This window comes from Glossina fuscipes, unplaced genomic scaffold (assembly GCF_014805625.2).
Source record: "Glossina fuscipes isolate IAEA_lab_2018 unplaced genomic scaffold, Yale_Gfus_2 3, whole genome shotgun sequence".
In the NCBI taxonomy this organism is placed as follows: Eukaryota; Metazoa; Arthropoda; class Insecta; order Diptera; family Glossinidae; genus Glossina; species Glossina fuscipes.
Window position 1 is genome coordinate 10,723,762 of NW_023998417.1, and position 252,640 is coordinate 10,976,401.

General features: G+C 33.0%; 15 protein-coding genes and 2 long non-coding RNA genes across 26 annotated transcripts in view; 10 read left to right on the forward strand and 7 right to left on the reverse strand.

The window, feature by feature from the left end:
* Positions 1-9,247: 9,247 nt before the first annotated feature.
* LOC119634538 lies at positions 9,248-10,047 on the reverse strand. Its single transcript, XM_038028766.1, has 2 exons — positions 10,043-10,047; positions 9,248-9,518 (listed from the first exon to the last, which is right to left on the reverse strand). The coding sequence occupies exons 1-2, from the start codon at positions 10,045-10,047 to the stop codon at positions 9,248-9,250; spliced, it is 276 nt and encodes a 91-aa protein (XP_037884694.1).
* Positions 10,048-10,533: 486 nt separating this feature from the next.
* LOC119635106 lies at positions 10,534-14,809 on the reverse strand. The gene is made up of 5 exons (XM_038029686.1): positions 14,597-14,809; positions 12,372-12,488; positions 11,783-12,301; positions 11,625-11,714; positions 10,534-11,079 (listed from the first exon to the last, which is right to left on the reverse strand). Exons 1-5 carry the CDS (start codon positions 14,768-14,770, stop codon positions 10,534-10,536), a joined length of 1,446 nt encoding a protein of 481 aa, XP_037885614.1. The 5' UTR covers positions 14,771-14,809.
* A 4,174-nt stretch (positions 14,810-18,983) lies between these two features.
* Positions 18,984-56,882, reverse strand: LOC119634380 (decaprenyl-diphosphate synthase subunit 1). 2 transcript variants are annotated; one of them, XM_038028481.1, is made up of 9 exons: positions 56,724-56,882; positions 55,478-55,842; positions 30,340-30,573; positions 30,109-30,248; positions 29,679-29,820; positions 26,748-26,837; positions 22,988-23,119; positions 22,634-22,828; positions 18,984-19,304 (listed from the first exon to the last, which is right to left on the reverse strand). In XM_038028481.1, exons 1-9 carry the CDS (start codon positions 56,737-56,739, stop codon positions 19,083-19,085), a joined length of 1,536 nt encoding a protein of 511 aa, XP_037884409.1. In that variant the 5' UTR covers positions 56,740-56,882; the 3' UTR covers positions 18,984-19,082. The 2 variants fall into 2 exon arrangements, with proteins under 2 accessions (XP_037884409.1, XP_037884410.1); XM_038028482.1 differs by having other exon boundaries at positions 55,478-56,882.
* Positions 56,883-57,003: 121 nt separating this feature from the next.
* Positions 57,004-57,792, forward strand: LOC119634382 (39S ribosomal protein L32, mitochondrial). The gene is made up of 2 exons (XM_038028485.1): positions 57,004-57,178; positions 57,254-57,792. Exons 1-2 carry the CDS (start codon positions 57,085-57,087, stop codon positions 57,766-57,768), a joined length of 609 nt encoding a protein of 202 aa, XP_037884413.1. The 5' UTR covers positions 57,004-57,084; the 3' UTR covers positions 57,769-57,792.
* Positions 57,793-57,800: 8 nt separating this feature from the next.
* On the reverse strand, positions 57,801-59,291 carry LOC119634381 (methionyl-tRNA formyltransferase, mitochondrial). The gene is made up of 5 exons (XM_038028484.1): positions 58,990-59,291; positions 58,742-58,933; positions 58,493-58,631; positions 58,270-58,432; positions 57,801-58,214 (listed from the first exon to the last, which is right to left on the reverse strand). The coding sequence occupies exons 1-5, from the start codon at positions 59,148-59,150 to the stop codon at positions 57,814-57,816; spliced, it is 1,056 nt and encodes a 351-aa protein (XP_037884412.1). The 5' UTR covers positions 59,151-59,291; the 3' UTR covers positions 57,801-57,813.
* Positions 59,292-59,674: 383 nt separating this feature from the next.
* LOC119634789 (protein spindle-F) lies at positions 59,675-61,431 on the forward strand. The gene is made up of 2 exons (XM_038029161.1): positions 59,675-60,668; positions 60,744-61,431. The coding sequence occupies exons 1-2, from the start codon at positions 59,870-59,872 to the stop codon at positions 61,142-61,144; spliced, it is 1,200 nt and encodes a 399-aa protein (XP_037885089.1). The 5' UTR covers positions 59,675-59,869; the 3' UTR covers positions 61,145-61,431.
* Positions 61,432-67,544: 6,113 nt separating this feature from the next.
* On the forward strand, positions 67,545-73,288 carry LOC119634539 (carbonic anhydrase 2). Its single transcript, XM_038028767.1, has 5 exons — positions 67,545-67,620; positions 72,256-72,389; positions 72,445-72,532; positions 72,595-72,857; positions 72,923-73,288. Exons 1-5 carry the CDS (start codon positions 67,545-67,547, stop codon positions 73,286-73,288), a joined length of 927 nt encoding a protein of 308 aa, XP_037884695.1.
* A 607-nt stretch (positions 73,289-73,895) lies between these two features.
* On the forward strand, positions 73,896-78,069 carry LOC119634541 (carbonic anhydrase 15-like). The gene is made up of 4 exons (XM_038028768.1): positions 73,896-73,949; positions 77,282-77,372; positions 77,455-77,660; positions 77,716-78,069. Exons 1-4 carry the CDS (start codon positions 73,896-73,898, stop codon positions 78,067-78,069), a joined length of 705 nt encoding a protein of 234 aa, XP_037884696.1.
* A 2,978-nt stretch (positions 78,070-81,047) lies between these two features.
* LOC119635150 (carbonic anhydrase 2-like) lies at positions 81,048-84,966 on the forward strand. The gene is made up of 5 exons (XM_038029758.1): positions 81,048-81,257; positions 82,886-82,983; positions 84,065-84,155; positions 84,228-84,490; positions 84,559-84,966. The coding sequence occupies exons 1-5, from the start codon at positions 81,110-81,112 to the stop codon at positions 84,859-84,861; spliced, it is 903 nt and encodes a 300-aa protein (XP_037885686.1). The 5' UTR covers positions 81,048-81,109; the 3' UTR covers positions 84,862-84,966.
* Positions 84,967-89,799: 4,833 nt separating this feature from the next.
* LOC119634863 lies at positions 89,800-90,623 on the forward strand. Its single transcript, XR_005246985.1, has 2 exons — positions 89,800-90,234; positions 90,301-90,623. It is a non-coding gene; the product is annotated as an uncharacterized LOC119634863 (long non-coding RNA).
* A 51-nt stretch (positions 90,624-90,674) lies between these two features.
* LOC119634862 (glycerol-3-phosphate dehydrogenase [NAD(+)], cytoplasmic) lies at positions 90,675-98,602 on the reverse strand. Of its 2 annotated transcripts, none has more exons than XM_038029272.1 (7): positions 98,308-98,602; positions 98,171-98,229; positions 97,889-98,066; positions 92,144-92,539; positions 91,734-92,071; positions 91,558-91,650; positions 90,675-90,809 (listed from the first exon to the last, which is right to left on the reverse strand). In XM_038029272.1, exons 2-7 carry the CDS (start codon positions 98,212-98,214, stop codon positions 90,797-90,799), a joined length of 1,062 nt encoding a protein of 353 aa, XP_037885200.1. In that variant the 5' UTR covers positions 98,215-98,229; positions 98,308-98,602; the 3' UTR covers positions 90,675-90,796. The 2 variants fall into 2 exon arrangements, with proteins under 2 accessions (XP_037885200.1, XP_037885199.1); XM_038029271.1 differs by lacking the exon at positions 90,675-90,809 and adding an exon at positions 91,403-91,477 and having other exon boundaries at positions 98,308-98,601.
* Positions 98,603-111,239: 12,637 nt separating this feature from the next.
* On the forward strand, positions 111,240-146,084 carry LOC119635178 (elongation of very long chain fatty acids protein). Of its 3 annotated transcripts, none has more exons than XM_038029821.1 (6): positions 111,240-111,536; positions 140,060-140,197; positions 142,645-142,752; positions 142,849-142,929; positions 145,255-145,713; positions 145,773-146,084. In XM_038029821.1, the coding sequence occupies exons 1-6, from the start codon at positions 111,534-111,536 to the stop codon at positions 146,016-146,018; spliced, it is 1,035 nt and encodes a 344-aa protein (XP_037885749.1). In that variant the 5' UTR covers positions 111,240-111,533; the 3' UTR covers positions 146,019-146,084. The 3 variants fall into 3 exon arrangements, with proteins under 3 accessions (XP_037885749.1, XP_037885750.1, XP_037885748.1); XM_038029822.1 differs by lacking the exon at positions 111,240-111,536 and adding an exon at positions 117,904-119,613 and having other exon boundaries at positions 145,776-146,084; XM_038029820.1 differs by lacking the exon at positions 111,240-111,536 and adding an exon at positions 117,909-119,613.
* A 2,847-nt stretch (positions 146,085-148,931) lies between these two features.
* On the forward strand, positions 148,932-152,490 carry LOC119634653. The gene is made up of 8 exons (XM_038028920.1): positions 148,932-149,294; positions 149,355-150,293; positions 150,362-150,565; positions 150,625-150,760; positions 150,829-151,053; positions 151,108-151,312; positions 151,388-151,463; positions 151,531-152,490. The coding sequence occupies exons 1-8, from the start codon at positions 149,046-149,048 to the stop codon at positions 152,467-152,469; spliced, it is 2,973 nt and encodes a 990-aa protein (XP_037884848.1). The 5' UTR covers positions 148,932-149,045; the 3' UTR covers positions 152,470-152,490.
* Positions 152,491-153,991: 1,501 nt separating this feature from the next.
* Positions 153,992-161,717, forward strand: LOC119635021 (F-box/LRR-repeat protein fbxl-1). 4 transcript variants are annotated; one of them, XM_038029529.1, is made up of 9 exons: positions 154,007-154,032; positions 154,267-154,292; positions 156,181-156,245; positions 158,736-159,060; positions 159,130-159,748; positions 159,800-159,967; positions 160,036-160,143; positions 160,454-160,549; positions 161,440-161,717. In XM_038029529.1, the coding sequence occupies exons 2-9, from the start codon at positions 154,289-154,291 to the stop codon at positions 161,573-161,575; spliced, it is 1,521 nt and encodes a 506-aa protein (XP_037885457.1). In that variant the 5' UTR covers positions 154,007-154,032; positions 154,267-154,288; the 3' UTR covers positions 161,576-161,717. The 4 variants fall into 4 exon arrangements, with proteins under 4 accessions (XP_037885455.1, XP_037885457.1, XP_037885456.1 ...); XM_038029527.1 differs by lacking the exon at positions 154,267-154,292 and having other exon boundaries at positions 153,992-154,032; positions 155,924-156,245; XM_038029528.1 differs by lacking the exons at positions 154,007-154,032; positions 154,267-154,292 and having other exon boundaries at positions 155,723-156,245.
* A 741-nt stretch (positions 161,718-162,458) lies between these two features.
* Positions 162,459-168,619, reverse strand: LOC119634805 (protein TRC8 homolog). Of its 3 annotated transcripts, none has more exons than XM_038029196.1 (8): positions 167,841-168,619; positions 167,189-167,483; positions 166,654-166,929; positions 166,044-166,584; positions 165,804-165,978; positions 163,751-163,932; positions 163,442-163,681; positions 162,459-162,786 (listed from the first exon to the last, which is right to left on the reverse strand). In XM_038029196.1, the coding sequence occupies exons 1-8, from the start codon at positions 168,250-168,252 to the stop codon at positions 162,541-162,543; spliced, it is 2,367 nt and encodes a 788-aa protein (XP_037885124.1). In that variant the 5' UTR covers positions 168,253-168,619; the 3' UTR covers positions 162,459-162,540. The 3 variants fall into 3 exon arrangements, with proteins under 3 accessions (XP_037885124.1, XP_037885123.1, XP_037885125.1); XM_038029195.1 differs by having other exon boundaries at positions 163,751-163,947; XM_038029197.1 differs by having other exon boundaries at positions 162,698-162,786; positions 163,447-163,681; positions 163,751-163,947.
* Positions 168,620-176,657: 8,038 nt separating this feature from the next.
* Positions 176,658-177,983, reverse strand: LOC119634542. The gene is made up of 2 exons (XM_038028769.1): positions 176,882-177,983; positions 176,658-176,806 (listed from the first exon to the last, which is right to left on the reverse strand). Exons 1-2 carry the CDS (start codon positions 177,981-177,983, stop codon positions 176,658-176,660), a joined length of 1,251 nt encoding a protein of 416 aa, XP_037884697.1.
* A 19,033-nt stretch (positions 177,984-197,016) lies between these two features.
* LOC119634588 overlaps positions 197,017-252,640 on the forward strand; it is a 168,566-nt gene continuing 112,942 nt past the window's right edge. Inside the window, exons 1-2 of the long non-coding RNA XR_005246967.1 lie at positions 197,017-197,083; positions 231,786-231,827. This is a non-coding gene — a long non-coding RNA (uncharacterized LOC119634588). The remainder of the gene's footprint in view (positions 197,084-231,785; positions 231,828-252,640) is intronic.

The following is a 252,640-nucleotide window of genomic DNA, read 5'->3' on the forward strand; positions in this document are numbered from 1 at the left end:
TATAGACATGACCGCGTCTGCTTCATATCCAGAAGTTGCCTATTGTCGGCTAACCTAATAGAAACGTAAACTCGACGGTTTTAAGTGCAGGAGTTATCTAGTGCCTGTTAACCTAATATAGACATAGCCGCTTCGGCTTCATATCCAGAAGTTACCTATTGTCTGCTAACCTAAGGGAAACATAAACTCGACGATTTTATGTGCGGAGGTTATCTAGTGCCTGTTAACCTAATATAGACATGACCGCGTCTGCTTGATTTCCAGAAGTGTCCTATTGTCTGAAACATAAACTCGACGGTTTTATGTGCAGGTTAGGTTTCTAATGCTTGTTAACCTAATAGAGACATGGCCGCGTTCGCTTTGCATGCCGATGTTAACCACTACTTGGTAATCTGATACGAATGGAACTGGGCCCAGAAAGTAGCTACTACATTAGCGTCATACGCTTACTACTTTGATGGTTACACTGGCAAGTAAACTTTAAACAATTTTGCTGGATTTGATTTAAACCGTAGGTGGGATTTAAAACTGAAAGCAATTGCTTTTCATTTGCAAATTCGCCTTAACAAAAAAGAAACATACAACATTTGTAACTAACGATCTAGGGAATTAAGAGGTTGTATTCAATATTCAAACTCAATGCTTGTATTCAATGCTTGGGGACTATGTCAACTATATCTGTTCAATATCAAAGAATAGAAAATTGTCGAAAAATTTTTACTGCATTTAGGAATTAAAAAAGTGTTAATATGCTTTTGCGACACCTGGTTTATACACGTAAACAACGTAAAGTTAGCTTGAAGCAAGTCTTGTTCGGTTTCTTATAAATTTTGTATTGCTTTAGTTTTTAAGACCAGGCACGCGAGTTAAGCTTGAATAAAACAAAACTTTATAGGAAAGCATGAAGAAGTGCGTTTGTCGAGTTTTTTTTTTTTTTAAGAAAGGAAAGATCCCTTCAGATTGATTACGTCACAAATCGAAAAAAAAAGAAGAAAAACATCAAGTATATGCTCATTATTTTTGGTTTTACTAAAGCAATGAACAAATAATTGTTGGATTTAAAGAATTTCTCTGCTGTTAAGTTTTCTTTAAATGAATTGTTAAAGAAGTGCGGCACAGAAATTGAGAAACTCAGATTTAAACAAGCGCCAGCATATTGCAATACGAAATATTAGCTCTGGCGGTTTATTCACTTTATGCAAACAAAGAAATATCCAAAAAGCGGAGCATGCATATAACGTCCTTTTTGCTTTAACATCGTTGTATGTGCATTTACGTGCAATTATCAACAATTCATATACTGTTGCTTTTTGCTTTTCTTTTTTTTTTTTTGTTTATTAATTGCTCTTTTTTCCGGCTTCTTTGTCTAGCAAACCACAGCATTATGTTAGCTATATCATGTCCTTTGTAACGTACGACTGCGTTTCTGCTGACGGCTTAATGAAATTAGCGAGATCTCTCTCTCTCTCTGTTTCTATGACTGCCCTGTCTACTCCTTTACCCCATCTGGTTATGCCAAGAATTGCACGAAATCTTTTCTAATCCTCGCATACTTCTGTTCCCATTTTTCTGCGCTATACACCCTTTTTTCCTTTTGTCCATGTGCCTTCTTGTATCTCTTTCTATTCGACTGCACTAAAACTGTCCATGTACCAGCCATTGCCTTTACGCATCGCGTTGATTATTGTCCGGTAGTCCTTTATTCAGCTCCGCACAATATACGTCGCTCTGTATAAGCGATCGTTCATTCGCTTGCCTTTGTTGGGCTGTTCATCTATCTTTGTTTTTTCCTCTGTCCAATCGTCTCTTGTAGTGACGTATTTAACCGCTAGATCTGTCTTTCCTTGCGTCGATCGCTTTTTATCTGTTTCTTTCTGCGTCGATTCATCTGGCTTTGTCTTCGCATTCTACCGTCGGAACGATACAAAAATCTGATAGAAAAATTTACATAATTGGTCAATTAAAATGGAGACCTCAAATCGGTAGGCAATCGTTCGACCTTGTCAAGGCCCCAACTGGCTTGGCATTCAATAAATTTTTTGTTCCTAACGAACGCGTAGTGACGTAAAGATGGTAAACCTCCACTGCAAAGCATTCTTATCTCACATGAACAGCCATGTAAATGTATTTATTCAGAAAATTTTAATTTGCTGCCATCAATTTTATAATCAATGGCTTCCGAAACAACATCAATTGCGCTTTTTTCCTGGAGAAATAACTGTCGGTTTTTTTTTTAGTGCTTCTTAGGCATATTTGCTAAAAGAAGAAGTGTAAGGATATGAGAAGATTCGAACAAAACTGAATCTGACTGAATCGTCTGATTGCTATTCACTATCTCTTTCTATCTCACATTCTTTTTAGAAGTAATTAGTTCTTGTGCCTTTTATTTCTCTTGGAAATGGTTCGTTTATATGAATGTTTTCCCGCATGTATGCATAAGCATATGCATATGCACATATAGTTACGAATGCATCCATGCATACAAATATTCATAAAAGGATATATAACATTTGGTTTCCTTATGCATATTAATGTCGTTCATTGTTTTGTCATGGCGTGTGAATTAATTTTCTTTGTAATCTTAATTGTTATTATTTAAATAATTACAGTAATTTACAATTAGTGTATGTTTATGTGGGAGCTTTATGTACGCATTATGCAGTATATGCGTGCGTGTATGTGTGTGTGTTCATGTACTTGCATATGTATGAATATGTATGAGATATGTAACGCAACTGAAATATGCATATGAAAGAATTCTATTTAATCGAGGTAATTAATTACTTAAATGTAAAGGTTAAGGTTACACACATAGCATACATAACACACATAACACATTTTCATGCTTAGCATACACACATATTTGCTTAACATATAAAAGAGACTTATGCGAAACCACTTGCGTGCTTATATATATATATATATGACTTTTGTCATTCAACCTCAATTTTATACTTTTCTCGTTTCTTCTCGGTCTTCTCGAATCTCTCTCTATAGATATCATTTTTCATGCTTTTCTTTTCTTTTTTTTTTCTTTTTTTGTGCTTTTAAGATTTCATAAAAATTAATTGAATATAATTTTTTTTTGAACGTGCATAGGTATAAAGCGCTTTCATTAAATTTAATACCTCGTCTTTTTTATTATGGCGCAGTTTTTTCCTACTTTTTTTTTCGTTTTTTTTGCGATTATTACCTCAATTTTTGTTAAGTAAAAGATGAAATTTATCAGATGTTCCTTTTTAACAAATAACCGAAACGTGACTTTCACTTCATGCCGAGCTATTGAAATGGCTCGTAAATAATGGTGGGTCGGTTTGTGTACGCGCGAAAGTTAATGTATCCGAGGATTAAAGTGCCAAGTTGCAAATGTCACAAATAGATAAAATGTAATAACGGATAAATGAATGTTAAACGATACGCTAAATTGTATATATATAGCAAATGTAAACGCATCTGTGACGAATAAAATTATTCAGTTTGCTTCTTTCAGTTTACATTTTCATTTTCATTTTCATTTTGGTGTTCGCTTTTTATTTTTCATTCCAAGTTTATCTTATGCAAATTCTATTTCAAGTTAACACAACGTATACTTAAGCCTAAAATTCATTTCTTAGCTATGGCCATTACATACTTACACTTCGATATTTTAGTAAGAACACGAGATTGCCTCTTTACGAGAAAAAGCAATTGAATTACTCGGTAACGTACATTAGAATAAAGGATTTAGCCGAACACGTCAACAGCGAAGGCATCCTCGTAGAGTATGTAAATGTAAGATGTCTACTCTGCTTTGGTTTACTAATTCACTCATTACAATACAATTTTTGTGAAAAATTTAATGCAAATTTTCTTTAACTTTCGAGTTAATCCTCGTTCGGTCGATGCAAGCTACTCTTGGCAATTACGCAACTTTTCTCTCTCTCTTTTTTGCTAATTTTTAACTATTAGGTTGATTGCTCCCTTAGCCGAGCTATAGTGTGTACCGATTGATCATATTCTTCTCAGGCTGTCCTAAGTCTTTCTATCTGCCGCCAGTCCGGAACTTTACTTTTGTCGAGACCTCCTCCTCTGTGCATTCGTTCCGAATCAAGTAGCCTTTTTGTCTGTCCATACGTCAACCTATTGCTGTAGCCGTTCACTCGTTTATCTAATTGTTCGGTTATCTCTTTAATCCTCTGACAATTCGCTTGTGTGTTGCTCTCTCCAGTTCTATACCAGTCCAGACATCTTCCTGTACATTCCACTATACGTTTAGCTATTGCTCTGAGCACTTCTCGGTTCAGTTACTTCTCCCATCATCTGATTATCTACGAAAGTAATAATCTCTGTGCATTTGTTGGTCAATTCGATCATGCTTATGCAAATGATTCCCGTCCAACCATCTTCGGTCTCTGCTTTATTGCAAATTTCTCATAGTAAACTATAACCTGACATAAGGACTAAAAATAAATTTAAAAACTAAAACCACTCCAACCTTCACATCTAACAAAAGACAAATACAACAATCTTTCAATTTTTCATTTAAACTACACTTGATGAGGTACTTACTCTAGGTACTCTTTTTTTAAATTTTCTGCTTAAGTTTAAGCCGCCACAACAACTTCTATAGAAAAATAATTCGCACGAGGTATATTCATCATATACCTGTACTTATATGCCCTGTCCTAGCCACAAAATAAATCGAGTCTTTTTCCTTGCGTTTTATGTTTTCTTCCTGTTCCTTCCGACCTTCTGACTTTGCCTATATGATTCATGTCTTGTCGTTTTTTATCTTAATTTTTTTTGTTTTTGTGTTTAAAAAAAGAAAAAAAAAAGGACAAGAAAATGGAAAAATTCTGAGATTTGCATGTGACAGGCCCTTTGACTTTAATCATAATCTCGCCTCGTTCGCATACATAATAATCGTTAGCATTTATAATCGCAATTGTATAGTTGTGTCATTTTACCGTCACATTACGTATGCGTAATGTATAGCGCAAGCAAACACTTTCACATGTACTGATGATGTCTGACAGGCTTAATGTTAATGTTAGTTGGCTGGTTGCTTGGTCGGTTGGTTGGTTGGTTGGTTGGTTGCTTCGTTAGTTTGTCGCGGTAAATCCAACAAAATATGAGATGTCTATACGGCGGATATGTTAAACATATTCATTAAAATGACTTTGGCAAGGACGAAAAAGATACTAACAGTGTTGTGACTGAACGATTGAGTGAGTGAGTGAGTGAGTGAGTGAGTGAGTGACGGGTAAAGGGAAGAAAAACCAAAAAAAAAAAATATATATATATATATGAAGTGCAAATATGCTGAACCAGTGAAGTAAGTCTTTCGGTTTTCTTTGTGTTTAACATCAGTTATATGCGGTAATAACAACAACAATAGCAATGATAATAATGACAACGACAAACTTGATAACAAGCCATGCTTGATGTATCAGCAGCATAACAGATTGAGCTGCATACACCTATGCAGTTTCGTATGCTTCCGTATCAGTACGCTCACGTTGCAATTGTGATGTGTGGCGATAATAGAGGCGAAAACAGTCTATCGTACGTGTGCTTTATAGGATACGGATGCCAATGTGTTATAGGTAGGCAGGTAGGTAGGTAGGTAAGTAGGTATATTCTTATATATTGCACGTGTTCGTAACAGTTGAGCACAGTTGGGTGTGCTATAAATCTGTGACAGGATGTGTGCAAATGCAACATAAAATGTTTTCATTTCCTTTACAGCTTCAAGTTGACATCGTTCAAACTTCTCACCAACATTTTAGTGCACTTAATGTCGTTGTGTTAGCTGATAACCACAGCAGGGCACAGATTTGTGTTAAGAATTTTTGTAAATTTAATATCTTAAAGAAAATTCAATTTTCAATAATAAAACGCATTTTTCCACTCGATTTAACTGTTTATGTACAATGTAAATGTAATGTATGTGTCATACGAGGTTTTCGAGTTATTAACTTTAAATTTTTCATTGAAGTTTTTGCATATACAACTAAAAAAAAAAAAAAAAAAGAAAAAGAAAAGATAAAATATAAATAAATAATCATAACCATAAACGAATGCGCGTTAGCTTAGAATGCGTTTTTATTTTCTAGTTTAGTCACGTTCAGCGAGCTGGTTTCCCTGTTTAATTCTCATGCATCCAAACATGTACTTATATACTTTAAAAGCATTCGTTTCTTCTTTTTTTTCTTTCTTATTTTTCACATTTATCCGCAACGTCATTAAGTAGACTAGATATTCCTTCGGTTTTCAATTCACCTTTCAATTGGGTTTTTCTCACTATCCTTTTTGTTTTTTTGTTGGTTTCTTCATTTTTTGTTCTTTTTTTTTTTTTTTGTAATCATTCCTTTCAACCATGCGTCGTCCATCTGCAATGCAAAACATTTGCAAACAAGCAATACCACCAATACCATCAAAGCAAAAGGATTGTATTAAACATCGACACTTTCATCATGAACTATAGCAGTCGTCATAGCAGCAATAAGAGTACTAGTACTAGTAGTAGTACCAATGATAGTAGTAGTAGTAGTAGTAGTGACGGTGGTGCGTAAACTTTTGCAATAGTATTCGTTCTAACTTCGTAAGCGTCACAACATCCACTTGATGTTAGTTTACAGTTAACCTAATTTCTGTTTACTGTTAGGCTTTTTTAAATAACATAACATCCGTATTGTCTGTTAAATATTTTGTAACAGTTTTAACATAAAGCTTACGCTCTAGAAACTTTAAAAATTCTACAATGAATTTTAAACATTGTGGAGCGTATTTTAATTCATTCCATGGCAATGTTTTATGAAAGTCAGTTACGTGTGAAATAAAAATTTGATAAAATTGATAGTAATTTTTACACAAAATAAAGAAAAAATAAATATATTTGTTGTAAAAACATGAAAGCATGCCGGTAAACCGATTAATATCACTTTTAGGCGTAATAAACATGGGCGGATTGCGTTCGTTTTTTAATCTTCTTAATCAATCGAAAAGCATACGGCGCAAATTTGGATTTTTATTCTGGATTCCAGCGATGAGTTCTCTTCGAATAGGGAGACAATTTAGGTACGTTCATCTGCGTAATGAAATGAAAATCTTTATTCTGATTCATTCTTGATCAGAACGCTGAAAACTTAAGTTATAATGCAGGTTCTATTACGCAAATGTCAAAGATTCTCTTCAGAGCCAATGAACTTCTTCCAAGTGTATATATATATACTTCGTTAGCTTATTGGCAACGCTTTAGTAATATCCATGCTATATTATAGATCAGCATTTCTCATGTAACTGTAACCGTAATGGCTTAAGCAAATTAGTTTAGAGTTAACTTTTTCAACGTTTTCGAGCTAATCAACTGATATAGGAAATCAAACAGAGACTACATTCGCTTGGGTGTAAAATTTTTTATTTTCAACTTTGAAGATTGAAAGCGTCCCAGGTAGCTTGTGGATTTCGTAGTTCAAATTAACTCAGAAAAGTGTATCTTCCACGCACTCCCTCTTACGTCTTCCGCCATATTGCAAACGGAATAAAAATATTTGTATGAGACGAACAAATTTTTTTGGAGCATCATCCCCAATAAGATCATTCTTTTCATTCGATTGTGTCTGTGTATGTGAACAACTTTTATTCATTCTACAGTGTGTCTGCGTGTGAAAACATAATTCATTCTGCTATAAGCTAACTTCATTTTGGTCAATTTAGAGAAATTTTTTTCTATGCTACTTCAACGCTAACTTGTCGGATATAATTGAATTTCATGTACAAATTTGAGTGTAAAACCATTCTTTGGTTACTCAAAATAAAAAAAAAAAAAATGCTGAACACTTTTAAAAATATTTATTTTATAAAAATTTATTTATATACCTTTAGGTTTTTTTTTTTTCTTTTTTTTTTTTTATTAAAAAGAACAACTTAATAAACACACATTCAAGTTAATTGAACTAACCACTTATATACATATACACTAGAACTCGAATGAGCAAATGCTACATTAAGTATAACAAGAAAATTAATCATTTAAAAAAGTATTAAAATGGTAGTGATGTGAAATATTAACAAAATATTTGTGTTCTTAGAAAAAAGTTAGACGAAAAGCTTTTAAGTCGTCTTACAGTCTTGGCAAGTCGACAAAAGTTTTCTTATAAATTGCACATTATGGCTTGGTACACTTAATCATCTAAAACAGTCGACAAACTTTATTCCTATGCGAGATGAAAAAGACTAGGGAGCGGCAGGACAATGGCAGTATACAAGTATTCCGGGATATTTTTGAAACTTATGTTTAGTATTTAAGGGGAGCCATCTATCATGCATGGATTGCCCATCTGATGTGCCTGATGGAAAGGAAAGCAGTGGCTGAGGTGCACAAATCCAGAGTGTACGTTCTCACACTCTCACGTTTGTCATCGGACACCGCCGACTATCTATGTTTAACCCCAAAGAGAAACCTGGAGATCTAACACATTGACATGAATATTTATGAGACTTCAAAGCGATACTAGACAGTTGAAATAATAAATATTCACACTTTAGATGATATATGTTAAGTTTGAATAAAAAAACGATAAATTTTAGATATTTGTTGCTTGACATTATATGATAGAAGATCTAAACTTTAGATAAAATATCTAAGCTTTAGAAAGAATAATTAAACTTTGGTTAATTGATGCTTTAGACAAAGTATCTACAAACCTTAAATAAAATCTCTAAACTTGGCTAAATTTCTTTATATCTAGTTACGATATTATCGATAAAATATCTAGAATATCAAAAACTACAAAGTACAATATCTAAAATATCTAGATATTTAATGGTTCAGTTAAAATATTTCAACTTTAGAACCTGATATTTAGATATTTAGATAAATTGTAGATATTTACTGTTTTAGATAAAATCCCCCAACCCTTAGATATTCAAAGCTGTAAATGAAATATCTGGGCGCAAGATATTTGATATTTTATATAAATAAAATATCAAAAGTTTGGACATTTTCTAGTTAACATAAAGTATCTAGACCTTAGATATTTAATGTTGCAGATAAACTATCTAAATTTTAGACATAACGTATAAATAAACTATGCAGAAAATATCTAAACTTTAGATATGTTATCTGTGACGTCAAAATAAGCTAGCAGCTTAATCTCTGTGTGTATTATCGCTACATGTACAATGAGTGCAAAAATAAAAAATATTTTTTCCTTAATTTTATCATACATAAACAATTTTAAATTTTAATTTTCTTTTGTTTTTGTTATATATGTAAGTCGTTCGAGTAACTGGTTCGCTGTAGTAGAGGCGTACATTCGGGCGAGCCGTAAAGCAAACGATTCAATTTCAGCTTCCGTTTATCTGCACCGGGTGCACCGTGTCCTGGACGACCCCAAAACGTGTCAAAGACAACGAAATGTCTGTTGCACATGTCCTTGTCAAGTTGTTGCGCCATGCTAATCGAACGTCGCTTTTGCGATATTTGCTCATTGAGCTCATGCTTGTACCTCAGCTCGGCATCGGCTGTATTAAATCTGTTTCATGTGTTAACCGTGATGATGATGATAACAATGCAAATGGATGTTGATGATGTTGTTGTTGTTGTTGTTGTTATTGTTGTTATTTGTAGTGTTGTTATTCATTTTGTTGATATTGTGGTTGTTGTTGTTGTTGTTGTCGTTATTATTATGTTTTAATTTCAAATAGAATTTAGTTGATTATCAATCATGGATTATAGAAATTTACTTGTGTGAGTGTCGTTTTCTTACTTTTCTTTGTCTTTTTAGTTTAAAGAGGAAGAGAGTGAAGCATATGCTTAATAAATATTTAATTTTTGAAATTATTTAGTAGTTGTTTTTCCTAAATTTGCAGTTGTTGTTGCAGTTTTTATTAAATCTTTGGGTAAATTAAGTTTTATGATTATAGTAACGGTTCTGTAGGTAGAAGCACGCATACGCAATGTTTATTGGATGGGAAGAAAATAGGATAGAAAAAAAGGGTAATTTTCCATTTTTTATTTTTATTATTAATTTTAGTCTTTTTTAACTTAAAAAAATACGACATAAAACAAGTGCATGGCTGGCGAAAAATGTTCATAGAAATTAAAAAGAAAAAAAAAAATAAAAGAAAAACAAATTCGATGTTCAATCGTATAAATGAATATGTCATGAGATTCGCCCGGAAGCCTAAGTTGAAAAGGATAAAACTAATCGAAAAGAAAAAAAAAAAAAAAAAAAACAGAAACGAACGTTTATTTTTGACTCTCTAGAGAAATTTTCGATGATTGCAAGCATGCATGTATGCATATGCGTGCAGTAGATTTAATTAAAAAAAAAAAAAAAAGAGTCTTTCAGGGTAAGAAAAAAAAATAAACAAAACAAAAATAAACCGAAAAAAAAAACAAATGACTATAAACAAATCGTTAACTCGTGTCGTTTATGAGCTTTTGGTAACAAGAACAATTTGCTTTTCGATCTTTTGTTCGTTTGTTTGTTCGTTTGTTTGTTTGTTTGTTTGTTTGTTTGTTCAAATATTGTTTGTTGTTATTGCTTAGCGTATATGTAAAGTGAATTTTTTCAAGCAACATGTGGTGCCATTGCTGTTATTATTATTATTGTTGCTATTGTCGTTGCTACTATTGTTTAAATTTGTATTCAATTTAGATGCGTACCTATCATTCGATGTTGTACGTTTCGTGATATCCGTACTAGATAAACTAATTGGCCGATTGTAAGCACGCCTTCGAGCTAATAGCGGCACCAATTCTACACCATTATTACCAACACAACTAGCATTTGTTGTCATCATTTTAGCGCTTTGATCTGTTGTCGTATCATTGACTTTATTGTTATGACTGTGACGCATTAAACGAGCGCAAATTTTCGATTTATTTTCAGATATTTTGTTCGGATTTGATTTTTTCAATGGCTTTAAAGGATGGCTGGTAAGCGAAATGGCCGGACAAGGGCACGTACATAAATCGCAGCATTTTATTGATTTTTTGGCAGCTCTTGATTTACGAAATGTCGGCTTTTCAGCGGGTGTTACCGGATTATCTTGATCAAGTTCCTTAAGCATTTCTTTATTAGTCCAACCCTAAGAGATATAAATTTTTTTTCACCAAAATGTCTTCTCAAAGATCTTCCAATTGAAACCATAGAGTGCCTCAATGTGAACTCAAAATTATTACGATATTGCGAGATAGTTTTAAGCTATTCATGACCATTGAAATTAAAATTGTGAATTTATGTCGTTCGGCAATCTGATAAGATACAAAGAATGTAGGAATTTTTCTTTTTAACTTGACGTAGCCCACAATTAACGAAAAAATGTGTTACGAAGAAGGCTTGGTTGACTACACATTCTACGGCTACTTTGCTTAATAATATCTAGAATTTTGTAGGGTCTGTGGTGCGTATGATTGATGTCGATGTTCCAAATGGCTCACAGTGCCCGCAGTTGTCAAATAAAAAGGACCTTATAACGCCCTGTACCACAAGTGGTGTCAGTATAAAAATTCCAAGTTCATTCTGAAGCACTCAATGGAACCACTTTTTGCAAAAATGATATATAAACTGAAGCTTAACTTGAAATATTTACGTAGAGAGAGTTCGGAATTCAGTTTAAGAAAAATAACTTACTAGAGATTTCATAAAAGTGCTCCCAACCGCCTTAGGGCTACGCCATGGCTTACCACCGGGACCTGGCTTACCCCAAGGATCCTTACCGGCCTATTTTAACAACAATGAATGCAATTCATTAATATGTTTCCACTCATTTTGAACGTTAAGCCGCTTACCGACTTTTCTAGTTTTTCCAAATTCTTTTTCGTTTTGTTTAGCTTACTTTCCGATTTCGTTTTGTCCTCATTTTTTTCCAGTAATGGACATTTGTCATTCTCCGTTACCACAATCTTCTCTAGTACAGGTTTACCTTTTGCTACGCCAACTGCGGTAGGTTTGTAACGCACTTCAATATCGAGATGACCTTTATTACGAAACGACATCGACGGATGATCCTTTAAAGTAATTTGAAGACGTTCAGCATTTTTATCATCCGCCGTTGTTTCGACATCACGTTCACATAAAGTTAACGTACTATCCGCTTTTGCATCATCGTTCGTATGCTCTACTGTATACGAATGTGCTCCAACCCGTGGCATCGAGTGATGATGATGATGATGATGGTGATGACGATGATTATGGGACAGCAGTGTTGGTTGATACAATGTGACTGGATCGAGACATTTCTTATGTTTAGTAAAGTAATCACTAAGACGGCACGGATTTATGGAATTATAACGATGGCTTCCGGTATTCTAAATACGGATTCAGTTGATCAATGAGATAAGAAAAAAGATCGAAAAGATTTTTTTCTTTAAACCTTACCACAGGAGCAGTGGAATGTAGACCTAATTCGGCGATATCTTTACGTCTAATATCAACGTTAGGTGCGCCACCGCCCGGCCGACCCCAAGGGCAGTGTTTAAGAAACAAATCGTAATACTATGAATATTATTAGGTAAATAAACAAACAACACACAAATACAATTAATCTTTTTTAATTAATCTAAAATTAGTAAATTATATAAGTAATTGATTTAAAATTTATCTCAATTGAAGTCTATTTCATAGTAATTATATAACTCTGACCCGGTATTGATTAATGATTAACTATTTACTTCTTCCATAAAAATAGGAAATAAATTTACAAAGATCCGCACAAAACTTGTTTGAATTGTAGGATAGTTTTTCTCATATATATTTGCTGCGATTTTAGTGGCACATAAGTCAATCATAGGCTTGTCAGTTTTCCAGTCGCCTCTAAGCAAAAAAGAGAAGAAAAAAAAAACAAAAAAAAAAAGCGTTGACTTTGCCAAATGTTAACAAATTTGAATTGCACTGATAGTCACGCAACTAAGTGAAGTAGAAGCAGGAGGGAAGCCTGAGGCTCTCTCGTGCATAACAACATCTATCCATTTGCGGGATGTGAAGGCATTTATAAGTGAATTTGGAGAATATTTTATATATATATATATATACAGGAGTGCCTTTATGCATATTGATCTACATTCCTTTAGGCATAAGTGCCGAAAAGTATAAAAAGATTGACTAAAGAATTTGCTAAAAGCAAACAGTTGTAAATCATGAAATATTATTTTCTACTCAAAGCAGAAGAGACAAACAAAGGTTATTGAACTTTTCCAAACAAAAAAAAAAAAAAAAAAAAAAAAACCGAAAGGAACAAACTTTGATAGTTTAATTTCATACGAACCGATAAAGAAATCAATAAGTTTATAAAATATCTCTGATTAACAAAATTAAAGCAATTATAGGCATAACGTCAGACTTTAATTCTATTCTTTCCCCATTTAGGAGAAAAGGCAATGAGCAGCATCTAATTGGCATTTCTAACCGAAGAAAAGATGAGATTGAAGTTGAAGCGCAAGCTTTGCTACCTTCCCACCACATCATTCTTTCCTTACTTGCGACTAAACTGATTACGATTTAAAAAAAAAAAAAACCAAAGGTGCAGCCAATGGTGGTTCTGTTTATCAAACCTAGATCAAAAGCGTGAGGATTCCTGAAGAGTTTCTACGTACTCGAGGAGGAGGAAAGGCAGCAATCTACATGTTGTTGCCTTTTAATGGTAAACAGCAAAAGTAGTTTCCCGGGCTTGCGCAGCGCTTCTGCATTTTTCATGCTAAAGCCAGACTTTACATGAATGTAGTTTTTGACACTACTCAGGAGATACACAATTATCTTGACCAATCTGCAAAAGGAGAGAATCATAATCATAATCTTTCAAATCCTAGCACTATTTTCCCCATTTGGCGCAATTACGTAACGAAGTGACATCTATTCGTATTCTTCATATCCCAAAAAAATTTTAATTATAATAAATCACCACCCGGGCGTATAAGGCCGTTTGTCGTGATTGCTGGGCGAACTGTGATAAAAAAGCTTCATGAAGAAAGCCTGGCCTATAAGAAAGAACTAATGGAACGAAAACAAGCAATAATGGTCCTTAGGAAAAAAGCAAAAACTGCAAAAATTAATATAATGCGTAAAAAGCTTATCATCTCTGCCTTGAACACGAGCCGAAGATTTCTTCAACATTAGAAAACCCATACATTGCTTACGGTCACTATCGCCATAACTACCGGACTGGAAGTTTCTCCAGAATCACAAGGACGGTAAAACTTTACAGATCCTCTATAGAATTAGGTATAGAGCACAAGTCTTATCACAAGTCTCTCACAATTGCCGAATGGGACGCCGAGTACAAAACTTTGTGTCAATCGGACTCAGGGATTGAAGACTTTGACAGAGCAGAATCCTTGTGCAATTTTTTTTTTCTTTCAAATTTTCTTCCTCTTGAAGTCCCGCGGCAAGAAAGTGTTAAAACGAAGTCAATTTTTAAACAGAAAGTAAACTTAACGAATCATTTCACTGTTTACGACGTTTCTGCGACGTTGATTCTCCGAAACTAATCAATACTTTATGCTCCAAAATTTAAGCAAAAAAATTCGTTGCATTTTGCTCTTTAAAATAGCCAACAAGAAAAGGAAATATATATATATATATATATCGGTAAGTACACCCCAACTTACCTCTTGTTTTTCTCGTTCTTTACGTGCCAGCTCTTCAGCTTTACGTCTACGCCACATACGTAAACTTTCTTCGGCATTTTTTCGTTCTATTAAACGTTTCTTATCTTCGCACCACAACAACGGATGTTCAATGTGATCATGACAAAATGTACCCATTTCATCGCTGGTCGTCATTATGTCTCTAAGCGTACTTAGCAACAAAGCGTCGTAGAAAAAAAAAATATCAAAAAAAAAATATATATATATATATATATTCTAAACTGTGAAACTTTTAACTTGTCGATAGTTAGCTCAAGGATAATTTAAGCGGAAATGAGTGTTACGTTCGAGTTGCGGCATTCAACTAAAATTATCCGTCTACAATAGTTTCATAGAAAAACTATTCTTAAACAGAATGAATAACGAAAAAAATGTTGAAACATTGTATGCATTTATGCCACTAGTAGCCTGGTACCTGCCTGGTACATAGCGTAGACAGCGCGGTGTGTGCGATACAATGTGTTTGAATATGCGCGCGCTTTACCAACACATAATTGCTTGTAGAGTTTTTTCGTATTTTCTTTTGCTTTTTTCGGCTGCGTTGTCTAGGAATTTTTTGGAATAACAATAAAGTATTGTTTCTGACCTACACATGCATAAGAAAAGAAAAAAAGGAAAAAAAAAACAAAAAAAAAGCAAAGAACGTGCAAAAAAAAAATTCAAGCAATACTACAACAATAAAGCCGTTAACGAAGGTAAACCGGGGAAAGTGTATGCGGAAGTGTATTGCGTGTGACGTCCTTGAAGGCTATTAGGGATATTTAATTAGACGAAAATGCATGCTTTTTAGCTGCAGTTCGAGGAAATAGTTGCGAAAGAATACTAAGCATTTAAAATTTGCTAGAATGATTGTAGACTTTCAACTTTGAACACTAAACCAACATTCAGTAAAAGTTTAGTTGAAGATGTTTTTTTTTCTTTTTTTTTTTTTTTTTTTTTGTAAAAAATCTCTTCGAAAAAAAGCAATTAAAAACAACAGCCATAGAACTTTAAGAAAGAATTCAAATTGTTAACCATACCCTTCCTGTGGATTCGATTTAAAGTCAAACTTAATTTGTTTACTAATATTTATGTATGCGTGACTTCGTTTAAAGGAGAAATAAGGTACACTGTGCCTTTCATATTCCCAAAACGTGAAAATACAAATATTGCTTAAGACAAAGTTATTTTCATTTCATATCCTTACTCAACATATTTACAATGTTTTATAAACAGAATGATAGCTTTGTAAACATGACAATTGGCAAAATTGTTATTTTCGTTTCTTCATATCCATCACTTTGTTTACGTATGAGAAAGTTTGCCAATAACCAAAAGAACCGAGCACGAGAGCAATGGCAGCATAACATGACGTTAGTTACATAAACTGCTGCCACGACTATGCTGTTGAGCATAAGGCAAGCCTTTTCCTATCTGTACATATATATATATATATATATATATTCATGCATATAGCATATACATTCTGAACAAACAAATCCGTTATTTAGCACACACACACACACACATCAGCAGGATCCTCCAACGTAAACAAATGTTAATGTGAATAACATGTGTGTGTGTGTGTGTGACTTTTGGGAGTCAGTCAATAGGTTTTTAGGTTAAAGCCTGTTGCCAGGCAATAACTCCTCCTTTTTTGGCATTACATGTTATTGGTGTTCTTTTTTTTTAATACAACATATTTTTCATTTGTTTAAAAATATTATAAATAAAATTTGAAGAGAAAAAAAAAAAAAGGTGTATTTACCCTTAAGCGAAAAGTACATACCGTTAGTTTTTGTTTTCTTTTTTTTTTTTTTTGTCAAAATTGCCAAAGGATAGTGGCTTTTGCAGGAATTTTAATAGGATTTGAATGTTGCTGCTGCTGCCTATGTAAAGATAGTAGAGGCTCATTGGATTATGTAAATTCATGCTGTCTTTCAATTCATAACACACTCGTTATGCTGAAGTCACCAATCACTAATTATTTGCTTAACATAATTGTCGCTATACTAGCTAGAATTATAGTCTTATTTACTCTTTGATGTGTCAAAGACCACATATTTCACATTCCGTATGATAAAATCGATACTTCTTGAAAAAAACAGTACAATTAAGCTTGAAGCAACTCCGGTAATTGCGGAGTGTCTGATGTGTGCTCATGTATATGAAATTTGATATTCTCGTCTGGCTTAAGGAAGAACATTATTATAGCTTAGATGGAACCACTTTCATAATCAAGAAGAAAGCCCTTATTTCTTGATTCGATAGTAATAGAATTTCGACGACGAATTACATTGATATGAAAAATTTAATCGTATAGCGTAATTTTTTGAACCCCTTCCCATGTAACCTTTCCTACGGAAAGTAACAATTCTTATGTGAAAAGCTCTAATTTTTCATAGTCTCTTGTTTGATATAGAAAAGAGCTTTAGCGCATTTAAACTATCTAGGTCCACCTTTTGAATCCATTCTCCATGACGCGTAAGCCTTTGTATGACAAAAAAGTATAGTTTTTAATACTTTAGGGCAAAAATAAATCAAAAATAATAACATCTTTGGCAATAAAATGAATTTTGTTAGATTTGCCTCAAGCCAGTAGACGCTGTGGGTGCCGTTCTAGCACCTATACCTTTCGTATGCATATCAAATAAGAGAGAGGTTTCAAGGATATAGTGTTTGCTTCCAAAAAAGCTAAACTGGAAAAATTCCTTATAATAATGAAGCGTTAACTGAAACCAACAGAATGCGACTTTTAGAAAAAGAGAGAAGCGAAACTGTAAGAGGCTAAAAAGTAAAGAATGAATTTTATAAAAAAAGGAAATTGTTTCGTAAAAAGCTTTTTATGTAAATCTTCGTTTGCTATCAAAAAAATCAATTTCTTTTTGTAGGCATTAGAATCTTAAGCCCTTTCAAATTTTGAGGTTAAGAAGTGACCCCTGGAAACAATTTGTTTTCATGTTAAAATGAAAGCTTATTTCGCAATTCGTAGGCAGATTGCTTACAATTCAAAATTGTAAGCTTTTTAGTGGACCCTTCCAACTATATAAACGGTTCTGTTAAATATTTTTGCTGAATTTCATATCGATGTGTTTTAGTTACTAAGAAAGACAGATGTAGACTCTTGGGGAATATTCACACAACTGCTTTACCTACTCCTCCGATAATACAATAGCACTGCTGGACAAATTACTATTATTTCTTAGCTTAGTCTTGCTTCCAAACTGTCAAATTTCTTCTTGGTCCTAACTTTCGAAAAGAATGTTACTAACTCTAGGCATAGTAGTGAGCTGAATCAAATGCTTTTTTAGGAAAGCTTTTGGCGAATTGAAAAAAATAAGAATTTTTGAAAGTTTTAACGGGGCCCAGTCAGCATGGGATCATGGGTCAACCAGACAAACTAATAAATTCGGAAATCTAAATGAGGGCTTTGTTGAATATCTCTACATATTGCAAAGGAATATTAAAAAAAAACAAAAACTCGTTCCTCCGGTAAGAGAAATATAAGAACTTAATCAAAATTTCATATCTTTGCTTTTCATCTAAAACTTGTGGTCTTTTTATTTCAACGCAAAAAAAAAAAAAAAGTCTCGCAGAAATTGTGTAGAGTTTAAAAAAAGTCGTTAATTTAAAATTTGTATATAAAACTTATTACTTTTTTTTTTTTTTGCAAATAAGTTTATCCCTTGCCTTCTGGTTTTATTTCATAATAAAATATATATTTTTGTTTTTCTATTCTTCTTCTTATTTTTTTTTTTTTTTTTGACTAAGAAAGATTACATAAATTACAAAATTTCATACACATTTCATTCTATGTACATGTATACTTAAATGTATCGTATGTATGTGTGCAAGAAATAACAACAATAAAAAATGAATAACAATTTATGTCTGTATGTTTATGAAAAATTTTCAGATATTATTTTTCCAATCATTAATGTTATCATATACATAATATTAGGGATATTCACTCGTATTAGAGTACATGAGCAGGCAGCATTTATGAATTCTTTACTGTATCGCATGTCTCATGTACTACTTACACTGTGAATAGCCAGCCCTACTGACTAACATATTGACTTTCTTTGCCTTGTATGTTTGGGGAAATAGAACACTGGATGCATATCCAGTTGTTTATTACGTTTATTAAGTATATATACAGTTAGCTACGTAAAATTGTTATATAACTATTTATGAATTGATGTTCTTTTTATTCTTTTCGCATTTCGTTTCTTGTATAATTTATTTAGAAACGAAATTGGTTTTAATATAAATTCCAACAAATACTCTTATTGTCTACGTTTTTTTATGCCTACGACGAATAATTGTAATAAAATTTTCTTATTTCATTTTTTATTTAAAAAAAAAAAAAAAAAAAATTTTTTTTTTTTTTTTTTTTTTTTTAAATTTTATACAATTTACATTTGCCTCCGTAACTCTTTGAAGAGTATTTGATTTTATTCGAAAATTATTTCATACGATTAATGACTAAATCGGCGACCACCTGTAGACCCTTTTGGTAGGGAGATTCCGTTATTTCCTGAGCCAATCGTATCGCTTCAATGCCATGCTTGCGGGCCAAAAAACGCGTCTGCTCCAAGCCATTAGACTTATGCACCAATTCGAAAGCACGTTCTACATCGCCAGGTTCACTGAATCGACGCATTATCATCGGATTCAGCTCCGGATACTTAAGAAGCAGAAACAATACAAAATCAAATGTTAAATTAATTCAAAATAAGCATACAACCTAACTTTAGAAAAAGCGTTCCCATGAATCCATCAAATGTTAACAGAAAACATCTTTAATCACTACGCAAAATACTAAAAGAGTTGTTGTTGTTCCAGGATAGGTAAAAAACATCTCTCATCATTTCTTCATAACCTTTGACTTTGTCCATTTACCTATTTACTTACTGAAATAACGATTTTCAAACGACTTGCCAACAAACTATCGCTATCGTCAAGTTAGGTTGAAAGATCTCCCACAAACAAATACCAAAGATGAGCAAAGCTTCTCGGTGACAACAACCTTCCTTCTAGCGATTTACGTTTCAAAATTTTTTCTCTCCCGCTACAAATCCGCCTAGGATCAAAAAGCAGCTGAACCAAACTTCTGACGATTAGGAGCAAAGGTATATAAAATTTCCAACTGGATCTCAATTTCTGTCTCGAAATTTTTCTCACTCTAATAAGCTTCTACCACAAATCCTTCCGTTATTATTCGTGACAGAGACGACGTCGTATATTATGTTTCGAAAAAACATCAGCCGCTTATTATTTATACATTTTGCTGTTGCGTTCTGAGGGTTATGTTTGAATTTCAACACCAAGTAGCTACGCGTTGGGGGCTGTGTTAGTCGTTCATAAAATTTTAATAAAGTGAAGTTAGGTATCCACTTGAGAGGCCGGGTAGACGAAGTATCTCGACTAACAACTCAATTGAACGAAAGGGAAAATGATTCCAATTCCGTGTCGGTTTATTATTAGTTATGGGTCTTGTGCTCATCCTGGTAAACAGGAACGACCACAAAGCAGTTGTCGAGGGATATCAGAAGAGTTTTCTTTTCTATGAAACTTAGTCGTGGATTCAAATCTCAAGTGCAGCAGAGTATTCAATAAAGCCAAAAGCCAGTCAGATGCCAGTTCTTTAAGACTTAAGTCTTTCGATTTTGTTTTTTGTATCAACAAACGCGACTTAAGCTATGTCGGTTTCCATTTTTTAGTAGCTATCAAGTAAGGCTTTAATAAAATGCTTGGTATTCAAATGCTTTTGCATACAAATTTCCTATGCTTTGAAAAACAATTTTTTTTATTTTTTTTATTTAAGTTAGCTTTCGCTTTATTGCAAATTCTTACGTATGAGAAAGAAAAAAATGTAATTCACGTACTTTGAAAATATGCAAAAGCTAAACAATTCAAACAAGAATTGCGTACACGAGCAGCCAGAAAATTGTTTTAAATGAATTCATATTAGTTAACTGCGAATAAATTTGACTGACACTAACGCCAACTCAGTGACAGCGACAAAGCTAGAAAAACTATTGACGTATTTGCAAGCAAGCAAATGTTCATAAACGAACGAGTGCCGTTGCCGAGATATGCAATTCGCAGGCGCGTTTTATGACTTGCGTTTTGTTTGATATGATAGATTGGGTAGCAACATTAGGGCGTTAAAGAATTCGTTAATTGTTTACGAATTGAATTGAATTTCAACACATTGTAGTTAACGCTTCCCATTCGCGATGATCTAAACAGCATCTGAATGAATCAATCATACCTTGACGTACAAAAATACCACTGAGATTTTTTATGAAATCTTCTTTATCAATATTTCATAACTAACTGAAAACGTGCAGAGAATTTTGAAAATTTGTCTCTTCTTCTTTGTTTAACTTCTTAAAAATCCAAGAAAAAATGACAAGTATTTAGGAAAAACGTACATAAGCGAGAAATCCTGATCGCGTGAATTATGTCCAAGTCTGCTTAATATATTTGTGTTAAGAATATATTCAATCGTTTCCAAGCTTTCAACACAATTTTTGCGAATTCTTCGATACAAGCACAATACCAGAGTCATGTACTCGGTAGATTTGAATAAAAATTTAAATCTTATCAAGAATATGAGGACAACAACTTCCATCGCGAAGATATCTCCCTGATCCTATGAAATGTATATATTTTCGATTATTCGATATTTTCTCTTCTTCATCTTTTTCTGTCCATCTATGCATACAGTTAAAGGCAAATCGCTGGACTTTGGCATAATCGCGTATCTATTTTATTTTCGCCTGTTCTTAGTTTCAACTACATGATAGATGAAAAAGTGTTTCCAATCAACCAACTGGAGTCATCTACAATTGTAACGTACTAGTCACCCTAATGCCAGGCTTTTTCTTGCTACCTTTACCGTATCGTAGTCAATCTCGTGATGATCTATTGCAACGACTGTTGCCAAACTTATATTAAGACTGAGTCTTTCTCAAGGTCAATACACATCAACTTTGTAAACTCAATTCGCTTTAAACCGAACTTCATGTACCATATAACTGAATATAAGTGCAATTGTAACGTTGTGTGGTTTTGCAAAGAAAAACAATTGTTCTAAGAAGTAACGTTACTCGTGCATAAGCATTTGTCAAAATTAATGTTAAATCTGTTAAGTAATTCTGCAGTTGATAAGCCGTACTTGTTTCACTTCCTATCAAGTGCTACGAATGGCATGAAAAGTGTAGCATACTTTTGGAGAATTATAAGAAATCGTATAATTTTATGAGGATGAAAACCAATTTTTTTTTGTTTGGTGTTGCACGGAGAGGATGCGTTCATTGCCAGGGAAAAGCGCTGTGAAGCCAATGAAATTAAATATTGCCTGTAAAGCAACTCAATGGATAGATTTCACTCGATACATTGGAAATGCTATTTAGCTGTAGCTTTATTTTTTTATATTTTGAATTGTTGCCAATTCGTTCGTAATGCGTTGATTGATCATAATCGATATGAATGCATATACAAGGTATGAACAAAGCCAATTTAGCAAAAAAAAGTAAATTTTTTTTTAAAAAAAGAGGAAAAAATAAATTTATATATATATACATATATATATATATATATAAAAATAGTTGCGGGTAAAGTGATTTAATCGCTAAATAATGTTGAACGATTTTAATATTTTAAACACATAAGCAGTTGGTAAACGCGCCAACAATGCAAAATGCAATGCGTTGGAAAGCGAGTTGAACGAAAGGGAATTTGCGCGCATATCGCATAATATAATAGCAAAGCTACAGGCAAACCTATCATCAAGTGTATGACAATATGAAAGATACTTTTACAAATCAAATAACATATTCGTAAAACGATCTATAAGGAAGTGAAACTTTGCCTAGACATACTGCCATGTCGACACACCAAGCAATAAATACAGTAAGAAACGCTTTTAGGAAAAAAAAAAAAAAACAAAAACAAGAAAAAAAAAAAGACAACAAAACAAAAAGGCATTAACTGTAAGACGTTTACCTTTTCGCAGGCAAATAAAACCGGCGCCGTCGCTAGACCCAATTTTAAGTCGGCCGCTGCTGGTTTACCCATCATTTCTGTCGATGACACAAAGTCTAACATATCATCGACCAACTGAAAGGCTAAACCAATATTACGTCCATATTGAAAAGCCAGTTCAGTTAGATGTTCATCAGCCTCAGCAATTACAGCCGTCTGTTCAATGTAGTTACAAAGAAAAACAAACAAAAAACAAAAAAAAAAAAAAAAATATTTTCAGTTTAAAGTTTCAGTAAAATATTGTTTTCACATATGGCCGCCGGCCACACGTTTAGTTAAATCGTTGATTATATGTTAGTCTGCATTATTACATACCGCTTTCAAAGTGTTGGCCACCAGTGAAGCAGTCTTCCGGTATGTCTTTGTTAAATAGTGGGCGAAACGTTCGTTTTCAGTTTCCCTTGATCCAAGTTGCATAAATTCACCTTGGACCAAATCAGTTAATATCTAAAATTAAACACGAAATCATATCATTATTACAACTGCACTTATTATACAAACACACGCACCCGCACCCGCACCCGCACTCGCACTCGCACACAAAATCCAACGTTACGTTCAATGCAAAAGCAATGAAATCTAACCAATTTTTTACATTATTACACAAAACATAAAAAATATAGAAAACGGAAGTGAAACTTCTTCTTCTCCATTTGTATGAACTCAACGAGTTGCATATACACACTTAGTCAAATAAACAATTACGTAATGAAAACTATATATTAATTTTTCGGTTTTTTTCAATTTCGTTGCGTGCATTCAATAATTTAAAGTTTGAAAATTTTTGATTATTTGAAATTCGTTTTCTTTTTTTTTTTTTCTTCTTAATTAACAATCATTTACTTCTACCTAAATACTTGATCGGTGACCCTGAAAGTGAGTTAACAGCTGTTAACAAGTTTCCAATTGCAGTAAATCGACTTTGAGCAGGAAGAGAGAAAAGAATTTACCAAAAAAAATTTTACAAATTGTTCAAAAGTACTGTTCTGGTGATAAAACACAAAACAAGGCGGCAAATAAATTTCAAGTTTAACATTTGTTTATACATCGATGTTTGCCTTCAAGTCATAATAGTGAATGGGATTAGTTATGCGTTCCACGAGGCAACACCTAACGGTATTGAATCGAAAATATGTGTTATATAGCGATGTTTCCACCAACTGGCAACTGTTGAGACTTAAAGGAGTATGCGTTGTTTCACGCCACTAAAAGGAACAAGAGTACATTAAATTTTTTCTCATATTTACGGTAAACTCCAGGCACTTTATAAATCACACTTATTCGGTTTCGCCTCGCCCACAAAGCCTTTTGCAACTGCATCCGTTTGTCTCGCCAGAATTGGGAAAGGAAAAAAATGACACATGTCCTATGCCGGCAGATATGAATCGGCCGCTAGCATGCGTGCAGGCTCTTATGATTTTTACTTTAAATTTTAAATTTGATACACGTATCTCTCACGGATTTCTAAAAGTTTAACGCGATTGACCGCAATCGGTCAACTCGACGTACACCGTTCAGAGAAATTCTCCAAATTCCACATATATTTACTTGAGGAGCTAAGCTTTTACCTTACGATCTGATTTTAAATGTCAAACTGTACAGTAAAAAATTTAAAAAAATCTCTTTTGATCTCTTGGTACAATCATTGTCCGATATATGTCTGATATATTTATGTAATGAAGCTTTATTTCAAAATCCAAGAAATAAAAAAAAAAAATTTATATATATGTCTGATATATATTAGGCATCTTATCCTACCCTAAGTCTTACAACTAAGTTTCTGGTACATTGAAGTTATATAAAGGATTTATGAAAACGTACTTCTACTCCTCTTCAACTATAGAGTAGCGGGCAGCTTATAATAATTTGTTTGCGAGCATTTTGAAAATTATAACAAATACCGATCGATGTCAAAATTTAGCAAAAATATTTAGCGAAATTACTAGATTTTTCTTCTTAAAAAAAAAAAAAAAAAACAAAATCCTCCATCATTTTCATTGTTTGTTGTACAAAACAATCTCATTGTTGCATATAACAATACTCTAATGAATGCCAAGCTGGCCGGAGCAAAAAATACATTCATTTGTATGGTTATTAGTAGTTATTACTAAGCAATAGGCGCAGAAGGTAACATAACACAATCTTATAACCCGAAAGGCGTTAATTGTCATTGGTTTCATTTGGTCAAGTGATTAGTTAAACAAATAAAATTTATATTCAGTTGTTTGGTATATTAGCAAACAAAAAGCAGACAGATACAGCACTCAAAAAAGCAACCTTAGAAACATTTTCAAAATAGTTTCTCAATTCTATCTCTCTCTTTCTCTCCTTCGCCCCAGCAATTAACCATTTTTATTCATCGCCGGGAATACCTTAAGTCTTTTAAGTGCTTTTGAAACTCAGTAATAAATTGGATACGACAAGTCGACACGCTACAAACTATACAACTGTTGTAACAGATTTTGCTTATAATGGTGTTCGTCCGTTAGTTTGTCAAGAACATGATTAGGTTTGGGAGAGAAGTGCGCTTTGAAGAATAAATACTAGATTTTGGTCGCCGACATAATAAACAAGGGCTCGGAAACAATCGCTTCTTTAAGAATTTTAAAACAGGCTATCCAGAGCAAGGAACAAAAGTTAAACTTTAGAAAGGGAAGTTGTAACGCTTAGAATACAAGTAAGGGTTGAAAGGAAGCGCCAAGTGTTAGGTCCATGTTTAAAGGGGGATAAACTGTACCTTCGTAAATGAAAACAAAATTTAGAGGTGGACGCTGCAAGGTAAAAAACAAAAGTTTACGATACAGTGGTGTCAGGAATTTAGAGTTTCATGGGATGTTTTGTACGCAAGGACAGATTGCAAGAGGGTGGGAAAACTTCAAAAAAGGCCTACTGGCTCTGAAGCGGACGACGAGGCGGACAAGAACAAAAAGAAAAGTAGATGAAGCGCAGTTGCAGTAGTCATAGCATTTAGAAGCACTAGCCGAAATGCCAAAAAATTTAGAATTTAAAAGTTGATCACTTCCGTGGACATCATAAGTAGAAGCTGGAAGTAGATGCCGTAGAGCTTTAAGACTCTTAACTACCTAAACCTTGTAGCGTTCGCCTTTGGAAACGTCGTAGCTTAAAGAGGTTACTTAAGAAGTAGATCGCGTCAAATCAAATTAAATTACGTCTACAGCTTGGAAAAATAGTAGAGGAGGCAAGTAACTGAAAACATTTGCAAACAGTTTTAAATAATCAAATGATTTCATAGCAACAATTTTTATGTAATAGACTCTAGTGTGCATTCGTGCTACAATTCGCAGAAACAACGTATTGAGGAAAAACATTATCAAATTTTCAATTAATTTTTTTAATCTTTATGAAAAAAAAAAACAAACAAAAAAAGCAAACAAAAAATATAAGGAAATCACTTAATGAACATAATAAACAGCTTTCACGATAAGCCGGCCAACAAGTAGTTTAACGATGTCGTCGTCATCGGTAACATAAATTTGGCATTTTATGAGTTAAGCCAAATACTTACCGGAAAACTTGTACGATATTAAAATGGGCCAAAATCGTACATATAACGCAGTTAAATATTGAAATCATAATTTGTAATAAAAATAACGGTTTGATAAAACATTTGCATTGCATTGATAATGCAAACAATACATTGTTTATGTAGTACTTGCACTATTTGCTTAGGTAATTTTAATTTGTTTCTTTTCTTCCCTTCACTTTTTCTTTCTTTCCTCCCTATTTTTATAATCTCATTTAGCTGATGACACACTATGGCCTTCATGTTTAATCTTGGGTGAATATGTGAAATCCAGTAGCCAAGGTCGGTCAAGATTTATAAAATTTCCTAAATCTACAGTTAACAACAAAATGTCATGTGTTAAAATTACTTAAGTGACAGCTTTGCATTTTATTATAAAAGCAGCCGCCTTTTCAATATAGATTTATTCCTTACTACTAATAAGTTAGGCAGACGCATAGGTATATGTAATCCTATCGTGATCTCGTGCAGTTTGTGCAGTTTTTTTAAGGAATTCTCTTTTATATTACTTTAATAATTTTTTTTACATACCTTACTACAAAGTATTGTTACTTCATCGTTTCTTAGGCGAGCAATCATTATAGAAGCCGAAGATAATATGAAATCACCAGCCATTGTGACCTGTAATCAATACAAGAATACAAAACAAAAGATAAAAAATCATTAAAAAAAATTTTAACAATAAAATATTATTTCAAATACTACGAAAACTAAATTAATTCCCTCTGCGCAATAGCACGATAGCATGAAAAATTGGAAAATCATTTAAAAAAAAATTAATCTTAATTATTTTATCATCTAAATAAAGAATTAAAAAAAAAACTAAAAATATATGAAATATTTTTTTTTTTTTTTTTATTTAGCCTCAACTAATAGCTTAACCGACTAACACACGTCAAATGCACAAAATTATGTCTAATTAGTCTTGCAATGGAACAAAAAGAGCACAGACACGCTAAAGTCACTGCCCGTGTATTGCGCTTTTAATAGGTACGAATTCACAATCGTAAAAGTGTTCGTGTTGTTATATTACATGTAGTGTTTCTGCCACATATTTTTTCGACTACCGAAGCAAAAGTCAAGTCATGCCAGTTAGGATGATTACAATCTAAGCAAAAAAAAAAAAACAATTACTCGGGTCTAGATAAGTCGCACTACTTTTTGTTCATAGTAATATATATACTCGATCCCAAGTTTTACTTTGCAGTATTATCGAGTTTGATTTCTTTCGGCTGTGAAGAGAAGGCAAGCTTAAGAACCGTTCAGCTTCCATTTTGTAAAATTTCATTATTATTATTATTATAACTAATTTAGCCAGAAAAGTAAATTCTAAGACTAAGGCTAAAAAGTCTTAAAGCACCACCATCTGAGGCTATCAAGTTTATTGAAATTTCGTCTTAATTTAAATTTACGCGAGCAGTCACAGGCGCAATAACAAAGACCGTATCTTTCGATATATATATATAACAAACAGGACCAAGTGCTGCTACATTTTTGCGATAATCAAGTATATATCTTATGTTATATGATATCTGTGATACACATTTCTGTTTAAAATTTTACCAAAAAATCAAAAAAAAAAAAAAAAAAAAAAAAAAAAAATGATAAAATTTGTATATGTCTCTTTACACTTTTTTAATAATTCTACTTTTCATTTAAAACTGGTTTTAATTATTTCTTTATTTATTTACGCTTGTTGGGGAAACTTTAAAGAAAAATTACCAAAATATTACATGTTGAAGGTCATAATATGTTACGCAATATGTGTGATCGTTCAATTATAGTAAGTAACTGTTTGTGATTGAAAATAATTTTTTTTTTTTTATTTGGTAAATTTTGAAAATCGCTTTAAAACATGCAAGAATAGATTGCTTAGATAAAAAGCAGCATTTTATGTCTTGCGGATTACAAAGTTAGCTACCATTAGATAGATTAAAATGTAATAGTCGAGCAAGGCCGACTGGTCGCTTCACTTTATGCGATCATCCTGCAGTCCATTTTCTTATAAAAATTATACGGATACCCGAATCCCTCTACGGAAGTGGACCCGCAAACTTAACTGACGTGATTCATTTCTACTATTCTTCCTTATCTTTGTCATAGAATACAAAATTGCATATCTAGCGATTTGGCAAATATTTGACAAACAGATGGGCGAACGGAGGGACAGACGAACGGACAGGCTTCATTTCATTTAGGTAATAACTTTGAACGAATGGTATAATAAAGTAAAATTCCATCTTTCTCGATTTATTCTGGATGGAGGTAACCTTAAATCAAATACACGTAAGAGACGTAGTAATCAAGTTTTCAGTAACAGATATTTAATAGTAAGGATAACGTGTAGCAAGATTTATTGTACCAATGCCGAGACATATTCTCGAAATCGCATGCAAATGTAGAAAGTCTCTTTTTGTTTCTTTTACTCCGCTTTTGCTTTTTCATGTACGCATAGGATTTTTAATGAAGATTCGATAATGTTTTTAAATAGTCTTCCATGAAGAAAAACCTATAGATAATTACTTTACGAAGTTTCTCATCTGGGCTCACTTTGTTTTTTTAGTTACTATTAGAGAGCTTGTGAAAAGGACAGAATATACATTTTCTTTGGATTTCTTGTTTCTTTTAAACTCTTTCTTTTGCTCTTGCATTTATCTTGTTGCTTAATTCCTGAAGGACCTACTAAGCATGACTATGAAAGCTAAATGCACTTAAAGGCTTATATATTGAGTAGGTTATCCTCAGAAAATGAGCTCAATGTGTTCGTTATAGTAAATGCCAAAGTTATCCAATTATTAACTGATTATTAGCTGTCAACGGTTTAATCATATATTGGAAAAAGGGCACAACGCTACATAAACAAACCTCACTTTCTAATTAGTAAAGTGAAGTGAAACTCGTTTGCAATCAACCTTTCCGAACCCAATTAGATGCAATGCAGGCCATTACGAGGATAGTCTTCAAAATATTTAAAAGCCTCAGAATATCAAAACAAATTTATTCACTTCACTCACCAATCGTTTCACTCATAGTTTATTTCATTATTATAAATGTGAATATTTGTGACTGTATGTAACTTAAGTTTTTTCTATATTCATCACCGAAGAAAGGGAGTATACTAAGAACGTTTTCAGTATTCGGAACGAAGCTGGAGAGATGCCTTTAAGTACACACATTCTCAATAAGTGTAGACTTCGCAATCTACCTAATCATCATCTGTATAACATCTGTGGTAAATACTTTCTGGCCGCAAAAGTGAAGCTATCAGCTATAAATTGTGCAAAAATCCAATTTTTTTGCATGCAATGATATTGGAAATTGGTCAAATCGGTGAAAAGGCATGCCTATCCAAACCTACATCCTAATCGTGCGAAAGATATTAATGTAATGGCAAGTCTAAGATGCCCTCCTTAACTTGGTCCCTTTTACTTAGCATAATTTCTTACGGCTGGTATCACTTACTTTTTTATGATTCCACAAAGCATTAACGCTGGGCTTGCCGCGACGATAATCGGATTGATCGATAACATCATCGTGCACCAAGCTAGCTGAATGAGCCATTTCAGCAAACAAGGCTAAGTGACGTTGCTTGCGTAGCAATGCACTGAAAACAATAATCAATAATCATTAATGAATTAAGCCAACGTATATCAACATCAATCATTCTTTGCTTAAGCAAAATCAGATCTAAGAAGATTAAATGATATGATAATTCCAATTTAATTTTAAATACTTAATCTTTTTAATCTAATCGATTGCCTTCAAACCAAAAATTTTGATTAGCATACAACATTTACTCGTAAAGCGTTTAAAACTAAAGTAAACTGATTGTTATGTCGCAATTGTTTTTACCAATTTAATTCCCGTTATTGCTTATATGATATTCATTTACCTTGATTCTTTGTTTAAATGATAATTAATGGCCTTAGCCATTAGAAATACAACCATTGGCCTAAAGGCCTTACCCTGGCCATCAAAATAATATGAGGCAATCTCGTTAAGTTCAGATTGTGTAGTGCCGACCAACAGTCTCTGCAGAGATTGTAAATAATTTTTTTTTATTATTATTGAAATAATTAATTAATGCATTTTTTCTTATTATTATTATTATTATAATTTTTACCTCCCGTATATCATCGTAAACGTATTTCAAGTCTTCGTCTAATATTATATATGGATCGATTTGTATTTCCCGCACTGGACCAGCTGGTTGTTGTGTGTGGGCAGAACTGTAATGGCGACTGTTTGTCTTTGTGCTTGAACAGCATTTTCTTTTATTATTTACATTTAATTTACTATAATTGTTATGATTACTGCTGTTGCTCTTGTTGTTGCTGCTGCTTATTGTTGAATTATTCTGAAATAAATGGAAATCAAACAGAAATAACACAAGTTAATCGCAAAACTTAGTTGAAAACTTGAACAATTGCTAAATGGTGCAATTTAAAGGATGAAATAAAAAAAAAAACAAACAACCAAACAAACAAACAAATAAAAGCAAAATGTCGAAAATCACAAATCACTCCGATTCACGTTTACTACGTTTTCCCAAAGTCACTCTTAACAAATTTTACACAGCAATTACGATGTCTGTGCAATTATCTCTCATTGCAGTGCCCCTGCACGTTTTCGGTAGCGACGGTCAAACAACTTTGAATTACTATTTTTTCTTTCATTTTTATACTGGCGCACTTTTTTTACAACAATGTTTGGTATATAAAGCTAGATAAATGCATTTCAAGCTAAGTTTAGATTTTTAGAACGATGTGGAAGATAAATCTACTGAGAAAGTATTTATATTAATATTCGATTTGAAAAGAATTTGATGAAATGCTAGTCAATCTTGAATCAATAGAAAAATTCTTCAAAATTTGTTTCTCATCTCTAACCTGAATTTTGAATCATATTTTAAGAATCATGATAATGCACCACGGAATCTTTAGTCAAAGATTCAATCAATGCGATCGACCGTAGCACCATTCCATTTGACTTTTCTTTTTTTGTTATTAAGATTACCGTTATGATCAGAGCCTTTTGAATCCACTGAAGCTTCCAAGGAAAATTCATTATCACAGCTGCAGATCGTATCTTAACCAGCTTACCAGTTGCGGAAACTTTTTACACAGAAATATATTCTAAATACCTTCAACTTGCATGAATTATAATCAAAATATAATCTACATACCTTCAATTTGCATTAACCATTGGATTACTAATTATCGAACATTAGAGAAACGAAGAAATAAAACGAAAATAAACTCTAACAAGAGTTGTCGACAAAAGAGCTGGCAGCCGTAAACAGAAACTTTTTAAAAACAATTCTACTAATCAGTGTACACTTTGTAGGTACTTTTCCGATTATTATTTACCAATATATTGTCCTTTCAGAAAAGGTTGGTAGTCGTCAGGTTGTTAACTAGTAGATGAAAATTTAATTTTCGAAGCAACTACACTGACGTAATATGTTTTCGTCTGGCTATAGGAAAAGTAAGCAAAAGCTGCATACTATTATGTTGCTGGGCACCACTTTTTGTGTAACTTTGAAAAGGTCAGGCGCTGTAACAGATAAGCGCACAAAGGGGGGTTTCACATTTTTCCAACAAACACTCCTCAGACGGTCACACCCAAGAAATAGACGCGCGGAAACCCATGTAGGCAGGCGGACGATCGACTCCGGACTATTCTACACCTTGTCTTTTTCGGGTCATAATTTCGTGTGGAATATCTCGAAGGCGGGAAGGGTGAGTAATACTGACTGGCTATTAATGAACCACGCAATCTGATGAAGTATTCAATAGTACCGTAAGAAAATAGGTTTTTTGGTAACGGCCTAAAGTTAGATAAGAAGCGTGTACTTTAACTGGTTGAACTATAGGTTTTGCACCCCTAAGGTAATACGACATCCAGGAAAAAGTTCGGGTTGCAAGTGCGATTAGGTGGAATAATTTTACTGTCTAATGAATGCATTGAGAAAAAGCGAACTTCATCGCTCAGAATCATTTTGCGATAAAAATTTCTTTGAAATTACTTGGCTCACAAAATAAGCCTCTAGAAGTCTCCAGTTTCTGAGGCCACAAAATCAATCAATGAAACGTATTGCAGCATGGCTCAGTTTCTATGTGCGACAAGCGATCAAGAAATTTAACTTTCCGCCTCCTTGCTTTGATTTTTCCGACAAAGGCTTTTCTTGAATTTTTCCCTTAACAAGCGATAAATTTAATAAAAAAATATTTCCTTCAAAGCTACGACATAACCTCAAAAGAAGCAAAGCGAGAATCAATAGCTTTTGCGGCACAAAGTGCACACATTTTATGGACACCATATAAAAATCGTTAAGAAAAATTATTGTCAAATGGAGCTTTTCGAAAACACGAAATAGTTTATTTAATAATTTATTATTTAAGAAAAAAGATTTTTTTCTTAAGTTGAGCGCAAAATTGTTTCGCGTCCATTTCCAAACTTGCAATCATTTCTATATTTTTTAACTGGGTGTTGAAGTTACCTCAGCCCAAATGCTTATGCAGTGACATAATTTGAACGCTATGTCTATTGCCATTTTTATGTAATTATTTGCGACAATTCATGTTTACTTTCAAAAAAATTTTTTGCAAAAAAAAAAAAAAAATTAATTTGTAAATTTGATTTAGCGTTGGGTGTAGGCGTGATAAGCATATAACATTTTTACTTTGTTGCTGTAATAATTTATTTGTGCTTATTTTCAAGTAATTAATTGTTAATTTTTTAATTTCTCTTTATCAAATTTTGTTGTTGCTGCTGCTCTCATTGTATTATGCTTATCAACCTAAATGCATGTCATGTCGACTAATATCAATCAATTTAGTACGCATAACGTGTAAATGAAAGTTGTTGAAATCACTTTCTGCACAGCGCGCAGCGCACATGCTATTGCTTTTATTGGGCCGTTCGCTTATAAAAGGCAAGAAAAAAAAAAAAAAAAAAAACAAGCAAGACTTGCAAATAAATTTGGCTAAGGAGAATACACAATGAAACAAAATTGGCAATTACACACATAATTTACACAATTCAACGCATACCTACGTAGTATATACTGGTTAAGAAGCAACATATAATCAGTTAGTTAATCAAAGGAATTTTTATAAAATTTTAGCATATTTAATAAAAAAAAAAACAAAAAAAAAAATAAAAAGAAGGCAAAAGGGCAAAAGAAAAAAACGATACCACCAATCACTTGATGAAGGTTTCAACAACATGTGTACATCTGAAGGTGACCTTATTTGAACAGGTTCTCTTTGCTTCTTTTTTAGGAACTTTTTACATCACGTATAAGGATGTACACACGTGTATGTTTTTTGCTCTTCTTTTTCTTTTTTTCTTTTCTTTTTTTTTTGGTTTAGATGTGAGGAGGACGCACGAAGCATACGAGCGTTCAGGGTCGCGGTTTAATGAATTCCATAAGTATTATTTGTTATCTTTTTTTCGCTTGGAAACTCCTCTAGTTTTTATTTATTTATATAAATGTATTTAATCCTCAACAAAAAAAAAAACAAAAAACCGGTTTCGTTTTTGTTTGAATGGTAAGCTGCTTTTATAGACCTTTGTTTAAGACGACTCTTGGATTATTGAAGAGTTTTAACCAAAAAATAATATCAGTATCATCTTTTCATGTAAAATTTATGTTAAAAGATCTTTTATGTCGATAACAATTACGATATTTTTTTTATATCCATTCCTGAAAATAAATTTAGTTTGAAGCGTTTGTGATTATATTGCTCTGGAGAGAAAATAAACAAATATACGGCAATAATAAAAAATCGCTTTAACGCCCATTGCACAAGTCAGTTTATCAGTCTATCAGTGTGTCGGTCGTCTCAGTATTTTGCTCTCTATCATTCTATGGAAGCATAGAAACGAAGCAATCCGCTTAGCAAATTTTTGAAAACAACGAAAGGGAACAATGAAGTCGGGCGTATAATTTTCCAAATTTATTCCCTTAAATTTAAACTCATCCAATCAATTAAATCCATTTTCAATTTAGTAAAATTGTAAACGTCTGTGTAGCAATACAATCGCATCGAAGATATATATATGGTTGAAAGATTTTGAAGAGTGTGACAGGAAACATTGTTTAGCCTCTATTTCGCAAAAAACAAGTTAAACGTTAATATTGAACAATGCCGAGCGTTAAACACACTATCTCGTTTCGCGACCACTTTTTCAATGCGAATAATGGCCCGAACCCATCTATTTTTAATAGAGTTCTCAACTTGGTTATGCAAATCACGGTTATGCAAACTTCAGGAAGAAGGAGAGACAAACTCAAGAGGAAACAATTGTACGAACTATAAGGCGATTAACAAAAAAGTATGCAAGATCTTTATCGCATCTCATAATGAAGATGTATGGAAAACCTTTAAGATACAGTCATCTTTTATAATATTATCCGATACGACCAGTCTAACCGGCCGTCTCACGTCTATGTAGCGCCTTTTTGCAAGCCTCTTAGAGAGCGAAGTTATTTTAATTATATTGTGATCCTATTAAAAGTGGATAAGTTCGACTGGTTTTTAGGCTCAATCCCAATCTAACAACGTGTTTTGAAAATATCCTTGCCAAAGATGTAAGTGATTTTAATTCGCTTTGCTTTTAGAAATCAAATTTCGAAGGCGACAATGGCTGATATTCTGTTACAAGCACTGGGGCATACATTTCGATTCTTATTGCTGGCAATAAAAGTAGTTGATGGAAGCTTTGAAGGACGAGTAATAAAGCCAACTACAAAGAGTATACATTGTCGCCTTAGGCACATGAATGTCAGTCGTCATAAGAGACATATTCAATATCAAATCAACCACTGTGTGTGTGTGTGTGTGTATCCAAATTAGTCATTAATTATTGCGTAATTCTTAGAATTAAATAATTAAAGCCTACAACATATCGTTGCACGAGTTTGCAGAAAAACAATCAACCGAACCTTGACCACGATATCTGGAAAGATGTACTTAAAGCGTTGCAAAGAGTTTTATGAAAAGGTAAGTCAACTGAGAGAATTTGGAAAAACTTGAAGAAAAAATTATTTGAAAAAATATCGAATATTGATTAATGTAATTTAAATTTATTTAAGTTTAAGCTCAGTTAGCCCCAAACACTGTTTCTGCGCAGCTTTTTGCCTGTACATGATCATACGTCTATAAAATGATGGCGTTTGCCCACAAAGAGTCTGCACAAGTGCTCTCCAAATTAAAAGTGTATTAGTGCAAATAATAAATAGTGGTTTGCAAGAGATTCGTTTTTTGCTGTGATAAATATTTCCTTTTTTTTCTAAAGATACAAACAAGTATTCGCGTACCAAAAAATGCTACAAAGTAACAAAGTGGACGAAAAAAGAAGCCGAAAAAGGAGAGTTACTGCAAATCATTGCAATAAATTATTGAAATTTTCTGTGTAGACATATCAACATATATATAAATTGCATATGTATATAGCTATTTTTTTTTTTTTTTTTTTTTTTTGTTTGGTTTAATAAAAATTTTTTATAGCTTTTTATTTAATTATTTTATTTTATGTTTCCCTTATGCTTTTTTAAAAATTCACACCTTCTGAAAGCACCATTTTCTTTATAGCATATCAGTAGTCACGACCGTCAGTCATTGTTACAAAAAATTCAAGCAAACGCTTATCAGTCGACACACCAGTTACCCTATTTCTAGCAGTATGCAAAAAATATATGCACTCTACATCGGCCTTCTATCCATTTTGGATTCATCTATCCATTGCCCACTTTTCGGCATTCTCACCCACTCAACCCGCACAACACACTACAGCAACTCGTCGTTTTTTAACCGTATTGCCAGTCTTTGGACAAACCTACCAACAATGGTCTTTCACAAACACTATTCCCTTTCCCCACCCCTCGCTTCCTGTAACTGTTACCGAATACTACCGCGCCCACGCCTACAGGGGACATGCGCCGAGTGGCTGGACATAGAAAAAAAAATGCCACCAACCACCAATTCGTAAATGCAGGGTAAGTACAATCTACCGCTTCTTGGATATTAAGTATTAAGTTTAATATCCAAGCGGGTTAATAATCGAATAATAATTCGAATCTACAAGTTGCAAATAGGTCTTAGAAGACATTATGTGATATTTTTCTTTTCAGTCTGATAAAAGTTGCAGGCAACGATGGCTACATGGCAGCCATGATACCGACACGTCTTTTAAAGAATAAACTGTACCACAGAAGGAGCATCGGAAAGTTGTCATGCTATTCGACTCTTCAGCCTACGTATAATCAATCTCAGTCTGAAGCTTTCCATTAAAGTACGGCTGCAAAGAAAAGGCAATTTTTTCAGGTAAATCTGCTTAATTTTTCTATGAGGATCCCATCACTTGAATAAAGGTTTAGGGTTAGGATTAGATTTTAAATCAATTAGATAAGGTTTTCGTTCATATTTGACGACGAAATGTCCCTGTCTATTATGAATTTTTTCACATTATCACGGAGGAAATATCGACATCATTCTGTCCTAGTGTCTCCAGGAAAGATATCTATATTCGTAACTTGTAGCTTTCCGCAGATATATAATTATAAAGAAAAGATTATGTTTTCTGCCAGAATCGGATCGCCCGATTAAAGGCTTCGAATATTTTAATGTATTTGAAAGTGTAAGGGGAATGCCAACACTATAGCAACCGATTGGCTTAAGCGTTACACAAAGTCGGTCTTTTTTGCTTTTAAATGAAATTATGACACCTGCTGCTGGCTTATCATTTTTTAAATATGACACTACACAAAACATACACATTCGTTGTCATCCTAAAGTTTTTTTTCATATCGTTATACCAATATCCGTCTGTTTATTCATCCGTTTATTAGCTGGAATTCTCACGGTTGCAAAAACGAAATCAGACACACATACGTGCTATTACTATTAGCCACAAGACATATTTAAAAAGCAGTTGCTTACGTGTACGAATGCCTTTACAAAAAGCATAAAAACCCACGAAAAAAATAAAAGAAACAAATTTGAAAAAAAAAAAAAATATATCGCAAAAATTCGTACATTTTACAACTTAAAGCTGAAGCAGATGTCGCAATCTAATGTTTAGTATAAAGATTTAAATAATATTTAGTGCGAAAACGTTTTCGTATCAATCAACTCAAAAAAAAATCCCACAAAAAAGGTTTCACAAAATTCACCCCGGAATGAATGCAACTTGTTTCATGTGAAGGAGAGAAACACTTTATGATTAATGAATTTTGTGAGGGATCACAAGAAATTCTTTGGACACTTCTTCACTAAGTAAAGTCTAACGTTAGGATTTTTTAAAAACTGAGGGAAAAAGAGGTTTTTATAAAAATTGCTTTCGTTCCGCGAAATCAATCGTGTCCAATATAGTAACTTAGATCCCCCGTTTAGTGTGTAAGCTTTCAAGCACTCAGTATTTACCGATCATCTTTTTCTTAACTATTGTTTGTCAGTTGTTACTCAAGATATCTTCTTTTTTTTTGTTACTCGAAATGTTTTTTTGTTTTTTTTTTTTTTTTTTTTTTATTTCTTTATTTTGTTAATTATTATGAAATAGAAAAACACAAACACACACACATTCAATGATGAACAACAAACTGATTTCAAATGCTGTAAATTATGAAATATATTTTCAAACAAACAATGAAAAATGATTACAAAGACAAAAATATTATGTTTGATTTATAAATTTATTTTTTAAATATTATTTGAAAATATTTGGAACTAAAAAATTTACCAACCAACGGGTGCAAATTATATTACTCGTATACTGGCAAGCGGAGCCAATGTTAATTATTATTTTTATTATTATGTTAATGTAGAGGACTCACTCTAGTGATTCAAGAATTATTAAGTAAGAAGAAAACTGTGTTTGGCTTTCTGTCACTAAAGATTTCTTGCACTTTAACTGGCTCTTTTTTTTTTCTTAAATATCCAATCACTGCTCAGACGTTCTCCTGCACGTGGTGAATATGGTGAATATTTGCAAAAAGTGACTAAAAAGAAAAGGCAATGAACATAGCCTACTCAGCGTGTACAGTAAAGTGCCCGATAGGTAAGTGTTATGCCTTTAGGGACTAAGCAGGTACACCTACCAAATATGGCCAAATATGGTTTATAATCGCATTGAGATTCGCATAATGTGGACACTATGTGCCTGTGTGTGTGTGTGTGTTGCTTCTGCAATTTTTTCTGTTGAAGCTGCTACGAGAACGCCGTTGAATTTCTGTTATTTGTGGGTAAATAGTTGGACCTAGCGATTTGCACAGACCTAGTTTGATGTCAGCTGTGCACAGTGAACCTTAATCGGATGACACGTGCTTTTACGAATCGAATTCTCTCAGCCGCGTAGTGAAAAAGGAATCCCATTGTCTGGGACCCAAAATTTGGAGCAGAGATGCACTAAGGGACTGCGTATATCACTTCAGAAGGGTAATTGCATTGAATGAATTGTTTATGAGCTGGGAACTGAATTAAAGTTTTTTCTATTTTCTTTTTAAACTCAAAGATATATATCAGAAATCTTACTCAGCATATACATATATACATACATGCATACATACATTGATCATCGTAAGATATTACCTCAGCTAAGCCACACTTGATTGATCGCCACTCTGTTGCAGATATGTTCGTAAGATCTTACGGTTTGCCTATGAATAAGTTCTTAATAGATAGAACTCTGAGGCGATATCCAAAAATTACAAATTTCAATTAACCTACACATAAAGCATAATAACAATATGTATCGCAACGGGTCGACCTTCTGACATTTTCCTAATTATTTAGCAACTATGTTAGGTAATGGCTATCTAAACGCTACACACGCAAAATATGTTGAGCACATTAGACGCTAAACACGTTTGAGTGTTAAAATGTCGTCCGACCAGGTCATCAATGTTTCTCTCTTGTAAACTTTTGTGAGAGTTGCGTGCAGTTGCGTCCTCCAATTCCAATCCGAAGTAGGACAAGTTTTCACGGGGATGGCCACTTCTTGAGAATTGCATTCAGAAGTCGATTTTAAATCACTGCTAGCACCTATTAAATAGAAATATTCACCTCACACCGCTTCTTCGCCACGAACACATCACAAATGATTTCATGAAGCCTTTTAATTGTATCACTGATCACTGATGAAATAAAAAAAAAATTTCTATATCGGCTATCCCGAAATGATCCTGTTGTTGTGCTTACAATATTCTCAAATCGTTAAGTGAAAGTCGAACCACTAGTTAATCCCGCCCAAAGAAGGAAGTATGGAAAATTTCAATAAAAACGGGGCATGATTTTCTGAGGGACACTGTCAACCCAGTTTCAACAAAAAGTTCTCAAACAAAGCCCCTACAGCAGGGGCAGTCCAAATGCAAGGATGGAACTATGGTCTCCTAGGTTCCTCGGTTCACAGTGAGTAAAGAATAACGAGTCGGCGATGACGTCTTGTTGTCTGTGTGCTTTGTGTGTTCAAATCTAATCCCTTGATATCTAATTATCATAGCATCTCATTGGAATTTTAAATGACTTCTGCTGTTAGGCGTTCCCTCAAATCATGCTACCGTGTGTAACATTATAGTTTTTGTACTGCAGAAGAAGTTTAGTAAGCATTCGCGCGTTTAAGAGATAAAAGATAAATTTTCAATTTATTATGTGCTACTTTGATGCATAAGTTGTTTGTTTCTGTTTTCGTTTTCATTGTATATAGAAAAAGGAAAACAAAAAAAAGTTATTCCGTGAAAGTTTTCGTATCAAAATATTTAACCACAACAATAACAAAAACAATCATATTTTGCGGTGTTTCTTGGTTATAAACTGCAAGATAAAAATTTAATGTTTTTTAATTTTTTTTTTATATCTTTTTCTTTCTTCTCTCTTTCATTGCTTTATGCAGCAGTGTTTCAACCTCAACCTTAAACGTTGAATAATTGAAAGAGTTGTGTTTTTTAAAAAACAAAACAAAAGAAACATGAAAAATGAAATATGAGAAAAAAAAATGTACAACTACTCGTTGCAACAGTATACGGTTAATAAACAGTCGTTGTTCGTTCTTCATTTTGTTGTTGTTATTGTTATTGTTGTTGTTGTTATATGAAGAAGCGGACAAGTGCACCGCAAAGTTACGTTTTTTTTTTCCTTTTTCCATTTTATTTGCTTTATAAAAATTATTTAAATATATATATATATAAATATATTATTTCGATAGAGCATTAACCACTCAACTCTCAAGTTCACGGTTATTAGTTGACTAACAATCATTGCAAAATCGAATGAGACAATTTTTACTTCATTTAATCGTCTCGTGAGTAGCAAATAGATGTTCTTCACCTGTAACCCATATATTTACTTTTTAACTCATTAAGTCGTCATTAATAGTGTGCACGCATCCGCATGCATTTAACAAGAATTTATCATAATTTATTCACAAACTTTGTTTCGAATCATTTTAACTTAATTTAAAGTCGTTATCATCATTAAAATTTGTACCGAAAAGTCAAAAGAATTATTTTTACTTAACGCAAGATGCAGAGATGTTTTTTATCAAATTACTTTCATATGTCAAAAGTACAATATAATCCATATAAATGTGATGCTAAAGCATTTAGCGACAAAAAATTGTTATAACAAGACACGGTTCGTCCTCACCGCAGTAGCTGCAGCCAAACCTTCTCCATAGTTTTACAGTTTTCCTATTAGCGACGTTTTTGGGGGAAGACTAGGATATGTGGATTGAGTAGTGAATAATTTAGAGATGATATATGTCTTCCCTTCTTCCCGTCTTCTTAGCCTAACTTATGTTTATGTCTTATGTGGCACAAAGGTGCTAAGGTGATGCTCTCAATTTTCAGAGTAATTTTTCTCTTTTTTCAAAAGCAGAAATGTTGGCACAACACAAACGGATTGGTTCAGTTCACTCTTACAAAAATGGTTCTCATTTCACTTATCAAAATGAGGAGTCAACTTGACTCACCCTAACGTTAAGACGTATAGCATTCAAGGAGGCACATCAGGAGCAGATATTCTTGGTTAGCGTAAAATTCTCTGCTAACTTGCCCTCTCTGGCATCTGTTTGTTATCTCTTAATAGAATACTTATGTGGATCGAAGATTGAGATAAAAAGCTAAACTTTTGCGAAAAACAGTGTGTGTGTGCAAAGCCCCCAGTGCAAGAAAATAAACTGTACAACGTTTCTGCTAAATAAGTTTATCTTATTTGCTTTTTCGCGCAGGAGACTACAAGCAAATGCCTTATTGAAGAGTATTAGCATCGGAGACTATCGACTATAATTTTTAAAACCTAAACGATGTATGACCTATCAGAACTACCTGAATTACATTGTTGGTTTTATATATGCGTAGGGCTTGTTCAAAAGAAGTCTCAGCTATGTATTCTTCAATTTTTCCTATAAATGAAAAGCATGACGTCATTAAGGAACAGAACATCTAACGATTTGCAAAATTTTTAATATTTTCATCTTTTCATTTCAAATTTTTTCTTTTAATTTTATTATTAGAAAATGCAAAGAGTTCACACACGATTTATTTGACACAAGTAAGCCATGTATCAACATACGTGTCAACATAACAAAATTTATGTTTAATTGAAAAAAAAAAAAAAAGAAACAAAAACAGAAAAAACAAAGTGTGAATTTTAACACAAATTCATGTACTCACCTATGTAGTGGCATGAATTACAAACATACACATATATACACATACACATAATATCATACTAATAAATTTATGCCTGATTATCTAATGGTAATAAAACGTAACAAGCAACATTCATGGTGTACATTATTAATAAACATTAAAATAAGGTTACGGATGAAATGATATCGACTCGTTTACGTACCTCTACAAGCGTGTTTACATGCCTACATATTAGATAAATGCATAACCGCATGTATGTGTTTTTGTAAATTATCATTCTTTTGCCATCATTGACAATTTAAAATCACAATGATGATCATGATGATGATGATGATGATGATAATGATGATGATGATGATGATGACGATAATAATGATAATAAAAACGATAAAGATAGTGATGAACGAAGGATAAACAAATTATTTATGCATTCATTTATGTATTAATGATTTCTAAAATTCTTTTGGTAAAATTTTAATTCATTAATTCAATGGCATAAAATAATGACAGAAACGTGAACAAATGTCTAATGACAATTTTGAATTTATTGCAAAAAAAAAAAAAAAAAAAAAATGATAAAAAAGGAACTACATGCACATTTCGCAATAGTTTATTAACAACAGAAAAATAATCCAATCGTCATAAGAATAATATTACTATGCACAGTCATAAGTATATCGTTGTGATGTATATGATTTCAATAAAAAATAAAAACTCCCGAGATCGTCGAACAACTTTTGCATATCGAAGCAATGAACAAAAATTAAATAATTTATTGAGGAAAACTTAATTCAAGACATGATTTTGAGATATTTAACAAATGGAGATAATTAGGTCCTTAGCTAGATTAGAAATCATTGTTTCACATTTGGCAAGGAAATCATCTGAAGATAACGAACAAATATCTTCAGCCACCTTACCGCCATCTCATTCATTACTCTGTAATCATGTAAGAAATTTGATTGATATCCCCAGATGTAACAAATGAAATAACGTAATTAGTAAACTTTCATCCTCTTATGACGATTTTAAGTAACATTGTAACAACTAATAGATTTGCTTTTATTTATTTTCTTCCTCAACTTTTGTTTTTTGTTTTTTTTCATCTTTATGCGCTTCATGCGCTTGCTGGAAGAAAGGCAAGAAAAACTAACAAGAGATGTAAAGGTACAAGCATAACCATGTTACTATACCTTGATTGTATGCAGCTCGGCAATCGTATGCCGTATCCAGCATCTATAACTCTTACCTAACATCAACTCGTCATTAATATAACAATAATGAATAATAAAGTGAAAAATGATTATGAATATTTGAATGGACGGACAACTTTACTTTTATGCACTGACAAAAGTGATAATAGAAAATATGCAACGATAGAAAATATTTTTATAAAAAAAGTCAAGTAGTGGCATTCATCTTAATCTCATGTCATGTCATGTCATGAGCGTCAGTACATTCCCCGGTTTTTGTTCACAATGTAAAAAATTACAAGAGAAGAAGAACGTACGGTAAATATCATTCGCTAAGCGATTTAGATTTAGCGAATCTAGCGAAAAAAAAAGTTAAATCTGATTTGTTATATTTTAACGCCCAACACCGATACGCATGAATATGTCAAACAGCATTAATGACCAAGGGATTATTGGTCTCGTTGTAGGTTGGTTAAGGTTGATCTATAAGCAAATCTTATCAACACGCAGCAGTAAACTTATTCTTAAATGAAAACAATGCTAACACACCTGCCTGCGCATAATTCCCAAACTGGAAGAAGGCCACAAACGGGACTCAAGAAAAAAGAGAGATGGCTCTTACAAAGGAAACCGTCCTTTTGGCTTCTAGAAACTGTTAATGCTTTCCAACCTTACCAGATCTCAGCGTAGATACCCCAAATTAAACGTAACTCAATATCAGCCCGCGCTGCTCGAACATAAGATATGTGAAAGCCAAACAAGGGTATGCCGTTCATCTTTATTATATATATATATATGTATGTATAGTTTATAGCATTTCTAATGCAAAGTTTATTAAAATTATTAAGTTTAGCCTGAACATAAACGATCGCTTGAAGAAGAGATAAACGAGACCAAGTCGATTTGTCGTTTATCGTATATAAAATAAAAGCATTTTATAAATGTCTTTAAAGCCAAGAAATACATTAGTGACGGGTATGAGCACTTAAACAATGATTCATCGCCGTTTCTTATAGTTACAGGTGAGAGACATATCGCATACCATGCAAAGTATTTTAACCTAAATAAATTCATAAAAACAAATTATTTCTTATGTTAAATTCATTAAAACTCAATGTTTTTGAAGGTTTTTTTTTCGGTTTTTCAATAAACAAAAAAATAATAATAATAAAAACACTATTGTAGGTATTATAAATATGTATGTTATTGTACTTTTTTTTGTACGTGTATAAGTTTATGCCATTTGTTATGTGTAACACATGCCTTTTGCGGTTTGCTTAGTTTCAATAGATAATTTTCGGGTTTATTTGTTTAGGAATGGAGAGTACCCGCCGAAACATATAACAGCAACCACAACAACAAAACCAATATATATATATATAGTATACATAGATATGCATACATACTATATACCATCACCGTTATTATCATTATTATTAGGTAAGTTGTTGCAATAACATCAAATTGCGAACGGGAATGCGGAAAAATTACCCATAAAGAAGTAGTCCACACGCACGCACACAACCAAATATATTGGCAAAAAATCAATACGAAAAATTTTTCAAAATATTTGGATATACATTAGTTTACAATAATGTAACAAATGCAGTTACTCTCACTTGGGAGTGCGAGAAAATTTCTGCATGCAGCAGCAAATGCAATGCAATTAAAAATTGTTTGCAAAAAAAAAACAAATCAAGTAAAAATTTATACTCCGATACGCATCAACTCAGATATATCGTTACGTAGCAATTTTAAAGATTTCTAAGCATGGTACAATGTCTTCTGATTGGAGGCTTGTTTATATTCCTCTCTCTTCTTCAAATTTTTTGAGAGATATCTGCATCGAATCCCAGATTCACATCAGATATGAAAAGAAGAATGAACGGGTTCCGGTTTTGTTTCCCTTTTTGTATGTAACTGTGAGCTGACCGCGCCTATTTTTTCATTTAAGATTTACCAATACATACTTATGCCAAATACAAGATTAATATCTACATTGAAGCGCACGTTATCTCTTCTGTCTCTTTTGATGGAATCATGTCTATCTTTGAATAGGACGTGCCTGTCCGACACTGTGTGTGTGTTAAGGTTTAATTCAAAAATAGTTGATGGACAGACATGATGGTCACATGGACAGATATTATTAAATGGACTTAAGTGTAGTCTTCTGCATTAGGAATGACAAATCTGATAAGCCACTGTCAGCCGCCCCTCCCTACATGCTTCTTTGGTAGAGGACACAAAAAAGTTAAGCTAAAGTTTGACGCCCGCCAAGGTAAAAGCCGCAAAAAAGTTTCACGCATTTGTGCGGAAGTCTTTCGGAAATAGTCGAAGCTTTTCAAACAGATTTCTTCTGCAGACCAAATTTCAAATGCTTGTTAGGAATACTTCCCCGAATTATTTTCAATTTTGTTAATATCATTTTATAAGCATTTTCCTATAGAGCCAGATGATGTTTGCTAAGTATGTAAAATCATTTATTTAACATGCGCTAGGCGTGCAAGTCTAACCACAATTTTCATGTCTCATATAATATCTTTTTTTAACAAGAAATGTCATTTGTTACTTCACACCATTTTTTTGAACTGTCACCGAAAAACTGTCATTGTGATGCAGTTTGACACACATACACCAGGCGGTTCTCATCTACATTCGGTCTACATACTTTAATTGGGTCCTGAAAAGGCATTAACCAGATTATGATTTTTTTTTTCACAACATGATATTAGGTGACAAGGACCATGTGCGTCTATGTGCGATCTAGGAAAAGAAATAAAATTTTCATATTTGCGACACGAAGACCTTAAGAGAAATAGATGAACAACATTCGACAGTGAATGAAATGCATTAACGAGCGATATTCCTTGGCTATTTTTGTGCAACATGCCGTCCGCCATCTATCCCGATGTAAAAACATCGTAACTCTTTTAGTGAACAAAAGAGCAAATCGCAGCTCTTTCTCTCAATTTCTGGTATCACGAGAAGTTCGACAACAGGTTTCAAAGGAGTGGACGTACGGATAGAAGTTAATGAAGTAACTACACTATGTTGATTGAACAATCCATGTGTAACATGCTTAAGATAATCATTTCGGTAATTTTTTTTTTTTAATTCCAAAGAAAAAAAAGGGAATTTCTCTTTTTACACGGTTTTATTCGATCTAAATTAATTTCAAATAAATTTTGGATTAATCATCAAAAGGTAACTTCTGCTGCTAACAAAGAATACAAATCTATTTTATTGGACATTGGCGTGAGGTATTCTTTGACGACTTTTTACAGCTTTTTTTTTTTGCACGTATTTTTCTCACCATTTGTGTACAACGTGAAAACGGCAACTTGGTGCATGCATGGATTCTGATGTGTTAAAAGAGCAGCAACAACTAAACAATTATATCCTCATTCCGCGTATTCATGCTTTCCTCGGCAAATGATCTTCTGCATGTTATATCAATAACGAAAATAATAAATACAGAGAAAATTATTACATAAGGCTATTACCGCACATGCAAATGCACATATATATGCATATATAACACATATGTATGAACCTGTGTGTAATTTATGCATGTTTATAAGCATAAATTATATGCCAAATTAAATTTCAAGTTTATTTAGTTAAAAACATATACTTATATATATATAAAAGTGGACTCGTATACGAGTGAGTGTAAGTTGAACACAAACTGGATTTTCCTTTTCCCCAAACAGCGTAAAAACGAAAACAAAACCTACTGAATGAACGCGAACATTCAATTCAATTCAATTCAATTCAATTCACTTCAGCTTAAAGTTGGTTTTTGTACGAAATTCCAAAACGTAAACAGAGAAATGTACGAAAAATTGAGCAAAAGAAAAAAAATATTATATAAAACTACTATTGCTACTTTTTCGACTCCAATCAATTCACTTCTACACAGATAAATAGATATTCAAGTTGAGAATTGAACTTTTTTTCTTTTTTTTTTTTTTTTTTTTTTCAAGTAATTGCACAATATCTGCTAATAAATAAAAGTAAAAGCTGATATAATATTAAAAAAAAAACAAAAAAAACAAAAAACCAAAAAGTTGAAAAGAAAACGAAACGAAATGAAACGAAGTAAACGAAAAAGAAAACCATAATTATTGCTGACGACGGAAAGTCTGACTCTCGTTAACTGGCTGCATAACGGATAATAATCACTCGCAGAGTAACAAAAATATTACCTTGATACATGAGCATTCATATACACTACTCACACACCTACTCAAGGTCTAAAAAATACCTTTTCAATTACTCTTTAAAGCATTCCCTTGTGTACGTCAGAAAAACTTTGCTTTGCACTTACACTTTCTGCAACAAGATAGTTAACAAAAGAAAGTACGAGAGTGCTTAAGAGCTAATAACATTACTTATGAATAACATTTTTTTTTTTACAATTATTTAACAGTAATTTTCGTTTGATAGTTTCGCTCTCAATTTCAAATGGATTTTATTTCAACGACTTAGTAGTATTAATAACCATTTAATTTAGCATTGATTTGCGTGAGGAAGTGAGGCCGAAATTGCAATTTGATGAGCAGAACAAAAAAGAATAATGATAATCGTTAAACCGATTTTGAACGAATAAGGGGCGTCGAATAGTAATCATGTATTGGACAATTAGCTAAATTAGTCGATGGGACTTGATTGTACTACGTACAACCCAGAATCTTAAAATTCAAAGTCGGTGCGACATTCTCACGTAACCAATACATACAGGATATAAAGCTCATCAAAAGAGAATTCAAAAATATTGTCCTCTATTTTCTGAGATAAAGTTGAAACTTTCATAGTGACATATTGAAGAAACCACGGGAAATTTGATTGATTGAGCAATGAAAAAAATTTAAAAACTATTCATATCCTACTATAACATCCCCTAGACGTTAGTGTGTTCTCAAGACGTCTCTGCTTAATCACGGTTTACTCAGAATGTAAAAAGCATTTGCTATTCGATCAATATATCTTAGAACAGTTTAGCCGATTTATCTCTGCATATCCACGAACGAAAGCACGTTGCTTAGGTAAACAACACGAGCCCCAAATAGCTTACATACCCATTGTAGATATCATATCTCCTCACACTAACTACTTTATACTTTTTTTTTACAAAGAAAGGCCGTTCAAGGGAAACTGTGGTCTTGAAGCACCTTAAGCAACTTAAGAGGAGGAAAGGAAATTGCAAAAGCGTCGCATACCATTCGCCTGATATGGTTTTCTGATGCGATTCGAAGAAATTTATTCGATCATATATCTGGTTGGGAAATTCTTCTAAGACACTTCATAACGATTAGCTCAAAATTTTCATCAACAACAAGTTGCGAAAAAAAAAATCGCAATTGTAGCCATGAAGATATTTACAGTGTAAGGCCAAGCTTAGTTCTTAGCAATATTGTATACCGATGAAGATGGGTCTCGCAGTCAGTTAAGTCAGGGTACCCTACAAATAAAATTTAAAAAAAACTTGACAATTGAAGCTGTAGCGAAGCAGTCGCATGGCATAGGGATATCGCGAACTCAGGAAAGAAAATGAAGCAAAGGCGTTGCAGCAACTATCACGGGAAATATTTCCAATATTTGAAATTTTAAAAGCTCAATACTTCCTTACGTAATCCCACGCTGCGGCTGCAATGAGCAAAAAATTAATTAAATAATTTTGTGCAAAAATATTCAATACACACACACAATATTTATCTATTACGAGCAATAGACACAAAGTTAATCATGACTAACCTACACACATACATTCATCAATTCTTTCTCTGCTTGATTTAATTTTATCACATATTCCTTCGAGTTTGTTGCTTAGCTGTTGGGTCTCCCATACGAAGTGAATGACTGCCATATTTGTTTAACTAGTCGGCTGGCTAACGTTTTGATAGATTATTTATATAATGCAATTATATGACGCGTGCCATAAATTACAACAACACTGTAATGTTATTGCACTTACATACCACCGCATGCCGCATAGGTTTTTTTTTTGCTCTAGTTACTGATGCAGTTATCACTATTTGAGTGATTTTCTTCTTTTTTTTTTTCTTACGTTTTACTGTCCATTTATTTATTCAATCAATTAATTAAAAGTAGTGTAATGGAAAAGTGATAAAGAAAATAATGAAAAAAAAAAAAAAAAAGTGCGAAAGTAAATCAGTTTAAATATGCATTGATTTTTACAACCATATGCACAGCTTTAAGAGAAGAATTTTTTTTTTTTTTTTTGTGTGAAACGATAACAAATATTAAATGAAAGTCTTCGGTCAAAGCAGTCGAAGCAATCAAAGCAACTTTCAATGATCGATGTGTACGGTTTGTACTTGAAATTGAAAGTTTTTAAGTTTACAGTTATTTCTGGTATTTTTAATGCGCCCTTCTGACTGCTTTCACACAAAAACATCAAACCGACAAACATGATAATCATTGATGCCTGTTCGCGTACTACACACACAAAAGAAAACCAGTTTCGATTTTACAACAAAGCGTTATACGTACGTTGTAAACGAAATTAGGTCAGCAAGTCCAAAACAAAACCAATACCCGATGAAGAAATTGAAACAAATTCCCATTTAAAGGAAATAAATTTATTTATTTTTTTTTTTTTTCTCTCTTTGAAGTACTTCAAAACATACTTACACAGGCACAGTCACTTATCCGAGACGTAACATTAAATTTATGCGAAAACAAGTGTAAACAAGTGTTGAACAAGTGAAAATGTTATAGTAGATAAAATTCGAACGTTTTATACCTTAATGCATACGCACATATATGTGTGTGTACGCAGACATTCTTTACACAGAAGATCACTAAGCATAGTTGCTAAAATCTCGGCGAATCCTTCCAATACAATACAAAGTGACTTGAAGAGAAAGCGGTGATCGCTTATCAATGCGATTTCTAAAAGGAATTTTTAATAAAAAAAAATTGAAAAACTATTTCAATTCATAAAAGGTAATAAGAAGGATAGTGAACTTTAGCCATAACTATCGTTGATATTTTTGAATCGAAGGTCCCCGCATAACGTCGCTCAATCAAGATCAAGAATTCAAGGCTTAACGAGGCACAGTGAAAAGATTAGTTATTTCCCATAGTTTTCGAAATCTTTTAACCTTATTAGCCTTAAGTTAAGTAAGTAGGCATATCAGGGTACGTAATCTTCTGCATTTCCAAAATAGGCGAAAACACTGTCCCTCGGACTGTTCTTTACCACATTATGTCGTAGCAGGAATGTACAGAGAAAAGATGTGAAATTTCTATGTTAGAAAAATTGGAAATCTCCCACTGTCCCCCGGTTACCGATTCTTAAATCTCCCTTCTCACAATACTTACTGGCATCGCGGAAACTTCTTTTACTAATCGCTACTAATTGATGAAGATCGATGAGAGCTTATTAATCTTATTCGTAGTCGAGTTTTTTTTAATGCAAATCCGTATAAAATTCGAAAACCGTCCATCTTCTTACCGGAATTGTTTAAGGACTACTTTCATTTCCTGCACTATTATGCGTAAAATACATTCTATACTAAGCCACATAAGTTTCATTTAGAAGAAGAGGAAGAAGATTTTATCGAAATTTGTACTTTCTACCGATTCTCGATTAAGTTAAGATTAGAAATGCTTAATGAAAGTAATGTTCAGTAGTCATAAGGATCCATTGAGATCCGTGAATAATGCAAATATAAAAATTGCCGCCAATATATAGCTTGAGTATCCCAAGATTCGATGCAAACTACGACATAGTTACATATATGATAAAAGGTTAAGATACCATGTACAATCTCAAAATATTCAATATATTCATCCAAAAAGCGAAATATAGTTTATGCATAACAATGATAACAGTGTAGCGGGAAAAACCATTCATTTTTTATATACAAAATATTTTAAATATTTAACTATTATACTTACAGTAATGTATAAGGTATAAGGTAAGTGCGAGAGAGAGGGTGAGAGAGAGAGGTAGGTGTGTGCAAGTATCTTCGAATGCGTTTTTGTTTTCTTATGAATAATTCATAACGCAATTGCGAACGATAGAATTGGGAAAATTATATAATCATTTGGCAATTTTGTTTTTGTTTTTGTTTTTGAAGCTCACACACATTCACAAAAAGATGCTACTCTTGTCGGGTGCTTTGCTTGTAGTTTTTTTTTTTTTTTTCATTTCTTGTGTGTGCTTCAACGATTTCTGCCCAAATTATTGAACTGAAGAAGAAAGTGAAAGTATTTTTTTTTGTTTTTTTTTTTGCTTTGTTATGTATTTTTGGTCAGCATACCGAGGGTTTCTATCTCAATTTGTATGAAAAAAAAAAAATAAAGAAGAAAAGAAAAATTTTGTAAAAAAAAAAAAAAAAGAAATATTTTTTCGTTTTTTGATTTGAATAAAAGAAATTTCTTGTTCTATACTTATTAGAATGACACGATTTTCATACACTTTTGTAATCAATTGCTTTTGAAGAGCAAACTGAAAAGATTACATTAAAGCACTCGCAAAATGAAACGAACATAACACATTAACCCATTCACTGCCAGCCAAATGTAAAGCATCGTGTCTTGGATGCCACGTTTTTATTCATCAATTTCAACTAGTAGCGGAAACTATTGGTTGATATCTCGTAGTCGGCAGTTTTCAGCTATCCCGTAAATGGCAGTGAATGGGTTAATGAATATGAATTTCAAAACTTAACATGCAATGTGGTTGGTAGACAACCATTTTTAAACATTTTTAAGTTATGACGTTAAAGCAATCAAACTGACGCCAGAAACCCGGTAACAACAAAAGGGTATTTAATTTTTATTTATTTTTTATACCTGATCTTCATTTTGAGAAAGTCTTTAATGATCTAAGAAGCCATAAAGATATGTATCAGTATGCGACGTGCATACGCATTCCATATAATTGTCATATCTGCCCTTAATGCTTAAATTTAAGCGAGTTTTGATGAAATAATTATTTTTATATTTTAGTAAAAGTTTGCCGTAGTAGTTGTAATCACGGTAGTAGTAGTAATAGCAGTAATAGCGCGATATCACTAGAGTTACGAGTTTTGGTAGCATTTTTATACCTTACACCTCCGAGACCTAAATAGGTGCAAAATATGATCGCATCCAAACTAAATAAAAATACAGTTATTTTATATGTCACAGTAACATCTGTGTGGATTTTTGTCAAAAACTATTACATATAGCAACTTTTTTTCTATATAACTTTTTTCAAACGAAGCGTTAGAGGGAAACTGATTTAAAAGCATTGGTCTTTGGACCAAAATACACTATAAAATTTCATGAAAATCTCTTCAGAATTTGACATCAATCGGTTGACAATAAACAGACAATAGACGGATGTACAGACAGATAAGGTTAAAGTGTTCAAGAAATGTTTGTATGTCGATAATAGACGGTTTAATAAACAGTGAATCTATTTCAAGTCCGTTTAAATGTTACTTTCATCCGCATAAACATGACGATATAGGGTATCAGTAATGGGATTGATATTTTTATGTTTTCCTCGACTACGATGTTTTTTTTTACGTTTTAATAAATGTATTAGCTTTATTCTCATAAGCATACCTATATATCATTTTTGGTTTAAATGATTTTATGAAGGACTAACTTGGCTTTTTGTAATTAACTATACATATATATATATATATATGAAATTAAAACCATAAAATAATGTTGGCTCGAGTTAGCTATTAAACAAATGCCTTTGAAAAATCAATGTTAACGGTATCGATATGCGCGATAAACGGCAGATGACCTATTACGATAATAATTAATTAGATAAGACTGATAATTAATAAGTATGCCCTTGAAATTGATGATTATAGCTTATTGAACTAAATTTTTATGCAAGACAATCGAATCGAATAAAAAACAAATTATCAACAAAATTACGTCATGCCACAACGATGACAATGACGGTAGAAAAAACAGTTGACATCCAAGAGTATAACAATGCATATAATGAAATCAGGGATAAAAATTACAAATAACTTTTATGGTCGTTTATGTATGTATGCGTCAATTTGCAGATAAAGTAAAAAATATAAAATATAAACAAAACCGAAACAGGTAATAGAGTCGCTTCAAACCAATGACAACATAGTGAGTACAACAAAAGTGAATAATTGCGTAAAACAAGTAAGCGTTAGGCTAAAGCCAAACAACAACCAGACATGAGAGACAAAACGGAACAAATCATCACCATTTTTAGAGTGAAGACGTAAATATATATATATATATATATGAAAATGTCGGTAAAGCAAAACGGAAAACACTCTCGATTTACGGTAGAGTGTTGTGAGTTTTGATTGTCTCGTTGCACTGGATATTCAACTAACAATGCAACATAAGCAAGCAACGGCTCAATGCTTTTTAATGTTTATTTTTATTTATTTTTTATATATATAGATATACATACATGTACATATATATATATTTTCTTTTTCTTTTTTTTTTTTGTCAACCAAACCAAGTTCTTTTATTTACAATTTTTTCTTTATTTTTTTTTTTTTTTGTTATTGTAATTGCTGCCGCTTTCAGTGCCTATGGATGCATAAATTTCATAAAACGCAGTAAAACCAACAGCAACCACTACTACTGAAAATTTTATTTAATTTCACTTTCATTTACCGTTAAACTATAAACAATATACGAATATGCATGCATGTCCGCAAGACAAACACATCCACGTACATATGCATAAAAAATTGTGGTATCAACAAAGGTAACTAAAGCTTGCTTCACTTACGGGCAGCCAAACACAAAGGCAAAGCTGCAAGTGAGCGCTTCAGTGTATAAAGATAGGCGCCCGTATAATAACAAATGTTATAATAATAAAAACAAAAAAAAAAAAGAAACAAAAATAGTCGTTGAGTTTGCTCAAGTATCCAACAAGAAATGTAAACAGACTGATACCAAAAATCTTTGAGTTTATTTGATGCGTTATAGACAAGCGACTCCAAGACTATGACTAATTTGACATCTGAGGGCGTTTAGTTCAACTTGACACTTTTCTGTCACCGATATTCTTTCCACATACATATGTTATGTGTAAAGATTTTAAAAAACCTATACTACAATTTATCAATTATGTCAAATGCGTCATTGCTTGCGCGACAATCAAAAATACTTATCACAAATTGCGCGCTCCAAAATTTCACGTCCTTTTAGCTACGTTTATGTGTGGAGATTTCCTTTTATATATAAATTATTGATCGGCGATTAATTTTGAATCAATTTAAAAACACTTTTCTGTCTGTCTGTCCGTGTTCGCCATATTATTCGTATTGTAATTCGGACAAATGTAAAATCTTGTAAATTCTTGACACAGATAACAAGGCTGACATTTGAAAAATTATGTTTCAACAGCTGTTCATGTAGTGGGGTGTATTGAAACCCAGAAAACAAATATGATTTATATCATAGCCAAGTTTAACACATATTCCGATTAAAGGTCTTTTAAAAAGTACGGAATTCAGGCATTCATGGAGATCCTATTTACAAGAAACCTAAAATCCACCTTAGATCAAGTCAAAGATTAATACAGAGCAGCTTATTAAATCACTTGGAAACAAAGGCACTATGCATTACTTATAGAATTTATTAAGAGATTATTGCGTTATGATCTTATGTATCATTAGGTGAAGCTCTCAATACTGTTTGCCGAATTCACTAAGCATTTTAGTCAGTTCGAACACTTCTTTAAACGTAAAACGGAGATGGCGCATCATATCACACACTCACACAAAAACTTGTGCGTTTACTCGATAGAACTCATGCTCACTGTCATTTATCCTGATCATGAAAAATGGTTTACTTTGATCTTGATTTGTTTCAAAAGTAATAAGTTTGAGTGGGAGGTGCTTTTATTACTGTACTTGATCGTCGGTTTGAAGCCTTTAACAGAGTTTCGTTGTCGTTTGTTGAATAAAGAAATCGCTTGTACCCTCAACTCTATATATTTAACTAAATGAAGGAATATTGTGGGAATATTGTTCGATCTCAATCACACACGCAATTAATCGTACAAGTAAAGAGCCAGGCAAAGGAAAGTATTAGGATCCCTCATAAGACTTTATCTTCCCATCATTTAGACTCAGTTGGACAGTAAACCAAATTTGCAATTCTTTCTTTCCTATTAGTACCCATCCCAGGTATGGACTTTTAAAAAACAAAGAAAACCGAAGGGGAAAACAGATATAACAAATAAAATTAAAAGTATTTCAAAGATTAAATTTTAAACGGCTTTTCCCGGATTAGTCTTTTTTAAGGAAAAAGTTATAAATTCGCATATTTTTAGAAAATCGTCAAATCCATTTTCAAATTTAATATTTTTCAACTTGTTATATCAGTGAATATATAAATAAGTGCTCTTTAAACAATTCACTTACCATCAGTATCGAGTAATCCTTATTGGCAGAACAAGCCGCAGTTACAGGTACAGTGGTATTTGTTAATAAATGAAAATGACGTTTTTGCACTGGATAACGTGTTGATGTTGAACCATACGATAAGGCGGAAGCGGAAGTATTGTTGCCATTCAACAACAACTTTGAAATGGTTATAGCACCGTCATCGTTAAACGCACCATCGTCGTCACCAACAACATATTGTCGGTTACTTATCTTATTACAATTGCCGTTGTTTTGCAGAAACAGTTGACATAGAAATTTTTGATTACGATAACAACGCGTACCGACTGCCACGAATAATCCTTGACGACCAGAAGTACCGAGACAAGCCATTTTTTTCTTACCTATACTTATATATATACATATATATATACATATATATATATATATAAATATATATATAGTGTGATTATTCGATCCGGAAAATTAATGTAAAAATTTTTCTATGCTATACTATCATTCACATACAATCACTTTTTATAAGGGTTAAACATTCGCAATAAAATACACTTTACTCTGTTACGTCTTACGGCTTGATTTGTTATTCTAATTCTTGAACTTTTTACGCAAATTGTTAGGGAAAATTTACAATTTTTTAACATAAAACCGTTAAAATCTCATTTTCTCTTTTAAATAATTAAACTTTAGATCAGGCATTCACGCTTTCTTTTCGTTTCACTCTCTTCGGTAACTGACACTTGACACTGAGTTCAAGCGTATGATAACGTATATTAAGAAAATTAGATGAAAAACATTTAATAAAATTTATAATTTCACTTATTTAAGATGACGGTGTAAAAAACGAAACGCTTCTGTTTGGCTTCAATGCCTCGGGCAGAGTGATTTCTACTCCAGACTGAAAGTGTCCGAAGAGCTTACCCCAGCCAACCAACCACGCAAATATTCAAATCCTCAGATAACTCAGCTTAATATAAAACTTAGTTGAAATATAAGTAAAAGCGTCTGCGCGCAGCGCATGATACTATTTTGCGCTGTGGTGAATTTTATTCTACCGGCGCGCACACACACACACACACACGTGCACACTCTCGTTAGTAAAGCTGTTTGCATGCAAACATCTGTACGTGCACCGAAGATGGTGAGTTTTCACTTTTTAAACATGTTGAACCTGGTTTTTCAAATATATCTGCTTTATTCATACATCCTGAGATCCATTATGTGCAGAATCGCTAAGATTAACATAACAATTATTCCATCTAATTACCTTCACAACTTGCCATGCGTTATTGGTATAGTTTTTCAATAAATATTTTTGGCGGTTAGACAAATTCTTTCATCTCTACGCGACTTTCATTCACAATATTTTACATAAGTTTTTATGAAGTATTTTATTATTGTATTTAAATTTATTAAATAATAATAGGAACTTTGTAAGAATTTTATTCTATTTTTTTTGACGTAATAACCATATGATGCTAAGCAAGACAATGCCGCCAAATCGGTTATAACTACGCAAATTAAGAGAAAAAGTTTATATGCAACATATACAATAGTTACTGGCTCGAAAACATAAACAGCTGCGATTTTATAATGTGCTAAGTTATAAGGAAAATATAGAAGAAAACATGTCGCGTAAATTGCTGACTTATTTGGAAACTTTAATTAATGATGTGGAGAGATTACTGCCCTTTATATTTCGTCAAGGGGGGCCACCGCCTGGTAATTGGCTTTTTAAGCGAAAAAATATTGTTTCCATTTCTTTACTGTGAAGATCATGTTCACATTGTTTTTCAGCTTTAAGCTTTGCTGCTCAACCTAGTTATTGGACTATCAATAATGACAGTAGATCACACAGGCCATATTCTTTTAAAGATTTGCTTGGGGATGGATTTTTATGGGCTGTACCAAAACATCGACGCACAATTGAGAAACGCTTGAATCGTAAATTCGGTTATCCGGAATACAACTGGAAACTGCTTAAAGTTAAAACGCATTTACGCACTTGTAACCATTGTGGGCACGATTATGAGGCCGGTTTATTATGCACCAATTGCTATAATAAAGTGCGCGAAGAAACCAAACAAATGCAAGAGAAGATACAAGAAGAGTTGGGTCTGGAACCCATTGAAAAAGACGTTATAGTATTGTACGAAGGTGAACGTAAAGAGCAGCCGGCGGAGTTCCTAAATGGTAAGCGTATTGTGGAAATGCCAAAACTAAGACCAATGTGGTTCACCAAAAATTTACTGCAAAAAACTACACAACAACCTGCAACTACCAAAGAAGTCAAACCCAATGATTTAGCTTAAGAGAATTACATGGATATCAAAGGAAGATATTTATATGCTTCTTCTTTATATAAAAACTGAACTTTTATTACATGTAAATGTTAAATTCTCGCCGTTTAGTTTTTTAATAAAACCATTGTTAAAATCGGCAGCAGTCATGGTTTTTTTACCTTCTAAACGCAATTGATGAACTTCGATATGTGTGCGTTGAGCGCACAAGACCAATAAACATTTTAGTTCTTTAGAGAAAACAAAACTACCAGGCTGTTTATAATCTGGAAAGTTGTTGGATATTACGTCCGTAGCATTACTTGATGGAAGGCGTACATCTACTAAGTTTACGTTTTTTCCCAAAAATTTTGTATTTAACATTTTATAACCATACAAAGCACGATATCGATTATATAACTGCAAAGATGACATCCTTAACCAGTTCGCTTCCGTAAGTCGATCGGTAATTTTTGGAGCTAAAATACTGAATTATCTCAAACCTGTGCTCATTGAAAGTTGATCAGTACTTGCCATAAGTCACTTTATCCTCATTTTGCATCTCTACTTTCTCGAAGCTTTGAGGATAAGTTCTGATTACGTTCATTAATAATTTAGCACCCTCTTCAGCCAGTTGTGTATGCAATTCGGGCATGAGCACGTACGGTTTGATAGGAACACAGCATTGAGCAAAGACCTAATAAGCTCAGACTAAATTTTGTGCTCGCTTGAAATTTATTTGTATTAGTGAACTTACACCACCCACATCAAAGCGCTTGGGTTCAATTCTCATAATGCTGACGCCAGTCTCCGTATCACCATTCATTATAGCATGAATAATTGGAGCTGCACCCCGCCATCTTGGTAGCAAGCTAGCATGCACGTTAATCACGCCCCTATACAAAGATTTATTCAAAATTGAATTCTCATCGTCATAAAATGTAACAAAACAAGGTGTATTAAAGATATATTGAAGATATTAAAAATCGTATTATTTGGAACTTACAAAGGAAATGCTTGGATTACTGAAGTCGGTATTAAATGGCCAAATGAAACTACTACACCTATATCGTAAGGCTGGCAGTCACCAGGCGAAACAGGCCATTTGTATAACGGCAGGTTATGCTGTTGGGCGTACTCTTTAACACAATTAGCAGGATTTTTAAACGAAGTCACCACCCCTAAGTCTCCATGTCCGCTAAATGCTCAAAAATTAATTTTTTCATTTCTTGGTTGTAAAATTAACTTACTTACCTACAATTCTTGTGTAAAATTTTAAGTGTTGGTAAGGAAAAATTATCGGTGCCGAAGAATAACAATTTTACTTCCTCATTATTTGTTTTTATACCATAATTGCGAAAACTGAGAAATTTTCTTTTATATTTATAAAAATTATTTAAAATTTTTAAAAACATTATCAGCTGATAGTGTCTTGTCACTGTCACAGCAAGAAATGTTTCATAATAAAAATTGCTTTGCTATTTCAGGTGGCATACGTTACGATCGCAATGGAAGAATTTCTTGTTGTAAAGAGAAATTTTTGTATTCATTATTTATAAATTATACATTCTTTACGAAAGAAACACAAAAACTTATTTTTCTATCAACAAAAAGGTTTTTAAATCATATAGATTAACTAACTAAAAGCGGCAATAAACTTATTCACCTGACCATTTCTTCTTCTTCTAACATTCATCAAATCAATAAGAGATGATTCTCTGTGCTGTATACTGCACAGTGAAGTAGTCAACATACAATTGTTATGCATTATAACATTAAAACATTCAAATTAAAATTTAAACACATTCGAATTAAATAAATATAATCGAAGTATAAATGAGTAGACAAAAATATAAAACATATGCAGGGAAACTATATACGCCCCATCACTTGAAACTCTAAAAAGTCGTCTGTAAACCCTATGTACTATGTATTTGACAGTAGCAAAGGAAGCAATCTGGTACATTGTCAGTTTTCCTTTTCTCTGCGTTGAAAAACGCTAATCGATTTTGGATTACTTTTCATTGTTTTTTGTTTTTTTTTTTCTAAGCGAAATTTTCTTTATTATGATTTAATTGCTCGGAAAAGCTCAGATAAGAATATATTAGCAATTCCTTCAATAATTTTGTAAAAAATGGAGAAGAGTTCAAGCAGCGAAACTGGCCAAAATTTGGCATCTCAATACGCTTTACGTGTGGCTTTGCAAACTATGAAAGAAAGGTGTATGTACCAACAGAAAAGGCTAGCGGAAGTCGAAGATGATAATCAACAGCTAAGGGAGCGTTTAACACAAATTAATAAACCAAATAGCAACAATTTGCAGGCTTATAATGGCGGCGGGGTGGCGGAAAATTTTCAGTTACGTTTGCAATTGTCCGAATTGCAACGTCAAAATGAACAATTAAATGCTCACATAAACATGGTATCGGCTGAAAACCGTAAACTGTGGTCGCGCCTTTCGCAAATGACAAAGGAACAATCAACTACAAAACTTAAAGCTCAAGATGCCGTGCTCATAAGCAATGATGAGACCACGGCGATGCAAACGGGTTTGGCAACACAAAATTTAATACGTTCGAAAACTTTTACCCAGCACTCACCTAACCCGAATCTGCGTCATAAATTAATTACTGCCGATAGTAGTGATATGGAAATGTTAGATATCAGTTTGGAAGAGGAAGCACTCGAAGCTCACGAAGTCGAAAATTGTATAGGTCAACAGGGGAAACAGATAATAGCAGCTAATATTTCACCGGAGGAATCCGTAGGCTTTGGTTATTTGAACGTTGAAGTTCCCAATGTTGATGGTGGTGAACATGATTTTAATTTAGAAGCCAAAAAATGCATAGAAGGCCTACAGGAAATGCGTCGCGAGGCTATGAAACAACAACAAGAGTTAAGCTCTGTTTATAATTTTTTGCAAAATAAAATTGGTAATTGGTGTACATCTATATATATATATGTATGAGATTATAATTTTTGTGTAATAAATTAATTGGTGATTTCAGCCTTAAGACCTTGTGCGGAGTGCGCTAAACGCATAGAAGAGAAACCTGAAATGGCTGATAAGAGCTTGGAAACCGACGAAAGTCTTAGTGACTTTAAACCTTATGCTGCTAATTATGGCATCAGCAAAGAACAAAATCGAGAGATAGACAAAACTTCTTGTAAAACATCAACACAAGATCAGGCAGGAAATAATCATCTTAATATAGTACACGAAAAACTATTGGCGGACGAGCAAGACAAAATATGTCCTATGTGTGGGAAGACCTACGATTCGCGCATTTCGTTCGATGCGTTTTGCGCTCACGTTGAGGAACATTTCCGGGAAGATATCATTGATTTGGAACATTTGAGTAAGGAACACAATTTTGAATTAATATCACATGCCGTTGGCGATTTCTGACACAATAATAAACGCATTTACTTTTCTTCGGAATTGTGATGGAATAAGGAGTGAAAAAATGATGAATCAAATTGGAATTTTTATAAACATGCAAGCCTTATCTTTGTAAGATATTATTATATATTTTGAAATAATTGAAAAATATTTTTATTTTTTTTTTGGTTTAATACTATATTGTCTTCTTTTTATGTCAAAAAAATACGGGTTTTCTTTATAACCTCTTAAGTAATTTGATTGAATTGACAAAAAAACAAAAAAAAAAAAAACAATTGGAGTAATAATAATAAGTTAATCATTTTTAAGTAAATAAATATACAAAATATATAGATAGTTTCTGATCTTCCTATTCTTTTCTACTTATTTACTTTTCTTATCAATTTCAGACATTAATAGTTTAATTATCCTGAAAATAAATAAAAAAAAAAAAAAAAATGAAATGCATGGGAAATAAACTCTTTTTCTTCTTATATTGGAAATAATTTATGTAGAAAAAATCGGTCAAATGAACTACTAATAGATCAATTAAATATAGTTTCATACAATTTTAAGGGGATTTGTAATAAGATTTAATAAGAAAATGCGCACATAACTTATTCTGCAAATATGTCGAATCATTGCTACGTCTATCTATTTCTATCATCAGTGTATGATGTGCAGTAAAGAGCAATGCCGTACAATGAAATGTGATGTAGTTTCAGGTTTGGCAAACCAACGTTTGCCGTCTGTAAAAGAAGACCACAAGTTCGTTTTACTTGCGTTTAATTAAATCAAAGCTTTTGGTACACGTGAAATATCTTATCTTTCATTACCTCCTTCTTCATTACTTCATTCTTTTTAAATAACAAAATAAATATATTTTCTTCTGTTTAGCATAGAAATTATGCGCCGGCATTTCATATGGAAAATCCGATTAATTTACTGACAATAGGGGTTTAAAGTTAAAAAAAACTTAATTTCTCATCGCGTGCATGGTCATAATAGAAATTTTGACAAGCTTAATATAGGGGCTGGTTTTTCATGGAAGACGGGCAGATGATGAAATTTTTGATGAATTCAATAAGATGGGTACCGATCAGGACGATCAAAAGCACATATATAACTAACGGGGCGATTCTTTGACGAGTTATTTCGTTTAGTTTCAATCATTTTATATTTTACTATGAGTTGATTGAAAAGTTTAATTCCGTCTCTTATGCAAGTTCTATATAACGAGTTGTTTATATATCACGGAAACTTGATCGCATTGCTCTTGTGTCTAACCGCCACACGATATGAGTGCTACGAAACTGCTTATCCATGCACATACTTTTATGTAGACGGTATGAATATTATGCTGAATTGGAGAATAGCTTCAATTATTTCTTAGCTCAAAGTTGATCTTCTATTATTATTTAAATTTATCATTAGCAACTACAAAGTCATAAGCCAATATGTATATATGCATATATGTATATAATGTGTACAGAAAGAACCAAAGATTATTCAAATGATCATTCACCGCCATAGTAATAGTCAGCTGCCCTTATCAGACGAATTCCGGTATTCAAGAATGAGGGAAATTCAAGAAGTCATTAAAGGATCTGAAATCCTGCGGTAGCGCAAAGAACGGCGAACGAAGACTTGAATATGCTTGCTATAAATAAAAAGATAAAAGGTTCCTAGTTCGGCCTAGAAAATTATAATCATTGGAACAGCAATTGTGTGTGTGTTTGTGGCTGAAAGATTTTATAGCTACGGATGAACAATGTAAATTTTAAGTAGTCATAGAAAGAGCATTTCAAAGACGCATTTAGAGCGAAAACAGAGAAACGTTGTCGCTAACTCTCAGATTACAGACAAACCGTGTAAGGACGATCAGTTTAATAAATCCAAGTTATCCAAGTTATATGAGGGGCAACCCGAGGTTATTTCAATATATTAGTGAAGCTATGGCCTAAAGGGCGCATGCGCAGTATTATAAATATTTATAATTTTTTTCTACCATGTTCCATATAATAAACTCTTACCGTCTTCATTGATTTCGATTCGCTTTTGTTGTCCTTCCTGTCACTCGCAATAGCAATATTTTATAAAACTTTCGTACATTTATCTTAGCTGAATGGTGTTCAAAACTCATCAGAGATAAGTGAAACTGAAGATATTGCGCAACTACTATTTAAAGGAACAAAAAAAGAAAAAAAAAAATCAAAAATTTACATAAATAGTACAACGAAATTAATTGGAATAACTTTTGTCCCACTCTGCGATCTACATAAAAATCCATTGGTAATCCTACAGAAACCCCATGGTAAACAATATCTGTCCTCTCAGTTTTGAGAATTTAGATGTCATAATTTCTTTCTATTGTTATTATTGTGTTTTTTGTTTTTTTATTATATTGGTGGTACTAATAAATACATAAATAAACAGTAAATCTAAATAGGTTTATACTCTAATTAAGTGAATATTAAAAAAGGAACAAAAAAAACCCTAATAATAATTTGTAAGTTCATAAATAATAAAGATAAGGGCCCGTATAGCTTCAGCAAATTCAATAAAAAAGAATTGTTGTAACGGATAAAAGTCGAAACTTTAGACACTCGATACTTATCTTATTCTATAAGTCCTATTTCGGGTGTAGAAAGCTCTTCCCCGGATTTAACTTTTACTTTAAGGTCGATATATGATTACGCTTCGTCTTTCTGCCCGTGAGAAAAAGGCAGGGAATAGATTTCTCCTGCCAAAGCGTTTGCAATAAACGGGAAGAAGCTTCGGAGGCCTTTTGTAAAGTATATAGACATTTCTGATTAATACATCAAAAGCTGAATCGATTCTTTTTCCATCCAAAAGCAAAAAAAAAATACTTGGGGTTTTCGTCTATTACTCCCACTCTGCAGCAAACGCCACGATAGGAATTTTTGATTTCAATCGGCCACGCCCAAAGTAGATCATATTGAATGTCGAAACTTCGCTTTCTCGCCTGTTTTCTGGGATAAAGATAGTGGATATTAAAGATGTGGTCATAGGTGTATACAGTTTTTTTCTTAAAATTGACCCTTCAAAAAGTTGAAGCTTATGCATGAATCTTCTCCGTTTTTGTTTGTTTTTTTGGTGTGACTAATCATCCAAGGGTTGTCCCCCCCCCCGGGAGAAGATAGGAAAAAGAAAGAAATAAATTGCATGGTGGTGGCAGTCTAATGGCCATGACCCCATTTGGTAAGATTACGCCCATGGCCGTCGCAGCGTTCACTATAAGTCCAACCAAAAACTCTTCCGCACTGAGATTGCAACACACGAACATTGACTTGATAGTCACGATTCTTAGCTATTCGGCTGCTCAAGCGGTTGCCTCATGCATGGCGAAGAAAACGAGTTTAAACTTTTCTAAATTACTCGTCTTTTATGATTTCAGGTCGAAACTCAGTATCGGCAAATATACAATCATTAATAGTCTTAGTAGTAAGTTGATTAATTTCAGTCTTTAGTTGACGATTCGGTGATCAAACCAATTTCGAATAATAAAATTAATATGTTTCCTTGCTTTCGAGTGCAAGCATTAAATGATGGCGCCTCATATGGAAATTCCAATTAATTTATTAATTATAGGGGATTACAAAAAAATTTACTAATATTATCTTTTATCGTAAAATTAGTCATAAATGAAGCGCCACTTTTGTCACTACATTTCATTGAGTGATTTTTCAATGTTTTAAAAGTGACTGGCGATCGATAAGTCATTCGCACTATTCTTCTGACCTAAATACGCTATACAATCTTTACGTATTAGTATCTTAGCGACCCTGAAACAATATTAGTCTGCAGTGCAATTTTTTTTGCAAATAAATCAATTCAAACAGACCCGCCAGAGCAGAGAAATATTATCGCTATCTAAAATGAGTGAATTACTTTTTCAATGTCCTCACGAAAAATACAACCTTAAAAGAAAATTGCAATATATATCAACATTAGACCACCTTTTGAAGAATTTTGCAGTTAGAGATTACTGGGATTACTTTAAAGATTGCGGGAATAAGGTGAACAAACGAGCCCCATTCTCAAAGCATTTGCTTTCTTTGCTTATATTGTCCGCCTCCTTGCCAAGTAAGCACAAGAAACATGTAGACTGCATGTAGACCTAAATAGAAAAGGTATCCCGACTTTAGTTGCTTGAAGTTGATGCCTATAAAAAAAAAAAAAAAAAAAATCAATTTTTCTACATATCCACGTGCCAATGAAACGACATACATTTCTTCTTTGATGTTGATGCTCGTCTTTATCTTAAGTTTATAATAAGGCTTGAAAGTCGATTGCATCTAATTTAAGATAATTCATTTACCGGCTGTTAATACGGTTGATGACGGTTGCGTAACTTAAAATAGACATGAAATTTTAAAATAAATCTTTATTAAACTCCTAGCAACACATACGTAGTTTGACGAAATTTGTCTCTGACGAAATTTATTTATATATATATATGCATATATATATATAGTCACTAGTTAGCGGTTATAGTAAATTTTCAATTGTTTATTTCTTAACAAGTATGTACATATATATTAAACATACTTTATATTAGTTAAGTATCACATTCTAAAAGCGTTTAATTATGACGGTCTTTATGCTTACCTACTCGCTTCAACTAAGCTTATGAGTTTAAAGTTTGAAATTAAGAAGAAGAGAAAGACATAATGAATACGAATTAATCGTTAAGAGAACCGAAAAATCCAAATGCACTTATAACAAACAACAAGTTTGGAAGAAAGTCTTCAAACATTTAAATAATTTAGTAAATCATGTCAGCTTATGTTTTGTTATAACTATATCGGCAAAGAGTGATTCTCGTGTATGCTTACATCCTCCAGAGAGGTCAGGCAAGAAAAAGATATAATGGCGTGCCCAATCGGTAAGTTGTATGCCTTTATGCACTTGAGATTTGAACCTGAACTTGAGATTTTCACCCACTCGACTACTCGTGCGGATAAGATTCGTTGTTGGGCAAAAGCATAGTGAATCGTATTGAATTTCATTCAAAAATCTCGAAAACTTAGGATCTGCAGATCAGCCGCAAGTCCACGCGGTAAGATATCAGATAAAAAAACAAACAGAGGATGATTCTGAACTCATTGGTGTAGCAATAGGGTAGACCCTAAAGTGTCTTGTATCCTAGTGTAGGGTTTAAAGTCTTCAACCGATTACGGGAAGTAAAAAAAAGTGATAAGAGTAAGCAGAAGATCACGTGGATCTTATAGAATTATTGGTGTAATAGGAAGAAGTAGCGGCAGAGGAGTATGCAACAGATTGTCGACGAAGTTATGCAACAGAGCGGCATAGCAATGTATTGTCTATGAAATTATACTGAAATTTGCTGTTTTTCTGCATTTTTTTTTTTTTTTGGGGGTTTTCGAATCTTTTACTACTTAAATTAGTCCCTTTTTCTCAAATTTACTTTGGGGACTACTATTGAGAATATATCTGCCAATTTTCGACATATTCTCTGTAAACTTAAAAGCTCCTATAAGATGCAAATAATGGGCAAAGACTAAACATAATTAAAGTGATTCAGATTTTTTATGTCCTTTAGTAGGGCCCTTGATTAGTATTTCAATCCGATCAATCAGATTGGACAAGAAATTTGAATCGATTTACTTTGTGAATTTTGATTTCCGGAAGATTAATCAAATTCTGGAGTATCGAATGTATACAAATAAGTTTTATTTTTATTTGATTAGCTCTAAAATTTTTAGAGGATTTTCCGATTTTTTCTCTGAATTTCTGCGAGACTTCACAAGGAAACTGCGGATAGGTAGGTAGAAAACAAATATATATATATATATATATATATATATACATTTTAGGGTGTTCCTAATTCGTATAGAACAGCTTATAAATGTAAAATGTGACTAAAAAGCAAAGCATGATTTTAGGCTGGTTTCGTTTTAAACAATTTCTAACCTTTCATTTCTATTTTTTATTACTATTTTTACCTTTATTGACGTGATATTCGATATAAATTAAGTAAGTATGAAAGATTTATAGCACAAAAGAAAAAAAAAAAAAATTACTCATATATATGTTGTGTAGTAAAAAAGAATATGTTAAGTAATATATATAAAGTGTTGCTGCGGTTATATATAGTTTTTGTTGGCTTGAGTTTGTCAGAGAAAACGAATTATGTACGTTTTTTGTTATTGTTTGTCATTAGATCGTAAATGCTGGCTGTTGGTGGTGTAAGCAGCAAAATCAAAAAAAAAAAAAAAAAAAGAGTAGAAAATGAATCGTTATCTCAACAGATATTTACGGTATAAAATAACAGTTTGTGCGGCAACAGTATATCAGTCTGTTATTGGCTTTTAAAATTTAAACTTTAAACGGAAATTGAAATAAATTTTCGAATAAATATTAAACGGAGACAAATTTTGCAATGGTTGTGCTTTACGAACTAATTAAAAAGGTTTTCCTTTTATTCCCATTACATTCATTTTCGCAGCGCACTGGTGGTAAGCGGGAATTTTATGAAGAGATTCAAATGTTGAAAAATAAAATAAGTTAAATAAATAAATAAGTAAAAAAATATATATATAATATAAATAAATTTTCATAATAATATATTAGAAGGATCAATAAAATTAACTCATGAACCTGATACTTTCACTTTTAAATAATTAAAATATATCTGCTTTGTTATAAATTTATCAGTTTTCGATCTTTAATTGAAATAAGTTTTCAAATATCAAAAAAAAATTTTTTTCTTTTTTGTTTTTTTCTTGTGGAAATAGAAAAAAAAAAAAAAATTTGCATAAAACCATTTTAAATATAAAGTGGTGCTATAAATATATTAAATAAAAATCGAACAATGTGACTTAAAACAACAATTTTAATAAAATAACAATTATAGTAAAAGCATTTCTAAAAAAAAAAAAAAAAAAATCTAGTTTGGTATAGATGTATAAATTAACTAAAGATGAAATCGCAAAAAAAAAAAAAAAAAAATTGGACGAATTTAGCAGAGGAATAAATAAAAATTAAAAATGTTATGCTGATTGATATATTAATGAAAACAATATAACAAAAATTAATTTATATTTAAAATAATCAATCAGTTCATTTCTTACTAGAGCAACGGTTTCTTGATGCCTATGACTGCTTTAAGCTAGACCGGTAAACTCCATTCCCATTTTTAAGCTATGTTATGCGGCGTTCATGTGCAGTAAACCTATTACTTATGATTTATTTACTGTTTTTACTGTGTCTACATACTTTTCAAATAGCTTCATATTTTATATCGAATCTATTATTGTTACTCTATTATTGTTATTGCTATTAGCCAGACAAAATATTTTAAAACTAAAGTTTTAAAGCACATCTAAGCACATCTAAGCATATCAATCGGGCTATCGGGCTTCATTGAAAACTTTACCGCACCTGACATTTGAACTTACGACCATTGAGCTGTTAGCCGAGATACTTTGACTACTTGGCGACACATGCGAACACGTAATCTATAATATGTTTTACGACTATTCTCAAAATGATCAAAATCGTATTTGAATGTGAATTGGGTAGATTTTCAAATAGATTGAGTAGCAGTTACTAATAACTGCTTGGTCAATTCCACACAATTTTATCACTGCATAAATATGAGGAGGTAAAATTTTTTCGCTTTTTCTGCCCTGAATATTTTTACTAGTCTCCAAACTTATTCTTCTTGATCTTTATTCTTTACATTACTTCTGCAGAAGCATTTGGATTAAGCCCATTACATCGTATTAGACCGAACGTGTCAGAAGATGATTTTAAACTTGTTTGTCCATGTATTTTTCTGCTCAATCTACAACAGATCGTCATTTCGATAAAATTGGGCCCAAGAACAAGCGCTATTGAAAGCAATTTGGATTAGACCACTCTTTCGATGTCTTTCCATATAACGCTTTGTTTTTAGGAGAAATGACTTATTACTATTATCATTAATTTATTCTGAGAAGTAAATTTTAAGGCTAAAGTCTTAAAACACTAGCACCTAAGGCAATCGGATTTATTGAAAACTTTATTACACTTGACGTTTTTTAACTTCTGTTGACCATTGAGTTGTTTGTCAAAATCAAAAATTCTTGACGTCAAATTGAATCAAAAAAAATAATTTAATATTTGACAATTGAGAAAAATATTTTTTTCAAGGAAAAAAAGCAAAAGAAGGAGAAAATTGGCAAATATTTCGCATTGTGAGTTATCTGCGAGAAGTGAAATAAATCTGATTGATTATCATTTAAATTCTAGCACCGAAAAGAAAAAATTGCAGGAAAAAGAATTCTGCAAAATCATCTCAATAGGTCCATATTAAAGAGCAGAAGATTCAGTAGCTAAAATAAACGGCAAAGGCAACGTGAAACATCATCGAAAAGAGCAACGAAGGACTCCATTTCAGTATCTTGCGCGAATAAAGGTAATAATAATCCAGCATTACCCAAATGAACGTACCGTTGCGTCAATCCCAAAACGAGTTAAGTGATGCCAAACGTAAGCTTTGCGAAACTGAGAGAAAATTGGATAAAGTTCAAATTTTACGTAAGCAAGAGGCTGAAGAATCGAAACAATATCAAGCTGATCTGTTAACCGCTGTACGTTGTGCAAATAATTTAAAGACCGAAGCTGAAAGGATGCAACAACAACTAGCATTAGATAATAAAAAATTGGAAGAGAAGATCAACAAGCTTGAACAGCAAATTGTTGAATTACAAGAACAAATTGTATTAGATAATAAAAACTTGGAAGAGAAGATATACAAGCTTGAACAACAAATTGTTGAATTAAGAATGAACAAAGAGGAGCAACAACAACAATCTGGAAAACATGAATTTATTTCACGTACGTCCCAACAACAGGAAATAGCATTTAAGTGCAGCGAGTTAGGGTCTTCTTCTAAACAAACCCCTCGATTATCGGTGAAGGACTTAGTCAAAGTTCTAGAAAGCAATAAGCAGGTTAAAAAGCAAGTACCGCTTTATAATCCCGGCTTTAACCGAGACGATAGAGGACATATTGGAACGCCTACTGCAACAAAAAGAACAACTGACATTAATAATAAGTGTATTATGCGTTTAGATAAATCACTGCAAAAGTCAACTGAAACCCCATTGAGCAAATGGAAACGCCAGCAACAATCGGTAATAGCCCAATTAAAAATTCGAAATGAACGCGTAGTCGAAGGCAGAACACAGTTGAAGACTCTACAACCAAAAATACAAAAACAATTTGATAGAGAACAAGATTTGCGTAAAAAGGAAATGGAGCGATGGCAGCAAACCCATTCAGACCTTCAGGAGTTAAAGACTGAAGCTAAAAAAGCGCCTATGTTAGAGAATAAAACACATAAAGAAGAAATACGAACGCAGCAGCGGCAAAAACTATCTGTTCTAAGCCCGGTACTAGAACGAAAGGCATCGATACAGGTTAAACCTAAAATACCTATTAGATACCCATTGAGAGAACGGCACCAGTTATCCCTTACTCCCACTAGATATAAAAGAAATTTAAGCAATACTACAATGAAATCCTTACTAAACGATGCTAGTGAAGATTCCTTAAATACGATGACCAAACATGATAGTCGTGATCGTATTGCTTTGTTAAAATGGTGCCAGCAGAAGACTATAGGTTACAAATGTGTTGTTATTGTCGATTTCGGTTCGTCCTGGGATGATGGCTTAGCGTTTTGTGCAATTTTACACTCTTACCTACCCGATCGGATCCCATATGATGATCTAACTTCGGCCGATAAAAGACGAAATTTTTCTTTGGCATTTGAACTAACTAAGTCGTTGGGAATAAATACCATTGTAAATATCAACGTTATGCGTCAAACTGAACAGGCCGACTGTAAAGAGGTGATAGCCTATGTTACCGCTATCTACAAACATTTTGAAACTTAAGCTTATTTCGTTTTTCAATTGATTTCTTTTTAAATTATTTCTATTGTTATTTCCCTTAAGGAAATGTTTATGAAAAATTCGAATAAAGTTTGTCGTTGTCTTACGTTATATAAGCCGTGGAAAGCATTGCAAATTCGAATAAGAAGTTGTCATGCCCTGGTTTGCCCATAATTATGAACGTTTGGACCGGACGCATCCTTCTGATCCGACCAGGTACAATGTTCTCCAACAAGTTAGAAGTGATTTTCCTACGATCCTTTCTTCGCATACTGTCTACGCATTTTATAATTTGAAACATTAACGTTTTCAATTTTTGGTCAATTAAATATGTTCAAAGCGCACATAGTTTTCCTTTCGAAGAACAACTGGCCGATTGACCGAATAGGCTTTTGTCTATAATTATAAGAGATCGCTTCCAATGGCTTGCATGAAAAGTATTTTGTTGACCTTTCAACCAAGCAACCAATTGACTGCAATTGTTCACAAAATTTTTTTTTTTAATTTTTCTCAGTATTCTATACATTATTTAATTTACTATGAAAATTAATAAATAAAAATTTTAAATTTTAAAAGAAAAAAAAGCACGTAGATTAGTTCGCTTAATCACCAAAGTATGTACAGATAAAGAAAGGAAGCAGTTGTACAGGACCCGTGGAAGACAGTGCTGAGTGTATTCTATTGCGTGATAAAGGGGGCATTTCATATTAGATTTCTGCCTGCTTCTGCAAGATGTCGCAAGCAATTGTACGAAGTAAAAATTCCTATCCTCGGCCATTTTTTTTTTTTTTTTTTTTTTTTTTTGGGAAGGGAATATTAAGGGTAAACCAAACGCAATAAAAAAGTTTACCTCTTTTTTCGCTATATTACTGTAAAATGTGATATTGATAACTATCGGTGGAACATTATTTGGCCCCTTATCTAGTTTTTGGTCTTGAAAATGATGGAAATTACTTCCTCTCAGCGTTACAATAATTCGACCAAACTTATGCAATCTATTACAATTTTTCGCACTAAGGCCAATGTAAGAGAAATAAGGGCATTGGTAGTCCGAGTTCTTAAAAACAGAAGAAAACGGGTCGAAGAAAAAGCTTAAATTCGAATATTGCGCCAATCCTAGCTAATAAGTTTCAAGTGCAGAAAGTCTAGCTTTCAGACAAATCCAACTTTTATTACGTATTCATTGCTTGTTTTTTTTTTGTTTTAAAGATAGTAACCAAGCCGTTCAACTGAGAGCGGATAGAAGTCCTCCCTGGTCGTATGAAAATACAGAAGCGTGGGGCAATGACTATGAACAATGCAATGGGAGACGTCAATCACCTATAGCTCTAAGAACAGAGAGGGTAAATGACAATTACTGTTTATATATATATAAAACATTTATTATATACTTTGTAGAGCCTTTGGGTACCCTATTTAAATTTGAAATTTGGTAACTACGATGTCCCTTTGACCAATGTGACATTAATGAATATTGGCTACACTGGTAAGTTGTAATGAATTATCATAAATTTGCATTGTATATCTCAAGACGTTCTTCAATTTTAGTGCAGTTTCAAGTTCCGCCCACTGAAAATGGCCAATTACCCTTTATAACTGGAGCCAAGCTCAACGACCGTTATGAAGCTGACAATGTGCACTTTCACTGGGGTTCCCCGACAAGCCAAGGTGCCGAGCATTTGATTGATGGTCGCCGTTATAGTGCCGAAATGCATATCGTTCATAAAAATGTACGTTACGGGACGGTAGAAGAGGCTACCATGAATCCGGATGGGTTAGCGGTATTGGGTATATTCCTGGAAGGAGTTAACGTAAGTATAAAATTTTTTCACTCGTTAAGATTAAGAAAATTCAGTGGGTATAATGTACTTTTTAGAATCCTACTGTAAGTTATCCGGGACTAGATGAAATTTTCAATCATTTACCGGAAGTGAGGGAATACGAATCAACATCTCAATTAAACAATCCATTTACAATGCGTCAATTGTTGGGCAATTTAAATACTAAAGTTTTCTTTAGTTATTCCGGTTCTTTGACCACGCCGCCATGTTCGGAAGCTGTTAGATGGTTTGTATTCCGCGACGCATTGCAGATTTCCCAAAATCAATTAAACAAATTCTTCCAAATTATGGATCCGAACGGTCAACCATTGCTGAACAATTATCGTCCAGTTCAACCGGTAAATGAGCGACTTGTTCTTTATCGTCCGTCGTTAGGTATACTCAAAGTAAGAGGCGTTTGATTTAATTTTAAAACTAAGGTGACAACGAATTCCAATCTTCACATTATAAAACAATAAAAGTATTAGCAAAAAAAAAAAACGGAAACTTTGCATCTGCTTTCAATTTCAGCTAATTTCTGCTCTAAACCATTATAGGAAAAGGAAAAAATAATAATAGAGAGCTTTAAACCCCCGTAAAATTGGTAGCACTAACCGTATACAATCCGTATTATAGCGTGAACAAAAGTTGAAAAGTTTCATGAATGATTAAAATAATACAAAAAAAAATAAATAAAAAACAATGTAACGTTTGTTCAATTCAATTAAAGCTAAACAAAATTCTGAAAACATTTACTTCGCCGTCTTGTGAAAAATTCACGATGTTTATGGTAAAGATTCTTCATCGAACTGAGAGGAACCAAGTATTGCTTCAACCACAGTACAGAATTACCTGCTCTCGTAAGACTGTAAACCAGAGGATGTTCAGCGCTTCGATACCACATCAGCAAACAGTAAAAAATGTTATGAATAAAATTTATATACGCGAAGTGCTAATGAAGATGGATTTATAAGGAATGGTGAAGAGAGGATCACATACCGCAATAACGGGCGAAAAAGATTGTGGCCCATGGCGGCTAAAGTTGCTCAAACTGTGGCAAAACCCATGTTGACGCCGCATAAGGTAATGTTTAGCTAAGGCCTCCGTTACGTGACAATGCCAAACTACGCACCTTATCATTGAGTCGGCAAGAAGTTCATTGACTTAGTTAAGAAATTTGGCTAAAAAATTTTGATGTATGAAATATTTTAATGGTGTACAAGTGATTACAGAGGAAATCGCTAAATATCCTTTTGTTCAGCTTTTTGATTTAAAATCCCACAAGCTGCTCAATGACGGGTCAGCTTGTCGAACATAACGGAAAGAATTTGACTTAATCAACTTGTTTTAAGGAATAAAACAAATGAGTGCAAATTTCGGTTACAGAACGCTACGAACTTTTTCTTTGACTTTATATATTTATAATTTTTCAAATTCCAAGCTTTCTTAAGATCCCCCACACTGGCAAGTATAGTTCATATATCCTCGCTCTGAGATCTGACTGTGCATAACTCATTAACTTGTGTTCCGCCTTACTCTCAGTAAAGCGAGAGTGCTTTACTTCTTATAGTTTCGATTTGCCTCAGCCAGGGCCGAATACATGGAAACTCGCCTGAAAGATCTTTGAATATAAAAGTCATTATGTTGTTGCAGTAACTAAAAGATTTATATATATATATAAAAATCACTTGGCCCCTAAGACTGCTGTGACTTTTAAAACGACTTTAACACTGATTAGCAAACGTTACGATGTAAAAAATGTTTATCGCTTCTAGAACAATATTGATCACATCGATAGTTTATTATAGGAATGACGCGTCATTCTTATTACATTTAATGATAGGAAACACTGCACTATGGAATGGTGGCCTCGTCGAATTAGCTAATAGAACTGAGAACACTTCCATAGGGAGCCTATAATTAACCAACGAAATTATGAATTTGCTTATCAGACAATGAATTTCACGCTTTCTGTACCGAACAGCAGTTTCTATTATTAGGTTTGAAGCTTTGAATGATTGTGATTTGTTCTTTCTTGAGAAGCAAGATACGGTAAAATTCAAGTTTCGATATAGGGGAGAAGCAGTAAAACTCAGACTTTGCTGTATGAGAGAGAGAGAGAGAGCAACCGTAAAACTGAACGAGCGATATAAAATCCTTTTTATCTGCATATATCTACATAATTTACTCAACTCAACTCAACTTAAGGTTGTTAGCTTTAACACTGCTAGCTATTAACGCTTCTGGGACCTGAACAAAGAACTAACGAAACTGAGTTCAAACAAAAACAATTTTGTCGCCATTTAAGAGTTATATAAACATTTGAATAAACACATTACAAAACTTATTATCGATCACATTGTTATTTGGTTTGAGCTGAGTTACAACGAGAATACGCAACAGTCGTTTTATGTGAAAATGTTCAGCTCACTCTCATAACCAAACCGAATCTAATTATTTATTTTCACTCAATTAATCGAAAATAGTAATAGTTATTAATGATTCGATAGAAGTTTACGCGGAAGGTAAATTTGCGCAAAATGGTAGTTAAAGCTTTGCAAGCTATTGGATATATATATGGAAAATATTGGCGGAAATTAAAAGAAAAAAGTGAAAGTGAAAGTGAAGTGAAACAATCACCTTGCAATGGTGTTCACGAAACTACCAAAAATAATAATCTGTGTACTTGTGTTTTTCACTTTGCGTTTATTTTCGCAGCAAGCTGGTACGCCTAAGTTTTAGAATCGAACCGATTTTTGATTACCAGCAAAAAGTAAAGTTATCGCTTATTGAGTTTGCTTCTCGTTTGTATCTACATCGTTCTACATCTACGACTCCAGATTAGCCCTTATAGTCTATTTTTAAAAATACAAGCCTAGCATAGTTTTATTTGTTAGTGTTTATCTTACTTTAATCGAAGAATTTATGTCTCTCGGATAAATAAATTATAATAAAAAGATATTCATGTAACGACTTTTCAAAGTCAAGCGTTATATTCGAACAATCCGAACAATTTTCAATAGCGTTCGTCCTTGAATCAAAACATGTGAAAAATTTCGTTGAAATATTTCGAAAATTGGGGTCCGTAGATTGTGCAAAGAGGCACAGACAAGCTTAGATCGAAGCAGAAAGCAATTCTGAATCGATCGGTCTATGCTGGATCGCAAACTTTGTGTTTGTGTTGGTTGGTCAAACCTAGCATGTTTCCTAGAACAACCCAAAGGTTGGCTTAGACTTGGATCAAAGAGCAGTTCATTTGTAATTTAGTCAAAATTATTCGTATTTTGAAAATGAGACAAAACTGTGAAAAATTTCCGCGTGTTTCCCGCTTGCAGGGCTCTGAAACGATCTATGGCGTTTGCGGTGAAGATGTTTCATCAAAATCAGCAACATGCAAATTTCTTTGAAAACTCGATGTTCCCTTGTTGGGAGAAAGTAAGGTTTCGTGCGACAACAAGTAACAATTGTTGGTATTTTGCATCAAATTGGGCTAAATTTATCTGCACATTCTGCAGATAAGAGTCTTGATGAGAAATCAACCTTTCCATGGAAAAAGATGTAATTTTTTTTCTTATTTTATGACGACAGAAATAAATGAAGAATTGTACTAAGTGAAGTGATGTAGTCGATCTTATCCGACTATAATATGCTGAGTTGTTTTCTAATGTTTTCCTTTTTTCTTTTTCTAATATTTGGCTAAAAGAAGCAACAAGGTCTTGGTCTTATAAGGACAAAAAACATTGGTACCAGCAATTTTCTACTTGTAAGGGGAGTCGACAATCACCAATACATCTGTGTAGTAACAAGGTTGAAATCAACTCTTTTTTTTATACCCATCACCTAACGATGAGAGGTTTATTCATTTTGTCAAAACGTTCGCAACGTCCAGCAGGAAGCATCAGAAACCCCGCAAAGTATATATATTCTTGATCAGCGTCAAGACCGTCAATGTCTATTGTAACGATTCTTTTGGCCGCAAAAATGAAGCAATCATTTCATTCAAATTTGGCAGAAACGGTCTAAGTTCTTCCACGCACCTAAACATGTCCCCCTGTGCATCTGTCGATCGGTCTGTTTGCGCAACTTTGTAGTATTTATGGTAAACATTTTTCCGTTAGTGAAAATGAAGATATCGCCTACAAATTTTGCAAAAGAATTTCAAATTGATGTAAATTTTTCACAAGACACGTCTAAGCCGCCCACATACCAAAACCTTTTATTTTGAAAATATAAAAAATCAGCTAAAGCCCGCTCCATATTATAGAGTATGAAAATTTTGTTCTTTTACTTCTTTTGTGTTTTTTTAGGGTAACGGTGATGGGTATAAAAAATTCGGTTCTGACCGAATTTAATTTTCTTACTTGTTCTTTTTAAAATATAAACTTCATATTAATTAAATTAATTAAATTTTACAGTGCAAACGTGTACGCGATGATTACTTAACTCTGCCTATTCATAACATTTCTCTGGCTCACACTTTTACAATGGAAAATAACGGTCACAGTGGTAAGACGTGATTATATTAATCAAATCCTTAGGTTGCGATGAGATGTGTATTTTAGTGAAAATTGAATTTCCCCGAGACAAGAAACGGCGCCATCGATACGAACCCATGTCTGCACATTTCACTGGGGTTCGCCGACAAGTAAAGGTTCAGAGCATATGATCGATGGTCACCGCTTTGATGTCGAAATGCATATTGTACATAAAAACAGGAAATATAGGACTATGGAAAAAGCTTCCAAGCTACACGACGGTTTGTTGGTTGTGGGAGTTTTGTTTAAAAAGGTCAAGGTATATAAGAAATTTTCAAAATATTGGGAATTTTATTAAAATGAAATTTTCTAAGGATGCAAATATTCGGTTTAAATTGCTCGATAATATTTTCAATTCATTGCCGAGCGTGAAAACTTATAAGGACTCCGTCCATGTAAAATATCCGTTGAAAATTGCGGGTTTACTTGGCAACGTGGATACTAATGTCTTCTTTTCCTATCGTGGTTCTCTAACCACGCCGCCATGTTATCAATCAGTACGTTGGTATGTATTTCGCGACGCGGTACCAATTACTGAGAAACAATTAAATAATTTTTTTGAAATTATGGATGTGCATGGCGAACCGTTGCTGAATAATTTTCGTTTGCCTCAGAGTAAAGGCGGACGAACTGTACGTTATCACTCAAGGAAGTCGACAAAGCAGTAAAATTGTCATTCATTTTGAATGTAAGTGGTTAACTGGTATACGCCGCGAATTCTTTTTTTCCCGAGTTCAATATTCTAATTTAATCTTTCACCGCACATTGGCGTTGAATGTCTTTCTACTTAGCAAGATATATTGTAAATTGCCTCCGCGAGTGGATTCACACATATTATGGTTGCTATAGAACTTTCATCAACCTCTATAGCTCTGCGCTTCTGTTTTAAAGCAAACTTGAAAGACTCTTTGAAGTCTAAGCTTTTGCATATTAACGGAACACAATAATACATAAAAGTACATATAAAATATAAATTTAATAAAATAGAGATTTTTCAATTTTAGCAAACAGTAAATATAAATATATAAATAATACTTACCCTGTAATCAACTTTACGCATACTTTTCACTTTGAAATTTCTTCTTAAGTCTATTTAAATTTTATTACATTTAAGCGAAATTTGAAAATGATTTTTTGAAACTTTTCTTTTTATATATAATATAAACATATTTTTCTCTTAAGGCCTTTAACACATTTCACACTTTATTTGCTTCTCTTCCATTCTTTTAAAACCTTTGCAATTCATATGCAAACTCTTTCTTATGTGCTCTCTTTTTTTTCTCTCTTCCTCTCTATTTTTATTACTCTTTTACAGCTGATCATGGTAATTTTTTTTTCTAATTTTCACCATAAATTAAGTGATTATATCTGAATATTTCATGTTTTAATTTAAGAAAACACCGCATGTACCGCCCACACCGCCCATTAATTTTACGACGATTTAATAAACCCGACTATCGACGTAATGAACTTATTGCGCGGCTTTGCTGTTTGTCAACTAAATTTTTTGCGGCATTTATTACGAGGCTGACCGGCTTTTTATTAAAATCTTAATATTCCTTAACGGTACTTGTTAATATCAGACAAATATTGACTTAATTATTATTCATAACAATAACTTGAAATGATTTGAAGCAAATTACATCTTTTTTGCACTAAAAAATAAATTCACTAATTTACGGCAATTTTTATCACAACGCGTGCACAACCAACAAGAATAAACTTCTCGCGCAAACTAAAGCCACGCTTAGAGAAAAGCAGTTTGAAACGATGCTGCCATATATCGTAAAATTAATTTCTCCCTTAAACATTTTTTTTTTTTAAATTCAAATTTTATGGCATAGCTGTAGGAGTTGCAAATATTATCAAACTTCTTTTCTGTTTTAAATACTTTAGTAAGCTAAAAAATTTTCTCTACCTTATTTACGCATATACTTGCTAATACACACATCCGCACAAGTGCTACGGTATACAAATAGGAATAAAATACATTTTTCAAATATTTCTGCTACAGATTTCAGTTAATAGGCTTATAAAAGATAATTCTAAAAAAATTTTCTGGTAATTCTGGCTTATAAAATATATTTACGTGAAAATTTAAAGCAATTGCTAGTAGAAAGCATTTAGTAATATAATAAATTATTTGTCAAGAAATTCTTAAATGTTTTTGTGTTAGCTTAACATAATTTTATCTCTTATAGTTATTGTTCGCAAGTTCAGGCTTTTTCCCATTTTAGCTTTGTGTTCGCAAAAAAGCGATTTGCAGATCTTTTAGAAACTTTAACAATTGCTCTGATTACGCAGAGAGATTGACGCATATACTTAAATCGTTTCAGAATTTGATGCTGATCAAGAATGTGTATATATGCTTTAGCGAGTCTTTGATGCTTTACCTTATTATTTTTATATCTACCATTGAAAGACGGTCGTGTGTTCACTGAGGAGGAAGCCATGTAAAGTATAGGTACCCTTGGTCAGCATCCAATTCTGAGTCGATTTAAGTATGTACGTCTGTCTATTTGTGATAAAAAACTTTAATGGCCGTAAGAGTGAAGCTATCGACTTCAAATTTGTTACAAGCAAAGGAAGTCGTTGGAAGCAGATTGGTGTAGAAGGACATGCCCACCGTACAATATAAACTGAAAGAATTTCCTTTAGAGTGGGGAGTGTGGAGGTTTTGTTATACCAGGGCCCGTGAACCGATGCAGCATTACCTGCGCTGAGAAGACGAAGAATTTAAGCAATGTTTGAATATAAGGATGTGTGGAGGATATGATCGCTAATATGTGATCAAGTGTATGTAATATACGCCGGGTTTTGGAAAAACCGGATAAACTAATATTTACGCGGATATAATTAAATGGAATAATACAATGGTCGATTTTCAAGTATTAAGTGAAATGTAGCTTAGAAACTTCAAACGCCGAATGTTGAAGACAATAAGAAGAAAAAAGAAATTAATTGGAAAAAATGAAATATGATGAACTCAGACAAAGTCTGCCATCACACACATCAATGTTGCAAATATTTTTGAGTAAATAAATCAAAATTTCGTATTTAATTTAACGATTTTCTTTGAAAACGATTTATAACTGATAGTTGTGTTTGTCATTCAATACATTGCATAGTTATTAATGGTTTAAATGAAATTCACGTAATGCGATTACTTGACACAATGCATGTCGTCTATGGCTTATAATGTAGTTAAGATCGAAGATTGTTGCAGTATTTGCGCTCGCTTAACATTGCTTAGCTTACACATCGTCTTCAGTAAAAGCTCTTTTTTTTTCCTTTTTAGTGCGTTTACAAACTCTCGTCATATTTATGTGTATATAAAATAATGTTAACGGTATTCGACGATTTAGTTGATTTTAAATTATTGAACGTAATGTCATTAAGCCCAGTCGGCGTAAAAGAATTTTTAGATATTTCTTTAAAAACGATTTATTTATAAATATTATTGTTTATTTATTTGTTGTTTTTTTTTTTTTTTTTTTTCTTTTGTCAAAATCAATAAGTTCTAAACGGTATAAAGAAGTTTATAATTATTTTTTGACAATTGTTGTTTTTCTTTTTTTTTCTGTACATTTTCAATTCTTGAAAATTTTGATTTGTTTCTGTATCAATAGCCAACGAAAAAAAAAAAAATATATATATATATATGTGCATTTATAGTCGTGCGTACATATACGAAGAAAAAAGAATATCATGAGCTTTCCGGTCTTCAATTACTTCTATCCGCGTTTGTTATTCTTTTTGCCATTGGCAATGGGTGCGTCAATAAATAAAAATAATAATAATAATAATAACAACAACAATAACAACAACAACAAGATGTGTAGAAATCTTACTAACGGTAATTTGGTATAAATTAATTTTTATAATAATAAAAAAAAAAAAAATGCAAATATTCACATAGACTATAGAAACCGTAACTCAGTCTCAATGTAAGTGGGCGTAATCGGGCGACGGGTCGACTTTAGTATGCACGCGGCCAATTGCATTTCGCTAAAGTTGAAGGAGAAAGTTTGGAAGTTCTCAGTAAAAGAAATTCGCTTTATGGCGAAGGCGTGTGTGTGAGGAGTCGTAGGGATCTATTTTGAACAATGCATTATCTTTGGCTTTATTGTGTATACGAGGAGATTTTGTTTTATCATTAAAGGAGAGATTTTCGTTCAGTTCACTTCAGTTTCAATAACACACCTCCTTTGACGGACGTATGGATGGATGGATGGTGTGTTACCAGGTCTTTTTGAAATCGCAACTCTTCTACTTTGTCTTCAAAGTCAACATGGCATTGCTATCGCTTACTCCAAACCTCGCCTCAAGGTAGGGGAGATTCACTTCGCTTCTTTGTCTCTGCGTACTGCATTCTTATTGACATAGAAAACATTCGACTTTTTGCACACGACTTCCAACTCTTGTTATGAAAATGCCCGTAAACTTGTGTTAGTGAGTGTAGCAAGTGGCGATATTAGAAGGGAAGTGATAAGAAGACATAATCGCGAAGAAACATTAAGCTCACAAGTAACAAAAATGGTTTACAAGAACGTATACAACTCTACAGAAATCTGTGTACACTTTTTTTTTTTTAGCTCTAAGAATATGAGAAGATGTTTCTTTCCTCTTCTTCTTGGTCAGTGCAATGAAGGTAAACGTTTATTAGTTTTGCTTTTCACTATCTCTCAATTGGCGGGAAAGTTAAGACGGAAAGTTAAAACTTCAATTTTCTTTTTGTCAAAAGCAAGTAGAAGCACTATTATGTAACGTATGTCACTTCGCTTGATGCTTTTAGTTATATGATCATTTTTCAAAATAGGATGACTTATAGGAAGTAGTCGAAAGAGTGGTCCAATCCGAGCCATATTCGGTAGCGTTCGTCCTTAAAACACATTAAAGCAAGACAGACAGACGGACATCCAAGCTTAGGCCGACTTCGAAGAGTGTTGGGAAGCTATCTACGGGCAAAAATTTCATTTTTCATATCACTGCGGAGGCCAGGGCAACGCCCAACTATTACCTCATTCCTAGCCGCACAATCCTTTTACAGAATTAATTAAAAGTCTTGATAGTAATTAGTTATGGAGGCAAGTCGATAACAAGCTCTACTTTTTATTTAGAAATATACGGCACCTAAAAGCGCACATACACTCACGAAGTTAACAAAAAATTATTATTAAAGTATTTAACGTCCGTTGCATGCAACTATTGGCTCTAATTGTTGCTATTTTCTATGTAGAGGTTTTATATAAAATATCGCTAAATATCGGAAAAAACAGTAGAATGGAATGAAGTAGTTGTTGTCGCACAAGAGAACAAAGTGGGTTAGTGTGGTGGTTTAATGTGAACTATGCGTAATGGTTTAACGTAGATATAATATAACTGTGGTGTGTTCCTTATCAGTAGGAGTATATTGCTTTTTAATTTGGATTTAAAATTAAAAATAAATCTGATCTCAATTCCTATTCGTTTTTATGCGAGCAGAACCCATCAGTTATCGTAACAACACGGACGATTGGTATAGTAGGTATCCCCAGTGCCTCGGCTACCGACAGTCGCCAATTGCAATCTTTCGTCATAAGGTATGTTAAAGTATAGTTATATAAAAAAATAAATAAATAAATAAATAAATGAATAAACATTTAGAGAAATAAAATAAAAAGTGGAAAAAATGGAAAAGAAAGAAAAAATAAAAGAAAATAAAAATATAAAAAAAATAAATAAACGGTAAACAAAAATGTTTAAAAAAATATATTAAAGAAAATCAAGATAAATAAAATAACAATGTGGCACGGTCACCCTTAAATACCCCCGAATACCCTACACCACGCTTCCAGATATTTATACAACGATTTTCCAATGCCAGTGATTATATGAAAATGGGGGCCGATCAGAAACCTATTCAATAGCATTCGTGCTTGGGTGGAAAAACGTCCGAGTATCAAATTTCATCGAAATATCTCGAAAATGACGGCCTCCGGATTGAATAGAAGAAAACAAGACGGACAGGAGCACTGACAAGCGATTAAGGAAATGATTTAAAAAATCTTAGAAAATGATCCTGAATCGATCGGTATCATAAAAGATGGGCCTTTCTCAAGTCCTTCTGATTGTTGCATATGCCCGCACAAACTTAATATGCTCTTATACCACAAGGGTGGGTAGAGTGTATATAAAGAAGTAAGCAAATTATTCTCAACTGCCCGTTTTTTTCAAAAGCGCTCAAATAGAAAGAGAAACTAAATTTTTTAATAACCTATAACATTTGTGGGCGTGGCTGATTTTTTATACTTTCACGGAATAAAGACAGAAATTTGTATCGTGTGTCTGAAGCGGTTATCTTGATTTTTGCAACCATGCGTACGGTTATCACAGCGATTAGCAAACAGATGGAGAGACGGACTGACAAACATGTCTGGAACGACAATCAATGACATGTAGACCTTATAACGGCGAATAAACCCCTCATTCTATAGTAGTGGATATGAAAAAAACGGTTAAAAAAAATCCCAAAAAAAGCAAAACGAAAATATATAAAAAAAACACATGGGTAAGACGAGAGAGTAAAAAATAAAAAATAAATCAAAAGCTAAATTGAAAGAAAACCAAAAATTGTAAAAAAAAAACAAAAGAGATTGAAACTAATTTACGTTTCACTTCAAGTCTATAGATATTGTAGTGCCACCGATATTGTTTGGCTTATACGATATTCCCATGTCGGAACCGATAGTTTTACACAATTCAGGACATACTGGTAAGTGATTTTGTTCCGTTTAATTTTTTTGAAGGAAAATTGGATATAATTTAAAAATGCGAAAAATTCCAGTTCAATTTCAAATGCCTAAAACGGTCTTGGGTGAGAGGCCCTTCATTACTGGCGGAATACTTGAGGACACGTATGTTGTCGAACAAACGCATTTCCATTGGGGTTCGGCTACACGCAAAGGCTCTGAGCATATGCTAAACGGTCATCGATATGATATGGAAATGCATATAGTTCACCATAACGGCAAGTACGCCAACGTGAATACAGCTAGAAATTTTGAAAACGGTATTGCCGTGATTGCTGTTCTCTTCAAAATTGTCAAGGTAAACGCAAAGCAAAAATATGTAGATAATCCGCACATTTTCGTACTTTCTCACGCGATTTCAATTAGATGCGCGATATAGGTTATGCCGGTTTGGATGTGATTTATAAAAACTTGAAAGGCGTTCAACTTGCCAATACGTCCGTAACGGCCGGGGAGATCATTAGTTTGGGCTCATTGTTGGGCAGTGTCGATCGCAACGATTTCTATACATATCGCGGTTCACTGACAACGCCGCCATGCTCGGAAGCCGTGACATGGATAGTCTTTGCAAATATTCTTCCAATCTCGTATTCAGATGTAAGTTTTCTACATAGAAGGCTTCACCTTCTTCGCTCTCTCTTAATTTCAATACTCTTTCCCTTTAAATAGGTCAAAAAATTCTGGAATCTTAGAGATACCACCGGTAATCAATATGTTAACATTCGCGGCTTACAGAGCAGCCTCTTTCGTAAAGTTTACCATTTCGGACACCTTACATTGAAAGCCTCTACATGGTAATTTATTACTCTTCCGGATGTATCTTCTGCGTTGTTTTTTTTATTTTTTTTATTGCATATTAAAGAAAATTTGTTCCTCCGATAAAATTTAATATATTTGTAAGCATAATTTTACAATAAAGAAAAGCAAATATATTTCATTTATATAAATTGTTATTGTTAAGAGGGCTAGCTAAGGGCGCATCAGAGATTATTGATTGGAAGCAAAAAATTAGGAGGCATAGTTGTCAGGTAGACGTCGAAGCAGTCTTCCAGCTGCGGCCTGACAACGGTAATGGGACTTATTGCAGGAGCTTTGTTGTGGCGGTGGGAAGAGCTTGCTTGCTTACTCAACCAAGTATTTAAGCCAAAAATTTGGAAGAATTAAAAGGGCCTCGTTTATCACATGTGGGGATATTTTCAAGTGTGTATGCTCTTCTGGCACTCGGCAGTTAACCACCCTGTAGTCGTTTGCGGATGTCTTTCCCTGCCTGCGTTATCGGGCACTGTGGGATTAAGCCTTTACCGCACGTACCTACGAAAAACACCTAAACACAATCTGTCGTAGGCAAGTAAAAGTATTAGGACGACTTGAAATTTTATTCAGAGCCAATATATGAACGCTACTGAAAATAGATTAGGTGTGACCAGTCCTACGAGTTCTCCTCATTTAATACTTTATTTTGAATAAGTTTACGGATTACGGAAAAAATATTTGGATTTATTTGGTCATGACACGGGCCAGGCGAACCATGAGCATTGTAAGCCAACCTCTGCATACTCATCAAAAAGCCAAGATCGTGCACCGTATTTGGAGCGAACAGAAGGCTGTGCTTCCCAATCATCGCGAAGAAAATCAATTGTTGCATTATAGTAAGACATGAATTTACGATCTTTAGTAGATATAAAATAAGAAGCTTGAAAAGAAGCTATGCTTGTATTAGAATAAATGCTGAAATGCTTCTGTTAAGCCAAATGGCACGTCTCCTATTTACATACTTAGTCTTGTATGCTCATCATATGTTAGCTTCAGTTAGTTGCTTGGTTGGTCGGTAACAATAAAATTATTATACTTGTATTGAACTGAGACGTGATTGTGAGAAACTAAATGAATTCCTTTTCTTTACTAAGTATTAAATCGCATTTTCACTAAAAAGGAGATTTATTATAAAAAACATAGCGAGACATTCATTCAATTTTCATCCGATGGACGAGGTATTCATATCAAAGGTACACAACATGTTGTACTGAGGCGTAATGGAACGTTTCATTAAGTCAATCTCTGCTTAAATTTACATAATTTGTTATACGGATTTAAGGGTATTTTCAATGAAACCCATTGACGGTAACGGTGCTAATTATTTTAAATATTAAATAAAAAAGTTTTGTATTTAAACATCAGTAATATCATGTAACTCAATATGGGTAAAAGGAGGCCACCACCGCTGCTATCAGCCAACCATCATTGATTGAATCATTATTGCTCCATATTGTTGTGGATTTTCCTGTACATTATTTAATAATTAAGTCAAACATGATAGCTGTGTGAATTATGGTTAATTGTTATGACGACAACCATTGCTAAGTGAAAAAGTTTCTTAAACTTAAGTTGAATAAGGTAATGTACACTTACACCAATCGATGATGATGATGATGATGATGATGATGATGATGATGACACAATCAAGATCCAATCAATTGAAAGGTTATATACTTGGCGGTACAATGGTTAACCAGCTAAAGCGGAAAATATTTTAAATCACTTACCTTTTCTTACTCGGCTCTATTTAATGTTTTTATGAACATTTCCCCTGATTTATTAATAAACAAATGTTTTTCTATTTTTTTTTTTTACTTTTATGAAAAGTTATGCTTTTATTATTTTATACTATTTTTTTTAATTATTTGCTTAATTAAAACTATTATTCTTACTTAATATCATTTTTTCTCTTCTCGTTAGCAAATTCTTCCAAAGAAACAATTTGTTGTTTGCATATCGCAACATAATTGCGACTTGTTTTGTCATTTGCAGATACCACCGAGAGAGAGGGAAAATTCTTGTAAAAAATGTGTACTTTCTCGTTGTTTTTTTTTTTTCTATCGTTTGGCAGGAATTTGAAATTTGTATTTAGTTGTCTGGAAAGTTAGTATTCGCGACGCACTAAAACGTTACCAAAGTCATCTCTTCTAAGCGGGAAAGGTATTTGTAACTCCTTCTTTCGAAGTGTTTAAATTAAATTTCGATTCTCTTAACCAGTTAACTACTTCGATCCAAATATTCATTTTGATGCGTTTGACGTCACATAAAGATCATGACTTTCAAAAACACATTAAGTTGCCAACGAGCAGTGAAATATAAAACATCCTTCGCCTTCACTTAGACGGGAATTGATGGCATTGAATACTTGATATAGCATACAATAATTGTAAAAAATTTCAAACTTCATGTCACTCAAAAAATTCGTGGAGGTCAATAAGGTTGTGTCATCATGATTTCTTTTTGTATAACTTACGTCACTTATGGGGCGGATCTATCTGCAACACCCAGAAGAGCTTGAGACAGGTGCATTTTTTATTATAGCGATCGATTTGGAATCATTTTTTGAATCAATATAAGTTTGTCTGTCCGTCTGTCTTTCTTGTATTCTTGTGATTAGCCTACAAGTCTCAATTTTCGAGATATTCTGATCAAGTTTGGTATAGCGACGTGTTTCCAAGGACAAATGCTATTGCAAATGATTTGTATCGGATCACTTTTTCGACCATTTCCTTTAGCTTAGCCCTTATCTTATTTTGAAAAGTCCTTCTACCAATAGCGTGTGGAGTGTTTAATATATAATGTTTTTACTTTCCAAACACAAAACATTTAAGAATAAGTAATAAAAATTTGGTATACCTGCCATCTAGGTTCCAATATACTTAAATCAATTGTGTATTCAGTAAATCACTTATTACTAATTAGTAAAATTAAGTTTTGTACATATTTGAGTGTGGACCGACCCGGATCAATTCGATGTCAATGTTCTCATAGTTTCGAGAAATAAGATGATGAACTATTAGAAAGAGACACAAAAATGCGTAAAATAAATCTTGCGCTGATTGAAAATAAAAACAAAATGGGCGTAACAACTTTGCTGTAATATCAAAATAAATAATGAAAATAATAAATTATTAAGATAAGCATATCCAGCCATTACTACTCTTCACTACCCATGCATCGTGTGTTAGTTAAATGTAAATACAAAGTAGGCGCAGCATCTCTATCATAATAGCTGAGTAAATAAATGATACAACAAAGAAAGAAAGAAAGAATTAATAAACAAGAAGCGTCTTCAGCGAGCAGATAAAAAAGATCTAATCGAATTTTACCACTTATCACCTCAGTACTCCATCTTATCTCGATTAAAAGAAGGCGTACCCCTTTAGGCTTTATCATAAGAATAAAATTTTTAATAGATAAGAGCAATTACCAAGTAGAAACCTCCAGGCAATGCGGACGAGTAAGACATGCATAGTCAACTTGCGGCATATTTTCATTACCCAAGTCCAAGGTATTTGGTCAATTATAAGCCGGTTAAAGTTTCAAACAAGACATATTAAGACCGCTATTAGCTAAGATCTTAAATGGCTTTATTAGATTTCCCCAGTTACCTTGGCAAAACCTTCTCTTGGTTTTCGTTCGTAAAACGTAACGTAAGCATCTGAGTCGATCTGATCATAGTTTTTCGAAACACAAACTCAAGTCGATGTACTTGATATATTTGACAGTAGCTGATTCCCGTGGTTACCTGGAGATCTAATTTTCACCGTCTCAATGGCATCATGAGACTCTCTACTTTCATTGCCGGCTGAGTATTTGTCTTCTTCTGACAAAGAAATAAAAATAAAATAAAAAGAAAAGTCCCGTCGGTTGTCTGCTGTCTGTCTGTCCACTGTAAGTCAGTCGGTCGTCGTCTAGCGTCGGCCCTACATAGCCATCATATGCACACCCCTTCGTCTCAGCCACAGCGGTGGCAGCTCGCGGTTAGCCACTCATCGGGGACAAAAAATTAAATAGACTAAAAATGACTTACAATACAAGCATCGGCGTCGGTGCACTGTCGGCCGCGGTAGCTGCTACATCGGCAATCCCTGCTCCTCTTTCTATTAAGCCTTTTCCACTCCAATACAAACTTTAATTTCCCTTGCTGTGTGCGTAGGTTCACGTGGGTAAACGCTGTTTGCAATAATAACCTGGGATCTAATTAATTTCTCTTCCGAACAAATTTCTTAATCCGTGTAGTTTTCTTTTCTTTACTCCAATTGCGTTTACTTTGTCAAGTTGCTGTATTGGTTATTTATTTTTTTCTTTCTTTTTTTTTTATATAAATGCTTGGCTATTTCTTTTTATTATAAAACATTGTTCTGCTAAAACGTTTTTTTTCTTTATTTTTTTATTGTTTGCATTATTCCTATGCATATGTTTTTCTTTACAGCAAAGTTTTACAATCGTAGAATTTAATATGTATATAAATATTTGTTTATTTTTTTTTTTGTTTGTTTCAAAAGCACGCATACAAAAAGAAATTTTTTTTTTTTCACGGTGGATCTGTTGGGCAATATAAAGGGGGGTTCGCCAAACTGTTATCGCAGTTCTGTCGCTCCGGCGTGGATCTGTTGGGCAGGGCGGCAATATAAAGGGGGGGTTCGCCAAACTGTTAGCGCAGTTCTGTCGCTCCGGCGTGGATCTGTTGGGCAGGGCGGCAATATAAAGGGGGGTTCGCCAAACTGTTAGCGCAGTTCTGTCGCTCCGCCGTGGATCTGTTGGGCAGGGCGGCAATATAAAGGGGGGTTCGCCAAACTGTTATCGCAGTTCTGTCGCTCCGGCGTGGATTTGTTGGGCATGGCGGCAATATAAAGGGGGGGGACGCTTGTAAGGCTTTTCAGAAGCAGGATAATCCTCACCCAAAGTCGATTCTTCTATCGACTGATTGCCAAAGCTTATCGCCTTAATGAAGGCACACTTCTAAAGCATTAATTTTTTCAAGGGTTCACACACCCACACACACACAGAATGGATCTTGCGTTTTGGATGAATTCAGCTCGGCACTTAACACCTAAAACTGTCCTTCTTACAATTTTGTATTTTCTGAAGTCCTAAGCGTTCGTAGATCGTATTCCAACTTTTCTCACCAAAATTATAATGATCGCAATGCTATTAGCAAAGCATCTGAATTTTTCGGAATCGAACAAGTGCTTCGGTAATTTGTAAATGGATACCATTCAGGTGTGTATCGCTTCCCAATTAAATATTCTACTTAATACTTTATTTAGAATCAAGCACGATTTTTAGGCTCAATACAAGAGGGTTAAGAAGCGTGCCTAAAACAAAAATTATTCTTTGTTTTAGTTTAACTTTGAATTTTTAAATGTTTAAGAAAAATCAGATCAGAGACTCAGATGCTCGCTAAGAGATAAGTCATTTATAAGTTGTCTTCGATGAGAATTTGTAGAATTTATAAATGAATTCGATGGCGGCTAAGAAGAGATTTGTATGCATTGTAAGTATGGCGTGCTGCAAAATCACATAATTATTTCATTTTGGCTTTTCAAGAAAGTCGCAATTGTTTATTTGAAAGTAAAATATTTATTCATTAAACAACAAAAAAAAAAAAAAACAAAAACAAAACTTTGGATTTTCAAGCATTTCTCGAATTAATAATTGTATTTAAATAAACAAAACAATTTGTGATAAAAGTAAAATAAAGAGAGAGGGAGTATTTATATTCCTTCATAAAAAAAATAAAAAATAAAAATCCCATTTTAGTACTTCGAAGGGTAAAAACTATTTAAAAATTTTGCCTGCGAAATATATAAAAAATAAAAATTGATTTTTTATTCGATTGAAAAGCGAATTAATTTTTATTATCTTAGGAAGAACAAAAAACGAATAGAAAATAAAACAAAATTGAATATAAAAACTTTAAATCTCTTAATAAAAATGACAATTGAACAATATTAATCACCTCGTTAGTGTTCAAAATAAAAAAAGAAAGCAAAAATATTTAAAAACATTTTTCATATGGTTTTATAAAAATTTCTATTATTTTAATAACAAATATTTTAATAAATTCTTTTTTTTTTCTTTTCTATTAATCATTGCACTGCACACAAATAACAATTATTTTATATTACTTTATTTACAAATGCAATTTTATTAAAATGATATAAAAAAAATAATAATAATAATTTGAAAAGAAAAATTATTTTAAAAATAAATTGTGGATCGACTTTTCAGTAAAAAAAATATATATGATTGGAAGAACAAGGTATAATTTTCATTGTGAATTAAAAATTTTTGATTTTTCTTTTGTACAAAAATTATTGTTGCAATGTCAGGATCATAGAATACCCGAAGTCTGGAGAATTATGTAAGTGTTTGTTGTTTTTGTCAAGTAAAATGATAGAAAGTTGTGTGTACATAAATATGATGGTTATATTAAAGTTTTGGAGCGGGCGTTGATGCTTGCCTGTATGAAATGAAAATTAACAGAGAACATTACTTTCCCATGCGTTTAAGAACCATAAGAGCAATAAGAGTTATACGTACGTGTGTTCGGGATGAGCACGTATTCTTTCAATCAAACATTGCGGTTTTATTTGACCGGTACAGATTTCATGAACCGCAGTGAATAAAGGGAATCTATTGTATATAAAAAAAAAAAAAAAAAAAAAAAAAATATTTATTATAAAACTTTAGAAAATTGTTTTACATCATCGTTTTACTTCTCTTCCAATTTCTTGCTCTTCAGCATGTAATTGACTTCTTCAGCGGTAAGCGGTCCTTGAAGCTTCTGACCATTCAACAATTCAGCTTCTATCTCGGCCAATGTTTTGCCAGTCTTCACAAAAGCTTCAGCGCAGCGACGATTACGACCGCCATAGCAAGTGGTAATCAAATCGGCTATACCGCAGCTTTCGAAGAATGTTGTCAGTTTGCCACCCGGATACATGATTTCTACGAAACGTATCATTTCCATTAAACCTAAGCGAATGACAGCCGCCTTAGTATTATCGCCTAAGCCTAGACCATCTACAAAACCCGCCCCCATAGCCACCACATTCTAAAGGGAACGAAGAAAGCGTATGGTATGTGATCACAAACACAAAGGTCTCATATTAAGTCATGAACTAACCTTTAAAGCTCCACATATTTCTACGGCATCGGAATCCTGCACTACCACGACCCTAAAATTTTCTGATTGGAAGAGGTCACGTAATGTTTTGGCATATTTTGGATCACGACAACCGATCGTTGTCTCACAGAAATGTCCTTCGGCTACTTCATTAGCCAGATTGGCGCCCATTAATACCGCGCATGGTATATTTAAATGGCGCGTAATGATGTGCGAAATTAAATCAATACCCCCTCCTTCGGCTTTATCGAAACCCTTAATCAATGAAATGGCCAATGCGTTCGTCTTGATTTTGCCCAACAACATTTTACATTGACTGGGAATGAATTGATGCGGTACGACAAATATTAAAATATCAGCATTTTTGGCAGCCTCTACTAAATCAGGTACAGCAACCTATAGCAAAATTAAAAAGAAAAAAAAAAGCATATGTGCACAGTTATTATAGATCTTGTATACACCCTATACAATTTGTGGTACAAGGATATATTAAGTTTGTGTGGATGTATGCAACACCATGAAGAAGTTGAGATGTACCCATCTTTTATCATACAATTGATCTAAGCTTGTATGTCCGTCTTGCTTTCTTGTGCTCAAATATTTTGATGAAATTTGGTGCAGTGATGTACTTTGGCCCAATAATGACCTCTGTAACGTTTTATTTTGAAAAGTTGATGAATGAATAACTGTAGGGTGATATGGGGTATTCAAAGGGGGACCGCCGCTTCTCATTATACTCTTTTTACTTATTAACTAACAACAAACTGAAATGTAAAGTGCTACCGCCCACCGTATTAGTTACAGTAGCTAACGACGGCTGACAACTTGTAATTTGCTTATGTACATGAAACAACTTCTTATTGAACAAGCCTATGTTTACAGTGTTTAGTCAACAGATGATAGGCTATTGTCTACGTCAACACCATTTTTACTTATTTTTCTTTTTTACAAGGGTATCTACACTATGTGCGAGGGATTTAAGTTTCTGTTCATATTCCAAACATTAAAGAAAAAAAAATTGTAAAACAATTAAATTTTGAAACAGAATAGAAAATAGGATCAACGGTATAAACTTTGATAACCACGACCATCAATAATATATAGAAAAAACAAGATGCATTTGGGCTCATTACGTTATAATAACGGCCGAGGCCGACTGTTAAGTATCCGTCGCCGATATGCCTTTTTTTTCATAACAAGTCATACATGAGAAAAATAGATCAATGTGATCCAAATTTAGCACAATGAACTTATATGTCAATCAATTCTTCATTTTGTTTTCACTTTACTCCGAGAATACTTAAAAGATCTTATTTAGATCTCATTTCCTTATAGGGGTTTATTTTTCTTAAATACACTAATAGGAGTACGGGGTTGGAAAATGGATTTTTGTCAAGAGATTTTGTAACGTGAAATTTCTTTCGATATAATGACTTTTTCCAAAGAGGGCTTTATATGAAAAGTAATCGCAAAAATATCTTTTCTATGCTGTTCATCTGGAAAATTGGGGCCGATAGGCTAGACGAACAAATCTCTGGGAAGTAGTATTTACGTTCAAGTCGTTTATCTGCACCGAACTTATACTACATGGTAAAATGAATAACAACTTTATTGCTGGTTAGTATAAAAAGATGATCATTGTTCAGCGCTAAACATTTTTCTTTAAACGAAGTTATTAATAATTTCTCAAATGAAGTTTGCCCACGCTATTGATGTATATATTTACACATTTATGTATACATATACCATGCACTTGGCTATTGAGTTTTATTATATTTATTATCTTACGTTGTATCATAGGAAAGCACTTGAGATATTATATATAAGTTATATATATGAAAAATTGTTATCTGGAGGTAATAAAGATTTCAGTAAAAATGCGGCTAATACGGAAATACTATTACCCAGAGATCTCGGCGAGACAGAAGACATTATATTGAGTTTGCCGTAAAAGTGATCTGATCTGAATGATTATAAAAACACTCCGTCGTTGAATGAAAAACACATGAAGCTCTTTGAACAGATGGACATAAATGATTAAATCGATTCGCAAAACGGTTCTGAATCGATTGGTATAACAAGAGATGGGTCTATTTTAAGCTTTTGGGCAAGCGACGTAGAGAACAAAAAGTTATTCAGATGTTTTAGAAGCGTTGAACTAGTTGTATCACTCTTGAAGCAGACTTTGCCGATGAATGAGGAACAGCCCGTCGGACATATAAACTCACAGATCCTATACGTCTTGCAATACGAAAGCCGCACCCGCCTATCGGTTTACAATTTTTCTTTATTTCCTTTTACTTTACAACAAGATTTCTATTTTTCTTAGTCTAAAGTATCCTTGAACTGATGTGTCTGGGGTGAAAATGTAAAACATTATACCGATCCGTGATAACGCAATAAAAATATAAAACTTCTGTGTACATCTATATAAGTATGTACATATATGCATACATAAAATCAAATCTTTAAGTATAACATATTCATTATGACATAAATAATTTCCTTTCAAAATTATAAAAATGAATTTTTTCTCCGACCAAAGGTCTTTGAACTCATTGAACAAAATATTGATGCAAGCTGATATTATGTTTGTATATTTATCGCTGCTGTGACAATTAAACGCAAACATAAGCATAATAAAAATTCTATAAAAAAATTATGATAATAACGATGACGATGATGAAGCGCAAAAGTCTTTCCAAACTTAATTAAAAATTCATTAATAAACAAGTTTTTTTTTAATCTTTCGTTGTTACACGTGTCATTTATTACTTTTGTACGCGCGTTTCATTTTTGAAAATTTCAAAATTTTCGATAATAATTTTAATGATTATTTGTTGAAAATATTATGTTTTTCGAAAAAAAAAAAAAAAAAAGTAATAGATTGCATATGGAAAGACGGCAAAGCATGAAGGGCTTCTGCATTTTGTTTATGCCGCTAAACGACCTTGACCTACAGATAAAAGTATTATTATTATTACGCTCTTTTACATGTGCACCTATATGATGAAGAATGCCAATGAAATTATATTTAGATCTCTCTAATACCCACGTAATAAACAAGAGAGTCATCGGAAGAGCAAACAAAAAAAAAAAAACAAAAAAAAAAGCAACAGAAATTTACAAACCAAAGCGAAAGAGAAATTGAGAGAATTTACTCTGTTGCGCTAGAGATGCAACAAGAGAAAGTATTTGTAGTGCGAGAATATAAACAAATTATATTGCATTTCGGACAGAATACCCTGCAAGCATTTAATTGATAATCAGTAAAAGTCAACGTTCTCTTCTTAAAATTTGTATACAAATGATCTCTATTGAGACAGTATTTTGTACAACATTTCTCTTATTAATATTTTTCAAGTGTTTATTTAACATATGGCAGAGCATTTTCATATGAAAATTTACTTGAAAAAATATATACTGAAGAAGACAATTTATGCAATTTGTTTCCTTATCAGAAATAGAAAATGGTGTTTTGTTTTCTTGAACATTCATCCTAACATATATCTACGTCCTTCGTAATAAGCAAGCTGTAAATCTCTGTCATCTGGCATATCTCCTCCACTTCTTAGTAATTGGGAAAAAGTATTCAGGCAAAAAGCTATTTAAGGTTATTTTACGATATTTTTTCACCATATTAACAATCTTAAACATTTATATCAAATTTCATATGGATGAGATATTAATAGAATCATTATTATCTTTCCAATTAGTTATATAAATGACAAATGGCTTTCTGACTACTACTTCTCTCTCTCTCTTGCAAAAGCAAGCAGCAAATGGTTCTTGTTGATGCCCTGTAATATATGTACGTGCTATGGATGCTGGATTCTATAGCAAAGATAAGGAAAAAGTTAACATAATTCCCTCTTCTCTATAATAATTGTCGAATTGATTTTTTGTCAAATTAGACATCTATGATGTCTTCAAGCAAGTCGAGGAAAAGATAAAGGATAACAAGATGTAGTTAAAGTGAAGATTTTTCTTTAAACACAATGTCACTCATTAGCAGATAAAGTTTTTTCTTCACTCTATGTGCTGTAGTAAGACAAATAGAATATTCTTGCGATTAGTTCATAAACTGCTTTCTAAAAATGAAACAACGCAGTAGTTTGTTAAAGAAACTATACGAACACTATATTGCGGTTGAAGCCGGTTTCAGCCTTAAAATAGTCACAAGAATTCATTTAAATTGCAAAATGTAAATAGTTAAACTTTTGCGATAATAAGCGTATTTTTAAGGGGAAAGGCGGATTAGGGAAGCTTAGCTTGGAAAACCAGCCAAACAATTGAAGGTAATAAATATTTTCTTCACTTCAATAGCTAAGTTTTCTGAAAGCATTTCTACGTCTCTTTAGTGAAAGTGCATTCTCTTGTGTACTCAATGTCAATGGTTGTCAATGATTAGATAATGCTTGATGAAGAGAAGCAGGAAGAATTAAAAAAAAAAAACAAAAAAAAAATAATAATAAATTGAAAAATAAAAAGATAAAAACCATAACGAAAAAAACAAATAAATATAAAGCAAAACAAAGCTTTCCGTGACGATGAACTAATGAATGTTAATAAGTACGTTCACTGGGTGGTATAACAAGCAAATGCATTGCGAAAAGAGAGCAGAAGGGAGCGAGCGGGAGAAAAGTTAAATAAGAATAAAATCAATTTATTTGTATATAAAAAGATAAAAAGTTACTTGCATTGCTTTTTATACTTTTTTATATATTTAATTAAAAAAGTACCGGAAATCATCGTATTTCTTATTATCATCAATATTCATACGATCAATAATTCTATATGCACTATCCAGTTAAAATGCTACTCGTATATCTTTCAGCCTTAACTAAATAATTGAAGCAGGTCTTATAATTTTTCCATGATCGTTTTGAATTCCTTTATTAGTGGATTCATCGGGAGATCTGAGTGTTGATACTAGAACGAATTCACAAGAAGACCATAGTAATGATATTAGACTCTTCTTGCTAGTCTTACTAAGGCATAAAGCCAGACGAAAATACCCCAAAGAGAAGACATGTCAAGCTTAAGTGACAAACTTCTAATATCTAGGTTTTTACAATTTCTCTTCTTACAATTGCCGTTTATAACCGTCAGCTAATTCGAAGTCATTGCTATAATCTGCACTTAAGGCTCAAATTTAAGGACAAATTCTTTGTTCTTTGAAATAAAAAATAATGAGACAACATTCTTGCACAAAAATTATTTCCCGAATGGACTTTTAGAAAGTAATTAGCAGTTCTTCGAATGATTGAAGGGAATTTTGTAAGCCTTTTACCGTAACTTTTTTGACAGAGGGTGTCAGGAAATATATGCACTACTTAGGAAAAAGAAAATATTTCGTGATATTTTCTTAATATTATTTAAATTAAGAAACCCGTGTATATATGTACATAATACATATACACATATACATGTTCAGATGTGTATATATATAAATTGTTTAGCATATTTAGTATATATAGACGAAGATAACCTATATAATAAAAACAGTGTCATAAAAAACAATTGTCTCACATATTCCAAGAGAGGCAGACACCTGTTGTTGTGCCTGTTCGCCTGAGCTTTTATCAGTAATTAAGTCATTTAAAAATGCTTTCTGCCTCAATTAATTTGTTTACAATATTTCCCGATAACGCGTTTCCACACATAGAGAATAGACTTTGCTTTATGATGAAAGCCTCTATATAAAATTTTTAATTTTTATTAGATTAAAGTTATAAAACTTACCACATTTGCTGGTAATTTATGTCCAGGTAAATATTTAACATTCTCATGCGAGGTATTAATGATTTCTGTTAACTTTTTCCCATCGATCATCTCTTCATATACGTACATAGTGACACGATCTTCAAATTCGGGCAAAGCAGCACAATTGGCACCAACAATTTTTGCTATAGCCGAACCCCTAGAATAATTAAAAAGTTTTTTTTTTTTATTTTTTAACAATTTCTTAAGCAGATAAAAAAAAACAAAAACTTATATAATTTTAATATAATATTTTCTATTTACCAATTACCGGATCCCACGATGCAAACATTAGTTTTTTCAGACATTTTTTTCGAGTTTTTCTAATTGAAATAAATTTAATAAAGTTAGACGTTACAAAAAAAAGTTATTGTTGTTATAATTTTTTGAGCATAACTCACACTATCCCCTTCTATTTGCTAATATTACGAACGTTATTAACGGCCAAAGCAATCAACTAAGACTGATTATATTATTGTAGGCAAAGAAAGAAAAAACAAAAAAAGACTAGCGGCTGCAATTGTTGCTGGTTGAGGATTCGCTTTTAATACTAAAAGCAAAGAGTACTCCTTCTTTACTCAGCTAACAAAACTCTCTTTTAAACAAATTTTTCTTTTATTCTCTCTTCGAAAAAAAATCCTCTTTCTCTTAATCACTTTTCTAATGTGTTTGTTGTTGCGGTTGATAATCATTTAATTTGTTAAGATTAACGGATAATATTTTTTTTCTTTATGAATAAATATACACAAATTTCATATAAATTCACTTTTCTCTTATTTATTAAATTAAAAGGATTTTTCTATTTCACTAGCTATCGTATAAATGTAACCACATGTTATCGTCGTTTGTCTTCAGCGATGCTACCGCTGAAAAAACAACACAAATATTTATGATTTACTTATTTTCTTTTATATGTTTTAAGATTCATGGAAGGAACAGGCAAATTTCAGGTTGCCCTGCTTATAGTCGAAAATTTTTCTTTATAAATAATTTTGCAGAAATTTCTATTCGAGTATTTTGTTGTCTTTAGTAAATTCTATTTTTAACTAATCATTTTGTTTTACTGTGTAACAACACGACAAATACACCACGGTTGCCTTTAAAGTATTAATTGTAATAATGAATTATTAGCAGTACGATAAAACGCAACTTTTCTTTAAGGGACAGAGTGACATCATGAATGTTTTTATCGATTAAGAAGTCGTATAAAAGATTTATGTCTCATTCAAAAATCTCTAGCAAAAGACGTTCATTAACCTTGTTTACTCTTATAATAGCGGAAACAGTTTTCGTAAAAAACAATCATTCATTTTTTCTAAGTCAGTTATTTTAATAGTATGTTAACACAGTGACTTTTACGAATCGTATGCATTTGCATTGTATTTAAGTCATTATCTCTTATATATTCTGCTATAGTTTGCTATGAGGATTTTAATTTTTATTTGTTTTTTATTTCCTAAGCAAACATTTAAACTCAAGCAAAACAATGTTACTTTATCGACCATTAATTTGGCACAAAATCAGGTATGTTAAGTCGTACGGTACAGGCAAAAGTCATTGCGGCTGCGTTTGTTTGGTTTGGAATCCGTTATCTTTTATAATTTTTGGTCCATTTGAAATGCCATCCAAATCGATTTGAATTCACTGAAAGTGTATACACGCGATAGGAAGAGACCTTGTAGATATTCTCGATTTGACATTTAAAGGAATAAAGAATACTTTTGTCAAAGTAATACTTAAACTTTTTCTTTGCGTTTCACATTTCGTAGCACATTTTTGAGAACTAAGTATCAGGAGGCCCTCTCAGCAATTCCAAAGTTTAATGCTTGAAAAGAAAAAACAACGGACTCAGACTTATACAAGGCGCACATTTACTTTCGTTTCTCTGCTCTATCTCTTTTCGATTTATTGATTTAGAAAAGATTATCTTTTATTTGATTTTACGAACTTTGGAAACGGTTCGGATCGGACCACTTGCCATATAACGCCTTATATAGATAACTGTAAGGTAGTATGGGGTTTTTAATAATGGGTTGTGCGTCGTTATAGTGTTTTTACTTTCATGTTTATTATTAAGTTTTTTTCACTCACCACTTCAATCACCATACTTGCTTGTTTATGAGTACTTGGATTAATTGTGCATTTCTTCGCAAAATTACGAGTTAATATTAAACGGAAAGTGGAAGTACTGGATGACTTTTTCAACAAACTATTAATAGTAATCGCACCATTCTCGGAATAAGGTCGGCTACTAATTTCGTTACCGTTTTGCATAAAACAACAGCATACAAATTTCGAATTTTGGGAACGCGTAGTCGTTAATAAGTTATGGCGAAGTACTATACCAAGAGAGGCCATGATTATGGGCGCTGTTTTCTTATATCCAGGCATTTTTACATATGGTCCGAAATTGTATTCTTTTAATTTTTCAAATTTTAATTTTTTACTCTAAAATTAACACAACTAACAAAAGCTACTCTCCACTTTTTAATCGAAAATTGAATACCCATCACCGCCTGCCTCCTAGCGATAATAATAAAATTAAAAGTATAATTTCTTCTTAACCCATTAGAGACACTATGGAAAGTTTTGTCTACATTTTCTATAGAAAATGTCAAAATAGAACGCATGCCACGGGAATGCTTAGAAACACGATAATCTGTCGAGCGAAAGCTTTTTACGCAATGTCTTTTAAAATGAGGAAAATGTTGTTAAAGGGTTAATTTACAAAAAATCAAAATACTTGAATTTGACTTGCTTGAAACTTAAGAAAAATTTTGAACATTTTCGAAACCCCTCTAGGCTTTTTGCGCGCATATGGTCCGAATTTAGTCCTGAGTAATTTACATAAATCTTTTTCTCTTTCCATCTGTCCACCAATCGCGCGTATTCTTGGCAAGCTTGAAAATTGAAGTCAATTTAGTTTAAATTCATTTGAGATGCAATAGGAAAATGTATGCGCAAAACACTGCCACTAAAATCAGTTATGTTATTCGTTTGTGTATTGAATTCCCATAATATTATTCTCTACACATTTACTTTCCCAAATTTGAAAGCCGAATGAACCGATTAAATTATTTTTATATTACATTTTTATATTTTAACAGAAATTTTGAATTTTCTTAATGAATTTTGTGTTTTCTGATTAAATTTTATTCTTAACTGACTTTTTTTTTTTTTAAATAATTGACAAATGTACAGAGTTGCTATTTGTAAATTAGAAAAAAGTATTTATATGAATCTGCTATCATTTAAAATTGTTTTGCGAACTAATAGTGCCCTGTAACGTTATTTTATCTTAAGGGGAAATAAGAACATTAAGAGAGAGATGAGGTGATGAAAAGAAACCAAAATTTAATTTGCTTGCTTGCTTTCTTGAAAGGGAAAGGGAAGGCCTTTCACTATCCGCCCTACCTAACGGTCTCCTTCGGCTTCTGACTTCTTTGGGAGACTCCCCTAATCTAGTATCCTCTTTTTTGTAAGCGAAATTGGATGAAGCGTAGACTTAAACTCCTTGCTTGAAACCAATTCCAATGAAGTGTTTAGTCTACAATTAGAACTAAGCCGGCAGCGTCTTCTATCTGTTTATATGTGAAAAGGTTTGCTTTCTAGAAACCCAAACACACACTTAGTACACTCCAAGTCTGCATGTAGTGGGCATGAAGTAATTCGATTATTAGGTCTCTTCCACACATTAAGATCAACATTATGCTCCCATTTCAGTTGATTTATGGATCACTATAAGCCTTACTGTACCTTCGTCCATTATACTGTAAGTGCTTGCCATAGACTGTAAGTGGTGTGCTTCATATCTTTCTTTGTGATCCTCTCCATATTCTAATTTCATTTCAAGCATACGTATTGACTTGATTATTATGAAAATGATGTAATATGCAATTGACTCTGTTAATTTCATAAACGCAAACATATTTACAATATTATTAATAGCGAAAGTTTGCATTTCCCAAATATTAGAGAATTTGATTTTTTCTGATGATGATTTTTTGTCTGCAAATAAAGAAATCGTCAAATCAAGTTTTATCTATCATTTTATCATTATCTTCATTTTTTCTACGAATGAATTTGCCTGACTGTCAAAATGTAAACAATGTATGAATCGTTCTTACGATTTTTATCACTTTAACGAACCGGATAAGTCCAATACATACATTGTAGAGAATGTCATACTTGCGATTGCTGATATGTTTATGCATTTTAAATGCAAACTTGATGAATAATACTTTATAACGCGTAAATACTTTCTAAGCAAGTCTTAAATTCTAAGCTTAAGCAGCAACTTATTAACTTAACATTGTTTTCATTGCAACAAAGAAATCCACTGTGAATAGTTTGTAGGTTTAATAAAAATATTAATAATATTGATATGCGTATGAAAATAATAATCCGAGCATGCACGCATATATATGCGCACACAAACACACATCTTCATAAATATATGAATTTATTTTCAGATGCATACATACGTGCATCTTATTGAAATAGAAAAAAAAACAAGCTGGTAAATATACATAAGAAGAAAAAGCTAAAAACGCAAATTGCTTCCTAGTATCGAAAATGTCAATAGAAAACAAAAAAAACCTTTAAGCGGAAATAGAAAACTAATCAAAAATTTACTTAGAAGGTAAATTTTTAAAAATATGTTTAAAAATATTTTATATGTAAATTATTGAACTCAATTTATTTGTATGGAATATGGGTGAATGATTTCAAACACGAGATAACCGCGTTATTATTAATTTTAAGTTGTTTGTTATGTCCACGCAAACAGACGTTTGTTGATGTTGTCGATGTTATGCATTGTTATGATATGTTCATGACACGCTAATATATATTATCGTCGCTACTTCCGAAGAAAGGTGCATTTGCACAGTACTCGTAATTTTGCTCTATAAGTTGAACATCATTTTGTCACACATTTGACACACGGCTCGATATACTTGGAACACAAACCACCTCCAAAAATACATAAAAGTATAAGAAACTTACATATGTAGATAGCAAGGATATGGACTAAAAAAGTATAAATAGTCGATGGAATCATTGGAGAAAACGATGTGGGAAAGCCAATTAGTCCAAATAATTTTGCGGCTATTAAGCTCATACATATTCAAAATTCATACCAGAGCAGATATAATTTTTCTTTTACTTTTAGGTCAAAAGGCAGTTTACCAAAGAAAATCAAAAATACTTAAGTAATAATAAATAATTAATCGAGTAAACGTAAAGCCGCCCATGGTTCCGTTAATTGTTGGTGAATACCTCCACCAAACGAAATCATCTCTATATCAAATTTGTTTTCTAATTTGGCGAAGGAGTTTTCTAGTATTTTCCTATATATAGATATTCTCTTACATTTATAATGAGAAGTGAACCTCGAAAATATATTGGAAGACTAAACTGATTCGCTCCGTTTTCTTATCGTCAAAATGGCATTTATTTCAGGACAAAATTGATAGACAACCAACTAATAAAAGTATTATCCATGGCTCTTAGGCAATTCTTGAAGGCAATGCCAAAAATATTGTTTCGTTTTTCGCGGCTATCCCCAAAGATCGCCACAGGAGCAAACAAAAAATCAACCACTGAAACCCGTGTTAACTGAAAGTAGAAACCACTGCTGATAACAGCGGGGAGAGTGAGATATTCAAGCTTAGATCTGGAAATACTTCCTGAGCGAGTTTTGCCTTCAAGCTGAAAACTCACGTTATAATGGGGTTTGTGATGTTACTACCATTTTTGTAGAGATTATATAAATTATTGTTGATAGCACCTCTTACTGATGATGATTTTATTTATTTGCAACGAACCGTAATACATCGCGTCTAGTTGACCGATCAAAATGTCCCTGTCTTTGAATTTGGCGGCGCACCTGTCATCCTTCCAATTAATCAGGAAGAGTACAGTTTCCCGAAAAAAATTTTTTTTTTGGACAAAAGTACACCTTTCAAAGTAGTACACTATTCAAAGCTCAAAGCAACTATGTTGTGAATGCTTCGTCGTGATAATTTATATAAGTGCGGGCAAATTAAAAGAAGAAGTCACAGCCCACATCCTACAGTATTACTTACACGCCATCTTAGGATCAAACTGACTTGTACACGCAATATATCCTGGATATCTCATAACTGAGTTCATTTCTTGCCCTAAGACTATTTTTCGTCAAGCTTTGTTTTTAATAACTCGATTCATTTGCCGGCTTTGTGGGTTCTTGTTGTGCGACGCCGTTTTAGTAGAACCGCAGAAACCTACACAGAAATGTTCAGCCACTAAGACAAACATTTACTAGGAACATCTGAGAAGTTTAAGGAAAATTGGCTAATGTAAGATAAGGAATCCAATCCAATATCCAATGCTATCGATGCCGTTTGCTTGCCAATATTATCAAGCTTAAGCAAAAGCTGACGTTTGCAGATTTCCTTCATTTTAACGATTCCTTGAAGCTGATTGAACCTTTCCTTTAGCACTTATATGAACTAACTATGAAAGTAAGAAAGTTATAATCCTCCGACGAGGGGAGCTATAATGGAATACTCTCTATGCTGAAGAATTGTTTTAAACATAATCCAAAAGATATTGAGACACTTTCACTATGCAAAAGCTTTTGCGGAGGATTTCTCAGGCTTATCTGTTCCTAAAATATATTCAGTGAGAAGACAAGTTAAGAGGAAAATTCACTACATCTTCATTCATTACAATTATGGGCGCCTGAGATGGACCCAATGCCGTTGTTAATTAAACCAAGTTTATTATGCAAAATGTGAGCCTAATCTGAGGATAATAAAAATATATGAACCCTTTCTTTAATAGTGTGGTTAGCAGTTATCTTCGAAATAATCTTTAAAGAAACGAAGAACGATAAAGAATTTTGATAACGTTTAGTATGTAATTGCGAAAGCGTAAAATAAAATATTTGCAGTTACGTGAAAACTTATCGTAACGTTTGTGGCTGCCGAAGTGCGAAAAAGGCGGACAGATATTCTCAAGGTTAAATCGTTTTAACATTTCATACGTGTTCATGTCAGCGCAGGGCAGAGTGAATAAACAATTTAATACACTTTCCGATAATGATTATACCGTTGTTGCTGTTGTTGCTATTGATTAAATATTATTTAACAATTGTTGTTGCCGATGTTTTTATATAATTCATAATGTACACTGATTGCAAATGTGTTTGTTGTTGCTGATGAAAACAAAAAGAAAAAAAAAAAAGTAATCAAAAAAAATATTCAAAAAAAATCTAAAGTTGAAAGAACTTATTTGCACAAAACTTTTCAAAATCAAGGACAACATGTTCATTTGTACAAAATTTTCTGTAATATTGATGATAATTTTGATGATGCCGAACAATGTGTTCTGTTCGTGCGCTTCACTTTTTTTTTTTAACACTTGCCTTTAAGAACAAGTCAAAGAATAAGGAAAATACTAAAAACACACGTAAACATATGATTGTATTAAATGTCTCAGGATAAACAAAAAAAAAAAAAAAAAAAAAAAAATTCAGAGTAAAATAAATGCAGCAACATAATAATGTTTAACTATTTTAATTGATTCACAATCTCTGACAAAACTCTTTTTTTAAAGGAATATTTTCTTAATATTTATACATATATATATATATATTTTATTTTTTTTTTTTTTTGATTCTACAGTAACCTTCAGATGCACTTAACTGGTGGTTTAGGAAACTAAAAGTATACATGAACATACACAGCCACGCTTACAAATTCATATATTCATTTATTCATATATATGTATATGTGTGTACATATAAAGTTATTATAATGACGTTGATTTTTATGATCTTTTCTTGTGGGTGTCATTAAAAATTGCTCAAGCTGAAGTTCACAATGTTATTGACCAGTCTTATATACGCACAAAATTGAATTTGAAGTAAGCTAAACGTTTTTAACCTCAACGTTTATTCAATGGATTGATACGAGAAAGGCAAGCAAGAAAAAACAAGTAAAACAAAAAAGCAAGTAAAAATATTGTAAAGCTCCAGGGCTCACCATTAAATATCTTTTACTATTTCGCTTAGCACGGTATGTGGGAAGTGCTGAAAAAGTCATCCGATCCGAATCCATTTCAATGCCATTCTTTCTTGGCCGAACACACGTGCCGGTGTGCCATTCTTGTCAACATATATAGAAACTAGCGACCTATATATTGAACACAAACCTACAAGACAGACAGACAGACGGCAAGCTTAGATTAATTCAAAAAGCAATTCTGAATCGATCGATATATTTCAAGTCCTTCTGGGTGCCGTAAACTCCTGCACAAACTTAGTTTTCTAGTAACATAAATAGTGTAGGGTGCAAAAGAAACAATAAGCGTAAATAAATGGTAAAGCTTGGCCTTATTCCTAGGAAATGATGCTGCTTATAATGCCATTATTGCTACCACTACTAGCTCGGTATGTATTAGTCTTTTCACTACTTTCAGTTTTCTAACTTCGCCATCTTCTGCTTCTATGTTTGCCTCTACTTCTCCCATTTCTATATTGACTACCACGTTTAGATCTATTTTCAATTCTATCTTTGCTTGTGCTTCTGTTTCTAATTTCACCGGCACTTCCGTTTCCACTCCAACTTGGAGTTCACCTCCATGCTGGTCTTCGATCTCTAGTTGTTGTAAAAAGAAGAGAGTAAATATTAATGCGAGAATTGGAACGTGAAATGCGAAATTAAAAGTGAACGCAAAAGAAACGTGAAATGGACCTAAAATGAAATGAGAGAGAGAGAGAGAGAGAGAGAGAGAGAGAGAGAGAGAGAGAGGGAGAATTCAAACGTTAGCATTCTACATTTCACAAACGTTATTCTGAAGATCGGCGTCTACGTCTATTTCTTTTTCTTTCCTCTATTTTTGGGCTATTATTCGTCTTTCTCCCTTCATTTCATCTTTTACTTTCATTGCTTTAGGCGTTTATTTTGTACGTATTTTCATTTCTTTATTTCTGTTTCTATTCCGTTTCCTGTTCTTACTTGTATTCCTGTTTTACACATTATTTCCACTTGTAGTGTTTTATTTCCATCATTGTAATCCTATCCACTTCTTATACTCTCCCGTAACGATTGTAATAGTGCCGCATGCAACTAATCAATGGCGTATTAATAGATTATATTCAGTAATTTTGCATAAGGATGGAAAGCCCGTTACCTAATTGAATCTGATTAAAATGGTAGACCGACTTCTGTCCTGGAAACTTCATCGCATCATCGGCAGAAGCAGACAAGTTGAAGATGTGTCTGCCTGAATCAAGCATTTGCAGCCGAGATCAATGTATAGAAAAACACCTGCACAACCTTTAGAGAGTAGACAACAAGCATTTCATCCTTTAATAGGGAATGTATGCTCCTTTCAAGTGATCATTTTACTTGCATTGTTGTGATGATGACGGTTTCCTTAATAAGCTGCTTGTGTTGTCATGCGGAAATGCTTTAGTCCTCGTACTTGAGAGAAAAGACATAATCTAAACTTCTTCACTTTTGCTGGCGGCAGTAAACTGTACTGCACAAGAGCTATACCAAGAGAATCGATTGAAAAATAAATAACAATTCTTTGTAAGCATTGACAGTGTTTATATAATATGCGGAAATCATCATCATTATGAACATTATATAAAGAGAAATGTATTTTCGTATAAGCACAAATTACAATCAGAGCAACTTTTGCTTCTTTTTATTGGAGCTAAGCTATAAAGTGTCCGCAATTGCTTTTATAAGGCATGAGGCAGCGCTTTATTGTACAAAGTCATTAAGAATTTTTCTCTTGAACAGCTTGCATATTTGAAGATTTCAAAGTATTTTAGAAATTTTACACAAATCGTTTGTGAAGTATTATAAAAACATTAATGTCTCTAGGCTAAGATGCAAAGATAATTAATTAAAAATGATTAAATGATTAATTAATTGAAACATCATTGAATGAAATTACATTGAATTTCATTCTTGTTTTATTGTATTATTTTAAATGTAATTAAAAATTAATTTGCTACCGTCAGTCCAAGTTTCCAGTGTCAACAAGATCGTTTCATCTTTCCCGGAATATAAACGCACGCCATCTTTGCGTATTAAGCGAACACAAAATAAATTCCAATAAATTCTCTATTGTAACTTTCGGTTTTAAACTATTCCGTGAATTTGTTTATAATGCTAATTACTGATCGATTTGTTTTATTAAATCAATCGGATTGATTCAGGATCGACTGACTGCAACAATGACTCTCTCTCTCTCTCTGAGTAATAGACAGCATTAATCTGCAATAAACTCTAACAAAAGCTTATTTAATAAATTGGAGTAAAAAATTGTATGATCTGGCAAGACTGGTCATGACTTATCCTATACCTATCTTATGTTTCTCATGTTTCTTAAATGAGACGTTGCATGGAGAGTGACGGTAAACATAATCCAATGCCAAGTGCAAGTAGAATAAAATAATACCGTGAAAGAAATTAGACGGAGGGACGGGCAGCTAGATATGCTTAGATGTACACAGACAAGAAGATAATCATCTTTCAAGACTTTCTGTCTGCATTTCATACATTTGCGCAGACATATGATATAACGTTATCGTAAATGGCATAGAGTATAAGAGATAAACAGGTTTTACTTCGGCAAGGTCGACTATTACGTGAAGGAGAAATTTCTCAATATTTTATTTCTTTCTTTTCTTTTGTGTCGCTTGAGCATTCACTTTATCCACTTTTCAGCATGTGTTCGCAATCCCATGCCCAAAAAGGCGAGTTGTGTACACGCCTATCATTTAATATTTACAAGAGTTCATAACCAGATCTTCTATACGAATACCTCTCGCCTTCTTTTTTAAATACAAAAAGGCAAATTTCCCGAGTGAAACCGAAGGAAGGTGCATCTTAAGGAGATGAAAAGTCCTACCTACCATCATTGGCGCAGGATGAAGCATGCGCTGAATGCGATAGGGCATAAGAGGCGCAGTTTTATTGATCAAATTTTAACTCTATTGTCTGGCTTAAAATATTTTTTATTATTTTTTTTTTTTTTTTTTTTTTTGCTTGAGTTTAACAGCATTTAGATAGAACCGTTATAGTTGATGGAATAAAATATGATTATGCCACGTTGATAAACCTGTTCGAGAAATGGAAATGCAAATGGAATTTTTTAAATATAATTATACATTCTATTATATATGTGTAAAATCAAGAATCATGCCTACTTATTAAGTATTTATTTCATATTAAAAACAAATGAAAACGTAACCGGGCAAAGAGGTCGACCATTACATACACTACACCATTTTGTCTAACACAACTCTTCATTCATTTCCATCGAGAGGAACAAGTTGTGGCCGGGGGAAACAACATACTGTGAATACGACGAATGGGGTAGAATATATAATTGGATCGCCCCCAAGTTTGATTGACGATGTTTGCGGTATATGCGCTAGCGTTGTTCTGCTAAAAGATCATTTTGTCATTTCTTTTGGCATATTAGGAACATTTGAGTTTCAATGTCCGGCTCAGTTGTTGTTAACTTTCTCCAGCGATGGTTCCTTAGGGCGGAGTAGTTGATAATAGATAGGTGATCTCACCAGATGAACAGCATGAGCGTTGAAGTCGTTAGCCAGGTTTACTCCACGATTTTTCACGAAATCCTTCAGATTGTGTCTTTGAAGAAGTTGTTCGCATATAAAAAACAGCATCTCTTGGCTTGAATTACGGAATACGGAAGACAATTTGCTTGCTTTTGCGATATACTTATAGGTCTGAGTCGCTTGTTGAGTTCATCTCATGGTTTCAGAGAGCTCCCCTTGAGTCTGTCATGAATCTTGGTCCAATAAGGTCTGATTTTCCAAATAATTATGGGATCTGCTCTCGGAAATAAGACATGGTGCAACGTAGAAGGTACGGTGGGATACTATAAAGTTAAACAAGGAAAGCTGTTTTTAATTTTCGTATCATGAGAAATTCGAGATATTTGGTCGCTGCGCAAGCATTTATTGTTTATTTAAAGGTTACTATATTAAACTTTCCTGCCTACTGCTTCGTCATGGGAAAATTGTTCCCTTTCTTTATATATCAAATCTATATTAAATCATTTTTACAGGCAAGTGATCGGCATATTAGAAGTGGGTACCTTGGCAAAGTACACTTAGCCATAATTTCTTAGCAAATTTTTCCTAATTCATTTAAAGAAAAGGCTTTAAAATTTTAGAGCTACAATCTGCAAATATCGTGAGAAGGAGGCTGATTTATCTCATCGAAAGATACTCATAAGAATTTGAGATCACATTTGTTGTTTTTACATTTCCTTTAATCTTAATTTCTTCTCCATAAGATTTATTACGAGCACATCTTTGATATTTCTAAGCGTTGCAAACATTTCCAATAATCTAATGTACTTTTGTGGTGGGTATAAGAGTTTAGAGAAGATCAGTTTCTAAGAGTTTAGAGAAATTAAGTTTTTGCTAATATTGCAGTTTCGTTTATAACAAAAACAAAAAAAAAAAAAAAAAAAAAAAGCGAAAAATATCTTAGCATTCAAGAGATAAACGATGTTAACAAAATATTAATTATTCAAGTCTTCGTGAGACCATGCTCACAATCATAATATTAAGGGATTAAATTCGGGTTAGGAGAGGGTGAAAAATTATAGAGATACTGACAGGTGTATATTATTGTTGTATTAGTATGAGTTTCAAGTCCTAAAGCTTAACGCTCTTGCAACGCCAAGAGCATAAAATTGATCAAATGAGTAATATTCATATTAAGTAAGCTCTCTGCTGTGCTCAAAATTCTTTTTTAACGACTAAACTCAATACATGCGATCAAGACTTTTAGGCAACATATAAAAGTAAAGTAGCAAAGCGTAATAAAACTTATTTCAGTGATTTGGATTTTAACGAAAACGTTGTTGGACCACAATTTCATAACAAACGCTATACAAGACAACGCAGCACATATATATTTATATATATATATATATATATATATAGCACTTAAATATTAGCTGAAGTGTTGTAAAGCTGGTGATTAAAAAGTGAAAATTTCGAAAATAAATATATCGAAAATATATATAGTAATAATAATCAAAAAAACAAAAAAATTCATATACAAATATTTATAAAAAAAAAAAAGAGCTTCAAATATTGCAAAGAAATTAAACATTAAAGGAAATTAAAAAAAATAAATAATAAAAATAAGTTTAAAAGAAATATACATATTTATATATATATATATTAATATAGGAGTGTGTATGTATACATATATATAGAGCTATATACATATATATATATATGTTTATTCATACATGAAATTGTAAAAAAAATTAAAAATTTTGAAAATAAATTTATTTAAAAAATCGGTGCTCTATTCCAACTAATGCGACAAAGAGAAAAAGAAAAGGAAATTAATAATAACACAAAAGAAAAAAGTTTAAGAATTGTCTAAGAAAACAGTTTTTAAGCAAAACTATAAGAAAGAAGAAAAATAATAATTATTAGTGCAATCAAAGTGTTTTCTCCTCAAAGGATATTGAAAATTTTATGCAATCCTTCAAAACACATAGCTAAGAAAATACAGTTATAATAATAATAATAATAATAATAATAAATAAAATCAAATTAACTATGGTGAGTTGCGAATTTTTAATGATATTTTCTGCAATTAATGAAAAAAAAAAAACAATTTTTATTTATTTATTCTTTTTTAAATGTTTACCAAGTTAGTGGCGTTGCTCAATACCTTTTAATGAGTAATAATCGTTTTTATAATTGTTTTTTTTTCTTTTTCGTCTTTTATTTTTTTTATTTTTCTACAATTCTTAAGATTTTTATAATGATAATAAGAAAGATAATTTTTGCTTTCTCATCAAAAGTAAAAAGAAACAAAAAAATATTACAAAAAATAAAAAACTCAAGTACCTTGAATAGAGTACAAGTACATTATTAGCGCTCGGTGTGAAACAAAAAAAAAAAAAAAAAAATGTAAAAAAAAAAAGTAAAATTGTTTTTGTGCCATTTTTGCACTAAACTGCTGACAGACAACACATTTAAATATAAAACTTTCTTAGGAAAACCCTGAGCTGAGAGAGAGAGAGAGAGAGAGAGAGAGAGAGAAAATTGTTCACAAATTTTCCCAAGTTTATATCTAAGAACTTTATAGCGACCTTAGATATGTGTGTGATGCCCGCGCAAATGGCTCTCTAAAGCTTCGCACAAAGGCACATTAGTCTTCCTATTGTGTTTGTAACCTTAAGGAGGAGCAAGCATAATAGGTCTGATTAATAGAATTTAAAAATTGTTTATTAAAAATTTTAATATAAAATTTTTTAAGACGCGGCATGCTCGCCTACTACTTTCAGACTTTTGCAAGACTTGAAAATTTCCAAAGTTGTTAGCAATTACTTACAACCTGAAGCAAAATCAAAGGCCATCGTCACTTCAGACGCAGGTCTTTTAACCCGCACTTTACTAATAAAAAAAAATTATCTGCAAGGTTCATTTATAAACTTGGGTTCTCTAGGGGAATTGTTTTAGAAAGAAATTTGTTTAAAAAATGTATTCCGTCTTTTTATCAACTGTTGTAACGTTCACCACCTTTGAATCATATGAGAAGCAATGAATTGGTTTTCCCCCCCTTTAAAATTATAAATAAAACAAAACAAATGCTATTCGAAATGCAAATATTTGTCCTTTTGTGTCTTTCCTCTATTTCGTTAATTAAAGACAATGACCATTAGTTTTATGTTGAAATCATTCAAAATCATTGATCAAATATATATAATTTTATGATATGTGTGCTTTATTGTGTAGAGATTTTGTATATATATGAATGTTTTTTCGATTTTTTATTTTTTCTTTTTTTTCTTTTTTTCTTTCAAAACCAGTTAAAAAATCTTTTGAGTTTGTAGGAAAAAAAAGAAAAAAAAAAAAATCAGGTTTAATTTAAACAAATAAATACCAAAAATATGATGAAATTTGGCTTAAAAGAAAAAATAATTTACATTCATTAAAAGAAAAAAAAAATTTAATGCTTTATTAAAAATGGGTTAAGTTTCTCAAATTCTATTAAGTGAAGTGTTTAGAAAATATTTGAAGAAAAATTATAATTATGCATCAAAAGTTAAATCATTTCGTTTCACTTGACGCGATACCTTGGACTTGAGTAATTGCGTTAGGTTGTAACTTGTTCATGTATTAAGAATTTTCACATGTCGCTTTTGACATTTGACCTTGAATCCTGTTAAGTCGTTTAAATGAATAAAATATTTTGTTAAATCATGTATAAATGTATATGTTCAGGTCATAAGGTTTTTTATGAAGATTTATAAATCAAAGACATTTCTACTTAGCAACTACTTGGCAACTTTTTGCAAAGATTTATTTATAAAATTACAAAATTTCAAAAAAATAAGAAAAAATAGAAATCTTCTCCTTGCAAACTAAGCTGTACTTCTGCTTACTTAAAACACTTAAAGCAGTAACAGTTCATTAAAAAGTAGAAATTAAAAAATAAGTAAAAGAAATTCCTTCTAAATTGCAACTAAGCTAAATTTCTGCTTACCCGTTTTGCCTTTTTGTCTTTGCAAAATTAAAGAGTCCAACAAGATGCACTACTTACGCAAAGGGTTTTACTAAGGACTTTGAGCGTACATTTTACAAGGTTCCTGATCCTCTTCCGTCCAATGACGGGGATAAAGAAAATATAACTTATGCAAAAATTTTTTAGAAAACCTTCTCTCACTCGAAATATAGATGGCATAGTTTTTATCTTAAACTTTGACCCTTTCTCTCATTTTAAATATGTCCTTGCATAATCGAGACTATATATATATATATATTAAATTTCTACGGATGTATGCAACATCCAAAAGCATTTAAGGTCGATCGATTCTTCAAACCTATCAGCGTGTTCGTCTGACATCTGCTAGCTAAGCAGCAAATTTTCAAAAACTTTTGATGAAATTTCAATCGTTGAAAGAAAAAAATATGTGTTATAGTATTTCTCAATAAAATTTGGAGTAGGTTGGCATTTACTATATGAACTATCGAAAATTTAATTGCGTTGGGACCATTTTTTCGATCCCATCCGGTATAAATATTTTTGTAGATAAGTAAGAAGAGTTTAATTTTGTAGTACTTAACGATGAATGTAAAAAATATACGGTCCAAAGTCTCGGCAACTCAGGTCTGGTCCTTAATAGAGCAATTCTGCTTTTTTGGCTTAGTCGTAATATTTTAACTTTACTTTTAAACGAGCATTGTTTGGTTTTTTCATGCCCAGCACATCAAGAGCTGGCACTTCTTCAACAGTGACACGACCGAAAGAGATGGGTTGTTCATAATTTTTCCTATGCGTTAGGGGACAGCTTTGTGTTTTGATGGCATTTAAATTTCCCATGTTTGCCTAACCCCTTTCAGATATTTTTATGAGGTCCCGATTTAGAGTGTCATTCATCGTGCAGCCTTTGTTCTGTATCTCGTAGCTGCATGGCTTCTTACTGGAAGAAGGAAAACGTTTATGGTTTTGTGCAATTGATCAAATAACATAAGATTCCATATTGTATTCGCTGTACCAACTTCAATCCAACACAGGAGGCACCAACACGACTGAGAAACTTAGTGGAGAAGACCCAGGATGTTACGCCGTAAAGGAAATGCCGTTCATTTTGTAAATTAAATTAAATTTACTTTAACATTATTTAGCTTTTCATTGCATATATACAGAGTAGTGCTGTGTCATCAAGTTCGCAAAATCTAATAACAAAGAATAACATTTGCGGATGTTGTTAAGCATACCTTTACGCAGTAGGGAAGGAAATTATTTTAAAAAAATATTAAAAAATGGCAACCACTCTCGCGAGATTCTGCCAGCGAGCAGTATAACTGAACCAGTTTTGAATATTACAAATAACAACAAAAAAATTATTCAATCCAATCTACACATTCCTACATCTATATAGGATTATTTAAAGATTTCGATTTTTGCGTTATTAGCGATTGTTGCAATGAAGATGTCAAATGTCGACAATTGTTCGCAAAATGGTGACCTTTTTTTTAATAAAAAATATTTAAATTAATTTCTAGAAAATATTCCATGCCTTTTATTAGAAAATGTTATTTTAAAGATAAATCGTTAAAAGCCGGAGAAGAAAGAAACGAAAAAATAGTTGGTATTATGCTGCGTACCGTTTCGAAAATTCGTAACTCCAGCAAAAGGCAGGTAAAGTTTCAAGTTCTCGTATGTTGCTGTGTGTAATTATTTTCGATAAATCAAATTTTTTAATTATTTAAAATATTGCCACACCCATAATTGTCTTTTTATGTCATTCGTAACTATGTAAGACATCATTTAAGCCAATAAGATAAAAGTGATTTTTTTTTTTTTTTGCGCAAAATATTACCATTGCTTACCGCCCCCTTAAATGATTTACATGTATAATAAATATGAGTGGCGTTAGTATTGCCGAAGTGGGTTAACATTTTCTATAATGGAAAATTGCTGAAATGGCTGAAACACTTGCACGCACTTGCACATGCGCATAATTTAAATACGCATAAACAATGAAAGAAGAAATTTTACATGCAACATATCTCATAACTTAATAGATAAGTTAGAATTTTTAAATATTTTAACTATGGCATAAATGAAAATATTTTAATTAACTTTTCGAATGAAGTTTGGCAACTTGAAGATTTTACACACACAACATATGAAAATTCCCTCCTGCTTTACCTCATTTTCTTCCCAACACTTGCTGTCTTGTTTGCATAAAGGAAACAGTGTAAAGCCGTGTGGCCGGCCATAAATAACAATAACAATAAGAAAAGAAAAAAAAAAAGCCTTAAACCCAATACAATGCTTTATAATTAAATAGTTAAAAAAGAGTTTTCAGCCTAAAGCGCTGTTATTTGTCAGTCATATGTCTTAGATTTTTATTTCCCCTTATATATTATAATTGTCTTTTTCTTTTTGTTTGGAAGCTTTAGTAAAAATGAATTTTACTTTGGCTAACAATTTTCCTAAGAATCGGCCAAAAATAAACGGCCACTGTCTGCGTAAATAACACCTTACTTTGAAGGTAGGTTATTAGGTAAATTTACTTTTCAATAACACAGCATATTAAATATCGTATACACAGCACCAGCAGCTTACTTAATGCACTTGCAATATAGCAAAAACAATAACAATATGATAACACATTACTACAACACAAATCATTATTAAAGGAAATAAAAGTTAATCAGTCGATTTGATTGCAAAGTTGATGATAACTTTGCCATACAATTGTTTTTATTATGATAGGAATGAGTACAAGTACAAGCGCACGCTTACTTATACATAACAGTATGCAAGTGCGCTAAAATTTACTACATATGCATGTTTATCATTACAAAATTAAAAAAGAAAAGAGAAAAAAAAAAAAAAAAAACTTATAGAAAAAAGAGAAAAATTAAAAAAAGCACACGGAGGTGATGACTAGCGTCGGTTGGGCGGGCGGGTGTAAGTTATAATCATAATAAACGTTTTGTTTCTTTCTAAATTTTATCTATAAACATGTGACACAATATAACAAACAAAACATTTCAAGTGTAAACACGCATACTTTATAAAGTTATAAAAAAAAAAATAAAAAAACAAGCAAGAAAGTTATATTCGGCTGTGATCGAATCTCTCATACCCGTCGCCATCACTTTCCCAGTAACTAACTAACTATACAGAAAAACCAGTTGACCATTTCAGAATACAATGCCCAAGAAACACACTTAGCTTTTCATATTCTACTCTCCAAGCCTTTTTTGTTTTAATACCCATATCGATGGTATTGTGATGAAGATATGAATCCATCCCGTCGTGGTGTCCACCATATATGTTTTGGAATTAACTCGTTTTTAGGCAGATAATATGTCTTCATTTGACATATGTAAAATAAGTCATTTCATGTATCCTGTCTTGTTTACCTTATCTCCTATCTTTCATAATGTGTGAGTAACAAGCAGAAAACCACGAATTTTTGCTTACAGAACAGAAACAGGGTTGCATTCACTTCACTATTTACTGCGGACGTTCGTTAGGCGTAGTCAATTTTTGTATTTTTAGATAGTTACTACGGCAACGCCCATAGAATATATGTTTAAATTTTCGAAGATTTTTCCGTTATAGTGTAGAAGCAAGGGGCAGAAACCCAATTTTTTATTTCTTTTAAAAAACAGAGATGTTCTCAATGGTACACTCTTTTGCGTGCAGAAATTTCCCGTGTTTCCGTCAAATTTGAATTCGATTGCGACCATGACAGCAACAACAACCGCACAGACCGACAGACCGGCATGGCTTAATCGATTCAGAATTTCACGCTGATCAAAAATATTTATATATTATATACTTTATAGCATCTCTGAAGCTTGCTTTTGGATGTTGCAAACATTATGACAAACTGAATGGATTTAAAAAAATGATAATAATAACAATAATTAGATAATTTTATTGATTTAAATAACAGTACACCGTAAACAGTTGGAGTTTTCGTCTGTTTTCGCGTAGAGCAAAGCGTTTTTTTTATTTTTATTTTCTCTCTAACTCATAAGAATAATTGATATTTAAAGTTCGTATTAAAGTGTATTTAAGTAAAAATTCTAGATTTTTTAAAGAAATTATATATATATATATATATATATATATATATATATTATAAATATATGAGTTTTAAAAAATTTATTGAAAACGAGAAAGACAACAATAAAATAAACATAACTATATTTTAAATGATTGTTACTTTAAAAGATTCGAAAAAAAAAGAAAAAAGAATTAAACAAATAACACAAAAGAATATTTATATTCATCACGAGTTGAACGTCTTCTTGTCATCGCTTGTATTGTCAGATACATATATACATATATATATATATATATATATAAAACTCTCATACTAGATATATACGGAAATCAAAATTTAGTGTGAACTTAAACGTTTTTGCTTATCAAAGTATAACATGCTTAAAAAAAAAAAAAAAAAACAAACACAAATTATGCTAAAAAGAGAAAGGATTTACAATTCGGTTAAAGCGAATCTTTTGATGTTTTGATGATGATATGCTTGTGATTTTAATGAATTCACCTCTCAACTAGAAAGTGCGCGCCCGTTTTAAATTCTTGACTAATTTTCTAGTTCATATAAGCGCTTCTTTCACTTGCCAAATCAATTAAGTCGAGAAAAACGATAGCCTTTGTTGCGGCAGAGAACGATTTTCATATGCATATGTAGTAAATTTTAATTGTTTCGTTAAAAAATGTTGTAAATAAATTTTTATCACGTTTCACATTGGAGTACGAATTGATCTCTGTAATGAATTATTTATTATGATTTAATGGCAAAAAGCAAAATTTTTATCTCTTTAATGCTATTTATGCTTATTAGTAGAGAAATTTATTTTTAATATACAGTGCAATAGAACAGAAAAGGAAAATTTCGAAATCAATTTTCTTGATCATGAGTGAAATATTCACGATATGATATTGATTGCAGCAAGTGGACGGACAGACCTAGAAATTTAATTGAATTTTTTTTTTAAGGATTTCCACTTTTCTTAACAATAGGAACAATCAAAAATTTTATAAAGCCCATCCCATCCATGTAAGTGAAAATTGAAAACACCAAACGCTACACAAGGGACCAATCCAAGATCAATTCTTTTGGATGTTTGGAAAATGTACTCCTTTTCCATTTTTAATTTTTTTTTTTGCTGGAGTAAGTACTTCTGATATTTAAATCGAAGTCGAAACAGAAGTATTACGAGCCCGAATAAGCTGCCTGTCGGAAACTTTTACTATTCGATTCATAGCCGGATGAACAAATGGATCCCAATCGATTAGAGATTTATTGGAGAGACTCTTCATGGTGTGAGTGCTTGTAAATATTTAAGCGCAAAACTGAAAACTTACTGCACATTATCTTCTCCCCCGTTAATGAATATAAAAGCGCAACGATACCCATTGCCACCATCGCTACCGCACTGCCGATTATTTACTCGTTTATTTAGTTCAACAACATTTTTCTTGTTTCGGTTTGTTTACGTTTGGCCCATAACTTAATTGTGGCTCTGCGTATATATATATATATATATATATATATAGCAGAGTATGTGTGCGTATGTGTTTATTTTGGTGCAAATACTAATCAAGATTTCGACATTACGTTGAAGCAATAACATGCTTTTAATTAGTGAGAATTTTCTCAAAAAAAAAAAAAAAAAAAAGGCGACCAAAAAAAAAAACGAGACACAACAGTAAATAAAATTAAAAGTGAATATAAAGCTTCTGTATGCGAGATTGACAATGCCTGCTGCATTCATCCATTCTCTTTAATAGGGAAGAAATACAATCGGAATGTTATTATTATTCCAAATATTGATAACATATACGTATGTAGACATATGACCTCCATTTGTGGTAATACATTTTTCTCTACAGCCTGTTTACCTTAATATCTGTATGAAAAAAAAAAGGAAAAAAAGCTTATGCGTTTTTCTTAAAGCTTTTACTTCACACATAATTGTTTACTTGCTACTAACAATCAAGTTTGTAACGCGAAATAACACAACAACAACAACAACAACAGCACACCAATAACGTTGCAATGCCCATTTCTGCATGAAGAGTGAAGTAATCAAATAAATTTTCGCTTTGATTTTATCATAATCGGCAATGATGGTAAGTGCACTGTTAGAGTATATTACACACACACACACACGCACACATTCAAATACACCCATACATTCATAAATGAATGAATATTCTCTTTCATAGACAACTTTAGTAGAAAGTTAAGTTTGCCTCCTATAAGCTCCGCTCTCAGTTGGCCTGGGTAACTCATACTCAATCAAGTTAATTCAACGACAATCACAAAAAAAATTTCATTTTTGAAAACTTGCTCAAAACAAATATAAATGAATTATTAAATTACGAAGGCAGCAACAAATCTCTATATTCATTTTGGAGTGAATTTTGAATACTCCATGCGTGCTTTACATACATGCAATTAAGAATTAAGCACTGGCCTTAAAAGCATTTCTCTTTCAATATCAGCGATTTTTGAGATCGTTAGTTAGTTGGCAGTCTTTTTTCATGCATTCGTACATTTTTTAATTACATATATATATATATATATCTGTACATTTATTTGAATTCATTCAATTAAGACCTAAAGACATTTTCAAAAGATACCCATGACACTTGAACACTTCACAGTTCACAGCTCTTGTCGTTAACCAAATATGAAATAAGTTACACTATTCCATAGTTTTATTTAATTTGATTAAAGCCAATAAATATTAATTTATTCATATGCAACACAATCGTTAGTAAAAAAAAAAAAGCCATAAATGTTGTGGAAGTTTTTAGCAGATCGATAGAAAGGCGGTTTTTACAAAATGACCAACACAGCTGGCTTTGCTTGGTTTAGAGATGCTGACTGCTTTTAAGCAAAGTCGATTGACCCCTTTTCCAATCAGTGTTAGTAGACATTCTTTATTGTAATTGGCAATCATTGATTTGCATCAACACATACTGGCTCCTTCTCGAGTTCCCCGTAATGCGCAACGAAATAAGTTAAGCTAACAAAGTTCAATATTAATGGCGACGAATTGTACCAATTAAGATCACTGCATTCATTCATCGTAAGATGGTTCTATCTTACCGCAACAACACCTTAACTATTGAAATGTTTCACATTTTTCTTACCCGCATGGACTCATGTACTTAACTACATGTTGCAGACCATCAGATATTGAGAAGTACTTTGCGAAATTTCCAACTCCAGCCGGAAGTAGTGAATGTATTTGTTTTTTTCAAACTGACTATAGAGTGCAACATAACTGTTTATTCGCTTAGTTGAGCTATTAATAATTGTTAAGATACATGGTTTTGCTTTTTATCGTTAAAATCTTAAATCAAAAAAAATTTAATTACTTTCGGGAACATAATAAAAATATTTAAAGATATAAACCTTCGTAGATTTAATATAAAAAAAAAAAAATAATAAAAAAAAAAAATATTGAAAAAATATATCATAGTATCGCAGCAGACAATTCATTTTCTTTGTCTCCGTTATTATTACTTTTTTTTTTTTATTCTTTTTTATTTGAACTAACGTTTTGTTGAACGATTTCAATGATATCGCTTTGCATTCAAAACGATTTAGTGATCAATTTGGATTCGTATTTGTATGCATACTTTTCTTTTTGCCAGTCAGAAGTTGTCCCCTTAGGGCTTAGGTTTCTTAAAGCCTGCTCTACTTAACCATATATATATATTCTTTACCCCCATTTGTCTGTCTAGCTATCTGATCTCGGGAAAAATCTCGAGATATTTCTGGACTGGAACTAATAGTTTGATCTTTTTGATTGCTTTACTTATTACTTGTATTCGAGTAACTGAAAACAGAACAAAAAAGCCAAGGTTTGAATAGGACTTACGAGATAGTGACAGATATAACTACATTTACTACGTACGTTACATCTATGTACTTGAGTAGACAGGAGGGTATATAATAATGACAGTATATGCTAATAACTACTTTTTTTCTTTATCTTGGTTTCTAGGTCTTTTTTGTTTTTAGGTATTCCCGCAATTTAAGCGGATTTTTTTCTTTTTTTTTTCTTTTAGGTTAAATAAAAAACAAGAAATCATGTTAAAAAGACCCATACACGAGCATATAAAAACGTAACATTAACGGGCTACAAGATGAGAAATAATATACCAGTTATTGTCATTATAAGCATAAGCTGCCAAATTTAAACCATACACTCCCGTATAAAACAACAACACAAATAAACATCTTTTTGAAGAGATACCAGAAGTATGCGCAGTGGCCTTGTAATCAAAAACAGCCAGGCCAGCACATACATGTGCGCATACATTTGTTTTTTTTTTTTTTTTTTTTTTTAACTTTTTGTTTTTATGCGATTCATATACAGCTTACAACATCAGCTTGATGAACAATCAGCATCTTCATCAGCATCATAATCATCATTTTCATTATGATCATTATCACGACTAGCGATAGTAGTATCATAAATATGATAATGGAGTGTACACACATATTGACTTGCACACCGTACACCACTAGTTAGTTGTATGTATAGTTTTATCTACGGCACATTATTTCTCTCAACCATAACTACATATTACTTATGCACATTTAAAAAAAAAAAAAAAAAAAAACAACACCAAATATTTACTATTCTTTTTCATGTGTATGTCTGTCTACTCGATGCTGTGCGAGATTTGAGAAATTTTCTTTGCTTCGCTGCTTGGGTGTTGACCAATAATGGCTAATATGTCTGAAGATTGTGACACTCTTTGTAAAGCTTAGAAATGACGAGTCGAAGAAAAAACTGTATTTGATTGATGTTAATTTGAATTTAATTACAAATCAAATGATTTATGTTTCAAAGTTTATTGTAAAAATATATTAAAAAAATTGACTAAATTAGTTAAAAAAAAAAGTTTTACAAACGTAAAAAAAAACGACAAAATTTGAATAAATTCACATCACGTGCTCCCCGAAGACTCTCGGCGAACTTTGAAATTTTTTCTTTCTAACATCTTCATATCGCATTGGGTTCACAGAATTTCATACAATAAAAACGAAGATTAAGTTTGTTTAACAAATGAAGTGTTTCTCTTATTCTTCTTCTTTATTTTTTTTTTGTAAGAGAATATTTCAAGTGGGTTTTGAAATTAACTGAACACAAATAATAAATCAATTAAAATAATAAAACATTCAATCAGCAAATCATTTAAATAAACACATTATGCAAACTTCCGTTACCGTGCGAGAAGGAGCGAAAGGACAAAAATATCTTTAACATTTATATCGCCATTTACAAAACCGGCTTAAGGCTACATAGATACCACATTGACATGTAATTAAGCACCGCGATTATCGCGTTGGCATACCCGGATTCAATCCACAATACTGCAGACCACACTTTAATTAGGATTCATGTGTGGTCGTGGCTGCAGTGAGTACACATCAGTAAAAGTCTAACATCGTTCGGGCATACACATGTCAGGCTGGGGCCATTACCTATCTCTTAATCTTTCTCGCCGTACATACGTATCTTGTTAACTTAATACACCTGAAGAGGGCATATCATAAGTGATTTGTTATATAAAAAAAAAAAAAAATATCTATGAATCGCATTAACCGAAACTTAGGACGATATAATGCGGGCCCAATGATTTTGTAAGTTTTACAAACTAAGCACTAACGCTTAATCCACATTCATGCTTAGTGGACAAATGCATGGTATCTTGGACTTGCTATAATGTCAAGGTAAAAATACTTTTGATGAACCACTTTACACGTCCACGTTTAACGTTATATTTCGCAAACTGGTTTCCAGTTGATGGATACCTAAGGTTCACCCTAAGGCCAGCAGGAAACAGAACGTTTCACATTTTTCCTTTACTTTCGTGATAAAAGACCATAAACTGCAACTTGCTTTCATATAGAGGCACACTTTACATGTCAGCCCTTATATGGGAAAGGACCTAGCAAAAGAACTGATGTGGTCCAGAAATTGGCAAAATTCATTTTTGTCACAAAGTATTAAAATCGAGATCTTGTCGCCTAGCAGGAGCCTACTTGTCATAAGAACACTTGCATGGATTAGTCAGCAATGAATAGATAGATGTGATCCATATTTGATACGGATAAAATACTCCTATGCACTCACTTTTGTCATAAAATATTGAAAATTAGGCTTTTTTACGATAGAAAATCCAATTCCGCTTATGAACAGTTACCTGAGAAGGGGAGATTTTTCTTATTCGTATATGTGACTTACACAAACTGACAAACTTAACTACACTGTGCAATGCTTTCGATCGTATTCATGAAGCATTTTCTGATATTGAACGTAGCAAACGAAAAGTGAGAAGAGAAGAGAGATGACATGACGTAGCCTAGCGGGTTTTTTCACGCAAGCTTTTTTTTCTTTTTTTTTTTTCATATATATTTATATATATATATATATTTTTGTTTTTCTATAGCGTAAATGACCTATTTTCCAACGTAAACATTTGCGTGTTATATATATGTATGAGAAGTTTAGATGATAATTATCTCTCAGTTACCGACATTTGGCTCAATTTTTATTTTAAGGTCGTTTCAATCAACTATTACCTGAGCGGTTACTTACAACTATTCTATAACAAGTTAGGCGTAATACGACAGAAGATGTTCGTACAAGGGTCAATGTGTATCTTATGAGTATGAAAGTGTTTTGTATCTAAATGAAATTTCTTCCCAAATTGTGGTTCATATTCTCTGATGACTTTAAAATCTGGTCAAAACAACTCATAAACACACTCGAATTCAAATTTCAACACATTTTGTTTTATTTTAAAAAGAACAACAACAACAACAATAACAACAATAACAACAACAACAACACGAACAATATAGAAAAAAAAAACTACAATAAAATTATTGTATTATTAATCAAATTTTACATGTGTGTTAGATTTTTGAGTTACAGTAAAAAAAAACAAAAAGTTATTAAACAAACAAAACACCAACAAACTTAGACGCACAGTCTTCATATATACAATAATTCAAAAAAATAGACAAAAGAAAAAGAAACAAGAGTAGATGTAATAAATTAATGCTGCAATCTTTTTTTTTTTTTTTTTGAAAAACTTCACACACCGCGAGTAATAATAATAAAATAAATTTTAAACAAAAACAACAACAACAAAAATCGAACAAGTTTTATAATATTTAACGGCAATCGACTCTCGTTTGATGATGATTTAGTAATTTTAGTAGCTTTTGTTCATTATTATTTTTGCACCGCACGTCAAAAGCGCATTTTTTATGTGCTATATTTAAAACAAATTCATAACATCCATTCACACGTCCCACTACATTCGTATAGATGCTGCAATTAGGATAGATTGCTTTGTGTTAACAGTCGCGCACAGTATACTATATTTCACTCGCAACATTCAAAAGAATTTTGCACAGACAAGAGATAAGTATTCTTAACCAGCATATGGTATTCAACATTTACTCGTCTACCTGTCCGATTTGTCGATTTATTAAACTTATAATAATATCCGTCCGTTTAGAAAGAAGAAATTTGTAGAATTGAAAGTTGAATTGGAAGAAGGAAGTACGCAGAATCCATGCACCTAATTATTCTGAGCGAGTTTAACTGAAATATATTCTGACATGGATTTTCAACTCTCATCGGTTACATCTATGTCCCTCCATTTCATATTCACTTCGCTAGATATACCTCCTCATCCCGTTTGTGGGTAAGTGGGATTTTAATTCCCACCAACACTCATTCCACATATCGTATTCTAATTTGAAATTCAAAATTGACAATTATTCCCACATTCCCATACTCATTTTATAGTACGCTATAGCTTTAAGACATTCATTTGAGATAGGGATGTTCAAGTCTTCAAGTCTACAGTTCAAGCTTTATTTGCATAAGCAATTCACAGGTGTTGCAATTTTCTCATCTCTCAGCATTTCATTTATTATATCATACGCCGTATAAATACACAATGTCTGCAGGAAGGGAATCTTGAGATCAAAATTGATTTTGGCAGCAGCAAGAAGTTTAAGCAAAAATGCGATGCTCAAGTCTATCGTATCAGATGTTTTGAAAAGACCTAAGTAGCACTGAAATTATATAAAAATTTGGAAAGGGGTCAAGAAGAAATCTAAGAAGAAATGCTGGTCAGCTCTTCTCTTCTATATATGAAATACAATTTTTTTTGAAGAGGTTTTTACGGCGACAGTAATTAGTTCGCGGATGCTGCTATAGTTAAAGGTTGAAGTTATTTTAAAATGGATTTTTCGAACGATTGGAAGTTCCAAAGAATGACAGAAATAGTCCGAAGCTTATAGTTAGTGAATGAATAACGAACAAATTAATTAATTCTCATCCGAACTTTGTCCTCGCCTTTGTTATTACGCGCGCCGCTTTCAAAAGCAGCTTAAAGCCCTCTTGACCTTGTACTCTTTTCTGCAAAACTACTATCATGAAAGTACCTAGAGCAGGTTAAAATTACACCTTTTTAATACTAGGCGTACATTGGTCTTGAAGAAGAAACTTCAGATTTAAAAAGGTGAAAATCAACCTGTGGAAGCCCAAGGAAGAGAGAGAGACATTCTCACATTAAAAGCCCCAATGAAGTGCATACGTACTTTGGATATCTTTTCTGGGTGTTGCAAGCACAAACAACCAAAACACCTTATATCTCGAATGAAGGCTTTCGGCGGGAGAGAGAATCAAATACGTATAAATGCGTATATATATATACACATATGTATCTATGTTTTATCTATGTATATTTTTTATACATATATATATGTGTAAAGACACCTTGCCTTGGAACCTATAACTTCCCCGCTCGGAAGATGAATTCATTCGTGTTCCCGCTGACTTCAATCAATCAAATGACATCGGTTTTCCTGTGCTATTTATTTTCATTGTAATTCATTTTCAAACAGTCCGTTTAATAGCTTTGTAAGATCCACTATAGGGCTCTTGTAGGTGTTTTAAAACGGAATCATTCCTTAAAAACAGGTAGAAATAGGTCCTCATATCTTGAAAGGTGTACTGCCGTGTCGACTTACGTCGCAATCTTGCACGTTTCGCATATTCTCGTATAATTTTTCTACCTAGCCGTGCTTTGCCAAGTAAGTCTCCTCAGTAACGCATTGAGCAATCGGTTGTAAAGTTGTATCAATGCTCAGCAAGTACGTAATTGATATCAGCGTTTATTGACCCACGAAATCCCAGCAAGTATTAGCGACCTGTGTTGTGTCAGTGTAACATTTGACAGCAATTTTCAAGGTTTGATGCCATCTTTCCGTTTGGCCTTTGTTTTGAGACTGATGTAGATCTGTCAAGGCAAAAAATTTCTTAGCGAAAAAAGATGAAGCAATTGGGATTTTTCGGAGATATAAAATGAAGGTTTCACTAGAATTCACAACATAGTTTACATATACAAGAAACTTATACATTCCTTAGCTATGTTGTTGTTATTTCTCAAGTAAGAGTCCGGTGTTAAAATTCATATCGAAATATCATTACAAAAAGGCTAAGGTGGTTCGCACGAGTCGCCTCGAACCAAATATAATTACTCTCGCTCTCTTTTATTTTCTTTTTTTTTATCTTTCTTTTTATGCCATATCTCCTCCTCAATCAATATTAAAAAAGCTTAGTAAGTAACTCTAGGAGTTTGTTAGTTGATTATTTTTGCTTTTTTATTTTGTATTTTTTTCCTTTTTTTTTTTTTTTTTAACCAACACAATAAAGCCCCAAAAGCATAAAATATTTCTTTTATAGGTCAAGTTGAATTCAATTGATTTTACAAAATGGTTCAATGTATTGGTGTAGGAAACAAAAAAAAAAAAAAAAAAAATATTTTATTAGTGTGTTTAAAAAATAAACACCAAAACTTGTTCAGGTTTTTTGGTTTTTTTTTTTTTGTTTTCTATTTTGAGTTTTCGATGATAATGATGATGTTAACAATGTATAACTTGATGTTGATTATGATGTTTATAACGTCAGTGGCGATGATGAATAACGTAGGTACGTATAAAGGCTTATTTTGGTTGGTTGCATTTTCAAATACTTTTACTTTAGTATTAGATGTTGATGCTTAACGCGCTTGCTTTTAAATGCGATTGTATTACTTATTCCCGTATAACATATATAGATGGATGGATGCATATATGCTTGTGACTATAGACTAGTTTTGTAAAAATTATGCAATTCTTTGTACTATAAAGATTTTGTCAACTCTTTTATCCAGGCATTCGTAAAGAAGCAAAACAAAAATAAATATTAATTGTTTTTGCACGAAATACTTCTTTAAAGCGAATAGAAAGCAACTATGTGCTCGTAATTGCGATGTATTGGTCATCTAAGGAAGGCGCAAGACGGCAAATCGGTTTATTTATTTTTTTTTTTTTTTTGTACACAAAACACCACATGTTAACGACTATCTCCGGCTCAGTGGGGACAATGTTCATTAGCCTGCCCATAGGTCACCTTTTTTGTCACGTGACCCGTCTTTTATGATTTTGCGTTAATTATTTAACTTCTTTTGAAATTAAGTTCATGCCGTTGAATTGTGATTTTTAGGATAGTATCGGTTTTATCTACAATTCTTAGAAGATCTATTATACAGGAATTTATGTTGACAACGCGTTAATTCTTGTACTGCTCTTGACTCGACTCTCTTAACTACTTTTGCCTTCCGCAAATATTCTGCTTAGATAGCTAGATTTATAAGTAACTTATCATTACCCTGTTAATCTCTTCGCCAATCGCCAGCTGCATGACCTCTCTTTAGGATCTAATATCTTAGAAAATCGATCGGCTTTTTTGTAATCATATAAATGATTCAAATACTTTTCAAAAGATTTTTTATATAGTATACTTCCATATTCCATCACATCAGAAAGCTTACGTTTGCAATTCTTTTGGTCCATTCCTTTCTTTTGTTTATTTCGCCGTACAGATGGAATAGGTTCAATTATAGTACCTTTGTTGTCAAACATGTTCGTATGTTCTGCGATGATGCCATTCTCGTTACTGTGGTAAGAAGTTCTACTTTTTTTGCTCCTTTCACCGATTACTCAGAAGTTGTTTGCTATACGTGCGAACACGATGGCGATCAGGAAGAGGGGTGGTGAGAGTGACTAGTGCTGGCGCGACTTTCTTAACTAGAAATCCGATAAGGACGGATGGACCGATAATGATGCACATTATCGTCACAGACAGTTAACTCGTTAACACGACGTTAGTCTAGCAAATATTTTCACATAGAATGTATAATAGATCCACTAAAGCTTTACAACGCTAATAGTTCCAAAGCCTCCCCATGGAGATATATAAATAACCTCATTAGTCGTATATGCTTTAACGCATACTTCATGTAGTTTAGGGCGACTCGGAATTAAAAATAAAGCAAATAAAAATAAATCGAAAAATCGAAAAATAAAAAAAATTAAAAAAAAATACTAATTAAGTGATTATTGTATCGCCCTCGTAATATGAACAATTTTGACAACTATTAAAAAATCGTGCCTTTTCCTGTTTAATTTTTAAAATTAAATTTTATTATTACTCTTAACTGTAATTAGATAAAATAACTTATCTAGTTAAGCTGGTTGGTTATAAAGAGCTCTTTTTTTCTTTTTCTTTTTTTTTTTTTTTTTTTAATAAATCTATAAGAATATTCAAGTACACTGTTGTTGACATAGTTTCTACGTGACTAATTAATATTTTATTTTATATTGACAGCATCAAAGTACGAAAGTATACAAAATTTATTTCGAATAGTCATACAAGACAATCGATCTTGATATCGCACTGAATTTTAATTCGTCTTGTCTTTAAGTGGCGGAAAGAAAGGAAATATGGACTAATTCTTCTCATAATAGTTGAGGCTATATATTTTTGTCAGTAGCAGATTAAATAACTTCTATTATTCTATATTAAATAACTAACTAACTAACTATTATTCATAATTAACTAATCGTTAAGTGATCTGCATTATATTGGGATAAGCGAGTACCCAAGATTCGACTTAAACTGAATACAATATGGTCGGGCTTGTTTTTATTTCTTATTAAATAGCATTGAAAGCAAGACATTTTAAAGTTAATTATATCACTTAAGTATCCGCCGGATGGATATCAATTCTTTCATTATTCTGAAAAAATTTTTTGGCATTTTAAAGTTTACAGTCAATTCCAAGGCAAACAAGTTTTTATCGAATTAAAGTCCATTAAACCGTGTGAATGCCCTAAAATAAATTTCTTGATTTGTAAATTTTTAAGTATTTTTATAAAGTTGGCGAACATTTATATTTTAGCTCACTGTTATCGTGAAAACCTGGACTTATGTCCATATCAAAATCACTCTACCTCAATAACTGTTGACAAACGGAAATCACTTGTGACTTTCAAATTACTAGAATGACTTCAGCGGTTTCCTTAACTAGAAATCTTGGAATGAAATTCAAGTCAACGTATCAACGACGTCATTCAATCGTAATATTAACAGGAAAGACTGTTACTTAGATTTCAAATAAGGTAATTAAACAACACTTGAGTCAGTGAAAGACAAGTTCAAGAGAGAGGCAACTTTGCTAATTATCTTACTACTATGCTGAGAGCGATTTCAATACCTTTTTTTTGAAATACTCAAAGCAATTCCGAAATTCACATTCGGTTTAAGAAAATGTTGAAAACTCGGTCAAGGAACATGTTGAGTTCACGAAATCGGTAACATTTACGAATCGGAGTAAGCGAGTCCCTAATGAACATAATGGAATCGATTTAATCACACCTGGCTGTCCGCTTGTTAGAACTACTAACTCAGTCACAAAATTTGAACTTGAAAAGGAATTGCATTCAAATCCCTTTTAATACTTTCAGATTAAATTTGAACATCTATATATAAAAATCGATCGATAAATTCGCTCACACTATTCATATTTTACAAGTACAAGTATTTTACATGATTCTGTAAATTTTCACAAAAACATACACAACATACCTAAGACAATGTATCCCCTACGCCAACGTTACAATAGTGTATGATCAATAAATCGCACCTAACAAGAAAAGAAGAGACAAGCAAAAGTATTCTTTTAATATCAGATAAAATAAACCTTCAGACAACCATACGTCACATGTAATAAGGCTGAACAAGATGCCTGACAGCGGTTGAAAGTAAATAACTTTGGTTGTGTTCCTTTCAAAAATGAAAAAAAAAACTTAATTTACTGTTGTGGTAGGACATTATTTTCTGAAATGCTAAACCACAAAAAGAATAAATAAATAAAAAAAGTGCAGTATCTACACTGTCAAATAAAAGAACTAAATACTGAGTCCCTGAGTCGTGTACAATCACAAGTGATGATTGCTAGATTTTAAAGTGTAGATATCCAAGGTACGGCATTGAAAGTGCGAAAGCTGGCTAAGAGGTTGTACACGTTTCAATATGGATTGACCAAGGACGCATTAATGTGATCATTTCAATGGAGAATTTAAAGATATTTGAGTTTTCTTCGCCGGGATCACGAAAGAGAATCGATCAAGTGATTGCATTCAAACGAGCCGGGATACAAACATCGACCGGACCAGCCGCGAATATGACCAGCCTTCCTCGGATGCACGTGACATCAATTTCATCACTTATCTTCAAAAGGGGCGAATAGACTTATGTTATTCAATGTTATGCGGTGGCCTATATAACAAAGTCTCCCTCTTTCACCAGGATAAGGCATTGCACCGTTCATTAGCAGTTACGTAAGCACGATTATACGAAGTGCGATATGAATTGTGTCGACAACGATCGTAATTTCCCTTAGCGAGCATCGTGTTTTTGGAGTATAGTGTTTGATTTGCCTTTTGCCTCGAATAAAGAAGAAGCAGCCATTACGATTAATTTAAATATTATAAGGCATACAACTATGTCTAGATTGCAGCGATTTCTAGAAGAATGATTAAGAACATTGAAGTTTATCTCGCGTAAAGAGGAAATTGATATTTTATTTTTATATAAATTTATTAAAAACTTCAAAGCCACAGATGCTATGTATGTTGATACATAGTTACATTAGTATAAATCATGTACAACAACAAATTCAGGCGTTCAAGAATGCGGACAATTTTCCCTTAAGGGAAACAAGGGAACAATGCCTATCGAAGGCATTGAGTTGCAGTATCAACCTGAACGGATAATAAACGGACGTTCAACCAAAGACTCACTCATATGCGCAGAATTAATACACAAAAGTTCCTATCTGATGTAGAAAATTCTACTTGTTCGATCAAGAGATTCGGCGCGTGTGACTGAAAGATGTTGTAGAGATAGATTGAGAATCTAAATTTTAGGTAGAAAGATAATGTCATTTGCCTAAGAGAGAGAGAGAGAGAGAGAGAGAGAGAGAGAGAGATTGAGAGAGAAAGTGAGATCGAAATGAAGAGTTTATCTCCAAAGATTTTGTTAAATAACCTATCGTTAAACAGTGTATTAGTAATTGACTAACTCCTTTCGAACCAAGACGTAAGCTAATCAAGTTCTTTAATAAATAAAATAAAAAATGAACTTGAACTTGATATCTGCAGTGCAGATATGTGTGTTCGTAATTTAAATTATCCCATGTAGAGTGATTTTCAAGAAGAGTAGATTTTTGCAAGTGAACAAAAGCTAAAAAAAAAAAAAAAAATCCCTATTTTTCTAAATGTACAGTATATCATGGAGTCGTTCTTGTCCAATCTTCGGACTGTTTAACTTGTTATTCGTCGATAGCGAATACGAGAAAGATTTGCATTCTTCTGGAAATTACGATACGAATTATTAGCTAATTAAATCGTTAAGGAATAATTAATATATAAGCCAGTAGAACGAATTGAAAATTTGCTTTAAAAAGTAAGAATATAGTTTTTTTCTTTTTTTTTCCTGTTTATGGTATAATTTAAGTAATAATAAAAGCATTTTACGATTCTTCACGCCGTTGACGTAAAGCTGTTTACATTAATTAATTGAATTACTTTATACAATACTTAATATTATTATTATTATTATTATTATTATTTCAATTGCAAAGCAATGTAATTTATAAACGAGCACTCAACGATTTTATTAATAATATTGCTATTAATTTTAAGTGTTTAAGCTTTGAAGAAAAACAAAGTTTTATTTTACATGTTCATTATAATATAGCTGGCCAGACATCATATCGCAGTTTAAGTTCATAACTCAAGTTAATATCAAAGTTTTTTTTTTTTATTTTAATAATTATTACAGCAATTATTTGATATAATCTCGCATAGAATATGAGATGTGATGTTATAAACATATTACAAGACCTTTTATTTCCACACCCTGAAGCAATGGCAGTACGCTTTGCAGATTATTACAAAGAACGAAACCATTGAGTAGATGATAATGTAAAAAAACTTTTCGCAATTTCTTAGGTAAGAAGTTCAGTTCGCCAAGAGTTTCATAATATTTTATAATTTAGAATGCATTGATTCCTATAAAAGATCTAATTGAAAACAAGTGTTTCTTAACATAAAAGCCAAACAGACACATACACTAAGAAATGAATTCTTGAATGCCTTATGACATAGTAGAAGGAGTTGAGGTAATTAATTAAGTTCTCAGAGTTGTTGTCTTTATCGTTTCCTTAACGCCTTAATTGCACAATATTAACAATGATTTATTTAAATTTAATTGCTCTGAATATCACAGATTGATTACTGCAGGTACGCTTTTAATGGCTTTGTTGTTGTCGTCTTAACGCTCATCAATATAAAAGCCATCCTCCTTATTCTTTAAAATTATATTGACTCTGCTACCACCTACATTCCCGTAAGCATGTTTGGCAAGCAAAAATGTTTTTTCACGGTCTGTTAGCAAAATTATTTAATACAAATCCAGGCTTAATCTATCGATAGTGGCCTACATTAGCCCCTTTCTCTGCTGTTTTTTTTTTTTTTTCCTAAAGATTCATCACGGAAAAGGGGCAGGAGACTCATCAAAGCGATGTTTTCATTTTTCGCACGGGACTTTGTGGCCTATTTTTCTATATCCTTAGGCGACGGACATTTTATTTTTATATATTACACTTTTTGTGGTGCAAGGGTATATTAAGTTGATGCGGATGTATACCAGACGAAGATGAACCTCAGCTAAACTTAGCTTTTGTTATACTGAATTACTTTCTAAACCGATCAACGCATCTCTGTCCGTCTGTCCGCCTGTCTTTCATATATATGAACAACTTTTTCACTGTTCAAATCATTCCTTTATATCGAAGAGGCCTGATCCCTGATATTATTCCAAGTTCTTCCGTCACACAAGGAGCTCGCCGGATATGTGAAGGAAATTGGATAACACCTTTTTCATGTTACTTTTGAAATTACTTTTTGCTTTCGCCCTTGGCCAGATGATGGTTGTTGTACTTCGAATTTGAAAAGAAATCGTTGAAAGGACATTGACGCATACTTGTTGCTATACATTTTCGAAAGTTTTTTGGTTTTGATATAACTTCCAAGCGATTTTTGGCAAGCAACGAGGAATTTGTTTGTAAATGTTAATAAAGCGCTGAAAAAATTAATGTCATTCTATAGACCGCGTTCCAAAGTTCGTTTAAAGCCATCTGTAATGTAATCCTCACTTGTTACTCATACCCTCGAGTATATATATAGATATATACATACATATATATATATATGTATATGTATTAAGACATGCTTCAGATTACACAAGTACGTAGTAAATGCTAAAACTCTGATGACGTTTGCCTCTATACGTTATAAACACATATGCATATGCGTGAATGTTGCGCTGCACTTGTTTTATTGCGAAGAGAAGCAAAACAGAAACACAAAAAACAAAAATTCCCAAAGAATTTTATTTGCTAATTACAGATTGTAGTGAATATTATTAACATTATAGTGTCTAGATTGTTCATATATATATATATAAAATTTATGCAAGTAGTTTTTAATTTTTTTATTTTTATTTTGTTTTTATCTTTATGTTACTTTGTTTACATATATATAAGAGGAAAATTACCGTAATTGCAAGCACATACTTACATACATACACATACACACACACACATGTCGGTTATATACATATATGCATACACATGCATATGTACATGAAAAGAATTTGTAATACGCTCAGCTCTATAAAAACCAGTTTAAACTGTATGATCGCGTAAAACAATCGCCAGTTTTTTTGGTTGAGTGTACATTAAATTAAAAAAAAAAAAATGTATCAATCAACATTAAACTCCCATTTCCTATTCTTATAATTAAATACACACACACATACATACATACATACATATAGTTAATTGGTGATCGGTAATATTGCATTTACAAAAGCCTTATCTAGTTTAGGTAGACCCATCTCTTAAAAAAAAATTAGAACAAAGTTATCCGAGTTTAATATCATTCATCTATAGCTGCTCCAAGATTTATTTTACCAATTAATTTCATCATTTTCAAGATGATAGTTGCCGATGCAAGCAACGCATACGTTTTTAAGACGTGTAAGTGTGGTCTACAGACAGCTCCGAAAAAATATATATATATACATTATGCACGGATAGTTAATAACCCGATTTTCTTGTTTCATATGGATTTACAAGATCTTGAAGTTAGACGGCATTCGGAAGAGTAGGCATTCTCAACAATCAGTCTCAGTTGCTTACTTTTTGAGATTTCATAAAACTCCTCTTCTGCGACTAAAATGCAGCGGACAAGACCGTTAAGGCTGACGATATTATATTAGAAAAAGCCTTCTTAGTTCTTTTAGCGGAGGTCGTTAGGAGATAGATAAACAGGATGTACCTTTAGATTTCATAACTGGGCAAATATCAAGTAGATGAGGCAAATATTAAATTCAAGCTGGGTTTTAATAAGTGAAAGACGACCGCTCGACTATTCAAAACGAGGAATTGAGGATCCTATGCTATATATATATATATATATATATATAGACCTATACACATGTCCGGTTCCGGTAAATAGGGTTACGTATTACGAAAATCATTTGCACTCAAATCCGAGGTTTTAGCTAAGGAAAGCTTAACCACTTTTTTTAGTTCAGCTGACGGCATGAAAAAATTTTTTGATATATGAGCTTTTTAATATACGGTAATTAAAATTAATGTGCAATAATGCAATCCCTTAATGCAAGAAAGTGTTTTCTACAATAAATCTTTACAGATAATAAAAATTTGAATTTTATATTTTGATTGTCGATAAATATCGGCTGTCTCTGAACATTATATGCCGATGATAGGGCAATAAATGAATTAATAAATCATTTGCCCATCAATTAATTGACAAAAGGTTTGATTAAATAAATGATTTGTCCATCAATTAATTGATTGAATGAATTAGTTAACATGATTTCTTCTCTATTAATTTACAAGATAGCAGTAATAGTTCGCAGGTACTTGGTCCACGTACAAATTTGTTAATATTAACGCAAACAAATGACTTAAATAATTTTAATCTTTACACGATATCACAAGTTTACGTATAGTTAGCATATTAAGAGAAATATTGGTTAAAATATTTGTATTCAATTTAATTAAAATTAAATGGTGTTAGTGCACGGAATAATATAAATAAAATATATTATGCACGAGATTAGAAAGGTTAATCAAAATAATTCAATAGGAAATTGTTATAATAGAAATCAATTATCACCTTCAGCTTAGTAGATTTATAGTGGAAAACTACTTGTAATTGAAAAATTAAACTTCGATAGTAATTACACAACAGTTTTAATTTACGTACATATAATTATTATTAAACACCTATTATTGGCGACGGAAAAATTGAAAGAATCGCAATCGCAATAAACACATTACTTAAAAATGTTGTTAGTGACGTATAGAGGGTGTACAGACAGTAATCACTTCATTTACGATTCACGGATTATTATCGAAATTATGATATTATGTGTTTTTCGAAATATCAGAAAAGGCAGAAAGGCCAATCACTACTAGACGATATGGTATAAGTATATCTAAAGAACATAATAATAAAAAGTTCAGGATATTATTTCTATAAGCACGCACAATAAGCAACGGGATTGCCGTCTAGTCGGGTAGATAGGGTTTCGCGACTATCAAAACAGTATTCGTCAATGTCGATCCATTATAATGAATGCTCATTGCAGATAGTAAAGGCATAACACTTATCGATAGTACACACATCCACTTAAATGAGGCCTCTCTCTATCTCTTTCCCCACATCTTGCGGATCATCATCGTTCTACACATGCAGGGGATATCTCCTGCGTGATGAATCTTAAAAAAAAAGTTCCCATTTCCTTATTTTTTACCTTTCCCGCACTGAATGCCTTTATAAGAATGGCTGTGCCTGTACTAAGTAAAGTACTTACTGTACTTTAGTTATATATTCGAAACAATCTTCGCCATTTCTGTCTTGGCCGTATTGCCTATGTCCTTTTTCAGTTGTAATTTATTAAGAAGAAATCTATTACGCAAATATATTATTGCCATAGAAAGTATATCGGTTTGCTAGAATTTACTGGAGCGCGCTCCTGCAATGAAGTCAATATTTTTCACAAACTTTTTAAGTTTCATTCAATCATTTTTATTAACCTCAAATTGACTCCACAGTGAGCAGTCCTTGGCTTGGCTTGATATCAATAAGATACAAAATATAATTACAATGTTGTTTTTTTTTTAATCATTTCATCAGCAAAATGTAAAAGAATTTAGACAAGTAAACGCCTTAAGGTAAACTCATAAATATGTCTACCTGTAAACATTAATATATGAAAAAATTGAATGCGCTTTTATTCTTATTTGTATGCTTCTCAGCTCCATCATGATAAATACTTGTTGCAAATAAGCTATACTTACTGGCTCTTAAATGAACAAATGTACATACCTTTTCATCGAGAAGATTTACTCTTGCGAGGCGTACTATAACGCGTTATCACATTGGGGGCGTGTTGTAATTGCTTATTTTTACATTATATGGCCACACGAGACGATTCTTCGTCTGTTATATTTTATTATAATTTTTTCTTATTCTCTCCAGCGAATATTTATAAGTGAATCACAATGACGCAACGTCAGTGATCAGCGGCAATAATCTGTTAATTTTAGGAAAACACTAAAATTATACACTGAGTTTAATTTAACGGATTTAAATTGGTATATTAAGGTATATTAAGTTTGCACGAATATATGAAACAGTTCAGAATGACTTAATGATACCAATCAATTCAAGATAATTAATTGACATTATCTTTCTGTCTTCCAATCTATTCGTTTGTCTATCTGTCAATGTTTTCTTGTGTTCAGTCTACAGAGCGCAAGTTTTGAAATATTTTTACGAAATACTCCGGACGAGTAGATAAGAATTGCGACTACCAAGTCTGCGTTCGATATATTGAGTACTCAGTTGAAGAATCTTTACAAGGCAAAATGGTTTAATTTCTATACAACAAGATTTTTGACAAGAAAAATTTAAACCCTGGTAGTTCACATGCTGGAGTCCCTTCCCTAAAAGGGTTATCAATAGAAACATGTCTTTAGATGGAAACAAGATGTAGGTATTTTTTTATACTTTATATTGAAAATAAATGAAGATTTGTGTCAAGTAATGGCTGCCTTGGTCAGCTATGATACGTTTATGTTTTTTATATATGGAAACGTTTTATCAAGGAAAATGGCGATGCCACCAATTCATTATAATTTTAATGACCGTATGTTCTCTGCAACAGTAGCGAAGTCACTGATCAGTGACGCTGACGCTACATCATTGTGGCGCGGCTTTAAGTATTTTCGCTTTGGTTAAAGAAAAACTTTTTTTTTTTATAATTTTATATATTTATGTGCACTTCACTTCAACAATTAATTCATGGCAGCACCTGAAACAAAAATTATATATTATTGTATATATTATAAATTATATATAATTATATATAAATATATATGCATATATATATATAAAGAGAATAAAGTGTGACGTTGTAATCTCCTCATTAGACAATAAAATCAAAGACAGAAACTTAAGAACTGTGAAAAGTATGTAGTGTGGAATTACAATTTTCATCAAGTTTTACTTTGGAAACTTTTTATAACAAAGCCACTAAGCATATAAAGTAATAGACGCACTTAACTTAATCAAAGTCGAATTTGTTTGCTGAAGGGGTTTTTTTTTTTTGATTATCTGAGTGCGTCATGACGAAAAGACGCTGACAGTTATTCCCCTTGATGATGAATATAAAAATTGTAAATAATTGCATAGACTTTTCAATAAAAATGTATAATTATAAAGTGATCGAAAGAGATATTCTATCATTGCAAATCTGATAGGAATACGCGGAAATTGCTATATCATATTTCATTTTTAATAAATTAAGACTTTACTAGCCACTGCTTAAAAATATAGCGAATGCAGTAAAGGTCAAGTTTTTGTTTTCGTACAAATAACTTACTATTATAATTATTTTACAATAATTATCTACTGCAGTTATAATAGCTTACTCTTCTTGCTCTTCTTGTATCAACGCAATTGCATAATTAATTCTCTTTGCAGACGCAGACACTGCCAACTAGAACGTTAAATCGACCTCCTTTATCCATCCTTTTAAGTAATTGGAAAACAAATAGAAACACTATAATGGACACGGCCCACCCATAAATATCCCCCATCACTTCACTCAATACAGTTATTCATATAGCGATTTTTCAAAATAAGTTATTATACGGAAAGTGATAGAGAAAGGAGTCCGATCCGAACGATTTTTGATTGCGCTCATCCTCAAGCCAAAATATTTTGGTGAAACAAATTTCATCAAATTCGAGAAATAATTTAGACGGACGGACAGACAAGCTCAGATTAATGCAGAAAGTGATACTGAAACGATCAATGTAATGAAATGCTACGCATACATTCACACAAATTTTAAAAACCTTTGTACTACATGTGATGTAAGATGTAAATGCCCTTAAGCCTGCCTACACAAAAATGCAATGAATAAAAAGTTCATATCCAAAAATTGTCAATAGTTTTAAAAGACAAGAATGATTTTTGTTAGAGAAGAATGGGAAAAGAGTCGTGCATAGCAAATGGCAATGCTTTGAATGCAATGAAAACTTTTTCACTATAAAGCCTCAAGATTTTGATAAGCGAAAAACATAAACCGAAAACAATAACGAATACGATTTATAACGATTCTATAATATCCCATAAATTAGGATTTTATCACCTAACTAACACAACACCCACGAAGTATGGAAGATTAAAATGATTTTCTCCTAAATATACATAAAACAAAAACATGTTGTTTAAATAAATCATAATAGTAATAATAATACGTTTGCAAACGAATATAATTCTTTTTATTGTTTTCCATTTATGCTTGCGAAATTGTAAAAGCCATTCTATTATTAAGTAGAAACATTAAAACATCATATAAGTGTAACCATAATAAATCAATGAATGAATATATATTCTCAATGATTTATTAAAAACGTTTAACATACAATGTTAATATTTTAATTATCGTATATTTTGTTTTTATTACAGGATTACATCAGTTCAATTTATGATTACTGGCGAGACCTTATGGAAAATAAAGCAGATCCTAGAACTAAAGATTATCCGCTAATGAGTTCACCCTTTCCCACCATTGCCATCTGTTTATCGTATGCGTATTTTGTTAAGGTAAATTATAATGAAAGGATTTCAGTCAACCGAATTAAACAGCATATCATCAAATTGATATCGTATACCATAAATTGTTTAATTTAAACAAGTAATTAATACTGACTGACATAAGCATAACAATGTTTGTTTATTCTTTAACTATACTACTTAACTTGACTTAGTCATTTATCCCTTTAACATAAGTAGACAGGACAGTTGAATAATGAATTTAATATTAGGGTTCGTATATACATAATACATAAAAGATTTGTGCATACGATTTGTTTAGTTTGGAAAAAACCCAGAGCTTTTTGAGAGAAAAACAACGAAACGAAAAAATTAAAAAAAAAAAAAAAAAAAAAAGGAAAGGAAAACAAGTTTCTTTTATGATCTCGTTACAAACTTGGGCAGTTTTATAGAGCTTCTCCTGGAAAGTTCAGGGCCATCAAAGAACCCAATATTATCTTTATGGCAATCTTAAAAAAAAAAAAAAAAAAACAAAGGAATGGTTGAACAAAAGTTCTTAAGGCAATTAAAAGCGAGTAGAAAAATGCTTACTTACCTATAACAGAAACTTAAAGATTATGTCAAGTGAAATATCATATGCGCACGAAAAGCAGAAAGAAAGACTTAAGCAATAAACTTGAACTAGTGAAGTGTATGCTAACCAAAGTAATTCAATGAATATTAAGTATATATAATATGCGTATGTTTATGTAAATAATTACGCACAGATCGATTTCATTTCGCTTAATTATTTTTTATAAAGTTTTTACTAAAGTTACTATAAACGATTATGTTTAAGGAAGGACGGAAGATAAGCTTCAGTCCTAGATGAAATTAGCCGTTTAAGTTGAAAGTCGTGTGCTATGTGGTCTAAAAATTACTCAGCAATTTTCTTAATCTCTTTAAGGAGGATTTCTTCTTATTATTGAAAGGAAAAAATGTAGTGAATAAATCGTTGCCGAATAGTTTTTATCAGTCGTATTTATTAATTATAGTAACTAAAATTCCAAAAAACCAAACAAATATTCACATAAGTAACAATGGTTTGGCAAAAGTCAAGTAAGAGCTACAAAACTCCTCTTAACAAAAAGCGTTCAACTATTTAAAGAAATGACTATATTTCTATATAATAAAAGAAAAGGTTCGATGCCAATGTAGACGTCACCTCACTCACATCTAATGTATTGTCACTTAGCTTACATACGTTTTAGACAACATCTGAAAGGATAGAGCTAAAGAGTTTCAGGCAATTAGATCAGGAACGTCCGAGCACAATGTGTATTGTCCGAAGTAAGCCATATGGCGAAAATTTATAGATTCATTATACTGCGTTCCAATAGGACCTTTGTAAGTCTTATTGTTAACTTTGAACAGTTTTACAAACATTTTTTTTGCTTAAAGTACTACAATTGGTCGAAAACACAACCTCCTCGCGTCTCACCGTTCTTTATCTAGTTGGTATATGGTGATCCTTGTTCAGAGAGTTTAATCTTTCCTTATCGTTCTGCCCGTGTCTGTCTTCAATGCTATCGTATCTTTCAGAAATGGTGAGATTTTCTACGGAATCCTCTAACTAATAAATGACCGATGAATTTGATCAAAAATCAGCGAAAATTCTTCTGAAGAAGAAGACGATCAGGATTGCTATAAAAAATGGATGAATCTATAGCTCTTGTCCTTCCTTACAGTCAATACTGAAGGAGTGCTGTATTCACATTTACGTTCAAGTGTTTGCTACATCCAGGGGAAAGCTTATTAGAGTCTCTAAACTCTATCATGTATATATACTGTTGATGAGTGTAGCATATTCTAAATTGATCTAAGTACTTTTGATCCTTTGGTAAACATGCTGCCGGTAGAAAAAATTGAGTTATCAATTTGAAGTTTGGCAAAACTATTGGAAGATCATGCCCGTAAGATCGGTATTGAAAATGGGAGAATTCCGTCAAAAACCTCATCTGCAGTACAACATAAACTCGAGAGCAAAATAATTGGCTTTGTACCCGATTACTCATAAACTACATCAGATACAACAATAAAAATTCACACATACATTCTATGGAGCAATCGACCCAATATCAGAATTTAGTTTCTTTTTTTTCCGAGTTTTCTGGGATAAAGGTGATGGGTATAAAACATTCGGCCGCAAGTAAACGTAATTTTCTCTTTAATTTTTTTAAAGGGTAACCTTGCTCTAAACAAATTTTTGCCTAAAAAAGATAATAAAATGTTAGAAAAAGTGACCGTTGACTGAACGTCGGAGAAGGCATGTAAAGTCGAGTTATATAAGACAATTGTTTCTCTTTCCTAATCTAGGGAAATTATTGATTGATTAAATTAATTAAATTAGCTCTCAACTGAGACAGGCTTATATCATTTCTTAAATGAATGGATTATGAATTTTATGTTAGTTTCCTTTTACACTTGTTTCTATTTATATTTTTTATTATCAATTTCAGGTATTGGGTCCAAAATTGATGGAAAACAGAAAACCATTTCAACTGCGAACAGTTTTAGTTGTTTACAATTTCGCTCAAGTGTTATTCAGTGCCTGGTTATTCTACGAGGTAATTACTTACTTCACTTTTCATGATCTCATTTTCGTAACTAAAGAGGAATAATTTTAATTTATTTTAATTTTGCTTTAATTTCTTTCATCTCAGGCTAGCCTTAATGGTTGGTTAAATGGTTACAACTTCAGATGCGAACCGGTGGATTATTCATACACACCTGAAGCTCTTAGAGTAAGTATTTCGAGCATAAAAATATGGAAAATAGTGCACATGGGCTTTAGGCGTTTGTCAGACGCACTCAACGTATACACACATACAAGAAAATTATGGCAGTTTCGAGTATTTGAGGTTATTCCCGCAAAGAAAGTTTACATGTGATTTGGACAAGACCCCATAAAAAAGAAAGAAGATAAGGGAATTCATTAACCGATAGCTATTTTCGTATGCATAAGGTGTCCAAGTATTTATTTCAAACTTGCAACACGGTTGTAAGCAGTTTAGATCCTAATAGAACCCTAGCCTACTCTACCCTAATAGACGAATAAGGGAAACAAATCACGTACTTGATACCCTAAGAAGAGGAGTCTTAAGTTTCCCATGATTTCATCAATTAGCGTTGTTAACTATTTGATGATGGGAACCCCCTAGATCTACCGATGTTTCCTTTTATTACTTTTTTTCTATGGCCAAGCACGCCATTTGCACGTGCGGGCACGTTGGCGATCAAGAAGGTTTATAGGAAGAGAAGGGTAAGTGAGTAGTGTTTGCTTGAAAATGGAGAAGTCAGGTACGGTACGAAAGATCACTTTTGGTAAGTTAAAGAACAATGACTCGCGGAAAGGATTGTGAGGTATACAGGTAACTTCAGAACGAGCGGACGAAACGCCGAAAAAGCCCTGTAATCCTGTTGAAGCATTTAATTAATGGATAAATGCCTTTTATCTCTGGGAACCCAAGTTATGCCGATGCTAAAGAGTTTCGAATATACCTTCGTTGCCCATGAGTGTCTGAACTTTTCGCTGATATCGGCAAAGCATTTCTTGCACTGCTGTAAAAAACGCAAGCCCTTGACTGCCTCCTTCGACATTTCGAACATATTTTCTGCCCAACAACCATCTTTTTGTATTCTCATGCCCAGTATATTAAGGATTACCGATTCTCTTGCCGCCACCAAAATAGAAGGGCTGACCATGACTTTTTCTTTGCGTTAGAAGACAACTTTGACTTTTGGTGGCAATAAAACTTACCCTGTTTGCCTCACCACATTCAGATTTTTTTTTGTGATCTCATAATTTAGAATGTCATTCACCATGCAACGTTTGCTCCATAATCTCTTGCTAAAGGAAAACGAATGACACAAGACGTTGTTGTCTTTAAACGAGTAGAGATGCACCGATCTCTGGCAAATAGGGATCATTTCGATGCCCTTTTCGTTGTGAACGTGCCATAGTTGCAAAACTGATGAGAGGAAGCTCACATGTGAGACGAAATATTCCTTGATCGGTAAAAAATAAATAGATATAATCTGCCTGCGTACACAACCACAGTGAACAAGAAACTGACCAACAATTTTCTTCTATAACTTTCGATTTCGTAATTTTGTTACTTGTTCGATGTACGGAAGCTCGAGCGTCAGCAATTCATTTTGTTTACTGTGCCTGCTCTTTCTTCAGATGCTACAATTATATAATGACAGAACTTAGTCCGCCTCGTTTGTTTGACGTTTCTGTCATAAAAAGAATTAACTTTAAACAAATTTCAAGCAGGTTTTATTTATTTACTTTGTTTATGCAAATTAAGTTGCTTAACCTCTCATTAAAATGTGTTTAACTTTTGATTAATTGTCATTTTAAAAGATTTTTGAAAAATCATTAAATTTGATAAATTTCGTTGAATTGTTTTATAAGATGACTTGCACAGCAATACAATCTCTGTTAAATATTTTCGATTTGCCACTTAATTGAGAACGCAGAGAATATAGATTTTGTATTTAACTTGCAATTAGTGAAGATCCATCCATATGAGCAAAAAAAAAAAAAAAAAAATAATAATAATAATAAAAATAAAAAACAATAGCTTTGTTTACAAGTACTTTGTTTTTTACACAATAACATATTAGCAAATACAGTTACGATGTGTACATAAACGTATATACGTACGTACGCACACATATAAACAAATTAGAATTATGAAAGACTAACGAAATTCTACAGAAACGTGTATCGGTCATCTTTAATTTTATTCACCTTTTTTTTTTCGTTATTTTGCAAATCATATAAAAGAAGAGAAGAGCCTTTTCGAAACACTGAATATGAAAAATTTACATCCGGTTTTCTTCTTTTTTTTTTTTTTTTATTAATTACGAAAAGAACAACTTATGGGAGTCTCTCTGTAGAAGGGCTGCAAACTGAGTTTTTTCGCTTACAGGAATTCTTTATATATTCTATAACAACACACTTTGGTATTTTGCCCCTTAAATCATCCATAAGTACTTTTTTTGGAAAAAAGTTTTTAATTGTAATTTTTTTTTTTGTTTTTCTTTTTTGCATTTTTCAGACGGCACGAGGGTGTTGGTGGTATTTTTTCTCAAAATTTACAGAATTCTTCGATACATTCTTCTTTGTGATGCGAAAACGTTACGATCAAGTGTCCACCTTGCATGTGATACATCATGGCATTATGCCATTTTCAGTTTGGTGGGGCGTTAAATACACACCGGGCGGTCATTCAACATTTTTCGGTTTTCTCAACACCTTTGTACACATCGTCATGTATACGTATTACATGCTAGCGGCTATGGGACCTAAAGTTCAAAAATACCTATGGTGGAAGAAATACTTAACGCTTCTACAAATGGTGCAATTCGTCTTGGTTATGGTACATTCGTTTCAATTGTTCTTTAAAAACGATTGCAACTATCCCATTGGTTTTGCTTACTTTATTGGAGCTCATGCGCTTATGTTTTACTTTTTATTTACGAATTTCTATAAGACGAGGTATTTAAACTCGGAAAAGGTAATTAAAAATGAAAATGAAAGTAAAAAGTGCCAGAGTTTAATCTTTTTTTGTCGTAGAAGAATAAAGCAGTAGCAGCAGCAGCGGCGGCCGGCTTGAAAAATAATGGTCATCCTAATGGAATTTTAAAATCATCACTACTTCAACAAAATGGTAACATAGCGAAATACACTGAAATTAATGGTAACACAAAATTCGCTAGCACAATGACGACGCTGGCGGCAACAACGCCAACAACCGGATCAGTAACAACGCCAAATGGGAATGTGACAAGACAACGGATACATGCCAGCACCGATAATTAATTAATTAATAACACATTATAACACACACACACACGCACACACATATACACATATAAATATTATCATAAACACACCTAATTACAAATTAATTTATTAACGGTAAATAAATTTTAATATTAAGTTTGAATAGAATTTCATTTTAATATTAAGGTTTCCCTTTATTATTATTATTATTATTATTGTTAGTTGTAGTAGTAGTTACGATAAGAAGTCTAATAAATGCATAAACTACAGACAACCAGGCATATAAGAAAGACAGGCAAGCCTTTGAATTTTTATCGCTCTATCCAGCCAGCCAGCCAGCCGCCACCAACGGGAGAACAATAAACGGACTTGAATTGTAGCGTTTGTCGTCTTCACTTTAAGTTACATTAAATATTAACTAATGCATGTTATTTTTACTTTGTGGTCCAAAAATGTGAAAGAAATCCTAGGGAATATGACGTAAAATAAGAATAAGTGTTGGAGAGGAACTGAGAATTTCATTATGAGATAAAGACAAATGGACTTGAGTGTAGCTTTTGCTTTTACAACTTTTTTCCTGTCATTCTTAATTACAAAAGATTACGGTTGATCTTGTCTATGTATTATATATGTGCAAGTATTGCAAATCTAAATATATAAATATAAAAATAGTAGGAAATTAATTTGCCTCTTAAAAGCTAGAATAGCGGTACAAGCAAGATTTACATAGACGTGTAATTATGTAGGAAGTGTTTTCGCTTAAACTTGCAAACAAACTTATGAACATATAGATTAATTTTTTTATAACAGATAAACAGATAATTGCTTTGTAAATTATAATGTTGCTCTGGAGACTTATTTTAATTTAACTACATATATACGTACATATATATGTATATACATATATTAAATATTTATCATAAATATGTTAAACAGTGCTGTCTAATCTTTCCGTCACCTTACGTTTTCCCATTTTCCCTTTATGGATCCCATATGCCTTCTCTATTCCTCGTACATTCATCTCGCCTACCCCGCACACCCCTCTACCGTACCCTAACAGCAAGTGCTTCATCTTGCTTCGCCCGCATTCCTCCCCCAAAACATGTGCCAACAAATGTTAAGAATAAATTTAGGAAACTTTTCACTTTCTTTTCTGTACTTTTTTAACATGAATAAAATAAATGGAAAATGGTGTAAGAGAAAACAAAAAAAAATCATCGGCTGGACAATCGTAAATATCGATTAAAAAACTTATGATAAATAATATTAAGTGAAAATGAAAATTTTTGGAAAATAAAATTTCATGATATTTTGGAGAATAGTATTTGGTTTTACTGCTGAAGAATTTCCAGAACAAGTTTCCAACGGACTTATTGACCAACGAAATAAAGCCTGAAGACGCGATATGAATGAGTTTTTACTGAACTATTTCCACGAGTTCGGCCTTGGAGAGCTTTAATCGGTAACAAAAAAGGACGCCAATACCGTATATATACCACTTCTCTTGACCATGATAATACGTATCTAGACCCTCCATCGTCTTTCAGGTCAACATCCGATTGAATCGTAACTTCACAGACAAACAGTACGCCCAGGTTCAAGATCGACATGGAGACGCACCGCCAGCTAATTAACGCCCGTTGTTATTGTACTAGGATAACTCGGTCAGGATCTAGATAGCTAATGAGCGAAGAAAAAATAACGACAGGTATGACTGCCATGTTCCCAAATCCAGCTAATAACTGTCCAATACGATGACTTCCACGGTAGAGACTTGTTCACACAGCAGACTGCCATGTTCTCAAGTCCGACTACTGATTACTGATTGTTTAGAGTTCGAAAATTTCGATAATATTACTTTTCAAAATATACAAAAGAAAATTAGTAGTCCTATTAAATATTGGCCTTAGATAAGTGGCTATTGCTTGGATATTAGGAATTTCTTTATTTTCATGCATATCAACGCAAAGTTGCACTTTTTTAAAATTGGCCTACAAAATTGCTCGAAGCATACATGTCCCAAATATTATCTTTTCGCGATTTTGAAAATTCTTGCAAATGTTATGTATGGTCTAAAACTGCTTAATATCTCCGGCCAATGAGAGTTTTTAATGGGTGTACTTTGGACTTTTATTGAAACCGGAATGGGAAACCACCTTAAATGTTAAATCACACGCTTAAGATGATAATTGCTTTATGACAGATATTTATTTAGACTATACATAGATAAGAAAATTGAATCAAAAGTAAATTTCAAGTAAATTAATACCTTACATTTTATGTACATGATAATTGGCCGTACGCGCAAGACAAAATATTTTTCAAAGATGAAGAACTTTCGTTTTACCATTTTATTTAATGAGGAATCACTCAAGAAATTACCTGCCTTACCATTTTATTTAATGAGGAATCACTCAAGAAATTACCTGCCATGTTTAATTTCGTTTAATGAAAAATATTTGAACAAATTTAAAAAATTGAAAATCTTCAAAAAATTGAAAGTTATCTTCAATCTGTTATTTATTATCTATTTAACCACACCGTGTATAAATATTTATGCAAATGTTAAAGGAATCGCCCAACAACCGCCATAACTACTTCATCCTTCATTATAACTTTCAAATTTTCTGACTTACATTTCTATTTGGCATTTGTACATATATGCCTTATTTTATGACGAACACAATCGAAAGACTTGCACTACACATTGCGGTTTAATAAAATATACAATTTAACTTAAATAACAATCACTTTAATCATATAATTAAAATATATTTCAACAAATCACTGTAAATCGGCAATTTCCTTGAAATTTTACGCGGACAATGATATTTTTAACGTTTAACAGCGATGCATATTTTATTACTAACAAATACTTTCCATAATATTCTTGATTGCCTAAATAGAATCCAAATGGCTCTCATCTCTATTAATGATTTTTCTCATTGTTTTGTTATCGATTTATCCGTCAACTTTTTTTCTCCATAGGAAAATAAAGAAAATTAGTTTTTCCAATATTATTTGCAAAATTTTAAATGAAGAGTGCACATAAATTAGATTAAAATGAATCGTGAATTGGTGGAAAATATTCTGTCGGTAGTAAATACGGCAAATGATAAGTCAGTTGTTATAAGAGCACTCGTAAAATTGCGTACCGATTGTGTTAAAGACAGGGATGGCATTATTTTGTTTAGGGAGGCAGGTGGAGTACAGAAAATGATACGGTTTCTTAATAAACCACATGAACAAATCCTGGAAGTTGCTCTCAGCATCATGGGTAATTGCTGTACGGATGTGAGCAGCTGTAAAGAGGTGAGATAATCAAGTTTAGAAAAATGATATTCAATTATTTCATTTTCATTAATATTTCAGGCATTGGACAACAAAATTGTAGCACCTCTGACCGTTATATTAAAATCAATACCAAATCCTCAAATACAATGTCGCGCCTGCCGTCTATTAGGGAATTTGGCTAAAGTCGACACACAACTGGTGGCCACGCATAGTCCAGCTTTAGCCAAGGCTTTGTGTCAAATTATAGAAGATAGTTCAGATGTCCAGACAAGGATGATGGCTGTCCGAGCCTGTCGTTTTCTGTTAAGCAATCCTCAGTTTGCCAAATATTTTTTGCAATTTTCGGGCTTCAATACGTTGTTACGCATACTATTTTCAATTATGAAAAACTCTGAAGCTCGGGTAAATGAAGAAGAAAAACTTTTAACAGACTCACAAGATTCGGTGAAATTGGGTCTCAAGAGGAATCAACATCGCGAAAAATACTTCGAAGAAGTGGCTCGTAATCTTGAAGGAGTGCGTAGCGATATCTTTGATTATGAAGTCTTAAAGAATTCCTCACGTTCATCAAATACATATGCAATGCCAGTACAAAAGGACGCACTTGATTTAGCTTGCGAAATTTTAAAATGTTTATTAGTCTTGTCGGAATTGCAATTATCAGTGCCAGTTTGGGAGTCTGTAAATCGCGCATCGTGTTCGTTCGCCCCCATAGTGTACTTTGTTTCTGAAGACAATAAACATCGAAGTGTGGCTTTAAAAATACTATCAAATTTTTCGAAAAACCCAGGAGCATTCTATACACTCAGCTCTGCTGATGCTATACTGGCTGCTTGCGAACTGCTCGTAAACAATGTAGAGAAGCCCTTAAGTGAAAGTGAAACTAGGCATTGTATAAATATCGTTAGTATTTTATCAGTTGATGCATGCAATCGTTCAAAAATACGGCGATCAGGTGCCCTAAGAAAATTGATAGCTATGCTGCGCGAATCATCGTCCCACTCGGAGAAGACCTCAGTACGCCATAATATCTCATATGATAAGATCTCACTTAAATTAAAGTTTTTCTTTTTTTCTCATTTTAGATTTTATACGTTTTCCTTAACTTCCAGTACGACAACATGAGCATGGATTTAATGTTGCGTGAAGGCTTGATAATGGTTTTAATTAAAGAGTTACAGTCTTTCATAAACAGCGATGAAGAGTACTACAAACGCAAGCGTGAGGAAAAATTGCAATCGACGAAGAAAAGAAAGCTTACAGAGTCTGTTAAAGAAACTAAATGCAAAGTAATATTATATCTTACAAAATGCAGACGTAATTGATTTAATCCTTTTTTTTTTTGCAGTTTCCCAAAGTGCACGAGGATGTTAATTTGGACTACGATTCGCCTAGTGGATCCCCCAGATCTTTAATAAGTCCTCCAAGTCCTTGCAGTTCTCGCAGTATGTCTCCTGTGGGTGGTAATTTAACCAAGGCTGGTGGTAAATATCCATAATGAACCGAGATTATGTTAAATAGAGTTATAATAAACTACGGATCACATTTTTAGACTTTGATGAAGAATCATATTCCCCTGTCTGCAGCGACGATGATGATGACGATGATGATGGTGACGATGACAATGACAATAAGACTAGCAATTTATATACGAATCCTAATGCAAATCTTGATAACCATTCGGTTATAATGAATCTTTTAGATTTGGCTTCGAGACCCGAGGCTTTAGAAGATAATATTCTCTTGGATAAAGAAGACGACGATGAAGTTAGCCAAGGTACGCTTTGCAATATTGAAAGCAAGACTTTACAAATATTTGAGTCTATTGCAGATGTTCCTGCTTTAAAACTGCCAAATATTGGAAATCTACCACATAACGCCATAGATATTATAGATAATTTAATATTCCGTGTTACTTACATGGTTAAAAAGGGTATAGATCTGGGTAAACCGGAAACTTTGAATACCCTCATCAAGGCTATTAACATGTTTGGTTTAAATATGGATTTTGCTGGATCTTTAACTAATATTTTATTGTAAGTAATTTCCCAAAGTCTTATCCTCAACTTCAAACTTCTTTAGTAATTGATTGATTGATTGATGCATTTCAGAGAATCACAATTCTTTGGTCAAGTTGTTAAACAAGGCATAGCCTACCAACTGTGTCAGTTAACTAAAATAAAAGAGGTTTGTTCAGTTGCATTACGTTCTACTATCTTATGAATATCATCTCTTTTTTTTTAATTTTCTGCAGTTAGCGAAAGAAGGATTTTCATTACTGGACACCTTAACCTCAGTTGGTGAGTGTAACTATGGCAAGGAAGAATTAGCGCGACTTTTACGATCTGACGATGTCCTATCTCAGAAACGAGCCGCAATTACAGTGGGATTTATTATCAAGAGTAAACCATTGCTTTATCAATTTCTTAATGATGGCAATGCTTTATCTTTGTTGTTCAATATCATTCTAAGTCATAAAGAGGATGAATTTACCGCCGAAGCTGTCGATTCCCTAACGTGCATGGCCCGATATACATTGGGTATTCAGATACCGCAAATTGAGATAGATAAACGTGATAAAGAATATGAAGAGTATATAGAAAATCTTGATGAACCCATGCATGACAATTGTGATATGCGTTTTATGGTTCATCAGGAACCAGCTGATAAAGGACAACCTCCCGTAGTAATGGGTTTTAATAAGGACTTACTTTGCTCTGCCAGTGAGGTGTTCAATACAATGTTAAATAGCGATTTTCGCGAAGGTAACGAAGGTGAAATACATCTGCATACGTATACCGTAAGTGGTTTACGTTTCTTCTTGCATTTAATCATAAAACAATCATTGCAATTAAAGTTGAATTTAATACCGCCCGCAAACAAATATTACGCTTTACTAGAAGCTTTCGAGATGTCACGCATTTACATTATACCCGAAATGGAGAAAATTATTCAAGAGCTTTTGATACTTTTATTAAATGAAAATAATTGTTTGAGTCTTTTTGAATGGTCTATGAAAAATTATCACCTAGAGTTAACCGAAATGGCAATTAATTATTATTTATGCTCACCTTTGAGCGCCGACGCTAAAGTTAAACTGTTCCGTACCGCTGACATACATTCAACATATTCTTCAGAGTGGTTTCAAATGTTATACGATGCAGTGTTTGCCAAATGTCGCGCGAGTTTTTAAATTATAAATAAATATTTACTTAAGATTGTTCGGATGCTTGTTTGCTTATTTGATGATATTAAATCATTTTATATTTAAAATATATATATATATATTTTTTTTAATTTAGGATATAGATTGCGTTTTATTTTGTAAATGTAAAAATAAAGCTTGAAATTCAGTTTAAAAATAATATGCAGAAGTAAATGATATTTTAATTAAAATTTTCTGAGAAGGGCCAGTCATCCTCGATGGTGTTTATTAAGCGAGTTGACACTTTGATACTTTCATTTTATTAAGCAGGACGTGGAAAGCTGTTTGTTCCGCGCAGCGCTAAGCGTAAAGCTTAAAGAAAAGACTTTGCATTCTTTTAAATTGTGTACCGTGTCTCTAGCTTGAAGATAATACTTTACAAAAGCTCTACGATCTCGTCCCAAAAAAATTTCCTCATACAAATTTCATTCCAAATCTATGTTGAAACTCGATCACTTGCGACAGTGTGCTTAGGAAAAATATCCTCTTCGTCTAAGGTGATTTAAAAGGACTTAGCATAACCTGTCGATTGATAACATGAAACTTTTTAGAAATATTGTGGCCGAAGAGAGAGTCATTGCGATAGTATTTTCTTTTTTGCGATCACTAGCGACAGTGTGCTTAGGAAAAGTATCCTCTATTTCTGAAGTGATTGGAAAGGACTTTATATTAACTATCGGTGGATAAGACGGAAGATGATATGTTTGAAAAAGGCTTATGGTCCAAGAGAGAGTCAACGCAATGGTATCCTCTTTTTTTAGCGAGATCAGACCGGCCATACATGAGCTATAGGTATTTACCCACGATTTATATAATGTGAAGACTATCGGGGTTCTTGTGATAGTTTTGTCGGTTCCTCAAGTAATATAATATTCCCCTTAACTGATTAATCGTAAAGGAATAATGTGAAAATTTTCCGAACAGACAGTTCTCACAATGTCGCTGTATTCTCTTAATAAGTGAACCTAGTTCGAAAAAATTTCATTCATCAATTGTTAAAAAAGAAAAAAAACAAAATACTTCTTTTGAAAACAAAGCATTTACATTATACATTATTTGAAATTGAAAAAGAAAAAAATTATTCTTTTCTAACAATAACCAGAGCACATGCAATTTTTGTTTTCGAGTTAAAAACAATTTACAAATATTTTATATTATACGTAATGATGAACATATTCGACATGTGTTTTTTTTCCTTCATGTCAAATACACAAATAAAGAGCATAACGAACACGATGATGATGATGATAATGACGATGATGATGATGATCGTGTAGTTTATTATTACAATAGAGATTAACGGAAATATTCATATAATGTCGAAAATGTGAAATTTTGAAATCAGTTGTGCGGGACTTGCAGTGAAGCTAACAAGCGAGAAAAAAAGGAAAAAACAAATTTTCTTTCATATGTTAAGTGCTTGGTTGATGGCGTAATGCAAAGTTTCGGATTAATATAATAATAAATAGATTTTCAAAACAAAAAAATTCAAATTTTTGTATGAAATCAAAGTAAATTTTTAATCTATAAAAAAGCTAAAGAAAAGGAAAGGTAATTATTTCCTTAAAAATAAAATAAAAAGAGGAAAATATTTCTTTAAAAAGAAAAAAAAGGAAAAACCTCAGCATGTCGCCAGCCCTTGGAATATGTATTTTTAGTAACACTTTAAGCGAAAGCAATAATAAAATCGGAAACAATGAAAAATATTATTATTATTATTATTATTATTTTTTTTGGTATATAAAAGATTAACTATTTATTTATCTATTTTTGTTTTTTTTTAAGTTACTACTAATTCTCTCGAGTCATGGGTAAATATTGAAATTTTTGAATTTTTTTTTTTTTTTTGTAAGAAACCTTTGCTACGAAAAATTCTAGCCACCCAGCTGTACATTTCTTTTTGGGAGCATGAGGCATATAAATTGCTTTTCTTCCTCCTCTCTCTTTCCCTTCGTTACAAGAAAAAACCCCTTCGCACCGCTTTTATAATTCAATAAACCAGAAGACTGTTACTTAATAATGAACACAAAATGCAACAAACAAAAAATTCTCATGAATTTAAAAGAAATTTTCTTTCATGAGAGAAATTATTTGTTCTCAAAGTTTTGTGCACTTGTTATGGTATAAAAAGAATAAATAACAAAAGCAAAAAAAAAAAACAAACCAAAACGAATTGCTAGCTTTGAAAACAACAACAACAATAACTACAATCCGGAGAACTATCTGCGATTAAATGTGAAGAAGTGTTCTCAGAATTGTTGGTTTTTTGAAAAAAAAAACTGGATCCTTTGGATAACATGACAATGCCCCTATATAATATAATAAAAATAATAAATAATATAAACATATATGAAAACCACGCAAAATTAACAAACGATTTTTAAATACTTTTCATTTCTGCTGACACGTCGGAGCATCGTTGGTTTTCAAGAGAGGCACTACTTTTTTTTTTTTTAATTTACTCCAACGTACAAGATCGCAGCAAGGACTTCCTTTTTTTACTTAAGTCTTTTAGGAAAGTCTTCATTCACATTTTAAGCCGCTTTATTAAGCCTTGAAAAGATATTTTAAGATCGTAAGTTATAAATTGAGAAATGGAATTGTGTGTACTGAAGTTTTTGTGATCTTAAAGTGGCTCAAGTTTAAATTATTGCGCGCATTTTTAAAAGTGATTCGTATACAAGTGTTTTAAGGACGCTCGAGAATTCGGCAGTGTTCAATTTGAGCAAGATAGGAATTGTATACGGATATTGGATCTCATCTCATCAAATATGTTTGCTTAGGGAAAAAATATTGAGAGATTTTTGTTACAAGCAATGGACTAGATGAGCCAACATTAGATGTCGATATTTTCATTTATGCGATCACGAGAGTACCAACAGGAGACGTCGCACAGACGGACAGACATGGCTAAATCAACTCTGAATTTCACGCTCAAACTAAGAAAATATATACTTTATAGGGTCTCTGAAGCTTACTTTTGGGTATAACATAATGAGTACACTCCCCCTTTTACAGTGGTGGCTATTAAAAGAAAAAATTAAATTGGTCTTACTTCTTGGACATAATAGTACAACTTTAACTTTTTCACATATTTTTCAATGGAAAATTTGCCAAAGAGTCCAGCAAAGATTGCTTAGATTTAAATAATTGAAAGATGAAACTCTCTCTGTAGAAATTTGAAAAAAATTTGCTTTTTAACTAGTGTTATTATAATTTATTTATATAAAAAAAAAAAAAAAAAACAAGTTGTCGGACTAAAAATCAGGATAAACGTAAGCAACTAAGACCATCGGCCTTTCCTTTTTTTTAAAGCTTAGCCTAAAATGTTATGCCAGTAAACATAAATGAAAAGTATTTAAAAATGGATAATAAATTCGACATGACAACCATTACATACTCAATTCTTTTTTGTTTTGTTTGGAAACATCCTATTCCATAGACCTTTTAGAGTGGCTGCTGCTGATCGCCAACGTATCCATTATACAGTGTTTACCTTTATATACCGTGAACACTTTTTTACACTTCAGAGAGAAAAAAAAATCGACAACAACAACAATAGCAATAAATTTATTAGTACAACAATCCAACAAACATTTGGCTTTAGTTGATAGTTTTGTTTGCCTAAAAAAAAAAAAAAAAAATAAGTAACTATACACATAATACATACATGAAGAATGGATAATTGGAATGTTTTAGCGGCACAAACCAGCTCCTCGGCTATTGGACGTGATGATGTCAATTTGGCTTCTAAAGAGAAATTGGTAAGTGGAGAGAACAGCTTCCCCTCTATATATGTATATCTCTCCCCCCTCTCTCTCTCTCTCTCTCTCTCTCTCTATTTAATATTTATCATCTCCGAGCAAGAGCACTTCTGCTCGACTAGGCAGATAGAACACAAAACAAAAATTATATTTAAAAAATAAAAAAAAAATTTAAAAAAAAAAAAAAAACAAATTGTAAAGAAAGCACATGTTTTTTTTAATTCAATGCAAAAGATCTTTTAATAAAAAGTTCCTGCTCTCTCTTCGTCTTTCTTACTCATTCTGCTATATCTGTACTCTTTAAAGTTAATTATAGATAATTGATTTTTTTTTAAGAGATTTTCAATTTCTTTTTCAAGATTTTGGAGATTCCTTTCTTTATTGTAATCTACTAGCGTAGAATTCAGTTAGTTTGCTATCGGATTTAAAGTGAGTTTAAATTATATAATAAAAATAAAAGAAAAGAAGAAAAGATTTGGATAATTAAAAGTTGGATAATATTCAAGAGATTATTTAAAAAGGAAAAAACCAAAAAAACTATAAAAATATATATACATATATATAATGGATTTATCTACCGACATTTGGGGTCAATTGGCTGTTGAAGCGTCACAAGTTTATCTTTCCGATGGCACGGTTCGCAGTCCTTTTGCTAACACGGTATGTGATTACAAGATATCCATAAACGCGATATCGTAGCAAAGTGAAGGCTTTTGAAAAAAATTTTAATAAAATGAACGGAAAAACTGTATGCACCTTACGGTGCATCTTGATCACCTTTCATTTTGAATACGTAATATGAAATAAAAATTTTCAGTGAATTATCACAGATTTTGGACACCGTGCACTTTAAAGATATGAAAAATGCTCGCTATTTTTACTATAGCGTAGAGTAAGAGGTAATTAGATGAAAATTAACAGGACTTTTGATATCTATTAACAGACCTGTCTACCGAACAAGGCTCACGTGAGTAGCGAATTAGCTAATAGTTATGACTACCAAGCTTCGCTACTATCCTTGGCTTCAAAACTCAGTGCCGAAGTTTACTTGGGCCGTAGCTGTAGCTAGTGTTGAGTAAATGTCCTCACAGATTGGGAACATACCCACCACACTTCGGCCACGATTATCCTACTTCTATCTCTTTCCTCACTTCCTTGTGCATTGCGAAAAGATCACTTAAACTTTCACTAAGTAGTCCCTAGTAACACTATTTTCATATCAATAAAAGGAAAAGATTTCAACGTCAAGAAACGTAAAGCCCATCAGTTTGAATGCTATTGTCACTAGAGGGAGGAAGCAAAAGTAGGGCCGAAAGCTGAAATTAAATTTTGTTAAAGATCTGCCATCGCTCAAAAAATTCGAACTTGTAGCATTTCATCTTTAACCAGTTAACTGCGTATGACGAATATATACACCATATATACATACATTCGCCCGTCCATCCGTCCTTGCCGGATTTTCTCATAAAACTTTAGGCAGCCATTACGAAGAGGCAGCGCAGTCGCTACGGCCAGCGCAGTCGGTGGAAGCAGCCGCCCATTCATAATGATAAAATTTTATGAGGAAATCCGATAAGGACGGATGGACGGGCGAATGTATGTATATATGGTGTATATATTCGTCATACGCAGTTAACTGGTTAAAGATGAAATGCTACAAGTTCGAATTTTTTGAGCGATGGCAGGTCTTTAAAAAAATTAAATTCAACTTTTTGATGTCAACTGCGACGGCCATCCTTGTTGGAACATTCACTCTTCTATTGCTATTCTTATTTCTATCTGCACTGTAATAGCCGAATAGAAGTAGAAGTGGAAATAGGAGTAAAAATAAAAGTTGCCATAGAAATACGAAACGAATACAGTTCTGCCTTCCCTTTCAAATTTGACTGTGGCGGGCATGTTAAGGCGTGGGACCTTTGATATACGATGAAAGGCAGTTTCGAAACAGTAATTATGTCAGTTCTTCAGTTATGAATGTTGCATAGATAAACCGACGAGCAGGTCCTCCAAAGGCCTCTGTACCCAAGACAATGTTTTCGATTTCAGAAATTCACGACAGATTAGACAACCAATCTGTTGAGATACAATAAATAGTATTACAGTTTATGTAAACTATCGATTAAAGGATTTGTTATATATGCCGAGGCGATTAATGAAACTAATATACCTTTGTTCTTACTGATGCATAAATAATTCTAAATTTAGAAAAAAGCTAACAAATAAATGTTAAAGTACATACATATGTGCGAAAGTTTACGTAGACGTCATAGCATTGCACCCGCACACGCACTATATGAAAACAAATTAAATTAAGCGGAGTCTTTTAAAAGAAAGTGCGTAAGAAGATTAATGCCTCCAATCGAACAGATCCGACTTGAATGATAAATGAAATACTTGCCCTTTAATGGAAGCTTAAGCAATTGAAAATGTTTTTAGGAAAAGTTAAAATCCTTTTCAGCTAAATTTATAATTCAATCATCATAATTGCAGACAATTGAGAAATTACCGGACAAGGTATTGTTGCAAATTTTCTCATATTTATCGCATCGGGAGATTTGCCGTTTGGCTCGCGTTTGCCGTCGTTGGCGTCAGATAGCATACGATACGAGATTATGGAAAAATGTTTCTTTACGTCCCGAAGTGTCGGGCTTGCATGTGGGTTCATTGGAATCGCTATTATCCTTGATAGCGGTCCGTTTCGGGCCCACTCTACGTTACATAGAGCTGCCCATCGAATTAATTACTCATACCGTGCTGCATGAATTGTCCGGTAAATGTCCCAATTTGACGCATATGTTATTGGATTTTTCCACAGGTAATTTCAAAAAAAAAAAAAAAAAAGAATCTTTTCGAAAAGCTTTTTACATTTACTTTTTCGTTTCAGCCATGCAATTGCATGATTTCAGTGAGATGCAAGCTTTCCCCACCAAGTTACGTTACATGTGCATATGCTTATCGGAAGTCATCTTTATGGAGGGTTTCATGCGTAAAATTTACAATTTCATTAACGGTCTCGAAGTTCTGCATTTGATTGGTACATATGAAAAATGCGAAGAAGAAGAGGAAGAAATTTATGAAGTAATTAATGTTCATAAACTAAAGTCCGCGACACCAAATTTACGTGTCATTAACTTGTACGGCATAAATTTTATCGATGACTCGCACATTGACGCGTTCAGCTCGAATTGCATTCAATTGGAATGTTTAGCGGTAAATTTTTGTAATAAAGTGACAGGATCAACATTGAAAACGTTAATCCAACGTTCGAAACGTTTAACTTGTTTGCTAATGAATGGCACGAGTTTGAAATCGGAATTTGTTATGCAAGCTGATTGGGATAAATGCGCCTTACAAGAATTGGATATAACGGCCACCGATTTATCAACTGAATGCTTAGTCGATTTGCTAACGCGTTTACAAAATTTAAGATTTCTAGCGGCCGGTCAAATTAATGGCTTTAATGATACCGTCTTGAAGCAATGGATGGAATCAGGAAATGTTAGGTAAGCGCTGCAAGTGCATAAGAAAATCACTTTTAAGTAATTCGTTTTCAGATCTGTAATAGCATTAGATTTGGATTCTTCGGATAATATAACCGATGATGCTTTATCGAAATTTCTTACACGTCATGGCCAACAATTATACGCCTGCTGTTTGTCGGGCATGCCTCATATAACCGACCAATTATGGATGAGTATTTTATCAGTACTAACAAATGCCAAGTAAGTGACTAATGTATATTGTACTATAACGTTACAAGTACATAAGCTTGGCCCTCGTTCTATTTTAGAATTCTTGTTATGGGGACTTCGGAAAAACTTGGTGTCAATATACATGTTGATCAGTTAATGGATACAATAGCTTCAAGTTGTGCTAATTTGGAACGTTTGGAATTAAGGTCAGTTGTCGATCGTAACTTGTAAGCAATCATGTTTTGTGCAAAGAAAGCATTAACCAGTTAACTGTCTGAGCAGACTTGACAAAGATATTTTCTAAAACACATTACTATGGCAAATACACATTCATAATGCGAAAATTTCATAAGGAAATCCGACAAGAACGAAAGGACGGACCACGATGTAGGTGTTTGCCATAAACAGTTAACTGATTAGTTACTTTCATTATGTAATGTTTTGGTTTTTGTCTTACTTTTGGAAAATTTTTGAAAGCAAAGAAAGAAATAAACATATTTTGTTTTATATATTTAGATGGGATCCGGATAATTTACGTTTTTCGGATAAAAGTCAAAAGGCAATCGATTTGCTGCGTGTGAAATGTTTAAAATTGCGATGCATGGTCTTGAGGTGAGTGCGGAAAACCCTAATCCTCTTTTCATTGTCAGTGGTGCCATTAAGTCTATGTCAAGGTCGTCAGGAAAGGTTTCCAATAAAATATAATCTAAATCGACATAGATTCGTTCATTTCTACTCTGTTACGTGATATGCTTTCCAGGCACCAGTTTTTCTCTTTACTTGCTAGGATGTGTTAGTGGATTTTAAAGCACTATATCCTTGGAGTGTGTGTGTGTCTCCAAGCATTCTACTTAGTCTTTCTATTAGTCCGTCAAGGGCTGAAAACTATCCCTTCGAATTTATTCAATTTTTGACCGATCAATTAAAATACATGCGTTCGGGCGGTATCAGCGTGACTTACTTCTTCTTGTTCTTTTTTAAGGTCCACATTTTCCGAGCGTAGTTCCAAAGCTTTGTTTGCTATCAGCAGTTTCAACTGCGTGAAAAAGTTCTTCAAAATTTTCTTGATCGTAATGTAGGATTCACCATTGATCGTAGAGTATAGCGTACACGTGCTCATAAATTTTCATCTCAATAACTCAACAATTTTAAGAATTCTATGTCGATATTTTCTCCATTTTCTACACATCGACCAATTCTTCAAATGCTCACGAGCCATGTGTCACCACATTTGGAACAGTAATCCTATATCGTGAGAAAACTGGTTAACGGGTTTTATAAGATTCCTCTTGTAAGAGAATAACGCCCAATTTACCTTTTCGTAACATCCATAAATATGCCCTATGAAGGAGTAAAAAGCATGCTCCATTTACCTTGATAGACCTGTCCGGCTCGCGATTTGCCTGAATATCGTAAAGAGACTCAGAAATATGCATATAATTTGAATAGTGTATGTATGTGTAAATGTTAAAAAGCAAAATTTAATTTGGAATTATTTTCAGTGATGGACGGTATTATGAGACCGTTAAGGCGAACTTTGAGCGAGCCGATCGTGTAACGGTAGTGCGAACAACGACCTGTTGCCGCGTCTCACCCTATCATTTGCTAAGCAATTACAATGATTTGATTTTCAACTGAAATTTTTCAAAATTAAGATTTGTTTCTCTTTTTATTTATTCTTTATTTCTTAAAATAATTCTCCATATGCTTGCACATGTCTTGTGTGTGTATATATGTATATATCTATATACATATAGATGTATATATATATATATATATATATATATATATCTATATATATTGTATATTGTTTTTAAATCATTTACAATAATTTACATATTTGTTTTATATATTTCTTATTTATTTATTTATTTTTTTTTTTTTTTAATTTGTTACTTGTATTTATATTAAATTTCTTCGCCCATTGAGTAAAAAACATACTCGTTTAACTTTTGTTTTAAGAATGTTTGTGTTTTAATAAAAATATGTATGTATATATATATATATATATATATATATATATATATGTATATATATATGTATAAAGATTTTGTTGTTGCCTCTATTGCTGCTTTCGCTTTTGTTGGTCAGACTTTAAAATAGCAGAACGTAAAAGCATTTCAATAAAACAAAAAAAAAAAAAAACCAGTTTCTAACTTGGCCAAAGGCCGAAGACCGTATAAAGAGGCAGACTTGAATTTAGTTAATGTCTTTTTCTTATGAATTATTATCATTTTTTTTTTTTTTTTTTTTAAAAGAAATTCAAAAAAATTTTTTTACTTTATTTCTAGTCGCAACAAAGCTTCTCAATAATTGAACAGCATCATCGTCCACTGCTACTGTTTCCCCTTTGTTTGTAAGAATTGTTAAACACAAAAATATTTCTTAAAAGTTGTCATAAAATTTGTTTTTTTTTTTTTGTTTGTTCCTTTCTCGTGTGTCTGTTCATTCTAATGTCTGCATATGGTTGGGATTTTGTGTTTTTGTGATCTCTATCTTTTTTTTTTTTTTTTTTTTTTTACATATATATAAGTACACACTAGTAGTAGTTAGAAGAAATAATTATTTATGTATAAACGTATATATATGTACAAATATCTAACTTAATCCTGCATCCCAAGGTTACGTGAAAATCGAAAACTATGTGTAGTGTTGCTGGCTGCCGCTGTGGCAAATGTGGCAGCCGCAGCCGTCGAGGAGGTTGAGCTATTTGAATTTGAATTCATGGTATTAGTAATTGTAACGAAGCCTTCATCGGAATTTAGATTAGCGCCAGAAACACTGGTGCTGACCGTAACCATACTGGGTGTATTTGAAGAACTCTCCGCTGCTTCTGATAAGCTATTATCCTAGAAAGAAAAAAAAAAACTTACTCGGCTGAAGAAACAAAATTTAAAAAGAAAAGCAATGAAATGGACAGAAAAAAAAGTACAGAACCATTTGCCTTGTGACAGATGCGGGGCACCTATTACCCTTAGTAAATATTACAGATTTTTCGACTTTTTTTGTCTTTCTTTTTTTTTGATAAAAATCGAGAAGAAGTCTGTAGACAGTCCTCTTGTTGTTAGCACGATGGAAGGCCGCAGCAATTGGATGCACGAATGAATTTCAATCGGCTCATGGGCCAACTTATTACACAAAACATAATATCTTGCTTTCAGGTCTGATAAAAGAAATCCTAAAAAGGTGGCGGCTTGAGTTTTTTTCGCATTCATTGTGAACCGAACTTTTTTCAGTGATAAGTCCTTCATCAAGCCCGGGCATTTTTGATAAAATTTCAAGGTCCGACTTTGATTTGTTCTACATTTCAAATCTCTGCAAACGCTAGTTTATAAATTTTTAATTAGAAAAAGAAAATTTTGAAATTTTTGTATTATATTTGCGCCTTGTTTCAGTCTTTTATTAAATGTGAAGCGAATCTATGAACCGGAATGGATCCTTGTAATGCCTTTTTAAAGGATATGTAATAGGTATAAAAGAAAACCCTATAAATTATGCATGTACTTCACTATTTTGAGCTGCTGCCGCTGCCGCTGCCGCCGCCGCCGCCGCCGCCGCTAAACCTGCTGCTTGTTCTTGATGACGCTGATGAACTGCTCGATCAGCTTCACTTTCCTCACGTCTGTCTGTGTACATCATAATTTCGTGGCATAACGGACATCGATCCTGCACGTATAACCATTTACGCAAACAAACCCCGTGAAAATAGTGACGGCAACGTGTTATTTTGGCAGAATACATTTCCTAAAACGTTATGATCGAGCAGATACACAAATGCAATCGTTACTTGTTTAATTCATTTTTAGAACTTACCTGATAACAAATGGCACAAACATCGTCGAAAGCCTGGAGTTGGGCGGACGTCGCTTCTGGCAGAGCGGAAATTTTATGCACCGCCGAACGCCGCTTCATAAATACGGACCAACCAGCTTGGGCTTCGCACCAGATATTGAAGTACGCATGTATGCACATCATGATGGCTCTAATCGCGCCGCCTGTAGCATTTTGTGCTATCAAGTTATATTATACGGTACCAATCAACCAAATAAAAATAAATTTACATGCATACGCAACGTCTATTTCGCTTTTTTTTTTTAGTCGTTAGATGAACTTGTCAAAACAGTTTATTTTCGGATTTTATGGTGCGGTGAGTCTCTGCATTCATAGGGCGCCCCTTCCTTGTTCAATTGCCATTCTTCAGGCAAATTTCTTCGGACATGTTAACTTATCAAAATTAGAATTAGAATGATAGCAAAACTTCGAGACATTTTGCATCGAAACGCGTGTTCAGTGCAGACAGATGAATTATCGTCGACTTGCATTTCTAATAATGTCGTTAAGAAATTACATAGATTTGGGCGAAATATAAAATAATTCTTATAAATGCTTCGCATCATGCTGGACTTTTCTTTTGGTCTTTGGATGCCACAACGGGTGAACAGACAAGTGAACCTTTATCCCACCCTATTATAGATTAAATTAAATTCAGTCAGTGGAACAAAGCATATTATAGATGGCACGAGGTTGAAGTGAAGGGCGCCTTTATGAATAACCCTATATATGCTTCGCATGATATGCTTATGTATGAGGGCGTTGAATATTTAAAGGGATTGCTGCAAAGCCTCTATTTTGCTTTATAGCAAAAATACATTTCTCTAGGCTTGAAAAAGCCTTTCTAGATTTGAAGTGTTTTTTTTTATTATTTTTTTTTATGAAAATTGGATTATAGAGTTTGCTTGTAAAACATTTTCGAAATATTGAGAATACTTTTAAAATTTTGATTATTTTCTCTTTTTATATTATTTAAAAATTATTTTAAAATATTGGATCGTCAAGAAAGCAATTTGTAGATGAAAGAGATCGAAAATATTTTAAAAATTTAAAAGAAATTTACAACATTTTTCCCAAAAAGTTGTTAAAGTATAAACAAGTAAGAAAGTTAAGTTTCTAATGGAAGAAGCTTTAATTACCCTTTTTAGAATAAAAGTATTATAGCGAAATATTTGTGAAAGACCACAAGTCCAAGTCTACGGGCGGATGAATGAACGGAATGACAGAAACATGAACGAATTCTTGTCTGGCGTTGTTTTGTTGACATTAAACTTCAAACGTTTCTATATAAATTCTGCTTCCAAATGGAACGATCCATCATTGCTGAAATTCGCTTGCACAGTAATATATGGCAGGCATATGAGACGAGATTGAGCCGGCCTAATGCCTCTGCATGAAAAATGAATGTATTTTTTTTTTACTTTAACTTTGCCATGGACGTAGAAAATATGAAGGTCTTTCCTCTTTAAATTCTTCTCTGACAAGCTTTTCTCCACCACAAAGTAATTTTTTAGGGGCGTTTCTGCAGTCGTCATTATCTAGTATAGTTGACGTTAAGTGACATGCTTGACTTTTATTGCGTGTCTTTGTTTAACCTTTATAATATTTAATGAAATAATGTCCATCAAATACTTGCCGCAAAACTTGCCTAATTTTCTTACTTGTTATTTTGAAAAAAAAAAAAAATTATTTAATTATATATAAGCAAACTGAACAAATCTCTTTGATATTTAATTAGAAATTTTTTAATCATTTCACAATTGCCTCTCCGTTGTTCATCAGTTGTCTGAGTTCTAGATGATGATGCTTATTATGATGACAAAGTTTATCGAAAGCTTATGAAAATTTATGATATTTAAAATAAAATATCTACACTTTTTGCGATAACATGAAAATTTAATAAACTAAAACTTATAATAATAACAATAACGTAAATAAAGCTGTGAATTTTCTTTCACAAAATACGTGCAAGTACTTTGAACGAATTCCGCAAAAGAGAAACTTAGAGCTTAATGCACATAAAGCAAAAACTTACCAGATTCAAAGATTAAGATCCAAGCACCATTAAAAAATAATAAAATGCCAAAACAAAATTCAACAGAATTACCAAACGCTCGTACATAATACAGATAATCATCAAGTTTTTCCCAAAACGATGGACGGCGAGCATCCAAGAGAAATAATGAATAGGTTGCCAAAGACACGCAAACCTAATAACAATATAGTACATAATTAGAGATAATTTCATTATCGATACTATCGATTTTCAAAATACCTTTACAACAACTTCAACTGAAAATGCGGTAACAGCGAGGAGCCACGTTGAAGGTGAATGGCGACTCCATAATGTCACTAATAAAACGATGGGAGCAATTATTAAAAAAGCGCATACCGTTAAAGCACGAAAATGACGCTTTCGTGATGGATTACGTGCCGCGCTCAATGACATTAAAATCGGAGAAACAATATTATGCAGAAAATGCAATAAAGCGGTAAAGAGCAAACATAGATTGCGGCATAAACGTACGAAGCGTTTATCGGGTGATAAAGACGTTAGACCAGTCTGTAAAGCCAATATGTAAAACAGTACCGCTGAAACGGTACCTAATGATTTTTCTTCATCGTTTTCGAAAGTCAACAGATACCATTGAAATGCTTTGCCTATGTAATGGCAAATCACCGAAATAATTGAAGTCATACCCAAGACGGCCGTTAACGTTTCACAACCGTCGACGAGCAATTTCTGAGATGTTGGTATCAAATTCATTGCGTTAACTTGATCATTTAAAACTAAGCCAAGAAATTCCTGAGTAATTCTGAAGAGAAGAAATTTCTATTTTTAAATCAAAACACACGATATATTGATCATCATCGTTGGATCTTACCTTATTGTCCAAAATACCCGTAACACACTAGGCACATTCAATCGTTGCCATTCATTCTCAATTAAAGCTGATAACCCGAAATTGGACACGAAATTTGTAGCAAATTGATAACCATTGTAAACAGTTTTACCCGCTTCCATGCCGCTGCTCATAATCGTGATTTTCGTTAACAGTAACGGTACAGCTGCAGCCAAGATTGGTAAATATTTAATGATACGCATTTTAAGCGGTAATGTTGCTAACAGTATAGGACTAGCAAAGATCAAAGGCATAGACCTGTTTGTTAATTTTATTACAAAGGAAGAGAGAAGATGAAAATAATATAAATAACTATATTAATAACATAACAAAGTATAGTTTATGAAAATAAACAAAATCTGCAGGAAATTCTATGCTAACCAATATTGCCAATAAGTTTTTTGAAAGGTTGCAATTTAGAAACAAAAACGCTTCGTTGAGTTCCTCGGGAATGCCAAAAAAGATGTGATGTGAAAAAGAAAAATTCCATTTTTTATTTTATAGAAAATTTCATTACCTTTGTAGTATGGAATAGCGCGGTCCTAAATGAATGTAGGCGAACAACATGCCCATAAACCATTGAGCCACCAAGTGCGGTAATAAAGATACCGCAACACCGCCTGTATCCAGGAGTCGGGTCGTATTCATTGACAAGATATCTTCTAGTATGCAGGAGTTATTTTCCATTAGCGCTAAAGCCGACACATTGGACCAATGCGATAAAAATGTTAATCCCAACGATATGACAAACATATACACCATTACCAAATGCCGGGTCCACAACATAAATATACCTAAAGCACAGAATAAGCCTAAAAGAGAATAATTTATAAAATAATTAAATCATTTTTAAAGGAATTAAATGCTTTCATGAGAATTTTCGTCATTCGTTTCGACGTTGACTCATTGTTATGGTTAGAAATTAAAATCAAGTTTTTTTTTTAAGGCAATGCGAAGTGAGAGTAGAGAATAAAGTGATTAGTGTAGAAAGAAAAATAGAAAAAATTTTGGCGAATATATATATATATATATATGTATATATGCATAGACCGATGCTTATCTATATTATGCTTTATCTATATGCTATGTTAGTATTTATGAAAATTCTATGATTTTCCTTTTTCAAGTCTATATATATATATATATATATATATATAACGCGAACTTACCAAGTACGCAGATTACAAATTTTATCGAAGTTATTGACAATAAATCAGACAAATACGAATCTTTTGCTAATTCATCTATAAGATTCCCAAAAGAACTACTCAGCACACCGCCAGCGATGGCGGCAGTCGAAGCATTATCTATGGCTTTTTCCAGCGATGCATTCGTTACTTGAGTAAACATATCAAAGTTGCTAATTGAGTCGGTGCCGGCCGCCGCATCTATACTATTGTTTGAGGATTGATGATGGAAACTGCTGATGTCGCTCGCCCCGCCACCTTTATCCACACTTTTGTCTGTATAGGAACGACTGGGCAGTCCCATGCCTATTTTGAGTATTTCATCGATAACTAATATTGGGGGAACTCGCATCATAACATCTACCATGCCCAGAACTTTAGTACGTACGGACATTTTGTTTCCTTTCTTTTTGCTCTTTCCCTTTTTTTAGTTATTTTGTGACACAATTACTTTTAATGCTTCTCAGTGTAGGGATAAACATTCGTTTTTATGTTATGCTATGGGCTTTCAAGGTCTCCTTTTCCCAACATGTGACTAACTAACTGTTGCAACGGTAAAGATCTTTCAATCAAGATCTTTGCCGATATTTGAGGTAAGTTTTCCTGCGTTATTTGTTACGGTTTTACGTAAAATAATATTGAAATCCAGTAACTTGACCTCTCTTTTTAAAGAAGAACAACACTTGCTATTTTGTACGAACTTTACACTTTTTGTTTTCGTATTCTTCGTTGTTGTTGTTCTTTTTCACTTTTTTTTTTTTTTTTTTAATAAATGTTTCTTGCGTTGTTCTTGAAAAGTTTTTATTTTTGTTTAGTTTTTTGTTTTTTAATAAATTCGTTTATAATTTATTCCAATCATTTCGTCTATAAATATTTATGTACATATATATACATATGTGTGCGAAATATACGTATTTTTTGCTTAAAAATTTATTAGAAAATTTCGGGAATAATTTTTTCCTTTTTTTTCGCTTTTTCACAAACTTAGTAATTTTTTCTTTTTGCTTCGTTTTTTGCCAAATCAGTGTTGCCAAGCTGTTCAACTTTATTAAAATATCAATAGGAATTTTACCTCGTTTTGTAAACAAAACATATTAGCTGTATAAACTAAATAAAAACAGAGTTTTTTAGCCATTGATTATGTATTATGATTACGAACACTTTTCGTGATAGCCCGCCAGAGAGCGTTTATAAAAAAAGTTTTAAGAAAAATATTCAATTAAACTGGTATTTTACCACTTAATATAACAAGTAAAATAATACTTATTTTACATAACAATAAGAAATTGTTACAATTTTACCGTCGTAGCCATTGCAAGGAACTTCAAACCTATTGAAATTATTACGGTAAGCCACCCTAAAAAAAAAAAAAAAAATGAGAAGAATAAATTGACACTTTACCTCTAATTGGGCAGAACTCATTTGCAGAAGCATTTGCTACTTAAATTGTAATAAAAGTTTGAACATCTCTGTAGTTATTCTTATCAAAGACAACGAATTTTTATTCCAGTTCCTGTATAACTTTTTTTAAACATAATTTCTTAAATTTGAAAATATCTTGAATTATATAGTGCATATTAACATCAAAAATGGGCAATTTTAATATATACGACGCTTTAAAAGGCGTTTTGCTATACCTCGCCTACAAAGCAATGCCAAAGTTATGAAGTAGTTGTTTCAGCCTTTATGTTTACTATACATATAGCATCGATAAGTTTTTCTTTCGCAACCTAATGCGATATATCATGCGATATTTATTTATGAAACGACATTAAAAGAACTCTTCGTTTCGTTTAGTTTGTTTTCTTCACGCGCGGTTTATTTACAATAGTCTGTTACTAAGTTTGCTCAACAAGATCGCAAAATCATTTCTTTGAAATAAAAGTTTTTTGTCCGAATTGCAATATTTTATACACGTAATTACGAAATTAGTTTACATTTCTCGGTAGTGAGTATAAATTTAATTTGTTTTAATAGTTTAGTTTAGTGTTTGCCAAATTAATTGCGGTGTTTTCTGTTTTTCGCGAAACTCTTGCCCAGAAAGTAATTGTACATTTTAATAAGATATACTAGCGAAATAGATTCTCTTTTATGGGCTTCAATGAGCTCCTTGTCCTTGAACCAAAACTTGATTCTAAGAAAGATTTAGATTAGAAAAATTTGTCTGCGATTGGCAAAAAAAAAAAAGAAAAAAAATGCTTATAGGCAAAGACAAACTGGATTTTTGGGTTCTGTACGCTCTTCTTCTTTTCTTAGAAGCACGGTTAACGGTAAAAACGGTTACAAAGCGATTACTAAAGAACTGGATTTTCAATAGCAAGCAATAGAATACTGCGCGCACTTATCCAAGTGAAAAAATTCTGGTCACCTCACTTAAGCCAATGCAATGGGTGTTCTTTTGAAGTAAATTCATAGCAAAACGGATATTCCATGAAAGTTTCGCTTCTAATAAAAATATTTGTGAAATATATATTATAATTAAATGCTGTGTGTGTGTACTTTGTGTTATTGAAATTAACCAATTGTGTTGTCTATTATGCTTAAGTCATCCAAATTTAAAAATTCTTGCATTACAAATTACTATCTAGTATACACCGGACTTTTTGTGATGGCTGACAAAAATTACAAAACCAAGGTAAGTAAAAGAACTATTTCTTTGAAATAACTAAATGACAAATATTATAATAATATATCCAAACGAATTCATATATAGAAAAAAAAAAAGAGAGCAAGGATTAGCGGCACGCAATCGTTCATTTCTTATTTACAATATTGTGTTTCATGATTGTTATCAGCTTCCAGTTCTCAGATGCACAATTTTTCTCACTTTTCCTAATTTATATATAAAATTGTAGTGCATTTACTTTAGAGCCTTAAATGTTGCCCTCAAGTTTTCTTTCAAAGCTTTTGATCGTCGCAAATGCAGGTTTTGGTCTTGACATTTGTTCCACTTTCTCGCTGAAAGAAGAATTTTCAGTTTTTGTAGGCACCGACCATCCACTTTCGGCACTATGAAAGCTATTCGTTCGACCGCCCGATCACATCGCTTATATACCGCAGCACGAAATGGACAAATGTGTAGTTTCTCCTCATCAGCTTTAGCGATTTTAAGAACCTTTCAATCCTGTCTAGCAAAAGCTACATTGCGATTCCGATTATATTACACCTGCTGCAATGCTTTCATTAACCTTTTTCTCTCTAGTTTCGAAATGTCTTTATTATAAAATCGAAACTGATAGTTTTCTTGGACGAGCATACCCTTGGCAAGCGGGAAAATTCTACATTTGTATATTTATAATGTTTGCAACATTCTTTTAATAATTTTTTCAAAATCAAATAGCTGCAGAGCTATCTTGGCGAAGACCACCTCTTCATTTTTTCTTTACGACTTTTTCCCATTTCTTTCGCAATTCGCAAAAATATTATTGGACAATTATTCAACATCTAGTGAAATGGATGGGATTTTTTTAATATTCTTGATCAATATTTCTTATTCGGAATTGATTTAGGTACTTTTATTCGTCCGCTTGTCTGCCTGTGGTAAACATGCTCATGTAGAAAGATGTACAAAAACTTGAAGGCATGTTCCGTTCGTCTGTTTGTCCGTCCATCTGTCCGCCAGCCATCTATCTTTGGTAAACATTCTCCGGTTAGCGAAAATGAAGATATCGCCTAAAAATTTGCAAACTAACTTGGAAGTGACATCCTTTCCGTCTAACGATTTCAGAAAAAATGGTAAGCATCTCCGGCTTAGGGATAGATATTTTTCCGTCCATACTTTAGAATTGAAAACGCTAGGACACATACATACATATCTTCAAGAACAAATAATTGGAAATCAAAATTTTGAAAGACATAAGGAAAACCGATTGTCCAAACAAACCTCTTCTTCAATATGATTTTTCAATATTTAGGAAAAAAAAAAATTAGCTTTCAAATTGAAGGAGCAGTAGATATCTTTGTGCAATTATCGAAAGAAAGTATGTAAATATGTAATTTCTAATATTCTTGTTTTATATATTGATTGTCGTAAAGTGTTTAGTCCGCTATAATCGAACGATTGCCTGAAAGGGTTAAGAAAATCCTACAGATGTATTTATGCAACCAACATATAAAGATTCGTTTATTCTTATTTCGGTGGAGGTTAGCAGCTGATTTTTGTACTTCAACGTTTTTTGTACAGAGATAGTGACATATAAGCATATAAATATAAATATATATATATTTATACCATGGTATACATACAAATATACCATGAACTAGTGGTGATAGCGGGTATGCTGCTGCTGCTGCTCGCTGAAAATGCCAAAAGAAGTGTAGGAATTTTTATGACCATACAAAGCGCACAACAATTGCCAATTAAAATTTTTCCACAAAACGAAACTCAAGGCAAAAAAAGGGTTTTTGTGTACGACTAATTAATTGCTTTGCTCACGTTTTTCGCGCAAAATGTTCACCGGAAAGAATCAATCCAACCAACCGACCAACCAACCAACAAACCAATCAGCCCAAACCACTACGAACGTATCGAACGTATAGCAGATACACATATATATATACAGTTTTATATATATATATATATATCTATATATATTTTACAAAGTTTGTTGCGATATTGTTGTTTGTAACTGAAAAGAAAAGGAAAAATTCGAAAAAAAAAGAAGACCAAAAATAAAAAAAATAAAGAGCTAAGAGAGCAACATCAGGATGGCTGATGACAGTATATATACATATGTAAAACTTATGGTCCATTCTGGATTAGTGGCAAATCTATTAGAAAAGCAATGAGTTGAAGTAGCAAAAGCAAAACACTCGAACCGATCAGCATTTTCGCTTAGCGTAACTTACGAGTTAGTTGGTCTTCTAACCAACTCAAGGCAATGAAGTTGTTTGTAATTCCAGAAGGCCATACGAATTGATGTTAAGTAATAGTTTGCAAGTTAAGAAAGAACACAACAATCCTTCTTGCCTCCATTTACTTCTATTTCTACTATACTTCACTTCGCCCTCGTTTTTGCGCACCGGTTGCATTCGTATACTTTGTGTGGCGCGGTTGTTGCAGAGGTAGCGATCATTGATTTTCCATGTTGTTAAAAGCATGGGTGAGCATGGTTCTACAACCATTTAGATGGCCTTTAAGATTCATCTATGAATTTACGTATATATATATATATATATATATATATATATATATATATAGACATGTATGTATGTATGTATGTATGTCTTTATATGTATATAGGAAAGCAAGGATGTGTGTGTATGTATGTATGTGTGTGTGTGTGTGTGTGTGTATTTAGTGCTTTCTGTAGTTGTACCTGTTAAGAGTTAGTTAAGTTTTTTGTTTGAGCTGTGAGAATGTGTGCCTCAGTTAGTTGCAGTTGACAAACACATAAAGTCTTGCTTGTTGATCATTATTCGTTTAGAGATTTATTGCTTTTGGACTATGTTGGCGTTTACTTGTTGAGAAGGTCAATTGCAATTTCTAACTCGCAGATAAACTATTTGAATTAGCAGGAAATGAGATACAATTACTAATGAAAGGTGTTTCGCAAATAACACCATTCCGCTTAAATCTTAATGAGCCACTCTACCGATACTTATACATATATATAAATATGTATATATATATATATATATATATATATATATATATAAATAACTATACCTACGGACCTATATAACTATATGGGTGTGTGCATGTGTATATATACTTATAAACCTATACCTACGCATATGTAAATATTTTACTACGGGAAAGAAACCTCTCGATTAGCTTCCAAGACACTTTTTCGACTTCTCTGTGCTACTCTTGATGACTACCTACCATTTGAAGCTTTCTTTAAATGGCTTTCGCGAATTATATGCGGATTTTTAAAAGATAATTAATTATTCTTTCGATAAGTACTCTTGCTTTCCCGTATGCTCCGTTTAATCGCCAATTTTTGTTAGGCCTTGAAGTTCTTTCGATTCTTGCGCATTTAGCTTTGACACGAATGGTTGCGGTCTGGTAAGCGGCCATTTCATAACGTTTTTCAACAATTTCCATTGATTACTTTTCTTCCGCATTGCAACACTGCTAGTTTCTTTCGAGTGTTTTAATTGCTCTCCTTGTCCCCTCAGATGTGTTAACTTTAAGACGTTTCTCATCAGTTTCCATAGATCGCTTTTTTTACGCGGCTTGTTAAGGTCTTGGTCTTCTTTAGTTTTAAACACATCTAGCTCAGACGGGCTTAGCAGCGCCGAAGGAACATGGCAGCCACTGTATTTTTTACTTGGCATGCGCTTACTTAGATCAAGTTTTGATTCTGCTTTGACGGTTATTTCGCTTTCTTCCTCTTCTTCTTGTAAAGTTCCTTCATCTACAATTACTTCCCTTTCGACATCTGCATCTTCATCGCAGATTTCTTGAGAACCGCAAACACAAATTTCACATGTGCATTTGCAGGATGACGCATCACAAGGCTCAGATTCAAATTCTTCCAATATAGTGGACTCGGATGGGCAAGGAAATTCCTCAGGTAATGAGACGTCAGGTTTAAATTCATCTGCTTCAGCTTCTTCCTTTGATATGGGAAGCCAATGACATTCAAATGGGCCTTGACTGTATCCTATATTCAATGATTCCGCAATTTCTATAAGGGATTTATCTTGATTTGATACGGTAAGCTCAGGGCAATCGCAAACTTGCGGTTGGGTTGCTCGAAATTTCCATTTTTCATTTTGTATTCCAGATCCAGGCAGTGTTGAACTTTTGTCGCTATAGACAGCCGACGGGTCAGGCAAGTGCTCCTTACTGGATGCAGACCATAGAGTTTCGACTAATATTCGTTTAAAGCACTTCAAGCAGCCGCAATCGCGATCGTCATCATACGGTATAGATGACTTTATATGGTTGCTCAGTTTTAAGTATACAACTCTGATTTTTATCTCAATACTTTTTTGGCAAATCGGGAACATACTCTCGTAACTGGCGTATATTTGGGCTGTACGACGAGCAGCATAATACCATAAACAATCTGATACATGTTTCCTTTTCGGATTTAATAAAGGATTATGTACACCGCCCTCGTCAGTGCCGTAATAGAAGGCTTTAAAAGCCCTTTTAATAATTGAATATGATATTTGGATTTCAGTTCTAGCCATCGAGCACTTGCAGGATAAGTCGTGTAAAAGATCTAAACGATTTAGTCGCTTATGCGGTACGCTATTAATATGATAACGTATTTCGTCGTAATGTAAAAAATAAAACGCAACAACATCAATCGATTTCTCTGCTTGCTTTTGTTCGACACCGCAAATAATCATCACCTACGTGAAACATAGCGTATCGAAAACATTTGTTTTGCATTCTTAGCTCGTGTTTATTAACAAATATCTCTTACCTTTGATATGGATTTTGCTGTATGCTGCACGTTATCTATGAAAACAATAGTGGCCGGGATTTTTTGCGGGCAACTGCAGTAATCGTGCGGTTGAAAGCATTCACATTTATAGCTTTGTATGTATTTATCAGGATGCATAGTATTATGCATTGGACATATATATGTATATCTTAAAAAAAAAAGGGGGGTGGGGGGTGGTGGGGAGTTTCAATTCCAAATATATTTCGATTAATAAAAATTATATTTTTTTTCCGTCTTATCTTTCAAAAATAAGATATGAAATAAACCTATATATATATAGTCAGAAGTGTGTTTTCTTTTTTTTGAAATATCAATCATAACATACCCTGTTCCCGTAATGCTATATATCACAGTATTTCTCTTATACGAGTTTTCGAAAAGACTAACAACGAGGCAAGCAAGCCAGGGCAGCCATTCTTTTAAGTTATTAATCCCTAAATTAAACAGACAGGAAGAGCTTTGGATTGGCGTCGAAGAAGAAGACGAAGTTGTCCATTCGGCGAGCATCACAAAATTTACCTTACCACTGCCGATTGACAAATGGAAGCTAACCAGCTTCTTCTAGCACATAAGCATAAACTTAGAAGAGACTCGTAGCGTTGGAGTTATTCACTAGAGTATATCCCTTTTCTGAGAAAAAAATTTAGAGATAAACGTAGAGAGTGTTTGGGAGAAGGCTTGGCTCCTTCAATCTCTTTCTCTAGCCAATGTCGACTTGCCGTCGGCGAAATTTAAAAAGGTAACGAAGCAAACTGAATGTTTAAATAAAAATGTTCTTGTCCCTGAGCGAAGTGCCTTGTCCTCGGCTCAATTATATATTCTCTAACAAGTTCAATTGCTTTAGTAGTATTTGTTGTGTTTCCGCAATTTAAGAAATAAGTTACCTTCCGCTAATTCTTTCCAGCTTAGTAGTATTTATACACCTGAGTAAAACGATTCAAATCTCAAATACGGTAGAATTTTCTTTGATGGTAGCTATAATCAGTGGTCAGTCTTTAAAGGTGTACGACTACATGGTCATTGGGTATTTTTTTCAGTCACTCCTGTTACTTAAATAGGGGACATCTCTTGAGTAATTGGTAAAAAAAAAAATAAATAAAGAAAATGTGTTCTCTAAATAAACTCTCTCGTCTTGCTTTGTCTCACGCTATGGGCTTTCGGCAAATAGTAAATAAGCAACGAACTTGTCCATGAATGTTGACTTCACTATCGGGAATTAATATATATGTAGAATTTAAGAGCCCTGCAATTGGTGTTATTTCCAGAATATTTATTTTAATTTCAGTTTTGTACGTTTTTAGGTTACAGTGCCACGTGGTATTATAAGAAAATGTTCCCCAATCGCGTATGATTTGAAATTTTGAATTTGGTTGATGCGGGTTTTTCGAAACAACTACGATTCCTCAAATCTTAAATGCGTTACTCTTTTAGCGGCGTTCTTCAATTTTAATTTAGTTTCCTTTTCAGTTTCGTTCTTAAATGTTGAAAGCATTTCTTTTTTAATTTGCTCCATTTGCGTTTTGTCCGAGTCGATACGTTTCTCTGCAGATATTTTTGGAATTTTTTTACGTTCTTTCTTTTTTATTGCTTTTTTTCGATCTTTCGGTTTCTGCTTACTTTGGAAAGCTAAAATTTCAGATTTGCTTAACAATTTTATTGGAACGCGGCAAAGACTATATTTTTCGCTAGGTGCTCGCGGACCTTCAAGAAGATCGTCTGTCGTATCTATTTGTCGGCTTTCGCTCTTCTCTTCGATCGTTTCCATCTCTTCCTCTTCTTCAACGCATTCACATACATCGCACGTACACTCGCAAATTGAGACGCAAGATTCTAATGAATATAAATCTTCATCACATGTATCCGGTGGACAGGGCTGTTCTTCGGGTAATTTAAAATCTGGTAACGCATCAACTGCTTCGGCTTCCTCTTTTGTTATCGGATTCCAATAGCATTCGAATGGGCCTTGACTAAAACCAGTATTAGTAATTTCAGCGAGTTGTGGTACGTTCAATTCGAATTTCATCATATCAAGGGTAGGACAATCGCAAGTTCGGTTTTCGCCCTGTAGCAAATCAAAACTCTCCATCTCATGACCAATATACGGAACAGCTGATGATCTGGTATAAGCGCTATCGCCAACAATTTCAGCTGTTTCTTTTTGATAAATCTTTTCGTATGAATCGACTGCTTGATGTAACATAGCAGTACTGCTTTGTGGTTTTAGACTTGCTCTCTGCTTGCGTTTAAAGCATTTCGGGCACATGCATTCCTGATGACCTCCAGCTCTTGGAAGTGCTTTCAAACGCTCATATACCTTGAAATATACCGTACGGATTTGTAATTCGAGATCCTTTTGACAAATTGGGAACATGCCCTCGTAGCAGGCGTAAACTTGTGCCGTTCGACGCGCCGCATGATACCATAAGCACTCTGGCGAATGTTTCAATTGCGGATAAAGTAAGGGATTCGCTACTCCGCCTTCATCGGTGCCATAATAAAATGCTCTAAAGGCTCGCTTAATAATCGTATATGAAATTTGCGCCTCACGGCTAGTCATTAAGCATTTGCATGCCAAATCTTGTATAAGATCTAAGCGATACATCCGCTTCTGCGGTACTGCATCGATACGAAAACGTACTTCATTATAATGTAGAAAATAATAGGCAATAACGTCAATTGCTCTTTTTGTATTAGTGTACGGTATACCGCAAATGTGCATCACCTCAGGGGAACAAGTATATATAAGATAGAGTCGATTCGAATCATTTAAATCATCTTACTTCTGTAATACCGTTGACCACCTCATTGACGCCTTGCAGGAACAAGGTTTGGCCGCTAAACTTTTGTGGGCAATTGCAATAATTATGCGGTTGAAAGCAATGGCATTTAAAGCTTAATGCGTATTTCATCTTGATGTTGTTGTATTAGTTTGGGGATCGTAGTAATCAATATCCAAAAAAAAAAAAAAAAGATTAGCAAACACAACAAAGCAGAGAAACAATTACAAATTAATTAATTAATTCAAGAAAGGAAAAAAAAACAAAACTAATTGTCTGCCTTTCATTTACGATGTGCGACAATAAGTCTTGTTTTCGAAAATTTCAAGCAGTGTTGCATTATGTTCCAAAAAAAAAGGCCTCCAATGCTACAAAGTATTTCGAAATTGATTAATGCAAGTTTCTGTTGTCCTCTGTCAGGCCCAGTTTTCGTCCTATACGTCGTGATAAGTTATTCCTAAGTATTTAAAGTAGGATAAGTATATTTTAGTTTTCCTTCCCTTTACTTTGCCTTTATAGCAATTAATTTGTTATTATCTTGTGAGTATTATAGGGAGGCGGTAATAACTAAGAACTATATACAGATAAGAACGGAATGGTATGGGAATACGGCATTCGAAATAAGTCAGCTGATGTACTGATCAACTAATCGATTGCCTACGCAAATTCGATTTCGAACAGAGGCATACTGGAGAAGAAAGTTGCGTATCTTGTTCCGAATCTGAATTGAACCGCCGACTCGGTTAATGATCCCGAATTAGCGGTATTTTAAAGGAAGACCTTCCGGTCCGTGCAATAATCGCTGACGATAGATCATTTAAATTAAATAAAGGCTTTTGAATTTTAATTTTTAGACGTTCGATTTTTTATGGGCAATTACACCCCATTGTTTATTATTCGAACTATGTATTTTAGTTAATAACATAAGCTAATTAATAAAAGTAAATTGAATTATAACGTCAAGAGGTATTAGTCAGGGGAGGGATATATATATATATATATATAACGAAGGTGAGGACAGGTCGAATAGCCGGTGAGAAAGAAGGAAAAATTCCGTTTTTCACACTTTGAAAATCAAAGCCTTCGACATGGCTTTACATATATATATATATATATATATATATGTGTGTTTGTGTGTGTGTGTACGCTACACAGCAATTAATAATACTTTTAAAAAATATTCTTATTCCGTTGATTGAATATCGAGTCCGCTGCTACTTATGGTGGGGACATTACTAATTTAATCACTTGTAATTGTCATAAATTGACAAGAGTTTATCGTGTGCTTATTAAAATGCTATTTTAGTAATGCTAGACAAACTGCAATGAATGACTGGTTATACGCGATTTAACATTTTATACCTAATTAATTCCATTTATCGTTTTACCTACTCTCTCTCTCTCTCTCCCTTTCTCTCACTCTCTCTCTCTCTCTCTTGTGCAGAAGAACTTCTATTTGTGGGCTTGTTCGACAGCGAAATATCATCTCTAGGGAACAATTTTATTTGTTATGTTATCGATTGGTTTTAACAAAGAAACACTTTGAAGTTTTCTTTACCTTTTTGTTAGTCTGCTGGCTACATACAATGCATTTAGAAGTTCATAGATATCTTTATGGGTCTGCAAATATATATATATATATATATATATATATATACATATACATATATGGTATATATGGCTCATGAATATTGGCCAACGTAACAGTTCTAAGAATTATCAAGAATTAAAAGTATTCAAAATGGCCAAATGAATGCATCGCACATATGTGTATAGTCGAACTTGCAAAGAATTATAAAAGTAGTCCTAAAAGATAACGTTAAACAACAATTTCATTGACCGAACACCACACCACATTTCTTGCAGAGATCAGACAGGCTGCACTGTTTGTTGTAATTGCTGATGTATATGTTAACTTGTGAAAGACATGTGAATACGTCTACAGTCTTTAACATATTGGCCACTGTTTCACATTTCAGTTTTTGCTTTGCGCATTTGTAAGCATTTTCGCTGATTACTGCAAGCAGATAAAGTCTTCATTAATTGTTCAGCGTTCAGTTACAAACAACGAGAACAAAAACAAAAAAAAGAATGAAAAAGAGCAAGTCTACTAACGCCACTTACACTTTAGTCGTCCTATTAGCTAATATATTATCCAGTGGATGATTCTTGTCTCATTACGGACTCTGCTTTCTAGAACTATGTATAATAAATTTTTAAAAATTACTTACTTAGGAAAACGTTATGTGGCAAGTTAATACTAATATTACGTTTTTAACAAATTTCAAATCGTTTTTACATCCATCAACGAAAGATGAGAGAGATATTCATTTTGTTAAAACGTGCAAACGTTCTCCGGAATGAAGCCTCAGAGAATCCATAAAGCGTAATTGCCCTTGATTAGTCTTGACAAGTCTAAACCGATTTAAGTATGTGCATCTGTCCGTGTGTTGGTAATGGTGTATATCGAACTTTTTTTCCATTCGCTTTCCCATCACTGCTATCCGGCAACATGGGCAGTGTTAAGCTTGCAGACATGGCTGCAATCTCCTTCGCCAGTAGTTCTTCCCTTTTTTTCTGCTTTGGATACATAATTGCTACTTCAATTGCAGCTCGATGGGTAATATCCTTGCCAAGAGCGTCCCCGCTGCCCTTGGAACTGTGCGGTCGGGCGATATCATTCTCATCTCTCGTGCACTGCCTTGGAAGCGCTTCAAAATTTCGCAAAAGATGTTTACTTTGCTTGTACTTTCTCTGCCCAAATCGTTACGACTTACATCATTTGCGCGTAGGCTTCGCTGCATATAAGTCTCCGTTTCGCGTGTCTTGGCCCCTTGACGTTTTGCATAATTTTGTACAGAGTGTTTGTGGTTGACAATGTTCGATCCGAAGGCTTCTTAATGTGTTCCGGTAATGTTCGTTTTGTATCCAATTGCCCGCCAAGATAACTCAAATTAGAATTAAATTGAATGCAATAGCCGTCCATCTCTATTTGTGGGCCTTGGGACCTGTCTTTCTGTCTCTCTGTCTGTGTAACATCTATGGTCAAAAGACTATAGCACTATGCAGTTCTAAAATAAATATGGTGGATTCATTTTTTACCAGTAGTATAATCAATTAGGTATCAAATGAAGGAACCTCTAGTGTAGTATGCGACAAGCTAAGTGGATTAATTCTAAATTAAAATATCAAGGACACCACGACGGTATACAAACAGATAATGGTGATGGTTAGGAAACATTGGATCGTGGCCGAATATAATTTTCTTTCTTGTTTCTATTAATCACGTACACGTCGTATACTTACTGGACATAGGCACATTTACGCGACACATAAGAGATAAATAAATTTTAAGATTTATTTTTAACATATTTTTAAAACTTGGTATCATAGCAGGAACCGAGTATGGGCACGTGGCCTGTACTCACGCGAATAGCACGCGAATCTATATCAAAATACTTTTCAAACCGGCTAAGGACTTATTTTTATTTTTTTTATTGTTGACCATTAGACATTGTTTATGAGAAATGGAAGAAAATGTTCTTGAATGACTTGATTATATTCATAAATATTCATAATTATTGGGAATTATTTGCAATTTACTATAACTTATGTGAATGAAATGCTTTTCGATTCACAATTTCCTTTCTCAGCAATTTTCAAATCGTAAACTGTTAGGTAAATAATATCTGTTAACAATTTAAATTGTTGTATTTATTTAATAACAAAAATATAATTTTTCAACAATTCAACATTTTTGGAAATCTTCCGTCAATACTTTAGAACCATTAATAGAGACTTTAAGTGTTTTGAACATTTATGGTCGATAAACTTCTTGACGAAAATAACAGCAATAATTTTACACATGTTCCCCAATATATATCGAATGAATGATACTTATTTCATTAATGAGCGGCAAAAATCAAAGCAATCGGAAGAGAAAAAGAAAAAAAATTGAAAATCATTTCAAGGCTTCAGAAAAACAAAAAAAAAAAAAAATATATATATATATAAAAGAACGATATGTAACAAACAGCAACAACAACAACAACAACAACAACAATAGTAACAGTACCAACAACCCACCGCCCCATTAAACCACAAAATTTATTGCCTTCTAAATCACTGCAAACATCTTCATTTGTGTTTTGCTGCTTTTGTCTGTCCGCTTATTCGTCTGTCGCCGTTATTGTCACTTTAAGAGCAGCAATACAACAACAACAACAACAATAATAACAATAACATCATCTACATCAACATGCATTGAGTTAAATGTTTTAAATGCCGAAACATTAATTTTCAAGTGTAACTTTATTAGGTATGAGTTTACAATTAATGTGAGTGCGCGCGCGCGCGTTTATGCCTGCGTGTATGTGTGCGGATGAATGCATTTTTAAACATTAAGAATTGAATTGAGAAGATCTCTTTCGCCCCCCCTATTGCCTTGAATATGTTATGTTTGTTATGCGATCGCACATATTTAAGTGACACTAAAAACATACACTCATTATGATCGATGTCGGTATTCATTACTTGTGAGCGCTCACAACCCCTTACATTAATAATTCTTTAAAAGAGCAACAACATTCCGGGTGTCCCACCTACCTATTTACTTACCATGCAGAAGCAACAACACTAATAAGCAGAAGATATTAAAAATGTAAATGCATTTGTTTTAGAAACACTCTTGTCGGTAAATGGCGTTGCTATAGGGAGATGACAGTGAACAAATGACCATAAATCAAGCAACCTTACACACGGCGACCTCTTCTCAATATACATAACAATTCTCTACCAAATCTCTTCATATATATATATATGTGTATAGTATATATAAAAATGGGCATAAACATAAATGTGGGATGAAATTCATTCAAGATTTTTCAGGATACTCTTGTAGATTGTTTTTAAATGCAATTCTTAGGTGAGGAATCTTTCTTCTTTCTTAAGTAATTTTCCTTCGTGCGACATGCTGCTAACTGCCGGGCAGAGATTGATATCTATATGATGCGACTGCTAATGTTATCGTAAAAAACGACTATTAAAGGCTATTTGACTTTGCATGGTGTTAATGAAGCAACGACGTAAATGCTTATAGGCGAACAACATGCCCCCGAAATTAACAACAAACGCATTAATTATAAGCTTGTGCAACAGCAGCAGCAACAGTAGCGGTGGCAGCGGTAACATTAGTAGTGACAATGGAAAAATTGACATAAAAAAATTACTATAAAAAGAAAATAAGCGGCAACAAGAAAAATGGTGCTCTTGAACTGCCATGAATACGCTCTGCAAAAGTACTTGAAAGGCAACAATCAAGGGAAATGTAAAAGTTCTTCTTCTTCTCCGTTGCGTTCGACTTCAAAGAGACTGTAATAATGATCGCGTTAGGAAGTGTTTGTGCACGCGTATAAATCGGAGCATGAATTTTTTATTATAGACGACACTTAAAAAGACATAAAGATCAACGGTAATCTTAAATGTTTTACGAGAATTACGATCAGTGTCACTGATGTTTGCTTAAATGAAATGCAAAGACTTTTAAATGTTTTATAAATTTTATAAAATAGAATAAATAAATTCAACTTGAGCAGACACGAGAGCCTTGAAAATGTAGCGGCACTAGAGGCCAACATTTGATTTCTAACATGATTCATTTTCTAAATGAAGTGATAATTTTTAATATTTTGTTAATTAAAAAAAGACACACACGTGTTATGTATAGTAAAAGTGAAGCTCCAGGCAATCTTTGCCTCTTTGTCGCTTTTAATTATGGCAATCGATTTAAGTTTGTCTGGCCATATGTGTTTGTGTTCAATCAACAATCGTCTTCGTCCTCCTTTTTCTCCTCCTCCTCCTCCTCCTCCTCCTCCTCCCCACCTTCTCTTGCCAATTCGTACACTCGGCCGCAAAGATTTCTCCCTAACTCTTTTTTTTCTTATTCCGATGCGCACAATGTAGCTAAGGGAACATATGAACGAGCATAGAATGATCAAAAATTTACACAAGATTTCAGTTAATTATATAACAGAGTTGTTTTTTTTTTATTGGCATTTTTTTATTGTATCATAATGTACTTCGGAGAGGGTTATGCGCGGAATAGCACATCAGGTAAATGACCTTCGAAACTTTGCTGGCCCACAGATCAAGATATTAGCCTTGACAAGCCAATAAAGAGCACTATGGTATAGTTCTAGTACTTGAAAAGTACAGCACAAAGGGATCAATTAGGAAACACTTGGCATATTTAGTTGAACAACTTTAACCTTTAAGAAGTAAGTTTGGCTTATATCAAAATTTCAAAAACTTTGCTATAAGCAGATGATCAATAAATAGTTGTATGTATATGTATAATGAAAGTTTTAATTTTCATCATTCTATTAACTTATGATGAGAAAATCATGCAAAAGTGTAATACATTCAAACATTTATATGCATGTGTGTGTCCACGTGTATATATGTATCATACATTTATTAAAAGAAAAAAAAAAAAGAAAAAAATCTTTCTTTTCCCACATCTGCTAGAAAAGCGTTTTGCTGTCAACCATATTTGACTCGATTATATGTACGGTACACGTATGTAACTGAGACATCTTCGGACATAAAGCAATATGTATGTACCGCTATATAGTTAATAATTTCTTTGCAAACACTTGTTAACACCGTAAGGTGTAGAATTTACCAAATGAAAAACAAAAAAGATATATGTTTTAATATATATCAACAACAATAACAATAACAACAGCAACAACACCAAGAAGAACAGCAAAAGGCATCTGTTAATAAATTTTTTTTTTAAAACGCTCTCATAGATATTGTAGATAGAGGTAAAGATATGTATCATGATTGTGTAATATTACAACACTGCTTAAAATCTCTCACTCATTCTGTGAATTAAATGCTATGGCAAAGCAGTAGTTCGCGTATTTTCCTCTGATCGTACGCACACATAAATCATTTGTTATTGTCGACCATTCGACAGGTATCACTAAAGTCAGATAACGTCATTATTATCAAGTTAATTGAAAAATTATATACACCGATCCAGACCTAGAAAACAAGAAAGCGAACAGAAAATTAAAGAGAAATTATGCTAAACTTTGGCCGAACTTGTTACACCCCTCATATATATATGAATTTATCATAGATATGGTTAAGATTAAAGTGAGCAGACGATTGCAATCTTTGACATTTACTTTTTATATTATTATTCTCTTTTTCTTTGCACGTAATTATTCAGGCAGTTTTGCTCTTTTCTACATTCCACAAAACTTACAAACTAGAAAAAAAATTTTCATTCTAATTTACACGATTTCCTTCGATTTTACATTTTAATACGAATCAGAAAATAATTTATGACAAGTTAAAAGGATGATTGTATTTCAGCTAGTGCCTCTTAATTTTATATATGTATATAGGTGCGAATCTTTTTCTACACGGTGTTTTTTTATAAAATTTGTTCACGTTCCATGCGAATAAAATATTTTTTTTACACGATTTTGCGTAAAATTATTTAATTTAAACTTTATGGACTTTTAATGGAATTGTTTTCCTTTTCCAAAACTAGTAAAACAAAATAAATTTTTTTTACACGATATCCTACGCTCGCGTAATTTAAACCGAAACAGCGTTTTATGTAATCGTGCCTTTTTTACAGACTTCATTTTCCACAATAGGTCACTAAAAAATCAATAACTGATCTGATTTAGCAAGAATCTGGGATGAACGCCAAATGGAAATGCAGAAGAAGAACTGAATATTCTGTAAAACGGCTTTATTGAAAAAATGTTAATATGGAAGTCACGTCAAATTGTCGACTCGTGTCATGGTAGCTAGGTCGGTAGTGGTGAGGCGGATTACTGACGCAGAATGGACAATGCCTTTAATACGATAACAAAGAAAGAAAATAGGCAGACAAAGCTTATGTAACTAATCAGGTGGGCGTGATGTAATGCCCAAGGCTGGTCTACGCCATACACTATCTATGGTCTCCGATCGCCTACTATTTATCTAGAGACACTGTGCCATATTTTTTTACACCGTCAAGTTTTCACTTTGCCACAGAATTGGAAAAACGGATTTATTTCTATCCATACAATGTGCTATGATTGCTAAATTTAAACGAAAAAAATGTATATTATTAACAATTATTATTTTTGCATATATATATAGACAATTCTTTTTTGCACGGTTTTTGTACACGAGTGTACTGTTTTTAAATTTAGCTTTCTGTGGTAGTTGGGTGTATTTTGTATTTAGAATCCGCTATAAAAGATAGCTATCTGGATAGGAGACAGATTTCTAAATATAAAAATTTTTTCATTTCCGAGAAAGTCTGTACAAAAGATTTAAGACTAAATTCGACGATTTTAATGAAGCTTGAACGAAGAGCTTATGAAATCTTTGCCACTAATTTTTCAACGTTCCAAACGTTTAAAAAAAATTAATACATTTTTCCTGAAGTGAGTAAGAAAAAAAAAAACAAAAACAAAAAAGAGACGAAATGAAAACCCAGGCGCTTTGTTAAGCCTTATTTACAACTAAAATCGCAAAGTTAGTCGTGTCTGGTGGCAAGTATTTATTAATGATGGATGTTGAAATGTGAAATAGGAAAAACTTGGACTTTTCTTAAATATATATCTAAAGGCTAAAGAATATCATTAACGTAAACGTAAGTAAACATCTTTATGGCATTTAAAGGGAGAGAAAAAGCAAGAGGAAGAGGATATATTATTACTTTCAGATCAGTGTTGAAAGTTTTTTGCCATAAAGAGAGTTACTTCACAAGTTCCCAGCATAGCTTGTTTTTAAATAGATAGATACTATTAAGGTAAAATGCAAAAAAAAAAAAGAAAAAAAAAAAGAAAAAGTAAAAAAGAATTGAAAAATTCTTAAAAGCATTTTGAATAATTTTGCATTTAATTGATTTTTCTTCTTTGTTAAACACGATCATCATCTATGTGATCATGAATCTTATAGGAATTGAATAAATGTGTGTATATATATATATATATGTATATGTTTATAAATGTCGTCGTCGTAGAGTAGTAGCAGAGAGAGGAGACTTAAAAGTACTAATAGTGCCACAGTCCAAAGTAAATTGTTCGATTAATTGGATTATTGCTTCAACAAGTCAACAACAAACTATCTCAATACACCTAAGCCCCAAGATTTTGTTTTTGTTTTTGTTTTTCATTTTTGTTTTTAAACCATGTGGCAGAGTTAGCTAGCGATGGTAGTTAGCTGTCCGGCTAGCTGGTTGGTTAGTTGGTTGGTTGGTTGCTTGGTTGGTTGTTTGGTTACACGATGATACCAAGTAAGGACATCACATAAATTCCCAACAAATTCATAAACACGGACTGTGCAATCGAAAGCTCTTCTTGTTGTTGTTTTTATTCTTGCTACTGTTGCTGTTATTGCTTTTGTTGTTCTGTTGCTTGGTTTGCTAATGCTGTCATTGGACTTATGTTACATTGCGCTGTTGTGCAAATGCAATCTTTAAGATGAAATTGCTGCCCAGAAATGAAAATCAAGTAAAAAACATATTGAATTTACAGCTACAAATCGTTCGATCAGCTGCTAAACTTAACTTAAGCAATAGCAGTAAAAACTTCAAGCCTAACAACTTGCAGTTTAATAATGCAACAATAACAACAACAATAACAACAACAACAACAATAGCACTTCTGGATTGCAGTTGCTCTCTGCCTGAACTCTTGTCCATGTTTATATAATTGTCATTGTTTTCAATGTATAATCAAGCATTAAGTTGCAGTTTGTTGGCAAAAAGTTGCATTTTTATTGTTGTCACAGCAATTTCAATTGGTTCGATGAACATTCCAAACCCACAAAAAAAGAATAAGCAAAAAAAAAAATAAAAATAAAAAAAAAATAAGAAAAAAACAACAACAAAAAGAGAACATTAACAAACACTTGCACATGCTTTTTACAACAAACAATCCCAAGCAATGGATGGATGGAATGGACAAAAAAAAAGTTACAAAGCTTAGGTGCAAGTCGCCAATATCAACAAACAGAAACAGCAACAGCTATTGCGATAACATAGTATAAGCGTACATATAAACACACACACACAAACACACACAGAAACACACACACACACACAGCATCACCACCATCATCATCAATGATTGTCGTCAGTCTCTCATCAATATTATGTCGAGACAAAACGATTAATGTGATTTTCAATGTGAAGATCTCATCGAAAAGTAAGTTTTAAGCCACTGTCACTGTTGCTGCTGTTGCTTGTTCATTTTTGTTTATTTATTTATTTATTTGTTTGTTTGCTTATTCATTTTTTTTTTTTTTTTTTTTTTTTTGTTTCATTTCGATTCTTTGTGAGTGAGTTTGTTGGCTGTTGATGTTATTCCTGATGCCAACAATGATTCTTTAACAACTGCCACTATGCGACACTTGGTATTTATGCCAATTAGTATGAAATTTCTTACGTGCCTAAGACAGGCATGGCTTCCGCTTAAACTGGTCTTCGAATCCCAATCGCCAAATGTGTGCCATTCCGCATACACATACACACATATACATATTTGTAAGCTTATGAATGTATGTTTTTTTTTTTTTTTTTTTTTTTCTTGCTACTAAATGCTACCTGTTTAGAGTAGAACACAAACAAACAAACAAACAAAAGCCCTTCTCTCTAGCGCCATTTTTTATACCCTTTTTATCCTTTGTTATATTATATTGGTGCTCAAGCACCATCATCGTCGTCATCGTCATCATCATCATCACCATCATTAGTAGCATCATCATATTTATTTATGTCTTTTGTGTCCACGCTTCTAATCACCCCAAAACATATTGGCTATTATCGCCCTGCGACGTTACACATTGTTTTGCTTCTTACAGTTTTACCTGCTTTTTTCATTTCATGTCATCATCATCAGCCATCGTTAAGCACAAGACAAACAAGCAGTTTTTATTTTTAATTTGCTGTGATACGTTTTGATATCAATTTCGGTTTCCCAAAATTGCATGATAATTAAGTGACTTCTTTCTTCCTTTTCCCTTTTTCGTTGCGCTACGACATTATTTGTTTTTGTTTTTTTTTTGGTTTTTTTTTTTTTTTGGTTTTAGATGGTGATGGGTGTTCAAGCAAAATAAAATTCAAATAATTCTCCTGAAATCAATCGAATTCCATTTAAGTGGTGATTAACCGTTATCGAAATTAAATAAACAAAAGAATTAACACAATCGCATAAATGGAAAGTGAATAATGTTGTGCTATAGGTTCGTAAACAACATGAGAGTGAACTTAACTACGACTTGCATGTAATACTAGCGTACGTAGTGATGCTGATGGAGGATCTTCGCGTAAATGTAAATTTCATTGGGGGATGTGTGATATGAATTTAAGTCGAGTTAATTGTTTATTCTTCAGCTATGAACAAAATTGTCGAATAATTGCAAGAGTGATGAACCTTCGATGGCAGGTAGGGATTTACAATTACGAAAAGAAATTTTATTACTTAGGCCACCTGTAAAAGTAGAAGTAAGCATCAAAGTTCTTTGATGTAAGTGCATTTTCGATAAAACATAGGATTGGGTCAAACACGTTGGGTACACGTGCGTGTACCAAATTTCACCGATATATTTAAACTACCTACAGGGTGAACACAAAGAAACAGGATGGACCGACGGACACACCAATTTAAATCGACTCAGGAAGTGTTTCTGTAGTGAACGGAAATAATACAATAAGAGCCTATCTCAAGGCCTTCTGTATCTTCTATACATCTGGACGAACTTAACACGCTCTTGCTCTGTCACGAGTGATGTGGTGTGTAAAAATTGCAGAATGCTCGGTTACTTGAAAAAGTCAGTTCAATGTTCTTACTACTTTACGGACAGAAAAGTCTTTTTCTTGCTCTCCTGAACATGGCGAATAATAAAAGGTCTCCTACAAAAATCAAGGTTTCAGACCTTCATCGAATCGTAGTTTCAGAAAAGCGAGAAATCTCTCTTTCTATATCCGCTAGAACGTGTTATCCTTGTCGTTCCGGATGGAATATTCATAAGTCTTTGTTGCAGACTTCAAAAGTTTGTATGTTGACATGTAGGTGTGGCAAGCAAGTGTGGTAAATCAATAGTCGAAATAGTAATCGTGGCGACTGTAATCAAATACTGCATGGAAATAAGACCACACATATACGTAGACAAATAAAAAACGAGAGAGAGAGAGAGAGAGAGAACTTAGAGAAAATAAAATGATCTTTGCTTAATCAAGTAGTATGTCTTTCTGAAAGTTGTCCTAACCATCAGTTTTTTGATACAATAATTTGCGAAAGATATTTCGAAAGTCAAGTATCGCTCCGAGCTGCAGAGATGACATAGACAAAGCTATTTGAAAAATTTTTTATTCCTTGAAGTCACTTCATGCAATGGCTTTGGCGGTTGTCCTTCAAAATGCAACTGTTTGAAAAGCCTGTAAGCAGCTGTTTTCGGCTTGCATTCTTTTGATAGTATTACTTGAAGATACGAAAGTCGAAAAGCAACTGAACGCCTCGAACTTGTTCTCGAAAAATAAACCCTAGAAACTGAACTCTTTTGATGGTGTTCATCGAAGATACGAAGACCGGCAAGTAACTGAGAGTCTTCGAGTTATTCTTTAAAAATAGAAATTGTTTTACTTGTACCGGCTAAGGATTCACGAGGTGTTTTTCAAGAATAGATCTTCTTAAATGAATTCTTTCAATGCTATCCTCCGAAACCGAGAGCACCTACAAGCGACTGAGGAATTGAGGAAGCTTTTCTTCAACAGTACATATCCAAGATTGAATCCTTTCAATGCTATTTAGAGCATTTGCAAGCAATTGGGGATTTTGGGAGGCGTGTTTCAAAACCATTTGAAGGAAACGATGGTTATCGGAACTTTTCCTTGAAAGGTTACCTTCTCGATTACATGCTTTCGGCGTTAGATAAAAAAACAGGGCGAGGGATGACCAGCGCTTTATGACCACGAAGCGCATTTTTCAACAATAGACAATCGAAATAAAATCCACGGAAGGTCCAAGAGCTCTTCTCGAAAATATTCGACTCATTAAATGCTTTCTATGCTAACCCTAGAAGGTCTACAATAAACTTGTGTTCGAAATTTTTCCCCCAAAAAACTTGAGGTTTTTCATTGAGGGCACGAAGGTCTATTACCAACTTAACCAAAGTTTTCGCATAAAAAAAAAAAATAGTTTGAGAAAGTTTTGGAGAACTCTTGGAATTATTCTTCTTCGAGAGAACGTGTATAAATATTACATCAATGACGTTAACAATTTCTTAATAACAAGTACTTACTCGCTGTCCGACAATTGCTTACCTTCTGTTTAAGTCATGTTCAGCAATGAAAAGCCATCTGCACTCTCTCATCCTCTTAGAAAATCACATTCATTTACGTTTTTATTGCTTTCATATACGTGTCGGCTGATTTAATTTGTGATGTGACTTTAGGCCTTTTTTAAAAGGCTTCTGGTTACTACATCATAAACGAATAAAAACAAAAAGAAAAAAATAAAAAAAAAAAAATGAAAAGAAAAGAAAAGAAAAAAGTGAAAATATCATCATTTAGTAGAATGGGTTGTAACGTGCTTGCTTAGCAATCGAAACCGATTCAAATATTATTAATCTCAATATTGCAACGCAAATTAACACAAATCGCTTCCATAAACGAGAGATGAAACGGATGCATTAAATTAGTGTGTAACCAACTCTTGCACCTTTATAATAAACATTTATTAAATATATGCGATACGATAACCAAGCATCTTACGGGGTCTATATGTTATGGTTATTACTGTGTGGTGTTGTTATTAACGTTTGTTATTGTTGTTGGATTTTTTAATAATCACAACTCAATTTTCAATTTCTAATTGAGCAATTTTTCATTTAAATGAATTGCCAATTTAGCCAGTTACACCCAAGCAAAAAAAAAAAAAAAAAAAAAAAGGACGATTGCAATAACAACAACAAGAACAACAAGAACAACAACAACAATTACAATGACACACGCTGCAAGAAAATGCAATACTCAGGCATACGAAAATGCAATTATAACCTTAACGCATTACTACGTAACTCTTAGCTCAGATGAATTTAGCTTAAGCTTAACCGCCCAACGTAAAATGTCTACGATGGAGAGACTAAGGCGTTACAGGCGTAATCGAAACGCAAATTGAAGTTACTTAATAAATCGAACAACCATGTTAATGCGGGCAATTTACAAACGAACACAAGCTAAGACTAAAACCCGTGCAGATCAATGCAACAAATCGTCTGATTCAATGTTAAATCGGTTCGCTTGAATTGTACGTCGCTCGCGTCCATAGCAATGTGAATGCATTGAGAAAACGATGCTGTATAACTCGATGCCAACTGAAAAAGTTTATTAAGAAACTGAATTTAAAAAAAAAAAAAAAAAAAAAAAAAAAAAAACAGAAACAGAAAAAAGCCTCTGGCAACACAAGACAGTAGTAATCTATATACGTACACATAAGCGTATAATACACACACACACACACACACACACAAACACACACGCATGCGCATGCTCAGTTTGTTATTTGCTGCACTTGTAATCCGCAAAAATTGTGAAGTGGTAAATTTGAGATTACGATAAGCTTCTGGTGTTGCCTCAAACAGCCCAAACGTAAGACACTAAAGAAGGAAAATAACGAAAACTGCGTCTATTGCTGAAGCGCGAAGGAGACAGATGAAGAAGAGTAATGGAGATGGCAATGCCATGCGATGTGATGATCGGCAGGGTAGACGAAATGCAACATATATATGTGCTTGCTGCGTGGAGGTTGGGGTATTTTGTAGTAAAAAACAAAGGAGAGTACCCGCACAAAACACCTAATTATTATAAATAAACCAATCGTACAATAAAGATCTGCCATACCAAAAAGGACTTCCGAGAATTACATGCCAAACACAATCAAATATTGCATGGAAATATAATCAAGCGTAAAGATAGACAGAAGAACAGACGGACGAATGAACGAACGAACGAACGAACGAACGAGCAAGCAGATCGCCAGGCAAGCAGGCAGGCAGGCAGGCAAGCAGGCATGAAGAGGAGTATAGTTAAAGAGAAGTGAATGGTGATTTAGTTGCTTGCCATTGTATCATTTGGTCAGAAAGTGAGTAACTTTAGTCTGATAGCTGCGTATAAGAACTTAATCGTTGGCAACATATCAGACTTAAGTAAGAGGAACATATACACAAATATATATATATATATATATATATATATATATATATGCGTGTGTGTATGTATGTGTGTGATTGTGTATGCGTATGTATTTATATTAAGGATGATCCTCCATTATCTACTGATGCTGATGATACTTTTGCTGCTGCTGATACGGATGCTGGTGTTGTTCGTGCTGCTGCTAGCGTTGCGGTAGCGGTAGTGGTGGTGATGGTGGTGGTGGTAGTGACTGCTGTTGCTGTTATTGCCGAATGTAGAGACGCAAATAAATAAAAGTGGCTCCAAGTCACAACGCCATCGATAACGACACAATCGCGCTATTGATGCTCTACAATTGCCCGTTAATTTCGCATTTCGCACACAATTACCCACTCACTGGTTGAGATCAAACTCAGTTACGCACTCACTCGCTGATACCTGCTGGAAGCTAATACAAGGCCAAGAGTGATTTGCTTGACTTGCAGTGAAACTCTCTATATACATATGTTTGCATTCGCTTAAGCTGTATCTGTATAATACTATGTGAAAGCACAAGTGTGGACGAGTATCGTTTAAGGATTAATCGTTGACATGTGCATTGGTTGAATGTGCTATTTTGTTATTATTTTTGCTGTTGTTTCTGTTGTTGCTGTTATTATCATTATTATTGTTATCTTTGTTTTTTTCTTATTTGCAACAGCAGCAGCAGCATACTGCGACGACCTTAAATAACAATAATAAAAAGATATCGTTTGTGCTGAGCACTAAACATTTTGTAATTGCTTTTCACGAGTTGTGTGTGATATTGTGATGATGATACCATTCAGCGATATTTAATAGTAAAAAAACAACAAAAACAACAACAACAACGTCGCCAATAGTATGCAATAACAACAAAGCATTGTTAACGCTCGCAACAAGCTTCGCACACCCTGATAATGGTGAGTTTTTGCATTGCTTTTTTTTCGAATAAAGAACCAAAAAAAATAAAAAAAAAAAAAAGATGAAATCAATGAAAAGGAAGAGGAATACAACCAACCAGCCAACTAAAACTTAGGAGCCAAAAGTATATTCGGCTAAACAGTCACCACTACAAACAGTCAATTGTAGTGCTTGTGTTTAAACTCCTGTGCGTGTATCTGTATCTGTGTGTCTGCGTGTGTATATCTATTTGTGCAAGTACCATTGCTATCGCTTTTAACATCGCAGATTAAATGCTAAATGTTTATAAGCTTCAGAATACTGAAAAGCTAAGTAAGAGGAAGATGAACAAAAAAAAAAAAGCAGGAAAATATCATCTTATCCGCCAACAACAGCAGCAATAGCAAGCAATAGAAGCAACAGGAATAAATCGACGGACAGACAGATAATCATAAACTCGTGGATCATCTCTGTTTACTCTGCGCTATAGCCAGCATTGTTTTTGCCGTTGTTGTTATCATTGAAGTCTTTCTTGATTTTAGTTTTTCTTCTTCTTTGATTTTTTTTCTTTTCTCCTTCACATCTCATCCATTTTGGCAAACACATCCTTAAGTTTTACGCCGTTGTTGTTACTTATTATGCGATGCCTTCACTAGCTGGCTGACTGTCTGGCTAGTTTGTCTGGTTGTTTGGCTGTTTGGTTGGTTAGTTGGCTGGTAACCAGTAGCCGTTCGATAATTTGCTACGGCATTCCAAGCGTATGTCGTCTTATCCCGCATGTCAATCATGAACCTAATTATTCTTTCGGGTAAAGTAAAAATGCAAAAGATAATTGGATTGCAGATTGAAAGGATATCAATTTCAATAAAATCAAACAACCAAACAACCAAACAACCAAACAACAAAATAAATAAAATATATATAAAATGCTGCTGATACTTACTAACTATACTTAATGTCGTCGTCGTCGTAGTCGTCGTCGTCGCTCAAAGCGATGCCAAAAATCGAGAAAACAACTTGAGATTTTTACTCTATTAGAGTAGATAGATGCATTTATTTGATAGAGCCGAGAAGGAGCAGCCGTTGAAAGATAATAATTTTGAATTTTTGTTGTTGGCGTTGTTTTTCTTCATTTTTTTTTTTTTTTCATAAATATACATAAACATATAATTATTATTATTATTATTAGTATTTTTATTATTATTATTATTATCATAATTATTATGGTATTTGTGTATTCGCTTTTAAAATTAGTATAATTGTGTTTTAATGCGTACATATTTCAGAGAAATGTGAAAATTTGACTTTTCTCCCTTCTTACATATCAAAAAGGTTAGCTTAAGCACAACCCGCACTGGTCTTATATTCCTCTTCTCCGTCCCTCTTCTACGTGCCTTGAATATTTAAACACTTTAAGAGACGTAAAGCGGATTTTTTCTTCATCTGTATTAGGTCAAGCTTGCCTTTGCTGCTAGCGCCAGCATAAGTTATGTTTTAGTCTTGTGATAATTCCTACCAAACCCCGGTTTAGCAGGTTCCATAAAACATTTTAAAGTTGATCTTATACATCATACACCACAAACTGACCCATGGCATCATACGCTCATAGACTATATATGCTACCATACATCTCTCCTTTTTCGCTCAATCCGCCTTTATAACGATGATTGCGATAATTTAAAGTCTAATCTAAAAAGATAAACTTATTCTTTAAGTTCAAGTCCCACGATTCTCGTCAAACTAAATCTGAAAGGCAACTAAATAAAGTCAAGAATTGCATATAAATGTGAAGGCCTATCAATAACAAATTTTATAAATTTACATAATTTGAAGCATATATCAGGTACGATCACGGTCAGCATATGTACGATATACAAGGATTTTGACTTAGAGTGAAGTAGAAACATATACCTGTTTCCTTCAGCATAAGATCTTCTTTGGGCAATAGCTTTAAAGGGGTTAAAAGTAATGAATACCGGGCGTAAAGAACAAGTCCTCTTTCCATACTCGAAAGATTTCTAGCAAAACTTTTATAAAAGCGATAGTCTCTTCTTACTTTTGACCAAGGACTTTGAAATTTCCTACAAAGATATCTCTCTCAGAAGGAACAAAAGTTGTCGACGGTTTTAACGGATGATGCGTATGTTGACAGCCTTTTGTAAGTGAGCTTTCAATTAAGTTAGTATAGAAGTGCACATATATATATATATAAATAAATATCTATTCGCTAATAGTCTTTAGAAGGTTCCATTACGCAGAGAAAAAGAATTTTCGGTCAATTTTGAATTTCAATTCATTTCAATTGCACTTTGAAGCAACTTTTGGATTTTATTGTTTTAACATAATGCCCTCTTATCAAATGCGTTTAATGCTTGCAAAAACTTATATAAACTTTCGTATAAAAAAAAGAAAAGAATGAAATTTGAAGGCGCATAAATTAATTTTAAAGACAATATTTACAAATTTAAGGTAAAAACGTTGTGTAGTTGGAAGCGATTCAATGCACTTTCAAAGTTTAATTAAGACTATCATCTAATTTCGAAACATTGACATCGATGACACTTTTTTTTATCGTTGTAAATAGAAAGGCGGTTATAATGAATATACCCCTACTATTACCTATATATATATTAAGGTTCCTTATCTCTGCAGAAAAAAGAAGAATAAGAAGAAGAAGAAACGAAAAAAGCTTAATAAGTAACTCATAAATACTCATGAGCACGATACTGAAGAGTCGAATATTAACGAATATTAACATTTTGTCACGATTATTAACTCTTAGTTACTTTTTTACTGATTAACGTTTTTTTTTTTCTTTTTTTTTCTTTGTTGCACAATTTAGCAAAGTACAAATAAAGAAGTTATGATCGCATCAAGTTGAACTTTGTGTACCCTCCATAAATAGAGGTAAGCAAAATGTAACATAAAATACAATGAAAGATGTAAAGAATTCTCATTAAGTCATTAAGTTCATCCATTATGGACTTGTCCGCAAAACGATTTCTTCGAAGTGAAAACTGAAATTATTTGAGTCCTTTATTAGGTGTCTATAAATCGTCCGCTTTAATAAAAATTTCAACGAAATTAATCCAACACGTAAATCATCTCTTAACCTATTACGGTTATATCTATGTATGTCTAACAAATCCAGGCGATTTGTATATTTCATCATAGTTACATTTCTTACCAAAAAAATAGAGCATAATTCGCCTGTACGAGATTTCAAGTCTTAAGAAAAGTGCTCGACAAACCGCGATGAAGTCAGATAGTTAATGTTGGCGAACAAGTCTGTAGAAGTTTTTTGACTCCTAAGCATGCATAGACAACGTATCCAGCACTCTCAATGCTCTTAAGTGTAAGAGCAATATTGGCTGTGCTATGTTAATGTATGTATATAAGTAACGTCGTAGAGATAGAAAAAATTTGTCCGCGAATCACTTGCTTTAGTGCTACTTTACGCATTCAGCGCTTAGTCATATAATTGATCAGATGCATCTTATATCGTATATATATATATATATATATGTTTGGCAGCATATATTTACGAAACTTGGCAGCACTTGGTGTACAACTGTCGTTACTCTGCTTTGGTAATTTTGGGCCAACTCTTGCCCCCTATTCAGCAGACTTTCAGACTTAAGTTTGTGGAATAATTGCGAGAAAAAAATTTGATATTAAAATTGTCCTTCTAGTCAATATATCGGTATTCTAAACCTGATACACATATAAAATAAATCGTTTCCACTATACACCCTGACCAAGAATTGCAAACTTCCTCATTGCATATTTCGTTGCGTTACAAAGATGTGATGAATCTAATGTACCCCGTGGCGGGTATAATTAGAGAAAAAAAAAGCTTAATGACCTTAAATGTAGAAAAAGCGCATAATTACTGCATAATAATAATAATAACAACAACAACAACAACAAGAGCAATGATAGCACGAGAAACGATATTTTATTAGAAAGAACGCTCTTCTACAATTTATTGGGTGTATAACGTAAGCTAAATATTTGTTGTTTGCATTTTCCCCGCTTCTGCTGCATCTAACTCTTCCCCGCTATTCTCACTGTCTATCTCTTTCCCTAGATATCGTTCTGCCTTCCCGTTAGATATATTGATGTATATTTGAACATAAACGCACAGCTGGCTGCCTTTTTAATTAACGCATACATTAAGCGATTGCATAATTAGTTTGCCATACGTATAGGCATTAAAACTGGTGCACGTTTATATATATGTTTATATAGTAGTCACTGTGTAACATTCACTAATACAAAAATAACAACTGACTTTTCTAGGAATCGATAAATTTTCAAAGTTTAAAAAAAAAAAAAAAAAAAAAAAAAATTATTGAACTATTTATGTACATGCGAATATCAATAAACAGCAATACTTACTAATGTTGTTGTTTTTGTTGTTGTTGTTGTTGTAATTGTTGATGTGATACAACTTTTACTCGAATACTTGATACGAATAGGAACGTTGTGTTGAAAGTGGTTAAGTATCGATGAAGAGAGCAAACAGTTTAACTCTTAACTCGAGTAAAAATGCAATTAGAGTTTTGATTTGTCAATAATTGGATAAATTTACACTTTTAATGTTTTTATCTTTAATGCTTGATGCGTGTTGTTGTTATCGCTGCTATTTCGATTGTTTTTTACGAACATCAGACCCAACAATTGCTATAGGCTGCACATATATATCTTCTTTCCCATAATGTTATAAATGTTAAACGCTTTCTTCATCGTATAGTCTGAACTTTTCCAGGTGTCCGAATGGCTCATTAATCAAATCAAAGATGTTCGAATGTTGATAATTTTCTTCTTTTTTTTTTTTGTGTCTTTTTCTTGCTTATTTATTACTTAAATTAAAAAAAAAAAAAAAAAAAAGGAGTGAAATACAATTATTAGGTAAACATTATTATTGGGTATAGTTAAGCAATAAAAACACAATTACACAAGAGTTGAACATAAGTGTGTGTGCTAAGGGAATTGCAATTGCAATTGCAATTACGACAATTGTCACATTACTATGATGGGACTATCATCAATTTAAAATCAATATGTCACCAAATAAATTGGAAAGAAATCATCTCTTAAACGCGGACACGCATATCTATACACGCAATTGCTATATAGTCTCGGCGAAGTTTACTAAAAGAAGCACAGCGCAGCAGTTAAGAGCAGTCAAACTACCCAGCACCAAATAAATAAAATGGCAACGAGCTCAGCAATCAATGGCGATAAATCTTTTCAAGTGTAGTAGTAGTGATGGTCTTTTATTGTTGTTGTTATTTTTATTATTTTTATTTTTATTTTTTTTTCTTTATACTCTTCTGGCATTGGTGGTATAATTCTTTTATTATTTGGTGCGTCTTTAGTTTCGATCTACACTTCGAAACGTCTACTTGTTTTATTACTATGCTTGTAAAACAATTATATGATGTTGTGAACAAAGTAAAACTGCTTAGATAAGGATGAGATAATCTTTCTTAAAATTTTTTTTAACTTGTACAACTTGTTAAATTAGTCTTGCTTTGCAGACTTCCAAGCTTCCCGTTCCTTGTTGGAAACATGAAAACTTCTTACTCTCACATTGGCACAGTCAACGAGTTATAGTTTTTTTGGACCATTATAATGAGACGATAATCTCCCCTTTTATTTCATCTAGTCAGTCGCATCAGCTTAATTAACAAAGCAAATATAATAATAATTTATTTATCGAAGAAGCAAGCAATCTTTTCGAAACGCCAGACAAATAAAAAACTAAGTCGAAAACTGAGTAGGGTTCAGTTGATTGATTTTCTTGCGGTTACCCAATCCATTGGAAATGTTAGAAAAGTAATACTACATTGAAAAAGTATGATAAGAAAAGGAAAAACGCTTTTCCTAAGTGAAAGTACCACAAAATCGTTGTGGAGAACTCCATCAACATCCCTACAAACGCCAATAAATTCTAGTCCATAACTTAACGAAATCTACTGAATGTTATTGAGTGGGGGTATATTTCTTGTTGAGCATTTAAAAGGAGGACTCAATAAACATAAGGTGATCCTTTTTCCTTATAATTAAAGGATTTCATATGGGTCGCTGTAAGACAAATTTTTCCCGTTATAGTCATTCTTGCAAATTCTTGTAGTTTCGTTTAGAGCTACATTCGTCAAATGGCTTAAACGTCTTTTATTAAGGAAAGTTTCCCGCAACGCTTGATTTAACTTAATCCTTATCTTTCAGGGTAGTCTTTGTACTTCCAGTTTTACTTCGGTTATAAAGATCTTTAAAATTGTCTTCCTTGACTTTCAATGAATTAAAGCGAACCTCTAATGTATTCATTCGCAACTGTACAGATTTTAGATCAACGATAATCCAAGTATTATAATACAAAGTTAATATAAAGATTTCAGCTCGGGGACACTTGTAGAGCTATCAGCAGACATTTCAAAATGCTATCAAACTTATCTCAGCAACGTTAGAAACGGTTTACCTTTTGTCTGTCCGATAGGGGAGGTACAACTATATCTTAGACTTTAAAATCTAACTTGCATTGCTGGCAATGATTAATGTGCATTGATCAGTCTTCGTAAATAATGTCAGTTTAGTTAGAATAATAACTCAGCAATCACGGTAGCGGAGATTTTTTCTATCAGTTAGTTTCCCACCTAATTTGCGTAGGTACGTACGCAATCAAGTCAAGCAACGCAGCCTAGAATAGCTTGGCAAAACCTATACATTACAGAGTACAGAACAGATCCAGTTCGACCAGGCTTGACATTCTAGCTAAAAAAAAAATATGTAAAGTTCTTATGTGTCAATAATCCAAAGTCAGAGCCGAAATTGAACTCTACTTGAAGGCTTACAATCCTCGTATCAATGTTTACTTGAATCTGCAAGCGATTAATTTAGTAAGAGATAGCAAAACTTTCGTCTAATTAAACCGAAACACCTGACACGCTGTCTTGGAAGATTAATCTGTTATTTTTATTCGATTGAAAAAAATGGTGTATAATCAAGTAATTGTCAGTTGCCCCTTTAATTGTCAATAAAGAAGAACCGAACCTTCTAGATTATCTCTATAAATGCGATGTTACATGTTACCAGTAGTTTAAAGCGGGTTCCTACCGCGAGGACCGATGGCAGACAAGTAGAAGCATGTCATGTAACGCCCCAGAGTAATAAGACCCCAGTGCTAGATGAAGACATGTGCGCAGCTCTTAGGAGACCATCGAAAATCATTAACTTTCTATGGGTTAAATATCCGTCTGGAAAGCAAGCTCTTCCCGCGACTGAAATCAACCGCGATTATAACGAAACTTTCCCCCTGAGTCGTTCTAAGTGCGATGATAACTTGTTTTCTTTTATTTGCAAAAATATGAATCTGTTAGGGATTCCAAGCAGTTTATTGTTGGGCTTTTATGTTAAATACCAGCCGTCATACAGATTTAGTAGCGCTAGAAGCTTTTATTTAATGAACCCTTTAAAGCTTATTGAAACAGGAATTCCCTTTAGATAGCTATTCCAGTGAAACGGGAAATTTGAAGACGTAATACTGTGATCAATATGAATCGTGTCTGCATGTAAAAGCAAACATTTTTTTTTATATTGGCAACACCTTTATTGAAAACTCTTTAAATTTCATCCTTATATCCTCAAGGGGTAGTAAAATAGTTTTCCTTTCTAAAAAAGTGGACTTTTCGGCTTTATCGCTTCATTCGAATTAAAACTATTTCTCCGGAGAAGTTTTTGGGATTTTGAGAAAATTTAGAAGTCAAAATCAATTGGTCAATTGTATCGAAGCACTTATGCGGCATAGAAAAGATCGTTGCCGCGATGCAACTACGAAAGGTTAATTGTTGACACTTTTGCCCGTCAGAAGGAATTCATGACAATCGAAGCAGGCGAGTTTTGCTTATTTTGTAGCGTCTTAAGAAAATTTTGGTGTTCCAAAGTCGAGAGAGGAAGGGAACGGAATTTCAATAATGTGCGAAAGCTGAACAAAAATGATGGATGAATATTTCGACTTTAAAAGCTTCAAACATAACAATTTCGTCCTCTCAAAACTAGGATTTAATTAAACGTCTGGTCAGAAAGTGAGCTAAGATTTTACGAATGTACATATACAGGTATTATTATTATTATTGCTTATGAGAGCAAGTTGTCTTTAGTTTGGTGCTTAGCTGTTTCCTTAGCTTTTCTATGATTCGTTTTAAGCCGTGAAATATTGTTCTCGTTCAGATTTTTATACATTCTTGAAGAGCTTACTCGTTTTCGATTCTTTTTCTTGACGGGCTGGGAGGACTGGCTGGAAGGGATGGGGAAGGGTGGGCAACTTTGTGCATGTGAACGTTTAAAAAAGAATTATATGCGTTCGTTGTTCCTGTTTTTGTTCTTGTTGCGGTTATTGTTTGAGCGGAAGGTTTCGGATTTGTCATTGATTCTCAAAGTGATAAAAATTGCTCGTAAATCCTTAACAAGTACAGCTTTAAGTGCAATAACTATTCTAAACACATATATATATGTATATATATATATATATATATATATATATATATATAAGCGGATTCCATTCGCATGCATACACGTACGAAAAGATAAGTTTTTATATATATTTTGATATACATTTTTATTTTAGTGGTCAAGTGCTTTCAGGTTTGAAGAGGTAAAGTAGAAGGAGAGCAAACAATGGCAGCACATAACTTTTTTTGGCAGCTCATGCTAAAGCAATTATTAAAATTGGTTGCATTTTCTTTTGTACACATCTTTTGAAATGCTATACAACAACAATGATAAAAAAAAAAATAAAATAACAACGATAACAACAACAACAACAACAAAAACAATAATAATAATAATGATAATAAAAACAATAACAGCATATAAAAATAGCAATTTATGCTATATTTGATGGTTGTGTGTGTGTGTGTGTGTGTGTGTGTGTGTGTGTGTGTGTGTGTGTAGTAAGCACGATTGGAATTTTTTTTCTTTTTTCGCTTTTTGTTGCGTTTATTTATACAGGGTGCTCGGGTGCTATAACTAAGTAGGTAACTGACCAAAGACGCGGTGACCATTTCTGTATATTTAAGTATAGTGAAATTGATCAACACTTTGAGGCAGTCAACCGAGCCGGCCACAGTTGGCGAGTCATCAGCTAGTGAATAAGGCAAGCATTCAGATCGAAGCCTTTAGGCTAAAAGAAAATTAAAATTTACACCATTACCATCATTGTCATCATCATATGGCGATTGGCAGGCAGCGAACGTAAACCACCAGCAATAATAGTGGTATAGGCAGCAGCTAGCGGCCAGCAGTTAAGCAGGCAGCAATCAGTTGGCAGTAGGCAGTAGGCAGCAGTCAGCAGTCAGCCACCAGTTGCGAAGTGTAAAATGTTCAATTGTTCAAAAATGGCATAAGTGCCTAACAAGCGAAGGAGCATTGTCACCAATGTTGTTTATTGCATTTTTTCTTTATAATTTTGTGAATTTCTACTTTTTGTTGTTGCTATTATAGCCTCTCTCTGCTACTGCCCCACAATAGCAATTTCCATTTTTATGTACATGATCTTAAACATGAAAATTCCATCGACTTTATTTATTATAATTGCTGTCTGTTGTTGTTACAACGCAACTGCCACTTTATGACCGCTTATGTACATATGTAGAGCCTACCACCACACTTGCCATCATCTCTCTATCACTCTCTACCACACCACCATTACCGCCACCAACGACATACCATTCTCCACGCCTGCCTGCCTGCTTGCCTGCCTGCCTGCCTGCATGCAGACATGTAGTTATATGTAAGTGATCTAGAGAGGATATGCCCGTTACATACGGTATTATGTGTAGATGTGTGCGTGTGGACACCAAAAGAGTTGCATCCTTTTATGGCATTCGCTAACCAGCGTATGCTGAATTGCAAAACAGTTTTCATAAAGTGTAGTTTTCATTGCAAAATTATTAATTGTAATATTCATGTTGTTGTTATTGTCGTCATTTTTTTTTTCTTCTTTTCTTTTATTGTTTTCTTTTCTATTTTTTGTCTCGTGTTGCTGATATTTACGTGTTGATAAGCAAGCAAAAAGACATAGAAATATATAAAAGAGCAATCTCTCAGCTGAGACCGTTGCTATTGCTGCTGCTGTTGCTGCTGCTGCTGGTGATGGTGATGGTGATGGTGGTTGTTCGCTTTGATTCGGTTTGGTTAGGTTCACTTAGAAAATGGTTACAATCGATTAAATGCTGATACATTTTTATGACTTATTTAGGTAATTTAATTAACTCTGTAATATTGATTAAATGGAAATGAAATGTTCGACTCATTAATCGCCTAAAGGACAACCATTAAATAACTTTTATACAATTTAACGATTTCACTCACGTCTGATAAGAATGTGTTGTAGTTGTTGCTATTTGTTATTTATTCATTTATTTATGTTTTTTTTTTTTTTTTCTTTTCTCTTATTATTTACTTGATAAATTTGTTGCCTTCGATTATCATTCATTTCACTTACAATCCAAGATTAAACGGATAATAATTGTCATACACAACCATTTATGCATTATCCATATGCTCTACACAAGTGTATTTGTAGCCTACTATATGGCTGGCAATGCTGACAGCAGTAAGAAAATGTATTCCTTTAATTGAGTAGATCATGAAATCAGATCACAAGAGGACTGCACTAGCTGTACATGTTGCATTCGACGACCTTGACTCACGAACGTTTTCGAATAGAATTTTTCTCATCTATTCCTTAGAAGAAACTTAATTTACCAGCACGAACGGTGTTTAGTTCCATATGAGACATGAGTTTATCACTTTGACTAAATAAAGCACACAAAGTTAACTTTGATACCTAGAGTGACTTTTCCTTTGCAAATTTTATCATTAATGTCACTCTTAATGGCAAACGCTTTACTTTATGGAATTCGGACATGTGGCCCATTGCATTTTTTGTTGAATTTGTCAACGCAATTAGATGCACTTCATTAAGAGCAGCAAGCATGTCTTTAAACTCTTAGTCATCCGATTTTGTAATCATGCTTATAAAAAATGACTTTAGTGACATTAAGCACACTCCACATTTATCGATGCCGTAATGACGACGTTTTATTATTTCACTTCTTATATTTCTATACTGCGAGCCTTTCAATGATTTAATGCTAATTTTGAAAAAAGTATTTCTCTACAATTTTCTTTTTTTTTTTTAAATAAAATAAAAAAAAAAGAAAGAAATCATGATTTTGTATGTAATGTGAATTTGGAAGAAAACCGCAAAGTCATCATTAACGGTGTTAAATACACTTTGTTTGTGTAAATGTCTTTAATGGCTTATGTCGCTATCCGAAAATTGCACCTGCATATCGCAAATACTATAAAGCAAAAAAGAAATAAATATCAAACAATTCGTAATGTGTGTAAAAGTTGCCAAAAAAGAAAAAAAAAAAGAAAAAAGTCAACAACAAATGACAAAGAAAAATTTTGAAACAACTCTAATCTCAAGTACCTTAGAGATTTGCTAGATACACACACACACACACACACACACACACACACACACACACACATAGATGCAGACTCGGCTTAAAAAGATATGGATACGCTTTGTTGCTGTGTGTCACAAATAAAAAAAAAAAAAAACAAACAACAAGAACAACAACAGCAATAATAGCAAATAACGACCTCTAAGGAATAACTAATGCCAGAAAATCTGCACATTGTTTGAGTCAATATATGGTTAAGGTTGGGAACTTCATTAAAACCAAATATATTTAAAGAAATATATATGTATATGTGACTTATGCATCATGTAGGTGTACCTGTGTGTTAGTGAAGATGTAAATCTGTTACAGTGTAAATTAAAATGTGAGAATATTTCGCCAAATAATCATCTCTTGACCTTTTTATTTTTCCTAGCATTGTTACTCGGATTCCATTGTTCGATGACCAGCTCATTCATCAACAACAACAGAAGCGTTAGTCATTCATCAAATCCATTTGTTATATATTCTTCTTTCACTTCATTCATCAGTATAATGAAATTCTTTCCATTTTTTTCTTTACGTTATTCTTTTCCTTATACACTTTGGTATAAATATAAATTTGAACGATTGCAATGAGCGGAGTGTAATACTTGACTTTAAATCTTGAATGGTCTACCAATAGCTCAGCAGGTACCACTTATGTGATGAATGAAATGAAAATGATAAAAGGATTTTATGAAATAATTTTCAAATTCTATTGGAAAAAAATGAAAAAAAAATTTCTCAGTTAAACAAAGTTTGCAGCCTTTTGTAATATTTTCTCCTTTTTCCTTTTTTTTTTTTTTTTTAATGCGGAGTTGCTTCAATGTTTTTAATGATTTTCAACGCTTATCATTATCAAAATTATTGATAACGTAACTAATCCATTTAAAATTAAGCAAGTTTTGTATTTATTTAATTGGTCAATGTGAAATTATTCTTTAGATGCTGTTAACATCCACACCTGCTACAAAAATTCTCTAACCATTAGCTGTCTTCACGTTTAATGCTTCAACTTAAATCTATACTTATGTAGAGCAGGAGAGCAAACAATCAAATTTTCACTCAGGTTGTAGAAAAATGCTTTGTCGTGCAGGCTTACTCATGCCTAAGCTTAGGAAATGATATATTCTCTCCTGGTGATTATTTTATTCAAAAATGTTCCTCATCACTGTTCACCGAGTTGTGATCATAAAAAAAATTCGAGTCTAAAGACAGGTGAGAGGATAAGAGAAGACAACACACGTTTTGAGATGAATTTTAAAATTTTCGCTGTAAATGAATCTTAACCAATACAAATTAATTCGTTTTCACTTTTGGACGTGGACTTGTAAGTAAACCGATAGGGATCGTGTGCAACATACGTGCGAAATTCAAGCAAATTTCCACACTTCGACGTTCTACCAATAATTGTTGGAAGACTGGCAGGTGGATTGGCGGATGGATTGAGGCGGACCAATTAATGGAGGAATGCCAATTTTCTTCCTTCACTCAGGGGAAGATGCCCCTTGTACAAGTAGCCCGATCGATGACAGTCAAAAAGAAGTGAGAAAGAGAAACAGCCTAGTGGACGTGTGCTGTGTAAGTGCTATGCCTTTACTCGTTAAGCAATCACTATAGCTATGACTAAAGTAAGTTGCATCGCATTCTGATTTCAAACCACAAGCTTTGACTTGGTAGCTTAGATTTTTACCTACTTGACTACTCACATGGACAAATCAATTCATAATGTTGGGTTATGTTGTATTTGAGTATCAGAAAGAAAGAAATGCATAGTATTTTCCTACGGTCCACCCTTTTTTATGAAAGTTCTTTGATTAAATATGAAAAAATTAATGCTTTTTTTAAAGATCAACTCTAGTAGTTTTTTTCCCAAAAATTTAGATACCATTGGCATATATATAAACGTAGAGAATGTTATAGATTTAAAAATCGTACACTTTCAATTCCCTTTATCTTGACGTTCTTGGCCTAACTGGCAGAACTCTATGTCAATGCATTTTATAGATCGAATATTACTATAAAATGCCTCCACATTTGGTGACATATGCCTCGTAGGGCATCATTTATATTTAATGACCAGCAGAATTGCAGACGCCATAGTGTATTAATCAAAAATTACTAGCGTAACGCTTACATTCCGTGTGGAATAAATGCAATTAAGATGAATGAATAAGTTATGGACATTGAGTTTTAGACATTTTCGTGTCGCCCTTAAAGTGATTAATGGGCGATTGGTGCCTTTGCTTGGATGCTTTCAATACTTTTTATTTATTTCCTATAAAATGCAACTCAAGTAAGCCCATATTGTGGCAACTTTTTTGTGTTTTTTTACTACCAAAGCCTGATATATCGGAAATTAAATCGAATAAAACTTTTGACCATGGAAATCACATCAAGAATTTTGTAATCACCTTTGTCACCGTCGGACGAAATCAAGCGTATTAAAAAGGCGGCCAGACGGCCGCATTAAACGTCTCAGTTGACTAATATTCAATACAAAAGTCATGTTAGTTGCTATTTATGCTCCTTTTGTAGAGTACATTAAGGAATTGCATGAAACCTTGATACTAAAAAATGGAAATCTTATTTAATTTGTTAAATTAATAAAACAAACCATTGTAATTTTCAATTATAAGAAATCATACGTATATGGACTATGGCTGGCACATGCACACGCACGCATATTTGCAACAAACAGTAAAGGCACAAATGTAAATATGATATGCATGCTATAAAAGTGAATGAATTGTTTGTTTTATGTTTACGTGTCCACATAGCAAACCATATGACCGGTGGCGCCATAAAAATACGCGCACGAGTCTCAACCGTATCTCCCAAAGAAATTAAAATCAACACATTCACAATGTCAGGGAAAGAGTTACTTGAACGTTATACTGTGACTGAATGAATGAATGAATGAATGAATGAATGAGCGAAGAATATAACGAACGAATATGTAAAAATTTTCTGAGACATATACATATATATATATATATATATATAAATATACAACGCTTTTGACTGTTTCACTTCTTTACTCGTTAATTTGTGCCTTATTCTTCATATGCTTTAATTTAATTGCTCTTGCTTTAAACTCAAGAAATTATAATTCAAGTTGAATTCAAAATTTTAATTATTACTGATGGCGGCAACAACGTCACCAACACTAATGCTTTGCAATGCATACAAATGCAAGTTTATATTATATAATACATTCAGAAATAATTGCCTACTCACAGTCTCTCTTGCTTTTCTTAAAGTCTTTTTCTATTCCCTTACACAAGACAATTAAGTAAGCAATCGTAGGAAATCATTTAACAAACACTTTACTTAACTATTTCCTATGATTGTTTACGTGAATGTATTCGCTTATTCGTCTGGATTAGGGAGGCTTAGAAAAGTCATTCTTCCTCTTCTTACGTTCGATAAGTTTGCAAAATGCAAACATTAACGCCATAGTTGCTGGTGTATATATGCTGCCTTCATTTCGTAGTCAGCTTTTCAATTATTCTTCTCTTTGGTGTTTGGTTTGACTGTTAAAATTAATTGCCAGCTTTTGGGCCACACCAAGACTCTGCTATTATCGAATATAATCACAGTGTTTATAACTGAATGGATGAGGAGGAAATTACAACTTTTTTCAAATAAGACTGTATACGCTTCGCCTCTGCCTCGCATAAACCGAAGAAAACTTTACCTTAACCGATATGACAGAAATCATTGTCTACGTTAGTAATGAGTGGTTATTCAAATCTCCTCCTATGACCTTTTCCTAATTAGAGGTGATTATATAAAATTTTGTTCTCTTTTTTTTTTTTGTTTTTGGAACTTGCACCGCTTGCACTAGCTTCCCTCCTATGTTATCGCTTACATTGAAGCGTTCTAGGTTGCAAGCTTTTTAATAATCCCGATTATCTTTTCTTAAGGGCTATTAAAGACTTGGGTGTAGTTATTAGCCCGAAATAAGTGCTGGAATTTCCCATAGATTGTTGATCGATCTCTTTTCTGTTTTCGTCCCATCTTCTCGCCGCATGTTAAACACTAAAGAGGATCGTAAACCGGCAACTGTTAGGTTAAGCGGCCAGGCAGCAATACCTCCTTCTGTAGCCAAGTCAATCCATCACTAAAGCGCATAATAGTAAGAGACAAAGCGAACTCGAAATGGGGAAAGAACTGAACTGAAGTGAACTTCAGTTAGAAGCAAACGCCATGAACATTAACTGTAATAATAATAGGCGAAGAAATTTATATGCCCTAATGGGATAACATTTTTTCTTTTGCCCCAAATAACGTGCCATCGTTAATGTATTTTTCAATTTTGATTGACATCAGTTACAAAGCGAAGTCAAAGTGAAGAAAGTTCACTTAAAAGTGAACCTTAACTATAGTAAGAAAACTGATAAATTTATTTGCGCTGGCAACGTCGCTTGAGGAAATTTAACTAAAAAAGGAACTTTAGAGTCTCAACTAAGTTTACTGCTAAGAGTAAAACTTTTTTTGCGGTAATTGAGTCGACTTTCGTCGTTTTGCTCGTACTGATAACGGTCTGGCTGACTAAAATTTTTATTAGTCTTTCTTATAGGTCTGGATTAGCTAGTGGGACGTTTACTTTTGATGGTGCAGAGATGAGAGGCGTAACTTTGAAGTAAAAATTTGATATGATTATTGCCATTCATCCTTTTTGGAATTTGTTGAAATTGCATTCTGTTTTTCGCTGATTGCACGGGTGTAAAACACTGTGCAGCGCTCCTGTGACAGGGGCAATTAATTTTATGCAAAATAATTTAGACATTGCATTTAGTATAAATAAGCCAAATAACGGCAGTAACTGGTATTTGATTTACCGCATTAATGCCGCCAACGTGACAACACATTTTAATTTTCAATTGTGTATAATTTGTAACTCGACACAATAGTTACTTTATTTAAGAAAAAGGCGAACGAAAGAAGTGAAAGAAAAAAAGGCAAAAAAAAAAACAAAAAAGAGAAAAACACCTGACAATTATTAAAAGTTTCATTTTAGTCTTTTCATGGCATTGATCGAAATAATTTATGAAGTTGAAAAGAGTTACTTACTTAATACAAAACAATATAAATAGTAACACGTAATTTAAGTCACAATTCAAATGATTTATATCGGAACTACCCAGGTGCGGAGCTATACTTATTTCTTGATCTTTCTAGTGACACTTCTTGCAATAATAACCCGATCACGAAGAATATAAGTGCAGACCTCTCTGCACTATGCTTTCAATTATTCTATTTCTGCACCGCCAATTTACTTAAAGCCAAAGGGTTTTGGAATAAAGCTTTAAGGATGTTCGGTATCTTTGGAGATATCATTTACAACATTGACAGTTTTTTGTTTTTTTTTTTTTGTTTTTAATTTCACTTCAGGTTACATTGGATGTAACTATATCGTGAGGATATTTGACAGACTATTTATGATACACATAGATTTCATTATCTGAACCTTTGTGTCAAATCTGAAAACATAAGCTCAACATCGCTGTAAGAAGATGTCAATCAAACAAAGTTTATGCGCTCTTAGATGGCCTGCGGATATAGGGTGATGTGGTTGCGTCCAATTGATGACAAGTTCACGTTCGGAATTCTCATTATTCAGTTCTACAGGTAAAGCACCAAAAAACCAAACGTAGATAAAAATCTCTAACGAAAAAAAAAATAAAATAAAAACAAATCTAAAATGAGCCAAATACAAGTCAAAGCTTTAGGGAGACTGAACATGTAAATGCTGATGTGTAAATGCTTCCCACTTGTCTCTCTAGTCTGATTAGAAATCAATCAGAAAATGTAGGGCCAGTATTATCGTAGCCTTTCATAGAGAGGGTTACCTGAAATTCGCCTCAAACGAAACTTTGTTTTTTTTAATCGTTTATTTTATAGCTGAGTGTGTTTGCTTGGTTGTGTTAATATTCTTGATTTTTCTATTAACTAAAGACCATTAATTGCTTATTTTATTTTGTTTTTTGTTAAGATTTATGATCAGTACATGAATAGTTTTCAAAGAGTGATTTGTAGTCCTTTTCGTTCATATTTCAAAATGTTTTCAATTCGCTTTTAAAACTTTTTCAAACGATTAGTAATATTTATTACAGTCATCTCTGTTGTGATACTATTGAAATAAACAACAACAACAACAATAACAAAATTTGGAAAGAATTTATATACAAAACAAATGAAATTTTTTAAGCTGATTTTAATGATCAATGATATTTGGTTTTTTTAAATGAATTTTCAATATTTTAAGTTCCCCGGCTGGAATTGAAGGTTTTCTTGTATTTTTCTATTAATTTAAAGTTTGTTTTTTTTTGTTTTTTTGTTTTCGCTTTGTTTACGCAGGTTTTTTCTTTTCTAAGGTCTTAGGCTGACTGCGAACGAATAACGCAATAAAATCTCAAGAGAACACTACAAATTAACATAAACAACGTTGGGAAGCTGTTCTGCGTGAATTTCAATTTAATTTCATACGCATACACACCTACACATTTACATATATAACGCATCATTATAGTTATTCAAACACTTTATGATCTGCCTACGATTATTTTTTGGAATCTCGATTACTTTCTGCACATCCAAATATGTGAACGCGCCTATTGAACACGATAAATATATATATATATATATATATGTTGAAAATTACAAATTAATTCTTGTCGACATGTTGTCTGAACATATTTTCTCTTTTAATTTAGTTGAAATTAGTTTTTTAAAAAAATATTGTGCGTATGTTTGTCACATAAACATTTTACTGTGTGACTTTAACTTTATCCATATACCTGTATAGTGTGTGAATCAAAATATCTGTCGGTTTTTCTAATTTACGATATCTGTAATAAGATACTCATTCCAACGTTTGATTTCCTTTGACTTGGTTTACTTCTTTTCAATTTTTTTATTTATTTATTTTTTTTTTTATTTTATTTGGTTCTCATTTCTTCTTTTTTTTTTGGGTGGCAATTTTTCTCGACATTTGACAGCACAGTTATAGTTGTTAAATGATCTGTGTTAATATGATGCGTGTATAGGTTTATAAAAATTATTTTTATTTAATACAAGATGATAGCGCGAGATATGATAATTATGTGTTAGTTGGTTTCTAATATTCGGATTATATACGATAGTCTAAAGACTATACAATTTAGAACGTTCCAATTACTAGGCCAAGGCAAAAACTTGCTTGCCGTCGAGTAACTTTGATAAAACCAACACTATCAAGCCATAACTATAGGGCGTGTGAAAGACAATCGTTCATAAATAATTAAAGAAGGAATGTTGTCACGTATGCTAATTCAATCGAAAGTGACTTGGTTTTGAAAAAACTTGTCTCTATAGTTTACAACATCACGTCGAGTAAAGCGATAATGATTCGTAAGCTCGCGAATAAAAGTCGTAACGTTCACGACGGAAACACTTTCTCAAAATCAGCAAAGCGCAAAGCATTTGTTCGATTGAGAGCGCATAGCTAGAAAGTTTTGACACATTCTCATCAGTTAGACCGATCGACTACCATTTATTCGCATTCCCTCCAAAAGCTTTACATTATTCCGGTATAGGTACAGATAATGAGGCAGGCTGCTGACAAACAAAGCAGAAGGCAAGATCTAACATTATACTACATAATGTTACGAGATTGATATCGGAAGGAACCGTATTTGTGGCCAATTTTGTGCTAAGACTTTGTGTTGCCTCAGGCGCGTTGACGATTAACCTGCAAATGAAACGAACGTAAAGACCTGCAATCTCTCGGAAGTGCTAAGAAGAGAAAACACACCCTACTACAGGTTTCTAATAAAAATGTCGACCCACTCAAAACGATGTCGTAACACGGCCTCTCTTACTGCAATCAATAAACAGGAAATGCCTTGCAAAGTCATCAGAAAGCATTTTTGTTCAAAAGTTTGAAGCTTTTGTGTCAAATTTCAAGAAATTTCAGGTTACAGACCGAAAAGTGAAAGTTTTTTTAATTTTTTCCTCTTTGGTTTCCCTGCCGGGTGCGCCGTTTATTGATAGGATATGCCTCTGTTGATTGATTTGTTTTCTAAAATTATGTCGACCATATATAGCTTTTATAGCGTCGTTCTGTTTGTTTTTAGGTTAGCTTTTGCCAACTGAAAGAATGCAAAAAAGGGCGGTCCAAGTGTATACACATATAAAAATACTGATATTATTTCTTGTTACTAGGTAGACAATACAAGAAAAATTTGTATATATATATATCATGCACCGATATAGGGTATCAATCGATACACCACAGATGTACTAATTTGTAGTGAAAAGCAAACATAATTTTCTTACTTATCAGGTGTCTTTTATTTATACATAGACTGTAGCTGTTTTAATTCGTTTGTTTACGTAACGTAAGTCCCTCGTATTGTAATAAATTTTATTGAATTTTAACTATTTTCCCGATAAAATCAAATTTGTTAAACATTTTGTTTGTCTGTATGTCGAGTGTATAAAATTTGCATTTCATTTCGATCTGTGACATTTTGTTATTTTATTAATTTATTTTTTATTTTAAATTTTTTTTGTTTCGTATGTGAGAGCTAATCAAGTTAATTAATTGTTAATTGGAAAAAAATTAAAAAAAGAAAAAAAAAAACAAAACAAAAACCGATCGTTAAATCTATTATATGATTAGCGGATTGGATATGCTTTAAACTTGCTTGTCATAAATTAAAAACCAAACCATACCAAAGTACTCCTAATATGCATATATTTTACATAATTTTTTATTAGTCATAAATTATTATATTTCATACGAAAAGTAATTCATCAATATGCGAGCAAATATTAAATTGAAAAAGTAGGTCAAACTCTTCTAAAATGTGAAATGAACCTCTAATACCTCTACACACACAACGTTAAAAATATTTCATAATTAATTTAAACGACCACACATATCCATATGTCTTACCCAATTAACATAAACACTAGTGTATTTACTTAAATAAAATTAAAATTATTAATTACTTAATTAATTATGACATTTCTCTCCGTCAATTCGAAAATTAGTTTATAGCAAGTATTTTGAATATATATTTTCCATAAACTATTTAGCGAACGAAACGAACAAAGGCATTGAATTTTTATTTATTTGCCAAGGGCTGAATGCGTTTCTTTGTCAGCACACGGCAGCAATCTACGCGACTTTTAATCAATTCAAGTATTATTTAATACTTAGGAAATATTTATTAAGGCACTATTTTGCACGAAAAGAAATGCAAAGGTGCAAGATGTCTCTTCACTAAAAGCAGATTGCATTCGCTTTCATTGCTGCAAAACTCATGCAGCTTTTTGACTTTTTAGTCAATCAATTTCCCTGGGGGGAGGTTAGTCCACCATGTATAGCTAACCTTTTCGTCTTTGCTAAAAGATGGGCGATCTTCACATCAGTTTGCGTCTGTGCTAAAAATTCGGTGATCTTCATAGTTCTTTGCCTAATTTCTCAGGTAACTGATAACAGAATGGCGTTCAAAACTAAACAGTATGACGATAAAAACTGAAGAAAATTAGGAAATATAAGCCTAAACCGATACTGATCTGCTTCAATACAAAAAATATTAATTTTTACTATTTGCCATAAAACATGGGTATAGGGGCAGGTCATAAAACATTTCGTAGGAATAAGCGATTTTTCTTGCGATTTCTAAAGAGGTTTTTTATGTCAATTCGAATGTTTTTTAGAGCATTTAGGGGCTTGTCCGAGCCCACATCCACCATATCCTCATCCTTCCCCTATAATGTTTGCACCTAACGCTATCCCAAACACTGACTTTAACCTTAGCCCACCCTAGCTATGACTTCACCCTAACCCTAACGCTCGAATAGCCCTAGTTCTAATCCTAACTTTATCCCTACACCGCCCCAACCTCAGCCTTATCTTAATCAAACTTAGATACGATAACTTATCTGCTTTAATCCTATACTAACATCACTCTCCACTGCACATCACCCAGCCTTACCTTACCTTACCTTATCCTAGTCCTACCGTAGAGCATCTGCCAAGGTCTAAAGTAGGAAGTTTGTCCTTAAAGTATTATATAAGCAGAAAGACAATACGTGCCCTTGTTTCAGTTAAAAGTGTTCCTATTAAATATTTTTTAGTGAAGAGATAGCGAATAGTAAAGGGATTCCTAATATGAGAGACATCTAAAGAAGAAGAAAGAGAAGCCAAAGAAAAAGTTGCTTTTCTAACTAGACAAGTCGCAGGAAAAGAGATGGCGAATATCGGAAGGATAATTGAAATAAAAGGGAGCACTTCTTTAAAACCCATAGAAGCTTTCTGATTAAAGTGAAATGAAGTATTTCTCTATCTCTCTGTTTATAGGCAGTGTGGGAAGCTTTACCTACCTTAGCTTGGCGGAAAACTTTGCTTTAGCTTTCTAAAAAATACTAATCAACATTAGCGCAACTAATTAAAGAGAATGACAGTAATGACCTTACAGATCTTGGCATTTACTTCACCATATGCCTGCAGTAGCGTACTATTTCGCCGAATTTCTTTATAAACTGAACGAAAGCGGGGAAAGTAATTAAATTAATATTTTTAAAATTTTAAATCTTCTTCTTATCTATATATACATATGAATGTGGACGTCATGCACCTGCCTCTTTCGTTGCATAAGAAAATGAAAAAATGAAAAATAAAAACTTAAAACAAACAACAATTACATGTTAACTACACATTTTGCCAATTATTTCATGTTAAGAGTCGTAATTTGTTAAAACGCTACAACGGTATGAACACGATTCTTTTCTGTTGTTCTTTTTAGTGCCGAGTGAATTTTGTTTTTCTTTGTAAAGTTTTCTTTTCTCTTTCTTTTTTTTTTTCATATCGTTTTTCTTTTAACCGAAAATAAAAAAAAGAAAAGAAAAAAAAAAAAGATCTTCGCGAGAATTTTAAATGTGCGTGTTGTTATTTATTTTTATATGCAACCAACATTATTGCTGTTCTTGTTATTTTTTGTTGTATTCAATTTTAGACACATTGGTGCTAATGGGCTAACTGTGGCGTGTAATTGTTGTGTATTGCAAATCATATTGTTTGTTTATTCAGTTGCTTGTTTGTTGGTTATTAGTTGTAAGGAGAATAGAGTGGCTAATACGTATATGTATGTGTGTGTCTGTTTGTTTGTTTGTTTGTGTGTGTATATGCGTGTGTATGCATATCTGTATATGTGTATACGTATGCTAAGAAAAATTTGTTAAAGAACGACATACACACATAAAAAGTGAAAAAGTGAAGCAGATACGTTTGTGTGATTAAAACTACGAAAAAGCAGCAAAAGACTAGAAAAAAAAAATGCTTTAAAAACGACACAATATATATATATATATATATATATATATAAAAAGACAGAAAAAATGCTAAATATAGTAACAATAACAAGTAAAGCAATAGCAACAGCGACGGCAACAACAATAGTAACAACAACAATAACAACAACAACAACAATAGCAACAATAATGGTAACAGTAGCAGTGGCAGCAAAGTTAGAAATGCTAATTTATGGCACAAAAACATTTCTATTAGTTTTGGGTTCCGTAACAATTACTTGGCGCTTATCAAATTGCCAACATCGACACGGGTGTCGTGTATACGTATGTTATATTGTAGTCTATTTACACATATGCATATATAAATATATATATATACATATATATAGATATATACATACAAACATTCATGCATGCATACATACATATATATATATATATATATTTGTATATGCATAGATGCGGAATAATTGCAAATGTGCATAACACAGAGTCATGAGGCAAAAGTGCTAATGTGGGCAGGTGTGGCGGTTGTATAGCGCTGATGTTATTGCTTCAGAAGTGCAGACGTTGCAAAGCATTTTAAAGCTTGTGTGAGTTTGCGTGTTATTTAATCTGACGACACGCTCGCTCACATACTTTGTGTATCGCACCAACATAATAAACGTTTGCCCCTCTTTTGTTTACCTTTATGTAGATTTTTTTTTTTCCATTTCAAATTGCTTGGCACTGCAACACCTCTATTGATGTTGTTGTAAGAGGGATTCTCTCCCTCTGTGTGTGTGTGTCTGTGTGGCGTTGTATTTGTACCCACATGTCTCTTCCCCCTTCTCATTCTCACTCTCTCTTTCTCTCTCTGTCTGTCTGTCTCTCTCTTTCCCTGTCTCGCTCTCTTATGTAAAATGTAAATGCATTCTGTTCATGTTGCTGCCGTCATTATTTTTGTTGTTGTCGTTCTTGCTTTTGCTTTTGCTGTTAGTATATTTGTGTATTTAATTAAACATGCATTAATTAATTAATTTGTGGCACAAATGAATTTGTAATTGTATCAACGTTTTAAAACATTTCATGTCGGTTATTGTCGTTATTAGTGTTGTTGTCGTTATAGTTGTTTATTATCACCGTCATTATCATCATAAGCTAATCTAATTGACCGTTCCGTTGCTTAGAGTATCACGTTATTAAAAATTATTTTAATTTCGTAGCCGTCGTAACACTTCACAAAAAATCTGTCAGTCGTTCGACGTCGCGGTTATGCTGACATTTGTTGACATTTCACGTAAACATATACACGAGTGGTATACGCTTGCCCGCCTTTTACTGAACACAAATAAATCCTATATCCTATATATAGTATATTTGTTTCAAGACGATGTTTAACTAAATCCACCTCCATTTAGTAACCAAATGTAGATAATAGTGCTATGCGAGCCAGTTGATTGACCCACTGCATGGGAATGAAGTTTTCTAGTTACTGGTCGCTTAAAATCAAAGCAAATTTTAGTGAATTAAAAAAAAAAAAAAGGAAAAAAATAGTAATTGCTTCTTAATAATGGGCGTGTTCAGTAATCGATTGATTTTGTTTGCTTTGGTGTGACTCTCGTACTCGTGTGTTGGACTACTTAGATTTCTTTCAAGACGCTTAACCCTTGTTTTTGTTCTCTTCTTTCATTTCTCTTTTTCTTATTTAATTAGTCGTCGCTGGTCTTTCTTTTTTTTTTTTTGTTTTTTTTTGTTTTTCTCGCATGTGTTTGCTTTTAAGATCGATCCACTGACATTTTGGGTTTGCTTTTTTCTCAACGTTTGTCATTAGCATTGTTTTTGATTTAATCCAAATTTTTAATTTCCCAACAAGTTGATCGTTTCTTTATTTGTTCTTCTTGTTGGATTTTGCACATCTCTTCTTTTACATACATACATGTCGTATATGACGTGCGTGGTATGTATATAAATGTCTACTAAATGCACGCATACCCGTACCTAGTTAGGCACTTGATACGTGGAAGGCCTAACTTGTTGTGTGGCGTTCTGTTGCGTGTCTTGTCGCATTTCCAATTTGCAGCAGTTAAAATATCATTTTATCACTGCTACTGGATTTTGGAATAAAATGGTATGTTTTTTTTTTTTTAATTCTTTTTGTTTTTTTTTTTAATTTTTTATGCACCTATACTTGTTTAAATTTCGAACATGAAGGATGGCAAGAAATCCCTTATAAAGAATATGTCAAATATACTTTTTCCCTCGCAGGGTATAACATATAGTAATTCCTCTAGATTTCAGCAAGTGACAAAGAGAAGCTTGAAGTTTTCTACAGCTGCTGTAGACCGCAGCAAGAATTTGTAGAAAATGGAAGAGACAAGAGATGGAGAAAATAGAAAGTGAGAATTCAAAGTAAAAAAAGAAAAGCTTAAAAATTAAAGAAGATAGATAAACGAAAGAAGAGATACGATAGGATAAACAAAAGAAGGGACATGAGAAAGTAGAAAATATACGGTAGATAAAGAAACGACTTAACACAGAAAGCAGAAGGTCAAAAGCATTTATAGTAATACAATAAAGGCACTCGATTACATAAGCGCTTCGTCTAATTAAGTTTTGTGTATCCGCCTGAGTAGCCGAAGGGGAGGAATCTCGACTAGCAAGTCAATGGTCGTGGGTTCGAATCTCAAGTGCGGTAGAGTTTTTAATAAAAGCCGATAGCCTTAGATGGTAGTGCTTTTAAGAGTTTAGTCTTAGAATTTATTTCTGTGGCGAAATTAATAATAATAATAATAATAATAATAAGTTTTGTAAGTAGGAAATGGTTTGAAGATCGATATGAATATGACAAAAAATGTTCACATTTGATTAACCATAATTATCTAATCGTCGAAAAATTTCACTGGCAATGGCGTAAATTGTCGACACGAACACTTTAGCGGTAGCGAGTATATCTGAATTATCCCAAAAGGCGATCAATTCGATTGTCTGTCGTTCTTTACGATTGTAACAATCGCAAAAAAGCGCTTACTCTTATAAAAGTTGATGGGTTTGGCAAATGCCGATAATCCTTTTTTTAAATATGAGTTTCAAGTGTTCAAAGATCAAGGGAAGCACTACACGAGATAACTTGGAAAAGAAAAATCAAATAAAATTACTGATCTCATGTGAAAAATATAACATCCCGAACTAAAAAAAAGTTAATTCAAAGCGTTTCTCTTAATTTAATTTCGCTTGAGCACGCCTGGAGTAAATAAGGTAAATAACCGTAAGTGAAACTATGCTATCTAAGTTAAAAAGCTTTATACAAAGTAATGTACAAATGTATACATATGTTATTTTAAGGGAGAGTGAGTGAGAGGGAGCAAGAGAGAGAGAGAGAGGGGGAGAAAAAAACAAAAAGACATCATGACCAACTAACACAAATCACTGCCACACTTTGTCAATGTCAAGAGATTTCTTAATTGCCAAAAGCATACCATAATCAAATTTTTGTTTAAAATTTGTGGCACTCGGATATTTTGATGATGAACGAACCAACACACAAAAAAAAATTAAAAAACTGCAAATAAATATTTAAACACTATAAAAATCTGAGCAGCTTGTTAAAATTCCTTTATCTCACAAGCATAAATGGGAAAAATGTTGTTTCGTAAAGGAGCAAATATATATATATATATTTATATAGAAGCAACAAAGTTTGTCGCCAAGATCGATCGATCATACAAATGAATCACTTGGTCACTGGAAGAGTGCAAGGCAAAGATGAAAACTATAGAAAAAACTCTGGACTTGAAGTTTGAAAGATGATGATGATGATGACGACGACGACGACGATGATAATGATGATAATGATGACGATGATGATGATGATAATTATGAAGACGATTGCAATCGTTACGCTGAGATGTTGGCTGCATTAAGTCTGCCCGATGAGAAGAAGCGCCAATTAAATAGTTGACAAATTATGCTTAACTACCGAAAAAATGTAGAAAACCAACCACTTCATGGAACTCGACGGAACAACATAACACAAGCATAACACTGCTTGCTTTGCTTTAGGTGCATTTAAAACAACGTTGCCAACGCTGCAGTAAATTACAAAAAAAAAATAATAAAAAATCAATTAAAATTTATTTTGATTGTTATTCTGAAATTTTATCGTATAATGAAGAAGTTTTTATTTTATTTTATTTTTTTTTTTAATTGGAAAACAATAACATTTTAAGTAAAATAATGAAAATAATAATAGCAATAATAATAATAGTAATAATAATAATAATAATAATAATAGTCAATAAACAAAACGTTTTATTGCTGCACTGTTTGATGAACGATTTCTAAACATTGTTGTTGGCTTATCAGTCTAACAAACGGTGTCCACTGTCTGTTTAACTGTCTAGCTTCAAAACGTGCATTGAACCGATTGTCATTTAATCTTAAATCGATGAAATAAATGTTACCCGAAATACTTGCATTTGCGATAGTAAAACAGATCAAAAAACGGAAAATAAAAAAAAAAAAACACACACACACAGAGAAGAAAAGTTCATAAAATCAACAGTAACAACAACAACAACAACAACAAGAATTTGGTAGCAAATCAGCAGGAAATTACCGCAATTGGTGGTTTTTTCCTCCTGTTTTTTTTTTTTTTTGTTTTTTTTGTTTTCATTTTTTATTTGATCGCATATCGGCGACAATCAATCGATCAATCGTCAACGACAACAAGACTGATCGATCAAACTCTAATAAAACAGAAAAGCAGAAGAAAAAAAAACAACAAAAAACGCAAAAAAATAAAATAAAAAAAACACGTGAAAAAGAATGAAAATAAAACTAAACGAAACAACGAACAATAAACAAAGTACAAGATTTTAACAACGCAGGCAGCACTGCCAGGCAAACTTTCCTTGCTAATGCCTGCCAGCCAGCCACAGGCAGCGATGATGATGCTGATGATGCTGATGACGACGATGATGGTGATGCATTCCGAAATGACAAAACAGTTAAAAAATAATTAATTGCGTTACCTTAAATGGTTAAAAGCGAGTTTTTGTATCTCGTTTACCATGTTGCATATGTTTGTATGTTGCAAGCAGCAGTAACAACAATAACAACAACAACAACAACAAAAACAGTAACAGTAGTCAACACAACATAACAACAATTTGCGCAGTGACATGTGTGTGACCATTTTGGTTGCTTTTGCTCTTTTCTTTTGTTTTTTTTTTTTTGTTTGCTTTATTTCGTTTTTGTTTTTGTCGTCTGTGTATATTTCATTTTGTTCATGTTGTTGCTTCTTTTTTTTTTTTTGTTTTTTTTGTTAAATTGCTGTTGCTTTTTTGCTTAAATTGTTCAATTCTATAGGGAATGGCCAACGTGCAACTACACCAACTAAACCGATCAACGAGCAACGTATATGAGATTCTGGCCCCGAATGATCACTTTAAGGTTTTCACTAATGGCGTATATTTTCATTATGGATTCACGTACACATTCAGACTATGTATGCTTAGCGTGTATATGTGTGTATGCGCGCGCCTGTTATTGTGTGCGTGCATGTGTGTGTATGTGTTTGGCATTTTAGAAGTTTCATGCTGTGGGCAAATTTTTTTCACCTTATACAGTCCTTTTAATGCTTAAAAACAAGCAACAACGATTGTCCGCCAGCGGCTGTTCAATATTTAATACGTGTTTATGCCTTTGTATGTATTTGGAAAGTTTTGCTGGTTTTTATTGAATTTAACGAGGAGCGAGAAAGTATGTCACAATAAACAGGCATAATGACAAATGAACAAATTTTAGCTGATCCGACAATATAATTTGTTGTCTAGAGTTGGTCAACGCGCGAAGGCGATTTATTTATTTATTTATTTTTTTTTGTTTTACTTATACCGTTCCATTGCTCTTTTAGCTTTTCAAGGATTCTCTCGTAAGCATGTCAGAATCTTTACCTTTACATTTATTAATGTAAAATATAAATAAACTGAACTAACTTAGTAGGGAAACCTGTTCCTTAATCGGAAGCATAATAAATGCTGCACTATACGCTGCTGTATAAAAAAATCAGAGTTCAGTGTGCTAGACTGATTGATGTATTAGATAACATAATCTAAATTTAAGGAGCGCGAACGGAGAGAGCGGACGAGATAGCCATGTAATAAGTTGGCAAATGGTATGAGATAATCACTACAACCGGCAGCGCTATCTGTTTCTCAGAGAGTGCCACATATGTCCCTACACAATGAATTCGCAAATGTGCTCTACTGTGTCCTAGGATGCACATCATTAACACCTACCTTGGTTTAAGATGAATCACTTATGGAACACTGTCTTACTGTGTTTTGGGATGAAAATGCTCAGGGCTTCAACAATCATTGAGCAATAGTAGTTTCATAATACTCCAAGCTACCCGAGCGCGCAATAAGAAGACGCATTTCAACCGAAATTGGAAGCTTGACAAATCGAAACATCTGCGGATAGAGAACTATTCTCCAGTATTGGCAACATAGTTTTAGTCAGGCCTCATCTCATTTTTGCGAGTGTAGTAAGTCATTATCGTGGACCTGATCCGTATACTGGAATACTTACTTCTGATTACTTAACTATCTGTTCGCTTGGCATCGAAGCTTTTGGTCGAGAGACTTATTACGGGCACAACCGTGGCGAAGGTCGTAAGAAGTAGCCGATCGGCCTGAGACCTACAACGGAAGATGAAAGGATGGAAGGCGCGCATGGTGGCGCGTGGTTGGTGAACTAGATTACACCAAAGAGGAAAAATATTGCCAAGGACTTGATTGTTCTATACATTTTGTAAGAGCTTCTAGCATGTTCGAAATATGGGTCATCAATATGAGTTTTGATAAATTTTCTTAATACAGCTTGAGAAGGATTGTCCGCTAACAAGTGCACTCTATATAAGCAAGAATTTCATGTAATGCTTTTTTTTCATTTCGATCCCTTAGATCCCCTATCTGAATCCTAGACACGGATTAATTTGAAACTTAGAAAGCATTCGCATGAAGGTTGGTTCATTGGTATTATCCATGGATCAGATTACGACATTTTTAAATGATGTTAGAAGCAATAATATCTTACCGGACCATCGTATGTACTACACTTCATAAATAGACAGGCGAGCGTCTTTTGCGCTTTGACGGCCTGTTCTGATATATTTTAATTGATTTCCCTTATTTAAAAAGCCTATCAATGACAAATTATTTCAAGATGATTTTTTTTTTTTTTTTTTTTAAGCCAAAACATATGTATAAAAATGTACGAAATACACGCATTTTTTATGTTATTTTTTTATTCAACTTTTTGGGATAAAAATTAACCAAAATTAATTATTAACATTTAATCGAGTATAAACACCAACCTGACAAGTTGAACAACCCAATAATGATGATGATTATGGTGACGAAATAAAAAAAGCAAAAGCAAAAAACAAAAGCAGGACAGAAGAAAAAAAACTCTTTTAAAAACCAACTAACTTAAGCAATCATTTGAAGTGAAGAGAGAAAAAAAACTATATTATAAAATAAGAAACTTATCGAAAACTTAAAATCTTTCACGATTCAGGAGACAAAAGTCATGAGAAAAGACAAAAATCAGTCAGACAATTAAACTGACAAATTAATTATGAAGGCAAAGACGAAGATAAGCAAAATATCAACTTTTTAAACGACTTCTTAAAATCCTATAAAATGTGAAATGAAATCGATTAACGAGGAGACAAAGTCAAGATCAAGGAACAAAAGGAATGAGAATGACGAAAACGGTGACGGAGACGGGGAGATGGGAATGGGAAAGGGGCAATGGAGAGAGAAGAAAGGAAAAGATGGAGTTTCTTATATGATAAACTTAATGAATTCTAAACGAGTGGTTTTCCAAGAATTTTCAAAATAATGTTAAAATGAAAATTAAATTAAAAGCAAATCTTTTGAAAACGATCAACGCTGCCTTGAGCTTGAAATGCATCCAAGGAGTAGTAAACGTTATGGTTATTTCGTTTCGATTCCAAAATCGAAATCTTTAACAAAATATCAATAACGTGGAGAGAGAGAGAGAGAGAGAGAGAGAGAGAGAGAGAGAGAGAGAGAAAGAAAAATACGAAAAAATAAAAAAAAGAAGAAGAAGAAGACGACGACTGAAAATGAAAAGGACACAAGAACACAGAAATAAGAAATATCAGCAGTAATGCGATGCGAGTAAAAGAATTTCAAGTTTTGGTTCTTCGCTAAAAATGGTATAAATATGTAAATTTCAGTTACGGAAGCCAAAGTAATTAATACTAAAAGATAAAACAACAAACGATTTACAAAATCGACAGACAAACAAACCGTCAGACAGACAGGCAAAGGCAAGCAGAACCCAAAAAAAAAAACAAATAAAAAAACAAAAATCCGGTTAAACCCAAACGCAAACACATTCAGACGCGCGCACACATACTCATGAATAGATTCATAAAAAAAAAAAAAAAAAAAAAAAAGACGATTAAATATAAAATTAATTCAACCAAATAAAAAAACATGCAGCAGAACGTACGGAAATGGCGCTGCGGTGCCAAGTACGCATGCATTTGAATCAGAATTCATGCCTCCGTACCGCTATATATGTAAGTGCGTGAATGCGTGTATGTGTGTATCCACAGAGTGTATATACGACAATTTACACATTAACTTGTTCGGTTTTTTCCCACTTCCTAAGAGCTAAAGGTGAGAACGCTTGGACTGAAGGTGATTTTATTAGAAATGTACTTTATACTCATCAAACTTATCGATAGATAGACAAAGGCACATGCCTATGCATATATATATATATATATATAAACCCATGTATATATATATATATGTGCAATGGGTGCATGTGGTGTACTATAATTAGAATTAACTTACTTTGTAAACTCACAATCACCTCCATAGGGCGACACACAAGCACACAAAATATTTACAAATGTTGTTATATATGCTAATTTAAAGTACCTTCTGAAAAAGATCAACTAAAGTTCCTCTATATTTTATTGGATTTTGATTCGAGCTAAGCGTCGTTAAAAAAGAAAAAAAAAAAAAAAAACTTTAAATGTTTAGTTTTTTCTAATTATTGAACATTTACAACGGTGTCATCACAAATGAGTTGCAGTTGTATATCGTACCTAAAGAGAGGTTTCGTTTTTATTACTATGGCTAGTGTTTTTGTGTATGAATTTAATTATTTAGCCTGCTGTGAAATCAGAGCCATGCCACCACCGTCATATAAACTGTATAGAAGAAATAACCTTCGTATAGTTCTTTACTATGTTACGAGGAGATGAAAAAGGGGAAAAGAGAATTCATAGTCTGTCTGTCGCGCTGGCACCTACAACGAACTCAACTCACATCACAATTCATTCAAAAAGATAAACATCTGCATGTAAATAAACGAATGAACCAACGGAACGAGCGAACGGTTGAGAAACCATTGATGATGTAGGTAAGTTATCGCCATTCAGACGATTATACAAATCCACAAACAACAAAACAAAGTCTTTTAGTTTCGGCTGATGATAATAATAATGATGACAATGATGATGATGATGATGATAATGATGATGATGATGATGATGATGATGATGATGTTCATCAATGATGATGATTGTAGTAGTGTTTGTTTAATTGGGACCCAAAGAATTTAGTAGAAATGCTAATTAGTCGAAACATAGTGTATCGATCGATCGATTGTTGGTTGAATCGCAGCTATCAAAGTCTGTTTTGTGTTTGTTTTTAGTTTTTATTTTGGTTGTTATTGTTGTTGTATTACTTATTTATTGATTTAGTTTATTTTAGTATGCGGATTAGTATTCATATTATCTTTAGCTCTCTCTCTCTCTTTCTCGCTCTCTCTCTCTCTCTATCTATCTCTTTCCTTCTCTTTGTGACATTGCTATTACCTTACTATAGTAAACTTGTAAATTTATTTATTTATATATATATATCGATATAGGTATATAGGAAAAGTATAATAATTTCATTGTTATATATGTGACACCCTTCAACAAATTATGTCCGCCGATAAGTCTGACTTGTTTGTTTAGACATGAATTTAGAATTCAGTCAAGAAATAGTTGACTAATTTTTAAATCGCTTTGCAAAAATCAATCATTGATCGGAAATTTCGGAAATAATAAACTCACTATACGATAACTTGGCTCAAGTATCTGATTTGATATAACTGATGATTACGGTTTTTTAACAAAAATAGTCATAGCAAAAAAAAAAAAAAAAAAAAAAAAAAAAACTGAGGGCATACACCATCTAATAGACACTATGTGTATTGGGTGAGTGTTCAAAATTCGCCTTAAAACATTTATTTACAGCTTGACCGCCTTAATTTTGGTTTTCGTTAAAGGGTTTTTTTCAATTTTCCTTTCCTTGTTTGTACGTCCGTTATTGTCTTTTTTTCTTTTTTTTTTTTTTTTTTTTTTCTTTTCTAGATCACTGACTTCTTGATAATTGGTTTCGTATTTATTGCCGTGTTTCTGTTTTTTAGTATTTAACATATTTCCAGGAAATCTTTGTTAATAAATTTAATATATTGATTAGATTTCGTTTTTATTTTACAACGATTGCTATCACAAGACAACTTAGCTGCAGTTGAAGTGATCATGAATATATTTTAAAATACAACACAATTAAAATTAAAATAAATAAGTAAAAAGAAAACAATTCTGGAAGCATTTTTTTTTTATTTTTTTGACAGTCAATAGTCGTGTGAAGACTTTTTTTTTATCATAGCATCAATCTAAGGATAATAAATAAAAAATTCCAATAACATATATAGAGAAATTTTCAATGATGAAGAGAAAGTCGAGCTAAATAAAGCTTTGATTTGACAATTTTTTTTTTTTTATTGTTATATAAAAGTAAAACGAAACCTATACAGTCTTCGAATCCGTCAGATTTTAAGCAAAAAAGAAAAGAAAAAAATATAAAATCACTTACAACTTTGTGTGGGCATGGCACATTGTTGCACATAAATAGTAAAGTTTTTCGTAAAGTAAATGCAAAAAATTAACCAAAACCCCACAAATTTTCCCTTAAAGAAACCGAGTCGCATACACTTTACATTGTGTTGCGGCCGTGTGCTCTAAGCAATTTGGGCAATTTTCAAAGTGCGTGCAGCGTGCGACTTCCAATATGTCTATGAAATTTGTAGACGAGAGGAGAGTATCAACAACATACACCACACATATGCATAGGCGGACAGACATGGCTTAATCGATTCAGAATTTCACGCTAATCGACAATGTATATACAGATGCCCTATTCCTCGATGGGGAGTATGAAACAAGAAAAACTTGAAAGTTTATATGGCACATTAAATGTATGGAATATTTGTAAAAAATTGATACGCACATATGGGATCGGCTGAAACTGCATCAACGCGTCACTGAGAAGTACAAAGAATTAGAAAAATCGGTCTAATCGAGTTCACATGTCTATTCATCTCGTGTCTTAAAGTATGGACCAGGGTAGAGAATTTTTTTAGTTGAAGAAAAGTTTGCATACTTTCTTTCAAGAAGTGAATGTACACACCTGCCGTTTAGAGAGCACTTTCATTGACGCACTCCTAGCTACAAGAAGGGATGCGCGCTTGAAAGAGGAACATTGCTTGCAAAATGGATCTTAAGACGATCTTCTGCAATCTGTTAAACTCCAAAGATATTTTCGAGTTTTAAGCTTTCAATATGTTATTGAATAAGCTTTAAAGAGCGTTCTAGAGACACATCCATTACGTTATGTCTTGACTTATAAAATAAAAAGACAATTAGTTGCTGAGATGGATTTTCAATCTTTCTTCTACCTTACGATAGTAAACGAAAAAAAAAAAAAAATGCAACCAAAGTTTATTATTATTATTGCTATTGCTTTAATCATTTTATTTCAATTACCACTACCGTTGATTGTCGTGATGAAGTGGCGCGCTTTATGAGAGGCACTCAAGTTAAAAAAAAAACGTATTTGTTACAAAATTAAATTTTAAATTTTTAATCGCTAAAAAAACCCTCTGATCTGGCTTATAAACTTGATTAACATTGATTAGCACATCAGGATAGGAATCGTCGTTATATCCAGGTATATTAGTTTTATCGTGATGTCTGGAAAATCTATCTAGCAGCTGAGGATGCTGAAACTAGTAACATTTGCCCGTGGTCGTATTCAGATATTTCTATCTATTTTTTACATTCTTTAGATCTTAAAAGTTGGAATTGAGAGCATGCGACATAAAAAGATAATGCATACATATTGCTTTGAATCACGCTTTACAGCTTTTTGATGACGTCGCTCTTTTGGAAGATTTATTGTACTCGTCCATGCCTCCAGGCCTCCAGTTCTAGGATTCTTATGAATCCCGTCACCTTCTTTGGATTGCAGGACCACACCGTGTCCGGCGTGGCAAAATGCTCGCCAAACGCATGATGACGGGATGGCAGGGTGGTTCTGGATCGCCTCATATTCACATAGAATATGATGGGACATCTTACTCGTCCCTTGGCAGTATCCTCATGGGTCGGTCTCAGACATATCCAAGTTTTTCAGATGTTACCAGGAGAAATTGTGATCACTGTAGAAACCCGTGACTAAAGACGAAAGTCGAATGGCCAGGCACCCGTATTAGGCGCACATAATTGTGCCTGCCTAGCTCATTCAGTGTTTGAAGGCACTCCAACACGAGCCTAAATTTTATCATTCGCTCCTTTAGGGGCTTTAAGGCGGCTTGACTGTTGGAGTAAATGCAGATTCGCTCTCTCCTCCAATGTCTTCTCAAGCATTCAGAGGCACATCCGGCGATTGCGTAGACATCTGCTTGCACCATGCAGACACTATTTCCAAATGATATGGCCTTCGCCATTTTTCAAGTTTGAATCGTCGGCGTGGCGTTTCCTTGTTTCCACACTGGATTCAAAAGCTTTCCCGCCCCAGCCCCATCTCGCAGGTAATTCTGTTGAGTACAATCGATGATCGATAGGTCTCTCCGGTGAAGAGAAAAATATATTCCGGTTCTTAAGCATGACTCTCCTTAAGGAGAGGAGGAACAACGAGAGGTAACAAATACTTAATAGCCCATCAGTAATACACGCCGTCCACGCCGTGTAAAATAGAGCGTCGCGAAATTCTATGCAGCTTAACTCTATGAGATAGCTCTCCATATAAATTTACGAACTTTACCATATCTTAATGGATAAGTAAGCGAATCTTTTTGCCTAAAAAAAAGGCCGTCTTATTAGATTATCCACAATGTGAATGAAAAGATAAGCGACTGAAAACTGTTAAAGTTAATGATACTTAAAAATGAATTTGTCATCTTACCTTTTAATCAGTAATCTAGACAATACAATATGTGTGTTGTTGTTTTTCGATAATGGGATTGAAACTTTAAAACATAAAATAGAAAAATTCACACAAAAATGTGTTTTCAACACAAAAACACATTAACATTCCTACCGCCATGTTGATTTAAAAAAAAAAAAAAAATCATTTCAATTTTTCCGAATTTGGTGATAAACTCCTTTAAAGGCATAACTCGTTTATACATAAACACGTTGATTAGATACAATTAAGAAAATGGAGTGTACGACAGCAAGTAAGTGAATGGACGTGAAATGCTGTAAAAGCTGCAAAGGGGAAGTCGAAGTTTGGCTAATTTTAGTTTGGACGACAATAATCGAAGACCAGTTCAAAATTCAATTAATTCGCTTCGTAATTATTGACAGAATTTGACTGATTTGATCATCTAATTTTTAATCCAGAGATATCTTACAGAATGGAGATCTTGCACGGGGTTTGCGGGTTCGATCACTAGGTCGACAGTTTTTAAAAGGTTTGAAAAATTGTCTGACGTTTGTCAGGCATCTACTCTTTTGCCCTTGAAAAACTAGTGTAAAGGAAGAACAATTAAACGAACGTAACATAAACAGAATGCATCGGTGGACACGGGATAACTTCAGGATCTTATCTTGAGTTATGGATTTAAACCCGATTTATTAAAAGAGTAATAGATACCGGTAGCCATTATTTTGACCACCCGTTCGATGTGAAGGTTTATTTTATCAGAGTAAAATATTTTATGTACAATAACAGACGCATCAAGGAATATGTATGAAAGCATGTATATGAACATATATGTTACAGGTATATGTTTCCGATAAGAAAAGAAATTATTTTTTACCAAAAAGAATCGAAAATCATTGTTAAAAAATTCCAATCAATTTCTGTTTACTAAAACTAATGAGTTATTAAACAACTGTGAACTACAAGGACGTCTAACGTTCTGAGGAGTACATGTGCTCAACATTATTTTTTAATTGTTGATCATTCCAGATGAGATTCTGGCCAAAAGATTTATCTTAAGTTCTATGAATCCGATGAAATGTCTGACGTATCTGGACGATGATAAATGAATAAATTTGTCAAAATGAAAACCTAAAAGGCCAGCGCAAATCTATATTTAAATTGATATCAGATTGATAGCTTAAGGCATCAATACTTCTCATTTTGATCCTCTCCTAACGTGTTTGAAGACTTTAAAAAGTACTGTGCTGGCAACTGAGAGCAATCTTCATGTGAAAACACTCACGATTCGTGCCGTTGACTTAATAACCATAACAATCAAAAATCAATAAATTATTTTGTATAAAAGTTAGGTGAATAGTAGAATAATATTAATATAATATATTTGAGTTAAGAGTATCAAAAATTCGATGCATTTTCACCTGATTTTTTAATTAAATTTTCTTTTCTTTGATTTCTTTTTAGGCTGCAAAAGGCGATGTCGGGGAATCGAGTTTAAGAAAACATGTAAGTGATTCTATAAAATGCTCTAAAATTTTGCCAATAATCCATTCATTTAGCGTTTTAAACAGACAACAAACCAACATAGAAAGAACAAAAAAAAAAAAAAAAAAAAATTAAATAAAATAAAAACACGTATTAAGCAATTACAAATTAACTTAATTGCCAACATTTTATTCGCGGTTTTCTAATGCAAAATATTTTAATTTAGACTAGATCGTGACATTAATTGTTTTGAATAAAACAACATTGCCTGGCGAACTTAGGCAAAAACTTTATACGCTCAGTGATCTCCTGCTGCTGAATGCTATTAATGCCTATATATGCACAATGCCAACGAAAACACGCATCCACACACACATATATATATATATATATATATACATATATATATGGAGACAAACACTTATGCATTTTATATTGTAAAGCATACGAAAGATGTTACTCTCCAAAAATGAACTAACTGCCTTGCCATAGTTGAGTTTTACATTTAAGCTACTGTTGAGTATTTCAACTCCACTCGATGATAGGCTAATGTATATGTGTATTTGTTTTTTTTTTTTTTTTTTGTAATTTAACAACCATTCGTAACGTTTGCTATTTACTATTTACTATTTTTTTGCTTTGCATTTCAAAGTTTATTGCATTATTTGCAAATTTGCATAAATTGCTTGTGTGTGATTTGTAGACATAGACAACATATCCAGCAAATAAATATAATTCCAATGATCTTGGGCATGATTTTGTGTTGTTTGTCTCTACGGCTGCTGTTATGAGTACATTAACTTTTTTATTTATTTATTTATTTTTTTTTTTTATTTTTTTGCATTTTTAACAATTTAGAACACTTTGCTTTTCCATGAGTCAATTTTCAAATACTTGCCTTGAATTTAAATTCATTTTGAAAACGTTCATGCATTTTCTCTTTTTTTTTCGATTTTTCATTTTATTTTAAGTCAGTTTGTTAAGTGAATTGAATGCGTTATAAGTTTTCCTCAAAATGCCGTCGGGATACGACGTTAAGGTTTTGCAAAATACTGATGATGGCGTAGAATGATCTGTTCGATTTTGTTCTTACCCGCTTTACACATTTTGGACATGGTTTTTTTTCTTTTTATCTATATGCATAAATATTGAGAATCTCAGGCACCGCACGAACTCTTAATCAGCCAGAATAGCTGTATGAGAATGCTCTAGTATATATATATATGAGTTTGTGTAAGGTAGAATTGGGACAACTTCCGTCCAGGTGAAAGTAAGGCAATAACATCAAAGCTTTGCCGAGGATCGCTTGAAATCCAGAAAATATTTAAAAAAGAAAAGAATTTATAGTCTATGATCTGTGTTAGTTATCCATCCTTGTTTGGTTTGTGCGATTTGATGACACTCTTGGTTCTTTAGTATAAAATACTTGCTGTAGTTATTTTCCAACTTTCAAGAGGATCGTTTAGAACTTTTATTGCTCCCATTAGTAAATGTATTAGAGCCCAAATGATGTGTGTAAAAAAGAAAAGACAAGAAAGGCAATTAAAATGTCGGAAAAATAGTCGGCTGCTAAATGTCCCTGTACAGTAGATAAGAATGAAAGTGACAAAGATCGCATTACATTATAGGACTGTGTCGGAAAATTTCTTCATATTGACATACCTTGGCAAGTCTACCTCATTTACTAGGCATCGGGCCAGACGTTTTTGCTAATTATATCGATTTCAATCTATGAAACGATTTGTTGCAGACCAAAAAACTATCGTGCGACAGCGTTACATTGATTATCACGCTATACCCGGCTAACTGTTAAACTTTGCACATATCATTAAAAACAGGAATTCATTTGCACCAACTTATTTAAATCTCTGATAATGGCCGTTTTGCTTTATGATATGAAAGTGTGGGTAGCAATAATCTTTAGATTCCAAAATAATAATACACTGATAAAGTGATTTATTGCAGCAACATTTTTTGCTAAAGCATAAAGTTTTTTATTTTTTATAATGAACGCTCGACAAAAACAAAATCACTATTATCAGGAAAAGCAATAGCATTTTCCAAAATTAACAAAAACAAACGAAATTTTACAAATTAGACAAAATTTATGGTTTTAATGGGTTTCCCGTACAACACAATTTATCCAAAATAATTGTTTACTTTGCTAGACAGAATTGTAAGAATGTTTGTGTTTTTGCCGTTTGTCTTAAGAAAGCCAAAAGCAAACTTGTTCATGTAGCATGTAGCAAGCAAAGGCATTTATTTAAGTTGCGGCATAATAACGAACTAAGGAAGTTAGTGGAAGATTAAAAAATCTAAAGCAACAAAACACACTTTTATATAGTTTGATCTGTCGCTAAAGACATATCAGCGTACTAGGTTTATGATATTGTCTGTCATGAGGGAAGTTTTCTTGAATTTGTAAAGTACTTTCTCAAATACGATATAATTTTTGCTATGACATTTTGATCGTATGTCTACTTAGATACAGTCGTGCTTTTTTTTTTTTAAAACCGCATGTATGATTGGATTATGCTCTTTATTAAAGGAAGGCATAAAGAAATCAAAAAATGTTTCTCTAAAATTGCCGTAACAAGTAATTTTTTTATAATATAGTAATTGAGAACGCAAAAGAATTTGCCAATCTATTCAAAGGACAAAAATTTGTTGAAAAAGCTTTGCTTTTCGTTCCAACCCCACAGTGATAAGTGATAATCTTGGGAAAAATAAAGGAATTAAAACAATAACAACTTCTTCGTTAATCCTTAATTCTTATCAATGACAATGTGCCGAAAGCGAGATCTTAATACGATTGTTTTTTCGTTTGTTGTTGTTAAAGAACAAAAGCTCTCATAGAACTACGTGAATTGAAACAAGAGTTATGTTTCACTCTCTTTCATGTACCTCACATTCGTTTGTTTATTAATTCAGAGCTGGTAACTCTCTATCGTGAGATTTATGTCAAATAAAAATTTTTCACGTGTAAAGCTGAGGTTTATAAATTTACTGTTCTTAGCAAATGGCGTTTTATAAAAGTGTTAAAAGCCCGGAAACTTATTGAAATTAATAAGAAACAAATTGTGTTAAGTGTATTGTATATGTAGTGCAGGGTATCAAAAATGCAGGTTAAAGTTTAATTCTATTGCTTGCTTAGAAGTTTTTATCTTTGGCGTAACAATTGTCTTCATCTCTGTGTCTCTACTTCATATATGAGCTCTTGTTTTTGCAAGATGTCTGTCGGCTTAGTGTATGCACGTATTAACGGATAGTCATTTTATTTTTATTTTTTTTTCTCTTTTGTTTTCTTATAAAGTAAACGGTTTATGAAACAACAAGTTGTGATTATTTTTTGTGGAAAAACCAATTTTATTCGTTAATTGAAAATTTTCGTCAATATTATATATGTATATATAAATGTTAGAGATATAAAAAGAAAAAAAAAAAAGTATTTTTATTGTCGTTCAGCCATATTCATACAAATCATTAAACAATAATAAAAATGGTTAACAAATGTGATTTTATGACATCTGTACATATGTATGTAATCAAATATCTACAACAAGCAGTAACGTAAACATGCATACAAATGTCAAATTCATTATTGGTCTAACTGGTTGACTGGTTAGTCGATTGGAAATTAAGTTTTGCGTTAATGCCCGCTGCTGATGAAGATCGTGATGAAGTTTGTTATAGTAAATAAAGAGTTTTTCTTGTTACACAATATCAACAGACTCATTCAAAAGAAAAAAACGCGACGCTCTAAAAACATTTAGAATGAACAACGCACACAACAACTTTTGTAAGAATGACAACAACATCAACAACAACAATAACAACAGCAACATTAATATCATAACATTTTTAAGTTGCTGGAGTTGATTTTATTTCATGTTTTCGTTTGTTTGTCGTCTTGTCATAAATGTATTTAAGATAACGTTTTGCTTTTGAGATGGTGTTAAAGAGATGTCTACGTGTGTTTGTGTGCTCTGTAGCATTGCATTTGAGTGGCAGTGATGATGTTTTATGATGGCATCATGTTCATCTTTTTTTCAGCATTAACCAACAGTCACTGATAATGATGTTGTTGCCGCTGTCGCTGTTACTATTCCTGCTGCTGCTGCTGCTGCCTCTGATATTATTTGTTTAAGTTTTACAACGAGTTGGGTGTTGATTACGTTTCCGTTTGTGAGAAAATCTAACATAATTATTATTATTGAACATTAAATATTAAAGAATATGTAAACAGAGATTTGTCGGACATCAAGTTTGGTTTGTTGAGGTTGTCTTTGTTGTTGTTGTTATTGTTGTTGTTATTATTATTATTGTTGTCAATGTGCTTGTATAATTTGCCCCTGGGACAAGATCATTTGTTGTTAAATCAAATTGATTATTATCCCGGCAAATGACGGTTGCTTGTTGTTCTCATTATTTGATTGTGATTGTCGTAGACATTAATTGGAACATGACGTCTTATCGAAAGGCACCAAGTGTGTACATGTGCGTGTATTGAATATATAAAAAAGTTTTCAATCCGTTTATGAAATTATTAATGAATTTATAGATTGGACAATAAGTTTTCTTTTTTTACAATTCTAAAAAACAAACGCTGGAATATTCAAGGTAAGTTAGTGTAAAACTTTATTGAAATTATTTTAAAAAAAAGTTATATTTGGAGAATTTCATTATCAAATTAATGTAGTTGACTTTCCAAAGCCTTCTCTAGCAGTTATTCTGGGCCAAAATCTATCTAGTATAATGAATATTCTTTATTCAGTGAATGCGTTTGGCACTATTCAAGCATAAAATTAAAAAAAAAAGAAGAAAAGAATGAATAACGAGAAGGTTTAAAATAATTTTCGTTTCTTCCCTTTAGAGACTAATATTAAAAATTTCTTTAATGACTTTTTCGAAAGTCTGTCTTCTTGTAAGACATACCTGTATAGAAATCTGTATACTTTCCGTTAGACGTAACAGTTGTTATTTTATTTGAAATGTCCAGAGGACGGTTGCATAGTCTTTTTGCTAACTACGTTGGTCTATTCCTAACTTCATGTTATACCTAACATATTCTGCATCCTATTATATTATATTAAATTTACTTATATTAGATTCTCTCAGCGCACTTTGCACTTTCTTAGACTGGGCTGGCATACGGTCTGACTACGTAAAGCTGTTTTTTTTCTTTTTTCTTACATTTAAGTTATTCTTTTTAATACCATATTGTTTCTTATTTGAATAATTGGACTCTTTATTTCCGTTTAGCGATTCGATATCTTTCTCGGTATATTTCGATTTGTAAACTAATCGGTCTGCCATCTCTTCCGTGAGAGTAATACATTTTAAAAACTATAGACTGAGCGAGTACTGAGAACTGAGAAGTGCCTGAGAAGCTTTGCACGTTCAGGCTATGAGTTTTAGTTGACCTTAGAGGAAATTAGAGGAACTGCCGTTTACCCAAATGAGAAAAATCTTCTTCTCTGCTCCTGTGAAATTCGATTTAAATGATACGAGCCAGGTTCTTAGCTTCTATCTTGATGACTTTGCCTATTTGAGAATTTAAACAAAAGTAAGATAAGAGAAAGGACTTACGGACACACCTGGCCAAATCTCTACTTAGAATCTAATGCTAATTAAAAAATTTTGTGAAGCCAGCTTATTATTACCATCCACCATACCATCTTACGATAATCACGAGATTAGGTATCAAACGCCAGCTTATTGTCCCGCTTCTTAGCCTGACAAGCTTCTATAAGAAGTAATATTTTTATTTCTTCAAAACTGTTGGCTTCTTTTAATTAAGAGATAACCGCTGTAAGCACTTTAGAAAAAAAAAAAAAACGAGAGAACAGAATTTGAAAACTAGGTAAGAAACTGGGCAACTAATCAATTGCTCCACTTTTATTATTAATTCTTCGATTTTATGTCAACATTTTTACTAACTTTACTTGCGAATTCCAATAGAAAATGATTTTCTCGAAGATTGTGTGTTTTTCCAAGCAACCGTCGGTGACTACGAAAATTTGTCCTCTCAATTGAAAACCTTTAGTACCACTCAACCGGTCCATAGAACAAAAGTGACTAAGACCAAAGCCTTAAAGCGACTGACAAATGCTACTTAAAAGTGTATTGGAGTTTCTGGTTTAATTTTGCTCAACCATTGCTCCGTAAACTTAAGCAAATTGCACAATTTAAGGGTTTGTGTGTGTGCTTGAGTGCTTAAAAAGATATTCTGGTCTAACTAGTGTGTTGAATTTCCCCTTTTCTGGCTAATGAAACCAGTTTTTCTATATAATTGAAACATGTTTAAGCCTTTTTTTTTTTTGCCTGCATTTAAGCAACTTGATCTCAGGTACTTATTAAGGCAAAAGTAACGCCTATAATATTTTTTGCGTGAACAAGGAGGAGCTTCCATTTAGCTTTGGCTAACTAAGCAAGCATAATTTCGATTTGTTGCATTTTATTTATTTTTTTTTTTGTTGTCTTTTCCTTACTTATGTTACGTTTGTGTTTTCTAGCCTTTCGCAGGTAAACACATGCAATCACGTTTTGCCAAGATGGTGTCAAGAGTTTCGCTAGTAAAAATGGTGGATTTTTTTGTTCGATCAAGTTTATATTACTAATACTACTAATACTACTACTACTGTTGGTGCTTACTGTATATCAAAGTATTGTTATTCAAAGTAGTCTTATAGACTTCTTGGCAATGGCTATACAATTGGATTTTCAGGAATTATTTCATCATTCTAGGAAATTGAATATAAAAGCGTTTATGTTAACAGACAGATAGAAAGACACAGTCACAGTCACAGTCACAGTCACAGTCGCAGTAAGAGCCGCAAACCGCAGCCATAGGCACAGGCATAAAGCCTTAGTCAGTCCGGACGAAAGACGGACATGAATGAAATGTTGTTAAGCTTGCCAATAACATGCCACTTATTGTGTAAAACGTATCAATAAATGATCTTGATGTATCAATATTGTATTTGTGTCTACACTAAATAAACACATATGTAGGCAGTTAAGTTAAGTTAAGTAAGTAAGTGTACGTTGAATCCAAAAATTGACAATTGTCTCAGCGGCAGTCAAGCAGTATTTTGGTTTAGGAGTGTGATTGAAGAATTCGTGGAAATTTCAATTGAGGAAAAGACTTGAAAGAAAAAAAAGGAAAAAAAAAAAAGGGTGGAATTTAAAGGTTAGTTCTCAACACCGCCGCCACCAACACCATTACCACTAACACAATAACACAATAACTATCATCGTCGTCATTGCCACCATTGCCACCATTGCCATTATAATATAACATACATACATATGTTTACATAAATGACAGACAGCTTCATTAGTTTTCGTTTCGTTTAACAATGCCGAGTTAAGATAAATTTAAATCACCATAAGGCGTTCATTTAAAAATCATTTTAATGACGCTATAGCTCTATAACAGAAAATTTTAATCATATTTCTATGATAACCTAAGGGTGAAATCGTTCGTAGAGACCGTTTTTAAAGTTTCTCTTGAATGCCAATTCAACTCTTATTTTCTGAATAGTTATAGTACAGTAAGTGCGACTAAATTAACTCATTATTCTAAATTAACTGTCTCACGCATATTTATTGTAAAGCTTAAACGCTTTCAGCGTTGAATGTTTTTATTATCCGCTTCGTTCGTTTAACAACCCCATATACTTTTCATGTCAAGTTTTTTTTTTTTTTTTTTTTTTTTTTTGCTTTTTTTCTTTTCACCAATCATTGTCTCTTTGTTAACCAATCAACCAACCAACCAAACCATATGCGCATATACGTACGTATGTGTGTAATCCAGGGTTTTGTTGTATTGCCCGACAACCATTACTTAAAAATGATGCCTCATCTTCGTCATCGTGATCGTCGTCGTCATCATCATCATCATCATCACCATTATCATTATCGTTATCGTTAAATGCTTTAAACTTTAAAATTATCTTGTTCAAATTACAAATAACACGAACATGCGGCAATAAAAATTTTTAACGTACAACGAATTACTGAAATGAAACTAATGATTGAGCTCCAGTAACAAAATGAAGTTCTCAATACAGTGGGCCGTTACCATGGAATGTTTAGAGGAAAACTTGTTATTGGAAAACCGAACGTGGGTTTCGTAAAGTGCTTAGCAAAGATTATGAACTTTTTGATTTGAATCTAAAAACAAGTCATGGACAGCTTCTTATGAAAGTAGATGCTTATTTCAAGTGAAAGGTAAAAGAAGGATATCGTCTTCACATTACCGTTTCGAAAGTACAAACTGCCTTATGAGGTTATCTATGTAAGCATTCAAGTTTTGGCGGTTGCCATAAAAAGTGAAACGTTGGTTAGACGTCGCGCAATATTGATTTTAATCAGAAGAGGGAATGTCTTCTCTTCTCTCATCCTCTTCATTCTAAAGGATTATCCTATAGTGCTATGAAACATATTGTGCCAGTATTTGCTGTAGTAATCGGCGTTGATATTAATGGCTCCCCTGTCTTGCATCATAGTTTCATCAAAGACTGCACTTTCTTCCGATTTAATCTCTTCCCACTCTTGGCGCTTCTTTTCTTTTATTTTTTTTTAGCATAAACCTCGAATTATTCAAAGCAAAAATGTTACCTATATTTTAGCGAAAAGGTGGTAAATATAATTCTTTCGAGATTATATATCTTGTGAGTCCCAAAATAGCAGAAAGGGCTAGTGTTACGCCTAAGGGTTTCCGGGTTTTCTAACGTGATCCTCCTGAAGAGAAAGATATTAAAATCTCTTCTATTTAGATCTATAAAAAGGTAAATAACCTGAAAGGAAGCCTAGAATCGTCAAAAATTCATAATAGTAACACTTTGATGGACTTTAAATTCCGAAGAACATTGACGCATCATTTACCTTGTAAACTCTAGGTTTTGCTATATCAACATTGAAAGTCTAAGCGGTGCGTAGCTATTTTTTGCCCATGAACTGCCTTTCATCGTAAAAAAATATTGAAAAAACGAAAAGGAATATTTATTACGTTACACTAAATCATTTGAAAACTAGTTGCAACTACTTGACCTAAACTAGATTTTCATAAGAGCTTTACAAATATTTTATTTAAAGATAGGCTATGCTGTCATGTCAACGGTCATGTTATTTTGTTAACGGAAACATGATTCTTTTATCGTCAAATTATGTTTTCGGTACATCTCTCTTAAAATAACATGAGGCCATAGGGCTTCGCTGATCTTGAAATGGCAAGAAGTAAATCCTGCAGAGACAATATCCTGTTAAGTGTAAAACAGAAGAACATTTGAATGAAAACTTTGCATAACTTGCAAACTGTAGAAGATGTGTTGTGAAATAACATCAAAAAAGGGTTCTCCTTCGTACCACAAAGTGAAGAACATATGTCCTTAATGAGTATCGAAGACAAGAGTAGCAAGTTCACTATTAGCTAAAATCTACTGGTTTGGTCTTTAGTAGATCCATAATTTCGTTAAAAGTTTCGAGAATACGAATCATTTTCCCGACTGCAGGGCCGTCTGTTTATCTCATGAAAAGTAAGCTTAAAAGCATTTTAGTTAACTTTCGTAGAGGATCTAAAATATCAAAGCCTACTGTACGTTTGCGAGCCTTTGCAATGCACGGGCGAACTAAGGGAAAAATAAAAAATGTTAATTGCTGTCAGATTTGATGGGAAGCTGTAAAACAAATTTTTAGGAGCGGTCTCGCCCCGTTAAAAACTCATCTATGTTTGCGTTTTATCTTCGCATTTAGCTTTTTGAGTAGCGCTTCAATTTGTGTGCGTTTCATTTTAACGACTTCTCTCTGCACTGCTATGCAACAATCAATAGCGGGATTATATTCGGTTGGCAGTTTTATGTTTAAAGTATAGAAAAAGAAAGGAAGTAAAAATTTAATGCCGTTTCATTTGTTCAGGGCATATGTAGTGGAGCTCCGTTTTTATTTGTGTACGATTCTACATGATATATATATATATATATATATATATATAGGCGTTTATATTTATACATATACGTATATATGTATATATATATATATATATATATATATATAGAATCAATATACTTATAAACATATATTTAAATATAAGTATTTCTGCATATATATAAATGTCTTAATTAAAACTTCTACAAGCATCAGTTGGGCGTTAACAGGAAGTGGAAAATTTCGTTAAAATTACAGAAGAATTTTCTGCCTTCGTTGCTAATAGTAATAATAATAATAATAATTTTTTAAAATCTCGCTTCGTTTTTGCTTTATTCGCTTACATTGATTTAGTTATTTGCAAGAACAATGAAACAAAAAATAACAATAAAAGATTTACTTATTACTTTGGCCGGGTGTCGGTTCCGTAAATGGTCATTTGAATTTTCGAGTTAGGGTATAACTAACAAGGAGCGGCTTTAAGTGACTTTTTAACGAAGTGCTCGAGAGAGTGGCACCTAATAATAGACTAATACATTAAAATATATGTTTATTAAAATGGCTGATGATGGCAGTTATTTACGATCAAGTTCGTAAACAATTGACAGAAAAAGTTAAATACGATAATAAATAAGAAGGACAATTGTATAGCCAATGCAGGAAATTTTAGATTCATTTCGTTTGTGGTAAATGTACGTAAATCGTTGAGCTACTTTCCCCTTCCAGCTGAAGTAAAATCCGTGATTTTATCAAGTTTACGTGGAGCGGAGCTATAATAAAGAAAGCACCAAAACTCATAGGATTCACACTGTATATAGTTTAAGCAGATCAAGAATCGACCAGATTACTAATGCTTGACGAATTAAAGCGAATTCCACGCCTACACTGACTACCATGAAGTAGGACACCGCACTAATTAAATCGTGGGAGATTTGAAGGATTTTAACTTCGGATTGACTAAGTTCGTCCCTCACTACCCCAATAGCAATTTGTAAAGATTACGATCAAGGCTTCGAAGGATCAAAGCGATATGGTTAGTGTACCCGGCACGCTAGAGAAGGTCTAAAGAAAGCATAAGTTTTCTCGGAAGAAATGCTTGACGAACGTTGAGCTCTATTTAAGTAAAGCTAGGTCCGCTTGCTTAAGGGTCCTTATAGTACAAAAACGCTATGGGTGTGCTTAGTTAGACCAATACTTGGCTATGCCTCTGTGTGGTCACCTTCCTATAGGTGTTATGTAGATTCATTTGAATCCATTCAAAAGCAATTCTTGCTCTTTACCCTTTTAGGTTGGGAAACGCTTGTCTCTCTGCCTCTTTATGAAAAAGGATTGCTTCTGTTATCTTTAACGTCATTTAATTTTCTTGGTGTTTCCTTCTTAATTAGGTTAATGGTACTATCGATTCGATGAGATAAGCTTCTCTCAGCACTATATTTTCATTAAGCTGAGTCATTGTAAACATAATTATGAGCTGTTTAAGAGTTTTTTGCCAGAAACCTAAATAATGTCTATCACTTAATCTCAATATCCGACGCTTTAAAATCTTCCAAACTACTATGCTTAGTACGAACGATTCGCCTATGTCGTATTTAAACTAACTTGCAATCTTAACATCTTATTATGACTTGAAAATGAGCTGGTGTTGTTTCCTTTTATCAGTTGTCAAGCTTTTCCATGTTTGGAAGGGAGTGGATTCGCGGTTCACTTGACGACGGTGGAAAATACAATTACACATCTGGCCAGATGGAAGTAACTCACAACGCATTATTCCCTTGCAACTACATCCATATACAAAGTATTACTTTAAATGCCGCCGATTTGAGCTTTGCCATCATTTTCTCGACGGTAGGCAGATGGAAATTCAGTGAACGAAGTCTTCTACCATTAATTCCTATGATATCCACATATCGATGTTATCTAGTACCCAGCTTGCTAATAGTCAAGCATGTGCAGTTTTTTAGTCAATGTTCGAAGGTTCCGTTGCAATGCCGTAAGATGAAATTGTCGCTATAATCCCGAGAATTCACGCGAGGAATATGCTTGAGAAGAAAAATTGGAATAACAACGAGAAGTAAAGTAGTATAACAGAACGAACAGATGTCATTAACTTCTAACGTCAAGACAGTTGTGAATATATAGTTGGTTTGCTTGTATTTTTAAATTCATTGCAAGTTAAAATAAAAATTTCCAACATAACATATGGTCTATAACTATATATAACTATTATTATATAACTAGTATATAACCGTAGCCAACGATCCGCGTAAATGTTACAATATTTTAATTTCTTGGCTATGTTTAGAAAACGTTGTCGTTTCAATGGTGATGATGGCAATGGCGATAATAGTGGAAATAATTACTCTTTGTTCAATAAGCTGATTGGTTCTTGCAATTTCTTATTTGGTGACAATAGCAATACAAGTTAAGAAATTCAAGTAATGCAAATGTCATTGCTGCTCACATCTCGTTTTCTGGCAGTGTGATATTGGCATATGTGTTGATAGGTCTTTCAATTTAAATGAAAGGTTTTTTTACCGTTCTAGACCAGTCAGATGCATGGACGTGTTGAGAACGTTTCGCAAGCATGCTTTGGATTTACAGGAGAAATGTGACTTCCTGGGCATGCCTATTGGCAAAGTGATGAGTTCATGCAAAACCTAAGGGAAGTTAACGCTCATTTACCAACTGTTGAATGCGATCGCCTCGCTAGGCGGATCCATGTTTTAATAGACTTAATGGTTACCAAGGATTGATCTACAGCAGGTTTACGATATTTGTTTGATTCGATTTGATTTTTCTCCTGAAACCTTTATATAACTATTTGTGCCCGCAATGAGAATCGAAGAATATATCACAATTTTATATCTGACTATATATATATTTTGTAAATAAATGCCGGATAACTTAGATCTTATGCTCATCAGTATTGAAAACTCAAGAGCTTTTGGTTTCGCAATTGCTTCAGCTTGTGCAAGACGATCCAGTACAGTCAATCGTCTGTCGCTGATTCTAAAATAATATTAAGAAAGAGGAGTTGAAGATGAGTTCCTCGCATATATTATGAAAGTCATGATCTCAAGATCTCCCTGCAGAACTCATTGCACTCCCACAAAGGTTGATTTCCCTCGCAACGATCGATATGAACTTTAAATTGCTTCCGTTATCAATTAATTTTTTTGGAAATGAAGCGACAAATCTTATCAGTGCCAATTCACATACTTATATATTTGGAAATGGTCGGCTTTGGCACATCTCTGTTCACTTTTTCCATTGCATTTCAGTTCTAGATTCTCTCCATGCAAAAACAAAAAAGAGGCATAAAAGCTGCCTGCTATCTGGAAATTACAGTCACATATATGTGAGTTTTCTTTAATAGCATTTGCAAGCTATATATAATGTAACTACAAGACAATATCGTTCAATTAGTTAACAATAAGGAAATATATATTTTTTTTATTTAGAAGCAGAATTAATATGCAAATATAACTATCTAAAATAAAAGTGCTATTAAAATACTATTTCAGCTCACGTTATTCTACCTTTGTAATCCGCGTTAATCGTGTTCTATAATTACGCTATCATTAAAGCACTTAAACGCGACGTAAAATGAAATTTGCAAAGTGTTTTTCGTAAAATAGTTAGTATAGTTAATGTATATAGTGTTTTTTTGTTGTTGTTGTTGTTGTGTCTTTATAATTACATTATTTTCATTATAATTAAAATGTTTTATGGCTACAAAATAATTATTTCCGTTAAAGTTTAAAAGATAATGTATTCATTCCTCAAGTTGCTTTCGATATACATTCTACATACATTTCTTCTCCCATTGAAATGAAACTCTTCGGCCACAGTTCTTCATCTTTTTAACATTCCGCTTACATATTTCAATGTTTCTCAACATCTGAGGCGTTAAGGCAGAAAAATTGTCTTAATTGGTGTACACACATATATATGTATATATATACATATATATATTCTGTATACATATGCATAAAAGTTCCTATTCCTTATCGTTCAGCCAATGCTTGGTTCTTTCTTTGCATGGATTTCTTTCCAGTAAAAGTTGATTAGAGGAAAAGCAATAAAATTTTTTGGTAATCATTTGTTGCATTTATTCACTGCGAACAGAAACTTTTACTAACAAAAAAAAAAACCGCTTTACTCCGCCCAGTAACCTGGTATCCAGAACTTAACGTTTAAATAACATTTTGCTGCAAATGCTTATTGTCTCAAATTAAGGGCGATTCGTTAGCGCAGTGTACCACGATAAGGAAAATAAAGTTATAATAATAAATATATATATATATATATATATATATATTATTATGTAAGGTGTGTGAATGTGCACCTAAGGTATAAAAAGATGGGAGTAAAACAGAATATACTCTAAACGGTTTTCAACGAAAGCTTTGGCAAGAATAATAATGAGCGCATTGATGATGAGGGAAGAGTGCTTACACTGTTACAGCAGCAAATAACCTATTATTTGGACTAATAAAAATATGATCAGAGGCATTATACTGAAGCCAAAGAAATTACAACATTTACGAAATTGTTGCTGTTGCAACTCTTTAATCTTAATATCGCTTGAAGGTAAGATAAAGCTAAACGAAAAACAATAAGCAATTGAGGCTATCAAGAAGAATACACCGTTTGTGCTGATATTTGCAAGTAACGGCATGACGGTATAAAGTGTTCTTAGGAGTGTGTGAGAAAAAGGTAAAAACAGAAATATAAAAAAAAAAAAAATTAGAAAGAAATTTTATTGAACTTACTCTCGATAATTACCCCACCCCACTTACTTATTGTTGTTGTTGTCTTATTATATATATGCTTTACCAAAGATAATATTCGCCTTGAAGTAAGAATTTGACATTCATCGCAGCAAATAATGTTTGCAATGAGTTTACATATGGTTTTGCGAAGCAGTCTTTCACACTTTCGATTAATATCTTCCTTAAGATGTAATTTGTGTACGGATGCGCTTGTGTACGGATCGCAAAACATCGCCTGAGTGGATGGTCATATGCAAAAAAAAAAAAGAAAAAAAAATTAAAGAAATGAAAGGGCCTTGTAGGTTGATCTTTTAGCAACATGTTGCTAACCACGTCCAAGAAATTTTAGAAGCCCTGCTATCCCGGCTCTAGGCCGTTGGCGCACCTTCCTTCTTCTCACTAAGACCTGTTTTAAGCGGCGATTTGTTGTCACGCTAAGTAGCGCTTTTGCTTTTGCTACGACAACAACAAAATAAATCCTTTTACGAACAAACACAAAAGGCAAAGTATCATTCCGACAATGGACTTATGTAGGGTCAAAAAAAAAGAGAAGAATATAAAGTTAATAATAAATCAGCAATAAATCTGGATCTTTCGAAATCTCATTGATTTAATTCTTTAAAGCTTTTCTAATATCAAAGGATGGTAAAGGTATCAAAAGTAAAGGACTTTCCAGACGAAAGCAATTTTGATACGACCGAAGAATTTTGCAATTATTCTTGCGTAGCCCTACTGCGTTTCGTACGCTTCGCATTTATGCTTACGACATCTCCGCCGATTAAGAAAATTAAATTATTCGCAATGTGAGTATAAAAAATGTTATTGATAAATGTTTTGGAAATCCGCGAAAGCGGAATAAAAACATGTTTCGCATATGGAAGCATCCGTTTAGAAATTAGCAATTATTGTAAGCTTGTGTGATTTCTGGCATCTCTGCCATCATAACCTTTAACAATTAATTGCATATAGATCGGCAAATGTAAATCTTGTAGTTTTTTTCTGGCTCAGCCGCGGAAGATTTTGACATGAATCGTTTACTATGCAAAAATTTTCAATTAAAAACTTTCAATAGCTTGACTATTTTTTTGTTGTCTTGTCTTGCTTATGCAATCCATATATGACAAGCGGTTATATAGAAAGCAACGTTACGTTGTTGGCTTTGTATCTCATACCATCCGTATGGCATCCGTAAACAAGGTGAGAACAATTTATTTATGATTTCATTTCATACTGTCTCTTATTCTCTATGCATGTGCAAATGTATGTATCTGTATGAATGGGTGTGTGTGTGTGTGTGTGTGTGTTTGTGTGTGTGTTTGTTTGAAAATAGTAAAAAAATGAAAATTGTTCATAGACATATCATATGTTTAAAAGAGTTGTTTACACATGTGTAGGTGTGTGTGTGTGTGTGTGTGTGTGTGTATACATGTGTGCGTATATGATATCAAGTATAAAAAAAAAGACATTTAAAAAAGAAAAATGCTGTACAACACTACAAACAACTGACAGGAAATTAGTTTCCATTTTTTTTTTTTTTTTCTGTGCTCGTATGTTTATGGTGATGAATGAATAATGCTTCGACAGGATAGCTCTTCAATTTCAATATTTTTTCCAGCTGTTGTTTCCATTGTTATTTTGGAAAATCGACAACAGAACGACTACTCGCCCACCCAATAACCGATCCAATAACGCCGCCCCCAATCGTTCTATTCAATTGTATTCTTTTCGATGTGCTGTTGGATAAAAATAATTTTTTCCATTACAATAAACCCTCATCATGCTATTCTTCTTCTTCTTCTTCTTTCTCTTTAACCACCCACACTCATTCACTCGCTTCATATTTCTTTTGGATTGTTCAGCGCCAATAAAAAATGTAAATGAATAATAAATAAATAAAAAAAATAAAATAAAAAAATGTTGTATTAATAAAATATATCTCCTTTCACACACAGAAGCACATTATTATATAGCATCGACTTTATTGATTGTGTTCCTTTTGATTTAATTTGATTTTATTTCATTGTTATACCATAAATTGTTATATAAATATAAATATTTCATAAATGGATGGAGGATGAGGAAATTCTAGTAAGTTGGAAGTGAAATTTGGATAACATTCCTACATGATAAATACAACACAGTGCATCAACTGTTGTTTTGCTTGCTAGATTCTAGAAAAAGAAAAGGAAGAAGATGAAGTCCAATGTGCCAGCGGACCGAACACTTCTTCTCTCTACCGAGGCTGCTGGCGTAGTTGAAAAAGTCGTTCAAGTTTTCTTGCTTCCGAGAATTTGTCGTTACTACTGTTGAGCTATTTGACGAATCGCTTGAACTAAGCATCTCTCTGCCGAATTAGAGATCTTCAAACGTCCGTTATAGTCTAATGAAAACGAAGCAATAAAAATTTTTATGAGATGATTGCAACGCTTGGGCATCGACTGCAAGATGCTAAGCGAAAAGCGCCCTTCCACCTCTGTCCTTAGCTAAATAGTCCGGCACATGAGGAAACTACTGCCGGTTAATGGTTGCTAGGCCCGTGAATGATTATATAACAAGGCACTGTGTTGAGTAGCCAGGATGAGTTAGATTAGTTGAATCAGTGTAATATTTAATCTTACAACTTTTTTTCGCTCGATGAAACGTCTTCTGTTTTCGATACTTGAACGGATTGAATAATTGAATCATTGGGAAATGTCAAAACATTAATATGTTATATTTACTACTCGGGAAAGTTTAAACCGCTTACTACTAACACTTCAGTTTTTGTTACAATTGGCAGTGGAAAGTGGATTTTTTCTAGTCATGTAATATGTAAGTTAACAATTTTATATTGAAATCTTTTAGGCAAAGTTTCCGACTTTTTTTAATTCGCTTATAAACATTCTTGCAATTGAAAAGTTGAAAAACTCTAAAATTCCTTCAAGAATTGAAAGCACACTTTCACAGACAATTCGATGCTCGCTTTCGAACGCCGAACAACTTTAACTTAACTTATTATTTGATTTAGATGGTGATTCGAAATGTGATTTTCATAAGTAAAATAGTTTGTAAGGCTTTTGAGGAATAGAAGGTATTTCGTCGCATGCTACTTACTTACTATCTGAAAGCTTTATCGGGCGCGCTGATAATAGGTTGTTGCAGGAAAAAAGTCTGGCTTGCAATATGCGAAAATCTACAAAGTCCGTAGTTCGGACTTGAGAACAAAAGAACAATAGAATATCTTCTAAGAATACAACACAATATCTTGGAAACAAGTGATTTTTGCCGGGATACGCATGAGTGCCAGCTGCCTAGGGGCAACAACATTTGCATTTCTAGGAGACACTTTGCTTCAAATTCTTAAGGATCTATCCTATTCTGATGTTAAGGACTCTAAAAAACTTTATCAGGGAAATGGAAACACTATGTGCCTGTTCTTGGTTCTTAAGCACTATAATTTCAGCTTGATGTGAAGGCTATTGACTGCGTAAGCCAGATCTAAGAGCAACAGCAGCTATTTTCCGAAAAGACTCCATTGGTTCGATCAACATGTCGATAGAGACAGGCTCCCTTATAATAGCTACAGTGTTTGCAGCAGAAAGCAATCGCCTGCCTCTCTCTTTCTCCCTCTTCGAGCCAAGAGTACAAAAGTAACTGAGTGGTATCTTGAGGCACAAAAATAGTTTATCCAAATCGAAATCGAAGAGATGGGTTTTTCATGCTCTTCCTACTTTGCTCATTCTCCAGAATTTATGCATCCTATATATGTTTCTGCTGCAAGGAAGAGCCGCCCTGCTCCGTAGTCTAATCTAGGAATTAAATTAAAATTTGAAGGAAGGATCAACAAACTGAACTAAAATGTAAAATTTCATGCTGGGAGATCTACTCGAACAGATGAAAGGTCGAATCTTCCACTATAGGCTGTAAACGAGTACAGTCTTGATGGATTCGGTAGTTCGTGGGATCCACAATTAATAGCGGAGGGCAGGAAAACTTCATTTCAATGCAGTTATTAAATCTTAAGCGACAACTCTGTAACAATGATGTTGTATTGCGCACGTTCTCCTTGCTTGACTTTCAAGTTTTTGCTTTTTTTTTTTTTTAAAAACATTACCATCCCGTATAATGTATGTAAGGTATTCATATGCAATTGTTTGCATGTGTGTGTGTAATCATTAAAAGCATGATTTGTAATAGAAGCATTTTTACAATATGTTCACACTTCAGCGAATCCTGTCTATGTCTCTCTCTCTCTCTCTTTCTCTCTCCATTCCTTTTCTCTTTTTCATCCTTTCACTCTTTCCAAACTGATAAACAAATCGAAACTAGCTAAACACTCCCTACTTCCTACCGCAATCTTTAGGCATTAGTTTTCTATTTACTTTTAGCTTGGCTTCAGGCTGTCTGAATGGAAGCATGACTTTATTTCGACCAAAAGAAAAAAAAAAAAAAAAAGATTTTTTTTTTCCTCTTTTACCTACAAAATGCTTTCGCTGTGATCTTGTAATTGTTTAGCAGCGGTAATCGTTATGAAGGCAGACGTTTGCGCTTATAATTGTGCCTATCAACCGTGCACTTTGTTGGCTGGTGTTGCTGTTGTTGGCAACGATGTTGCAAACAAAAAAAAAAAAAAACAAAAAAAAAAAAGAAGCAGTGTTTAGCGCTTAGCACTTTTATTCGTAGCGCGTTTACAATATTTTAACTTTATTACCAATTTTTTGTCTTCGAGTAACTCTTTAGTATGAAACTTTTATAAATAAAAACTAAGCAAAAAAAAAATAAAAAATTACAACAAGAACACTAACAGCAAAAGAAGCGAAAAGAAAAAGCTTACAATACAAGACAACTTTAAACTCCTGCTGGTGCAACATGAGTTAAGGAGCTAATGTTTTGTGTATTAAAATCGTGCCGGTAACTCACGATTGTATCGCGTTTTATAGTAAACTTCTTGATTCGAAGCCAATGTGACGTCAGTTTCTATTTTTCCCTACATAATATAGAAGAACAAGCAATAAGCTGCAGTTTTGCAGATTGAAGCTGGTGTTACACTGCTTATAAATGCTTTTTGTTTGCATATTGTTCTGGTTGAACGCTGACTGCGGAGAAGAAGGTGGTAGTCGTGATGGTGGCGGAAGTTGTGGTGACGATGTGGTACAGCAGTGCAGCAGTGCAGCAATGCTGCAATGCTGTGCAGCTCGGCCTGCATAGTAACAACTTAATTTACTTTTATAGCACGAGGGCGAACAAAACAGTGGGTTCAAAAAGGAATTCCTAGCATTTGCTCCTTTCTCAGGCTTTCATATATTGGCATTGACTTGGTCTATGCTCTGCGTCAGTGTTGCGAAACAAATCGTTAAAACTTTCATGAATTTTTCCAAAAACTATAAATCGTCCTAAGAGTGTTACAATAATATCTAAATTTATTTAAATATTTATTTATTTAAAAAAATGCATTTTGTTTTTTTTGTTTTTTTTTTTTGTTTTTCTCTATTCATGTCAGAAATTTGTTGATTTCTCTTTTAAAGTCATTGTAACAACTTGTTTTCAACATTACCGCTTCATGATTTATCGGGTGCGTTTAGAGTTTGCATGCAAAAAAATAAAATAATAAAATAAATAAAAAGAGAGAGAGAGAGAAAAAAAGAAAAAAGCGAAAAACTAAACAACAAGAAAAAGCAAAAGAAAATAAAAGGCAAAGTGGCCAATCTCTGGAAAATGAAACTGAATGCGATTAAAATTGATAATCGCGCCGTTTAACTTACTTAAAACTTGAGTTTCATTGCCATGATCTTAAGTACACTGTTGCTCGAGAGCAGCCATGAATTTGCATACATTGAGCGATTCTATAAGATAATGTGGTCACAACACTCACAACGTTTAAACATATTGCGGTACACAAGCACAATCATGCATGCTGGCTGGCTGACAGGCAGTTAGAGGCGGACAGCCAACTAAGCTCCGCTTATTCTGTTACATAGTTTAAACAAACAATGATCCTTATCTTTGGAGCAGGCATGACTACTCATGTCGAGTTGTTGTAGAATTACCGCTGTTGCTTTGGCTGTTGCTCTTACTGCTGCTGTTGTTCTTGTTATTGTTCTTATTGTTGTTGTTGTTGTTGTTGTTGTTGTTGTTGTTGTTGTTGTTGTT

What these genes read in the sequence shown, in the direction of transcription:
- LOC119635106 (XM_038029686.1), bottom strand. Translation starts at nt 14,770, where the DNA reads ATGACGACCAGCGATGAAATGGGTACATTTTGTCATGATCACATTGAA. An exon ending in AAGAACGAGAAAAACAAGAG is followed by an intron (nt 12,489 to 14,596) that starts GTAAGTTGGGGT and finishes TAATATTCATAG; the next exon opens with TATTACGATTTGTTTCTTAA. An exon ending in GCACTTTTATGAAATCTCTA is followed by an intron (nt 11,080 to 11,624) that starts GTAAGTTATTTT and finishes TATATCTCTTAG; the next exon opens with GGTTGGACTAATAAAGAAAT.
- LOC119634380 (XM_038028481.1), bottom strand. An exon ending in AGGATTACTCGATACTGATG is followed by an intron (nt 30,574 to 55,477) that starts GTAAGTGAATTG and finishes CATTTATTTCAG; the next exon opens with AATAATTCAACAATAAGCAG. An exon ending in TTTACGATGATATACGGGAG is followed by an intron (nt 30,249 to 30,339) that starts GTAAAAATTATA and finishes CAATCTCTGCAG; the next exon opens with AGACTGTTGGTCGGCACTAC.
- LOC119634382 (XM_038028485.1), top strand. Translation starts at nt 57,085, where the DNA reads ATGTCGCGTAAATTGCTGACTTATTTGGAAACTTTAATTAATGATGTG. An exon ending in TCAAGGGGGGCCACCGCCTG is followed by an intron (nt 57,179 to 57,253) that starts GTAATTGGCTTT and finishes ATTGTTTTTCAG; the next exon opens with CTTTAAGCTTTGCTGCTCAA.
- LOC119634381 (XM_038028484.1), bottom strand. Translation starts at nt 59,150, where the DNA reads ATGTTTTTAAAAATTTTAAATAATTTTTATAAATATAAAAGAAAATTT. An exon ending in ATTTTACACAAGAATTGTAG is followed by an intron (nt 58,934 to 58,989) that starts GTAAGTAAGTTA and finishes TTGAGCATTTAG; the next exon opens with CGGACATGGAGACTTAGGGG. An exon ending in TGAGGATAAAGTGACTTATG is followed by an intron (nt 58,215 to 58,269) that starts GCAAGTACTGAT and finishes TCAGTATTTTAG; the next exon opens with CTCCAAAAATTACCGATCGA.
- LOC119634789 (XM_038029161.1), top strand. Translation starts at nt 59,870, where the DNA reads ATGGAGAAGAGTTCAAGCAGCGAAACTGGCCAAAATTTGGCATCTCAA. An exon ending in TTTTTTGCAAAATAAAATTG is followed by an intron (nt 60,669 to 60,743) that starts GTAATTGGTGTA and finishes TGGTGATTTCAG; the next exon opens with CCTTAAGACCTTGTGCGGAG.
- LOC119634539 (XM_038028767.1), top strand. Translation starts at nt 67,545, where the DNA reads ATGGTTGTGCTTTACGAACTAATTAAAAAGGTTTTCCTTTTATTCCCA. An exon ending in ATTTTCGCAGCGCACTGGTG is followed by an intron (nt 67,621 to 72,255) that starts GTAAGCGGGAAT and finishes TTTGTTTTAAAG; the next exon opens with ATAGTAACCAAGCCGTTCAA. An exon ending in TAGCTCTAAGAACAGAGAGG is followed by an intron (nt 72,390 to 72,444) that starts GTAAATGACAAT and finishes TATACTTTGTAG; the next exon opens with AGCCTTTGGGTACCCTATTT.
- LOC119634541 (XM_038028768.1), top strand. Translation starts at nt 73,896, where the DNA reads ATGGCGGCTAAAGTTGCTCAAACTGTGGCAAAACCCATGTTGACGCCG. An exon ending in CCATGTTGACGCCGCATAAG is followed by an intron (nt 73,950 to 77,281) that starts GTAATGTTTAGC and finishes TAAATTTTACAG; the next exon opens with TGCAAACGTGTACGCGATGA. An exon ending in TTTTGTTTAAAAAGGTCAAG is followed by an intron (nt 77,661 to 77,715) that starts GTATATAAGAAA and finishes AAATTTTCTAAG; the next exon opens with GATGCAAATATTCGGTTTAA.
- LOC119635150 (XM_038029758.1), top strand. Translation starts at nt 81,110, where the DNA reads ATGAGCTTTCCGGTCTTCAATTACTTCTATCCGCGTTTGTTATTCTTT. An exon ending in GTGTAGAAATCTTACTAACG is followed by an intron (nt 81,258 to 82,885) that starts GTAATTTGGTAT and finishes TTATGCGAGCAG; the next exon opens with AACCCATCAGTTATCGTAAC. An exon ending in TTGCAATCTTTCGTCATAAG is followed by an intron (nt 82,984 to 84,064) that starts GTATGTTAAAGT and finishes TTTCACTTCAAG; the next exon opens with TCTATAGATATTGTAGTGCC.
- LOC119634862 (XM_038029271.1), bottom strand. Translation starts at nt 98,214, where the DNA reads ATGTCTGAAAAAACTAATGTTTGCATCGTGGGATCCGGTAATTG. An exon ending in ATAAATTACCAGCAAATGTG is followed by an intron (nt 92,540 to 97,888) that starts GTAAGTTTTATA and finishes ATTTTGCTATAG; the next exon opens with GTTGCTGTACCTGATTTAGT. An exon ending in CGTGCTCATCCCGAACACAC is followed by an intron (nt 91,478 to 91,557) that starts GTACGTATAACT and finishes CATTTCATACAG; the next exon opens with GCAAGCATCAACGCCCGCTC.
- LOC119635178 (XM_038029820.1), top strand. An exon ending in CGTATGCGTATTTTGTTAAG is followed by an intron (nt 140,198 to 142,644) that starts GTAAATTATAAT and finishes TATCAATTTCAG; the next exon opens with GTATTGGGTCCAAAATTGAT. An exon ending in ACACACCTGAAGCTCTTAGA is followed by an intron (nt 142,930 to 145,254) that starts GTAAGTATTTCG and finishes TGCATTTTTCAG; the next exon opens with ACGGCACGAGGGTGTTGGTG.
- LOC119634653 (XM_038028920.1), top strand. Translation starts at nt 149,046, where the DNA reads ATGAATCGTGAATTGGTGGAAAATATTCTGTCGGTAGTAAATACGGCA. An exon ending in ATGTGAGCAGCTGTAAAGAG is followed by an intron (nt 149,295 to 149,354) that starts GTGAGATAATCA and finishes TTAATATTTCAG; the next exon opens with GCATTGGACAACAAAATTGT. An exon ending in AGTTAACTAAAATAAAAGAG is followed by an intron (nt 151,464 to 151,530) that starts GTTTGTTCAGTT and finishes AATTTTCTGCAG; the next exon opens with TTAGCGAAAGAAGGATTTTC.
- LOC119635021 (XM_038029526.1), top strand. Translation starts at nt 156,810, where the DNA reads ATGGATTTATCTACCGACATTTGGGGTCAATTGGCTGTTGAAGCGTCA. An exon ending in TTGGAACGTTTGGAATTAAG is followed by an intron (nt 160,144 to 160,453) that starts GTCAGTTGTCGA and finishes TTATATATTTAG; the next exon opens with ATGGGATCCGGATAATTTAC. An exon ending in TTGCGATGCATGGTCTTGAG is followed by an intron (nt 160,550 to 161,439) that starts GTGAGTGCGGAA and finishes AATTATTTTCAG; the next exon opens with TGATGGACGGTATTATGAGA.
- LOC119634805 (XM_038029195.1), bottom strand. Translation starts at nt 168,252, where the DNA reads ATGTCCGTACGTACTAAAGTTCTGGGCATGGTAGATGTTATGATGCGA. An exon ending in GATCTTAATCTTTGAATCTG is followed by an intron (nt 163,948 to 165,803) that starts GTAAGTTTTTGC and finishes ATAACTTGATAG; the next exon opens with CACAAAATGCTACAGGCGGC. An exon ending in TTTGTGCCATTTGTTATCAG is followed by an intron (nt 163,682 to 163,750) that starts GTAAGTTCTAAA and finishes ATAACGTTTTAG; the next exon opens with GAAATGTATTCTGCCAAAAT.
- LOC119634542 (XM_038028769.1), bottom strand. Translation starts at nt 177,983, where the DNA reads ATGCACATTTGCGGTATACCGTACACTAATACAAAAAGAGCAATTGAC. An exon ending in TGAAATTTTAGCTTTCCAAA is followed by an intron (nt 176,807 to 176,881) that starts GTAAGCAGAAAC and finishes AAATATCTGCAG; the next exon opens with AGAAACGTATCGACTCGGAC.